Source organism: Bufo bufo, chromosome 3 (genome assembly GCF_905171765.1).
Source record: "Bufo bufo chromosome 3, aBufBuf1.1, whole genome shotgun sequence".
NCBI classification, from domain to species: domain Eukaryota; kingdom Metazoa; phylum Chordata; class Amphibia; order Anura; family Bufonidae; genus Bufo; species Bufo bufo.
This window is the reverse complement of record NC_053391.1, coordinates 600,178,149-600,466,506: the sequence shown is the minus strand read 5'-3', so window position 1 is coordinate 600,466,506 and position 288,358 is coordinate 600,178,149. Positions and strand designations below refer to the sequence as shown.

The following is a 288,358-nucleotide window of genomic DNA, read 5'->3' as shown; positions in this document are numbered from 1 at the left end:
ATGGCCTTTCTGGTCCCTTCGTTAGGGCCATTCGTAGCCTATACTCCTCCCCCACAGCGACAATCAAACTGCCTCATGCTCAATCTCAACCCATACGCATTGCTAATGGGACGAGACAAAGGTGCCCCCTATCTCCGCTATTATTTGCCATGTGTATCGAACCCCTGGCGGCCAAAGTCAGGGCATGTCCAGACATCAGAGGTGTTATGGTCAGGGACAAGGAGTTTAAGCTATCGCTATATGCAGACGACATCCTTCTTACCCTCACTAAACTTCATATTTCCCTACCAAACCTCCACTCCATCCTGCAGGAATTTGGTCGGCTCTCGGGGTATAAGGTCAACACCCATAAAACTGAGGCCCTCCCTCTTAATGTTTCTCAGGTGGCCCTGGGCTTTCTTAGGGTTAACTTCCCTTTTGTCACGGAACCATGAACCAGACGTACAACAAGAGATAAGTGAAAATAAGAAGGCTTTATTGAAAATAAAGCTGTAAAGCAAAAGTCCAAACGGATGGCGAAACCGAAGCAGAGTCTTTGCGAAGCCAGAGGTCAGGAACCAGAAGGGTAGTCAGACGAAGCCAGGATCAGGAACCAGCAGGGTAGTCAGACGAAGCCAGGATCAGGAACCAGCAGGGTAGTCGGACGAAACCAGGATCAGGAACCAGCAGGGTAGTCGGACGAAACCAGGATCAGGAACCAGAAGCAGCAGCAGTCTAGAAGCATGTGAACACAGGAGGACCAAGCAAGGAACTGAAGCCACAGACCTCCTATATATATGAGCTAGGCATCCAGCTCCTCCCAGTGGGAAGGAGGAGCCGCAGGGTGGGAGGCTACAAGAAACCCAGAAACCAAGATGGCCGCCAGCACATGTCAAACGAAGGAGAACAGCAAGAAGGTAAGACCATGACAGTACCTCCCCCTCAAGGGCCCCTCCTCCGCGGAGTAAAGAACGGTTTCTGAGGGAAGCGTGCGTGGAAGGCTCGGAGCAAGGCAGGAGCATGGACATCTGCGGAGGGAACCCAGGAACGCTCCTCTGGACCATAACCACGCCAATGGACCAAAAACTGCACCCGACCGCGGACCAGGCGTGAGTCCAGGATATTGCTCACCTCATACTCCTCACGATTGCCCACTTGGACCGGACGAGGCCGAGGAACCGAGGAAGTAAAACGATTACACACCAGTGGCTTCAACAGGGAGACATGAAACACGTTGGAGATCCGCATGCCAGGAGGAAGCGCAAGGGCATAGGCTACCGGGTTTACCCTGCGAAGCACTCGGAAGGGACCAACAAAGCGAGGCGCCAGCTTGGGAGTGGGCACTCGAAGGTTGAGGTTGCGGGTGGACAACCATACACGGTCTCCGACCTGGTAGGAAGGAGCAGGCGCTCGTCTGCGATCAGCCTGGAGTCTCTGGCGCTGCGCAGAGACCTCAAGGGACTTCTGGATCAGTACCCAAGAAGCACGTAGGACGGAAAGGTGATCCTCCACAGCCGGAATATCCTGGGGAGAGAATACCTCCGGTAACACGGCAGGTTGGAACCCATAATTGGCCATGAAGGGAGACGTCCCAGAGGAAGAGTTCACCGCCGTGTTCCTGGCAAACTCAGCCCAAGGCAGGAGGTCAACCCAATTGTCTTGGTGATCGGAGACATAGCAACGAAGGAATTGCTCCAAGGCCTGATTGGATCGTTCTGCGGCCCCATTGGACTGAGGGTGGTAGGCCGAGGAGAAGGAGAGATGAATCCCCAACTGGGAGCAAAAGGCGCGCCAGAACCTGGACACAAACTGACTCCCCCGATCCGACACAATCTCCTTGGGCAAACCGTGCAACCGGAAGACCTCCCTGGCAAAAACCGTGGCCAACTCTTGTGCAGAGGGTAACTTCTTGAGAGGAACACAGTGGCACATTTTGGAAAACCGATCCACAATCATGAGAATGACCGTATGGCCTCGGGATGCAGGGAGGTCCACAATGAAATCCATCCCCAGGTGTGACCATGGGCGCTCCCCGGTGGCTATGGGTTGCAGAAGGCCCAACGGAAGGTGCCGAGGGGACTTACTCTGGGCACAAACGGAGCATGCCGCTACATATGCGGCGATGTCGGAACGTAGGGAAGGCCACCAGAACAGACGTGAAACAGCCCAGGACAGCTGATTCTTTCCAGGATGCCCCGCGGTCTTGGAGTTATGGTAGGTTCGCAACAACCGAGTGCGCAACTCCTCAGGCACAAAACATCTGCCGTTGGGTCTCCCAGAGGGAGCACCAGATTGAGCCGCCAAAATCTGCTCACCCAGGGGAGAGGTCAGGCTGGTGCGAATGGCGGCCAAGATCTGATTCGGAGGTATGACCGAAGTCGGAATCGACTCCTCCCTGGACAGCTCGGAGTACTGCCGTGATAAGGCATCCGCCCTGATGTTCTTGGAACCGGGTAGGTAGGAGACCACGTAATTAAAACGTGACAAGAACAGAGCCCATCTGGCCTGACGTGGTGTCAATCTCTTGGCCTCAGAAAGGTAGGTCAGATTCTTGTGGTCCGTCAGGATGAGGACCGGAACCACCGAACCCTCGAGCAAGTGCCTCCATTCTTTAAGGGCCTGCACGATGGCCAATAACTCCCGGTCACCAAGCTGATAGTTGCACTCCGCGGAAGACAGTTTCCAGGAGTAAAACCCACAAGGAAGCAGAGGACCCTCTCGTGTTCTACGCTGAGACAGAAGGGCGCCTACTCCCGTCTCAGACGCGTCCACCTCGAGGACAAAGGGCAACCCAGGGTTGGGATGCGACAGAATCGGAGCCGACACAAAGGCGGACTTTAGAGCCTCAAAAGCTCGGATGGCCTCGAGCGGCCAGACCTGGGAATTACTGCCCTTCCTGGTCAGATCCGTGAGAGGCTTGGCTAGCATGAAAAAGTCCCTGATGAACTTCCGATAATAATTGGCGAAGCCCAAAAAACGCTGCAGGGAACGAAGACCACTGGGCTGGGGCCACTGTAAGACAGCCGAAACCTTCTCAGGATCCATGGAGAACCCCTCAGCGGAAATGATGTAACCTAAGAAGGTTACCTGGGATTGGTGAAATTCGCATTTCTCAAGCTTACCAAACAGCTTGTTCTCTCGTAACCGTTGCAACACTCGTCTGACATCCAGAATGTGGGCCTCCATGGATTCAGAATATACCAAGATGTCATCCAAATAGACCACCACACACTGCTGCAACAGGTCACGGAAAACATCGTTGATGAATTCCTGAAAGACTGCGGGCGCATTGCACAACCCAAAGGGCATAACCAAGGATTCATAATGACCGGTCCTGGTGTTAAACGCGGTCTTCCACTCATCGCCCGCCTTGATCCTTACCAGGTTATATGCCGCCCTCAGGTCGAGTTTGGTAAAGACCGTGGCCCCTTTAAGGCGATCGAACAGCTCGGAAATCAAGGGTATCGGGTAAGCGTTCTTGATCGTGATGCGATTGAGACCCCTGTAATCGATGCAAGGCCTCAACTCACCGCCCTTCTTTTTCACAAAGAAAAATCCAGCCCCTGCCGGGGACGAGGATTTGCGAATGTGTCCGCGTGAAAGCGCCTCCCTCACGTACTCCTCCATGGCCTCATTCTCCGCTACCGACAGTGGATAGACTTTGCCACGAGGAGGAACGGCACCAGATTGTAACTCTATGGCACAATCGTATGGGCGGTGCGGAGGTAGGGCAACCGCGCGTACCTTATCGAATACATCCCGGTACTCCTCGTATTCAGGAGGCAACAGAGAGTCCGAGGAAGTACACAGCAACTTGACAGACCCATGGATGCAACTAGCCCCACACTGCGGTGACCACGAGAGGATCTCGGCCGATCTCCAATCGAAAGTCGGATTATGCTTCCGGAGCCAGGGGTACCCCAAGACCACCGAGTAGTGTGGAGACGAAATAACCTGGAGGCAGACCGACTCTCTGTGAACGGCACCAATGGCTATCCCCACTGGAAGGGTCTCATGAGTCACGTGTGGCGGCAGAAGGGGTCTGCCGTCTATCGCCTCAAGAGCCAGTGGGGAACCTCGAGCCTGCAGAGGAATGGAATTGGCGGCAGCAAACACATTATCAATGAACAAACCACCAGCACCAGAGTCCACCAACGCCTGGGTCGTCACTGAGCCCCCGACCCAGGAGAGGACAACAGTGATCAGTGGTTTGTCAACACGGGAAACCGGGGACGAGGAGACTCCACCCAAGATCTGCCCCCGACAGGATCTCAGGTGCGAGCGTTTCCCGGACGGTTCGGACATGCCAACCGAAAATGCCCACCGAGACCACAGTACATGCATCGGCCCTCACGTCTCCGGAGTACCCTCTCCCCCTCGGACAGGCGAGCAAACCCCAGCTGCATGGGTTCACCCCCAGACAAGTCATCCCCAGGAGGCGTGGGAGGAGAGGGAGGCACGGGTGGGACAGCAAACGTAGGCGCCAATCTGTTAGAAAACCTCCGCAGGCTCTCCTTAAAGGAAGGTCTCTCCCTGAGTCTGGTGTCAATCAAAATCAGGAAAGAAATAAGAGACTCGAGCTCCACTGGTAGGTCCTTAGCTGCAACCTCATCCTTCAAGGCATCCGAGAGACCATGAGAGAAAGCAGCGACCAGAGCCTCATTATTCCAGCCCACCTCTGCTGCCAGGGTACGAAACTCAATGGCGTATTCAGCTACGGATCGTGAACCCTGTCTGATGGACATAAGGAGCTTCGCAGCAGAGGCAGCACGAGCCGGCACATCGAATACCTTCCGAAGAGAAGCAACAAAACCGGAAAACTCGGCAACCACCGGATTGTTGTTCTCCCATAAAGGGCTGGCCCAGGCCAAGGCCTTGTCCGAGAGCAGCGAGATCAAGAAGCCCACCTTTGATCTCTCAGTAGGAAAGGCATGTGGCAGCAACTCGAAATAAATGCCCACCTGGTTAAGGAAACCTCGGCACTGAGTTGGCTCTCCCCCAAAGCGCTGTGGAAGAGGGGCAGAACCGGTCATACCCCGAAACACCGCAGGTGCAACAACAGGTGTCGGGGTAGACTCTGGCGCAACAACCGGAGCGGCAGTAGGAGCGGGCCCAGGAGCGACAACCGACCCATCGGCAACGGGAGCGAAATGAGCCGTGCGTTCAAGCAGGGTTTGCAACGCCACAGCGAACCGACCCAACAGGTGATCCTGCTGATCAAGTCTGGCAACCAGCGTGGGTAGCGAGGATGGCCCTGTACCGTCAGAATTCATGGCTTGGTCCTAATGTCACGGAACCATGAACCAGACGTACAACAAGAGATAAGTGAAAATAAGAAGGCTTTATTGAAAATAAAGCTGTAAAGCAAAAGTCCAAACGGATGGCGAAACCGAAGCAGAGTCTTTGCGAAGCCAGAGGTCAGGAACCAGAAGGGTAGTCAGACGAAGCCAGGATCAGGAACCAGCAGGGTAGTCAGACGAAGCCAGGATCAGGAACCAGCAGGGTAGTCGGACGAAACCAGGATCAGGAACCAGCAGGGTAGTCGGACGAAACCAGGATCAGGAACCAGAAGCAGCAGCAGTCTAGAAGCATGTGAACACAGGAGGACCAAGCAAGGAACTGAAGCCACAGACCTCCTATATATATGAGCTAGGCATCCAGCTCCTCCCAGTGGGAAGGAGGAGCCGCAGGGTGGGAGGCTACAAGAAACCCAGAAACCAAGATGGCCGCCAGCACATGTCAAACGAAGGAGAACAGCAAGAAGGTAAGACCATGACACCTTTCCACTGGAAGACTGACTCCCTGCAATATTTGGGTGTTGACCTTACGCCCGATATGGGGACCTTTATAAAGCTAACTTCCCACGCATATATGCGGAAATCAGGGGTCTCCCACTCTCTCTAATGAGACGTATTGCTGCAACTAAAATGACGATTTTGCCCAAGCTTCTGTATCTTTTTGAGACCTTACCGATTGTAGTTCCCCTCAAGAATCTGAGATCCATTCACTCTCACCTCCTTAGATTTATATGGGCGGGAAGACATCATAGAATCCCAAGGTCAGTCCTTCTATCTAGTAGGCTCCAGGGTGGACTAGGGGTACCGGATCTGTCCAAATATTACTGGGCGGCCCAACTATGTTCTCTCATGGCCTGGGCTTCCTTGCACCCATACTCTGTCTGGATGCAGGTAGAAAGACTCTGGCTAGCTCCTATACATCCTAACTCTATGCTATGGTCCGGATCTCACAAGACCCTACCAGTTAAGGATCTCTTAGGGCCCATGGCTTGCACTAGAATCATATGGCAGCTGTGCAGTGGTAAGTTCCCTCTGGTTTCTAACCACTCCGCCATGACATCCTTTTTGTATCACCCTATGCTCCCTACTAGTCTTACCACGTCCATGACGAGACCATGGTCTCAGCAAGGAGTGTTTCGGTTTGCAGATATTGTAGACCTCTTCACTAGGGACCTTTTGCTGTTTTCTACCCTCCATACCAAATATGATCTCCCCTCCTCCTCCAATTACTTTTATATCCAGATCAGTCACTTTGCACAGTCCTTTTTTTTCGGGGGTCACAGTCTCTCTCCCGACTCCCTTTAAACGCCTTTGCAGGGAAGGGGTACACGCGAAGGGTCTAATTTCTGAGATCTACTCCATATTGCTGACTCCCTTCCCTGATCGGGTTCAAAGGCATTCCTACATGGTACGATGGGAGGAATACCTAGGGAAGGCCTTACCGGACGCACTCTGGCACCTTATATGGAGGAGGTCAGTGAAATCCTCTGTCGGTACTTCACCAGGAGAACAAATATAAAATTTTAATGTACTGGTACCACACTCCTGACCTCCTCCATAGAATGAACCCAGTAGTCCCGGGAGATTGCTGGAGATGCGGGTTGCATAGGGGTACATTGCCTCATATTTTCTAGGACTGCCCCAAGATACGCCCCTACTGGACTGGAGTAGGCACCCTCCTGAGTGATATTTTTGCAGTGGAAATCCGACCTGACCCTATGTCCTTCCTGCTTAATGTGGTCCCCGATCAAGTTAAAAAACACTCACTTAAGTTATTACTATTGATACTAACAGCAGCTCGTTGTCTAATCTCCCGAACTTTGAAAAGCCCTGAACCACCACGGGTTTCTGATTTGTACGCTAGGGTGACAGAGGTCCGAACAATGGAATACTCCACGGCCATGTTTCAGGACAAAATTGTACTCTTCAACGCCATATGGGACCTGTGGGATAATTACTGCGCCACGAGGCAACCTTAACGACCTTGTTAGAAAGAGGTGTCCCCCCTCCCCCCCTTGTGTCATTGTCTTTGTTATTTGTCTTGTCTTTTAGATATTAGTTTGATGAAGCATTACTTATTGAGAAGCTCTGGGCTTTCGGGTCTCTAAGACACCTTCACGACTACTTGATGTCTTTTTGTTCTAGGATATGCTGCTCAGTAGTCTTACTTTGGACTGATTAAAGATAGACACAGTTTCTCTTAGTACACTTTATTGTTATATTACTGCTTGGTTTTTCATTTTCCATCTTTAAATATTATCGAGTGTTATAAGTGCTCAATCAATATGAATGTCATTCTTTACATGTTTCATCCTTTACCTTGTACTAATGTGCATGAATCTATTGTAGATGTGCATTGTTATTTCTATATTATTTAATAAATATACAATTATTTTAAAAAAAAGACAGTGATTGGCTGGCTGAAAGGGTATTTGAAGACACGTCAGGGAATCTGTGGAGGTGAGTATATCTTATTTTATGTTTTCAAGCCCCTCTGACCCTGCAGTTTTGGGGGAGCTGCAAGGGATACTTTTTGTCAGAAAACCTTGTTAGGATTCACATTGGTCATCACAGGTTTATGTGAAATAAAGCTACGGTTATATGAAAAATCCATCCGTGATGTATATTTTGAGAGTCATTCATAATGTACCGGCAGTAAAATAAGGAATGCGTTTTACCGAGGTTCTGCATAATAATAAAGAAACCTGCTCTCATTTTATTACCTTAGTAAAGTGTATACGACTGCGATTAAAAGTTAAGGTGCTGTGCTCCATGTCTCATTTTATTTCCTGCGTTTAGTTTGTAGCTGTCATTCTTAAAGGGAACCTGTCACCTCAAAATTGCATCTACAACCGCCAGCAGTACCTCATAGTAGCCCGCAGCCTGTTAATAATCAAATGTTTTGTCCTGTTGTCTGATGCTGCGTAAGTTCAAAAAACGCAGTTTTATTCTCTATCAGCGCTATAGTGCCGGCCATCTTGAAGTCAAGGGGGCAGCGGCCTCCTTGCTTCAAGTCAAGGTAACCACGCCCCCTAACTGTCCCCTCTAGTTTGAGTGACAGCCTGCAGTGCGGCCGCGATTCCCCAAGTCTCGCACATGCGCGGTGCGCTCTGTAGTAATGCGCTATCCCATCTCCTGCTGCTGCTGTTAGCCGGGTTTCATCGGCGCAATGCGCATGCGCGAGACTTGGGGAATCGCGGCCGCACTGCAGGCTGTCACTCTCAGGCAAGAGGGGACGGTTAGGGGGCGTGGTTACCTTGACTTAAAGCAAGGAGGCCACTGTCCCCTTGACTTCAAGATAGCCAGCACTATAGCACTGATGGAGAATAAAACTGCGTTTTTTGAACTTACGCAGCATCGGACAACAAGCTAAAACAGGCTGCGGGCTACTATGAGGTACTGCTGGCGGGTGTATATGCATTTTTGAGGTTGCAGGTTCCCTTTAAAGGTTTTGTTGGCCTTATTAGGGCAAAAAGTCATTTAGGTGGGTTGACCTATCTATCTATGAGCTACAGTGGACAGCCTCTAAGTTGGCTTCAGTATAAAAAGGGATCTATTAAATGCAGGATGCCTGGACACATGAAAGACTGTAGAATTTTCTATGGATGTCAGTGTAAATTCCTGTTCACATTTGCTTTGTTGCAAATTCCATCAGATTTAAAGAAGCAGTTTATACAATGGATCTGTCACTACATTATAGCACCCATTATAAATGGAAACCACAAGACAGATATGAACACAGGCTTACAGGGTAACTGGTGCTAGCAGCAGAATGTCCTCAGACGCTGCTCTGGGTTATCAGGATGTCTCTCAGTTTAATGCACCCACACAAAAAAAAAATTTTGTTTCCCCTTTCCTTGTAGGAATGGCTGGTTTCATGGCAGTGGTAGCTTATGGCCTTTACAAACTCCGCAGCCGTGGGGACCAGAAGATGTCAGTACATCTCATTCACATGAGAGTTGGTGCCCAAGGATTCGTGGTCGGCGCTATGACCTTTGGTAGGTTAAACATTAGTTTGCTTAAACTTTTTTCTAATGTTTGTCACATTGAACATTCAGTCTGTTTGAATGAATGGCAAGTTATGGTGTAATGGAGATACGGAGGACTGCATATGAATAGAGATGATAGCCACCTGATGAATATGTGGGCTCTGTGGACACAGGCTGGCAATAAGGTCCACTTCTTTGGATTCTAGATATTGTGAATCTCCAGGATGCACCCAAGTTTTACAGCAAACTTCTGTTGAGGACCTTGGTAGTAACTGATCCAACACTCAGGCTTTCCAGTAGGGCTGTCACGATAAATTTGATTTTTGATTCCAATACCAAAGACATTACCGTGCCTGAAAAACACGAAAATGTTGCTTGCTATTAATGTAAGGCACATGGAGGTCCAAACTGATAAAACCATGTGCCTCACATTAATAGTAAGTGACCCCATCAAGTACATCCTCACATAACAGGTAACATGAGGTTAATGTGTGGGTACATAATGAGGTCAATTTCTTTTAAAGTGAGGTATATAATGTTAGTAAGGAAACACTACCACAAAGCTCTTTTTTTCTCTGGTCCATTTGAAAAGTACATGATGTACGGTCAATTCTAGTGAAGATAATCTTTTTACCGGTGACTACCAGTAACCCAATGTTAACCCAGGAGTTGCCACCTCCATCATGTATAAGCGCTGCACCCCTCCTGCTGGAGTGACCACCTCTGCCAGTCCCATACATGTATGCCTCTGGATTCCCAAACACACACATGGCCTGAAAACCATGATGACAGAGATTATAAAAGAGCGTGAGCCGTGGTGCTCTCGTCTCAGCCCAAACTATGCTTTGAATAGTCGGACCTGCTACTAAGCTTCGCAGTAGCACACCTTATTATTTAAATAATGACAATGTCAGTATTGAACAAAAAAAACACTTGAATTATCGAAAAAAGCATTGATATTTCAATGCATTGTGCAACCTTATTTTGTAATTTATAAAAAAAAGTTAGAAACCTCTCTTTTAACCGTACCAGGTGTTTAAAACAGGAGATCCAAGAATCAGATCTTTTTTAGGATTCAGTCCAATTCTGTATCACAGGGGCTGTTGGTGGTTATTGAAGCAGTTTAGGGGCCTAGGGATCGACCGATTATCTGTTTTAGGCCTCATGCACACGACCGTTGTGTGCATCCGTGGCCGTTGTTCCGTTTTCCGTGATTTTCTGCGGACCCATTGACTTTCTTTGGCCACCAATGAATGTACAGTAATACAAAGGAGGGAGGGGGGGCCCACTGGCCACCAATGAATGTACAGTAATACAGGGCAGGGAGGGGGGCCGCACTGGCCACCAATGAATGTACAGTAATACAGGGGAGGGAGGGGGGGCCCACTGGCCACCAATGAATGTACAGTAATACAGGGGAGGGAGGGGGGGCCCACTGGCCACCAATGAATTTAAAACTGGGGAGGGGGGTGTGCCCCCTCCTGCCTGGCAGCACCTGATCTCTTACAGGGGGCTATGATACGCACAATTAACCCCTCAGGTGCGGCACCTGAGGGGTTAATTGTGCGGATCACAGCCCCATGTAAGAGATCGGGTGCTGCCAGGCAGCAGGGGGCAGTCATGTACACAGTTCGTAGTATATTCTAACTTGAAGCGTCCCCATCACTATGGGAACGCCTCTGTGTTAGAATATACTGTCGGATATAAGTTTTCACGATCTAACTCAAATCCGATGGTATATTCTAACATAGAGGCGTTCCCATGGTGATGGGGATGCTTCAAGTTAAAATATACCATCGGATGGAGAAAACTCTGATCCAATGGTATAATAGGGACTCCTGACTTTATATTGAAAGTCAATGGGGGACGGATCCGTTTGCAATTGCACCATATTGTGTCAACGTCAAACGGATCTGTCCTGACTTACAATGCAAGTCAATGGGGACGGATCCGTTTGGCTCCGCACGGCCAGGCAGACACCAAAACGACTTTTTCCTTCATGTCCGTGGATCCTCCAAAAATCAAGGAAGACCCATGGAAGAAAAAACGGACACGGATCACGGACCTACAGACCACGTTTTTGGTTGTGTGCATTAGGCCTTACCGATATTATCGGCCGATATTCAGGATTTTGACAGTTATCGGTATCTGCATCTATTTTGCCAATATTCTGATAACGTATTGGGAACACGGATCGCGCTGCTCTCAGCGCTCTTCGTGTTCCCTCAGCAGCACAGGGGAGAAGGAAGTAGTGTCTCCCTCCCCCTGTGCCGCTGCCACCAATGAGAGGAGGGGAGGGGCTGCGCCACCAATGAAGATAACTCTCTTATTAATTCATATACAGGAGGCGGGAGCTGGCTGCAGAATCACATAGCTGGCTCCGGACCTCTATGACAAGTAGCTGCGATCTGCGGTAGTTAACCCCTCAGGTGCCGCACCTGAGGGGTTAACTGCCGCTGATCGCAGCTACCGCTCATAGAGGTCGGGAGCCGGCTATGTGATTCTGCAGCCAGCTCCCGTCTCCTGTATATGAATTAATGAGATAGTTATCTTCATTGGTGGCGCAGTGCGCCCCCCCCCCCAAACCCAGTATTAATCATTGGTGGTGCAGTGCGCCCCCAAGCCCCCCAGTATTAAACATTGGTGGCAGTGGCCACAGGGTCCCCTCTCCCCTCCTCCTCAGTGGAAGTTCCAATCGGAGAACCAGCAGTGTAAGCCAGGACGCTATTGAAGCCCTGGCTGCCATAGTCGGCTCCCTGCTGCTGTGTGCACAAAGCACAGAACAGCAGGGAGAGTGTGAGGTCCTATTCACCCTGATAGAGCTCTATCAGGGTGAATAGGACAAGGGTTCTAGTCCCTAAGGGGGCTAATAGTTAGTGTAAAAAAAAAAAAGTTTGAAAAAAAACCACACCAAAATATTAATTATAAATGAAAAAGAAAGATTTACAAAAAACAAAAATAAACGTTAACAATAAACATATTCATTTTCAGCAGATTTGTGTAGGAATTTTATTTTATTTTTTCAAAAATAAAAATTCACAGAATATCGGTATAAATTATCGGCTATCGGCCTGAAAGTTCACAGATTATAGATATCTAAAAAAATCAATATCTGTCGATCCCTTTTGGGCAGTATTTGTATGATCGTCTTCTTTTCTGATTTAGGTGTATTATATTCCATGTACAAGGAATATATCAAGCCTCGATTTGAAGATCATTCTGATAAATGAAGAAGGAACATATATTGTCACCGTAGACCTGTCTGGTAATCAACCTTCTGAGGCCTGGACAAGCTTTTAACTATTGTGTTTTCAAACCGTTTAATCACAAATTTACCTATTCCTTGCTACAATACCACATATAGGCAGTTTTATTGATTGTGATGATTATGTACCAGTAAATCAACAGTTTTTTATAGTTTTAGCTGCAATTTGACTGGAATTTCTAACTCATGGTGCAAAATACTTCCAGGATTAGTAGGTGAGGGGGTGCACTACACTAGCTCAACACACTTTAACAGCATTTTTTTCTCTGCCGAGTATAGAAAGCCAATCTACACATATAAGTCTCCTTTTATGTGTATGTATACTGCCTCTACTGTGGTAGTCAGAATCTTCTGCTCTGCGGTCACAAGCTTTGGTCAATTTTTTTGTCTATTGTAAGTCCTCATGCCTCAGGACAGGTCTGATAGTCTTACTGGTCTCCTTTTAGGGTCCATTCACACGTCCATATGTGTTTTGCGGATACGCAAAACACTGACACTGGTAATGTGCGTTCCACATTTTGCGGACCGCACATCGCCGGCACTCTCATAGAAAATACCTTTTCTTGTCCGCAATTGCGGACAAGAATAGGACATGTTCTATTTTTTTGCGGATCCGCAAATGCGGACAGCACATTCCGGCCCTATTGAAAATGAATGGGTACGCACCTGTTCCACAAAATTGTGTGGCACGGATGCGGACCCATTTTGTGGACATGTGAATGGACCCTTAGAAATGTTCTTGAGTATGGCCTAAGGTGTTGAATCCTTGATGGCTGTAATGTAACTGAGCACGTACTACTTGAGCAGCCAAAAGTCATCCATATGTCAGCAAGGCTTCTACCAGGTGGGATACCTTGTGGTGGGTAATGTAAAAGCACATGTTTCATCATAAATCTCTAAAATATGAGTTTCACTCACCATCCCTGCATAAATACAGCGTTTAAAAAAAAAGTTCCCAAACTTATCAGCAAAATCGGACTGGTTCTTGCCTATGTGTCTTCTCCTTGAATAGGGGCCTCACTTCCCCATAGTCTCTTTTATGGGGGAACAAGAGTGGTTTTTGCCCATGGGTTACCAATATTAACTCTTGGGTCCTCTAACCTGGAGATATCTAGATCACTGTGACATACATAAGAGAGGACTCCCCCAACACACACTTCCCTTGTTATGGTGTTTGTTTGCCTCCTGTAGGCCCTTTTCATCACCTTTGGACCAGTTCTAAACCATCTTGTACTTCACAGCTTTTCACCAAGGCGGATGGGACCAACCAGGACTGTAAACCCTTTCTCTAAGTGACCCCTATCACAGCCACATGGTCTGCTAGTTTCACACTTGCGGCCGAATTTTCCGGCAGACAACGCATACAGAAGTTGGGTAGCTACCGAACCCCATTATAGTTAATGGGGTCTGTGGGAAGACGGTAGTATTCGGCAGTGATGGATCCGGAGAACTCTACCGGAACAGCCTGCTGGATTTCTCTGCCGCAAGTGTGAAACTAGCCTTATTGTGGTTCATCTTCTGCAGTAACTCCTGGCTCTGTAGGGCACCAGGCCAGGGGGTGCCTAGGTGTACTAATCTACACAGTCTAGGTGTATTTATTTGCAAAGTATAAAATAATTACTTTGCCCTTTATCACCTGGCATAAAAAGAATATATGGATTAGTAGTAGGACAGTGCACCAAGCTTCGATGTTCCAGTTAAATTTCCACTTTTTGTCAATGTGTGTATTGTATATTACATTACCAGTACAATAAAAATCCCTTTACTGCTTGTGTCAGATGTTGGCCCTCGTAGTCAGTTCATGCCATTGTGATCCTTAATACAGAGTGAAATATATATAAAATATATATAGTTTCTTAGTAAAGCAAAGTATAATTCTGTACAGTACATGCCAATAAAAGCCAGTGCTGGTTATCTGAGTGGCTGAAGTTTTCAGTAGAGTATATTTTTGTATCTGTTTATGTGAAGAACTTGAATATCCTATGAATGTCGGGTGCATGTCTGAAAGTGATCATTGCCCTGTGGCTACAGGCGTGCTATATACAGTCGTGGCCAAAAGTTTTGAGAATTACATAAATATTGGAAAAGTTGCTGCTTAAGTTTTTATAATAGCAATTTGCATATACTCCAGAATGTTATGAAGAGTGATCAGATGAATTGCATAGTCCTTCTTTGCCATGAAAATTAACTTAATCCCAAAAAACCTTTCCACTGCATTTCATTGCTGTCATTAAAAGACCTGCTGAGATCATTTCAGTAATCGTCTTGTTAAGGAGTGTTGACGAGCACAAGGCTGGAGATCATTATGTCAGGCTGATTGGGTTAAAATGGCAGACTTGACATGTTAAAAGGAGGGTGATGCTTGAAATCATTGTTCTTCCATTGTTAACCATGGTGACCTGCAAAGAAACGCGTGCAGCCATCATTGCGTTGCATAAAAATGGCTTCACAGGCAAGGATATTGTGGCTACTAAGATTGCACCTCAACAATTTATAGGATCATCAATAACTTCAAGGAAAGAGGTTCAATTCTTGTTAAGAAGGCTTCAGGGCGTCCAAGAAAGTCCAGCAAGCGCCAGGATCGTCTCCTAAAGAGGATTCAGCTGCGGGATCGGAGTGCCACCAGTGCAGAGCTTGCTCAGGAATGGCAGCAGGCAGGTGTGAGCGCATCTGCACGCACAGTGAGGCGAAGACTTTTGGAAGATGGCCTGGTGTCAAGAAGGGCAGCAAAGAAGCCACTTCTCTCCAAAAAAAACATCAGGGACAGATTGATCTTCTGCAGAAAGTATGGTGAATGGACTGCTGAGGACTGGGGCAAAGTCATATTCTCTAATGAAGCCTCTTTCCGATTGTTTGGGGCATCTGGAAAAAGGCTTGTCCGGAGAAGAAAAGGTGAGCGCTACCATCAGTCCTGTGTCATGCCAACAGTAAAGCATCCTGAGGCCATTCATGTGTGGGGTTGCTGCTCATCCAAGGGAGTGGGCTCACTCACAATTTTGGCCAAAAACACAGCCATGAATAAAGAATGGTACCAAAACACCCTCCAACAGCAACTTCTTCCAACAATCCAACAACAGTTTGGTGAAGAACAATGCATTTTCCAGCACGATGGAGCACCGTGCCATAAGGCAAAAGTGATAACTAAGTGGTTCGGGGACCAAAACGTTGACATTTTGGGTCCATGGCCTGGAAACTCCCCAGATCTTAATCCCATTGAGAACTTGTGGTCAATCCTCAAGAGGCGGGTGGACAAACAAAAACCCACTAATTCTGACAAACTCCAAGAAGTGATTATGAAAGAATGGGTTGCTATCAGTCAGGAATTGGCCCAGAAGTTGATTGAGAGCATGCCCAGTCGAATTGCAGAGGTCCTGAAAAAGAAGGGCCAACACTGCAAATACTGACTCTTTGCATAAATGTCATGTAATTGTCGATAAAAGCCTTTGAAACGTATGAAGTGCGTGTAATTATATTTCACTACATCACAGAAACAACTGAAACAAAGATCTAAAAGCAGTTTAGCAGCAAACTTTGTGAAAACTAATATTTGTCACTCAAAACTTTTGGCCACGACTGTACAATGGCCTCAGGATACAATATTTTCAACATGCAATGGTCTTTTCTGACCCATCGTAAGTTGAAACTAGACTTAACATACAATGCCTCAGACTCTGATCCAACCCATCAAGGCCACTTCTCTGGTAAAATAGCTGGATTAGTTGCTAGTTAGCAGCTAGTCCTGACTGTTATATGTAAGGACATGTCTTATCTCTCTTAGTTATCTGCTTTTTTTTCTTAAATCTTCATTTTCTCTTCTATCTTGAATGACATTTTGGGTCTTTGGAACCAATTACTCAACTTAAAATGGTTTCAACATACAATGGTCGTCCTGGAGCCAATTAATATTGTATCTTGAGGAAGCACTGTACTACTGTATATACAGTTGATCACAGGGGTGCTGGATGTTGGACTGCAACAGTCTAATATGCTGGACCTGTCAGGAGGATAGCTCATCAATATCTGTAGCCTGGGGAACCCCTTTAATTAAGCCTGGTTCAGAAAACATTTGTCGAGTATACTATTATACATACAATATTCATGTAAGGGTATGTTCCATGTAAGGGTATTTTCACACTGTCCTTTGGCACATTCACTGCACTGGAATTTCGCTGGGAGCCATCTGATTTCTGCCTAATAATTTCAATGGGAGGCAGCTCTGAGGATTGCAGAGATGCAGCTTAAAGCCATGACCGTTCCAAGAAGGGACATGTATGTGTGTTGTCGGTGCAGCCACCGCTTTAAGCTGCCCCTCTACGACCCTCAGCACTGCCTCCCATTGAAATGAATGGGAGGCAGCTGTCAGTGGGATTTGAGTGAAAATTTGCCATAGCTGTTTGTGTCAAAATTCCCCTGGAAAAAACAAACAAACAAAAAACGCAGTGTGAACGGCCCCTAAAGCGGTGTATTATATTATAAAATCTAAGTCACAGAGTATGATGCTTTTGATCAGCTATCCCTGCTGTTTCTGTGCTCTGTCCTGTAGTTTTTACATCACCATTCAATAAGTAATTACTGTACTGTAACATTGTGCATTGTACTTCATTTTCTACATGAGGTGCTATATGTGTATGCAGCTTTAGTGCAGTTCTGTTTTCGGCAGAGATCCTGCCATACTTGACATCTTCATTTGAACCTGGCTCACTCTAAGTATTTGCCCCACATTGGATTTCACACTGCAGCAGTAAGTATAAGGCCTGTTTCACACGGGCGAGATTTCCACGTGGGTGCAATGCGTGAGGTGAACGCATTGCACCTGCACTGAATCCGGACCCATTCATTTCTATGGGGCTGTGCACATGAGCGGTGATTTTCACGCATCACTTGTGCGTTGCGTGAAAATCGCAGCATGCTCTATTTTGTGCGTTTTTCACGCAACGCAGGCCCCATAGAAGTGAATGGGGCTGTGTGAAAATCGCAAGCATCCGCAAGCAAGCGCGGATGCGGTGCGATTTTCACGCATGGTTGCTAGGATGAAAGTCTATTCACTGTATTATTTTCCCTTATAACATGGTTATAAGGGAAAATAATAGCATTCTTTAATACAGAATTCTTAGTAGAAGGTCAATTGAGGGTTAAAAAAAATAAAATAAATTAACTCACCTCCTCCAATTGATGGCGTAGCTGCCGGTCTCCTGTTCTTTCTTCAGGACCTGTCAAAGGACCTGTTGTCACGACGAGGAGTGGGGGAAACCCCCCACCTTGCGGTGTCAAAGGGTAAAAGGGAATCAGCCTGGCCAAAAGGAGTAATAAGGGAGCAGGTCACCTCCTACCGCGTCCCTAATCCTCTCCCTGACTCCTCACCGTATGAGCGGACCCCGATGGTAGGACGACTCATACTCTGGATTCCTAGAGACCCTAAGTCGCCCTGGTAATCCCTCACCAAGAAGCAGGGAAGAGACGACCTGTTCATCCCAGTCATAGAGGAACAGGAGTCTCTATCTGAGGCCAGGCTGCAAGGAGAGGGGAACACATACAGCATATGGAGATGGCAGGTAAGTGAGACCAGTAACACACTTACCTGCCACAGACACACTGACTGGAACCTGGTGTCCACACCAACAGTAAAGGACACAACACAAACCACCCAGGACACCAAACTAGACATACAAACACCCTGAACATAACCCACTCCATACAGATAGGGACAGGAAGGGAAGGAGACACCGGAATGACATTGATGACCACAAGGGTGACCTTCACTGGACAGATGGTAAAAGCCAGGAACAGAGAACCACCAGCATACACCAAGGTTGGAGGAACCCTCAGCTTCAGGCATCCAGGAGAGGCTAAATAGCCAGAGCAGACACACACACACACCCAGGGTTCACAAAACACTAGGAAGGGAGTTAACCCTTCCAACACCAGACAGAGGAAGGAAGCCACTTAAAGGGGAAGTGCACACACAAGCATGCCAAACCACACGTTACCACCATCAACAGCATGCGTGGCAACCATGTCACAGCAATCACCCAGAAAGCCAAGACACTGCCACCGCATGCTCTCACAGCAACACGTTGCCGCGGGCAACCGCAAGTGTGGCAACAGTGTCACAGCGCAAACCAAAGGCCGTGACACCTGTGGGGACATCACTGTGCTCATCACATGGTCCATCACCTGTCATTTGACAGGTCCTGAAGAAAGAACAGGAGATCGGCAGCTACACGATCAATTGGAGGAGGTGAGTTAATTTTTTTTAATGTTTTTAACCCTCAATTGACCTTTTACTAAGCATTCTGTATTAAAGAATGCTATTATTATCCCTTATAACCATGTTATAAGGGAAAATAATAAAATTTACAGAAAACTGAACCCAAACCCGAACTTCTGTGAAGAGGTTCGGGTCTGGGTACCAAACATGCTGATTTTTCTCACGCGTGTGCAAAACACATTGAAAAGCTTTGCACTCACAGGGAAAATCGCGCATGTTCCCGCAACGCGCCCGCATCTTTTCCCGCAACACCCGTGTGAACCCAGCCTAAGGCTACCTGCACATGATGCAGATTACCCACGGTTTTACCAAGCGGATTCCTGTGCAGGAAAAACACTGCGTAATGCAGTACCAGCAAAGTGTATGAGAATAGATTATTCTCATGTACACTTTGTGGATTTGTTCTGCATGGAAACTGACTCTCCGTCAATTATGTTTGAGGTTTTAGCTGCGTATTTTCATGAGATCAAATCCGCACCAAAAACCTCAAATAGAAATTGCAGGTTTTTTTTTACATGCGGTTTGGGTGTAGAAATGCACAGAATTCTGCACGGATATTCGTGCAAATCTTCTGCGTGTTCACCTGCACCCATGTGCAGGTACCTATAAACATCTTGGAGACTATACAACTTATCAGAGTATTTTTTCATTAAAGGGGTTATCCGGGAATTTATATTGATCCTATCATCAATTTCAGATAGGTTGGGGGCAGACACCTTGCATCCCTGCTAATCAACTGTTCTGCGGTAGCTCCAGTGCCAAAATTACACAGCTTGGTTTACTACACAGTAACCAGCTGCAGCACCTAGCTCTATCCACTACATAGTAACCAGCTGCAGTACCCAGCTCTATCCACTACACAGTAACCAGCTGCAGTACCCAGCTCTATCCACTACACAGTAACAGCTGCAGCACCCAGCTCTATCCACTACACAGTAACCAGCTGCAGTACCCAGCTCTATCCACTGCACAGTAACAGCTGCAGTACCTAGCTCTATCCACTACAGAGTAACCAGCTGCAGTACCTAGCTCTATCCACTGCACAGTAACAGCTGCGGTACCTAGCTCTATCCACTGCACAGTAACAGCTGCAGCACCCAGCTCTATCCACTACACAGTAACCAGCTGCAGTACCCAGCTCTATCCACTGCACAGTAACAGCTGCAGTACCCAGCTCTATCCACTACACAGTAACCAGCTGCAGTACCCAGCTCTATCCACTACACAGTAACAGCTGCAGTACCGAGCTCTATCCACTACACAGGAACCAGCTGCAGTACCCAGCTCTATCCACTACACAGTAACAGCTGCAGCACCCAGCTCTATCCACTACACAGTAACAGCTGCAGTACCCAGCTCTATCCACTACACAGTAACAGCTGCAGCACCCAGCTCCCAGCTCTATCCACTACACAGTAACAGCTGCAGCACCCAGCTCTATCCACTACACAGTAACAGCTGCAGCACCCAGCTCTATCCACTACACAGTAACAGCTGCAGCAGCCAGCTCTATCCACTACACAGTAACAGCTGCAGCAGCCAGCTCTATCCACTACACAGTAACAGCTGCAGTACCGAGCTCTATCCACTGCACAGTAACAGCTGCAGCACCCAGCTCTATCCACTACACAGTAACCAGCTGCAGTACCCAGCTCTATCCACTGCACAGTAACAGCTGCAGTACCCAGCTCTATCCACTGCACAGTAACAGCTGCAGTACCCAGCTCTATCCACTACACAGTAACAGCTGCAGTACCCAGCTCTATCCACTACACAGTAACAGCTGCAGTACCCAGCTCTATCCACTACACAGGAACCAGCTGCAGTACCCAGCTCTATCCACTACACAGTAACAGCTGCAGCACCCAGCTCTATCCACTACACAGTAACAGCTGCAGCACCCAGCTCTATCCACTACACAGTAACAGCTGCAGCAGCCAGCTCTATCCACTACACAGTAACAGCTGCAGCAGCCAGCTCTATCCACTACACAGTAACAGCTGCAGTACCCAGCTCTATCCACTGCACAGTAACAGCTGCGGTACCTAGCTCTATCCACTGCACAGTAACAGCTGCAGCACCCAGCTCTATCCACTACACAGGAACCAGCTGCAGTACCCAGCTCTATCCACTGCACAGTAACAGCTGCAGTACCCAGCTCTATCCACTGCACAGTAACAGCTGCAGTACCCAGCTCTATCCACTACACAGTAACAGCTGCAGTACCGAGCTCTATCCACTACACAGGAACCAGCTGCAGTACCCAGCTCTATCCACTACACAGTAACCAGCTGCAGTACCCAGCTCTATCCACTACACAGTAACAGCTGCAGTACCGAGCTCTATCCACTACACAGGAACCAGCTGCAGTACCCAGCTCTATCCACTACACAGTAACAGCTGCAGCACCCAGCTCTATCCACTACACAGTAACAGCTGCAGTACCCAGCTCTATCCACTACACAGGAACCAGCTGCAGTACCCAGCTCTATCCACTACACAGTAACAGCTGCAGCACCCAGCTCCCAGCTCTATCCACTACACAGTAACAGCTGCAGCACCCAGCTCTATCCACTACACAGAAACAGCTGCAGCAGCCAGCTCTATCCACTACACAGTAACAGCTGCAGCAGCCAGCTCTATCCACTACACAGTAACAGCTGCAGTACCCAGTTCTATCCACTGCACAGTAACAGCTGCGGTACCTAGCTCTATCCACTGCACAGTAACAGCTGCAGCACCCAGCTCTATCCACTACACAGTAACCAGCTGCAGTACCCAGCTCTATCCACTGCACAGTAACAGCTGCAGTACCCAGCTCTATCCACTGCACAGTAACAGCTGCAGTACCCAGCTCTATCCACTACACAGTAACAGCTGCAGTACCCAGCTCTATCCACTACACAGTAACAGCTGCAGTACCCAGCTCTATCCACTACACAGGAACCAGCTGCAGTACCCAGCTCTATCCACTACACAGTAACAGCTGCAGCACCCAGCTCCCAGCTCTATCCACTACACAGTAACAGCTGCAGCACCCAGCTCTATCCACTACACAGTAACAGCTGCAGCAGCCAGCTCTATCCACTACACAGTAACAGCTGCAGCAGCCAGCTCTATCCACTACACAGTAACAGCTGCAGTACCCAGCTCTATCCACTGCACAGTAACAGCTGCGGTACCTAGCTCTATCCACTGCACAGTAACAGCTGCAGCACCCAGCTCTATCCACTACACAGTAACCAGCTGCAGTACCCAGCTCTATCCACTGCACAGTAACAGCTGCAGTACCCAGCTCTATCCACTGCACAGTAACAGCTGCAGTACCCAGCTCTATCCACTACACAGTAACAGCTGCAGTACCGAGCTCTATCCACTACACAGGAACCAGCTGCAGTACCCAGCTCTATCCACTACACAGTAACCAGCTGCAGTACCCAGCTCTATCCACTACACAGTAACAGCTGCAGTACCCAGCTCTATCCACTACACAGTAACAGCTGCAGTACCCAGCTCTATCCACTACACAGTAACAGCTGCAGCAGCCAGCTCTATCCACTACACAGGAACCAGCTGCAGTACCCAGCTCTATCCACTACACAGTAACAGCTGCAGCACCCAGCTCTATCCACTACACAGTAACAGCTGCAGTACCCAGCTCTATCCACTACACAGTAACAGCTGCAGTAGCCAGCTCTATCCACTACACAGTAACCACCTGCAGCACCCAGCTCTATCCACTACACAGTAACCAGCTGCAGTACCCAGCTCTATCCACTGCACAGTAACAGCTGCAGCAGCCAGCTCTATCCACTACACAGTAACAGCTGCAGCAGCCAGCTCTATCCACTGCACAGTAACAGCTGCAGTAGCCAGCTCTATCCACTACATAGTAACCAGCTGCAGTACCCAGCTCTATCCACTACACAGTAACAGCTGCAGCACCCAGCTCTATCCACTACACAGTAACCAGCTGCAGTACCCAGCTCTATCCACTACACAGTAACCAGCTGCAGTACCTAGCTCTATCCACTACACAGTAACAGCTGCAGCACCCAGCTCTATCCACTACACAGTAACCAGCTGCAGTAGCCAGCTCTATCCACTAAACAGTAACCACCTGCAGCACCCAGCTCTATCCACTAAACAGTAACCACCTGCAGCACCCAGCTCTATCCACTACACAGTTACCAGCTGCAGTAGCCAGCTCTATCCACTACACAGTAACCACCTGCAGCACCCAGCTCTATCCACTACACAGTAACAGCTGCAGCACCCAGCTCTATCCACTACACAGTAACCACCTGCAGCACCCAGCTCTATCCACTACTCAGTAACAGCTGCAGCACCCAGCTCTATCTACTACACAGTAACCAGCTGCAGCATATATTTACTTCAGGCCTACACAGGTTCAGACCGTGTGAGATACCCCCCCTACATACAGGGGTTTGAATTAGCCATTTGAAATACAGCCATTTTGTGCAAAGATATATACTGCTCAAAAAAATAAAGGGAACACAAAAATAACACATCCTAGATCTGAATTACTTAAATATTTTTCTGAAATACTTTGTTCTTTACATAGTTGAATGTGCTGACAACAAAATCACGCAAAAATAAAAAAAATGGAAATCAAATTTTTTAACCCATGGAGGTCTGGATTAAAGTGGAAAAACACACTACAGGCTGATCCAACTTTAAAATGATGTCCTTAACCACCTCAGCTCCCTTACCTTAAACACCCTTAATGACCAGGCCACTTTTTACACTTCTGACCTACACTACTTTAACCGTTTATTGCTCGGTCATGCAACTTACCACCCAAATGAATTTTACCTCCTTTTCTTCTCACTAATAGAGCTTTCATTTGGTGGTATTTCATTGCTGCTGACATTTTTACTTTTTTTGTTATTAATCGAAATTTAACGATTTTTTTGCAAAAAAATGCCATTTTTCACTTTCAGTTGTAAAATTTTGCAAAAAAAACAACATCCATATATAAATTTTTCTCAAAATTTATTGTTCTACATGTCTTTGATAAAAAAAAAATGTTTGGGTAAAAAAAAAATGGTTTGGGTAAAAGTTATAGCGTTTACAAACTATGGTACAAAAATGTGAATTTCCGCTTTTTGAAGCAGCTCTGACTTTGAGCACCTGTCATGTTTCCTGAGGTTCTACAATGGCCAGACAGTACAAACACCCCACAAATGACCCCATTTCGGAAAGTAGACACCCTAAGGTATTCGCTGATGGGCATAGTGAGTTCATGGAACTTTTTATTTTATTGCCCAACTTCTCCTGAGTACGGCGATACCAGATGTGTGACACTTTTTTGCAGCCTAGATGCACAAAGGGGCCCACATTCCTTTCATGAGGGCATTTTTAGACATTTGGATCCCAGACTTCTTCTCACGCTTTAGGGCCCCTAGAATGCCAGGGCAGTATAAATACCCCACATGTGACCCCATTTTGAAAAGAAGACACCCCAAGGTATTAAATGAGGGGCATGGCGAGTTTTTTTTTGGCACAAGTTAGCGGAAATTGATTTTTTTTGTTTTTCCTCACAAAGTCTCCCTTTCCGCTAACTTGGGACAAAAATTTCAATCTTTCATGGACTCAATATGCCCCTCACGGAATACCTTGGGGTGTCTTCTTTCCGAAATGGGGTCACATGTGGGGTATTTATACTGCCCTGGCATTCTAGGGGCCCTAAAGCGTGAGAAGAAGTCTGGAATATAAATGTCTAAAATTTTTTACGCATTTGGATTCCGTGAGGGGTATGGTGAGTTCATGTGAGATTTTATTTTTTGACACAAGTTAGTGGAATATGAGACTTTGTAAGAAAAAAAATAATAATTTCCGCTAACTTGGGCCAAAAAAAATGTCTGAATGGAGCCTTACAGGGGGGTGATCAATGACAGGGGGGTGATCAGGGAGTCTATATGGGGTGATCACCCCCCTGTCATTGATCACCCCCTTATAAGGCTCCATTCAGATGTCCGTATGTGTTTTGCGGATCCGATCCATGTATCAGTGGATCCGTAAAAATCATACGGACGTCTGAATGGAGCCTTACAGGGGGGTGATCAGGGAGTCTATTTGGGGTGATCAGGGGTGAATAAGGGGTTAATAAGTGACGGGGGGGTGTAATGTAGTGTGGTGCTTGGTGCTACATATTGCTGAGCTACCTGTGTCCTCTGGTGGTCGATCCAAACAAAAGGGACCACCAGAGGACCAGGTAGCAGGTATATTAGACGCTGTTATCAAAACAGCGTCTAATATACCTGTTAGGGGTTAAAAAAATCGCATCTCCAGCCTGCCAGCGAACGATCGCCGCTGGCAGGCTGGAGATCCACTCGCTTACCTTCCGATCCTGTGAACGCGCGCGCCTGTGTGCGCGCGTTCACAGGAAATCTCGCGTCTCGCGAGATGACGCACGGATGCGTCCAGGAGGAATGAATCAACCACCTTCCGGACGCATCCGTGCGTTAGGCGGTCGGGAGATGGTTAAAACAAGTCAAAATGAGGCTCAGTAGTGTGTGTGGCCTCCACGTGCCTGTATGACCTCCCTACAACGCCTGTGCATGCTCCTGATGAGGTGGCGGACGGCTTCCTGAGGGATCTCCTCCCAGACCTGGACTAAAGCATCTGCCAACTCCTGGACAGTCTGTGGTGCAACGTGACGTTGATGGATAGAGCGAGACATGGTGTCCCAGATGTGCTCAATTGGATTCAGGTCTGGGGAACGGGCGGGCCAGTCCATAGCATCAATGCCTTCGTCTTGCAGGAACTGCTGACACACTCCAGCCACATGAGGTCTAGCATTGTCTTGCATTAGGAGGAACCCAGGGCCAACCGCACCAGCATATGGTCTCACAAGGGGTCTGAGGATCTCATCTCGGTACCTAATGGCAGTCAGGCTACCTCTGGCGAGCACATGGAGGGCTGTGCGGCCCTCCAAAGAAATGCTACCCCACACCATTACTGACCCAATGCCAAACTGGTCATGCTGGAGGATGTTGCAGGCAGCAGAACGTTCTCCACGGCGTCTCCAGACTCTGTCACATGTGCTCAGTGTGAACCTGCTTTCATCTGTGAAGAGCACAGGGCGCCAGTGGCGAATTTGCCAATCTTGGTGTTCTCTGGCAAATGCCAAACGTCCTGCACGGTGTTGGGCTGTAAGCACAACCCCCACCTGTGGACGTCGGGCCCTCATATCACCCTCATGGAGTCTGTTTCTGACCGTTTAAGCAGACACATGCACATTTGTGTCCTGCTGGAGGTCATTTTGCAGGGCTCTGGCAGTGTTCCTCCTGTTCCTCCTTGCACAAAGGCAGAGGTAGCGGTCCTGCTGCTGGGTTGTTGGCCTCCTCCACGTCTCCTGATGTACTGGCCTATCTCCTGGTAGCGCCTCCATGCTCTGGACACTACGCTGACAGACACAGCAAACCTTCTTGCCACAGCTCGCATTGATGTGCCATCCTGGATAAGCTGCACTACCTGAGCCACTTGTGTGGGTTGTACGCTCCGTCTCATGCTACCACTAGAGTGAAAGCACCGCCAGCATTCAAAAGTGACCAAAACATCAGCCAGGAAGCATAGGAACTGAGAAGTGGTCTGTGGTTACCACCTGCAAAACCACTCCTTTATTGGGGGTGTCTTGCTAATTGCCTATAATTTCCACCTGTTGTCTATCACATTTGCACAACAGCATGTGAAATTGATTGTCACTCAGTGTTGCTTCCTAAGTGGACAGTTTGATTTCACAGAAGTGTGATTGACTTGGAGTTACATTGTGTTGTTTAAGTGTTCCCTTTATTTTTTTGAGCAGTGTATTTACTTCAGGCCTACACTGATTCAGGGCGTGTGTGATCCCCCCTATACATACAGGGGTTTGAATTAGGCATTTGAAATACAGCCTTTTTGTGCAAAGATATATTTACTGCATGCCTACAGAGGTTCAGGCCCTCTGAGATACTACCTCTACACACAGAGGTTTGAATTAGGCATTTGAAATACAGCCATTTTGGGCAAAAAAAATCTTTTATTGAGGCCTAGTCTGTTTCAGGCCGTGTGAGATACACCCTTTACATACTGTCGTTCTATTCTACTATTAATTAAACACCCATTTAGGGCAAGATCCTAAATTTAAAAAATATGAGGAGAGCGTCAAATAAGTGGCCCAGGTCGTGGTGCTGCTGGTGGAGCTCCTGTTGCAGGGAGAGGACGTGGTCGATCTGTGCCAACTACACGCACAAGTGAAACCCCTTCCTCAGGTGCGAGTAGGCGACAACCTGCAGCGATATTTGGTCGGGCCTAATGCTGCTCTACGAATGGTGAGGCCTGAACAAGTACAGACGATAGTAGATTGGGTTGCTGACAGTGGATCCAGTTCCTTCACATTGTCTCCCACCCAGTCTCCTGCTGAAAGACCACAGTTGGCGCCTGCAGCCGATGTTCATCAGTCTTTCACCTCACCCCCTTGCAAATCAGCCAAGCAGTCTGAGCCCCAAGTCATGCAGCAGTCTCTTCTGCTTTTTGATGACTCTGTTATCAGGGTTTCCGAGGGCCATCCACATAGCCCTGCCCCAGAAGTAGAAGATATTGAGTGCACCGATGCCCAACCACTTATTTTTCAAGATGAGCACATGGGAGGACCATCGCAGCACGTCTCGGATGATGACGAAACACAGGTGCCAACTGCTGGGGCTTTCGAAAGTGTGCAGACCGACAAGGAAGTCAGGGGTGAAGACTCAGTGGAAGATGTTGTGGAGGACGATGAGGTTCTCGACCCCACATGGAATCAAGGTCATGCGAGTGACCTGTGTAGTTCGGAGGAAGAGGCGGTGGTCGCACAGAGCCACCAGCACAGCAGAAGAGGGAGCAGGGTGCAAAAGCGGAGCGGTCGTCCTCTAGACAGTACGCCTCCTACTGCCCACCGCAGCAAGGGACCGAGCACACCAAAGCCAGCTCCAAGGAGTTCCCTGGCGTGGCAGTTCTTCAGACAATGTGCTGGCGACAAGACACGAGTGGTTTGCACGCTGTGCAATCAGAGCCTGAAGCGAGGCATAAACGTTCTCAACCTGAGCACAACCTGCATGACCAGGCATTTAAGTGCAAAGCACGAGATACAGTGGAGTAGACACCTCACAAACCAAGAAAGGTCTCTGGCTCCTCCTGCTTCCTCTTCTGCTGCAGTCTCGGCCTCTTCATCCACCTCTGGAGTGACAGTGCTACCTGCCACCCCGCAAACAGAGGATCTGCCAGCAATACCAACATCTGGGTCACCAAGCATCTCCACAATGTCCCACGGAAGCGTTCAGCTGTCCATATCCCAAACGCTGGAGAGGAAGTACCCCCCTACCCACCCGCGATCCCTAGCCCTGAATGCCAGCATTTCTAAATTACTTGCCTTTGAAATGCTGTCATTCCGTCTGGTGGAGACGGATAGTTTTAAGGGCCTTATGGCAGTGGCTGTCCCACAGTACGTCGTGCCCAGCCGCCACTACTTTTCAAGGCGAGCCATCCCTTCCCTTCATCTGTGGCAAGGTGCACCTGACTACGGATACGTGGACCAGTAAGCACGGTCAGGGCCGTTATATCTCCATAACAGCACACTGGGTAAATGCAGTGGCGGCTGGGCCTGAGGCGGATAGCAGTTTGGCGCATGTCCTTCCACCACTAAGGATTGCAGGGCGCTTCAGTTTGCCTCCTGTTGCTTCCTCCTCCTCTGCTTCCTCATCCTCTACCGGCTCCTCATCCGGTCAGCATAACACCTTCACCACCAACTTCAGCACAGCCAGGGGTAAACGACAGCAGGCAGTTTTAAAACTTATCTGTTTGGGGGACAAACCCCACACCGCGCAGGAGCTGTGGACGGGCCTTGAACAACAGACCGATGAGTGGTTTGTGCCAGTCAGCCTCAAGCCCGGCCTGGTGGTTTTGCGATAATGGGCGAAATCTCGTAGCAGCTCTGCCACTAGCCGGTTTGACGTACATCCCTTGCCTGGCCCATGTGCTGAATTTGGTGGTGCAGAGATTCCTTAAAAATTACCCCGACATGTCAGAGCTGCTGCATAAAGTGCGGGCCATCTGTGCGTGCTTTCGGCGTTCTCACCCTGCTGCTGCTCGCCTGTCAGCGCTGCAGCGTAACTTCGGCCTTCCCGCTCACCGCCTCATATGCGACGTGCCCACAAGGTGGAACTCCACCTTGCACATGCTGGCCAGACTGTGCGAGCAGCAGCAGGCGATAGTGGAGTTTCAGCTGCAGCACGCACGGGTGAGTCGCTCGGCGGAACAGCACCACTTCACCACCGATGACTGGGCCTCCATGCGAGACCTGTGTTCCTTGTTGCGCTGTTTCGAGTACTACACCAACATGGCCAGTGCCGATAACGCCATTCTCAGCGTTACTATCCCACTTCTATGCCTCCTTGAAAAAACGCAGATGGCGATGATGGAAAAGGATGTGGCACAGGAGGAGGAGGAGAAAGAGGGATAATTTCGTAGGGTGTCCGGCCAGTCATTCCCAAGTGGCTCCGAGGGTGGGTTCCTGCACCCACAAACCCAAGGTACACAATTGTCCAGCCAGGGCACAGTTCTGGAGGAGGTGGAGGACGAGGAGATGCAGGAGGAGGAACCATGTTCACAGCAGGGTGGCACCCAGACCAGCTCATGGCCATCACTGGTGCGTGGATGGGGGGATACAGAGGACACAGACGATACACCTCCCACAGAGGACAGCTTTTCGTTGCCTCTGGGCAGCCTGGCACACATGAGCGATTACATGCTGCAGTGTCTCCGCAATGACTGCCGAGTTGCCCACATTCTAACTTGTGCTGATTACTGGTTGGCCACGCTGCTGGATCCCCGTTACAAGGACAACATACCATCCTTAATTCCGTCACTGGAGCGTGATTGTAAGATACGCAAATACAAGCGCACGCTGGTAGACGCGCTGCTGGTGGCATTCCCACCTGACAGCGGTGGCACAGTGGAAGAGGTCGCCAACGCAGCTGGGGCACCGCCAGCACCTCAGAAGGCAAGGTTAGCATGGCCGAAATGTGGAAAAGCTTTGTCAGCACGCCACAACAACCAGCACTACCAGCTGATATGGAGCATGTTAGCAGGAGGCAGCATTTCACCAACATGGTGAAGCAGTATGTGTGCACACGCCTATACGTACTGAATGACGGGTCTGCCCCCTTCAACTTCTGGGTCTCCAAATTGGGCACATGGCCCGAGCTTGCCCTTTACGCCTTGGAGGTGCTGGCCTGCCCTGCAGCCAGTGTATTATCTGAATGTGTGTTTAGCACGGCAGGGGGCGTCATCATAGTCAAGCGCAGCCGCCTGTCCACAGCCAACGTGGACAAACTCACGTTCATTAAAATGAACCAGGCATGGATCCCTCAAGACTTGTCTGTACCTTGTGCAGAATAGACATGTACACTGCGTGCAGAATTATTAGGCAAATTAGTATTTTGACCACATCATCCTCTTTATGCATGTTGTCTTACTCCAAGCTGTATAGGCTCGAAAGCCTACTACCAATTAAGCATATTAGGTGATGTGTATCTCTGTAATGAGAAGGGGTGTGGTCTAATGACATCAACACCCTATATTAGGTGTGCATAATTATTAGGCAACTTCCTTTCCTTTGGCAAAATGGGTCAAAAGAAGGACTTGACAGGCTCAGAAAAGTCAAAAATAGTGAGATATCTTGCAGAGGGATGCAGCACTCTTAAAATTGCAAAGCTTCTGAAGCGTGATCATCGAACAATCAAGCGTTTCATTCAAAATAGTCAACAGGGTCGCAAGAAGCGTGTGGAAAAACCAAGGCGCAAAATAACTGCCCATGAACTGAGAAAAGTCAAGCGTGCAGCTGCCAAGATGCCACTTGCCACCAGTTTGGCCATATGTCAGAGCTGCAACATCACTGGAGTGCCCAAAAGCACAAGGTGTGCAATACTCACAGACATGGCCAAGGTAAGAAAGGCTGAAAGACGACCACCACTGAACAAGACACACAAGCTGAAACGTCAAGACTGGGCCAAGAAATATCTCAAGACTGATTTTTCTAAGGTTTTATGGACTGATGAAATGAGAGTGAGTCTTGATGGGCCAGATGGATGGGCCCGTGGCTGGATTGGTAAAGGGCAGAGAGCTCCAGTCCGACTCAGACGCCAGCAAGGTGGAGGTGGAGTACTGGTTTGGGCTGGTATCATCAAAGATGAGCTTGTGGGGCCTTTTCGGGTTGAGGATGGAGTCAAGCTCAACTCCCAGTCCTACTGCCAGTTTCTGGAAGACACCTTCTTCAAGCAGTGGTACAGGAAGAAGTCTGCATCCTTCAAGAAAAACATGATTTTCATGCAGGACAATGCTCCATCACACGCGTCCAAGTACTCCACAGCGTGGCTGGCAAGAAAGGGTATAAAAGAAGAAAATCTAATGACATGGCCTCCTTGTTCACCTGATCTGAACCCCATTGAGAACCTGTGGTCCATCATCAAATGTGAGATTTACAAGGAGGGAAAACAGTAGACCTCTCTGAACAGTGTCTGGGAGGCTGTGGTTGCTGCTGCACGCAATGTTGATGGTGAACAGATCAAAACACTGACAGAATCCATGGATGGCAGGCTTTTGAGTGTCCTTGCAAAGAAAGGTGGCTATATTGGTCACTGATTTGTTTTTGAATGTCAGAAATGTATATTTGTGAATGTTGAGATGTTATATTGGTTTCACTGGTAAAAATAAATAATTGAAATTGGTATATATTTGTTTTTTGTTAAGTTGCCTAATAATTATGCACAGTAATAGTCACCTGCACACACAGATATCCCGCTAAAATAGCTAAAACTAAAAACAAACTAAAAACTACTTCCAAAAATATTCAGCTTTGATATTAATGAGTTTTTTGGGTTCATTGAGAACATGGTTGTTGTTCAATAATAAAATTAATCCTCAAAAATACAACTTGCCTAATAATTCTGCACTCCCTGTATACCACCATCAAACATACATTCTTGTACTCAAGTCAAGTGCAATGATTCTTTGTTTTCTTTTTTTTATTTGTACCAATATTTTGGGGGCTACCTACCCCAATAAAAAAAAAATATATATATTGTTGGCTACCTCCTCCTCGTCCATTGCTGCCTCCACCTACAACACCACATTCACCGCCTCCTCAACCTCCGACTCCATATCCACCTCCTTCTCTGAGTTGCAGATTAATAACTTGTAATTTTTAGTTATTTTATTTTATTTTAAGTTATTTCCCTATCCACATTTGTTTGCAGAGCAGTTGCCATGCCCTTAAGCATATTTTACTGCCTTTTACATCCCTCTAGCCTTTCCAAGGACTATTTTAGAGCCATTTTAATGCAAAAAAGGGCCAATTTTATTGCCTTAAATGGAAAAAAATCTTATTTTCAATTGTCGGGTGACATTTTACCATTTTTGGCGTATACAAACCCCTGCTGTGCCTGGGTGACAGGGGCCTAAATCTCTTAAAATCCTCTGTTCTATTGCTGGGTGACATAAACCCCCTTTTGCCGTGAATGAACCCCTGCTGTGCCTGGGTGACAGGGGCCTAAATCTCTCAAAATCCTCTGTTCTATTGCTGGGTGACATGAACCCCCTTTTGCCGTGAATGAACCCCTGCTGTGCCTGGGTGACAGGGGCCTAAATCTCTCAAAATCCTCTGTTCTATTGCTGGGTGACATGAACCCCCTTTTGCCGTGAATGAACCCCTGCTCTGCATTGCTGACAGGGAACTAAATTTAGTGAAAACATCTGTTACTGATCGGAAGATGCGCGACTACAAGCGCACGCTGCTGATGGCATTCCCACCTGACAGCGGGGGCACAGTGGAAGCACAAGGCGAAGGCAGAGGAGGAGGAAGAGGTCGCCAACGCAGCTGGGGCACCGCCAGCACCTGAGAAGGCAGGGTTAGCATGGCCAAAATGTGGAAAAGCTTTGTCAGCCTTGGAGGTGCTGACCTGCCCTGCAGCCAGTGTATAGTGTGAACGTGTGTTTAGCACGGCAGAGAGCATTATCACAGGCCACAGCCGATGTGGACAAGCTTACGTTTATTAAAATGAACCAGGCATGGATCTCACAGGACTTGTCCGTACCTTGTGCAGAATAGACATTTATACCAGCCTCAACCATCCATTCTTGTGCTCAAGTGCACTTATTCTTTGTTTTATTTTGTTATATGTCCCAATATTTTGGGGGATACCCCAATTTAAAAATAAAAAATAACACAAATCAGTGTTGGCTACCTATTCCTCCTTCACCGCCGCTTCCACCTACACCACCACGTCAACCTACACCACCACATCCACCCATCCACCGCCTCCTCAACCTCCTACTCCTAGATCCAGATTGTTATTTTTAATTTTTCAGTATTTTGTTATTTTAAGTCATTTCCCTATCCACATTTGTTTGCAGAACAGTTGCCATGCTCTTAAGCACATTTTGATGCCTTTTTCAGCCCTCTAGCCCTTTCCAGGACTATTTTAGTGCCCAAAAGTTCGGGTCCCCATTGACTTCAATGGGGTTCGGGGTTAAGTTCGGGTCCCGAACCCAAACTTTTTTTTCAAGTTCGGTCGAACCCGAACATCCAGGTGTCCGCTCAACTCTAGTAATAACCCAAAAACTGTGTAATTTTTTGTAAGGCTGGATTGATTGATTTGTGCTTTTATTCAATATCACATTAACACATAAGATGTGCTGCATTGTTTTATCTTCTGTAACCATCGTGGATTTGGAAGAAAACCAGCACAGAACCCAACTTCATTCATGTAGTCACTTTTATTAATAATACTTAGCCCAGGTTAAACAGAATAAATTTTTTGAGCCAATTTGTGAAAGGCACATCGACGGCCCTAGTTTCCTCTATGGCTTCACCTAATAATATAAGAAGCTACAACGTGATACAAAACAATAATAGTAAGAACAGGTTATATTTATTATCACGTCCCAAAAATGACATCGGACCTTATTTTTAAAGTGCAAAAGAATAGCTAGAAGTGGTGACATGGTAGGATGGGAACATTTTACCAGGACTCAGCACTCCTAGTTTTTGGAAGAGCAAACATCTCCCAACTTTCTAGCACTTTAGGACCAGCCCTTATCCTATAATAAATTGTAATAATAATAAAAATAAAAGTTTTAAGGAGCACAAATCAGCAGGATCAACCCTATTAAACCAGGATTAGATTAGATAAACATGGCTGCTTTTTTCCACCCTTGTCTATGGGCTGTGCCTAGTAATGTAGCCTAGCTTCAGTAAAGTGAATGTAACTCCACACAGGACCTCTGGATAGGGGTGGTATTGTTTTTCAGCCTTATTTTTAAATCCTGGACAACCCCTTTAAGGCGATAGACCAGGCATTGTGCGGTTATATTAGCTAATTTTTACACTCTTAGCCCTCATCCACACGGCCGTTGTTTTGGTCTGCATCCGAGCCGCCATTCACTTCAATGGGGCCGCAAAAGATGCGGACAGCACTCCTCGTGCTGTCTGCATCCGTTGCTCCGTTCCGTGGCCCTGCAAAAAAAATATAACATGTCCTATTCTTGTCCGCAAAGAATTGGCAGTTATATGTAAAGGCTGTCCGTGCCGTTCTGTAAATTGAGGAATGCGCACGGACGCCATCCGTGTTTTGCGGATCCACGATTTGCGGACTGCAAAACACCACGGTCGTGTGCATGCGGCCTTATACTCCTTTTCTATTTCCCAATTCTCCCCACTTAACCTATACCCAATTTTAAGGTGAGGTGAAATCGTTATTGCACAATATAATTATAATAATAATAATAATAATAGGGAGCAGGGCTAGATGTCCTGCACACGAACCGAGAGTTGAACACTTGCGCACTAGAGAGCCAGAGAAAGGATCTGGAAGAACCAGGGCTCCCCCTGAAGAAACAGGAGAGCAGCACAACCGGAAGGCGTCTGTTGGTAATGGCCTAGCACTCTGCATATAGAAGGATGCTCCAGGCGGAGGATCTATAAGACGACAGACCCAACAAGAAAAATTAGACCATGAGGGAACCTGGCAGTAGACAAAATGCCTGGGAAAAGGACAGGATCAGTCCTGAACCAGGGAAAAAAACTTCCTAGAGACAAACTAAAGGAAGACCCTGTGGACCACACCTCGGCAAAAGGAAGGCGATTCCATAAGGCCTGGAAGCAAAGGAAACCGACCAGTAAGAGGACCCACAAGGACTAAACTCTAAATTGTCTCAGACCAAAAACATGGGTTGTCCGTGGTAAACACCATGTGAAGGCCAGGGTAGACAGAAAACAAGGAAGCACTGGAGGCTGAGCAATTGAGAGAAAGAATAGCAAAGACTCACCATGGGAAGAGACGCAAACCTTCTTCCACTGCAAGGCAGGTGGGAAAAGAGAAACACCCTATGAGAAAGTGGAAACCCCATCCTGCCAGAGAAAGCAGCCAACCTGTGGGGGAGAAGGGGGTCCTTGGAAATGGCCAGGAGAAGGGAACGTAAAGACATGGTCCCCACACAAACAATTGAGCCTCAGAAAAACTGGAACAAAATAGCACTGTGAAATCCCTGGCCACATGAAGTCTCAGAAAAAAAAGGAACCAGTCACAGGCCCTGGTAATACAAGTGTGGACACACTCTACTGAGAGATATTGGAGTAGAGGAGAAAGGACTCCAAACAGCCTAAGGTGGAACAGTTCTCAAATCGAGGGAAAGCTCCATCCCAGGTTCCAGGACCTGAACCTGGGGAGACGGGAAAATAGGTTAGAATCTCAAGAGGGAAACAAGACTATGGGGGAAAAGAACCAAACTGGGCCCAAAGAAGCAGCTGTCATACAGAGCATGTGCGGTCAGAGATGCCATGAGTAACTTCCCCAGAGGGAACCGGCCACCTAGATGGTCTAAGAATCATTGGGGCAGAGACTCCAAGCAGGATTACCCAGTCAGAGGCTCAAGTAGGGTCCACAGAACTGGACCAAATGAGGACAATAGCCAGATTATCAAAGGAAAAATGAAATGTAGCAACCATAGGGAAAAAAACATCAGCCATGCTGAACCAACCATTCTAAGTGTAGTGACTAGCATACTGCATAACACTGCCCAGGAAGGGGCAAGTACAGCACCCTTGATTTTGTAACAGAATCGCCAGACATCCATATGTCATAAAATAATGCGTAATTCGCCAGGGGAAGCCGGGAGAGACTACACTGACATGTAGAAACCAGCTACCAGCAGAGCACAATGAAACCCCCAAGGAAGGGGGAAGAAACTGACAGGTGCAGACAACGGCAAGGCCCAAGCGAACAGCACTTCTGTCATGTACTGTAGCACACTAATCAGAGAACATAAGGGAGTACCAAGAACATCCGGACCATGGAAAAACTACGGAACTATGTCCGATACCAGAGCGAGCAGCGGAAAATTCCACCCACCAAGTAGGTGTGTGGCGCTCACTAGTCCTGTCACAGCCATATCAGAGAGGACATCCAGCGATGACCCGAAAACTGCAGTAGCGGCTGGTGATCACAATGCTGCGTATCCCTGCAGGATAGAGCAGTGGTGATCCAGGTACTTTGCCAGGACTGGCCATGTAACTCTGTAAAAACAAAGCAGAGAGGCAGTAACAACAACGCAAGTACTCCATACATGAAATGGGGTAATGCGGCTGTGCGGAATACAGTAGTACTTTATAGGGTTGACAAAGAACAAACCTAGCATGATAGCCAACAACCTGCCCATGGCAGAGGGAGTGTGGTTGTCTGGTGCATAACAGGACTGAGAAGTCCTGTTAAGTAATGCGTCAAACAATAAAGTAAAAATTTTGCCAAGTACAGGGGCAATGAGAAGACTTGGTGCACTCAGAGGGCCTGTTCAGGACGCACTGCACTGGATGTCAAATCTGAACAGGCCAGCCATATACTGGATCTAACAATTGTAACTCTACTCCGCCCAAGAAAGGGGTGGGGGGGGGGGACATATGGTTACCAGGTACATACTACAACCAGGATGGTTTGTCGAATACAGCGCCTTGAGATAGTACAAGTACACCCCCTTGAGATGGTACAAGTACACCGCCGAGGACGACGGTAATGGGGTGCCAGTTGCATACTAGAACCAGAAAAGAGTGATGAATACAGTGTCTGGTAATGGTACCATCACTCCGCATAAAAGAGGGGCCACATGATTGCCTAGCACACATTAGAGCCAGGAAAGGGCAATGCAGGAGCCGTATGAGCCACAGACTGTACCAATAGGGCACAGCACTTGGAGATACTACAAATACTCCGCCTGAGAATAGGAGTAATCTGGCTGCATGATGCACAATATAATGAGAGTGCAGATGTGGCTACAGCATCTGGAAATGGTATAGGTACTCCGCTTGATAAAGGAGTAGTATGACTGCGTGATGCACTCTAGAACCAGACAGGTGTGATGGCTACAGCATTTGGAGATGGTACAGGTACTCTACCTAATAAAGGAGCAATACGGCTGTGTAGTGCAGACTAAAACCAGACAGGTGTTATGACTACAGCATCTGGAGTTGGTACAGGTACTCCACCTAAGAAAGGAGCAATGTGGCTGCATGGTGCACACTAGAACCAGACAGGTATAATGGCTACAGCCTCTGGAGATGGTACAGGTACTCCACCCAATAATGGAGTAATATGGGGCGCATTAGAACCAGACAGGTGAAATGGCTATAGCAACTGAAGATGGTACAGGTACTCCGCTTAATAAGGGAGTAATATGGTTGTGTGGTGCACACTAGCACCAGGATGGTGTATTGGCTACAGCGTCTGGAGAATACTGTGGCCTGGAACACTCTCCGACTAGGAGGGTGTGTTGAATATAGCCCCTGGTAATAGTGAAATTACTCCAGCTGAAAAAGAGATACATTGGAACCAGGAAAGTCTGCCGGATACAGCATTTGGCAGTGTTACAAGTACCCCCCTATGAAGGGGAAGGCGTACATACCTGGGACACCACATAGGTGTGCCGGCGTGCTAAACATGGTGGCGGGTAAAGCACCACCTACTGAAGAGGCGGCAAGCTGACTTACCTGTGTGGATAATTACCTGTGCAACCAGGGGAGTGCCATCTGAAAATCCACTAAAGGGGATACCAACCCTGGAGAGGAGAGGTTCCTCAGTGGACATTTGTCTTTGACCACCCAGAGAGATTCTTTATGGCGGAAGATCGCCTGATGCTCTGTTCCGAGTCAGAATCGGTGCAGAGGAATCCCCCGATGAGGAAGAAGAAACCTAAGGTGTTTCCCTCAGTGCTAGTCTCGTCCTGAGAGGAAACCAGGATGCAGAGGATGAGCGGGACCTATGAGGGGAGACCCTAGGCTGCTATTGAACTCTGCCCCCTGATATGGACTGTGGCAGGATGCAAAGGACTCCCGGGGGTGATTCTGCCGTATGAGGGCAGGAAAGAGCGCCATAATATCATCATAGCTGAGAATGGGCGCAGGCTACGGTGGAGGTGAGGGACCCACGTGGGGAGGTGACCCCTGAACAGAGTTTAGGGTAACCCGACTGAGCCCAGGATCCAGTCACCGCATGCAGGCCAGCCAGGCCAATAGCACAGAAACCCCCAGCCACCGCAGGAGCAGATGCAACCCAGGGGGAGGGATGGAGGTCAAGGGTACCTGCCACAACAAGAACCACCGAACAGCGGCCCAAGATACTACGTCCCACCAATGACGCTACATGTGGGCGGGGGGCGCTGTGAAGATGGGGAAAGCACCCTCTGGGAAGAAGAGAGACCTCTAGTAGGTCATGAGGGAGGCAACACCCCTAGAATAAAAACAGGAAGCCAGAAAAAAATGCAGGAAAGAGTTTGGCCTATTCCCGGCAGAAGTCAGAAGCTAGAGTAGATAGTGTAGCCAAAAGTGAGGCACCCCCGGCGGACTTATGCTGCAGGGTGCTGGGAAGCGGAAACAAGATCCAAAAGGGTAGACACGGAAAGGGGGTCAAAGCGACCCCCATTGGTGAGAAAGATGACCCAATAGAACCCCTGGATGGCAGGGAAAAAAACAGAAAACAGATGTGGCCTTGTCACAGCCGGAGTCGGGGACTAAAGTAGATGCAGCAGCCGAAAATGATGTACCCTAAGCGGGCGGACACCGTGGGACCTGGGGAGGGGAGGAAGGAATGCCCTGAGGGGGGAGGGAAGGGGGGGGTCTTAGTGACCCCCATATATAGAGAAAATGAGCCACACAGATATCCTGGATGCCAGGAAAAAGGCGGGAACTGGCGCGGCCTAGTCCAGGCACAAGCTGGGGACTAGAGTAATTAGGAGGCCGAGGAAGGGAAGGACAGCCAGGCGGAAGGGGACCCCGATGGAGTATGGATAGATGGGAGGGAAGGAGTCCCTAACTAGAGTAGGGAGCATACTCACCATCTGGCGTCTTCGGGCACCGCAGGGTCACCCCTTCAGTAAACTCGTACAAGAGTGGGATTACCGGTATTCCACTGCGGATGCAGTAATGGGGGACTGTGTGACCGGCAAGGTACCGAGGTACACGCCCGCAGGGGGTGCTACTAAAGTGGACTTTCACGATGAAGACCCCCTGCTGCAGGATAAAACCTGCACCTGTAAAGTGAAGAGAAAAAAAAAATAAGTAGCAGCAAGAACTGCAGGAGAAGAGCAGGTCGTGTGTGCCTCCTACGGACACTAGACTAAAACTGATTAGCCTAGTGTCTGTGGAGAGGGTATAGCCCACCTGGGCAGAGCCAACCTTTTTCATATCTAGTGTCGCCTCATTGTGGTAGCTGGGCGTATACCCATGGTGCTGTGTCCCCAATGACATTAACGAGAAAACTACATTTTCACCATTGTTTGTTGTCACTTGCTGTTTCTGCAGCTGTTTGACATTCAATGTGCTTTCTACTACAGTAACCAAATCCTTATCCTGTATCCGAATACATCAATTGTATCCTTTTATGGATCGAAGGACCTCTGCATTAAAGTGGTTATCCCATGACTAATGCAAAAAATGAGAGATCATATAGTACATGACAATTCCTTTGTAACAAAGCTAGAACCAGCCCTGTACCTCACATGGATCCAGAGATCTCCTCATTCATTGTTCTGCTGGATTTATATCAACCTGGCAGCTGAAGGGGCGGGTCTTTTCTGCTGCAGCACAGGGGGCGTGTCCATGCTCTACCTATCACAGCTCAGGAGGCAGTTGAAGGATGAAACTGAGCATGTGCGGCCTTCTCAGTGACCAGGTCAAAGAAATAAGAAAGAAAAAAACAGCAGGTGGCGCTATACAGATACATTTTATTGAATAACTCAGTGACTATACAAAATTTTTAATTACATGTAATTACAAAAATAATTCAGATCCAGGTGTTGGTAGAATACACTGTAGAATATTTTTCGTGGGACAACCCTTTAGGGGTCATTCACACGACGTTTTCAGAACCAATTGAAGTCTATGGGGCTATTCACGTGGCCGTTTTTTTTTTTAATGGTCACTGAATAGAAGCCATCAAAAAATAGGACATGTCCTGTTTTTGTCCATTTTGACAGCTAGATAAACCCCACTGAAATCAATTGGACCACATTTAACAGCCATTTAAACGAGACTGCACCAGTCTAACAACTATTACAAATGTATGCAAAGCCATTAAGAATAGATAAATGGCCAGAAAATGGATGCACAGACTGATGCAAAACAGCCATGAAAAACTGACAATTGTATGAACGTACCCTTAGTCTAGGTTCACACTTAGTTTCATGGTGGGGTTTTAAGACCACACTCTGACTGTAGAGTACAAACCACAGCAAAACCACATGTATTAATTGCTCCAGTTGCATGTTTTAAAGAGAACATTCTAGAAATTGATCCTAAAAGTGTGAGATTGTGGCACTGCATATGAAACCATCATAACAGTTTTTGCACGTGATTTTACCTTACTAAAATTAAGGGGGTTGTACCATGAAAACTTTATTCTACATTTTTTAAACCTGAATCTCAATACTTTTGTAATGTAATGTAATTAAATATTTAGTATAGTCTATGGGCTATTCCATAAAATGTATCTGTATTTGTTTTTTTACTTATTTCTCAGTTCACCTTACTGAGGTGGTCGCACGCGCTCAGTTTAAATATTTAACTGCCACCAGCCGTAGCTACTGTTAGAAGCTGTAACTGTTTACAGGGAGAGAGCTGCAGCAGAAAGGACACGCCCTCTGAGCTGCCAGCTTGAAATAAATCTAGTGGAACAATTGGAGCAATAAATGTGGGGATCTCTGGACCCATGTGAGGTACAGGGCTGGTTAAAAAGAGATTGTCAGGTACTATATGATGTCTGGTTTTCAATTTTATATCAGTCATGGCGTAACCCCTTTAATGGGGGAAAAGAGCAGGAAACCACAACATATAGGGCATACTTCTATTCCCAACCAGACACTTTCAGGATATGTAAAAGTGACTTTTTATATTATACATCTTGATGTCTACTAGAGTTACTGATGAAATATAAAAAGTACCATATTTAGAAAAGGACAGCTAGTGCTTCTGCCACAGTTTTATTGGTTTTGTTTTTACAGCGTTTATTATGCAGTAAAATTGACCCATGCCCTTCACTCTCCGGGTCAGTACGATTACAACAATACCAGATTTATACAGTGTTTCTTAGTGTTTTAATACAAAAAAAAATAAAAACATTTTTGGAAACAAATATTTTTTTCTTTTCTTTGCCATATTTAGACCCCATAACATTTTTTATATCCATGCAGCTGTGTGAGGGCTCATTTTTTGCAGGATGATCTATAGTTTTTATTGATACCATTTGGGATTATGTATGACTTTTTGATAACTTTTTATTCAATTTTTCTTGGACGAGGAAGAGACGAAAAAACACCAAATCAGCCATTTAGATTTTTTTCCATGATGCCAGTCACCGTATGAGATATTTTTATATTTTAATAGTACAGGCATTTTCAGACGCGGAAAAACCTATGATGTTTATTGTTTTGATTTTGATTTTAAAGGGGATAATTTGACTTGTTTAATTGTTAAAACTTTTTTTTAGCCCGCCAGTGGGACCCCAACATGCAATCATTAGATTGCTATTCCTATTCAGTAATGGAATTTTATCTAATACTGAATACAAAGTTCAGTATATTCCAAAGCAGTGGTGCCACCTACTACTAAGGGACCCTTTCCTTGATCTAAGTGAAGAGAAGGCGTTCCTGCATTGAAGCGTGTGCTTCTGTCATATTTGACCACAGCATCTGAGGGGTGAAATGTCTGTGATCGTCATTATTGCCAATCACAGACATTAACCCCGGGTGTCTGCTGTGTGACATGTTAGGCGCCTGGCAGCTATGGAGCGTCATCAGACCCTACAGCTGAAGTATATAGTCGTACGGCAGTAGGGTAGTAGTTATAAAAATAATTATCTGAGCAGTGGGGATCCAGTGAAGGAATTTATAAAGAGGAGAACAAGGGGATCAACTGTGCAGTGGAGTTAAGGTTTGACCGGAGGAGTGGAAGTTGTTAGAGGGTAGGGCCACAGAAAAGGACGATGCTGTAGTCTACGTGGGAGATAATGAGGACATGTGCAGGCAAATTATCCAATACTTATGTCAGGCTTATTGGTTTGTCATTTCCTGCATAGAATTTTACCCCCTTTTCAAATACTAGGATGATAGCTGCTACCTACTAAAGTTCATGGTATGATCACCTAATGGGAAAGTTCAAAAGTCTAATAAAAATGAACATGCGGAGCCCATGGAACAAATGTCAAATGTGATATTATATTCTATAGAAAGGAAGAATATCTTACGAATTTAAAAGACTTGGCAGCAAATAGTACAATACTTGTTACACAATGAAATGCAAATGGCTCTAAATTAATCCTATGCAAATACAAAGTGTCATTTACATGTTTAGATTATTTTCGGTCATTAATTAAGGTAAGGTTATTTTACTATTTTATTTACAGATGCCTAACTAGGCAATAGAACCTGACCCAGATATAAACTAATACTTCACTTTTATTGGAATAATTCTAAAATGTAATAAACTACGTATGTGCAACATTAATTAAGCATATTAGTGGGCACATGCGCAATAGCTCACAACATGGTGCCTATCTGTGTAGTATTGCACTGTATGGGTTGCGGCCGATCTCACTCACAACAGTTTCCAGCTCTGAGTCCCGGCGCACCATTCATCTGCGCAGGCTATTATCCCCCTCCATTCATCTCCCTACGTCTAAGGCTACATTCACACGTCAGTATTTTTCTATATCCCGATTTCGGTCCGTTTTTTGCGGATCCGTTGTTCCTGAAAATGTTTCCGTATGTCATCCGTTTTTTGCGGATCCGCAAAAAACAGAAACATGTATAAATTTCAATAAGCAAATAAAGTTGTTTGGATTTCTTTGAAAAAAAAATAGAAAAAAAAAAAAGTGAATAAAAGTCTAGTTATGTGTTACCTCAGGTGCCATTTAATTTCCAGGAACGGAATCCGCATAAAACGGATGACATACGTAATGACATACGAATGTCTTCCGTTTTTTGCGGATCCATTGACTTTGTATCGGTCCAGGATCCGATTTTTGCGGAAAAGAATAGGACAAGTTTTATATTTTTTCGGACATGCGGAACGGAACAACGGAAACGGACAGCACACATTGTGCTGTCCGATTTTTTCCAGGACCCATTGAAAATGAATGGGTACAGAACTGGTCCAGATCTGTTCCGCATAAAACGGAACAGATCAGGAAAGAAAAAACGGACGTGTGAATGGACCCTAAGTCCGTGCGCATTCATAAACAGCGCAGCTCCCCAGAACCATTGGATGTATTCTATGAGCATGCGCAGGTATATCGAGTGCAGCAACGTCTGATGACGAGTTTAATGGGCGACGGACGCATGCGCTTTACTGTTTGTTTCGTGGACATAGTTTAAGTGTTCGCGCAGCCGCTTTGGACGCAGCTCATCACTCCTGACATGTATAGTGGGCGACGCTGACGTTATTCCAATTGGGCTGATGTGGGGGAGGGCCTACGGCCCCTATTGGTTGGTCGTACCATGGGCGGTGTGTCTGATAGGTTGGTCAATCTGTCAATCAGTACACACATACTATTTAAATCTCTAGGTGGTTGCGGCCATTCATGGCTGTCCATTTACCCCTGAAGAAGCCAGAATACTGGCGAAACATGTCGGGGGACAGCTTTAGATTTTAAATTGCTCTGCACCTCTTCATCGATCACCAGCACCCAGCGGTCAGAGGCCGACGGTGCTTGGTTTATTCTAACAATTTAGATAGTTGGGCATTCACTGCTGGGCACCGAGTCCCTGTTGTGGTTCTAATCGCTAACAATTCCAGTTTGAGATTAATTGGTATGCGCAATGCGCCATGTGTATAGTGGGCTGAATTTTCATTCCCACACCATTCAATAAGGTTGCCATGACAACCATTCTCAGCTGGTAGTGAACCACGGACGGTGCTACGGCAGTGTGTGGCCCCTCCTAAAGACACTAGTAGCCTTTTGCTTATAGGGACACAGGGTGAGAGATAGTGCACATCTCTCTTCCCCCCACATTGTCCAGCTAATGCTGTCATCAGTGTAGAGGTGCATTGTGTTTTTAAATTTCTCATTCCTTGGTGTTGTCTAAAGTTTAATTAAAGAGTGCATGTTGCACATACATAGTTTATTACATTTTAGAGTTTATATCTGGGTCAAGATAGGTTCTATTGCCTAGTTAGGCATCTGTAAATAAAACAGCTTCCTTGCTGGCTTAAATTTAGACCATTTTCTATGGCTAAAACAGGCCCGTCCCCTCCCCCGCCCTGTTTTTTAGACCTGGCGTGAGCGGGGTAAAAGTCGAAGATCTGCTCCAGATATACGCCAGAAAACTGGTATATATCTGATAGTAAATGACCACCTGTATGTGCTGTTTTGCGTAAACTTTTCATGCTTTGTTCACGCTGTTACATCTTGGACAGATTAAATGCAATCTGCTCTGTTTTCCCAAAGAAGTGAAAAAAATGGAACTTAAAGGGAATCTGTCACTCCGATTTTGGACCATTATCTACAGTAATACGTGATGAGTAGTACTGCAGATATGGGGTCCAGATCACTATTGTTTATTTTCCTACTGCCCCCCATTCCCCTGCTGTCAGCGCTCAGAGCTGCATTGAAGTACATGGTCAGGACTGCTGAGCATGCGCACAAGTCCTCTCCATTATGTTAGAACAGCACAGCAGTCCTGTATTTCAGTGCAGCTTTGAGTGCTGACAGCTCGGGAACGGGGGCTAAAGGAAAATAAAAAATAGTGATCTGCACATCTTACCTGCAGGACTACGCATGTATTATTGTAGACAATGGTCCAAAATCTGGGTGACAGATTCCCTTTAAGTCAATGGGATCAGTTATGATCTCTTACAGAACAGAGCTATCATCATAAACCCAGTGTGAATAGAGCCTTACTGGTTAGTGCAAAACTGACCAAGAGAGAATGCGTGAATGAAAATTCAAATAACCAAGCTGCACAAGAAAGCTGGTGTTCATGATTTTTTCAGTATAATTGCAGAATTTGACATATATGAAGGTAGAGATTAATGTGTACCTCCAGTCATGCTTGTGGTGGCATCTGCCACCTGAAGTTCAAATGTGACAGCGGCCAGGAGTGGTCTTACTGTATAGACAACTGTACAATGCTGAAGGCCTCCCCTGCTTTACGCTTCTTTAGCTGTATCTTCTGTATTAAAACTTCCATTGGTTTACATGGCCACAAGCATAACTGGAGGTAGACTTACAACAGCATATTGCCCATAAGAGCTTACTATCAAGTCTTACAGTACCAGTGCAGTACTATACAGTGACGGGACTATTATATCACAGAATCACTCTATTCACAAAAATTCAGTTCACATTCACCAGACATAACACATGAATCATGACAAGGCACACAGTTATAATATTTGCCACAGAGGAAGCAGCATTATTGGGTGACACTTTAAAGGCTATGGACACCTTTGGGGCAATTTTTTTTAATGCTTGCAATTTCCTCAATTCGGGCTAAAAATATTTTCATTTGGTCTTTATTAAAAATGTTCAGTCATTTTTTAGATAGAACGGTTAAAAAATCAGTCTGTTTGCAGAGTACTGCTCCTCAGTCCGGTCAGCTGACGGCTCATGTGAAGCCTTATCTCTGATCTCCTGACCTCATAAACACACATTTAAGCCATATTCTTACCAGTATGATAACAGTTTAGTTTAGTCAAGAGATCACAGATAAGGCTTCACATGAGCCATCTGCTGATGTAACTCAGGAGTTACAGTCTGCATATAGATGTCCATAGCCTTTAAGGGAGATTTATCACCTCCCCTACTCCACTTTTCCAGCATAAAACAGACATGAACCTGAGGTTCGCAACTTTTCAAAAGCCACTGTATCTAAATGTAGCCGCCCTCACCACTTACCAAAAATAGGGGGGCAGGGGGAGGGGCGGAGCCATCGGCCCCAGAACATTTATCGCTTATACCATAATTTATGGGATAAGAATAATCATTAAAATTTCAGAGCCGACATACAATACCTCATCTAACCAGCCTGTGATGCTCCAACTCTGCATTGCCCCAATTCCAGTCTTCTGAATAATGGTTTGAAGTCATATCTTTTCTACGGGTCTAGCAGAATGGGGCCATTATAATACTGGCAGCTTAGACATTTCACATGCTGACTCTGATCATAAAGTAAGTGCTGGGATTGAATAAATATCATCTGAGGATCATGTTCATTACTTAGTCCACATTTGACTTGTATTGCGCACCAGAAGTTTGGACATGGCACCTCTTAGTTGCCGATTTCTCCTAGATGTGGATCTAGAGGAAATGGAGGATCTTCAGAGCAGGCTTGAGTGTGCCATGTGATCTCTATCATCATCGGGGAGAGGGCAAGTCTTCTTTCTCCATATTATTTAAGAGGAAAAGCTCAGGATAGGTGGTCAACCCCAGATTGAACTGTAATAGAGAAGGCACATGAGAAACAGCACAGGCAAACAGACAACAAACTATACGTGTGTCTGAAGAGAGACTGATGAAGAAAAACTAGAGGGTATACTAAAATGTATACTTCATGGATTACCTCTATCTAAATAAATATACACTAAACCATCTTTATGTTTTTTGTTTTAGTGCCCGGAAGGGCAACATCTGCCTCAACATGCATACTGCTTCGGCTGGGCTATGTACGTGTTCTGGGGTGTTTTTTATTATTGTATTTTACTCGTTTTGCGCTAAGAATATTTTTTTGATTTGGTCTTTATTAAAAATGTTCAGCCTTTTCTGAGATACAAGAGTTAAAAAATCAGTTTTGCAAGTTATGCCTTTGTTTTCTTTGAATCCCATCATCTGACGGCTCATGTGTAGCTCTTATCTCTGACCTCATAAACACTTATTAAAGCCATATTCTTAACAGTTTGATAAGAACCAAGCTATAATGAGTGAACTTTTAACTCTTGTATCTCAGAAACGGCTGAACATATTAAATAAAGACCAATTGAAAAAAATTAATAAAAAGCAAACATAAAAAAACAAAACAAAAGTTTACATAGCCTTTAAGGTTATGTGCTCTCCATTCTGTCTGTAGATTGGCAATATACAGGGAGTGCAGAATTATTAGGCAAGTTGTATTTTTGAGGATTAATTTTATTATTGAACAACAACCATGTTCTCAATGAACCCAAAAAACTCATTAATATCAAAGCTGAATATTTTTGGAAGTAGTTTTTAGTTTGTTTTTAGTTTTAGCTATTTTAGGGGGATATCTGTGTGTGCAGATGACTATTACTGTGCATAATTATTAGGCAACTTAACAAAAAACAAATATATACCCATTTCAATTATTTATTTTTACCAGTGAAACCAATATAACATCTCAACATTCACAAATATACATTTCTGACATTCAAAAACAAAACAAAAACAAATCAGTGACCAATATAGCCACCTTTCTTTGCAAGGACACTCAAAAGCCTGCCATCCATGGATTCTGTCAGTGTTTTGATCTGTTCACCATCAACATTGCGTGCAGCAGCAACCACAGCCTCCCAGACACTGTTCAGAGAGGTGTACTGTTTTCCCTCCTTGTAAATCTCACATTTGATGATGGACCACAGGTTCTCAATGGGGTTCAGATCAGGTGAACAAGGAGGCCATGTTATTAGATTTTCTTCTTTTATACCCTTTCTTGCCAGCCACGCTGTGGAGTACTTGGACGCGTGTGATGGAGCATTGTCCTGCATGAAAATCATGTTTTTCTTGAAAGATGCAGACTTCTTCCTGTACCACTGCTTGAAGAAGGTGTCTTCCAGAAACTGGCAGTAGGACTGGGAGTTGAGCTTGACTCCATCCTCAACCCGAAAAGGCCCCACAAGCTCATCTTTGATGATACCAGCCCAAACCAGTACTCCACCTCCACCTTGCTGGCTTCTGAGTCGGACTGGAGCTCTCTGCCCTTTACCAATCCAGCCACGGGCCCATCCATCTGGCCCATCAAGACTCACTCTCATTTCATCAGTCCATAAAACCTTAGAAAAATCAGTCTTGAGATATTTCTTGGCCCAGTCTTGACGTTTCAGCTTGTGTGTCTTGTTCAGTGGTGGTCGTCTTTCAGCCTTTCTTACCTTGGCCATGTCTCTGAGTATTGCACACCTTGTGCTTTTGGGCACTCCAGTGATGTTGCAGCTCTGAAATATGGCCAAACTGGTGGCAAGTGGCATCTTGGCAGCTGCACGCTTGACTTTTCTCAGTTCATGGGCAGTTATTTTGCGCCTTGGTTTTTCCACACGCTTCTTGCGACCCTGTTGACTATTTTGAATGAAACGCTTGATTGTTCGATGATCACGCTTCAGAAGCTTTGCAATTTTAAGAGTGCTGCATCCCTCTGCAAGATATCTCACTATTTTTGACTTTTCTGAGCCTGTCAAGTCCTTCTTTTGACCCATTTTGCCAAAGGAAAGGAAGTTGCCTAATAATTATGCACACCTAATATAGGGTGTTGATGTCATTAGACCACACCCCTTCTCATTACAGAGATGCACATCACCTAATATGCTTAATTGGTAGTAGGCTTTCGAGCCTATACAGCTTGGAGTAAGACAACATGCATAAAGAGGATGATGTGGTCAAAATACTAATTTGCCTAATAATTCTGCATGCAGTGTAGAGAAGTATAGCAACACCTGACTGCAGGATCAGACTACACAGGGTACTCTGTGACCATGAATGTATCAGAGCTGTGTATGATAACCTGCAGAATATTTTAAGACCAAAAGTGCTGCATTTCTTGTATTTTAGATGCACTGGTGCAGTAAAAGTGCGCATACCCTTTAGGCCTCTTTCACACGGCTGTGTGCGCCCCATTGCCGTATTGCGGACCGCATTTGTGGATCCGCAATACACGGGTGCCGTTCCATGGACATTCCGCATCACGGATGCGGAATGGTGCGAAACGGAACCCTACGGAAGCACTACAGAGTACGGACCTATTCAAGTGAATGGTTCCGCGATCCGCTGCGGCTGCCCCACGGACTGTGCTCGTGCATTGCGGCCCGCATTTTGCGGGCCGCAGCACGGCCATGGGGCACACACGCCCGTGTAAAAGAGGCCTTAAGGTCACATTACATTCCTGCTGGTTCTGAGAACTAAATCAATATTAGGCTACTTTCACACTCGCGTTTTGTGCTGATCCGTCATGGACGGATCCGTTCAGATAATACATCCGTCTGCATCCGTTCAGAACGGATCCGTTTGTATTATCTTTAACATAGCCATGACGGATCCGTCTTGAACACGATTGAAAGTCAATGGGGGACGGATCCGTTTTCTATTGTGACAGATTGTGTCAAAGAAAACGGATCCGTCCCCATTGACTTACATTGTGTGTCAGGACGGACCCATTTGGCTCAGTTTCATCAGACGGACACCAAGACGCTGCAGGCAGCGTTTTGGTGTCTGTCTCCAAAGCGGAATGGAGACGGAACTGATACAAACTGAGCGGATCCTTTTCCATTTTAGGGCAAAACGGATCTGTTTTGGACTGCTTGTGAGAGCCCTGAACGGATCTCACAAACGGAAAGCCAAAACGCGAGTGTGAAAGTAGACAGAGTTGTGATACCATACAGATCTTATCATGAATAATTCCTCCATGCATGCGTACTTACACCGTCCACTGCCACTATTTGTAATGAAAGCTTGTAAAACAGTGAAAACATCATATATTCATAGGAAGGCAATACATAATTATGACAAACACCAGAAAGTTCTATAATACACTTTACCTAAGGTAATAAATAGACGAAAATGGAAATTTTATTGAAACACCCTCCCCTGCTTTTTATTGTATAAGCATCATGTACTACGTATAACATTTATACAAAACACGAGCACAAAACCAAAGGGATAAACATTAGAGATGAGCGAATTTCATGTTATGAAATTCGTTCACACTTCGTTTGGTGGTAAAAGCAGAATTGCGTTATGGATTCTGTTACCACGGCCCATGACTCAATTCTATGACGGAATGCCTTTAGAGGCATTCCGTTATTCATTTCGTCATAATAGAAGTCTATGGCCTGCATAACGGATCCGTCTCGTTTCCATTATACGGGAGAGGACTCCCCTGCATAACGGAAACGGGACGGATCCGTTTTGCAGCCCTTAGACTTCTATTATGACGGAATGAATAACGGAATGCCTCTAAAGGCATTCCGTCATAGAATTGCGCTATGGTCCGTGGTAACAGAATCCATAACGCAATTCTGCTTTTACCACCAAACGAAGCGTGAACGAATTTCTAAATAGAGATGAGCGAATTTCGAAATTCGCTCATCTCTAATAAACATATATAAACTGTGTGCAAAAAGTGTGCAAAAAGGTCTTGTTTTGTGTCCCACGACTAGTTATACATTATATTTTATTTTATTTTACACAATAAAAAACACCTACAAGGAGCATGAAAGGGGTTGTCTGGTTTCAGGAGGTGCATCGCTGAGACCAGTGATTGGCTGCAGCAGTCACATGTTGTCTATGAGACCAAAATCAAACACAATGCAACGGCACGCTGCAAACACAAAATACATGATCACAAAATATATAAACTAATGCTATACTCACTATGTAAAGGAATATGAGGTACAATACGTTTTGATCAAAATCATTTGTACCCACCACAGCAAGGTGACCTAAATGCCCCTTATGGTTCCAACTGGCCTCCAATGAATTTAGGGAAGGTAGGTTCCACATACAGTATATACTGAGCCCACTCTGTATGCACCCTTGTCTGGTGCCAGCAGACCTCCAATGAATGCAGCAAGAGCAGGATCCAGTGTTATACTACACTAGTTAAAATCAGCCTTAGGGCTCATGCACACGAATGTATTTTCTTTCCGTTCCGTTTTTTTCACGGACCGTATGCGGAACCATTTACTTCATTGGGGCTGTAGAAAATACAGAAGTTACTCTGTGTGCATTCTGTTTTGCAAAAAAGTAGTGCATGTCCTATTATTGTCCGCAAATCACGGTCCGAGGCCCCATTCAAGTCAATGGGTCCCCAAAAAATACGGAACTCACACGGAACACATCCGTATTTTGCGGATCCATACTGTAGAAATGCTATGCCCGGGGCTATATTGCTCATGTGTTTGGTGATTAATAAGTTACTGTTTCTGTATACGATCCGCAAAAAACCATACGGATATGTTTTGTGCAATAATGGAACGGAAGAGGACTTAAAGCAGAGAAAAAAAAAATCAGATACGGAACAACGGATCAGTTAAAAAACGGACCGCAAAACAACAACGGTCGTGTGCATGAGCCCTTATTCACATGTGTCCTTGATGACATCTGTGACAAGATGGTCAGTGCTTCATCCGTGAAGAATCTGTGTGTGGTCCATGTGTCCGTTTTTTGCACTTAGTATTCCACAGATAATGCTGTGTTAAAAATTCATTTCTAGAGCATCCCCTAGCAATGATCCGTGAAACACGAATGCCATCCATGTTGTGTCTGTGTTTTTCATGGACTCATAGACTATAATGAGCGTGATGGATCCGTATATACAAACAAAAATAGGGCATGGATGTGTGAATACACTTAAAATGAATGGGTATGTGTGCTATCCATGGAGAACACAGACAGCACACATCCGTGACTCACTGACGTCTGAATAAGGTTTTAGTCAGCACATCCTAATGTGCACAGCTGCCTTGGAGGTAAACTGAACCCGACCGGGAGAACCGGAGCTGCGGCACGGGATCTGCCAGGTAAGTAATGATCACTCATTTATTGCAGGCAGATCCTCTGTATTGTCCAGGTTCCTCTGTTCAGCGCAGCAGCCTCTTCAAACAGCTGATCGGTGGGATCTCAGAAGTCGGATCCCCGCCAATCTGATACTGATGACCTGTCCTGTGGATAGGACATCAATATCAAATTCTGGGATAACCCCTTTAGCATGGAAAACTCAGGGCTAGGGCATGGGCTCAGTCTGGCTTACCCATTCATTCATTTAGACAGCTGAGAGGAGATAATCCTGTAACTCCCTTGTTATTTTGTTATTGGGTCAGTGCAATTGTAACATTCTGCATAATGTGCTTGCTTTAGGCTACATTCACACGTCAGTATTTTTCTATAATCCCATTTTCGGTCCGTTTTTTGCGGATCCGTTGTTCCTGAAAATGTATCCGTATGTCATCCGTTTTTTGCGGATCCGCAAAAAACGGAAACATGTATAAATTTCAATAAGCAAATAAAGTTGTTTGGATTTCTTTAAAAAAATAAAATAAAATAAAAATAAAAAAATTAAAATGTCATTTCCAGGAATGGATTCCGTATAAAACGGATGACATACGGAATGACATCCGTATGTCATCCGTTTTTTGCGGATCCATTAACTTTGTATTGTACCAGAATCCGATTTTTCAGGAAAAGAATAGGACATGTTTTATATTTAAACGGACATGCGGAACGGAACAACGGAAACGGACAGCACACATTGTTTTTTTCCAGGACCTATTGAAAATGAATGGGTCCAGATCTGGTCCTGATCTGTTCCGCAAAAAACGGAACAGATCAGAAAAGAAAAAACGGACGTGTGAATGGACCCTTATGAAATGTGCCCCAACGTATATCTTCCTATAACTCATCATAGTGATCCTGAAAACATGGGCATTGGTTTTCTGCCTCTTTATCTTTAAAGCAACATAAAACAGCATGTACACAAGATCATGGGAGGCCTGGTGATTACACTGCCTGTGTCGGGGAATATCAATCAGTAGAGCAGGGGCAGTATTTGGGCATGAGAAAGCGGACTCCAAGCAAGTACAGCACACGCAGTGGATAAAGAGCATTTTTGTGAAATAAGACAACTGAGACATAATAAGCAGACAAATAAGGTGCTCCAGATGGTTGGTTGGTGGGTGGGGTGGTGTTCACTATCCCACCAGTTCCCCTTTAATCTGACATTGCACGTCAGTTGCTCTTGATTCCTAAGTATGGCTCAGCTAATATGGACTTTATTAAAACAGCACCAATTATTTCAAAGAGTCTTATCATTGCCTATACTAAGAAGTCTATTATAATCATGTTCATCCTGAACACCAGGTCTTCTGTCCAGATGAGGTAACCTTCATTAGTGAGCTGATCACTGCTGTACACCTCCATTACATAAATGGTTCTTCTCTTGTTTCCCTCTGGTCACTCGTCCTCCTCCAAGCCTCAAGAATTATGGAGAAAGATGGCGGTGGAGCACATCAGTGTATATAATGTGACATATGGCTATGTCCATGACATTAATATAAAGTGCACTGTCATTTGGTTAATGGCGCAGTTACAGTGATCGTCAGCTAATGTTGCAAGTTGCCATAAAGTGGTGTCTGTCCATATAATCTAAGATTTGATGAAGACCCCCCCCATAACACAGTGTATGGTGCCAGCTGAAAGTAGGTACGGTATTTAACATTGGTAAAGGGGTGGTCTGGTATTATTTAAACTCAGGCAGTAGGCAGGACTGCGTTAGAAAAATAAAAATAAAATGTACCTTTTAAAACACCCCTCTATTCCGGCGCTGTGGCTCTTGGCAGTTCACAGTGGACAGAAATCAATCGGGACCTGTGTGTTTTTATCACATCCCCGAAATTTCCCTTTAATTATAGTAGTCAAGAGGATGTTGTCTTTTAAAGTGGACTTTCAAAAATGACTTTTCTGTACCTTACCTAATTCCTGCCAGCCACTGGAGTATTCAGCCTCTTTTATATTGCTGATCTAAACACACACTATTTTGCAGATATGACCCAATTAGTTATTGGGCTGTTTAGGCTCCGTGTGGTTTGCCAAGGGAACATCAACTATATCTCTTCTCTCAAGGTGGAGTCTTCTGCATCGTTCTGACATCGTCTACTATCACAGGACAGATTGCGAGCTGCTGGTTTGTCAAGTGGCTCAGCATTAGGCCTCCTGCACACGAACATGTGCGCCCCGTGGTCGTGATGCGGGCCGCAATGCACGAACACCGCCCATGGGGAAGCCGCAGCGGATCGCGGACCCATTCACTTTAATGGGTCCTTCATCCGGCCGTTCCGCAAAAAGATAGGACATGTTCTATCTTTTTGCGGAACGGAAGTACGGGATGAAACCCCACTCTGTAGTGCTTCTGTAGGGTTCCGTGCTTCCGTTTCGCATCTCCAGATTTGCAGACCCATTGAAGTGAATGGGTCCGCATCCGTGATGTGGAATGCACACGGAACGGTGCCTGTGTATTGCGGGTCCGCAATACGGCCACGGAGCGCACACATTCATGTGCAGGAGGCCTTATATTGAACTCAATCATTTAATTTCAACTTCACTAAGAGTACAGCAGAAAACCTCCATATACTGTATTTTACACGATGTCCCTGATCTTACTGCCTTCCATTAAACTGACTGCAGGAGCATCCTTCCTCTAATGCAGGCATCCTCAAACTGCGGCCCTCCAACTGTTGCAAAACTACAACTCCCAGCATGCTCAAACAGCCTACAGGTATCAGCCTACAGCAAGGCATTGTGGAAGTTGTAGTTTTACAACAGCTGGAGGGCCGCAGTTTGAGGATGCCTGCTCTAATGTGATGTGTTTACACTTGGGCGTGCTGGCTCCATATTCGGAGTGGGTGCAGAATGTTATTCTGTGGAGGTGTTCACCCATCCAATATATGCACTGCACAATTTTCAGTATACAGCATGTTGCATCAGATGCTCTATAATTCACCAAAGAGTACGGCACTTAATATAGTTCCATTTTGACAACTAAAACTGAGGCCTATTAAAGACACATTTAAAGGGAAGGTGTTATGTGCCTTATGCTGCCCTCTCTGACAATAGTAGAGGTGTAGTGACAGACACACTGATTTCAGCGGTTTGTCATGCACACCACTGTAGTTTCGGTTCACATCTGATCTGCATTTTTTGTGGATCAGATGCGGACCCCTACATTTCTATGGGGCCGCAAAAGATGCAGACAGTACACAGTGTGTTGTCTGCATCCGTATATGTCTGTTCTGTGGCCCTGGAAAATGGATAAGGCCGTGTGAGGCCTAAATAAGTTTTTCAGTACTCACAAGTTACAGTTCACAGCCAGTGAGGAGTCCACTGTGAAGGAAATAGTCCACTGTAATCACTATATGCCTGCTTATCCCTGCCCTCCAGCCACTGACAAGTGACATGTTTCTCCATATGCACAGTGATACGGAGAAACCAATCATTCATGGCTGGTTAATCCCACATATCATGATTTCCGTGCACTTCTTATGTGCTGACTCATGAGTATTGAAAAACGAATTAATGACAAACCTCTGAAATCAGCATCTGTCACTGCGCTGCGCTGTCCGCAGAAATCGCGACACGATCCCTTTTAAATAAACCTGAGAATGTGCTCACCACTATCGTTGCTGGTGAATATCGGATTCATAGAAGCTCCCTACAACGCTACCGAAATATATCTGTCCTGGGAAACATTTTTAGTAAGCATGCCACTGAAATACTGTAAGGCTTTCTAGTAAAGATATGGTCCATGTAAATCACTGATATAGACACATTTTGAAACTACTGTGGATTTCCTAGCAGATTATCATTTCAGATATAATAATCTCACGCCATCCACAATGTGCATTTTATATATGTACACAAAGAAGAATGAGGCGCTCATGTGCAGCAGTCCATGGGGAGCTAAGATTTGGAGATGTACATGGATCGCATTTTAGACATCAGCCACCAAGAGGCTTAAATATTGGACACTTCACATTCACTTCTATAAACATTCTCAATGTGCTGAGTGTATACATGGGAACCTGCTTATACTTAAATAGAAGAATGTTTATACGTTCTAATTTTAGAGTATGAGATTTCATTTTTCCAATGTATTACAAGTGAAAATTCCAGTCTGCAGAATGACAATAGTTCTTAAAGGGAACCTGTCATCAACGTTATGCTGACCTCACTGAGGGCAGCATAAAATGGTGACAGAAATGCTGACCTCAGCGGTGTGTCACTCATGAGCTACAAGTAAGTGGTTGCCGAGAACCAGCATCATAATCATTGCAGTCCAGGCCTTGAAAAGAGTCAAATCTACTTGAGAAGAGTCCTGGTTATTCATAATCTCCTGCTCTCTCACCCATCTGCTGATGATTGGCAGTTCTCTCCTAGAGAGAAAGAGAGAAAACTAGGTAGAAGACTGTCAGTCATCAGCAGGGAGAGCAGGAATTCATGAATAACCATGACTCTTCTCAGGTGGCCGTGACTCTTTTCCAGGCCCAGTCTGCAAGGATGGTGATGTCGGTTCTTGGCAACCACTTACTTTTAACTTTTAAATGACAGACCGCTGAAATCAACTCACCTGTCTCTACTTTATGTCTCACATTGCTCAATCAGCTATGTCCCATGGGCTCTGGTATATAGAATCAGTGTGTAGTTTCCTGAAATGTGTAGTAAGCGGCAGTAAAGTAAGTGTTTTCAATTCGCTAGGATACGCCAGTGGCTGGAGTCTGACCGCCATGACTCTTGCCAGTTGATGGAATGAAGTGGCATATCACTTGCACTGCTGCTGTTTCAAGGGTCACAGTCATTGAAAGTCCACACCTGGAGACTCCAAACCTGCTCAGGACTATGCTGCCAGATATTACACGGTCGAGTCACATTATTATGACCACGTCCTACTTTTGTCGTCGGCAGTGTGTAGCTCATGAAGGAAGTCACGTGTGGTGAGCTGGCTTGGTGGGTATATAAGGTGTGTGATAGGCTGTCTGCACACAGATCCCTCGTTGCTGTCGGGGGCGGGGGGTGATTTATCAGAGTTGTGAATAAAGATTATTGACTTTCAGACCAAGGGTGACTATTTCTCAAACTGTGGTTTGTGGATTGTCCACGTGCTGCTGTGGTGAAAGGGTATTGCAAGTGGATAAATGTCACCACTGTAAATAAGCGACGTGGAAACTGCGGAGCACCACATGCCATTAATCTGAGAGGTCAACGTTGGTTAAGGGTCCATTCACACGTCCGTAATTTGGGTCCGCATTCGTTCCGCAATTTGCGAACCGATTCACTTTCAATGGGGCTGGAACGGATGCAAATCCACATTTCCTGGATCCGCATCTGTTTTTTCGGGATCCGCAATTTCGTTCCTGGAAAAAATAGAACATGTCCTATTCTTGTCCGCAATTGCGGACCAGAAAAGGCATTTTCTATTATAGTGTCTGTGATGTGCGGATCCGCAAATTGCGGAACGCACATTGCAGGTGTCCGTGTTTTGCGGATCCGCAAAACACTTACGGACGTGTGAATGGACCCTAAGAAGGTGCGCAACAGCAGACTGACACCCTACAGTGGAGCAGCTCACTGCCAAAATGAACCAGGGGCTACCAGACGTGTCTAAGACAGTTCAGCGAACCCTACTGCATATGAAGTTGCATCGGCAGAAAAGGCTTCAGTTATTTCTGCCGTCCTGGAATTGGACCTCCGCCGATTGGCAAAGCATTGCCTTCTCCGATGAGTCACTTTTCGGATGGACTTTGACATGTGAGGCGAGAAACATTAGAGAACACCCTGGAACCATTGCTGGAAGAACACAAGTTGGTGAAGGCAGCATTATGGTCTGGGGAATGTTTTTGTGGCATTCTCTGAACCCACTCATCCATGTGGAAAGCACTCTGAACCGATTTGGGTATAAACCCATCCTTGCAGATCATGTACACCCATACATGCTGATTGTCCAGTACTACCCTGGCCCCAAAATTCCCCAGACTTGAACCCAACTGAGCCACCTTGATCCTCATGTTTGCTCTATGAATCCGCACCCTCCAGCATCTGCGGGATGCACTGCAGTCAGCATGGCTCCAGATATCTACCAGGATAACCTACCAGGACCTTATTGAGCCACTCCCAGCCCATCTGTGCTGCACAAGGTGGTATCTCTGGATATTAGCTGGTGGTCATAATAATGTGACTCGACTGTGTATATGAAGTAGATCTGTGCTTGAATAAAACACACAAAGCCAGATCCTCATGATCTGCAATCCTTTATTGAAAGATTCAAGATCATTAATGTCAGGCAGACTTCATCTGAGTGGTATGTTCTCTTTATACTGCATTATGACTAAACAGAGTTTTTTAGAATTAACACAAAATCTAGAATATAAAATGTCTTGTTTGATCTAGTCTAATGCAAATACACACAGAATACTAAATCCATATGTCTACGGGACTTGAAGGTCAATTTCTGATTCTCTGGATAATACATCATTATACAGAAAAAACAATGTTACAAATTTAACATGGGGATAAAACAATGTAAGACTCAGCATATAGAGCAAGACAAGACTAGAACTTGTGAAGGGTCTGATGGGGTTAACAATACCTTTATTTAACAAGGTGTAAGAGGAAAGGAGAGAAACTTTCTGTAACCACACTTCTCCAGTATACATAAGTTTTGATCTGTCACCCACTGTAGGTATAGGCTACACAGTGTATAGCGGTTGGCTACACAGCACCCCCCCACCCCCCCCCTCCAAGAAAGGCACACAGCAGGCTACATTATCCTATATCACAGAACACTAGGATTTTTTTGTGTCAGTCCTGCAATATTGCAGTATTTTTCACACTTGAGATGTTGCAGTCATCTTACTGGCTCCAGCTATCATGTCAGATGTGTGGCTGTATATTAATACTCATACATACACGTGTCTATGTAAATGACACATCTTATATAAAAGGGGTTTGCCAGGAACAACCTCTTGATGGCCTATGCATAGGATAAGTCATTAATATGAGAATGTGGGGGTCTGATACCCCCATTGATCAGCGGCTACCAGCCGTAAACAGTGAGCAGTGCTAGAACTTCATAGCTCCGTACATTGTGTAGTGGCTGTCCCGGGTACTGCAGCTCAGCTCCCATTGACTTGATGATCGTGGGGGGGTGCCGGATGTCAGCCTCCCACCGTTCTGTACCCTTCTTATAAGCCTTCAATATGTTAGTCCTGGAAAACCCCTTTAAAGAGCTATACAGGTATCCGTAGGGGTGCTAATTTCCTACTAAGTGCAAGATGAAGGTATTAACGTGAGACAATCACATGGTCAACCATCTTTAGAATGCTCATGAGAATATATGGGGTAGTGAATAACACCAGTGGACGCAATGGGGGCATGATGTCTGCATGAAGGATCTAACTTCACCCATTGGGTTGGGGGAATACTAGGAGAATACGTATGAGGGTTCACTGTAGCTTGGTGAAGAGAAATAGTAGTCTGGCTGTTTCTCATTGTTTTGTGCTGCCCTTTAGGTTCCAAATGAAGGGAAGTCATACATCAACACTGTAGAGCAGGGCTGGCCAACCTGCGGCTCTCCAGCTGTTGCAAAACTACAACTCCCAGCATGCCCAGTCTGCCTACAGCAGGGAATGGTGGGAGTTGTAGTTTTACAACAGCTGGAGAGCCGCAGGTTGGCCAGCCCTGCTGTAGAGGATTGGGTCCCGTTTCCTTATGAACATTTTTGTAAGGAAAGAACAAGTTTGATGATTTCCATGTGGAAGAACATGACTGCCCTACACATGGAACACCTTTGTGGTAAACTGTATAAATGACCAAGAACCAGGCCATATAGCCCAACAAGTGTCCAACCTCATTAATGTGGACACCAATCTCTGCAGTCATGTTCCAAAATCTGGCAGCCTTCCTAAAAGAGGGAAGGCTTCAATAGCAGCAAAGTGAGCACCAACTACATATTAAAGAACATAGGGGGTCATTTACTAACTGATAGATGGCAGCTTTTGGTTCAAAGGTTACTTGCGCCACAATCTGCGACTTTTCCCCACTCACACCAGGCCTAAAAAAGGGGGCGGGTCAGCAGGTTCAGGCATAGAAAAACTTCTAAATCTACGCCAGCAACGAAGCTGGTGTAGATTTAGACCAGCGGTGGATGCGCGGAAGTAATGTAGAGGCCAGCCCCCCATAGTTTTTTAAATGAGATGTTCAGAACATATTTATGGATGTAATGTAAAAAAAACTCCCAGGATGTGAACTCTGTGCTGCGATTGGCCAGCGCTACAGCCTGGGAGAAGGAGACGCCCAGGAGAACAAGGGCAGTCTCCGCCCAGTATAACCAAGTCCCCGAAGTCTCCGCCCAGTATAACCAAGTCCCCGAAGATACCGGAGGACATAACGGGAGAACGGAGCGGCGCCCAGGGATAATAGTAAGTGCAGTGAGATCCCTGGGCGCCGCTTTACATATCATGATACTTCGTTCAGAATTTTTTGCTAGATTAAAGGTCCTCTTTAAACATTTACTTTCATTGGTGGTGCAGTGCGCCTGCCCCTCTCTCCTCATTGGTGGCAGCATCGGCACAGAGGGGAGGGAGAGAGTGCTTCCTTCTCCCCTGTGCTGCTGAGGAGAACACAGAGTGCGCTGAGAGCAGCGCGCTCATTGTTCTCTGATACTAGACTGTGCAATAGCGAAGCCTAGTATGGAAAAAAGACAAACCCTGGTATCGAGGTCGATACCAGGCAAACGTATTGATTGGGTATCGAAAATTCGATACCCAAAACAACCCTAATTCATACTTACCTGATCCCGACCGCTCCATTGCTCCTTCTCCTTGGGCACTGGCAGTTCTCATGTATCCCCATGTCAATATCTGGATTGACGCCAATGACGTGTCACCCATGCGTCATGTCACTGGGTCACAAGACTATGCTGACGTGGGGAGACCAGAGGCCTTTGGCGCCCAAGGGGGAGGGATGAAGACAGAACTCAGCTGCGGAGTTCAGGTAAGTATGATTCCCACCGCAGGTCTGGCCACGCTGGGGGTCCGCAGAAAAGGTCCCAAGGAGTGAAGAACCCCTTTAAAGATGAAATTAAGCCATGTGATCTTGTGACATATAGTACTTGAACAAGAATGTTTGTACCCCTTCTCCAGTATGGAGAGACCTTAGAAGGGTCCTTCTAAACATAATGGGGCATGAATCTCTAAGCTGTGCCAAAGAGGTTCAAACACTTCATTCAGCAATGTTGTGCCTTCCAAACTGGTGATAGTCCAAGTGCACGGCCCATCACCAATATGATCTTTAGCATCTACCTATGTCTAGTGCAAACCTAACTTTTGTTTGCCTTTCCTTGTAACTGCAGCATTGTAGGTCCCTTACATATTATTAATACTGCCGCCAAGCACACTGCTGTTATTTCAGCTGTAATATAATGATCCATAGTGCCATAACGTTCCAGCCTTTGTGGAATTGACACTGCATGTGGGTCCATCAAGTAGTAGGAGAATTATAGCATCCATCTGCCTCATTCAGCATTGCCATCCACAGATAATTTAAAGGGCAATTCCACTTTAATGAATCTTCTGACAATTCTTGGACTTGCGTGTCATAATCTTCAGCTTTGTTAGTGTGGTCTCGATTTTCCATAGCATAAAACATGAGGTACGAAGGTGTGTCAGGAGTAGCAATGGAGAATTTCTATGTCAGATATGAGTAAAGTGCATATGCATTCAAGGACATTAGATCATCAGACACTACAGCTAGAAGGGTCACATAAGATCATCCAAAAACAGCAAAATATCCTTCTGACATAACAGATCTGCACAAAGGGAAATCACCGACTAAAATGGAACATGTATTAGTTACATAGAATGGGTTAAATAGGACAATGTAAGAAAACTATACAGCCATGATTTATAACATACATAGCGTCCTCTGTGCAAATTGCACATACATTTTGGTATGTTCACACAGTAAACCATAGAAACACACTGGCTCTGATGGCTACTTGCCATGCCCAGATAGACTTCATTCCCTTAGTAATTAACAGAGGAACTAGCTTGATCTTCGGCAAGCATTATTTGATGGATGCTTACCGTCTGACCGCATTCGAGGAACTTCACGCCCAAAGCAACCAAACATTGCCATGTCTGTGTGAAGAAGGAACAGAAGTATTAGAACAAGACAGAAGTATGTCAGTAGCTACAATATGTGGTGCTACAGAAGCTACCGATGGATGCGGTATGCCTAAACAAATCACCCAGAATTTCTTTTAAACAAATCTGGCCTCTAGGAAATCAGACCGACTCCTAGAAAGATCTTACTGGTTGGGCTGAGCTAGGGTACCATGCGCAGCCCATAGAAAAGAACTGCACTGTTTCTGGAGACAGAAAGAAAAGAAAGGTCAGCCTAAAGCACCACACATGTTAAAGGGTGCTGACATATTTGGGGGCATTTTTTTTAACATGGCATTTTATGCATTTCAGTGTATCTACAGATTATTGAAATCTACTTGACAGTGAATCCATCAGGGAGCTGCTCTGATGGCTGATCTGTAGCCCTGATCTCTGAACTCCTAACAGCTCAAACATTTAAGTTTTCTCAATTCTTATAAGTTTGATACAAACTTAGGGCTCTTTCACACCTGCGTTGTTCTGTTCCGGCATAGAGTTCCGTCGTCGGGGCTCTATGCCGGAAGAATCCTGATCAGGATTATCCCCATGCATTCTGAATGGAGAGAAATCCGTTCAGGATGCATCAGGATGTCTTCAGTTCCGGAACGGAACGTTTTTTGGCCGGAGAAAATACTGCAGCATGCTGCGCTTTTTGCTCCGGTCAAAAATCCTGAATACTTGCCACAAGGCCGGATCCAGAATTAATACCCATTGAAAGGCATTAATCCGGATCCTGCCTTAAGCTAAACGATGTTTCGGCGCATTACCGGATCCGACGTTTAGCTTTTTCTGAATGGTTACCATGGCTGCCAGGACACTAAAGTCCTGTTTGCCATGGTAAAGTGTAGTGGGGAGCGGGGGAGCAGTATACTTACCATCCGTGCGGCTCCCGGGGCGCTTCAGAGTGACGTCAGGGCGCTCCACCCGCATGGATGACGTGATCGCATGGATCACGTCATCCATGCCCATGGGGCGCCCTGACGTCATTCTGGAGCGCCCCGGGAGCCGCACGGACGGTAAGTATACTGCTCCCCCGCTCCCCGCTCCTACTATGGCAACCAGGACTTTAATAGCGTCCTGGGTGCCATAGTAACACTGAACGCATTTTGAAGACGGATCTGTCTTCAAATGCTTTCAGTTCACTTGCGGGGTTACGGATCCGGCGGGCACCTCCGGCAAATGGAGTACACGACGGATCCGGACAACGCAAGTGTGTTGAAAGGTTAGTTACGCTTTAAGGCCTCTTTCAAACTGTGCATTAAAGGGGTTGTCCGGGTTCAGAGCTGAACCCGGACATCCCTCCATTTTCACCCCGGCAGCCCCCCTGACATGAGCATCGGAGCAGTTCATGCTCCGATGCTCTCCTTTGCCCTGCGCTAAATCGCGCAGGGCAAAGGCATTTTTAGGAGTTCTGGTGACATACCGGGGCTCTCCATGGGGCTGACAGGAACCCCGGTGACGTCACCGGCACTGATGGGCGGGATTTAGCTCTGCCCTAGCCAGTAAAACGGCTAGGGCAGAGCTAAAGCCTGCCCCTCAGAGCCGGTGACATCACCGAACACACTGCTGGGCGGAAGTTACCGCCCGGCAGTGTGTTATTGAAAACAAAAAAGCCTGTAACCTGCGCGATTTAGCGCAGGGCACGGGAGTGCATCGGAGCATGAGATGCTCCGATACTAGCCTCAGGAGGGCTGTCTGGGTGAAAAAAAGGGTATGTGCGGGTTCAGCTCTAAACCCGGACAACCCCTTTAAAAGTACAGTGTATGTACTTGAGGAAGCACACTACTTATGCCAATTATATCACGTGTATCTGGCATTTATTAGCAGTTTTCCTCTGTGCTTGCTGAATGTCTAATTTGCAGTTCTCCCAGAGATGGTGGGTGAAGACCAGCTTCCATACACTGCACACAGAAAGTAGAGGAGAATCTGCTTCCCAATCTTCTCTTACTCAGTCAGATGAAGCCCCAGGATCATGAAGAACTTTACAGAGAAGTACTGACCTGTACTGTTTTAAAAAATGCACTTATACTGAGATATAAACTTCCTATTCAGCTCTTTGTCTGCGCTTGTCTCCTCTATCTCACTCCTGCTCACTCCTCTCCCTTCCCTCTCCATAGGTTTGTATTGACATGTATAATCTCAGCAGAGTTAGTCCTATCCTGGATGGTTTTCAAGTATATTTTAAAGTGAAAAGCCATCAGCAAGACAGAGGGGAAGGTAAACTGCTGATAGCATGAAAACTAGACATTTCTCACTGATAAGACATATTACAAAGTTTCTTGTGGTTGCTTGTATTATTGATTTATGCAAAGCCGTGTGAAAAGTTAGTGACCATTTAACTTTAATGAGTGTTTAAGAGCTGTCAGGAGTTCAGGGCTTCAGATCAAGCCGTCAGAGCATGTCCCTGATGCATTTATTATAAAGCTGAATGCAATAGTCTATAAATGCACCGAAACTGAAAGCTGTAGAGGACAAACTGTTGAAAATTGTTAATAAAAAACAACTGAAAAAAATAAATAAATCCAAAATGAGTAAAGTGCAGGGATGAAAATACCCCCCTCCAAAAAAAAAGGTGTCCATGACCTAAGGAGCTCATCAGGCTATACAGGGCTACAAGAAAACGATATATTTGAAAATGATGCATCGGCGCTACTGATTAACACTATAAGTATTAGCATATGTTTGACAATGAAGAAGAGTAAAATACTAATGAGGCATGAGAAAGCAGAATGTCTCGGTAGGCCCAAAGTAAGGAGCCACACAGTTTTTAAGGCTGAGTACAGGATGTTGCACCTATGATATATTCAGTCGAAGCTGTCAGTTACGTGCCATAGTTTGATTGTACTAGAAATGAAAGAAGCTCTCTGAGAGGTTTTTATTACTATAGTAGCACTCCCACAAAAAATGTATTTTCTGACCTGTTAGAAAAGTCTATGATGTAATCTGTAGTGAATATCATCTTCTCATCAGTGACTGTATTTGTGAGCTATCCCCTCCCTTCTGATCCTCAGCTGTGTCATGTGACCAACTCTCTGATCTCCAACTGACACAGGACAGGGAGTCAGCTACTTCTCTATTCATTCCTATGAGACAGAGTGAGGCTCCCATAGGAATACATAGAGAAACTGACTTCCTGTCCACACATAAGATGCTGTGTTATTTGGAATGTCTGATTGTTAGTCACATGACACAGCTGAGGATCAGAAGGGAGGGGATAGCTCACAAATACAGACACTGGTAAGAAGATTACATTCACTACAGATTACATCATGTAACTTTATAACACGTCAGAGAATCATTTTTTTTGCGGGAGTTCTTCTTTAAAATGCTAACTCTCATCCAATATTCTACCAGTGTAAATTGTTTCATCCCAGTTCAGTTGCACCCATACATTTTGAATGTTTTTATTTTTTATTATGGGAACCTTGTCACATGATCTCCACCTGTTCACAGCAGGCTCCTATGTGTAGACAGCAGTGGTGTGTCTCCTAGCAGCCTCTCTGTTGGCTTACTGCTTGTTCATTTTAGGATGACGAAATCACCTTTCAGACCCCTTTTTGACTATCTCCATCCTCTCTGTTCCTCGGGATGTTGCCACAGGGTGCTGCTGAAGAGATGATTTCTGCCTTATCTAGGAGTACAGTTATACATGTAGGAGAGTCCCTGCAATTATTACCTGCAGAGTTATAAACCTCCTGACTAACACCTACTGTCTACACTATATGGGTGCGCTGTGTGCAGGATCCCCAGTGTATTTCTAGGAGATGCACCTGTAGGCTGGTCTCCCTACCTCCTGTATGTAAGAGCTGATAGAGAAGAGAGGGCAGACAGGGTGAAACTGCATTACATTCACATAGAACTCAGAGCGGTGCAGTGCGAAGAGACTCTGCAAAGCCAGAGACATGAAGGGAAAAGGAGAACCATATCTGAGGGGAAGAAGGAATTAATATGGCAGATAACCTACAAATGGCATCTCAAGTTTTGCAGGTCTGCACAAAGAATAGGAGCCACTATATTATTCTTCAAAAGGGTTCTCCGGGAATGATTTAAAATGGCCGCCAGCAAACTGTCCTAGAATGTGAGCAGGATTGGTTGCCTCCACTTGCAGAGTTGCCTAAGGGGGTGAGTAGGCAGGGCCTCACTACACATTACACTGCTCTACAATAGATGGTAATGATATGATCTTGCTTATGATATGCCATCATGGATGAGCAGCCTAACAGGAACGCTCACCAATATGTAGTATATGCAAGTACCAGAGAGTAGTGTTTAGTGAGGCCCCACCTCTCACCCCCTAGGCAACTCTGCAAGTGGCACACCCCTTATTTTGGGCTCTGCAGCAGGGTATATGTTGAGGCAGAGCCACATTAATACTGGGTGGCTTCTCCCCTTGCTGTGATACAAGGCTGCATTAGAGTAGAGCGTCTACTGTCATCATGCATAGTAGGAGGGACCCACAGGACCAGCATCAGGTGTCATGATGTGGGGCATCATTAGCTACCATGGCCCATCTGGTATTCGTGGAGCAGCAGCTCCCATGGCCAGCTTGATTGGCAGATCTCTTCCCCAGTGAGAATGTCTGGGACTGGATGGGGTGACAGATTTCCCATGCAAAGCAACCAACAACCACCTTGGCTGAACTACAGGTCCAAGTTGAAAGAGCTTCAAATGACAAACCACAGGATCTGTATGACCATTACCATGCCAGAGTGCCAGCCTGTATCACAGCATGGGCAGATGCTACCCAGTATTAATGTCACCCTGCCTCACCATATTCTGCAGGGCCTGAAATAAAGAGTGCACCACCCTGGTTGTGTGATCATTGGCCAAACACCACCAGCAGCTTATACTTTGTCAATCTCAGCTCAATCGCAGTAAGGTTTCCAGATGTTCTTTTTTTGTCATTTTTCAGTAGTGTCATTTAAAAGCAGGTATACTTCAGATTGCAGCATCGGATCACAAAATTAAAGGTATGGTTATAGTATGCATTATGCCTGGGTTAGAAGTGATTTTCCTGCTATCTGTCTCCCTTTAAATATATTGTCTAGTTTTCTAAAAAATAAAGTCAATGGTCACATATGCTTGGTAACTCTCCAATATGTGTCTACTCAGGGGGTTAGAGGTAAAACCACCCAGTTCCCTGGAATGGAGGACAGTCTCCGTTAATCAATGTTTTATGAAATGTCCCCTTTAAATAGACAGACAACTTCATATTAGTTGCTCACTCTTTTCTATAAAGTCCTGTACACCATGCCTACCATCTTTTCTAGGAAGAAGCAGCACATTTCCCTAATAAAGTATATTACAAATTTTTTTATCATCCTTATCTCTACACAACAGTAAATCTAAACTGAAATGATAGTCACATTTAAAATAATTACATATGGAGATCCTCATTTCTTACTGATCTTTTAATACTGAGAATAAACTGTCAACCCCATGTAAAGCTGGTGAAAGTACAGTGGCATGCAAAAGTTTGTCAAACAGTTAAGCAACTTGAAGTTGAAATGATCACCATAAGGCATAAAGGTAAAGGGGCTGTGTCACTTCAGCAAGTGGCATTTATCATGTAGAGAAAGTTAATACAAGGAACTTACTAATGTATTGTGATTGTCCATATTGCCTCCTTTGCTGGCTTGATTAATTTTTCCACTGCATTATACACTGCTCGTTTCCATGGTTACGACCACCCTGCAATCCAGCAGGTGTGGCCGTGCTTGCACACTGTAGGAAAAAGTGCTGGCCTCTCTGGTGGCCGGGACCATGAAGGGCACACATAAGCTGGTGCTTTTTCTTATAGTGTGTAAGCACTGCCACCCAGGGTGGTCGTAACCATGGAAACATAAGTGTAAAATGTGATGGAAAAATGAATCAAGCCAGCATAGGAAGCAATTTGGATAATAATAATCCATTAGTAAGTGGTTTGTATTAACTTTCTCTGCATAATAAATGCTATTTTCTGATGTGACAAAGCCCCTTTAAAGATGAAACACACTTTTTAACATTTTAAGTAATATCAGTATATTATTTAGTTTTTTTTACAACTTTAGGTTCCATTCTCACATCCGTAGATTGGGCAAATTGCGTAACGGGTGCGGACCATTCATTCTCTATGGGGCAGGAATGGATGCGGACAGCACACAGTCCAAGAACAAAGAGAAAGGTTGATTCCAGCTTCAGCATATAAAAAGTTTTCTTTATTCGGCTTGTAATAAAATCCAACAAAGATGTCACATGGAGAGACACAAGATTGTGACGCGTTTCGGGCTGTGGTATTGAGCCCTTCTTCAAGACAATACAAAAGTGTACTAAAAACAAATACTTTATATACCACACAAATGGGTTACTCCTCCTTCTTAGTTAATTGGAGACTGTGTCCCAGACCCAGGTGCTCCAAGATTAGGAGATCCTCCCTGGAGCACGTGGGTGGGGACGCAGTGCTTCACAGAATTGCACACTCAGAGACCACATATAAACATATTGATGCACTACATATATTGCAGAGTTAAATCATGTTTTCTGTTCAAACCCTTTGGTATGCAAGTGTCAAGAATGAACATCCAATATGTTTCCCTACTTAGAAGCTTCTGTTTGCGATCGCCTCCTCTGACAGGTGTGGACACCACTTCCACTCCCTGTACAGAAAACGCAGAAATATCGCCCTTGTGAACAGTGGCAAAATGTCTCGTAGCCGCTGAGACATTACGGGACATAAAATGAGGGACATCGCTCAGATGTTTTCTTATATGCACCTTCAGTTCATTAGTGGTACAGCCCACGTATTGTAGGTTGCATATTTTGCATGTTATGACATAAACTACATGGTCTGTTTTACAATTTATACAGGGAGTGCAGAATTATTAGGCAAGTTGTATTTTTGAGGATTAATTTTATTATTGAACAACAACCATGTTCTCAATGAACCCAAAAAACTCATTAATATCAAAGCTGAATATTTTTGGAAGTAGTTTTTAGTTTGTTTTTAGTTTTAGCTATTTTAGGGGGATATCTGTGTGTGCAGGTGACTATTACTGTGCATAATTATTAGGCAACTTAACAAAAAACAAATATATACCCATTTCAATTATTTATTTTTACTAGTGAAACCAATATAACATCTCAACATTCACAAATATACATTTCTGACATTCAAAAACAAAACAAAAACAAATCAGTGACCAATATAGCCACCTTTCTTTGCAAGGACACTCAAAAGCCTGCCATCCATGGATTCTGTCAGTGTTTTGATCTGTTCACCATCAACATTGCGTGCAGCAGCAACCACAGCCTCCCAGACACTGTTCAGAGAGGTCTACTGTTTTCCCTCCTTGTAAATCTCACATTTGATGATGGACCACAGGTTCTCAATGGGGTTAAGATCAGGTGAACAAGGAGGCCATGTCATTAGATTTTCTTCTTTTATACCCTTTCTTGCCAGCCACGCTGTGGAGTACTTGGACGCGTGTGATGGAGCATTGTCCTGCATGAAAATCATGTTTTTCTTGAAGGATGCAGACTTGATCCTGTACCACTGCTTGAAGAAGGTGTCTTCCAGAAACTGGCAGTAGGACTGGGAGTTGAGCTTGACTCCATCCTCAACCCGAAAAGGCCCCACAAGCTCATCTTTGATGATACCAGCCCAAACCAGTACTCCACCTCCACCTTGCTGGCGTCTGAGTCGGACTGGAGCTCTCTGCCCTTTACCAATCCAGCCACGGGCCCATCCATCTGGCCCATCAAGACTCACTCTCATTTCATCAGTCCATAAAACCTTAGAAAAATCAGTCTTGAGATATTTCTTGGCCCAGTCTTGACGTTTCAGCTTGTGTGTCTTGTTCAGTGGTGGTTGTCTTTCAGCCTTTCTTACCTTGGCCATGTCTCTGAGTATTGCACACCTTGTGCTTTTGGGCACTCCAGTGATGTTGCAGCTCTGAAATATGGCCAAACTGGTGGCAAGTGGCATCTTGGCAGCTGCACGCTTGACTTTTCTCAGTTCATGGGCAGTTATTTTGCGCCTTGGTTTTTCCACACGCTTCTTGCGACCCTGTTGACTATTTTGAATGAAACGCTTGATTGTTCGATGATCACGCTTCAGAAGCTTTGCAATTTTAAGAGTGCTGCATCCCTCTGCAAGATATCTCACTATTTTTGACTTTTCTGAGCCTGTCAAGTCCTTCTTTTGACCCATTTTGCCAAAGGAAAGGAAGTTGCCTAATAATTATGCACACCTGATATAGGGTGTTGATGTCATTAGACCACACCCCTTCTCATTACAGAGATGCACATCACCTAATATGCTTAATTGGTAGTAGGCTTTCGAGCCTATACAGCTTGGAGTAAGACAACATGCATAAAGAGGATGATGTGGTCAAAATACTCATTTGCCTAATAATTCTGCGCGCAGTGTATATTGCTTGAGTATGTGTTGTTTGTTATTGGCCCTAGATGTGACCTCTTTCGAGATAAGCATGTGTCGACAGCATATACATTTATTGCTGCCGCATTTATAATTTCCGTTTGTTTTGGGCCAGCTGTTCGTTCTGGGGAAATTCTCCCTATATAGACTGGGGCTGATTTTTTGCCCTACTGTAGGGGCTTTTTTTGCTACACATCTAATCCCTGTTGAAGCTATATTTTTCCATTCTTCATTATAGTTCAAAACATGAAGATGTTTGCGTATAATTTTGCAAATCTTAAAGTAGTCTCTACTATAATTAGTAATAAAAGTGATGGGTTTTTCTTTATTAATAGTAGTGTCCTTAGTCATAATATTTTTATTTTTATTCTTATTTTTATTTTCGTATCCCCTGTCATTAATGTCCCCATCAGCATTTTTGTTCTCATTGTCTATGTTCTTATTTTTATGATTTTTTGGAAAAATTAGGGTTTCTCTATCTTTTGATCTGGCAAAATTGATTCCTCTCTCAATATTAGTTTGGGTGTAACCCCTCACCTTAAGTCTGGCTGCAATATTTTTAGCTTCTCTTTCAAAGAGCTCTGGGGTAGAGCAATTTCTCTTCGCCCTTATCATTTCTCCCTTGGGGATATTTTTTAGGACGTGTGGTGGATGACAGGAGGAGGCAGAGAGAATGGTATTACCAGCTGTAGACTTTCTATGGGTGTATGTAACCACCCTGCTGGTGTCATTATCACCTTCCAGGCATAAATCCAGAAAAACAATTCTCCCTGGATCGCTGGAAAAGGTGAGTTTTATTGATGTAGTACAATTATTTAGATATTCTATACAGTCAGCTATCCTCTCTGTGTCCCCCTGCCACACCCACAGCATATCGTCGATATAACGACCGTACCATTTGAAATCTTCTCTATAGGGATTGTTGTCAGAAAAGAGAAAATTATTCTCCCACCACGCCATATATATATTTGCTATTGACGGTGAGTATTTAGCTCCCATAGGGATTCCTGATTGCTGTAGGTAATATTTTTTGTTGAACATAAAATAATTATGTCTCATCAAAAAATCCAGAACCAAACATAAAAATTCCTGCAGTTCTAGAGTATAATTACTATAATGTTCCAGAAACCATTTTAAAGCAACAATAGCGGATTCGTGGGGGATGTTAGTATATAATGAGGAGATATCTGCTGTCACCCATGTAAAGTTTTTATGCCAGTCAAAGGAGAGAAAATTAACCAAAACTGTGCTGGTGTCTCTTAGATATCCTGGTATTAAAGGCACAAGGGGTTGTAGCAGGGAGTCGGCCCACTCCGATAAATTTTCGGAGTATGAGCCTAAACCTGCCACAATTGGACGTAATGGGGGAGGGAAACCTGGTTTATGGATTTTGGGGAGCGCATGAAAAATAGGTGTAATAGCATGTTCTACATACATGAACTCAACTTCTCTTTTAGATAGTATGCCCAAGGAGTGACCCTTATCCAAAACAGTTTTCAGGGTTTTCTGACAAGGGAGGAGAGGATTGCAATCCAATGAAAGATAAGTGTTGGAGTCTTTAAGCATATCCAGTATCTGATTCTTATAAAGCTCACTATCAAGGATTACGACCGCTCCTCCCTTGTCAGCTTTCCTTATCACAACATCATGCATATTTTGCAATTCCAGAAAGGCTTTATGTTTGTTTTTTGTCAGATTATTTTTCATTACTTTGTCATCTGAGATAACTTTTAAAGCACATAAATCCCTCTGGATCAAATCCTGAAATCTGTCAAGGACCTCGGATCGGGACTGTATGGGGTAAAAACTCTTATTAGAGATTTTATATGTAGTAGATCTATTACACATACAGTCCCGCTCCAAACCCCCACACATTTCCTGGAGTGAGGCAATCTGCACCAGATCTGCAAAGGTAAAACATGGACACATGTTCTCAATTGTGACATCACATGGTGTATCATTAACATTAGATGCATCTTCTGTTGTAACATTAATATCATCATTAATAACTGAGAAATGTTTCTTTAGTGTCATTTTTCTAGCAAGTTTGTTGACATCTATTATTGTGTGATATAGATCAAAACTGCGGGATGGGGAGAAAGAGAAACCCTTTCTCAGAACCCTCTCCTGAAAAGGGGAGACGGGCTTTGAGGAAAGGTTAATCACCTCTATGTCATTGGCTGTTTCTTGCGGCTCGGATATCGCCTGCCTTTTTCGGTGTTTTCTCCCCGCCCTGCGTTTTTTGCTTGATTACGGTGACTGGAGCCTCCTGTTGCAGATCCCTCCACATGGGTATTGGAGCTTTCCGCATTGTCTGAATTAGAATCCAAAGAATCCATGTCCGTGGAACTGAATGACACACCTGTATTGCGTTTTGCTCTGGATTTAAATCGATTCATTTTCTTGAGAATGGATCGGGGAGTTCCTGATTTGGTATTAGACCATGTGTATACTGAATTGGTACTGTAATCCAGGAGATCTCAATTAAATTTGTTCTGCTTGAACTCAATAAGCATGTCCTCCAGTTTATTAAGGTTTTCATTTAGTTTGGCATCCATATCCTGGAAGCTCTCGTCCAATTCATGGTGTTTTAATTCCTCTTGTAATATTTTGATCTCATCATGGGTTTCTTTTAGAGCAGTTTCTTCATGTGAAATAATTAACTCCATTAATTTGATAGAACATTCTGATAGAGTGTTGTACCATTGTGTGGTAAAAGAATCAGAGTAAGTCGTGGTTGGTTGCTTTCTTAGCCGCAATCCCCTAGGCACCATATTCTTATCTAGGTATTTCTTTAGGGATGTGCAGTCCCACCACGTCTTCAACTCCTTTGCCAAGAGTTTCTCCAGTGACGTCATTTTTATTTTTAAATCAATTTCACCCTGTTTGGATGTGCCTGCTGTATTGAAAATATTGTCCATCTTTTTCATGCGGTCTTCACATTGCTCCATTGAGCGTAATGCCGCAGACATAATCCAAAACAATGTATAGCAGGTTTTGTGGATCCCAAGCCTAAAGAAAAAACTTATTTTGCGTATTCAGGTGAGGGGGAGTGCACGCTGGTTCACATAGCATGTATGATAAGGGAAAGGATTTTAGCAGCTCTCACCTCTGGTCACCTGCCTGAAGCACGGAAAGGGAAGTGGCTTGAACCTAGCCACACTTGATAAGTCCAAGAACAAAGAGAAAGGTTGATTCCAGCTTCAGCATATAAAAAGTTTTCTTTATTCGGCTTGTAATAAAATCCAACAAAGATGTCACATGGAGAGACACAAGATTGTGACGCGTTTCGGGCTGTGGTATTGAGCCCTTCTTCAAGACAATACAAAAGTGTACTAAAAACAAATACTTTATATACCACACAAATGGGTTACTCCTCCTTCTTAGTTAATTGGAGACTGTGTCCCAGACCCAGGTGCTCCAAGATTAGGAGATCCTCCCTGGAGCACGTGGGTGGGGACGCAGTGCTTCACAGAATTGCACACTCAGAGACCACATATAAACATATTGATGCACTACATATATTGCAGAGTTAAATCATGTTTTCTGTACCTTTGGTATGCAAGTGTCAAGAATGAACATCCAATATGTACTGTCCACATCCGCATTTCCGGAGTGCGCCCCGATCTTTTGGAACACGGCCCCGATCTTCTGGTCCGCGGCTCCGGAAAAAAATAGAACATGTCCCATTCTTGTCCACAATTGCAGACAAGAATAGGCAGTTCTATGGGGGTGCCGGCCGGGTGTATTGCGGATCCGCAATACACTACGGACGTGTAAATGGACCCTTAGAGTGAAAAAAAATATATAGGATTTTTTGTGCTCATCTGTAAAATCCTTTTCTCGCCGAGTTCATTGGAGGACACAGAAGACCATGGGTATAGCTGCTGCCACTAGGAGGTGATACTAAGCAAAAAAAAAAGTGTTAGCTCCTCCTCTCAGCTATATCCCTCCTGCAGACACTGAGCTAAACAGTTTGTACAAAAGCAGTAGGAGAACACAACAGAACACAATAAAAAGGAAGAAAACCAGAGATGGGTCATCATCAAGAACCAGAAGGACCCATCTAGGAGAACCAGCAATGTACCTACAGGGTGGGAGCTGTGTCCCCCAATGAACTCAGCGAGAAAACGATTTTACAGGTAAGCACAAAAAATCCTATTTTCTCACTCGTATCATTGGGGGACACAAAAGAACATGGGACGTTGAAGAGCAGTACCATGGGAATGGCTATGAACACTGGCCGAGCAGGCAGTAACAGTATGTGGGGGAGCGCAACTACTCGCCCTGCGGAAGGGGAGAAGTAGAAGCAGCCGATCCGGCTTAGTAGAAAACCAGCACTTAGGGGTGACAACAAGGGCAGTACGACCGCTCAACCCGGTGAGGGGAGCCATGTAGACAACTGAATAAGTGCATACCCAAACTCCACACGGAGAGAAAGCTGATGCTGTCACTGTAGTAGATTGTAGAGGCAATGCGGTACATGCAAAGGGAACAAGGCGCTAAGCCAGTGCTATGGAAATCAGTAGGTTATACCAGGTACAGAAAACGTACTAACCCCCAGCAGAAGTGATAAACCCCTCAGCCGCAGTGTGTCATGGCAGAACATAAGCAAAGTGCCCCCTGTGGAAGAAGGAAATGTAGACACAATCACAACTACAACTAGCGAGAAGACACCATGCCTAGAAGGAGGAATGCTGTGTAGATACCGCCGGAAAGCCAGGGCCGATACTCCACATGGAGGAAGAAGATGAGAAGAAAACTATAAATGTAGTGTCTCCTGCCCAGGAGTCACGTAAGCCGCAGTTGAAGGATGAACGCAAAAATCCCCCCTGGGAAGGATTCACGCACTAGTAGCCATGGAACCGGAGTAGCCAGAATATCTATGGGCAGCGCAAAGACTGCCTCACAGGGGGGAGGCAATAACAACAACTATAGCCTCTAGGGTCAGAGGAGAGACTCCACCTGAAAATGAGGACAACAGCAATAGCCACCAGAATTGGTGCTAGCGCAACACAACACATGAGAAGGAAGAAAACTGGCAATCAGAGCAGACACCGGGCATGCCAATGACAATCAACCAAATGAGATTGCCCCTTCACAAGGACTCAAGGCACGAGGAAAGGTATGAAGTATACCAACGGCCTTTTAGAGCTACAGGCCAAACTGGAAGACCTAGGCTGCCACGTAGGCGCCAGACACCAATCCGAACTAAGACTACCTGAGGAAGGGGGTAGTGTGAAGCAGTTACAGTATCCAGCAGTAGTGCCAAAATACCACCTATGACAGGGGATAAGGTGATTGTAGGTACAGTGTCTAGCCAATAGGCCACCCATGGAACGGGATGCCATGTAACAAGGAACAAATGAGAGTCGTCGCGGTAGACAATGTTGAAGCAATTACTCTACCCAAGAAAGACGGATAATGTAATAGGAGGAACAGTTTCCAGTGGTAGTGGAAATACTCCGCTGATGGAAAGAGGGGAACCGAAAAGATGTATTTTTTTAGGTCAATTCTAACAAAACAGAGCTAGGGAAACTGCACCCACAGTAAGAAGCATTTTCCTCAGCACATTAGTACTGAGGCAAGGAAGGGGTTAAGCAGGGGTGGAGCTTATTGGGAAGCTGGTGGGGATTTTTTTTTCTCTTTCTTAATGCATGTGCAATTTTTCAGCTACTCCAATGGCTTTTGAAGTCCCGCCTCTCCATACCAAGGGGGTGAGTTGGACCAAGCCCTCAGAAGGGGCTCACCCACTTATGCTGCATCTCTGGGAGTAAGCAGAAGGTGGCCTGACATGAAGTCTCCCCCCCCCTTTCCTCACTGGTGGTAAACAACAGCCGTGGGAAATCTAAGCAGCTGCCTAACACTCCAAAAATGATTGAGTCCCACAAAGCAGCTATAAGAAGATAACAAAGAGTTTTCAGGTTGCCATTTCCTCAGTTTGAATTGTAATCAAGAAATGGCAGTTAACAGGAACAGTAGAGGTGAAGAGAAGGTCTGGAAGACCTAGAAACATTTCAGAGACACCTGCTCATAGGATTGCTAGAAAGGCAAATCAGAACCCCCCGCTTGACTGCAAAAGACGTTCAGGAAGATTTAGCAGACTCTGGAGTTGTAGTACATTGCTCTAGTGTTCAGAGACACCTGCACAATTATGGCCGTAACGGAAAGGTCATCAGAAGAAAACCTCTCCTGCGTCCTCACCACAAAATTCGGCATCAGAAGTTTGCAAAAGAGCATCTAAACAAGCTTGATGCATTTTGGAAACAAGTCCTTTGGACTGATGAGGTTAAAATACAACTATTTGGCCATAATAAGCAAAGGTATGTTTGAAATAAAAAGGGCACAGAATTTCGTGAAAAGAACACCTCTCCAACCATTAAAGTGTAACTGCCGTTACATTTTTTATTCCCTAATGGTATAGTGCTTTTGTGATTTAAAATTTTGATCATTTTCAGTTTTACCTGCTAATAACTCCCACAAATGCATTCTACCTTCCTATTCAGCAGCTCTCATCCCACAGCGTTGCCATGTGCAGTCCATCTTCTCAGTATTATAACAAGAGGTAAGCTCTGGGAGGAGGAGCTCAGCCCTGACAGCCTGGAGCTGGGCTGAGGCAGAAAGTGCAGGGGGAGGGATGCTTTAGATGGTTATATCTTCTCAATGGTAGCAGCTAGAAATATGCAACTGGTCTTGAAAATGACAGCTCTAGTCCAAGCAACAGAGAAATAGAGTCGGAAATAAATCGCGGGTAAGATCTGCTTTTACTTTCAGCTTCATTCACAGCCTCCCAATTTCTATCATTGATATCTTCCCCTGTACTGAACAGATGTTATGTCATTCTGGTACTGTCTGAAAGCTTGGAATGTCAGCTTTCAGACAATATAAAGCCCATATTTCTAGCTGGTACCAAACCAGAGATATAAGCAGCTCACTGTCAGTCTGGAAGAGAATGAGGGACAGCTGGCTATTAAGAGGTTAAAATAAATGCTTACTGATTTAATATAATTGCAGGGCTTGTCTCTGGTTAGCTCTATGTGAGAATACACACTGCTCTGGGTACTGTGGGAAGTTATCTGCGTTCTTATTGGTCCTGCTAGTTCATGGGAAGAGACCAAGGGCTTATGTGAAGTTAGGGAAATACAGGATGGCCTCAAGGAAGGGCAAAGATCATCACAGGAAGAGCAGCAGAGGCCATCTTAGGAAGTTGCTGAAATAGAGGCACAGAGAAATATAGTTGCTAAGGGCTGAATACAGACATCAAAAAGGTAAAATTAGCTGAAAAATGCAGCTTTATTAATATCTTTCCTTCAGCATCACATATGTAAGGAATTTCATTTTTGGTAGTGAAATGGCAGTTACACTTTAAGCATGGGGGTAGATCAAACATGCTTTGGGGTTGTTGCAGCCAATGGCACAGGGAACATTTCATGGGTAGAGGCAAGAATCGATTCAATGAAATTCCAGCAAATTCTGGAAGCAAACATACCACCAACTGTAAAAAAGCTGAAGTTGAAAAGAGGATGGATTCTACAGATATAATAATCCTAAACACACCTCAAAATCTACAATAAACTACCTCAAATGGTGCAAGCTGAAGGTTTTGCCATGGCCCTCACAGTCCCCTGATCTCAACCTCATTGAAAATCTGTAGACAGACCTAAAAAGAGAAGTGCATGCAAGACGGCCCAGGAATCTAACAGGAATGGAAGATTTTTGCAAGGAAGAATTGATGAAAATCCCTCAAACAAGAATTGCCAAAGGGGGTGCTACTAGATACTAACCATGCATGGTGCCCAAAGTTTTGCTTCAAATACAAAGGTAATGTGTCATCTTTAACTTTATGTCTTTTGGAGATCATTTCATCTTCAACTTGCTTAACTGTTAACAGTATCATTAATTTTGAGCAGGGGTGCCCAAACTTTTGCATGCTACTGTAAATATAATTACTATGGTGGTCTATACTAGAGAGTGTATCATACACATTGTACATAATACATATTATACTTTTCTATTTTGTGAAATCATAAAGGATGATGTATGGTTATAGTGCAAATTGGCATATAATGAAATAGCATTATTATACTTACCAGATATCCTACAAAGCATAGATAGGCAACGGACAAGACAGCTGCTCCCACATAAAATGCCACATGACCAAGAGAAGACACGTACACTACCACAAAGTACATGTTTATGCAGCATACTAATAGTATGAGGATACCGCCAGCAATCTTCCATCCCCTGTAGTAAGAAAAGAAAAAATATATAAAATGGCCCATATCTTTTGGGGTTTTCAAAACATGTTTGCATAATGGCTGTACAATCATAACTGTGAAGGATTAGGTCTTTTTGGAGCTTCCCTAATGTAATTTTTATTTATATATTATTCCCTGTTTCAGCTGCACAGCTAGATGCATTTCTCTCACAAGCAGGGGCATCTCCCTTTTGCAGAATCTGCCAGCACTGTACTGCTGTGATGGCCTTTCCCTTACTTCCCACTACATTTGTTTTCAGCTTTGGGGCTCACAGAACAGATAAGGAGGGGAAGATCAAACTTACAGAAAGGCAGGAGGCTCCTGTGAATTCAGAAATAGTTCTCTTATCATGCACAGGATCTCAGCTAGCTCTGACACACTTCCACTTCCTCTTTGTCATCTTCTGTGTCTCTGTTACTAGGGTACTAGGGATGCCTCACAATAGACAGTGGACTGCAAATTAGGTTGAAGTGAGAGCCTTAGTGGCCATGAATTTACAGATTTTTTTCTTCAGGTGGATGCATGCAGTTTTTTACATGAAGTGATTTAGAAATTTGCTAGCTACACCATTCTGTTTTAAATAAAATTGAAATTGTGTACATATGCCAGTCTTAAACAAGTGGAGAAAACTGCACCAAATTTAATTTATAAAGTGCTTGTCTCTTAATAAATTTGGCACATCATCTCCTTGGCACTATTTTCTGTCTAAAGTTATCGGTCACGCCACCTCTCTGCTAAAGGGGTTGTCCTATCTGAAATGGGCCCCATCTCGTGCAGCTGAGAATGAAGAGGTCGCTGCACATGCGTGGCTGTCTCCATTCACTTCTATGGGACTTCCAAAAACAGCCAAGCGAGCTTACTCATACAAGTACAAATACTGGTATAAATAGTCATAAATGCTGTGTGCATTATTTGCGACTCGGACACAAAAAAAAATCATAAATCGACTGATAAATTCTCCCACTGTCTTGCTCACACTGTTCAGTGTCACCATCAGCCCATACTTCATCTTAGTGATCCACCAAGGTAATGAAATGCCAACATATATGACTTTTCTAAGCCAGCTTACCAACATGAAGATCCTTTAATAAAGATTCTGCTGGGAACCACTCGGAAAGAGAAGAGAATTGGGACACTAGGAAAGTGTGCCACGGTAGCAGACGTAGTATGGAGATTAAAGTGGTTCTGTCAGGTCTCCAATGCTCTCCTATCTACAGACAACATATCTCCATCCTCTCTAATGCTTACCTGAACTCTGTCTCCATTGTAGAGGCGGTTTAGTGTAATTCCAGCTATTCCTCCCATTCAAGTGAATGAGAGGAAGCAGTAATTACCCTGCACCACCGCTACAATGGAGACAAAGTTCAGGTAAGCATTAGAGAGAGCGCAGTGCTCATAGTTACCTTATCATCTTCTTTTTTTAAACCAGCGTTTCTATAGGGCTGCCTCATGGGCGCATGTTTCTCCCTCTCCCCAGCTAATATCTATATGGGGTTTTGGGAAGAGCACTACAATTATTGCTCTGAGAATCAGTTTGTGGGGATACGCATTAGTCCATACCAGTACTTCTACCTGAATAAAAATGACGACAACCTACATTTTACATCTAATCAGTCCAGATAAACCTATTCTGTTTCTACATTTGTGGCTTACTGGGGACAAAGGGGACAACTGTATTTTATGTGCTAGGAGCTGCCGTCCAAGACACATGACAAGGAACTTACCTGTGGGAGAAGTCATTATGGCTAGGACAGTGCGTATTAAAGATATACTTTTTTTTTATCAGAATGAAAACATATTATAGCCAGATTACATAATCGAGGATACAGTGTTATGGCCCATGATCGGGGCAATTGTCAGTAAGAAGCATTCTTTAGGAACATGCTTTCCTAGTAACTGCCCTGTCTATAGGTGCTGCCAGCTTTTTACACCAGTCTTAGATTACCTACCCCCCCCCCCCCCCCCCCCCTCTCTGCGCTGCCGGAAACTCGGCTAATTTATGACAAGGTGCTCTCATCTACGGTAGTCCATGTGCCTGGAGAGAAAAGCCACTCCACTTCCTGAGTGGAGTCGTTTTTCGCCAACATTTACACATGGAAAGAGGCGTAAATGTAAGTAAATTTGCTGGGATCCATGTCCCGGCCCCCGCCAATCCCAAGTGGAGAACACTGTGCAAAAACGCCATTAAAAAGGTTGCAAAATGTGGGTTTGCATTTTCGCCAAAAAGTGTCAAGGCACGTTTAGTAATTGACCCCCAATGTGTTAGCGGTGTCACGCGGGGCAATGGGGACAGTTTACAAGTGTTTGGATGGGAGAAGGCCACCAAATCTATGAGAGGCCTAAAGTGCAGTTCGAAAGCAAGTCAGCCAATAGTTGGCATAGACAAAAGTGTCTAACCCTGCACTCATTTATAAGTCTGGTGTATCCGAGATTAGTGTGTGTCCTGTTCAGAGCACACCGATGTGCTATATTTAGAGATTTGTTCCGCTGTTTAACTATACGTGTGCACTACGTTAAGCACTACTCTGATAGGCAGTAAGGAGTTAATTGATTTGCGTTGCACTATCAGGGATTCCTGATTGGACATATCTAAGCACCTGAAATGCAATGCCTCTTTTCGTGAATACCCCTGATGTTTTAAGAATGTTACAATAAAAGATTAATGACTACATCAAATGCTGGACATCTTGGTTTGAATCGAATCTATAGTTATATTTTTCCCCTCTTTGCACCATCTGAAGATCTGGAAAAGGTCTACATTTTTGGCTAGTTGACCAAAAGCATTTTTTCAGCTTTTTTGGACATGTCTAAACAGCCTAAGTTTATGCCACCTTTAAGCCTCATGCAGACGTCCGTGGAACACGGTCCGTGAGATACCGGACTGGCATTGCAAGAGCGCACAGCGTCATTGGTTGGTATGACGTCGTGTGCTCCTGTAACGCCAGTCCGGTATCTCACGGACTGTGTTTCACGGACGTCTGCATGACGCTTTAGGATTAGTAAATCTGCCCCATTGTTCCAAGGCTTGCTTAAAGGATCAGACCCTTACTTATAGAGTAGCCATGCAATGTGTGGCACTAGAGAACGATTGCTTATATGACTACTACAGCCTGGCGGTCTCCAGAAGAAGAAACTACAGTTGCTATGTTGCAAGATCTCATTTAGAAAGCTGCAGGACCTTTTCTACTATCCTATGCCGGCCTAGTATGAGACTAATACATGTAATCTTGGGGGGAGATTTATCAAGACAGGCGCTTTCGGAGGATGCACCACATCTATGACAAGGCGCAGACCTCATCATAAATTAGGTATATCCTCCAGCAGTCCGCCATAGATTTCTGGCTTCATATGCACCAGAAAACTGGCATAAATGAAGATAAATTTGTCTCCATTGTTGGCCATGCCCCTTCACCGCCCTTGCTATGCCCCTTTTTGGAAAAGTGGTGAGGGTGGCGTAAAAAGTTTCACTTGCAACTTTTTTCACATTTAAAAGGTTTGCAAACAAACAGCTTGTAACTTTTTAACGGCACTTTTTTTTGGCACAAGAGGGATAATAAATATCGCCCTTGGAGCCTGGAGTTCTAAAATCAGTTCAAAAGAACTGGGAATTTCATGGTCATCTTTACAATATCTTCTGTATATTGCAAACATGATAGCAGTGCACACTGAACATCACCACATACTAGTTCTATACTTACAGTCCATTCGCAAAGTCATTCATCACAGGCCGAAGACTGGTGAAGGTCAGGACTGGTATCAAAGCGAATGGAAGCTTAAATAAAACAAGAAAAAGGCATGAGCCCAATAGCAGAAAGAAGAAATCCGTGGACAAGCTTACAGATAGCTTACATCCTGGGTGCAGGTCAGTCTTACCATAAACCGACAACCTCTACCACAGCACAGTACTGAACGTATAGTTACAGAGAACTGGACTGTGTATAAACAGGCATTCCCAAAGGAGGGCAGAGCTCCATCAGCATTTTCTAAAGATTTTTGCATGTTTTTTTTTAAATCAAATATCTATCCACATCTCAGCAAGGTCCTTTTCAAGCTATATTCAATTCTCAACCTGGCTTTCAATCACATGACTCAGCATTTATTTGCAGGAACTGGAATATTCCTTTAACCAACAGCCTATTTTTTTTGTATAATGAAACATTATAGTTTATATACTATTGCCGTAGGGGGAAATTTCTCAAGACCAGTGTTTTCTTTGTCAGTCTATGATTTCCCCTACGCTTTATGTTGTGGTGCATCCTCCAGCCGGCTGTGCACCCAACTGAAACCTACGGCAGCTCCCTAGCTATTGTACATTTCTGTCCTCAATTCACACCAGAAAACTGGGGTGAATGAAGATAAATGTGCCGGGCCTGCTGGCCCCAATCCCTCACTGCCATCGCCATGCCAACTTTTCGGAAAGTAAAAAGGCAGCGTAGAAACGCCACTTGCGACAAAGTTTTGTCACAGTGGAAATTACAGCCACAAAACGGGTATGGGGGGAATGATAAGAGAGGAGAGGATATGTGAAGGCTGTAGAGAACAAACTCTTGAAAATGTTTAATTTTTGAGAACAACTGGAAAAACTATTTTTACCCCAACATAAGTAGAATGCAATTATAAAAATGCCCCCCATGTGATCTAGCAATTTTCCTGAGTGGGCTATTTAAGGCTATTTCCGTGACTGTACTGAACAGTCATAAGAACCCCAGACTGCATATGACAGTAGAAAATATATTTAGTATGGGACTACAAAGATGCTTAAAGGGTTATCCTCGGGATAGGTCATCAGTATGTGATCTGTGGGGGTCTGACTTCTGGCACCCCCCACTGATCAACTATCGGAAGAGGCTCCAGTGAGCGCCTCAGCCTCCTCGCAGCTTACCAAGCACAGTGCCGTCCACTGGATAGTGGCTGTGTTTGGTATCGCAGCTCAGCCCCCTTCATTTGAAAGGTACTGAGGTGCGCCTAGGCCAAGTGACTGATGAATGTGACATCACTGGCCTAGGGAGAGGAGTCAGACCCCCTCATGGATCAGGTACCTATTACCTATCTAGAGCATAGTTCATCAGTATAAAACACTCAGAAACCCCCTTTAAACAGACCTGCCATGTACATTCATGATACAGCACAGATTCCATCTTACCTGTAGACTCTGAAGCACATTGAGGAAATCATTCATCCCTGTTAGGTGCTCAACATCTTGAAAAATGGCAACAAGCAAAGTGGGAGTAATTGCAATAGATCGAGTAAGGATCACCCTGGCAAATCGTGACCACTTCAAGTTAAGGAAACCCTATAAAGCAAAAACAGCAACACACGGATAAGAAAGCAAATAACCAAGTACAGTAAACCAGACATTACCTAAAATGCACCAGTCACACGGCCTTGTGGATGCTGACTAAGTTTAAAGAACACTAAACCACTGTTCCCTGATTGCCGTCACTTTAGGCTGTATATAGGGACAATTTGACAGTCCAGCCTTTCCTGGGAAGATATGACTTTATGTAGCACAGAGGGCCAGAAGCGCAAGTAAGGTTAAAAAATAGATTGTATAGAGAATCATTTAAAGGGGGATTCTCATCACAAATATGCCATTACTTTGTGATCTGTGGTGGTCCAACAGCTAAGTGAAGTGGCACCATTCTCAGGATCAGTGGGGCTCCTGACTGTTGGACCCTGACGGATGAAAAAATGATGCCATATCCTAGCAGTCAGTGTTTGTGCATACAAGCAAGAAAAACGGAATAAGGCTGGGTTCGCATCGCATTTTTCCCATCTGTTTAACCTATACAAAAAACGTATACTGTACGTTAAACGGATGCCTCAGTCTGATGCCATACAGTGGCATCCGTTCACCATAGAGTTCCATTGTATATATAAAAAAAAAAAAGTACACTTTTTTTTTTTACCGGACTATGCAGGATATAAGAACGTGGTGTGCTGTGTTTTTGTGTCTTTTTTTGTCAAACAGAGGCATAAAACGTGATGTGAACCCACCCTTAGGGTTCATTCACAGGTCCGCAATTTCGTTCCGCATTTTGCGGAACGGAATTGCGGACCCATTCATTTCTATAGGGCAGCACCATGTGCTGCCCGGATCAGGAATCACGGATCCGCACTTCCGGGTCCGCAATTCCGATCCCGAAAAAAATAGAACATGTCCTATTCTTGTCCGCAATTGCGGACAAGAATAGGCATTTTCTATTAAGTGCAGGCGATGTGCGGTCCGCAAAATGCGGAAACGCACATCGCCGATGTCCGTGTTTTGCGGATCCACGAATACGTGGATCCGCAAAACACACACGGACGTGTGAATGGACCCTTAGTGAGAAAGATGACATCCTAACCCCATGTGACGTGGTGGCACCTCCCCTGAAAATACAGTGCCAATAAAAGAATTTGTTTTTCTAGATGATAAATGAAAGCACCGTCATAGGCATCCTGTTTACTCACCTCCATAACAAACTGTCCAGAGTAAGTGCCAGTCATGGTTGAACTTTGACCTGCAGCCAATATCCCCACTGCCCAAATATAAAGAGCAGCAGGTCCAAAATAGCAGCCTAGAATGACACCCTAGAACAGAAGACACACCAGAGGTAAATTACAAAGAAACGCTACCTTTTTTCTTTTAGTCATTTAGTTCCAAATCTATATTTCATCTGTATCGTCACAATCACTTTGTATGTTCAGAGGTAGAACAATCTAATAAAGGTGCAGATCTTTGGAATTTAATTAAAAATATTTAAAAAGGATATGTGTCACCTCTCCTGACATGTCCGTTTTAGTACCTATTGGCCTACCCCATGTAATGACATTTCTTATTCTTAAGACGATTCTTATTACTCTAGAGTGATGGCGAACCTTTTACAGACTAAGTGTCCAAACTGCAACCCAAAACCCACTTATTTATCGCAAAGGGCCAACATGGCAAGTTACCCTAAATACTACAGTCCAATATAGTATATCTCCCATGTACTTTATCATAGCCTGCCTGCATCCAGTGCACTGCCTGTGCTGTTCATAGTGCGCCCTGCACTGATTTATGGCGGGAAAAGTCTAAGGCATATTGGTACACCATATACTTTTTTCAGGGTCGCCACAGAGAGGCCTCTGAGTGCCACCTCTGGCACCCGTGCCATAGGTTTGCCACTACTGCTCTAAGTGGTGCCATTCCTTTATTATTCTTTTTGCTGCACCGTCTGTGCAGAGACACAACTTGCACTGGTAACACCAAGATAGCCCTGCATTACAAATGCAGCAATTCATTCGTAAACTTCAAGGAGGAATAATGGGGGAACAGCACAACATAGAGCCATAACAACAGATGCTGTAGAAATGTTGGTATTTAACCACCTCCCGTCCGCCCATTGAATATAAACGTCCGGGAGGTGGTTCTCTATCTCTGAATGGACGTTTTAAAACGTCCATTCAGAGATCGCAGCTGCACGCTAATCGTGCAGCTGCTGATCGGGTTGCCCGCAGTCAGCAGGGCAACCCTTAGAGAAGGCATGGACAGTTCCCAGGTGTCCCTGCCTTCTAGATCGCTGTATACACATCGCTCACCAGGGCCGGGTGAGTGCAGGAGCTATAAGGTCTTTCAGAGACCTCGATCAGCCCTGCACTGAGGCTGTACAGCGCTGAATTACGCTGTACAGCCTCTCTGGGGGGGTGCATTTCTCCTGTAACTGGGGCTACTATGTCAGCCCCAGTTACAGGAGAAATCAACAGTGAAAAAAAAAAAAAAGTGAAGTAAATGTCCCCCAGAGGGTACGCAAAGTGTAAAATAAAAAATAAAAAAGTTTCACATGTAAAATAAAAATTCCCCATGTAAGGAATAAAAAAAAAAATTTAAAAATAGAAAAAAAAAAAAAATATATACATATTTGGTATTGCCGCGTCCGTGATGGTCGGCTCTATAAATATATTACATGATCGACCCAGTCCGATAAACTCTAAAAAAAAAATTTAAAAGCCATTTATGTCCCACAAAATAGTACCAATAAAATGAACAGTCACCTCATACCGGAAAAAATTAGCCCCCTACATAAGAAAATCGCTAAAAAAATTAAAAAACGATAGCTCTCAGAACATGGACACATTAAAACTAAATATTGTTTCAAAAATGCTATTATTGTGTAAAACTTAAATAAATGAGAAAAAGTATACATATTAGGTATCGCCACATCCGTAACGATCTGCTCTATAAAAATGTCACTTGACTGAACCCCTCAGGTGAACGCTGTAAAAATAAATAAATAAATAAATAAAAACTGTGCTAAAACAACCAATTTTTTGGTCACCTTGCCCCATAAAGTGTTATAATGAATGATCAAAAAATCATATGTACCCAAAAATAGTACCAATAAAACTGGGACCTTATCCCCTAGTTTCCAAAATGGGGTCCCTTCTTGGGAGTTTCTACTGTAAGGGTGCATCAGGGGGGCTTCAAATGGGACATGGCATCTAAAAACCATATGGCGCTCCCTTTCTTCTGTGCCCTGCCGTTTGGTCATACAGCAGTTTATGACCACATGTGGGGTGTTTCTGTAAACCGCAGAATCTGGGTAATAAATATTGAGTTTTGTTTGGCTGTTAACCATCGATGTTTAAAGAAAAAAAATGGATTAAAATGGAAAATCTTCCAAAAAAGTGAAATTTAAAGATTTGATCTCCATTTTCCTTTAATTCTTGTGGAGCGCCTAATGGGTTAACAAAGTTTGTAAAATCGGTTTTAAGTAACTTAAGAGGTGTAGTTTCTACAATGGGGTCATTAATGGGGGCATCCACTATGTAGGCCCCACAAAGTGACTTCAGACCTGAACTGGTCCTTAAAAAGTGGGTTTTGGCAATTTTCTTAAAACTTTTAAGAATTGCTTTTAAACTTCTAAGCCTTCTAACGTCCCCAAAAAATAAAATTACATTTCCAAAATGATGCCAATATAAAGTAGACATATGGGGAATGTTAAGTAATAAATATTTTATGAGGTATCACTTTCTGTTTTAAAAGCAGAGAAATTGAAATTTAGAAAATTGCGAATTTTCAAAATTTGGGGTAAATTTGGGATTTTTTTATAAATAAAGGTGAAATATATTAACTCAAATTTATGACTAGCATGAAGTACAATGTGTCACAAGAAAACAATCTCTGAATGACTTGAATAAGTAAAAGCGTTCCAAAGTTATTACCACATAAAGTGAGATATGTCAGATTTGCAAAATTAGGCCTGGTCAGGAAGGGGGCAAATGGCCCAGATGTGAAGTGGTTAATAAAACAGATGTGTCAGGAAAGGTGACAGGCTTCTCTCTGAGAATGTTTCAAGATTGCTTCCAGGATCCCGTCCTGGAAAACGACGTAACTAGGATGGGTTGCGCCATTCCTATAGCTGCTTGGGGTTGCTATACTGAACTCCAGTGCTGCAATCACTTCACACCGATGAGATGTGCTGTCAGGCTACTCAGCCTGACAGCATATCTTCTATACGATCATACTGGTACTACATACTGTAGAGCAAGATCTTCTGTCATGGCTGAGCAGTTTAACAGAAACAGGGAGCAGGATTACATCCCTCCTCTCAGTACCTGTCAGGCTGCTCAGCCATGACAAAGGATTGCCTCATTACTCTTTACTGTAAAGCACAATTCCCGCTCTACAACTGGCAGTACTGGAGCAAACGTGAAGTGACTGCAGCACAGAATCTCAGTATAGCGAGGCCTTCCCCCTTAAAGGGGTTGTCCGGGTTCAGAGCTGAACCCGGACATACCTCCATTTTCACCCCGGCAGCCCCCCTGACTTGAGCATCGAGGCAGTTCATGCTCCGATGCTCTCCTTTGCCCTGCGCTAAATCGCGCAGGGCAAAGGCATTTTTAGGAGTTCCAGGGATGTACCGGGGCTCTCCATGGGTCTGCGAGGAAGCCCGGTGACATCACCGGCAGTGATGGGCGGGCTTTAGCGCTGCCCTAGCCCAGTGCTAAAGCCCGCCGATCAGAGCCGGTGATGTCACCGAACACACTGCCCAGCAGTATGTTATGATAAACAACAGAGCCCGTGCCCTGCGTGATCTAGCGCAGGGCAAGAGAGCGCATCAGAGCATGAGATGCTCCGATGCTAGCATCAGGGGGGCTGCCTGGGTGAAAATAAGGGTATGTTGTTCAGCTCTGAACCCGGACAACCCCTTTAAGGAGCTGTAGTCAGATTCTAGGGTGTGTTCCTGGGGGCCATCTAGATACATTCCCGGACAACCCCTTTCAGTTTGAAGATATACTCACCCCCTTGTAAATGTCCACTTTCAAAGTATCTGTGTTGTTGGGAAATAAATAACTTTGGCCACCAGTGGTCTGGTTAAAGCACTCGGTAAACTTAAAAAGGAAAAAAGAAAATTAGAGAGATTTTAAACGCTTGGGAGAAATGTAACAGTAATCTACATGTTTATATGTCTGATTAGTGAATAAATCAGGAACAAAATCAATATTCTGAAATCAAAATTTAATGTAACCCATCTGAAAAAATAAAACAGTGGTATATTAAAGGGGTTGTGCAGGGGTTTTATACTGATGACCTATCCTCAGGATAGGTCAATATCTGATCTGTTGATGTCCGACAACCGACACCCCCGCCGATAAGCTGTATGAAGAGGATGCGGCGCTCTATGTGAGCACTGCTTCCTCTTCATTACAGTATGCGCTATCTCCCCCGTAGTGGTGGCGTAGGGTAATTACAAGTACTCGCTCTATTCAAGTGAATGGAGAAAGTATTTGTAATTACACTCGCTTCCGAAACGACAGGCAATTTAATGAAGGGGAAGCAGCCCTCACATGGAGCTCCACCTCCTATTCAAACAGTGGATTATCCTGAGGATACGTCATTAATATAAAACCCTGCACAACTTCTTTAACCCCATTTGGGACCATGTCATTTTTGGCCTTTAGGATCACAATACATGTTTAGTTTTTTTATCTCAGCATCCCAGAGCTAAAAGTTTGTATCAATGCAGAAATATGGAGATTTTTTGGCAGAACAAGTTGTGTTTGTACACTTAGCCTCGTGGTGTACTTTATATATCAGCATTTAATTTGAAGAGACAGACATTTAAAAATGCTTTTATTCAGCTTTTTTTCCATTGTTATAGTTGTGAGTCCCATTAGTGTGCATCAGTTTTCTAACATAAGATAGATTTAATTTTACACAAAAAAATAAATAAATAAATGCCGGCATATTGTACCTGTGCATAGAAATATGGCACCAGTATACAGAGTACTGGCAGGTAAAAGGTAAGGTATTATTGAATAAAGGCCTTACCACTTCTGCATTGGTTTTCCCATAGAAGGCCTCAGCAAACACTGCCACCACAAAGACGTTGATTATGAAAGACAGAAATAAGGCTATGCTGGACTCAATGAAGAAATATTTGTTGGCCTCTCTCACTTCTTTCTTGTTAGAACGATTTATTTCTCTGGACTGGAAGGCAGAAAGAGGTTCATTTATAATTTTTATTAGGAATTTGATTAAACACATTTAGCAGTGAAAGCAACGTTGACCAAGACAGCACAAAACTACAATGGATAAATTCCAATATTGAAAGTACATATTAAAGGGGTTATCCAATGCTAAAAAATGCTCCCCTATATGCTGGGCCCCTCACATTGAATATACACACCCCGCTCCCCTCCTGGTCCCCGCACCGCCACTGCTGCTTCTCCTCACATCCGGTGTCGGGGGAGGGGTGGTAGCCAATGGCAGATGGGGACGAGCCTCCCTAGCATAGCGGGTGACGCTAGGGAGGCTCATCCCGGCCTGCCATTGGCTGCTCCCCCCGACACTAGATGTTTTTGCACAGGGAGAAGCTGCAGCGGTGCGGGAAGCCAGGTAAGTATATTCAATGTGAGGGGCTCGGCATATGGGGGGACATTTTATAGGATTGGATAACCCCTTTAATGCTAGGTCGGATAAAACCATGAAGTGCACAAAATTAAAAGGGGTTTTCTGGAAAGAAAATATAAGATAGTTCATCAACATCCGATTGGTGGGGGTCAAACATCCAGCACCGCTAGTGATCAGTTGTTTGAAATGACCACGGCGATTTGGTGAGAGCGCGGCAGTCTCTTCACAGCATACCAAGTGTGGCGCCGTCCACTGTATAGCAACTGTACTTGAGATTGCAGACCAGGGCCATTCACGTGAGTGGGCTGAGCTGCGTTTAGGCCATGTGACTGATGGATGTGCAGTCACTGGCCTAGGAAGAGGATGTGGCAATCACCGGAGAGCTGTGGAAGTCAGACCCTTACCAATCAGACATTGCTGACTTATCCTGAGGATAAGCCATCAATATGACACTCTTGGAAAACCCCTTTAACCATATATATAAAAAAATAAAAACACTGAAAGTCTGCCCTGGCTCTGTAGCACCATATGCATGAAGAGTGCACATACACAGTGGGGGGTTTATTTTATTTTTTTTAAGCACAACTATACACCAAATATATAGTTAGTAAAACATTTACGTATTTACATATTGAATACCTTGACCAAGGCTGAATGTAAGTACATATTGTGGGGCATAATGACAGCTCCCACTATTCCCACTGCTTGTTCAAGTTGAGGGGTTCCACAGCCATCACAGTAAGGAAAAAACATGCCCTTAAGAAGTTTTCCTTGGTCTGGACTGACACGCACATACTGAATAAGAAAAGGAGAGAGAATTCATGTATACAGTATACCATATCACAAACACTTCATAGTACTAAAGTCCCTGACATCACAAAAAGAACCAAACAGAACAGCAAGGAAAGGAGTTGTCTGTAAAAAACAACAGAGAAAACAGAGAAAATAGTTTGATTTTTGGTAAGTGCCACAGAACTACTTGGGGAAGCAATTTGAAAACATACATTACAGGGGAATGTATTTCTAGATTATGTAAGAGGTGTAAGGCATCTTGCACATGTGTTTTTTGTGGTCTGCATACCGAGGACATGCCGCCATTTTCTTTTTCCCTTCTATAGAAATGCTCTATTATTTTCTTCAAAACTGACAATTGTAGGACTTTTTATTTATTTTTGCAGGTTTTTTGCAAAAACTGTGTGATGTCCACATTTTTTGTGGTCCCTTTGAAATGAATGGGTACACATTTGATCCACAAAAAAATGCGCATCGGATGCAGAACAAAAATAAGGTTGTGTGCCTGAGGCCTAAGATTTTCATATCTTGGACACTGTAATTGAAAATAACTTTTCTGTAATTATATATATATATCAAAGTGCTGGCCAATCCACATTCTTAGGCCTCTTTCACACAAATGTGTGCGCTCGGTGGCCGTATTGCGGAATGCATTTGCAATACACGGGCGCCGTTCCGTGGGCATTCCGCATCACGGATGCGGACCCATTCCCTTGAATGGGTCCGCAAATCCAGAGATGCGGAATGGTGCGGAACGGAACCCTACGGAAGCACCACCGAGTGCTTCCGTGGGGTTTCGTCCCGTACTTCCGTTCCGCAAAAAGATAGAACATGTCCTATCTTTTTGCGGAACTGGCGGATCGCAGACCCATTAAAGCGAATGGGTCCGCGATCCGCTGCGGCTGCCCCACGGTTGGTGTTCGTGCATTGCGGCCTGCAATTTGCGGGCCGCAGCACGGAGACGGGGTGCACACGTTTGTGTGCAAGAGGCCTTAAAGGGTTTCTGTCACCCCACAAAACTCTTTTTTTTTTTTTGGATAGTTAGATTCCTCATAGCGCGATATAGGAGAATATAATAGTCTTACTTACTTTCATGCGGCCGATTCTTTATAAAACAAAGTTTTATAATATGTAAATGAGGGCTCTACCAGCAAGTAGGGCGTCTACTTGCTGGTAGCCGCAGCAGAAAACCGCCCCCTCGCCGTGTTGATTGACAGGGCCAGCCGTGATCTCCTCCTCCGGCCGGCCCTGTCAGTAATTCAAAAATTGCGCGCCTCTGGTCATTCGGCGCAGGCGCTCTGAGATGAGGAGGCTCGTCTCCTCAGCACTCCCTCAGTGCGCCTGCGCCGATGACGTCTTCTCTTTCGATGATGTCATCGGCGCAGGCGCACTGAGGGAGTGCTGAGGAGACGAGCCTCATCTCAGAGCGCCTGCGCCGAATGACCAGAGGCGCGCGATTTTTGAATTACTGACAGGGCCGGCCGGAGGAGGAGATCACGGCTGGCCCTGTCAATCAACACGGCGAGGGGGCGGATTTCTGCTGCGGCTACCAGCAAGTAGACGCCCTACTTGCTGGTAGAGCCCTCATTTACATATTATAAAACTTTGTTTTATAAAGAATCGGCCGCATGAAAGTAAGTAAGACTATTATATTCTCCTATATCGCGCTATGAGGAATCTAACTATCCAAAAAAAAAAAAGAAGAATTTTGTGGGGTGACAGAAACCCTTTAAATGGTATAAAGTCTGACAGAACTAGGCCAAGACAAACTCTATTCACAAAAGTAATTGAACAACTCACCTCGTAGCCAAACGTTATTGCCATTATTGTAATCAGTACCCCAAACAACGCTTCCAATTTCCTCAAACCTACAAAAAAACACAAACACATTTAGAAAAAAAAAAATCCATATACTTTTAAAATGTTATCAGTTAAGAATTTACAGACTGTACACCACAAAGCAGAACATAATAGATAAAAGTGAGATCTACTACTAGCAGCTGTGAAAACAATACCTTGTTCCTGAATTGAGCAACGTACCCCCATCATGGTTTCCTACACAAGTAACAGATTATGGATGCCAGCTACTAATACCTAGCACTGCACATGATCGGACGGGTTGTCACCCATTACATTTTGCGTACATGTATTCTTTTATCTTGCCTCTGACCCAAATAGCAGGAAGTTTCAAACCATGCTACAGTACATAGATCAGGAGGGAATAGATTTAAAAAAATTTAAAGATAAAATGATGGAATATTGCTTGGATATACCGTCATTTTCTCATTGGTAGGGATCCAACTGTCAGGACCGCACATGTCCTGGTGGCACTCCTACCCACCTGCTGCTGCAGGGAACTGTAGCACAACTCCACGTTCTCAGGATCAGCTGAGATCCCAATTGTCAGAACCCCACCAGAATGTTATGGCTACCCTAGCGGTCTGCTATAACCATACAACATGGGAATATTCCTTACACCTAAATAATAAGATGTTCACCTTGGACCAGGCCTCGAAGGAGTTGCCCAGCTCTTTTCTCGAGATCAAACATGGAAAATTGCTGCTTAATGCAGAAGGGAATAATTGCCAAGGCAATAATCCCACTCCCAGTAAGTATAGTGCACGTATCCTATTAATTAGCACAGGACAGGTGCACGGTACTTGCTGGTCACAGGGCAACTGCCTCAGGAACTGTTCCGCCTAGCGCACAGTAGTGTCTCTCCATGCCCAATCTGATCCAAGAGGGGCTGAACAATCCCTTAAAGGGAACCTTGGGTATAGAGCTGAGGACATGGGTTGCTAGATGGCCGCTAGCACATCCGCAATACCCAGTCCCCATAGCTCTGTGTGCTTTTATAGTGTAAATAAAACGATTTGATACATATGCTAATTAACATAAAAGAGTCATATCTTACTTGTATGACCAGAGAAGAGTCATATTTTCAAGCTCTGACTCATCTCAGGTTAATTTGCATATGTATCAAATCGGTTTTTATACACAATAAAAGCACACAGAGCTATGGGGACTGGGTATTGCGGATGTGCTAGCGGCCATCTAGCAACCCATGTCCTCAGCTCTATACCCAAAATCCCGGTGACAGGTTCCCTTTAAAGAGGACCTGTCACCTCTCCTGACATGCCTGTTTTAATAGCTTCATGCATTCCCCACGTACTAACAATTCTGGATCATCTGTTCTTCTGTCTCTGTGATGTGCAATTCCTTTACTATTCCTACTAGAAGTTATGAATTAATTGCTAGCAGTCTGCAGTAAGAGTACAGAGGGGTGGTAACCAGTTGGGGGGGTGTCCCTGCACAGACTGACAATGGCAGCACAGGTCCCCCCCCCCCCCCCCCCTTCCCCAACTTGTTACCACCTCCCATGTATCCTTACTGCAGACTGCTAGTAATTCATTCATAACTTTTAGTAGAAATAATAAAGGATTGGCATAACATAGAGCCATAAGAATAGATGCTCCGGAATTGTTATTACACGGGGAATGCATGAAGTTATTAAAACAGACATGTCAGGAGAGACGACAGGTCCTCTTTAAAAAACACATCTCATCAACTTGAGAAATGAATACTGCCTCCATGACTGCCATGTACAGGGGCTTCCTGAGCACCCCTTAAAAAAGCTGAAGCATAGGTCTCTGCGTGTGAATTGGAAATACTCCCTAAAGATTTATAGACTGTTTTAGCACAGGTTTGAAACCTCTGCAAGACAAATTCTTATACACACCATACTTATCCAGGAAGAGGAAGAAAAACGTGTCTGCAATTGTAATCAACACTCCTCCCCACAATGGAATTCTGAAGAGACAAAGACGAGAAGGTGTCAGATAGTCTGGTAAGTGTCTACTGTCCGGAACACACATGAATAGCTGATATTTCATCTACAAAGTGTCATTAAGTGGGCAGGACTGAGAAATGGGCATACTACCACACACTGTACTTCGACCTGCTTCACTACATACAAGACTATAAATCAAAAATAATCACCATTTTTTTCTAAATAATTACAAACATATTTCTTCCACCAACAAACTGCAAGAAAAAAATCCAGCAGTGTTGGATTTTTTGCGATTCGCAAGTCGTGGTTGCAGCAAGTCGTGCTGCCATCCCATTCAGTCTTATGACTGACCTGCTACACTGAGATACTTGGGCGCAACATGTATAGCGGAACCTATAGTCCACCTAACAGCCCCACACCTGTCCATGGGTTGTCTGGTATTGCAGCTCAGCTCCATTGAAGTGAAAGGCTCTGAACTGTAATACCACACACAACCTGTGAACAGGAGCGGCACTATTTTCTCTGGTCCTGGAGGAATCCAGAAGTTTTGACCATGCAAAACCTCTGACAACACTAGGAAGAGGCTAGTTTTTAATCAGGGTACAGTGAATATGCACTTTTATTCAGCCAGGTTCTGCAAGTGCCCAGAAGGTGGAACTTCACTATAAAGTGATCTCTACTATGGGCTGCTTCACAGCCCCTCCATTCTGAGTGACAATTTTAGCATCCAACCAGAGCACTACAGCTGTCTCAGTGCAGAGGGGAGGGGCTATGAAGCAGCTCAATACAGAGAGCACATCACAGTGAAGCTCCGCCCTAGGCACTTGCAGGAGTTAAATCTAGCAGACTAAAAGTTCATATTCACACTACCTCTGATAAAAGCTCAATAAAAGGTATGTTTGTCCTGCACTGCAGCAGTTTTACATGGTCAAAACTGCTGTCACTTTATTCTATTGTGATGAATGAAATTGTTGCTCAGACAGACACAATGCATAAAATCAGACAGATAGTCTGTGATGAGCGTACAAGCATATTTAAACCAATCTACAAGGACATTGTAGATAGCGATGAAGTGTTGTAATGTTTAAGAAAGAAGAAGAAACTTACATTCCCACAGACAGAAGGTTGATAGCAATAGCTGAGCCAATGACCTCTTGCATATCTGATCCAATGATAGCTATCTCTACCATAAGCCATAAGAGTATGCGGGGAGCCTAAGAAAACACAGTAAGATGAAAGTCACATACTGCTATGAGGCAGATTCACACATAGGTTTCTAGTGGAGTTTTCAGCACCTTTCCTTTTTTTTTTTTAGGTCTTTTTTCGCACATTTGGTTTTTAGTGTAATTTTTAATGAGAAAAAAAAAAAGCAGCTCCACATGTTACCTATAGGACTTATGAAATGCAGCAAGGTTTTTTGGCTACTGTTTTTTTTTCGATGTTTTTTTTCTCTCTGACATTTTAAAAAAATGTAGCATGTTAAAGCAAAGGTGTTTTCTTCCGTCATTTTTCCTACTCCTTTATGGGACAAAAAAACTGCAAGTGGTTGTATGGTGTTTTTTTTTTTTTAACAGCCAGAAAACATCTGTGCGCAAAGGAGCCCTAACAAGGATGATTTAATATGGGCCTGTTATGACTGTTGCATTGCTGAGAGTTCTCAGAGACATACAGTCCTCCGAGACAATAAGCACCTACAGTAAGAGCATACAGGCCTCGTGAAGTAAGTACCAGACAAGAAAGGCTACTTTCACATTGCATGTTCCTTTCTGGTTTTGAGATCTGGCAGAGGATCTCAAAACCAGAGGAAAACGCTTCAGTTTTGTCCCCATTCATTGTTAATGGGGACAAAACTGAACAAACCGGAATGGAGTGCGCCAGAATGTATTCCGTTCCAGTTTGTTGCATTCCCATGCTGGACACAAAAACGCTTCAAGCAGCGTTTTTGTGTGATGCACAGGAAACTGAACATGCCGAACACGAAAAAAACGGATCCGGAGTCCATTGACTTACAATGGTTTTAATGCCAGATTCGGCATGTTCAGTTTTCCAAGCCGCACACACGACATGATCATTTTAGATAAATATATATATAAGTTGTATTAATCAGACGGATGCGTTTTGCTGCGATTTTGAAATCCCATGCCGGATCTCAAAAGCGGACAGCAAAAACGCTTATGTGAAAGTAGCCTAAAAGGTTAGGAACATGTACCCAAATAATACAGATCAAAGAACATACCTTTGGATACTGCCTGTTGCATACTTCTGCTAAGTGAAGACCGGTCACTACTCCTAACCTAGCTGCCAGACGCTGCAGAAGGAGGCCAATAATGGTGGCAAACAGAAGAACCCACAGTAGCTGAGGAAACATAAAACCATTAGTACATACATATATTCAAAAGCGTCGTATTTGAACATAAGCTGCAAATCAGCAACAAAGTTATGAGATAAAAAATAACCCTTATGAATGAAAGCAGAATACAGTATTATAATGATCATGGCACCTGACTGCTCGATTGGTCAAAAGGCACCATTTGGGCATGCCCATGGCTCTCGTGTCTAAAGGAGTTGTACCTATAACCAGATGGTGCCACACATTCCAAAATCCTGTATTAGCACCTGCTGCACCGCTTTTATAGATGATCTTCATAAATCGGTGCCATAAAGGTCTGAGAGGTGCAGAGGTGGGACCTGCAACAGTCTAGAGGGCGCTTACTTGGCTATTTTCGTAACTCCCAGAGAAGTGAATGGAGATAGCCTTGGATGCATGCCCACATCTCTGTTCACGGTAAAGGGCCCATTCTTCAGATGGGCATCTGTCCCAAAGGTGGGCTGCTCCTATCGGATATGCCATAAATGTTCACGTGGGACAACCCCTTTTTTTTAATCACATTTTTAAAGTACACATTAGCTTTTTTATTTGTTCTGGTACACCATGCCTACAGACTAAGGCAGGCTATATACTATAATGAAAATGAGACCCTTTTCTTCTGACCACCCGCTTGTTGTGACAAGAAGCATAGCCAATGCTGACCGACAGCAAATATCTGTTGGAGTTGAACTGCCATGTTGGATTTTTTGGGTTGTTGTCGAGTGCTGTGGCTGGAAGGTCGTTCATGATGAATGGCAGATCTGCCTCCCAACAATGGAAGCTCAGACTAGGCGCCACAGACCACAGAAGAGTTCAAACAGTCGTTTAGTCAATTTATGTTAATGTCCAAAACGAAAACCTTCACAGACCAACCATGAACAGCGGTGGGCCAGGTTTAATGTCATTGATCTTCTACTGCAGGTCATGTAAATGGTTACAAATAGCAAAACAGCCATAGTATAACCTGAAGAACCTGTGTCCTATTTTCCAACTAACTACTATATGTACTACACAAACATAGAAGAGGATTCTTTACGGTAAGAGCAGTGAGACTATGGAACTCTCTGCCTGAGGAGGTGGTGATGGTGAGTTCACTAAAAGAGGGGCCTGGATGTATTTCTGGAGTGTAATAACATTATCTGCTATAGTTAATAGATTTCTGGAGAGGTCATTGATCCAGGGAGTTGTTCTAATTGGAGTTGAGAAGGACTTTTTTCCCCCTAAAATTAGGAAAATTGGCTTCTACCTCATGAGGGTTTATTGCCTTCCTCTGGATTACCTTGCAGGATAACGGGATGAACTGGATGGACAGATGTCTTTTTTCAGCCTTATATACTATGTTACTACGTACATGAAGACATTTAATACCGTTTTAAACTGAAAATATCTATTCACCTTGAAGTTAGCTACAGAGCCAGATTGTAAATCAGATTCAATGTTTCCTGGATCCAGATAGGCAATGCTCATCAAGAAGCCCGGTCCGGTGAAGGCCCACAGCTTCCGGAAACTGAACCAAGAGTGCTGCAAAGATCAAAGAAAATATATGAATGACAATGAATGTATAAAACAGAGACTTGATCCAGCGTGCAGATAAATGAATCAGGCAGAGTTTATTAATCACATATTAAAAACTCCCATGGAGGCTGCAGAACACTGGGGTTTGTATTATGAGATTACTAAAGCTTACCGGATTCATTTATCTACAAGCGAGACCAAGTCTCGTTTATGGATCCCTAGTGTGCGTATATGCTACAATACAATGAAATACGTTATTGCGCCTGGTAATGCATACCTGCCACATTGAATTTCTGGTAAGTACAATGGAAAACTGAGCAAACCCATAATCCTGTATTTTGTTTTTTTATTATTAATGAAGTTTTGGAAATATTTTTTATACAAAGTAAACGTATCTAATTTACCCATAAATCTAATCGCAATTTTGTCCATTTCCATGATTATGTCACAAGACCACATTTTATATAATAGCAAATATATTGCTAATTTTACTAGTTTATATTATATCACTTCTACACAGACAAAAGTTCAGAAATACTGGAATTTTTTTTTAAAAGGTTTGTCTGGATTTAAAAAAAAATAGTTTATCACCGGAAAGCGGTATAACAGAGGTCCCTACCGATCCTGCAGCAATGACATCACTATTCTCATGAGAACTGCAGCCAATGACTGGTTGCCGCAGTCATGTGAATGTTGTACATGACATCAGGGACCATCAGAGAACGAACAGGGACCACCAGAGCGTTAGTAAGGTGTTTTTTTTGTTTTTAGTACCATTTCCAGCTGGTAGGTAATTTTCTTAAAATCACAGACAAACTCTTTATGGGGCATTTACTGTTTCAGATGACTTGCATTACTCACAAATAAATGAAAAAACTATAGAAATTAAATGTGGTATATATTTCTTCCAATTTCCATGTGTCTTAGGTTAAATCCTGTTTAAAGATAATGGGGGAGATTTATCAAGCCCCATATGCCAGAAAAGTGGTGTCAAAAACTTTTGCAAAAGCCCTGTTTTGTGACTTTTTTGCCCTCGTCATGCTCATCACTTTTAGGGCTCACTTTTAGGGCATACGGAGGGTCCGCAATACACAGGGCACCTGCCGTGTGCACCCCGCATTACGGATGCGGATCCATAAACCCGGAGATGAGGTGCGGAAGCACGGATCGGAACCCCATGAAAGCACTACGGAGTACTTCCGTGGTGTTTCTGCCCGTGCCTCTGCACCGCAAAAATAGTGCATGCACTACATTTTTGTGGTGCAGACCGTCGGATACGGATCGCATTCAAGTGAATGGGTCCGCGATCCGCATGTGGGTGCCCGTGCATTGCGGACCGCAATTTGCAATCCGCAGCACGGGCCCGGCCAGCACACGGTCGTGTGTATGAGCCCTTAGAAAAAGTGCACCAGACAGGACGGGGCAGGGACACATTCAGGATCACTTGTGCCAGCAACAACTGAAATGTATGCCAGCTATTAGCTGTTGTAGATTTCAGATTCTGTTGCATGGATCTGCCAAGATGAGGCAAATCTATTAAGAGCGGTGTGTCTCTTAAATCTGGTGCACCTCATGCCACCACTAAGCAGGTCAAGACTAATGTTAGAAATTTCAGTCCTGATTAAACTCCATCAATGTTTCCTGAAGCATTCATTGCGGTAGGTATGCAATAACATGGGACATATAGGACATCTTCAACTACGTAAAACAGGTACAATAAAACTAGCTATACCTATGCATTCTCCAGGTCACTTACCACCTCATCTTCTGGGATGGGTATCTTCTCATTAAAATAGGTTGCAAATGGTTCACCCTGGATGACTGGCTCGATAATGCCATCTGTGATGTCTGCTTTAGATCCAAAGTCTGCTGATTCACTTTCTAGAAAACAAAGAGCTTTGGGAGTCATTTACTATCCAGAAATACGCCTATATTAGGTGTTATTTGCGCGCCAATCTGCAACTTTTCCAAGATCACGCCAGGTCTAAAAAAGTGGGCGTGGGTGAGGAAGGGGACGGGCCGTCAGGCCCATCTCATTCATCATTTTCTACGCCTGTTTTAATCATAGAAAAAAGTCTAAATGTAAGACAGCAAGGAAGCTGGCTGACATTTACACTGGCACAGGATACACCTAAGTTATGTAGAGGCCGGTGTCATTTCAGAACTTAGGCGGATCCACCGCCAGCTACAGGGGTTATTAAGACCGGCGTCTAAAAGGAGGGTCTTAATAAATGACCCCTTTATTTTTTTAAAGAGGGAAATATAGTATTTTATGAAGACTACGGGATGGGCTATTACAGTAATTAAAGTCCTAAAAACCGTGCACTTATAAGTGCAAACATGCCCTTCGACTCGGATATAAAACGCTCTATACGGGGTCCCCCACTCCCTATAATCACAGAGGAGGGCCACTAAAAAAGCAGGTCTCGAAGATAAGGAAGTGACATGGTGGCCTGCATCTTCACAAACAGCTAGTTTATCTAAAGGGGTTGTAATATTTCAACACCCATAAAAACAATAAGAAGACGGTAGTATGTGAATGTATAAGGCTCTCTAAAAACCATCATGCCAGTGGGTGCATTTTACCATTTGCTACCATCTGCTAGCGTGCCATGTATGCTTCTCACTTGTGTGATCTTTTACGTTCTACGTAAAGGTGTACTTTCATTCTTCATCTTATTGTTAATTTACTTTTTTTTTTTTTTTTGCATCATTTCAACTGCTTATGGGATAAAAGTTAATATTTTACCTACATAACACCTTCATTGCATAGGTAAGACACCATGCGGTATGTCCTGGGATCATGCCTTCTATCATCTGCTGCAGCATGGCTGTTGTACTGTGTAATCAGCTCACAATGTGCAGGCATTGTAACAGAAAACTGCTATCAAAAGCATGCAAACCCTGCCAGGAGGTGTGCAGGCGGTTTCAGGGCAGATATGCAGAATACACCCTTCTCCTTGCTCTCCGTTGATAACAGCACTCACCAACATGTGTCATCTCACATGCTTGCATGGCCATGTCAGGATTCTCCGACTTTTCCATCCACACCACAAAGTGCCTCACAATAGTGTAACCTCTGCCAGTGTGTGACTATATAAACACCCGGAACTTGTCCCAATGGTATATGCACAATGGTTTGAGGATTAAGGGATTTAAGCTTTGATGCAATAGAAATGTGTAATGGTCACTGTATGTTTCATATAGTAGACTCTTAAAGGGCTAATACAGGATTTTAATGTTGATGGCCTATGTAGGGGCAGAACTGGTAACTGCAGCACTGCCCCCAAAAGGAATGGGAGCAGTGCTGCAGGTACCAGCTCTGTCCACTACACAATGGACAGAGCGGTGTAATGGACAGAGCGGTGTAGTTCCGGTGCTCCTCTGAAACATCTGATGGGTGGGAGTGCAGGGTGTCGGGCCCTCGCTGATCGGAATCCTATGGCCTATCCTTCGAATTGGGCATCAATATTAAAATCCTGGCCTACCATTTTAAGGCACTCAAACACATAAGAGCAGAGTTGTCGAACTCGCGGATTTCAACAGGTCCGAGGGGTCTGTCTTACGTGTATGGGTGTGGGCCGACTCGCCCAAAAAGATGGTGACGGGTAAAGAAGAATCTTGCACGCTGGATTTCAATGTCCCCTATCCTCTCTTCTCAGGTGCCTGGCAATGGCGTACTCCACTGCCCCCGATGAAAATGCATGCACACTTGGAAAAACAGAGTGTAAATGTTTGTTCAACCAACTACTGAAGGTGTATGGCCAGCTATATTGGGCACCCAAGGCCCAGGAGACTAGCTAGAAGAACGTACCGTCTAAAGTTTGGTAATTCTGGTCAGACATGGCGCCACTTGTTACAGGTAACTCGCTTTCTTTTGAAGAGGCCACATTAACTAAAGAAAAGAAAATCAGAGACACATTAGTATAGTCAATATCAATAAATTACATCAAATTCAATTCTTATGAAATACGATACATACAGACTTTACAGAGTATGAAACATGCACTGTAAACCTTAACATCTTAGGCTGAGTTCACACTTCAGTTATTTCGATCAGTTATTGTGAGCCAAAACCAGAAAAAGGGCGAATCAAATAATTACACCCGATCTTTGTGTAGGCTTTACAGGTGAAACTTAAAAAATTAGGATATTGTGCAAAGTTCATTTATTTCAGTAATGCAACTTAAAAGGTGAAACTAACATATGAGATAGACTCATTACATGCAAAGTGAGATATTTCAAGCCTTTATTTGTTATAATTAGGATGATTATGACTTACAGTTTATGAAACCCCAAAGTCACAATCTCAGGTCCCCTTTGCTCAGGGGGTATGGATTAATTAGCTGACTAGAGTGTGATACTCTGAGCCTAGAATATTGAACCTTTTCACAATATTCTAATTTTAAGTTGCATGACTGAAATAAATGAACTTTTGCACGATATTCTAATTTTCCGAGTTCCACCTGTACTTCTGATTTTGGCTGACAATAAAGGGTGTATTACACTGGCAGATTTTCTGCCTCAATGATCGCTAACAAGTTAGCGATAATCTTGCAGTGTAAGGCTTCATTCACATGTCCGTGGAACACGGTACGTGAAATACCGGACTTGCATCCTGCTTAGTGCAGGAGCGCACGGCGTCATTGGCTGCTGAGATGCCGGCACAAAGCGCACGGCGTCTCAGCAGCCAATGACGCCGTGCGCTCCTGCACTAAGCAGGATGCAAGTCCGGTATTTCACGTACCGCGTTCCACGGACATGTGAATGAAGCCTAAGGGCTCATGCACACAACTGTATGTATTTTGTGGTCCGCAAAAAATACGGATAATGTCTGTGTGCATTCCGTATTTTGCGGAACAGAACAGCTGGCCCCAAATAGAACAGTCCTATCCTTGTCTGTTATATGGACACAGAGTGCACACGGAGTAATTTTTATTTTTTTTGCGGATCCATTAAAATTAATGGTTCCTCATATAGTCTATAAAAAAAAAACGGAACGGACACAGAAAGTAAATACGTTCATGTGCATGAGCAGATCGTACTGTCTAATCATGCTGCCAGCAAACCACTGTACAGCATGGGGACGAGCGATGGCATAACGATCTCTCCTCCCCATGCTGAAGAGGAGATCGCTGCATGTAACAGCAGTGATCTCCTCCGCTAGCAAGGAACACTTCCCTCCTGACAACTGTCTGCCTGATCGGGCAGTCTAGTACACCCTTGGGCCTTTTCACACGAACGTGCGTTCAGTCAGTTTTGTCTGCGATTGCGTTCAGTTTTTCCCGCGCGGGTGTAATGAGTTTTTCACTGAAGCCCTATTCACTTCTATGGGGTCAGGGCTGCGTGAAAAACGCTGAATATAGAACATGCTGCGTTTTTCATGCAACGCAGAACTGATGAGTGAAAAACATCGCTCATGTACACAGACCCATTGAAATGAATGGGTCAGGATTCAGTGTGGGTGCTATGCGTTCACATCACATATTGCACCCGCGCGGGAAAACTCGCTTGTGTGAAAGGGGTCTTAACTGATGGAAATAACCGACCAAATAACTGAAGTGTGAACTCAGCCTAACACATGATAATTAAATATACTATAGATGTCAAGGCTACATCAAATATAGTCAATTTGCATAATAATTAGGTGAATGTCATTATTGAACTATTATCATTCCCTGTATATAAAGCTTTCATGGTGTAGGTGCGGCTTAGTGAATGTTTTCTGGAAGGTTCCTCGTGTCTGACGAGCTGTGAGCAGGTATGTGCCACTTAAACAAATATTAACCTCAGGCTTTTCACCAAATAGCTTCTTGTGTAGTTAAATTCTTGTTGTCAAACTCCTTCCTGGAAAATGCACCAGAGCAAATGAACAAATGTAGTAGTCATAGTTGTGTAATAGAAGAACGGGGGATGCAGGAGGGAGTATCGGGTGTCAGCCAGCCTCCTGGAGCCTATGGAGGCTGTCAGATACTCATGCTGAATAAAACTCACACTGGAAAGATAATAGGATTAGCACAAATGACCCAACGGCCCCGATATATCAAGGACAGCGGCCTCCGAGCACACATTTCATTTATGACTAGGTGCAGGCTTGATCATAAATTAAAAGCCTCCTCCAGCAGTCCGCGTGCAAGACTGAGATCTATGGCAGCTGCCCGCTACTGTAGATTTTATTATTTACACCAGTTTCTGGGATTTGGGTTAATGATAAATGTGTCGGGGCTGATGACTCTGCCCACACCCCTCACTGTACTCAGTGAACTTCCTTACAGCACTGCTAGAGTTAATTCTTCCCTCTGCCTCCCTGTCCAGCCTCCATATTTAGCTGGCCTGTGGTTCCAGCTCCTTGCTTAAGCTTTGAGGTCTCCTAGTGTCTAGTAACCAGCAAAGGTGTGTGCTCCTGTCTGACTACCCTGTACTGTATCTTGCCTGACTACCAATTCTGCTCCTTGACGCCTACCCTGACCTTGGAATTGCTATCTGGAATATACATGTACTCAGCCTGCCCTGACCTTGGACTGTGTTCAGACTACACGTTTCGCCTGATCCCTTTGTGCTTCGCACCAGTGTCCCTGACCCCCGTGGGTCAGCAGCCAGCTACACCAGAACTACTCTAGGAGGTAGAGGCCTGGTTGGTTCCTTGCAGGGAAGTCCACATCCATGTACAGGGGATAAAAAGTGAATACCAGGTGTTGTGGAAATTTTATTAGGATGTGTATTTAATATATTGTGTATTGTCATCATGTCTCTCAGTGTCAGGGTAAACCATTGGAGTGGGTATCTTCCCGTGTATGTCCTGTCACAGCTGCGGGGCGCAGAGGTCTCCGTCGGCGAATGGTCCATGTGCTAAGCACTGGGCTGTGGGCCGGGGGAGACTGATGTGTTCAGCAGAGCAGTGTTTTGTTGGCTGATGTATGGACGCCAGCTAGGGCCCCTGCGCAAGACGCGGATTTATTGGCTTGGCGTGGATGCATTTGTTAAGAGAACAATATAACGAAAGGAACGTGCGTTTGTTGTCTCTAGTGCGTCTGATCAGCCGCTGGAGATAATGACGTTGTCCTGTAAATAAACATGCATGAGGATCATAGTAACTTTATCTGGCATTGATCACTGAGCAAGGCTGGATAAAATTAGCTCCAGTGGTAATGGTAGGTTATAGTATAAATGTGTTTGTTAGCTAGCTAGGTTATTCTAAATGATGGTGTCTTGTCTTCCTGTGTCATCACTTCCTGTATCCTTGTCTTGGGCCAGCCCCTTTTTACACCTTTTGTTAGTAAATAAAGGTGAGCAGACTCAGGAGGGCGGGAGCAGTCTCTCAGGATTTTCAACCAAGATGGTAACATGGGTGTCTGTCTCTGACTGGGGTTGAGGGAAGGGGGACTCACCTTTTTCCTTACACAACCCTTGATGCGAGCTGATTGCAACTATTAATATTTACCACAACACAGGGAACCTCCAGGATAACGCCCTTAGGTTTAGCCCAAAGTCAAACTGGTTAGTGGGCACAGTGGGTCCACATTCACTGTCCGTTACAACCACCAAGTGAAGTCCCTGTTCACATGACGTCAGCACGTATGCTAGAAAAGCTGCTGACATACACACCAAGTGCACCCACGGGGCTCCATTCACCCGACGGAGGCCAAGAAGCGTCTCCTTTTGGTCACCATTGGGCCAGCAAACGTCAGAATACTACAAATAAGGGAGCATGGAATAGTGCAGTAGAACACGGTACTCTATACAATGGCAGCCTATGGATGACGTACTCAGCAGGCCAATACCGGCAATGAAATGCAGACTGGCTTATAATGATACGGAAAGGGTAATGTCTGCAGCCTAAAAGGTAACTGACCATGTGACTACGAACTAAAAATGCAGCGCTTATAGCCACGTCTAACAGCCGGTACAGAGCGCGTACGTCGCCCCGAGCCATGCGCCATGGAGACCCGGATATTAGCGCAGAATGCAATCTATTATAATCCGGCGATTAACATTCTCCAGGGGGTGACCACTCAATAATCCTCTTAGTCTGCACTTTCTACATCATAAACGGACAAAATGTGCCAATAGTTACGCAATTGAGGGTCTGAATGCAGAAAGCACTTCCCTAAAATAAGAGAGCGACAACACCCGCAGCAGAAATCCAAGACATTGGCAAGACATGAATAGGCTCTTACGGCCTCCATGCAAGTTCTGTACGGTTAGGACAAGGTCAGATTCCAGCCTGTGAGATCCGGAAGGGGTTTCCAAACGCTTGCTAAAACGTATTCATGTGACAAGCGCGTGAGAACCTGGTTTTACTGCAGTCGCTCACAGTGATCACACTGCCCCGCAACATACTGTACTGTAATACACCGTGCTATACAAAACTGCACCTCTAGGAACGTATATACTGGACGCCCAGGAACAATACAGGGCATATCTGCACACCACACACGGGGCAGATAACTAATACTAGAGGACCTGACCCCTCCCCTGACATGTCTGGTTTAGTAACTACTTCCATCCCCATGTAATAACAATTCTGGAGCATCAATTCTTATGGCTTTATGATGTGTCATTCCTTCATTATTCCTGCTAGAAGTCATGAATGAATTGCTATCAGTTTGCAATATAGGTCCAGATGGGTGTTACCAGTTGGGGGGTGTCCCAGGACAGTCTGACATTATTTAATCAGTGATGCCAGCGTCAGACTTTGCAGGGACGCCCCCTCAACTGGTAACACCCATCTGGACTTTCATTGCAAACTACTACAAATTAATTCATGACAGGAATAATAAAGGAATGGCACATCATAGAATTGGGAGACTAGAGGCTCCAGAAAAGCTATTACAAGGGGGAGGCAAGTAGTTACTAACGACATGTCAGGAAAAGGGACAGGTCCTCTTTAATTTAGTCTTTATAAAAATACACTGCATTTATCAGTGGCTGAAGCTTTTTTTGGGAGAGTCAAAAAAAGGAAAGAAAAAAGTAAAAAAAAAAAAAAAGAGAATGAATAAAATAGGATGATATGAAAGACATATTATAAATTAAAAATTAGATTTTTATATAAATTTAATAAAGTTTTTCTTGGTGTGCGTTTTGCACCATTGATATGTAGGTAATTTTATATCATGTGATTAATTAGCAGTTTTTAATGCGACCTGGCGCGCTGCACGCTGTTTTATGGATTTTAAGATATGCATTTTTATCTTTGAAGATATGTGCAGTGCTGAAGTAGATTCTCTATTTCGAGGCCCTCCATCAAGATTAAGTGTCGAAAACCCTTAATAAATGAGGTTCACAGCATGCATGCCATTTTTTGGCTTATCTTGACTATTAAATCTCCCCCACTGGCTGCAGACAGAATCCAGCGTATATAAGTAGCGCAGCGATCCCATCCCCACTCCCCTCATAAAATCAAAGCCTTGAGCCGAGGCATCACAGGAACAAAACCTGAAGCTGCAACAAAGAGGCGTCTGTTGTGAGACCAGGTGACTGCCGGGAGCCTCACGCGCTTCCAGCACAGCATCTCCATTACTGCTACCCAGCGTAAGATATTCACGCTTCGGTGTGGGAGGGAAACACCACACCGAACATAGGAGGGAAGGGGGGGGGAACAGGGAATCAGGCCTGAGAACTAGAGAAGGAAAATGGACACCTCCTAGTGAAAACCCTAAACAAAATCCTGACTAACTACCAGTATGAACAGACCCCAAAGGTAGGTGAGTTCATACGCAGGAGTACCTAGAGTCCTATAGGACCCTGGTACTAATGGCAGGGATGAGACTACCTGTTCCTCCAAAAAGGAAGGACGAACAGGAGTCTCCTACAGGCCTAATACAATCGGGAAAAGCAACACACAGAACCCAAACAAAATACAAAAGGGAAAGGAAAGACTTAACTTCAAAAGGAGCAATGGAAGCACCAGGAACTCAGCCGAGATCCAACCACAATCTATCCAAAAGGTCCAAACAGAAGCTGTAAACCGCACAGAATTGTGGGAGAAGGAACTATAAATAGAGAGGGTTAAATGACCCTAATAGCCACACCTGGGGAAAGAAGATGTGGCAAGCACCAGAAACACAGACGTCATTTGATCCAAACGGAAAACATGTCAGATCAAACCACGTGTTGCCAGTCTCACCGATCTCCTGCCACCTGTCGCAGGAACGTCCATGACAGATACCTGCACATGCAGAAAATCCAAATGAAAACCTCATAAAAATGCACATAAAATCTGTGGGGAAAACCACTCTAAAACCACTCATAAGATACAAAAAAAAATAAAAAATAGGCAAATTTCATTCACTTTGCTGGTACTGTATAACGCCTCGGGTTTTCCGCACAAAAATCCTCACTGGAAAAAATGCATGTAATCCGTGACGCGTGCAAGTAGCCTAAATGATCTGACCTATACATGTAGTACCACAGGTGCATAACTACTAAGGCTGCAGCATAGCAACTGGGGTCCAACAACTAAGGGGGGGGGGGCATTTTTACACATCAATAAGGTCCATCTCCATTACTGCAACATCCCTGTGCTGTGACATGGCTGTGCCCACTATCCCTGTGCTGTGACATGGCTGTGCCCACTATCCCTGTGCTGTGACATGGCTGTGCCCACTATCCCTGTGCTGTGACATGGCAGTGCCCACTATCCCTGTGCTGTGACATGGCAGTGCCCACTATCCCTGTGCTGTGACATGGCAGTGCCCACTATCCCTGTGCTGTGACATGGCAGTGCCCACTATCCCTGTGCTGTGACATGGCAGTGCCCACTATCCCTGTGCTGTGACATGGCAGTGCCCACTATCCCTGTGCTGTGACATGGCAGTGCCCACTATCCCTGTGCTGTGACATGGATGTGCCCACTATCCCTGTGCTGTGACATGGATGTGCCCACTATCCCTGTGCTGTGACATGGCTGTGCCCACTATCCCTGTGCTGTGACATGGCTGTGCCCACTATCCCTGTGCTGTGACATGGCTGTGCCCACTATCCCTGTGCTGTGACATGGCTGTGCCCACTATCCCTGTGCTGTGACATGGCTGTGCCCACTATCCCTGTGCTGTGACATGGCTGTGCCCACTATCCCTGTGCTGTGACATGGCTGTGCCCACTATCCCTGTGCTGTGACATGGCTGTGCCCACTATCCCTGTGCTGTGACATGGCTGTGCCCACTATCCCTGTGCTGTGACATGGCTGTGCCCACTATCCCTGTGCTGTGACATGGCTGTGCCCACTATCCCTGTGCTGTGACATGGCTGTGCCCATTATCCCTGTGCTGTGACATGGCTGTGCCCATTATCCCTGTGCTGTGACATGGCTGTGCCCATTATCCCTGTGCTGTGACATGGCTGTGCCCATTATCCCTGTGCTGTGACATGGCTGTGCCCATTATCCCTGTGCTGTGACATGGCTGTGCCCATTATCCCTGTGCTGTGGCATGGCTGTGCCCATTATCCCTGTGCTGTGACATGGCTGTGCCCATTATCCCTGTGCTGTGACATGGCTGTGCCCATTATCCCTGTGCTGTGACATGGCTGTGCCCACTATCCCTGTGCTGTGACATCGCTGTGTCCATTATCCCTGTGCTGTGACATCGCTGTGCCCACTATCCCTGTGCTGTGACATGGCTGTGCCCACTATCCCTGTGCAGTGACATGGCTGTGCCCACTATCCCTGTGCTGTGACATCGCTGTGCCCATTATCCCTGTGCTGTGACATCGCTGTGCCCATTATCCCTGTGCTGTGACATCGCTGTGCCCACTATCCCTGTGCTGTGACATCGCTGTGCCCATTATCCCTGTGCTGTGACATCGCTGTGCCCACTATCCCTGTGCTGTGACGTCATGTTATCTATATAATGACACATAACATGTGCATTGTGCTATGACATCTCTACAGTATGTGCATTATCCTTATACATAACTTTGTGCACTACAGAAGAGGCGACTAATATATTCATAGGCTTTTCATGTTCTTAAATCACTGCTAAAGCAAATCACGGTGGAGTGGGGCCCTATTCCAAGCTTTACTATGGGTCCCCACGGTACTTGTTACACCCACACAATCAACCACAATACCAGTACATAACAAGAACCAAAGAAGTATCTATTCTGTAAAATGACTTAAATGGATGGTCTCAGCACGTGGCATTTATGATGTAGAGGAAGTTAAAGGGGCTCTGCAGCTTTTTCTTACTGATGATCTCCCCTCTGGATAGATCAGGGGTCACTGGCTGGACATGGTAAACCCCATTGAAGTGAATGGGGCTTAGCCGCGAGAGAACAGTCTGCCGGAGTTCAATGGATACTGCTATTCACCACTGGACCTCGGTGACCTTAATGAGATCCGGCGGGGATCTGTAGGATTTCCAGCAAAATGCCGGCTTTCGGCCAGACAGAAACCAGCACTTATGCCCTAGCTGGATCCCATTATAGTCAATAGGGTCTGTATTACACCAACAGATTATCAGATTAATCATTGGTCAGATGTCCAATTACACACACAGATCGTTTGTCATACACACCAAATATTGGTCTGATTGGACAGATATTGGTCAGATAATCTGTTGGTGTCATACAGCCCTTATTGGATGAGGAAACCTTCACGTATCTGTGCCCTGCAAGAAGTAACTGTACAACAGTAAGTGAACGTCTACCAGGTAACTGCTTACCATTCCCAATGACCAGACTGAAACATGCAGACAGCATTAGCCTAGTTCAGTGATGGCTAACCTCCGACACTCCAACCCCCAGCATGCTCTATTCATTTCTATGGAGTTCTGAGAACAGCCAAGCAAGCGTGCATCTTGGGAGTCGTAGTTTTACACAGCTGGAGTGCCGGAGGTTAGACATCCCAGTAGGAGACTACTCCATAGGGCTCATGCACACGAACGCATTTTTTGTCCGCGTCCGTTTCTTTTTTTTTTGCAGCCCGTATGCAGAACCATTCACTTCAACGGGTCCGCCAAAACAAACAGAAATGACTCTGTGTGCATTCCGTTTCCATATGTCCGCTCCGCAAAAAAACAGAACATGTCCTATTCTTGTTCGTTTTGCGGACAAGGATAGGCATTGTTACAATGGATCCTCAAAATAAAAAACGGATATGTGTTTTGCGGACCGAAAAATACACTACTCCAAAAAATAAAGGGAACACAAAAATAACACATCCTAGATCTGAATTAATTAAATATTCTTCTGAAATACTTTGTTCTTTACATAGTTGAATGTGCTGACAACAAAATCACACAAAAATTTAAAAATGGAAATCAAATTTTTTAACCCATGGAGGTCTGGATTTGGAGTCACACTCAAAATTAAAGTGGAAAAACACACTACAGGCTGATCCAACTTTGATGTAATGTCCTTAAAACAAGTCAAAATGAGGCTCAGTAGTGTGTGTGGCCTCCACGTGCCTGTATGACCTCCCTACAACGCCTGTGCATGCTCCTGATGAGGTGGCGGATGGTCTCCTGAGGGATCTCCTCCCGGACCTGGACTAAAGCATCTGCCAACTCCTGGACAGTCTGTGGTGCAACGTGACGTTGGTGGATAGAGCAAGACATGATGTCCCAGATGTGCTCAATTGGATTCAGGTCTGGGGAACGGGCAGGCCAGTCCATAGCATCAATGCCTTCGTCTTGCAGGAACTGCTGACACACTCCAGCCACATGAGGTCTAGCATTGTCTTGCATTAGGAGGAACCCAGGGCCAACCGCACCAGCATATGGTCTCACAAGGGGTCTGAGGATCTCATCTCGGTACCTAATGGCAGTCAGGCTACCTCTGGTGAGCACATGGAGGGCTGTGCGGCCCTCCAACGAAATGCCACCCCACACCATTACTGACCCAATGCCAAACCGGTCATGCTGGAGGATGTTGCAGGCAGCAGAACGTTCTCCACGGCGTCTCCAGACTCTGTCACGTCTGTCACATCTGCTCAGTGTGAACCTGCTTTCATCTGTGAAGAGCACAGGGCGCCAGTGGTGAATTTGCCAATCTTGGTGTTCTCTGGCAAATGCCAAACGTCCTGCATGGTGTTGGGCTGTAAGCACAACCCCCACCTGTGGACGTCGGGCCCTCATATCACCCTCATGGAGTCTGTTTCTGACCGTTTGAGCAGACACATGCACATTTGTTGCCTGCTGGAGGTCATTTCGCAGGGCTCTGGCTGTGCTCCTCCTGTTCCTCCTTGCACAAAGGCGGAGGTAGCGGTCCTGCTGCTGGGTTGTTGCCCTCCTACGGCCTCCTCCACGTCTCCTGATGTACTGGCCTGTCTCCTGGTAGCGCCTCCATGCTCTGGACACTACGCTGACAGACACAGCAAACCTTCTTGCCACAGCTCGCATTGATGTGCCATCCTGGATAAGCTGCACTACCTGAGCCACTTGTGTGGGTTGTAGACTCCGTCTCATGCTACCACTAGAGTGAAAGCACCGCCAGCATTCAAAAGTGACCAAAACATCAGCCAGGAAGCATAGCAACTGAGAAGTGGTCTGTGGTTACCACCTGCAGAACCACTCCTTTATTGGGGGTATCTTGCTAATTGCCTATAATTTCCACCTGTTGTCTATCCCATTTGCACAACAGCATGTGAAATTGATTGTCACTCAGTGTTGCTTCCTAAGTGGACAGTTTGATTTAACAGAAGTGTGATTGACTTGGAGTTACATTGTGTTGTTTAAGTGTTCCCTTTATTTTTTTGAGCAGTGTACATGCAGTCGTGTGCACGAGCCCTTACATTGTCAAAAAGTGGCCATACACCTCCAGCTTTTTTCACGGAGATGCTGTTGTAGATTCCGGGAAAAAAGGACAAATGACAGCTTCATGAAGAGGCATCTTGTCCAGCTGAATAATGGACTCCATTATAGTGGAGGAGATCGGTCATTCGCCGGAGCTGCCAGAACATGCCGTATCCGGTAATTCGGTTTTTCGGTAAAACGGAATGTGACCCTAACCATAGATAATTGTAGGGCGAAGACTCATTTGGCTGACAGCTATTCCTTCCAAGCCCCCATCCCCACTCAGCTTGGCTGAGCATGCATGTGTTCTCAATAGGGAGAAGAGAAGAAGCCATTGCCAGTCTTGGCGGCATGAGAACAAAGGATTGGGCATGTTGTTATCCTCCTGCAGTCAGGGGGGAGTGGAGACCCCTTCATACATATTGGATGAAGGGCCGCTCCACTGAAATCAGGGGGTTCGGCCTGCGGACATGTAATGTGTACGGCCACCTTGAACCCAGTACATGGACAGATTATTGTCCCCACGGTCAGGTAAGGGGGTAATATCAGGACTCCAAGCACTAAACTATCCTGGACTGAAGGAACATGCTTTGCTCTTTATGTCGTAATCTATAAAAGCCTAAAGCAAATTTGGTAACACAATAAACTGAGGCGATAAAAGTCACTCCTCAGATATCTGCACTGCAAATACACACAGGCTAACCACTACTACTCCAAGTATACGTCATGTACGGAGAATGGTATTCCTGCAGAGAATATTATTTTCTATATAATGAAAAGATATACAATTTCCAATATACTTTCTGTACTAATTTCTCAGGGATTTCAAGAGCTCTGCTTTCTGTCAAACAATAGGAACCTTCCTTGTTTGCTCCCAGTGGGCATTTCCAAAGGGGAACAAATAGTTAAACAAATGGCCGTCCCGGTCTGCCGGAACAGGAGCCGCTCATACAGAGTCGCTCTCCGTTCTGAGACTCTCCATCCTCTCCGCCATGCAAATGCCGCGGCGGCAGTGCGGGGATCAGGAGTGACGCGGGTGACGGGGAGCGGGGTAAGTATAATCTATATAAGGGGCCCAGGCATTGGGGGACACGTGTTAGACTTTGGATAACCCCTTTACTGGAAAATGACATAACTGTACGGCATTTGCGTGTAATGGTAGTGGGCAGTGAAATGGGGCAGGCTCAGCAGACGTGACATGTGTCGGCTGCGTAATACAGCTGACAACCGGGATCGGAGAGGACACTGATCCCAGTCATTTAACCCCTTAGATGCCCCTTAGGAAGGGACTCCCTCGCAGCGAAATCACAGGAATGGTTGATAGGACAGTTTAGTAAGGCTCCCAGGCCTGCCATAACAAACTGCCTGTTAATGCCTGAAGCAGACCTTAAAGGGAACCTGTCACCAGTTTTATGGTGTCCTAACTAAAGGGAACATAAATAAAGTGACTGATTCTTTTAGCAAAATGCTGGGTCACTTTATTTAATTGACCCAGTCAATCTGCCAACATCTTGTATTGAAAAGCTCTAGCTGATAATGATGAGTCCTGAATATTCATGAGCTCCTGACTCTCCCCGCCCACCTGCTGCTGAATGACAGTTATTTTCCATATGAATCAGCAGCAGGTGGGCAGGGGAGTGGCTATAGCTGTTAATTAAATAAATGCTGGACTCACTGACATCACGCTGGACTCACATCAGCTAATTAGCATGCGGCATGTGGCATCTTTGTGTGTATATTATGAGGTAACCATCTGTCACACCAGTAAGTGAATATATCTAAGGTACTTTTTAGTAGCTAATGATTGTATATAATTAGTTAGATTATAATCAAATATCCACATGACAGGTTCACTTTAAATAGGAATTCCGTTCTTTTAATTTTCACCATCAATTGACAGGAAACAACACTCGTTATTACTTAGTAATAGTGATTGGTTACCTGTAATGCCCCGTTTTCCTGCACTAGATCAAGGTCATGTGACATTTTCCACTGTGTTGATTCTCTAGGACATCACGTCTACAGCCTAGGCATGGCAAGGCTTGTAAAGCCTGTATTACACAGGCCGATTGAGCAAGCGATTGTCAGGAGGGAAGGATTTCCTCCCAGCAATCGCCTGCTCGCTAGCAGAGGAGACCACTGCTATTACATGCAGCAATCTCCTCTGCAGCATGGGGAGGAGCGATCGCTATGCCATTGCTCTTTCCCATACTGTCTAGTGGTTTGCCGCCGGCAGATCGTTATTAGACAGCATGATCCGCCGCCAGCAAGTACTAATTTTTAAGTGTGCTTAAAAATAAGAACTGCTTAATGAACAAGCGGCAGTATTACACTGCAAGATTATCGCCAACACGCGTTCATGCGAATGCTCGTTAGCGATTATCAGCCCAAAAAAAAAAAATCAGCCAGTAGGGACTGTCCTGTAGACACAAGACTGTCAGTGAGCTTGCCTCTGAGGACAGTGTTCTGCTCATTGTACTGGACCCTGCCCTGTTGACGTGATGTCAGCAATGAGGCTGTGAGTGTGTTTTAGGGCATTTTCATTCACATTCTTCGTCAAGCACCATAAATAATATCTTCACTATATTGTATGGGTAATCATGATTACAAGGATACAAATACTGTTTTGTCATATTTAATAAAAAATTTAAATAAAAAAAAACAGATACTACAACGCAGGAAAAACACCATCTTCACAGCAGAGTTTTTCTATAGGGGAGTGGGTAAGACAGCCGTCTACTGTACAGAAAGTCTGCGCTTCAATTCTCACCGGGATCTATGAAATAAGCTTAAGGCGTCTTGCACACAAACTATATGGATTAGGTCCAGATGCGTTCAGGGTGCAATCAGAAAAACTCGCACCGTTTCGCAAGCAAGTTCAGTCAGTTTTGTTTGCGATTGCCTTCAGTTATTCAGTTTTTTCCACGCGGGTGAAATGCGCATTGATGCGTTTTTCACGCTCATGATAGAAAACGCTTAGCAACCATCAGTAAAAAACGCACTTGCTTTCGGATGCAATGCGTTTTTCACTGAAGCTTCATTCACTTCTATGGGGCCAGAGCTGCAAACACAGAATATAGAACATGTTGCATTTTTCATGCAACACAGAACTGATGAGTAAAACAAACCGCTCATGTACACAGACCCATTGGAATGAATGCGTCAGGATTCAGTGCGGGTGCTATGCGTTCATGTCACGCATTGCACCCATGCGGGAAAACTCGCTCGTGTGAAAGGGGCCTATACAAAAAGTTATGGCACAAAATAGAATTTGTACTTTTCAGCTTTTTCCTTTTATGGTAAAAGTTAAGATTTTCTGCAAAGTTATTGTTACTTAAAAAATAAGAAAGCAAAGACCATTAACATTTCTGTAACAGTATAAAATATCACAAAACAGTGTTTGGTATCCCCGTACAATATAGTGAAAACATTATTTATGGCGATTGATAAATGGCAAATTTTGTGTTTCTTTTACTCACTTATATAGCGCTGACATTTTTCGCAGCGCTTTACAGATATTTCCCTTCAATTAAGGCCTCATGCACACAACCGTTTTTCGGGTCCGCATCCGAGCCGCAGAATGTCGGAATGCATAACAGAATGCCTTTAGAGGCATTCCGTTATTCATTCCGTCATAATAGAAGTCTATGGGCGTCCCTATTTCCGTTGTTATGGAGGAGAGGACTCCCCTGAATAACGGAAACGAGACGGATCTGTTTTGCAGCCCATAGACTTCTATTATGACGGAATGAATAACGGAATGCCTCTAAAGACATTCCGTTATGCATTCCGTCGTAGAATTGCGTTACCACGGACTATAACGCAATTCATAACGCAATTCTGCTTTTACCCCCAAACGAAGCGTCAACGAATTTCAAAATATAGAAAATACCTCTAGTGACGGCCAATGTATTGGTCATGAGACCTAGGCGCAGCTCAGTCCCGCCGCACTCACTGGAGCATCGCGGCCTTCTCGAACAGCTGATCTGTGGGGGGTCCTGGGTGTAGGACCCCCACTAATCAGATACTGATTGGTGGGGGTCCAATCTCGGAACACCCTTTTAAGCACAGAAAATTCGGCACTTCCAACAGTTATGTAGTGTAATGGTAACTCTTCCTCCTGCCATACAGAAGGGCTGGGGTTCAAATCAGGATGCAGACCTGTTCATTCCTTTAGTAGAAGGCTAGGACTACACTGCGACATTTAACTATTGAACTACAGCTGCAGTCCAAATGAATGTATTCAGTTCAATGCAATCCTGTTGACTGCAGCTGTAGTTCAGTCCGACTACTGGAAGAGGGCCCCTCCCCAACCCACATCCAACACGACCTCATTAGTATCCATTGCACTGAAGTGAATACTAATGAGGCCGGGGGCCCTGCTTGTGTCTGTGATATTCCAGCTGGGAGAAGAGGCCTGGCACTACAGACACATGAGTCTAAACATAGGGAGGGAGGAGGCCATGTTTCAATGCTAGTGTTACTTACTTTTCTGTGTAAAGGGGCTCATTCACATGAACGTGTGAAGCCCGTGCTGAGGACTGCAAATTGCGGTCCGCATGGGGATCGCAGACCCATTCACTTGAATGGGTCTGCTCTATCTTTTTGCGGTGCGGAAGCACGGAACGGAACCCCAGAAAGCACTCTGTAGTGCTTCCATAGTGTTCCGTTCTTCTGTTCCACATCTCCAGATTTGCGGACCCATTGAAATGAATGGCCACGAAATGGTGCCCGTGTATTGCGGATCCGCAAACGCGGTCCGCAATACGGCAACAGGCATCACACATTCGTGTGAATGAGCCCTTAGGCTACATGCACACGACCGTATGTGTTTTGCGGTCCGCAAATTGCGGATCCGCAAAAAAACTGATGACGTCCGTATGGCAAAACGGACAAGAATAGGACATGTTATATTTTTTTTTGCGGGGCTACGGAACGGAAATACGGATAGCACACGGAGTGCTGTCCGCATTTTTTGAGGCCCCATTGAAGTGAATGGGTCCGCATCCAAGCCGCTCCGATGCTGACCAAAACAACGTTCATGAGGCCTTAACTCTAGAACCCCTTAAAGACTGGGGGGGGGGGGGGGGGGTTTGTGGGGTGAACTTGAAAAAAAATAAACAAAAAAAGAAATTTCCTACAAGGTACTTTGGGTTCTGATATCACAGCATTCACTGTACTCTAGAAATGACATGACGTCCTTATTCCACAGCTCAATATGATTATGATCGATACCAAACTTGTATATTTTTTATGTTTTTATTACATCTAAAAAAAAAATAATTAAAAATATTTAAAAAAAAGTTATGGCTGTCAGACATGTTTTTTATTTTTTTAATCTACAGACCTGCATGAGGGTTTGTTTTTTGCAGAATGAACTGTAGTTTTTATTGGTACCAGTTTTGTGGACCGTATGACTTTTTGATCACTGTTGTTAAATTTTTTGAGGTGACCAAAAAATGGTCAATCACGTTTTTTTTCCCGTTACAGCATACACCGCACAGGAAAAATATTTCTATATTTCAATAGTCCATACATTTTTGGACATGCTATGTTTATTTTTATATGTAAAATTAAGGAAGGGGGGTGATTTGAACTTTAAAAAAAAAAAAAAATATTCTACTTTTTAGCCCCCTTAGGCCCCTTTCACACGAGCGTGACGGATTAGGTCCGGATGCGTTCAGGGAAACTCGCACCATTTTGCAAGCAAGTTCCGTCAGTTTTGTCTGCGTATAATTTCCGTCAGTATTTGAAATCTACAGCATGTCCGAGTTTTGTGCGAATTTGTTTCCAAATACGCACATTACAGTCTGTGCAGTGCATAAATAATGAAGGAAGGAAGAAATACGCATGTAAATCCTGAGGCCAATACTGATGGTATATCATCAGGATCCTGAGCCAGAATACTGACGGATTTCAATACGCTCGCCTGAAAGCGGCCTTAGGCCTCTTGCACACGACCGTATGCCCTCTGAGACATACGGTCCGTGAGTGGGCCATATGTCCTGGAGCAGCATTGATTGTGCGCACGGAAGCGCACAGCATTATAAAATCATATAAGTGCGGGAGAATAATCCCGCGGGCGGCCCGATGTCCACAGCATCATTGTAATCTATGATGCTGTGTACTCCCGTGCGCACAGATTACAATGATGCTGTGGACATGCAAACGACCAGATGTATTTTGGCATCCGCAAAAAAAATTAACCGCAAAAAAAATATGGATGATCTACGTGTGCATTCCGTATTTTGTGGAACAGAACAGCTGGCCCCTGATAGAACAGTACTATCCTTGTCCGTAATGCGGACAATAATAGGACATGTTCTATTTTTTTGCGGAAAGGAAATACGGACATATGGAAACGGAATGCACACGGAGTACCGTTTTTTTTGTGGACCCATTGAAATGAATGGTTCCGTATATGGTCCACAAAAAAAACTGAATGGACACGGAATGAAAATACGTTTGTGTGCATGAGGCCCTAGGGGCCTAGATCCTGCAATCTTCTGATCGCATCACTCATAGACCATAATAGAGAACTATTATGGTGAATGGGATTTTGCTGCTCTGTCTGCTAAGCTGTGTCTCATGCACAGCCTTAGGCCTCCTACACGCGGCCGTTCCGTGCACTGGGGACCGCAATTTGCAGTCGCAAATGCACGGGCAACGTCCGTGCGGCGGCCGGGACGGATGGAGACCCATTCAACTTGAATGGGTCAGTAATCCGTCCGCAGAGCAGAAAAAATAGAACATTTTTTTGCGGTGTGGAGGCATGGATAGAAACACCACAGAATCACTCCGTAGTGCTTCCATGGGGTTCCATGCCTCCGTTCCGCACCGCAGCTCAGGATTGCAGACCCAATTAAGTGAACGGGGAGCACACGGCCAGTGCCCGCATATTGCGGACCCGCTGTTTGTGCCGCGGGCCGCAATACAGCGGGCAACGGCTGTGTGAATGAGGCCTTACAGGCAGTCTACCATAACAGGCCTGGGAACCTTCAGCAGGTCCCAAGCTGTCATGCTGCGGGGGCTCCAATCGGAAGGCAGAGGGAGCCCCCACTCCACAGGTGCTGGGATGTCTATTGACCACGGTATTTGAGGGGTTACATGACCAGGTTCGACATCGCTGATCCTGGTCATTGCAACCAGGTGTCTGCTGTGTTATACAGTCGGCACCCTCCACGTATGGAGCAGGCTCAGCACAGCAGCCCCCCGCTCCATACATCCCGTCAGCCACAATGATGTACAGGTACATAGTGGCCGAAGGGGTTAATAGGAAGGAAGTACAAATCCGACAGACTGCAATAGTATACTATTGCAGTCTATAGTATAAGAGATCAGATGATCACATGTTCGATAGTAACTAGAGATGAGCGAATCTATTTGTAAGAATCAATTAGTCTGACCAAGCAGGACTCTGCCCCCGTGTCCACACATCTCGCACCTGCACATGTGCACAAACAGCCACTGCTCCAGTTTGTTCACCTCTAAGGCCTCTTTCACACGAGCGAGTTTTCCGCGCGGGTGCAATCTGTGACGTGAACGCATAGCACCCGCACTGAAATCTGACCCATTCCTTTCAATGGGTCTGTGCACGAGGGTTTTTTTTTCACCCATCAGTTCTGCGTTGCGTGAAAAACGCAGCATGTTCTATATTCTGCGTTTTTTCACGCAGCCCTGACCCCATGGGTCTTCAGTGAAAAACAATGCGATGCAATGCGTTTTTCACTGATGGATGCTAAGAGATGTTGTTTGTAAACCTTCCGTTTTTTATCACGGGTGTGAAAAACGCATCAAAACGCATTGCACCCCTGCAAACTGAACGCAATCGCAGACAAAGCTGACTGAACTTGCTTGCAAAATGGTGCAAGTTTCCCTAAACGCATCCGGACCTAATCCATCACACTCGTGTGAAAGAGGCCTAAGGGTACTTTCACACTTGCGGCAGAGGATTCCGGCAGGCAGTTCCGTCGCCAGTCTGATAAATGCATTGAAATACCGGATCCGTCTCTCCGGTATCATTTTTTTTGCATTTTTAAAGGTCTGCGCATGCGCAGACCGGAAAGCCGGATCCGTTTTGCCGGAACACTTAATGCCGCATCCAGCACTAATACACTTCAATGTAAAATAATGCCGGATCCGGCATTCCAACAAGTGTTCAGGATTTTTGGCCGGAGAGAAAACTGCAGCATGCTGCGGTATTTTCTGCGGCCAGAAAACGTAAGAGGGACTGAACTGATGCATGCTGATGCATAATGAACGGATTGCTCTCCAGTCAGAATGCATTAGGATAAAAGTGAAGCGTTTTTTTCCGGTATTGAGCTCCTGTGACAGAACTCAATACGGGAAAACAAAAATGCTAGTGTGAAAGTACTCTAATAGTAACCAAAAATGTTTTTAAAACTATATAAAGAAAACATTAAATATTAAAAAATCCAAATCCCACTATCCCAATTTTACATACAAAAATAAGAAATAAAAATATTGGTATCGCTGCATCTGAACTATTAAAATATTTTTAAAAATCATGCAGGTGAAGGCAGTAATGGGAAAAAAAAATAAAAAATGGCGGATTTGCCTTTTTGGTCACCTCGCCCCCATGGAAAAATTGAATAAAAGTTGATCAAGAAGTCTTATATATCCCAAAATGGTACCAATAAAAGCTACAGCTCAGCCAACAAAAAAACTAGCCATCAAAAAGATGGAAATATAAAAAGTTACAGGTGTCGAAAATGCGATGCAAAGCGACCTCAACGTCCTGCACATCTAAGTATTATTCACTTCAATTACTATAAATTTCATACTCCTCCTTGGCACCTCATAAAGAATGCTAAGAGGAGTACTTTTATCCTTCCAGAAAAACCATGGAGTGTGATCTCTGGTGGGGAGTCCTGAGGGGGGCACGTCCCTCTATGATGTCTGGGCATACAGAGATGGGCGATGGTCGGGGAGGGGTAAGACGACTTGTGTGCGGTCTCTAGGGCTGAGCTTTAATAGCAGACACAGCCCATGGCGGCCACATTCATGCATGCTCGGTTCGGCTGAGTGTGCATGTGCTCTCGATGGGAAGAAACATGCATTGCCTGACACTACTAGTGATGTGAAGAAGACACAGGATCGGGCCTGCTGACAATCAACATGTTTGATCCTCTCTTCCCTGAACGTCATCTTCATGCACATAAGCCAGTCGGCTGGTCCTGCTCTTACGGGCACCTTCACACCTGTTCCATTGACCACAACTATCCCCCACCAGTACCGAGTCACACAAAACTCAAACTATTAAAAATATATAACAGATTTCAAAAAGATGTGACAGAAAAAAAAATTCAAAACTCCAGCAATGGTCTGTGCACATCCAAAATAATTAAAGGGGTATTCTGGTAGGTAAAAGTTATCCCCTATCCTGTAGCTATCAGATCGGTGGGGGTCCTACCGTTGTGACCCCACCGATCACGAGAACGGGGGGCCCCGTACCCCCTGCTGCTCCCCTGAAAAGACCGGAGCGGCCGGTCGTACGTGCACGCGGATGCTCCATTTATTTCTATGGGACTTCCGGAGATAGCCGAGTACAGCGCTCCCCCATCTCCGGAACTCCCAAAGAAATAAATGGAGCATCCGCGTGCACATAAGACCGGCCGCTCCGGTCTTTTCAGGGGAGCAGCATGCCCCCCCCCCCCCCCCTATCCTGTGGCTAGAGCAGGGATCAGCAACCTCCGGCACTCCAGTTGTTCTGAAACTACAACTCCCAAGATGCTCCATTCATTTCTATGGGAGTTGTAAGAAAAGCTGAGCATGTTTGCATGCTGGGAGTTGTAGTTTCACAGCAGCTGGAGTGCGGAAGGTCGCTGATCCCTGGGCTAGAGGATGACTCTTACCTACTGGAATATCCTGGTAAAGGTGCACAGTGCAGCAATCAGATACTGATCACAAAGTCTTCACACACTGAGGATTTGGGGGCAGAATCTCCACTAAAAAGGAACCGATTTTCATTTGCAGAAAATTCTCCAACAAAATCTGCAGCGTGTGAAGGCGCCCTGAGGCCTCTCTCAGACTCGCAGGGCAGCGCCCGCCCTGACCTCCCAGCACTGCCGGGGTCACATAGCATTATACTGAATTATGATGCTATGTAACCCTTACAGTTCTGGAATGTACTGGATAAGGCCTCTAGCACGGGCAACGTCCATGCAGCGGCCGGGACGGATCCAGACCGATTCAACTACGGCCGCGTGAAAGAGGCCTTAGTTACTACTTGCCTTCCTCATGTATCTGCAGTATCTATACTTATGATGCGCCATTCCTTTATTATTCCTACTAGAAGTCATGAATGAATCACTAGCAGCTTCCATTGGAGGTCCAGATGGGTGTTATCAGTTAGGGGTCTGTCCCTGCACAATCTGACTGGATAGTGTCAGACACAGCCTCACCTGGACCTTCAGAACTTCTAGAAGGAATAATAGGGGAACGGCACATCACAGTCATAGGACTAGATGCTCCAGAATTGTTATGACAAGGGGGGTGACATGTCAGGTGATGGGACATCAGAAAGCAGTAGTCACCTTGCGGACCCCCCACCGCTCCTGTACCGGGGCGTCCCGCTACACTTCATACACAATGAGCTTTGTCAGGCGCTAGGTAACCTTTAGGGCTCATTCACACGACCGTATGGCCACAGTGCCCGTACTGCGGTCCGCGTGAGTCGCGAATTGCGGTGCGGACCCACCGACTTGAATGGGTCCGTGATCCCCAAAATACCACAAATGATAGAACATGTCCTATCGTTTGCAGAGTGGACACACGGATCAGAAGCCCACGGAAACACTCTGAATCGCTTCCGTGGACTTTCCGTGGGTCCGCGCGTCTATATGTGGTGGATTGCAGACACGTTCAAGTCAATGGGTCCACACCAAAATACGGGATTCAGTCACATGGTGCGTGTATTGCACATCGCTATTTGCGGCCAGCAACACGGACACGGCAGAACCATACGGTCATATAAAGAAGCCCTAAAACTGTACAGTATGTGGGTCACATCCATTATTTTAATAGTTTCCTAAATAATCTCCTAGATTTCCAGTGGTGGTGAACCAGCATCGTGACAAGGACACCAGCGGGCACCGGAGCCTGTACACACCGCATGCCCGTGCGGCCGGATGCAGAAGACGCACACCATGTGACCGGCGCCGTCACAACAATCACTACCCGGAAGAGACTTCCTGCCGCCTCCACCGCTTACCTTCCCGCACCGCCGCCGCCGCTCACACACAGGACGGGTCACCTCGCAGTTTCCATGGCAAAGTCCGCCAGTGTGTCACCGAAGAGTCCTGCCCACGGTGACGTGCCCCGGAAGGATGAGTGGCGAACACCACGTTACCTGAAGGAGAAGCCCTCTGCTGGCAAGTGGTGGTAGTGCAGCAGTAACTGGCCAGTCTCCATCCAGATATTGTACATTTCCATGAACACAATGGAATAAAATACGACCTCAATCTTGTCCAAGTATTGGGGCTCTCTGCATCTCTTGTCCACAATTACGGACAAGAGTAGGCATTTTCAATCATAGGGTCGGCCATGTGCCGTCCGCAAAACGCATACACACATGGCCAATATCCGTGTTTTGTGGATCGTCAATTTGCAGACCGCAAAACAAATACGGTCGTGTGAATGTACCCTTAGGCCTATTGCACACGGCCGTTTACTGGCCGTTTTTTGCATTCCGTATACGGAACCATTCATTTCAATGGTTCCGCAAAAAAAACGGAATGTACTCCGTATGCATTCCGTTTCCGTATTTCCGTTCTAACATAGAACATGTCCTATTATTGCCCGCAAATCACTTTCCGTGGCTCCATTCAAGTCAATGGGTCCACAAAAAAAACGGAACAGATACGGAAATGCATCCGTATGTCTTCCGTTTCCATTCTGTTTTTTGCTGAACCATCTATTGAAAATGTTATGCCCAGCCCAATTTTATCTATGTAATTACTGTATATGCCATATGGAAAAACGGACCGGAAAAACGGAACAGAAACGGAAACACAACGGAAACAAAAAATGGAACAACGGATCCGTGAAAAACGGACCGCAAAACACTGAAAAAGCCATACGGTCGTGTGCAATAGGCCTTAAAGGTAGTGGGGAACCAAGGGCAGCAGCACAGTTGTAGGCTGGGTACTAAGGGGCGGCACAACTGTAAGGTGGGCACTAATGGGGCACAGCACTATTGTGAGGGAGCAACACTTCTAAGAAGGGCAGCGCTATTGTGAGTGGGCACTACGGGAGGACTGGGCAGGATTGGTTGTGTATAGATAGGCACTGGGCGTAGCTGGGAGGTATGGCTGAGGCCTGTGATTGGCATCAATGGACAAACGGCTTAGGATGAAATAATGGAGGCTCTAAATAGAAAGGGCACCCCAGAATACCACAAATACCGTAAAATTGTGACCCACTATAATGGCGCCAATCCTGTGTCAGAATAAGTACAGTAGAAGGAGGATAAATACGGTAGGAGGGAATAAAGTATTAAAATCTCATACAATCATTAAACAATTCTGGATAAAAGTACTGGAGGTAGAACTCACTTTACTGGGGGGATAAAGCTCAAGACATCTTCAGACAGAGCCCCCCTGGCCGGGTTCACTTGTACAGTGGTAGGAATAATGGCAGCCGGGCATCCAGCATCTGGTCAGTTTTCCTTTATTCAATAAAACACACGGAACTCAATGCGTTTCGGGGGTCTGAGTTGAAGCCCCCTTCTTCAGGAGTAATACAGATCAAGTGTATTGATTGGCCACAGCAGTCACTGGACCAAGTAGCTCCCTGGTCCTGTGGGGACTGGAATTGGCTGGTGGAAAAGATCAGCGGCGGGACCGTGGGCAAGTGAGTCGTGTTTTATATGTTAAGGGGCACAGGTTAGGACTAGAGATTAGCGAATCGACTTCGGATGAAACATCCAAAGTCGATTCGCATAAAACTTTGTTCCAATACTGTACGGAGCAGGAGCTCCGTACAGTATTAGAATGTATTGGCTCCGATGAGCCGAAGTTATTACTTTGCGAAGTCTCGCGAGACTTCACGTAATAACTTCATATATTAATTTGTACTGTAAAAAAACATTTCCCGAACTCGGGTTCCGTTACAATTGGTATCTTGGAACTGAACCAGAGTTCAGGAAAAGTTTTTTTACAGTACAAATTAATTTATGAAGTTATTACGTGAAGTCTCGCGAGACTTCGCAAAGTAAAAACTTCGGCTCATCGGAGCCAATACATTCTAATACTGTACGGAGCTCCTGCTCCGTACAGTATTGGAACAAAGTTTTATGCGAATCGACTTTGGATGTTTCATCCGAAGTCGATTCGCTCATCCCTAGTTAGGACCTCATGGGTTGTCGGCTCTAAGGCTGGACAACCCCTTTTCTACAGCTAATCTAGTGGTACAGCATACATAGTACTGCCAGAGGAGGATAAGCGGCTGCCACTCACATCTGCTGCTTATCTTCTTGTTGAACAAAGGACTGGGTGATTTGGCTGGGATTCAGTAGCATCCATCCTGGAGAAAGATACAGGTGGAACATACACTCACCTAAAGAATTATTAGGAACACCTGTTCTATTTCTCATTAATGCAATTATCTAGTCAACCAATCACATGGCAGTTGCTTCAATGCATTTAGGGGGGTGGTCCTGGTCAAGACAATCTCCTGAACTCCAAACTGAATGTCAGAATGGGAAAGAAAGGTGATTTAAGCAATTTTGAGCGTGGCATGGTTGTTGGTGCCAGACGGGCCGGTCTGAGTATTTCACAATCTGCTCAGTTACTGGGATTTTCACGCACAACCATTTCTAGGGTTTACAAAGAATGGTGTGAAAAGGGATAAACATCCAGTATGCGGCAGTCCTGTGGGCAAAAATGCCTTGTGGATGCTAGAGGTCAGAGGAGAATGGGCCGACTGATTAAAGCTGATAGAAGAGCAACGTTGACTGAAATAACCACTCGTTACAACCGAGGTATGCAGCAAAGCATTTGTGAAGCCACAACACGCACAACCTTGAGGCGGATGGGCTACAACAGCAGAAGACCCCACCGGGTACCACTCATCTCCACTACAAATAGGAAAATGAGGCTACAATTTGCACGAGCTCACCAAAATTGGACTGTTGAAGACTGGAAAAATGTTGCCTGGTCTGATGAGTCTCGATTTTTGTTGAGACATTCAAATGGTAGAGTCCGAATTTGGCGTAAACAGAATGAGAACATGTATCCATCCTCTGATGGCTACTTCCAGCAGGATAATGCACCATGTCACAAAGCTCGAATCATTTCAAATTGGTTTCTTGAACATGACAATGAGTTCACTGTACTAAAATGGCCCCCACAGTCACCAGATCTCAACCCAATAGAGCATCTTTGGGATGTGGTGGAACGGGAGCTTCGTGCCCTGGATGTGCATCCCTCAAATCTCCATCAACTGCAAGATGCTTTCCTATCAATATGGGCCAGCATTTCTAAAGAATGCTATCAGCACCTTGTTGAATCAATGCCACGTAGAATTAAAGCAGTTCTGAAGGCAAAAGGGGGTCCAACCCCGTATTAGTATGGTGTTCCTTATAATTCTTTAGGTGAGTGTATATTGGGGGTACTGCTCAGTGGTCTGCATTTACTTTTCTATACTGGAAAGGTTTTTCTACCTCTTTTTAATTACTACACATGTGGGCTTTCTTTGCACATTGCCAGTATTCTGTTAGGGTACTTTCACACTAGCGGCAAGGAACTCCGGCAGGCTGTTTAGGCGGGTGAACAGCATGTCGGATCTGTGCTGCCGTTAGTGCATGCGTGTCCCCGGACTACCGCTACGGCCCCATTGACTGTAATGAGGACGGGCCGGAGTTCCAGCGGCAGCACAGCAAACATGCAGAGAGGCGGCCGGAATAAAAACTACGACATGTCGTACGACATGACCTGCGTACAATGTCAGGTCATAGTGCGCTGACTATCCTGACTGTACATAGCGTCAGGACGTAGTGAAGCGCGAGCCTGGAGAAGATCAGGGAGAGGTGAGTACAGGCAGCGCCTCACTCCCTACTCCCTGCACCTACTGCATACTAGTGAGCATAAGGCTACATTCACACGAACATGGTGTTTTGTACACCCAGTATACAGGACAGGAGAAGTGGTACTGTGCAGTGTCCGTATATACAGAATAAGAGCAGATACTGAGAATTACACCCAGTATACAGGACATGAGAAGTGGTACTGTGCAGTGTCTATATATACAGAATAAGAGCAGATGCTGAGAATTACACCCAGGATACAGGACAGGAGAAGTGGTACTGTGTAGTGTCCTTATATACAGAATAAGAGCAGATACTGAGAATTACACCCAGTATACAGGACATGAGAAGTGGTACTGTGCAGTGTCCGTATATACAGAATAAGAGCAGATGCTGAGAATTACACCTAGGATACAGGACAGGAGAAGTGGTACTGTGCAGTGTCTATATATACAGAATAAGAGCAGATACTGAGAATTACACCCAGGATACAGGACAGGAGAAGTGGTACTGTGCAGTGTCTATATATACAGAATAAGAGCAGATACTGAGAATTACACCCAGGATACAGGACAGGAGAAGTGGTACTGTGCAGTGTCTATATATACAGAATAAGAGCAGATACTGAGAATTACACCCAGGATACAGGACAGGAGAAGTGGTACTGTGCAGTGTCCATATATACAGAATAAGAGCAGATACTGAGAATTACACCCAGTATACAGGACAGGGGATGTGGTACTGTGCAGTGTCTATATATACAGAATAAGAGCAGATACTGAGAATTACACCCAGTATACAGGACAGGGGATGTGGTACTGTGCAGTGTCTATATATACAGAATAAGAGCAGATACTGAGAATTACACCCAGGATACAGGACAGGAGAAGTGGTACTGTGCAGTGTCCATATATACAGAATAAGAGCAGATACTGAGAATTACACCCAGGATACAGGACAGGAGAAGTGCTACTGTGCAGTGTCCATATATACAGAATAAGAGAAGTGACTGAGAATTACACCCAGTATACAGGACATGCGAAGTGTCACCGAGCAGTGTTGATATACACATACACTTACAGACTTCTCCTCCTTCCCTTCAGTGAAGCGTTGCAAAGGTTTGAGGACCTGAGGTGACCATATCATATTTAAAGTCCTTCAACAGCTCCTGTGTACATCTAAGTGTATCCCCAAAGATACAAGTGTATGGAGAACTCTGCAGGAGTGCAGGGCTGGAGGTTCAATTGCGTCTCCCTCCACCCCGGAGTTCAGGTTGAGCACTGACTGAGGCAAGAGGCTCAACTCACCTCATGGATGTTGCACCTCTGACGGGTTATCTAGCAAGTTTGACAGAGGAAGTGGGTGATCACTAGTATAGCAACTGAGGGTCTAACAAAGTATTGCCCTGACAGACCACAATGCTTTACTGTAAACAAAAGACCAAAAGGCGATCCACAGTGTAGAGGGTAAAGCAACACCTTCAGACACGTAACTAGTAATGCTCAACAAATAGAGTTATGCAGTTAATACAGGCACCTATTAACCACGGAAAGCGTGACTGAAATGGTGGAACTGCTGCTCCTTTCTGTAAGGGGTCCTGATATGCATCCTGGATCTTGATTAGCATGAAAGGTAGAAAAAGCAAGCGGCCCTGATTTTTTTTTTTAGATATTATCTTCATCAGGTTATAATGCTTTGGAATACTAAGGCTTCTTCTACACCTGCGGCCGGGTGTTCAGCCGCAGCGGTATTTGTCTGGCTGAATCTCCACTGGACCACATTATAGTCAATGGTTAACATTCCGGTACCATCCAGCAATGTTAAATCCAGAGAGCCCCCGGCAGGCTTTTCTCTGCCCGAACTCCTGCCGGTAGTGTGAAACTAAGGACAAAAGCAGAGTCACAATGACAGCAGTGGGGATCAGTAAAGGTATTCGCACTTTTTTATTTTTAATGTTTTCCTGGAAATCCCTTTTAAGCTTTATTTACATAGAGCTGGTACCCTCTTTAACAGCTGAACTCTTGTACTCCAGACAAGAAGGTTTTTATACTGAGAAGTCTTTCTTTAAATCGGCACCTCTATGACGTATGGAATGTTTGCATTGTTATAAAACACAGCTCTCAACCCTATGCTCAAGAATTTACCTTGTATAATGTACAGTTCCCTGTGTACATATTGTTTCAATGGCAGTTCGTGGCTGTGTCCCTTGCGCACAGGCTCCAGCTTCCTATGTGTTCACTGTATCTCACCTCAGTTGCAGTACTGCAAGGGTTAACCTCCTCCTGCTCTGTGAGCTGCTGCAAGACTGTTCCCAATGGTTATTTAGCTATTGTTAATCAGCTTCTTCTATATACCGTATTTTTCACCCCATAAGACGCACTTTTTCCCCTGCGTCTTATGGGGCGAATGCTTCCATTTTACATCGCAGGCTGCGATGTATGAGCGGGGAGAGAGGAGGGGCTGGAGTCCGGAACTAGGGGCGGGGCGGGGCCCGGTGCAGTCACTGTACTCTTACACCGGGCCCCGCCACTCACCGCAGTATTTCTAGACATTAATCCTTAACCTGTTAATAAGTTTAACTAAAGCTGCGCTCTCCCCTGTTCCCCTGTATCAGTACAGCACTTACTAACAAGCTTCCATAGCAGGCAGAGTGGACAGCAGCAGTAACGTCACTCACTGACGTCGCGCGCCTGCTCCGCCTGCTTTATTCATAAAGTGGGAGGAGCAGGCGCGCAACGTCAGTGAGTGACGTTACTGCTGCCGTCCGCTCTCCCTGCTATGGAAGCTTGTTAGTAAGTGCTGTACTGATACAGGGGAGAGCGCAGCTTTAGTTAAACTTATTAACAGGTTAAGGATTAATGTCTAGAAATACTGCGGTGAGCAGAGGGCCGGTGTATTGGGGGGCACTGTTATGAGGGGGATCTGTGGATGACACATATATAGCAGTGTCATCCACAGATTCCCCCCATAACAGTGACCTCCACAGATCCCCCACCCCATAACAATGCCATCCACAGATCCCCCCACCCCATAGCAGTGCCATCCACAGATCCCCCATAACAGTGCCATCCACAGATCCCCCATAACAGTGCCATCCACAGATCCCCCACATGACAGTGCGTCATCCACAGATCCCCCATAATAGTCTCATGCACAGACTTTTGGTTAAAAATAATTTTTTTCTTATTTTCCTCCTCAACAACCTAGGTGCATCTTATAGGCCGTTGCGTCATATAGGGCGAAAAATACAGTAGATAGGTTGCTGACCTCACTTCCTTGCCTGAGCAATTGGTCTCTAAAGATCTTGCTAGGTCTCTCTAGCTTGCAAAGAATGCTATAATGCATTTGTCTGCCTGTGCACCTGACCTGTGCCTGTTCACTGTTCTGTTCCCCTGCCCTTTGGATTGTTTCACGGGTTTGCACGAACTCTGCCAGTCCTGTCCTCTACCTGTTTTCTGACTATGTGCATTGCCCGATCCCTCGGTGCTTCGCACCAGTGTCTCTGATCACTGTGGGACAGCAGCCAACCACACCGTGATTATTCCAAGAAGTAGCGCTCTGGTGGCTGCCCTGCAGAAAATACCAGCTCCCTGTATAGGGGTTAAAGGGTGTAAACCAGGGGAACTGCCAGGGGACTGTCAGAACTAGCCCAAAGTCAAACCAGTTGCTTGGCACAGTGGTTTCACACCAACTGGATTTGAAATTGCTCTTCACTACATTATTCTTTGTAGTTCCAACTCAGCTCCTCTAATTTGAAGGAAAGATCAGCGGTGTCAAAAAGTTCAACACATTTGCTGTCAAGAGAGGGATTTGTATGCTGCTACAAGATCTAAGGTGAAAATTCCCGTATAAAATGAATGGTATGTGCATGGTAACACCAAATTTCCTAGTACGTGTGCGTCACACCTGGGAACGAGACAAGCAAAAAGTGACTCCCTAGATTTTTGGGGAATTTACCACTTTCTTATTTAGCAGAAGAAATTTTAATTTAAAAAAATGTTTAAAAAAAAAAAAAAAAAGGTCATCCTCCACCTCACTCACTTTAACTGATTTCTATGCGAGACTAAGCATAGATACATGGAAACATTTCCCCCATACAGCTCTATGTCTGCAGTTGCCCTCATATAGTGTATCATAAAATGGTTTGCCTGAAGCCACCACTAGGTGGAGCTCAGTGCATAGGAATTTATATGATAGCCGTTGACTACAATGGAAACTCTAAAAGCCTCTTTGCACTGTGCTCCCCCTATACATCCCAGAGTTTCAATATTCTAGAGTTATGAGGCTCCTTTTGTTGTGGGTTCGACCCAGAATCTTTAAATTCTCCTAAACTCTGGCCCACCCCTGGCAAAATCAGCTGTGTGATGGGAGCTGGATCTCACGGTGCTCTGCTGATAGCTGCAGCCAGGCTTGGACTGGCCTACCGAGGAGACGGGAGATTCCTTGGTAGGCCTCCAGTCTCCTGCGTCCAGAGATAAGACGGAGGAGTAATTATTTCTCTTGTTTCTCAGGAGAGATAATTATTGTAGCCACTAGGTGGCAGTATTGCAAAGTGATGCCCGAGTATCTTCTAAACTTCCCGGGCTGCTGGCAGTGAAGGAGGAGAGAACATGTCTGGCCATCCTCCTGTCAGAAAACTGTGGTTGCTGGAGAGAAGGATTCTTCTGCGGTGCTGGGCTGATTTCTCAGGTGTGTAACAGTAGTGAGCTGTAGGAGACTGTAAGGGGGAAATAGGGGATTTGTTTATAGTAGACTCAGATCTGTGTATGTGTGCTTCTCTCTGCAGAGTTCAGAGTGGCATTGGGGGGACTCTGCCCTAGGTCTCCCCAATGCCTCTGCTTTAGGTGCACCCCCATTAGTGCCACAGCTCCAGATGCCCCCCAATATAAATGCACCCCTAATATTGCCTCTTCTCCAGTTGCCCCCCTAATACCTCTGATCCAGGATCACCACTATTACCCTGCCTCAGGCGACCTTAATGCCTTATGCTTTAGGTGTACCCCCATAAATGCCCCAGCTCCAGATGCCTCCACTCTAAATGCACCGCTAATATTGCCTCTTCTCCAGTTACCCCTGCTTCAGGATCCCCACTATTACCCTGCCTCAGGTGACCCTGTTTCTGCTTCAGTTATGACCCTCCAGTTGTGCCCTTTGCTCACGTTGCTCCTCTAGCACCTTTGCTTGGGCTTTGTTAAAGGTTATGACCTGCAAAGGGGGTTGGATTTATGCATGAAAAATTCTGCACAGTGCGTCACATTCTCCAGTATTGACATGTATGGTTTTACATGGCGGTATTGATGATATTCCGTATTTACAGACATCACTGCTGCCATGTAAAGAGATACTGGTGATGGAGGATTTAAAGGGGTTGTCCAGGTTTTCAAGTTATCCTCTCCACATCATAGGGCACAACTATATGATAAGTGGGGTCCGATTCTGCAACCCCTACTGATCGCAGGAACGGGTCCTGTTCCCTCTTTTTGACGGTGTGGCAGTCCCCACATATGCCCTGCTGCTCCATTCAGATGAGACCAAGATCAACTTGTACCAGAGTGATGGGAAGAGAAGAAGAAAAGAAGGAAAGGAACTGCTCATGATCCTAAGCATACCACCTCATCAGTGAAGCATGGTGGTGGTAGTGTCATGGCGTCGGCATGTATGGCTGCCAATGGAACTGGTTCTCTTGTATTTATTGATGATGTGACTGCTGACAAAAGCAGCAGGATGAATTCTGAAGTGTTTCGGGCAATATTATCTGCTCATATTCAGCCAAATGCTTCAGAACTCATTGCACGTCTCTTCACAGTGCAGATGGACAATGACCCAAAGCATACTGCAAAAGCAACCAAAGAGTTTTTTTTAAGGGAAAGAAGTGGAATGTTATGCAATGGCCAAGTCAATCACCTGACCTGAATCCGATTGAGCATGCATTTCACTTGCTGAAGACAAAACTGAAGGGAAAATGCCCCAAGAACAAGCAGGAACTGAAGACAGTTGCAGTAGAGGCCTGGCAGAGCATCACCAGGGATGAAACCCAGCATCTGGTGATGTCTATGCGTTCCAGACTTCAGGCTGTAATTGACTGCAAAGGATTTGCAACCAAGTATTAAAAAGTGAAAGTTTGATTTATGATTATTATTCTGTCCCATTACTTTTGGTTCCTTAACAAGTGGGAGGCACATATGCAAACTGTTGTAATTCCTACACCGTTCACCTGATTTGGATGTAAATACCCTCAAATTAAAGCTGACAGTCTGCATTCAAAGCACATCTTGTTTGTTTCATTTCAAATCCATTGTGGTGGTGTACAGAGCCAAAAATTTTAGAATTGTGTCGATTTCCCCAAATCTTTGGACCTGACTGTATCTGTGGTTATGACCACCGTGTAATCCAGCAGTGGTGGCCGTGTTTACACACTATAAGGAAAGGATAGAAGTGCTCATAGGCCAACACCTTTACCTATAGTGTGCAAGCACGGCCACCGCTGCTGGATTGCAAAGTGGTCAAAACCACGGATACGTGCTGTGTATAATGTGATGGAAAAGAGTCAATATGGACAATCACAATACATTAGTAACTGCCTTGTATTAACTTTCTCTACATGATAAATGCCAATTGCTGAAGTGAGACAACCCCTTTAACCCCTTAGGCATAAATGTCTTGGTGTGTGTGAATGGTGTGTGCTATATATGTTCTATGTATCAGTGGTGTATGTGCAGCATGTGACATATGCATCAGTGGCATGTGAGCCATGTAGAAGTGTCTTGTGTGCCACATGTGTCCAGTGAGTGATTGGTGTGCAGGCTGCAAATTGCAGATCCGAAAAACATGGTTCCCGGGTGTGTGCATTCCACATTATGCGGAACAGAACAGCCAGCCTCTAATAGAATAGTACTATTATCCTTGTCCTATTATTTTCGGGATTACAGACATGTTCTATCATTTTGCAGAACGGCCATACAGACACAGAATGCACACGGAATCTTTTTTTTTAATGCGGCCCCATTGAAGTATAGTGAACGGTACAGACATGGAAAATAAGTTAGTGTGCAGGAGCCCTAAGGTGGGCCCCCAGATTCAGTTACACTGGTGGGCCCTAAGTACCCCAGTCCGACACTGGCTGCAGCGACTCCAAACAGGAAGGGGTTGTCTCTGATGTGAAAACCAAGTAAAGGGTGTTGCTCCAACACATGATAGGGGATAAGTGTCTGATCAGTGGGGGTTTGACTGCTAGAACAACTTCTGATCAGAAGAAAAGGGGTCCAGTGTCCCAGTTTGATTGAAGTAATGGTCGAACATGTGCACTGTCACGCCATTCAAAGTCTACGGGACTGCTGAAGATAGCCAAGCACAGCATTCACCTACCTCAGGCAGTCCCACAGAGTTTGAACGGATCGGCTGTGTGTGTGATTCATGGGCACTTTCTTCAAATGGTTGACATGGGACCCCCATTCTCATCAGACCCCAATTAATCATCTATCTTATGTCTATGACAACCATTGTTGTTACCCATGGTGAACAATATGGGCATCAGCCTGTAAAATAAGGAATATACAATGACTTCCACTGACTAGACATATGCCAAAAAGCTGAGAATTAAGAAAATGAAAATACTTAAATATTACTCTATTATAAATATATTCCCAAATACCTTTCATTAGTTATAATGGCTCGTTTGTCTAGGGAGCAATCATCAGGGGAAATAAAATGGTCACTGTCCTATTAGTGCACACAAAACCTGTCCTAATCACACAGGAGGGCAAGTTACTTCACAACACTGAGCTAAAGAGCTGCCTCAGCCTCCTCTCTACTCTGTCAGGGATTATAAATACAGCTGATAAAAACTTTATATGAACCTTTGTGGGAATGAAATTCATGACGAGGCATGAAGTACAGAGAGGATGGACAGGACAGACTCTGGTAAATGTGGGGCTGTGGTAATGGAGACTGCATACAAGTGCTGCTGCCACATACCCACCTCCTCTCTGTACTTCATGTCTCCTTCATTCCTACAGAGATTCAGTAGAAGATGTTACTTAACTGTATTCAGGATCTTAATCCCTGACAAGTAAAGAAGAGAGGAGGATGAAGCAGCTCTTTAGCTTAGTGTTGTGAAGTAACTTGTCCTGTTGCGTGATTAGGACAGGTTCTGTGTGTACTAATAGGACAGCAGCCATTTTATGTCTCCTAATAATTGCTCCCTGGACAAAACGAACCATTATAACTAATGAAAGGTATTTGGGAATATATTTATAATAAAGTAATATTTAAGTATTTTCATTTTCTTAATTCCAGGAGAACGCCTTTAACTAAAACCTTACCGAGTTCACATGGAGGAGATGCAGACTTTTTTCCTCCCATGGTCTTGCTCTCAGGTAGGTTCTCCATCCTCTGACTTTGATACTCAGCCCCTATTTCACTAGTGGGGTGGCTCCTCCCTGTAGATAAGCCCTCTTTTTTCTGGCAATCATTGGCTGGCATGTTCCCTAGAAAAAAAAAAAGAATCATAGAGAAGTCAATACAAATTTGTGCAAACAAAATCAATTGATTTTCCAGTAATTAAAGGAGTGCACTGTAAAAACGACACGTCTTAAGACTAATGAAAAAATCAATTCTCCAGTTTGAACGCGAGCCAGACATGAAGGTATGTGAAACTCCTCCAAGTTCATTAAATGAGAAAAGTATATAACTATTTCTTAATTTCTTCACATTGCACTGAACTATGGACCGCTAAATTATTAAAGTCACAATGCACACAAATCATTATTGCCTACACCAGCAAGGTAGAATCAGAGGCAAGTTTTTTCTGTTCTTGTCCATGGTCCTGCCATGTCCACACTTCTGCAACCCATTCCCATGGAGGACCAGGGAGTGGTTTGGACCGTGACCACTGTGGACAATCATAGGTCTCAGCAGTCCCATCCCACAGTACTTCACTGCTGTGATGTACTGTTCAAGCAGCGGAAGTGGTTAGGAATGGGTCATGGAGGGACTATGAACAGATGACTATGTTTTAGTTTTTTATGGGGCCCACGTTAGGACAATGGGGTTGGTGCCTAGGTTGGGCAACCCTTTTAAATGTAAAATAGGTTATGTCCACATGTAGCACAAATTGGGGGGGGGGGGGGGGGGGGGTTATTGCATTCCCTGTGTGGTAAAACTGACCTGTTACCTTCATAATCCAGGTCAGTATGTTTAAAACAATGCCACATTTATATAGTTTTTCTTGTGTTTTAATACTTAACGGAAAAAAAAAAATTAACAAAAAAAAACATTTATTTTCTTTTGAATGCCATATTCTGACCCCCATAACTTTTTTAAATGTCTTCGGAGCTTTGTGAAGGCTCAATGTTTGTGTGAGGATCTGTAGTTTTAATAATACTATTTTGGAGTGCGTATGACTTTTTGATAAATTTTTATTCCATTTTTTGGAGAGGTGAAGCAAAATTTCAGTTTCTCTGCTTCTAATACCTCCCAAAATAGTTATTACTTTACATTTCCCATATGTTTACTTTATGTTGGCATCATTTTGTAAATGTTATTTTGATTGTCTTTTTTTAGATGTTAGATGGAGTACCATTTAGATGCAATTTTTTACGTTTTAAAGAAAATTTCCAAAACCCGCTTTCTAAAGGATCAATTCAATTATGTCACTTTGAGAGACTTACATAATAGAAACCAAACATAAATAAGCCCATTTTAGAAACTACATTACTCATCTTATTCAAATATGATTTTACAAACGTTTTTAACTCTTTAGGAAAATAGTGGAGAAATTTCAGAATTTCACTTCTTTATGCAGATTTTCCATTTCAATCCATTTTTTCCTGTAAGGCAGCAAGGGTTAACAGCAAAACAATATTTATTACCCTGATTCTGCAGTTTAAAGAAACACCCCATATGTGGTCGTAAACTGCTGTATGGGCAGAAGTTAAGGAGCAACATATGGATTTTGAGGGGCATATTTCTCTGGGATAAAATGCCATGTCGCATTTGAAGACCCCCTGATACACCCCTACAGTAGAAACTCCCAAAAAGTGACCTCATTTTGGAAACTATGGGATAAGTGGTACTATTTTGGGGTACATACAGTGAGGAAAATAAGTATTTGATACACTGGCGATTTTGCAAGTTTTCCCACCTACAAAGAATGGAGAGGTCTGAAAATATTATCGTAGGTACACTTCAACTGTGAGAGATAGAATCTAAAAAATGGCTGTTCTGGCACCATTTTTAGTTTTTTTTATGACATTCACCTGAGGGGGTAGATCATGTGATATTTTTATAGAGCTGGTCGTTATGAATGCAGCGATACCTAATATGCCTATTTTTTATTTATTTCAGTTTTACACAATAAAAAGCATTTTTGAAAAAAAATAATGTTTTAGTGTCTCCATTTTCTGATCTGCAAAACGCTAGTAATCTGCAATTTCTTTGATTGTCGTGATTTTTCATAATTCAATCATATTGGGTCACTACCCCATCACTGAGCACTGGATCTTACTCCTGTTGTGTAGGGGCTCGTTTTTCACAGCAAGAGTTGATGTTTTTATTGGTACCATTTATGGCGTTCATCTGAGAAGGTAGGTAACGTGATATTTTTATAGAGCTTCTCATTACGGACATCGTGATATCTAATATGTCTATTTTTATTAATTTCTTTATTTTTATTGAAAAATCACTTGATGAAAGGAAAGGGGAACTTTTTTTACTGTAACTTTTTTTATAAAAATACTTTTCTTTTCTTACTTTTTTTCCAAGTACAGAGACTTCAACATTTTCAGGGTCTGATCCCTGATTCAATATAGTACAATACATGCTGTATTGTACTACATTGAAACCTGTCAGTTTCACACCGACAGTGTGCAAGTAAGGCCCTGCTTGGGGGCTGAGTCTCACAGGCTTCCGTACATGGCAGACCTTGAGGCCTTGGGTTGCCATAGCAGCCATCAGTCCCATGTAACAGCAGCGCGGAGGGCCAATGGAGAGGTAGAGGGAGCCCCCTCCCCCTGCAATCCTATTATATGCTGCAGTCAGCGTTGATCGTGGCATATATGGTGTAGCTGGCCAGCTAGGACCTGTCCTAGGTTGCTAGTATAGCTTATATGTGTATACAGCTAAACCTGCTAATAACCTTAATACGGTTCCTATGTTTATGTGTTAAAGACAAAAGCAGAGTTATTTACTGTGACATCATGTTTCAGATGTCATATAACTGTTATATTTTGTGTTCACAGAAGCAGAAAAAGATAATATGCCTTTAAGATTCATTTTGTAATGTAAGGTAAGCTCAGTGACACAGCAGAAACAACAGAAAGCATAGTGTCAATCTGTTGTTGCTGGGCAGAAGTCTAGACCAATCACAGCCAGCTTCTCACACAGCAAGAGTTTTCACCGATCACAGCCAACCTCACACACAGCCTGTTTGGGAATTCCCCTAGCAGGAGCTGCTGCAATAATTACTCACCAGAGAGAGGAGCTGAATAGACACACAGTTCCAGTCAGAGTCCAGTTTTATGGGAACAAGAGGCCAAAATATGTATTTAGAACAGTTATATAATGTTCATATTGTTAGTATTGTGATTAGAACTGTATACTGAACTAGATATATATGTGTTTACTTACAGTTCCACCAATAGCAAATACAATTGCAAACCACAAAGTTCACAATCCAAATACAATTGCAAAGTACAGATGCAAATTGCAAGCTACAGTTGCAAACTGTGAACTACTACAAATACCATACAAACATAATGCAATCCAAATTGCATACAACCATACCAGATCATACTCAACCAATCTGCAAATAGTTACTGCTAACTGCATACCGCCATTTTGTGATATCTTTTCAACATGTGTTTTGTACATGGACTATCTGCTGCGGAGGCGGCAGTGTTATATATAAAGAAAAGTTGAAGTTAATAAAGAAGTTATTTGAAGCATTTGGTGTGCTCTTTAAACCTACTGTTTCCATAGAAGGGAGCTAGAGGAATTTACAGAGTAACAGACAGTCTGGTTAGACTAAAAGTCAGAGATATCAAAATTCTTCTAATGCCACAGCGCAACAGGTACTTGATAGTGCTAAGCCTGCCACATATGGGGTTAATCCAACAGAAACACAGCAAAGACCCGGCTGTATTGTGATTGTCCATATTTCTTGCTTTGCTAGCTGGATTCATTTTTCCAATGCATTATACACTGCTCATATCCAGTGGTTATGACCACCCTGCAATGCAGTAGAGGTGGTCGTGCTTGCACACTATAGGAAAAAGCTCCCATCTATGCACACTTTACGGCCCTGGTCACCAAAGAGGCCGACGCTTTTTCCCAGCAAAGGAGGCAATACGGACAATCACAAAACATTAGTAAATGCCTTGTATTAACGTATCTACATGATAAATGTCATTTGCTGAAGTGAGACAACCCCTTCAAAGAGGGCTGACTGACATAAATAAATCTCTCCAAAGCCAGCAACTCTGATATAATGATAAAGGAATGTATTCTCACCTATTTCACCTCCCGCCACTTTCAGTGCTGCTACTCCCTGCCAGTCTGAGCGGTCTTGTGTAAGCAGTGTACCGGGGTGGGCTCCCCAGGATACAGCGAAGTCACGAACGAGAAAGCAACTCTGACACCAGCTTTTTCAAAAACAGAATTTTACTAACACGTGATAATAAACACAAAAACACAAATTCTGAGAACATAAAATAAGTGTATATACACCCAGCCCAAAGGCTGAGACCTCTGTGTTGCACAGCACGGTACCCCCTAATGGATGCCAGCGGAAATTTTGCAGTAATTTACTTACTAGCGGGCACAACTAAAACTGCCTCGCCATACCTATTATTACCCTGAAACAAACACGAACAATTGGTTGGGTGCTTAGTACTGGCTGGCCTGCGGTGCAACACAGCAGTTCACAATCTTACCGTGCTCTATATTATTCCCCCTCCCATAACTAGTCCGGTAGCACGTGACTGATTATTACTCCTGAGCAAAACGCTGAACTGGATAGAGTTTGTGGGGGTATTTATCAGCTCTCAAATGTGCAATGTCCCTTTTAGTAATGGAGTCCTTATAGTACAGTAGCAACACTTTAGGCCTGACACAAAGCAGAGACCCTAACTAGCTAACTACAGGCCTGGTCTAAGTCTCTAGGCGCCAAACTGCAGTGAGATGCATGCACGATCTTACCGACCCGGGTCTGCTTTTTATCCACTGATGTCTCTGAACCGAACAACCAGTCTCTCCAGCAAACATGAGGTGCCACAGGGTATGCAGCTTGTTCCTTAGCTCTGGTCAGCCTACCTGGAAACAGTTCTCCTTTCCCTGGACAGGATCTGAATCTTGTACAACGATCAGCTTCACTCAGCCGCAGCTGTGGTCATTGAGGGGGTCCTTTCTCCTGGATCCATTAGTTTCTCTGCTCACCTACAGTTCCTCACCTCTCAGCTCGCTCATAAGATGGCCGCCGCTCTCCTCCTTTATGCACTCAAAACCACACCTCTCATGAATATGGAAATGTATATTCAGTCAGTCAGCTGTGCCTAGGAAACAGCAGCATCTTGTGGCCGAACAGCAGAACGTCAGTCCAGAACATTTAACTTAATCCACACACAAAACAGTGTTCAAGCAATGAGAGCTGTTTCCCCATCTCACCCATGTGCCATATAGCACTGAGGTCAGTAGCAGCAGGGGTGTGTGGAGTATATGGGCACATCATTGTTGCAGCCAAGAAGATGACATCACAGGGAGGATCAGAGCTGTGGCAGGGCTGATATAGGCGAGTATATATTATTTCATTATGTTATCACAATTGCTGCCTTTAAGGAAATTTTTAATAAGACAGACAGTCCCTTTAATCTGTCAATAGTCAGGGGTCCTGGGGGTCTGACCCGTATAGAATAAACATGGTCCTGGAAAAACCCTTCTGTAGTAAAGCTTAATTTTACTTTTCATTTTAACTCAACAGAACTACATAATAGCTATCTAATAAATTCCCTATACAGAAGGCGCAACATACTTTACCAAAAAGAAAGTTACACTTTTCTATGTAGTTTTTGCTAATCCTGCTTACATGATAAACTATAAAGGATGCGTGTAACATAACTGCTCGTGTACTACAGGGACATAACAAATAACTGCCTTCATCAGCAAGTTCAGAGAGGGAAAACTGAATTATTTTGGGGATCCTAAGACATAGGAATAACACATTCAGTGATGTCACAGTACAAGAATTACTGTATATACAGTGTAAACAGTGATGTCACAGTACAGGAATTATATACAGTGTAAACAGTGATGTCACAGTACAGGAATTATATACAGTGTAAACAGTGATGTCACAGTACAAGAATTACTGTATATACAGTGTAAACAGTGATGTCACAGTACAGGAATTACATAAACAGTGATGTCACAGTACAGGAATTATATAAACAGTGAAGTATCCTTACTTATAAAACGACATCCTTTTGTCCAGTTCATCACCAAATACATTTTATTTTTATTTTTTTAAAGATCTGGAAGAGTTTATAATGCAAATTAACTCTCACCAGAAACTTCATACTGAAAAATAGGATTGATAGTGGGAGTCATTTATCCCACACTATGGGTCACACGTCCGCAAAATGGGTCCACATCCGTTCCACAATTTTGCGGAACGGGTGCGGACCCATTCATTGGCCGCAGACACGGACAAGAAAAGGCATTTCCATTAAAGCGCCGGCCATGTGCGGTCCGCAAAATGCAGAACACACATGGCTGGTGTCCGTGTTTTGCGGATCTGCATTTTGCGGACGTGTGAATGGACCCTAAGGCTACTTTCACACTAGCATTTTTACTGGATCCGGCAGGGTTCAGCAAAAACACTTCTGTTCCTGATCATACAACCATCTGCATCCGTTATGAACGTTGTATTATCTTTAACATTGCCAAGAAGGATCCCTTTTCTATTGTGTCAGAAAAAAACGGATCCGTCCCCGTTTTGCTCTGCATCTCATGATGGAAAGAAAATTGCAGCATAGTGCGGTTTGCTCTCCGGTATGAGAACGGAACGGAATGCATTTTGGTGCACTCCTTTCTGTTCAGTTACGTTGTGTCCCCATTGACAATGAATTGGGATAAAACAAAAGCTTTTTTTTCCCCAGTATTGAGACCCTATGATGGATCTCAATACCGGAAAATATTAAAAAGTAACCTAACACTACTGAATCTGGTCATCCTCCCTCCTCATTTTATCCCACATACCACAAGGGCAATTTTATTGAAACTCTTCATAAAATGGTTTTCAGTGATTTTAGGTTCCTAGATCAAACCTGCCTTTTGTCCAAAAATACTGACAACCTTACCAATGGTGAGAGGGCACCTCTGCATTCTTTGTGTGCCAACCCAGATTTAGTAATTCAACAAGGGAGGGGGGGGGGATGCAGTACTCTTAAATAGAGGAGCCTGTCTTGAGGAATCATTCCAGATTCTCCCTGACACCGAGTTGTAGCTCCCCCACACTGATGACCCTAGCATGTCTATGTTAGGCTACATTCACACGTCCGTGGTGTGTTGCGGACCCGAAAATTGCGGGTCCACAACACACCAGCCCGTCCCCCCCATAGAAATGCAAGCTGCGGACAAGAATAGGACATGCTCTATCTTTTTGCGGAGCTGCGGACCCAAAATCAGGGCCGCGCTCCGCAATTGCGGCTGCAGACAGCACACTGTGTGCTGTCCGCATCCATTCCGTCCCCATAGAGAATGAATGGGTCCGCACCCATTCCGCAAAATTGCGGAAAGGATGCGGACCCATTTTGCCGACGTGTGAATGGAGCCTTACATGGATACAAACAATGCATTTTGTCTGCTAATTCCCCTGGTATTCTTAATAAGATGAAGAATTACTTTTTAACTGTACATAACCCAGAACTGACCTTTTTCTATTATTTACCCAAAATCCATAAAATGCTAATTGATCCTCCAGGGCATCCAATCTTCTCCAGTATAAACTTATTAACCTCACACTTATCACATTTCATTGCATTATATTTACAGAAAATTCCATCCAGTTACTTACTATCTAAGAGAGTCATCTGAATTGATTACAGAGCTTAAAGAGTCACTTCACACAATGTCATTTATTAGAAAAGTTCTAAATCACTTCATTAAAAAAATATGCCTGCATCCACTAAAAAAAACCTGTAAAGCCATGGCCGCTCTCACTTCCACCTAATTTATAGTCCACTACCTGTTATCAGTCCCTGGTAACAGAGACATAGAAGATGGCTGAGAGGAAGTGGGAGCGTGTCAGAGCTAGCTGAGATCCTAAACCTGATTTTAAAAAACTGCTTCTACACTGTTTCCGAACATCACAGCAGCCTCTTGCAGGCTCGGACTGGCCCACAGGGGTGCAGGGGAATCCCCCGGTGGGCCCCAGAGCAAGGTGGGCCCCTAGTCTCCCACCCCCTGCACAAGTGGCACATAACACATTAAATTTAGTACACTACATACATATATTCAATTTACAGCACATCAACCATCTTATGTTCATATAAAAAACTTGTTAGATTATTTATTATATTTGAATGTATCCGTACGTTGGGTCCCCAAAATAAATTTACCCCAGTCAGACACTGGCCTCTTGTGTGTCTGTAAGGCCTCATGCACACGACCGTTGTGTGCATCCGTGGCCGTTGTGCCGTTTTGCGTTTTTTTTTTCGCGGACCCATTGACTTTCAATGGGTCCGTGGAAAAATCGGAAACTGCACCGTTTTGCAGCCGCATCCGTGATCCGTGTTTCCTGTCCGTCAAAAAAATAGGACCTGTCCTATTTTTTTGACGGACAACGGTTCACAGACCCATTCAAGTCAATGGGTCCGTGAAAGAACACGGATGCACACAAGATTGGCATCCGCGTCCGTGGGCGTAGGTTACTTTCATACAGACGGATCCGAAGATCCGTCTGCATAAAAGCTTTTTCAGAGATGAGTTTTCACTTCGTGAAAACTCTTATCCGACAGTATATTCTAACACAGAGGCGTTCCCATAGTGATGGGGACGCTTCCAGTTAGAATATACTACGAACTGTGTACATGACTGCCCCCTGCTGCCTGGCAGCACCCGATCTCTTACAGGGGGCTGTGATCCACACAATTAACCCCTGAGGGGTTAATTGTGCATATGATAGCCCCCTATAAGAGATCAGGGGCTGCCAGTCAGCAGGGGGCAGACCCCCCTCCCTCCCCAGTTTTAATTTCATTGGTGGCCAGTGCGGCCCCCCCCGTCCCCCCTCCTTCTATTGTAATATCATTGGTGGCCAGTGTGCGGCCTCCCCCGGCCCCCCCTCCCTCCCTTTATTGTATTATCATTGGTGGCCAGTGGGCGGCCCCCCCTCTATTGTATTATCATTGGTGGCCAGTGTGCGGCCTCCCCTCCCTCCCTCTATTGTATTATCATTGGTGGCCAGTGTGCGCCCCCCCCCCCCCGGCCCCCCCTCTATTGTATTAATATCATTGGTGGCCAGTGTGCGGCCTCCCCTCTCCCCCCCCACCCCGATCATTGGTGGCAGCAGAGATTCAGATCGGAGTCCCAGTTTAATCGCTCTGGGGCTCCGATCGGTAACCATGGCAACCAGGACGCTACTGCAGGCCTGGTTGCCATGGTTACTTAGCAATATTACAATATTAGAAGCATCATACTTGCCTGCTGCGCTGTCTGTGACCGGCCGGGAGCTCCTCCTACTGGTAAGTGACAGATCATTAAGCAATGCGCCGCACAGACCTGTCACTTACCAGTAGGAGGAGCTCCCGGCCGGTCACAGACAGCGCAGCAGGTAATTATGATGCTTCTAATATTGTAATATTGCTAAGTAACCATGGCAACCAGGCCTGCAGTAGCGTCCTGTTGCCATGGTTACCGATCGGAGCCCCAGCGATTAAACTGGGACTCCGCTCGGAACTCTCCGCTGCCACCAATGATCGGAAGGGGGGGGGGGGGGGGGGGGAGGCCGCACACTGGCCACCAATGATATTACAATAGAGGGAGGGAGGGGGGGCCAGGGGGGCCGCACATTGGCCACCAATGATAATACAATAGAGGGAGGGAGGGGGGCCGGGGGTGGGGGCCGCACACTGGCCACCAATGATATTCAAACTGGGGAGGGAGGGGGGTCTGCCCCCTGCTGCCTGGCAGCCCCTGATCTCTTACAGGGGGCTATGATATGCACAATTAACCCCTCAGGTGCAGCGCCTGAGGGGTTAATTGTGTGGATCACAGCCCCCTGTAAGAGATCAGGTGCTGCCAGGCAGCAGGGGGCAGTCATGTACACAGTTCATAGTATATTCTAACTAGAAGCGTCCCCATCACTATGGGAACGCCTCTGTGTTAGAATATACTGTCGGATATGAGTTTCACGATCTAACTCATATCCGACAGTATATTCTAACATAGAGGCGTTCCCATGGTGATGGGGACGCTTCAAGTTAAAATATACCATCGGATTGGAGAAAACTCCGATCCGATGGTATAATAGGGACTCCTGACTTTACATTAAAAGTCAATGGGGGAAGGATCCGTTTGAAATTGCACCATATTGTGTCAACGTCAAACGGATCCGTCCCCATTGACTTGCATTGTAATTCAGGACGGATCCGTTTGGCTCCGCACGGCCAGGCAGACACCAAAACGACATTTTTTTCATGTCCGTGGATCCTCCAAAAATCAAGGACGGACGAAAAAACGGTCACGGATCACGGAACAACGGAACCCCGTTTTGCGGACCGTGAAAAAATACGGTTGTGTGCATGAGGCCTAAGTGTGAGCTATCCCTCCCCATCTGTTCTGTGAGCTCCGGAGCTGAAAACATAGTGGGAAGTAAGGGAAAGGACATCCTAGCAGGACAATTCTGGCAGAAGGGAGCCGCCCCCTTCTTCTGAGTGAAATGCATCTAGCTATGCAGCTGAAATAGGGAACAATGTGTCTGAAAAAAACATTAGGGAAGCCCAAACTGTTTCTTCACAGTTATGATTGTACAAAGAAGCACGGCCATTATGCAAACTTTTTGTTTTAGAACTCAGGTACGCTTTCAAATCGATTACATTACCTACCCATACCTCCCAATAGTGCTAGATCTTGCTGGACAGTTCCGGATTTTGGGGGCTGTCCTGTGGTCTCAGAACCGCTGAGGTATGTCCTGCTCTCAGCTGTCTCTGCATCCATAGGGCACAGGGACAGTTGCCATCTGCTCCACGCTTCACCATTTAGCTCAAATGCCGGCGCTCCACACTGCTGGGCTGTGTAGGAGGGGCAGGGCAGGACGGGAATCAGCTTCTGCTTCTTCTACAAAGCCCAGCAGTGTGATCGATAACAGTATCCTGCCCGCTGCTGGGGAGCGCAGGGTGAGCTGGGATCACCATTGGAGGAACTAGGTGAGTATTTACTAGGTAAGTATTTTTTTTTCTTCCTGTGAAAGGGGCACATATCTGGGCATAACTACTGTGAAGGGGGAATATATCTGGGTATGTATTTTCCTCGAGTCACCTCAAGTTAATCTAGTAATTTCAATGGGTGATTCGAGTCCTCTCATATCGCACAGTCCCCTGATCTTAAGGGCTCATGCACACGACAGTATTTTGCGTTCAGTATACTGGCCGTTTTTGTAGTTCAGTATGCGGTACATATACTGAACCATTCATTTCAATGGTTCAGCAAAAAATACTGAAGTGTCTCCGTGTGCATTCCGTTTCAGTATTTCAGTATTTCCGTACCGTGAAAAGATAGAACATGTCCTATTCTTGTCCGCAAATCACGGTGCTTGGCTCCATTCAAGTCAATGGGTCCGCAAAAAAAACGGAACACATACGGAAATGCATCCGTATGTCTTCCGTTTCCGTTCCGTTTTTTGCTGAACCATCTATTGAAAATTTTATGCCCAGCCCAATTTCATCTATGTAATTACTGTATACTGTATATGCCATACGGAAAAACGGAACGGAAAAACGGAACAGAAACGGAAACACAACGGAAACAAAAAACGGAACAACGGATCCGTGAAAAACGGACCGCAAAACACTGAAAAAGCCATACGGTCGTGTGCATGAGGCCTAAGTCCAATATTTTTTTACCGCATCTTCACTGACGACCTGTTTGTTCTGTGGTCTGGGTCGGAGAATGAAGCCACCCAATATGTACAGATGATAAGCCAGAATACCTGGGGATTACATTTTACTCATAATTTTTCTGAAAGCATGATAGAATTTCTTCATCTAATTGGTTTCAAAACACCTTTTAACACCATTCACACTAAAACCTACTTTAAAACAAATCTGAGTACAATAGTAGTCACTACCCCAAATGGATACAGAATGTGCCATGTGGTCAATGTACAGGAATTTGTAAAAATTGTACCAATGATAATGAGTTCTCTACCAAATCCAAGATTTTACGTGATAGGTTTCTGGCCAATGCATATCTGAGATCTCTACTTGTCTCAGCTTATAAACAGGGCCAAATCCTCATCTCATGAAGACTGCCTGGTAGTGAAAGCCAAACAATCCTGCACAAGTCCCTTCTCCCTTTATAGTCATCATTTTGTGACTGAATTTAATATCGCCCATAAGGACATCTGTCACATTCTGAACAAACATTGGAATATTCTGAGGTGTGACATTGTATTAAAAGACACTCTCCCTAATGGCCCTGGCGTCACTTTCCGAAGAGGTTGCACTCTTAAAAATCTACTGAAGCCTGTTCCATCTAACATTTCAAATATGACTATTGAATTGGCTCTTTTGAAATGTAATAGAACATTTGTATGTGCTGTTCAGTCATCCAACGTGACCCAAAAATATCACCTCTACTGTAACAGGAGACAATATATCAACTCTGCATCTACTTATATCATTTGCTACAATGTCCATGTGCATATCAGTACATAGTTCGAACCATACAATCTATGTGGTGCAGTTATGCCATGATTGATGTAAAAAATGAAAATCAGACATCATACAGGACATGACATTACCTTTCTAACAAAGCTAGAACCAGCCCTGTACCTCACATGGATCCAGAGATCTCCACATTCTTTGCTCCGATTGTTCTGCTAGATTATCTTCAGCCTCACAGCTCAGGGGTGTGTCCTTTCTGCTGCAGCTCTCTAACTGTACTGCACAGCTTCTAACAGACCATATGGCTTGTGGCAATTTAAGATTTATACAACTAAACATCACAACTAAAACCGGTGAGTATCTTTATGCTACTTTTACATCCTAATTTTCCTTTCCGGTATTGAGATCTGTCATAGGATCTTAATAGCGGGGGGAAAACACTTCAGTTTTGTCCCCATTCATTGGATAAAACTGAACAGAACGGAGTGCACCAGAATGCATTCTGTTCCGCTTGGTTGCGTTCCCACGCCAGACAGAAAAACACTTCAGGCAGCTTCATGGGATGCAGAACAAGATGGATCCGGCATAAAATATAATCAAAGTCAATGGTGCCAGATCCAAGAAAATGGTTTTAGTGCCGGATCAGTCATAGCTATTTTAGAGATAATACAACCGGATCTGTTCATAACGGATGCAGACGGTTGCATTATCATAATGGAAGCGTTTTTGCTGATCCATGATGGATCCAGCAAAAATGCTGATGTTAAAGTAGCCTTAGGGTACTTTCACACTTGCGTTGTGAAGATCCGGCAGGCAGTTCCGTCACTGGAAAAGCCTGCCGTATCCAGAAATCCTTGTGAAAACGGATAGCATTTGTAGACGGATCCGGATACTGATCCGTCTAACAAATGCATTCCGGTGTCATCTGGAAAAACGGATCCGGTATGTATTTATTTTTTTTGCATTTTTAAAGGTCTGTGCATGCACAGACCGGAAAACCGGATCCAATTTGCCGGAACACTTGGTGCCGGATCCGGCATTAATGCATTTCAATGGAAAATAATGCCACATCCGGCATTCCGGCAAGTGTTCTAGAATTTTCTCCGGCCAAATACCATAAGAGTGTCTGAACTGAAGACATCCTGATGCATCCTGAACGGATTGCTCTCCATTCAGAATGAATTAGGACAAAACTGATCAGTTCTTTTCCGGTATTGAGCCCCTAGGACGGAACTTAGTGCCGGAAAAGAAAAACGCTAGTGTGAAAGTACCCTTATTCACACAATATCATCTTTTAATATTATGTATTACACTATGGAACACCCCTTGTGTTTCTCTTATGTTTATACACAGTGATGTCACAGTACAGGAATTATATAAAACAATGATGTCACAGTACAGAAATGATATAAACAGTGATGTCACAGTACAGGAATGATACACAGTGTAAACAATGATGTCACACTACATGAATTATATAAACTGTGATGTCACAGTCCAGGAACTACATACACAGTGATGTCACAGTACAGGAATTATATACACAGTAATATCACAACATAGGAAGAATATACAGTGTAAACAGTGATGTCACAGTACAGGAATTATATAAACAGTGATGTCACAGTGCAGTTATTATATAAAAATGGTGATGTCACAGTACAGAAATGATATAAACAGTGATGTCACAGTACAGGAATGATACACAGTGTAAACAGTGATGTCACAGTACAAGAATTATATACACAGTGATGTCACAGTACATGAATTATATAAACAGTGATGTCACAACATAGGAAGAATATACAGCTTAAACAGTGATGTCACAGTACAGGAATTATACAAACAGTGATGTCACAGCACAGGAAGTATATCAAGTGTAAACAGTGATGTCACAGCACAGAAAGTATATAACGTGTAAACAGTGATGTCACAGTACAGAAATTATATAAACAGTGATGTCACAGTACAGAAATGATATAAACAGTGATGTCACAGCACAGAAAGTATATAACGTGGAAACAGTGACGTCACAGTACAGGTATAAAGCACATCACGATTTTACAGCACAAGAAAAAAAAAAGTCACCATGGTACCTGTGACCTCATAACACAAAATAAATGCCTCTTGCAGGTCAGCGGCCAAGGTTGCCTGACTATGCAGGTGCCTGGTTAGAGGGTGCTCTCACAGCAATAGCAAGAAATTCATTCTCTCACACATGTGCTGTGATGATGAAGAGCATGGGCAGGCTATGAAAGTCCAGAAAGTGCCTGGAGCATCATCTCACCAGGGAGCTTGCTGGCCCGCACATTTTAATAAATATCAAAGGAAAAGTTGTTATTCAAATCAAGGGAGAGGAACATGAATTAAAAATAAATAAATGGAATACCCCTTTAAGAGCGCAGTTTTGATTTGTAAAGACAAACCGCTAAGCAGTATTTTATGTTCTTAGAAACTGATTAAGATTGTGCGAAATGATGTTTATTTTTCAATTATTCATGTGGCCTCACCTTTCTGTCTTGATGACAGGCGGGCAGTAAATAATCTACATGTGAAGTCTACGTGTGTCATGTGTTATGCCCATGTCAGCATGTCATTTTAAATATTTGGCAGCAGAGCAGATTTGGCAGCGCTGTGAGATGCTCTGCCAGTACACTCAGCAGAAATACTTATTAAAGTCTGGAGTAATGCACATTTACAGATCTTAGGCTTCTTTCACACTAGCGTTAATGATAACACAACCATCTGCATCCGGCATGAACGGATCCGGTTGTATTATCTGTAACACAGCCAAGATGGATCCATCATGAACTCCATTAAAAGTCAATGGGGAATGGATCAGTTTTCTATTGTGGCAGAGAAAACGGATCCGTCTTCATTGACTTGCATTGATGTAATGCCGGATCCGTCTTGCTTCCGCATCCCAGGACGGATAGCAAAATACTACATGTTGCGGTTTACTTTCTGGTCTGGGAACGCAACTAAACGGAACAGAATGCATTTTGGAGCCTTCCATTCTGTTCAGTTCAGTTTTGTTCCCATTGACAATGAATGAAGACAAAACTGAAGCGTATTTTTTCCGGTATTGAGCCCCTATGATGGAAGTCAATACCGGAAAACTTAAACGCTAGTGTGAAAGTACCCTTACACAATACAAAATGCGTTTCCCATTTGAAAACATAAAAGAAAAAAAAAGATGAGATAGTAACATAGATTGTAAGGCTGAAAAAAGACATCTGTCCATCCAGTTCAGCCTGTTATCCTGCAAAGTTGATCCAGAGGAAGGCAAAAAAAACTAAAACTGTGATGTAGAAGCCAATGTTCCTCATTTTAGGGGAAAAAATTCTTCCCGTCTCCAATCAGGTAACAAAAACTTAATGTAGATAAATACAAAATCAAGGCAGGAAGAGAAAAGCTTTTGTATTTTGATCCATACAGCGGTGGAATGGCCATAGATCCTACAGGGAAATTTCCCGGTGGGCTGATGCCCAGGGAGCCATCCGAGCCCTCTTCATGGCCAGGTAAATAATGATCGGATGCCCTCCTGAGTTCAACTGCATCACTGTCCTCAGGACACTCATACAGTTGAATACAGTGGCCGGGGAGCAATATTTTGTGCTGCACTGTGGTATTTGGTTCTCCCGGGCTGGTATTCTGTGCTGCACTTCTGTAGTCCCTGCCTACTGGTAATGCCCCATCTTCTGTTCATTTGGACCCACGCTGACTTCAATGTTAAAAACGCCACCTTGTAGAAATGGTAGCTTTTTAATTAGCCGATTTGAGAAATGACATGTTGCTTCTTTGAAGCAGATTTGATTGTGTATTTCATGGAAGTCAATAGGGAAGCAGAAAACTCTTCTAAGGGGCTATTAACATGACAAATTTGCGCCAAAATTCCAGCGGCGGCCATGTCGTACATTTAAAAATACGTCTTGTCCCACACAAAAAAAAAAAAGATGTTATATGACTATGTGAACGGAAAGTTATAAAAGTTGTGGCTATTGGAAGGTAGAAAGGAAACATGAAGACAAAAACTCATCCACAGACGGCGCAATGGCCGCATCTTAACTGAGCTCCGGACCCACCGCTCGGAGAAGGCTGCCCCACACACTCCTTCTCGGGCACCGAAGGAGGCCACTGTCTGGATAAGGGTAGGACAAGGGTGGAAAAACACCTAGCCCGGCTCTCCTACGTCCCTGGAAGCCCGACTACCTTCATTACTGCGGCCTGCGCTGACCCACCCGCCATTACCGCGTGGCAGCAGCAATTGTCAGCAGCCGTTCACAGCAGCCACAGCTCTTGTCATCTAGCGCTGCTGCGCTCTCCCTATTACAAGGCTGCGCCCCCCTCCGGCTGTACCACAGGACCGGGTGAGATTGAGGGGTGTCGCAGTGACAAATAACCCCTCCACTACCTGAACGGACATACTGGCAGGCGCACCTCCACTTTCGCGCCATTATTATCAGAGAGGATTGTATTTATAGCAGTGCTGCAGAGTTGGTCTCTGCTTTACAGCTACATGCTGCCTGTTGCCCACATTGTACTGGCACTATATTGGCAGAGCCAGCACTATTATTGCCTCCCACTGGACTGGGGAAGAGCTGCAGGAGATCCCTCCGATTGTATATTTGGGCATATATATCTGCATATTGCTGGTACGCGTGATCTCACTACATTGCCCACTACTGGATCTTCATATTGAGGGACTTATTTCTCTGCTATAAGCGTCATATATTCAGCACCCCAGTTCTTTGCTTTTGGTACTTTTGTTTGATTCCTCATGTAATACAATTGATACTGTGACTCCGCTGGTTTCTTTACATTGAAGCTCGACGTATACAACGAATATCCGCTATTTTGTGACACCATGGATAAGTTTGTGGGAAAAAGTACAGCTGCTACTAGGGGGTCCTCAAACCCTAACCCGCAGTCAGACTCCATCCTCTCCGTTACATACGCCTTCAGACCCTATCAGATACAAAAAAGGCGACAGCCCAGGCTATCTCTGATCTACTAATGCCAACTATTGATACTAGGTTGGCGGTCTTTCAGACCTCATTGGACCTCATTGTGTAATACCCCAGAGTGGGATTACCACCTTTTGTGCCTCTCTACTATCTCCTACGGTTGATTCTGGGTCATGTGTATTTATTGCCATATCCTACATATTGTATATTTGTATTTCTGATTTTGTGACTGTTAAAATGTAATGTACCTGGTCTACCAGCAGATGGCGGCAACAATAGCAGAGCTAGTTTGCCTAGAATGGAACCCTTCTTCCATTCTAGCCCTCTCTAGAGAGACGGAGGAGTTTTAGTTAGTGAGAGTCAGTCTAGCTTACCCCCTTGCTTGTCCAGCAGGGACGAGGGCCTGCTGCCTTCCACGAGTCCTGCTCGAGCCAGCCAGAGTACCTTCAACTCTGATGGACCAAGAGAAGAGAGCTAAGAGTCTCACAAGCCAGGAGTAAAGTACCCTGGATAAAGATAAAGACAAGAGTCAGACTACAGAGAGGTAAGTTCAGCAGAAAGGAAACGTTTCTATTTAATCCTGACAGCACAGCAGAGCTAAAGAGACTACAGATGTAGCAGGCCCGAATGTGTTTGCCTGCCAGAATTTAATGCCAAAGCCTGCTGGTGACCAAGATAAAGTTGGAAGATCGTTCTCTGATGCAAGTTTATTCAAGTAAAGCTGTTAACTTTAATACGAGTCTGGACTAATTTGTTTCTTCATCCTTTCATCAACCCCCCCCCCTCCTTTGCACTGCTTCGGACGACTACGCCTGGGGTTCCAAGCTATTAAGATAGGAGCGCCGTGACACGTGCACCAACATTAAGGGACATTTTAGGCTACCCTTACACCACTCTAGCATTCCTACACCTAGGTTCCACTAACACCATCTACTTAGGGGGACCCCCTGGCCGACGTCTAACCCGTGGCTGCTGCAATTGTCTCTCAAGTAACGGCTCACAACAACCGTCTATCTGAAGTCGAGCAGAGAGTCTCTGATCTAGAGGACACGGTCCACGCATGCCGCAAACAATTGGAAGAAAAGGAGCAATTGCTTGTCACTTTGCAAAATAAGGTGGACGACTTAGAAAATCGATTCCGGCGTAATAACTCGCACCTTATTGGAGTTCCTGAATCTGTCCGTCCCCAATGAACTCTTATGGTTCACAGCTGAATGGCTACCCCAGGAACTAAAGTTGGGAGACTCCTCATATAAAATACCGGTGGGACGCGCCCACAGAGTGGGCCCCCCACGTCCTGACAGCTCCTCAAAACCGAGACCTGATATTTTTCGGATCCTCAACTATCAGGATAAAATCTGAATCATAACAGGCTTTCGCCAAGCCTCTGCAGTCAGCTACGAGAATTCCAAGCTCCTACTATTCCAGGACTTCTCCTCAACAGTGGCTGAAAAACGCAGAGCCTTCAACCCTGTCTGGAAGCTTCTACTGGACAAATCAATCGGATTTAACCCCTTAAGGACTTAGAGCGTACCGGTATGCCCTATTTCCTGAATCCTTAAGGACTCAGGGCGTACCGGTACGTCCTAAGTTTAAAACGTGATTGCGGCGCCGCGGGGGTTAATCCGAACAGGATGCCGGCTGAAATCATTCAGCCGGCATCCTGTCACAACGCCAGGGGGGGTCATGTGACCCCCCCGTGCGGCGATCGCCGCAAACCACAGGTCAATTCAGACCTGCGGTTTGCAGCGCTTTCTGCAGTTTCTGATCCGCGGGGATCAGAAACTTTAAAAAATGCCCAAAATGTCGATTTTTCACCCCCCCTGCACCCCTGAATGATTTTATGCCGGTGGGTGGTGCAGGTGGGGGGGGGGGGGTTGCAGGCTGTGCGGCCTCCTCTTGAATATTCATTGGCGTCCAATGGGTATACCAGAGTGTCAGCACATTGCTGACACTCTGGTATAAATGGCTGACATCTGTGCTGTGATGGGTCAGGGAGCTCCCTCCCTCTCCCATCGGGGGGCTGCTGTGCCTCTGCAGCCCCTAGACAGGATGGGGTGACAGAGGGAGGGAGCCCCCCTCCTTACCCTTCCCCGTCTGCTCAGTTGTGGCCACAACCGAGCAAACGGGGAAGGTTCCCATGGCAACAGGACGCCTTCTCAGGTATCCTGCTGTCCATGGTGCTGAACAGATCTGTGCTAAAGGCATAGATCTGTTCAGACAAAGTGTAAGTAAAATACTGTACAATACACTATATAGTGTACTGTACTGTATTATACAGACATCAGACCCACTGGATCTTCAAGAACCAAGTGGGTCTGGGTAAAAAAAAATAGGTAAAATAAAGTGAAAAAAGTAAAGATAAAAGAAACACATTTATCACTGAATAAAAATAAAATAAATAAAATACACTACACATATTAGGTATCGCCGCATCCGTAACGACCTGATCTATAAAACGTTCATGTTACTTTCCCCGCACGGTGAACACCATAAAAATAAAAAAATAAAAACTATGAGAAAATAGAAATTTTGCCCACCTTACTTCCCAAAAAAGGTAATAAAAGTGATCAAAAAAGTCGCATGTACGCCAAAATAGTACCAATCAAACCGTCATCTCATCCCGCAAAAATCATACCCTACCCAAGATAATCACCCAAAAACTGAAAAAACTATGGCCCCTCAGACTATGGAAACACTAAAACATGATTTTTTTTGTTTAAAAAATGAAATCACTGTGTAAAACTTACATAAATAAAAAATATATAGTATACATATTAGGTATCGCCGCGTCCATATAGACCGGCTCTATAAAAATATCACATGACCTAACTCCTCAGGTGACCACCGTAAAAAAATTTAAAAAACGGTTTAAAAAAAGCAATTTTTTGTCATCTTACGTCCCAAAAAGTGTAATAGCAAGCGATCAAAAAGTCATATGCACCCCAAAATAGTGCCAATCAAACCGTCATCTCATCCCACAAAAAATGAGATCCTACCTAAGATAATCGCCCAAAAACTGAAAAAACTATGGCTCTCAGACTATGGAGACACTAAAACATGAATTTTTTTGTTTCAAAAATGAAATCATTGGGTAAAACTTACATAAATAAAAAAAAATTGTATACATATTAGGTTTCGCCGCGTCCGTGACAACCTGCTCTATAAAAATACCACATGATCTAACCTGTCAGATAAATGTTGTAAATAACAAACAAAAAAAGGTGCCAAAAAAGCTATTTCTTGTTATCTTGCCTCACAAAAAGTGTAATATAGAGCAACCAAAAATCATATGTACCCTAAACTAGTACTAACAATACTGCCACCCTATCCCGTAGTTTCTAAAATGGGGTCACTTTTTTGGAGTTTCTACTCTAGGGGTGCATCAGGGGGGCTTCAAATGGGACATGGTGTCAAAAAAAACAGTCCAGCAAAATCTGCCTTCCAAAAACCGTATGGCATTCCTTTCCTTCTGCGCCCTGCCGTGTGCCTGTACAGCAGTTTACGAACACATATGGGGTGTTTCTGTAAACTACAGAATCAGGGCCATAAATATTGAGTTTTGTTTGGCTGTTAACCCTTGCTTTGTAACTGGAAAAAAAATATTAAAATGGAAAATCTGCCAAAAAAGTTAAATTTTGAAATTGTATCTCTATTTTCCATTAAATCTTGTGCAACACCTAAAGGGTTAACAAAGTTTGTAAAATCAGTTTTGAATACCTTGAGCAGTGTAGTTTCTTAGATGGGGTCACTTTTATGGAGTTTCTACTCTAGGGGTGCATCAGGGGGGCTTCAAATGGGACATGGTGTCAAAAAAAACAGTCCAGCAAAATCTGCCTTCTAAAAACCATACGGCGCACCTTTCCCTCATGTGTGCCCGTACAGTAGTTTACGGCCACATATGGGGTGTGCAGGAACAGGACCTGTGGTGACGTCACTCCGGTCATCACATGGTCCGTCACATGACCCATCACCATGGTAAAAGATCATGTGATGACCGGAGTGACATCACCACAGGTCCTGTTCCTGCACACAGCAAAGAAAGAAGACAGAAGCGATGTCGGCTGCGAGATCAAGTGGATTAAGGTGAGTTAAATTTTTGTAAAAAAAAATTTAACCCCTCCAGCGCTATTTTACTATGCATTCTGTATTCAAAATGCTATTATTTTCCCTTATAACCATGTTATAAGGGAAAATAATAATGATCGGGTCTCCATCCCGATCGTCTCTTGCTTGCGGATGCTTGCGATTTTCACGCAACCCCATTTATTTCTATGAGGCCTGCGTTACGTGAAAAACGCACAAAATAGAGCATGCTGCGATTTTCACGCAACGCACAAGTGACGCGTGAAAATCACCGCTCATGTGAACAGCCCCATAGAAATGAATGGGTCGGGATTCAGTGCGGGTGCAATGCGTTCAACTCATGCATCGCATCCGCGCGGAATACTCGCCCGTGTGAAAGGGGCCTAAGGCTACTTTCACACTTGCGGTAGAGTGATCTGGCAAGCAGTTCCGTCGCCGGAACTGCCTGCCGAATCTGGCAAAACGTATGCCAACTGAATGCATTTTAAGACTGATCAGGATCTTGATCCGTCTTACAAATGCATTGCAAGAACGGATCTGTCTGTCCGTTTGTCGTACGGACAAATGGATCCAATACGATGGATCCGGCATTCCAGTATTTTGAATGCCGGATCACATTCCTATGGAAAAAATGCCAGATCCGGCATTCAGGCAAGTCTTCCGTTTTTTGGGCCGGAGATAAAACCGTAGCATGCTGCGGTTTTATCTTTTGCCTGATCAGTCAAAAAGACTGAACTGAAGACATCCTGATGCATCCTGAACGGATTACTCTCCATTCAGAATCCATGGGGATAAAACGGATCAGTTCTTTTCTGGTATAGAGCCCCTAGGACGGAACTGTATGCTGGAAAAGAAAAACACAAGTGTTAAAGTACCCTTAGGCTACTTTCACACTAGCGGCACGGACCTCCGGCAGGCTGTTCCGTCGGGTGAACAGCCTGTCGGATCCGTCCTGTCGCTAGTGACCGTGTGCCCCCGGACTGCCGCTCTGTCGCCATTGACTATAAGGCTGCGTTCACATGGGCGAGTATTCCGCGCGGGTGCAATGCGGTAGGTGAACGTATTGCACCCGCACTGAATCCTGACCCATTCATTTCTATGGGGCTGTTCAGATGAGCGGTGATTTTCACGCGTCACTTGTGCGTTGCGTGAAAATCGCAGCATGCTCTATATTCTGCGTTTTTCACGCAACGCAGGCCCCATAGAAGTGAATGGGGTTGCGTGAAAATCGCAAGCATCCGCAAGCAAGTGCGGATGCTGTGCGATTTTCACGCATGGTTGCTAGGTGACAGTCTATTCACTGTATTATTTTCCCTTCTAACATGGTTATAAGGGAAAATAATAGCATTCTGAAAACAGAATGCATAGTAAGTGATCAGTTGAGGGTTAAAAAAAATAAAAAAAATTAACTCACCTTCTCCGTTTGTTCGCGTAAGTCCCGGTCTCTTCTTTACTTCTCAAAAGATGAACTATGGGCTAAAGGACCTTTGGTGACGTAAGATCACATGCTCCAATCACATGGTCCATCACCGCGGTGATGGACCATGTGATTGGAGCATGTGATCTGACGTCACCAAAGGTCCTTTAGCCCATAGTTTATCTTTTAAAGAACTAAAGACCGGGAGAACTACGCGAACAACAGAAGGTGAGTTAATTTTTTTTAACCCTCAACTGATCACCTACTAAGCATTCTGTTTTCAGAATGCTATTATTTTCCCTTATAACCATGTTATAAGGGAAAATAATAACATCTACACAACACGAACCCAAACCTGAACTTCTGTGAAGAAGTTCGGGTCTGGGTACCACAGTCGGTTTTTTATCACGCGCGTGCAAAACACATTGCACACGCACGATAAAAACTGAACATCGGAACGCAATCGCAGTCAAAACTGACTGCAATTGCATTCCTACTCACGCGGGTTTGCCGCAACACACCGGGACGCATCCGGAACTAATCCGGACACGCTCGTGTGAACGCAGCCTAATGGGGGCGGTGCAGAGTTCCGGCGGCTTACAGCCACTATTAAATCTCTCAAGCTTTCTAAGGCACCAGGCCCCGATGGCTTTGGGAATGAATATTATAAATGATTAAATACAACCCTGAGCCCCCACTTTTACTCACTGTATAATCACATTATTACTTCTAACACTTTTCCTGACGGATTTAATGACGCCTGCGTAACGATTTTTCCAAAACCAGGTAAAGATCGCCTACTGATAGAGTCTTACCGTCCCATCTTGCTTTTAAATGTAGATTTTAAAATATTCACTAAAATATTGGCAAACAGACTTCAACCAATTCTCTCAGATATCATACACCCTTCACAAACACATTTTAGGTTAGGGAGATCTATAGCCTACAATATCCGAACGGCAATTGGGGCGATATCATCAAGCAGAGTACATTGACAAACTAAGAATATCCTAGTTAGCCTAGATTCTGACAAGGCTTTCGATCGAGTGTCATGGAGAGATCTTCAGGAAATCCTTTGGCTACGACACTTTGGCCCCATGTTCTGTACTGCTGTCCAGATGATGTACCATAATCCCCGCTCTACAATATGGGTTAACTCTATTTGCTCCTGCTCATTTGAAATGGGCAGAGGAATGAGACAGGGATGCCCATTATTCCCACTGCTATTTAATTTAGCCCTAGATCCTTTAATTAGAGTCTTACAAATCTCTACCTTCATTCCAAGGTATTCATACCGGACCAGTTGAAACTAAACTACTAGCCTTTGCTGATGACATATTATTATTCATCTCAAACCCACGTCAGGCTATCCCAGAGAGAATGTCAGTTATAGCATCTTTTGGCGCTATCTCCGGATTTAAGGTCAATTTTCATAAATCAGAAGCGCTTCCTATTTTTCACACAGCCAGAAACCATAGGGGTACTTGATTCCCATTTCAATGGCATCCCGAATCCATTACTTACCTGGGAGTTAAATTGGCCCAGCTGTATAGGCTGAACTACCATCCTCTTATTGCCTCAATCATTTATTTTATTCAATCTCGGCAACATTTTACATAGTCCTTCTCTGGCCGATGTCACCTCCTTAAAATGGTGGCCTACCCTAAACTACTCTATCTAATTCAAACTCTCCCCCTACTGCTCCACTCATCGGACATTAAACTTCTTCAGAGAACTTTCATTTGGAGCTCCTCATGAAGGAGTCGTATTAGCCTTTGTTGTAGAAATATTAATAGATGTAATCCGCTCTCCAATGTCTTTGTGTAAGGAAAGGTAAAAATCTAAACCGCAGTCAGCCAAAGGTGTTTTCATGTTAATGAAAAGCGAAATAAAAAGATGAATCGCACTCACCATCCGTGTTCACATTTCTTTATTGGTTGTTGCAGAGTATATTCCAGGGGCAAACTCACATGGAGTATCAGTTTACAGCGACGGCCGTTCCACGGTGCGACCGCTTCCTCCGGCTGTTTGATCTACTCTGGGAATCATGCGTGCGCTGACCTATAACGTCATATGGGGGAGGGTTCAAACCGACCCATCATTTAATTACCCTTGACGCCACACCAGCAGCGCACGCATGAGACACAGGTGCATCGATACATTAGTGCAAGATTTAAAAACAATGATGACATAGGTGAAACAAAAGTTACAAAGGTTACAAAAAGGTGACACAAAGTTAATATGCATACCAAAATGGTATCTAAGCCCTCAGAAGGTGAGCTGAATACAAAATATATATTTATAGCTGCTATTTCCCTATGGTAAATGATACATTTGAAAAAAGGACGCATACATAAAGCATCCTATTCAATGAACACTGATAAATCATTGCGCTCATTTAAACCTAAACAACCGGTAGCATCAGTTTTGATAATAAACCGGGCTTCCTTCTGGAACAGGGTACGGTGTCTATCCCCTCCCTGGGGCAATGGGGGAACATGCTCCAAACCCGCAAACCGTAGGGCGCTCGCATCTCCTCCATGTTGGCACCGTATGTGCTCGATTAGGCGAGTGCGTCCCTTGCCTGTTTTAATTGAGTTACGGTGTTCTCGTACCCGCTCCATTAAGGATCTTTTGGTCTTTCCTACATAAAAGGATCCACACACGCAGATCAATGCATAAACTACATGTGTTGTTCTACAATTGATGAATTGGTGCACACAATGTTCAAAACCTCCAAGAAAAAAATGGCGACCTTGAAACATATAGCCGCACAGGGAGCAGTCACTGCAGCGATAGTTGCCAACCGTCTTACCTGGTGACAACCAATCGCGCGGTTTCCGCTCGCTGTAGCGGCTATGCACCAAGATGTCCCTGAATGTGCGACATCTTTTGAAAGCTAATATAGGTTTCTGGTTTAAAATTTCACCCAGATCTTCTTCTGCCTTTAGAATCTCCCAGTTGTTTAATATTGTTCTCTTTATACAGTTTGCCATAGGACTATGCTTAAATACGAACACAAATCTGTCCTTTTTCTCTGCATCATTCTCCACCCTACTTTTTCTGCGTTTCATCAATGATCGTTGTGTATGGGCCCTTGCCCTTTCCAAAGCTGTATCTAATTGCTCTGGCGGGTACCCGCGTTGGATCAATCTATCCCTCAGTTCATTCGCCTATCTCAGGAAAACTGTATCCTGACTGTTAATTCGTCTAAGTCTTAAAAATTGTCCATAAGGGACTGACTTTGTTACGCTACGTGGATGATAGCTCTCATGGTGCAGTAGGGTGTTGGTAGCAGTGGGTTTGCGATACATTTCGGTAAGTAGGGCACCATCTCCCACGACGACGCGAACGTTCAAGAACTCGATGGTCGACCCCCCAAAATTGAGGGTGAACATCATGTTCATGTCGTTCGAGTCGTTGAGATGGGCCACAAATTGCTAGCACTGCTCCTGTGTCCCCAACCACACCATGAAGATATCATCCACGTAGCGTAAGAATAGACGTATGCAACTGAGGAATGGATTAGACGTTGAGAAAACATATCTATCCTCCAATCTACTCAAAAATACACTGCTCAAAAAAATAAAGGGAACACAAAAATAACACATCCTAGATCTGAGTTAATTAAATATTCTTCTGAAATACTTTGTTCTTTACATAGTTGAATGTGCTGACAACAAAATCACACAAAAATAAAAAAATGGAAATCAAATTTTCAACCCATGGAGGTCTGGATTTGGAGTCACACTCAAAATTAAAGTGGAAAAACACACTACAGGCTGATCCAACTTTGATGTAATGTCCTTAAAACAAGACAAAATGAGGCTCAGTAGTGCGTGTGGCCTCCACGTGCCTGTATGACCTCCCTACAACGCCTGTGCATGCTCCTGATGAGGTGGCGGATGGTCTCCTGAAGGATCTCCTCCCAGACCTGGACTAAAGCATCTGCCAACTCCTGGACAGTCTGTGGTGCAACGTGACGTTGGTGGATAGAGCGAGACATGATGTCCCAGATGTGCTCAATTGGATTCAGGTCTGGGGAACGGGCTGGCCAGTCCATAGCATCAATGCATTCGTCTTGCAGGAACTGCTGACACACTCCAGCCACATGAGGTCTAGCATTGTCTTGCATTAGGAGGAACCCAGGGCCTACTGCACCAGCTTATGGTCTCACAAGGGTTCTGAGGATCTCATCTCGGTACCTAATGGCAGTCAGGCTACCTCTGGCGAGCACATGGAGGGTTGTGCGGCCCTCCAAAGAAATGCCACCCCACGCCATTACTGACCCAATGCCAAATCGGTCATGCTGGAGGATGTTGCAGGCAGCAGAACGTTCTCCACGGCGTCTCAAGACTCTGTCACGTCTGTCACATGTGCTCAGTGTGAACCTGCTTTCATCTGTGAAGAGCACAGGGCGCCAGTGGCGAATTTGCCAATCTTGGTGTTCTCTGGCAAATGCCAAACGTCCTGCACGGTGTTGGGCTGTAAGCACAACCCCCACCTGTGGACGTCGGGCCCTCATATCACCCTCATGGAGTCTGTTTCTGACCGTTTGAGCAGACACATGCACATTTGTGGTCTGCTGGAGGTCATTTTGCAGGGCTCTGGCAGTGCTCCTCCTGTTCCTCCTTGCACAAAGGCGGAGGTAGCGGTCCTGCTGCTGGGTTGTTGCCCTCCTACGGCCTCCTCCACGTCTCCTGATGTACTGGCCTGTCTCCTGGTAGCGCCTCCATGCTCTGGACACTACGCTGACAGACACAGCAAACCTTCTTGCCACAGCTTGCATTAATGTGCCATCCTGGATAAGCTGCACTACCTGAGCCACTTGTGTGGGTTGTAGACTCCATCTCAGGCTACCACTAGAGTGAAAGCACCACCAGCATTCAAAAGTGACCAAAACATCAGCCAGGAAGCATAGGAACTGAGAAGTGATCTGTGGTCACCACCTGCAGAACCACTCCTTTATTGGGGGTGTCTTGCTAATTGCCTATAATTTCCACCTGTTGTCTATCCCATTTGCACAACAGCATGTGAAATTGATTGTCACTCAGTGTTGCTTCCTAAGTGGACAGTTTGATTTCACAGAAGTGTGATTGACTTGGAGTTACATTGTGTTGTTTAAGTGTTCCCTTTATTTTTTTGAGCAGTGTATATTAGCAAAGGTACAAGAGACAGGTGTCCCCATGGCAGTCCCATAAATTTGCCTATACCACTGATCATTAAAGAGAAACATATTGTTCTCCAAAATGAACAGCAGTGATTCTTCTACAAATTCACTAAATAAAGGGTTTCTCCCCGAATGTTCAATAAGTTCAAGAACTGCGTTCACCCCTCCACGTTGTGGAATCCTGGTGTAAAGATTGACCACATCCAGGAACACCAAACTCCAAACATCCTGCCACTGGAAACCATCGAGGGCCAGGAGGAAGTCATTGGTGTCACCAAGGTATGTGGGGAATCTAAATAAGATAGGACGCAGTAACCAGTCTAGGTATCTCGACAAGGGTTCAGTCACTGACCCAACCCCCGACACATGTTTTCATGTTAAGTTCTGCTGAGCAACTCCCCCTTCCCCCTGCCCAGTCTGTTTCTTTTATTTACTCACAAAAGGTGTAAAAGGGGCTGGCCCATAACAAGGATGCAGGAAGTGATGACATACAGGAAGTGATGACATAGGAAGATGAGAACATAGCCAGCTCACAAACACATGTATACAATAACCACTGGAGCGAACTTTATCCAGCCTTGCTCAGTGATCAATGCTAGATAAAGTTACTATGATCCTCATGCATGTTTATTTACAGGACAACGTCATTATCTCCAGCGGCTGATCAGGCGCACTAGAGACAACAAACGCACGTTCCTTTCATATATTGGTCTCTTAACAAATGCATCCACGCCAAGCCAATAAATCCAAGTCTTGCGCAGGGGCCCTAGCTGGCGTCCATACATGAGCCAACAAAACACTGCTCTGCTGAACACATCAGTCTCCCCCGGCCCACAGCCCAGTGCTTAGCACATGGACCATTCGCCGACGGAGACCTCTGCGCCCAGCAGCTGTGACAGGACATACACGGGAAGATATCCACTCCAATGGTTTACCCTGACACTGAGAGACATGGTGACAATACACAATATATTAAATACACATCCTAATAAAATTTCCACAACACCTTTATAAACTACAACTACAGCAACCTCGAATATTGGGGGGGTCTTAACTTCCCTGACATTTCACTATATAACCTGGCTGCCAACTTTTGTTATGTTATTGATTGGATGCGAGGTAAAACCCATTTTGCTAATGTGGATATGGAAAAACTAATTTTCCCTCACATCTCCCTTTTGGCACTCCTGCATTTACCGAAAGCTACGCTTCCTCCTAACATAAGAGATTTCCCTGCTCTGTGGAATATTATTCAAGCCTGGCATAAAGTAAGGAAACTCAGTAAACTAGATGGCACACATACTTTCTTTCAGCCCTTTTTGGGTCACCTGGGCTTTCTGGGGGGCAGACCATGTATTTAATCATAACCAATTTATATATCTGCAAGCCCGTAGTTTTGTTCAACGCTGTATGAACAATATTCCGGGAGACTCGAAAGGGGCATCAACTTTATGCTGTCCATACTAACCGGCAGTATAAAGTAGAGACAGGTGAGTTGATTTCAGCGGTCTGTCATTTATAAGTTAAAAGTAAGTTTTTGCCGAGAACCAACATCACAATCCTTACAGACTGGGCCTGGAAAAGAGTCCCGGCCACCTGAGAAGAGTCCTGGTTATTCATAAATTCCTGCTCTCCTGCCCACCTGCTGATGACTGACCGTCTTCTACCTAGTTTTCTCCCTTTCTCTCTAGGAGAGAACTGCCAATCATCAGCAGGTGGGCGAGAGAGCAGAAGATTATGTATAACCAGGACTCTTCTCTAGTAGATTTGACTCTTTTCCAGGCCTGGACTTCAATGATTATGATGCTGGTTCTCAGCAACCACTTACTTTTAGGTCATGAGTGACACACCGCTAACATCAGCATTTCTGTCACTATTTTATGCTGCCCTCAGTGAGGTTAGCATCAAGTTGATGACAGGTTCCCTTTAAAAATATTTCTTAAAAGAGTCTGAACTCAGATTTCTTCCACTAGTAGTATCTACAGATTCCTCAAACCACTAATAGATTGGGATGTAGTCACCACAGGTCCGAGGAAATGGATCAAAGAATTTCCAAATGTGGAAGTTAAAACATTATTAGAGGCCACATTTAAAATACACAAACATTCCCCAGCCAGCATCTATACGGATATGGCTTTGATGATATTCCATAGAGCTTATGTGACACCAAGCATTAAAAATAAAATGTCTCCTGATTGTACCTATTCTTGCTCTAAATGTAATATACCCAATACAGATATATACCATCATCTGTGGGGCTGCACATGTGTTCAAGATTTATGGGAGCAAGTGCAATCCCACATATTAGCAACTTACAATATAACCTTCACTGCTACGGCTATTTTTAACATATTATCTGAGGAACAACACGGTCTTCATAGACGAGATAAAGCTTTATTACACATTTGGGCAGCTGCTACTAGAGAAAGCCTTCTACGTGGATGGCTAGACTCAGAAATACCTTCTATCCCTTTTATCCAGACCAAAATAACCTTCCTGTTTAATATGGACTGGATTTTTACTTTATCAGATAAGGAAAAAATGACCAAACGTTTTTTGAAAAATAGTCTATTTATTAATACTCTTTCCACTTCCATCAAATCTAAACTTATTTCACATTTTGAGCATACCACATGGTATTTACCGGTATATGAGGTTCTTCAGGGACACACACCTATTCAAATTTTGGCTAGCATTAGAAGTTTCCCTGAAGTGCTATTTTTTTTAGGGTTGGCGCACAGGATTGGGGTGGGGTAAAGGGCAGGGGCGTAACTAGAAGTGCCTGGGCCCCACAGCAAATTTTTGTATGGGCCCTCCCCAGCCCCCCGCCCAATTTTTGATATACTATTTTTACCCCCACCTGTCCTTTTTATTTTTGATAAAAATCTTTTTTATTTATATGCAAATTACCTTCCTAACATGTCCAAAGAGCTGTCCCTCCGGCCGTTTGTGCCCAGCTGCGTCCATTATCGCCAAGCCCAGCGCCGTCCCGCTATTAATTATTCACTGCTGTCCTCGTCTTTTTTTTTTTCCTAAGTGTGCCGTAGTCTCGCTCATGCGCCAATGTTACTCACGTGCGGGCCCGCGCTGTGTCCTTGCAGCAGCCTCAAGTAATGTAATTCACGCATGCGCCAGAAAGCGGAGGAAGCTGGCGCATGCGTGATTACACTACTTGAGGCTGCTGCCAGGACACCGCATGGGCCCGGACATGAGTAACATCAGCGCATGCGCGAGACTACGGCGCACTTAGAAAAAAAAAAAGACGAGGACAGCAGTAAATAATTAACAGCGGGGCGGTGGTGGGCTTGGCGAGAATGGGCGTGGCTGGGCTCAAACGGCCGGAGGGACAACCTCTTGGGCACATTGGGAAGGTAATTTGCATATAAATAAAAAAGATTAAACTTGACTGACACGCTGTCGGGCGCCGGGCCCCTTGTCAGCTTCCCCGGTAGTTACGCCACTGGTAAAGGGATATTTTTTTCATCGATGTCTGTACCTCTCAGTATATACTGCCTTTTTACCAGTTATGCTGAATAGAATTTGCTTATTGATATAATGATAAAAACAATAAACAGATTTAGAAAAAAAATAAAAAATTCATCCACAAGATGCAGTGAAATATAGGAGTGTGTAACTCGCTCGTCTGAAAGGGGCCTTTGGGGTGAAAATTGTTTTGATATTACGGCGTTCACTATATGCTAAAAATGACATGAGGACCATATTCTGCAGGTCAATATGATTATGGCAATACCAAATTTATATAGTGTTTTATTATATTTCTTTGAAAAAAAAAAAAACCTTTGAAAAAATAAAACTTTTCTTTGCATCACCTTTTTCTGACACCTATAACTTTTCATTTTTAGAACTGTAAATGTTGCACTGGAATACACATGAGGTGCAAGGAGAAAGATAATGACATATCTACTGTAATCATTAACAAATATATGAACAGTCAGAAAATAAAATGTTAAGATGTAAAGTTCCCATTGCTAGGAAAGCAACTCTAGTAACATCTAGAGCCGATCCTACACATGTAAAAGGTAAGGGATTGTAGTCATGTAAGGCTATGTTCACATCTCCACTAAAGGTAATCCGATAGTCTGTTCCGGCAGAGTTACCATATGCAGCATAGCTGGTGACCCTCGCACACCCCTGGATCCCAATTGACTATAATGGGATCCGGTGACTTTCTCGCACAAATGTTGGCTTTCGGTAGGACAAATACAACTGCATGCATTGGAATCTGACAACAGCCAAAAGCTTAGGGTATATTTCCACTGGACCGGGGGTCGAGTGGAGAGGTGGACCGTAGGCGCAAAGACGCAACCAGAGTTTTTTTATATAAACCAATATTTTTTTTTATTATTGTTATAGTGACAACGCGTTTCGGGGTTCTGCGGACCCCTTTTTCAAGTCGGTGGAAGGAACCGCTGGTGGAGAGAGCGCTGCTTCCAGCTCCTGGTGCCAGGAGCTGGAAGCAGCGCTCTCTCCACCAGCGGTTCCTTCCACCGACTTGAAAAAGGGGTCCGCAGAACCCCGAAACACGTTGTCACTATAACAATAATAAAAAAAACTATTGGTTTATATAAAAAAAAACTCTGGTTGAGTCTTTGCGCCTACGGTCCACCTCTCCACTCGACCCTCGGTCCAGTGGAAATATACCCTATTCATTGACCCAGACGGCGGCTTGGCCCCCGCCTAAGGGGAACGCGGACGGAATCGGCAGCATCAACCAGTGAGACTCAATCACTCCTATTTAACTCCATTTTAGTTGCACAGAACAATAGGTGCAACAACAACAGGTGAGCAGTACCACTCTTCCTGTTGTTTTGGAGGCTCGGTTTTTTAACTTATTTACCCTATGAGCGCCTTTTTCTTTCAACAGCCAAAAGCTGGCATTTATGCCAGAAAGCTGCCAGATCCTGGTTGGATCCCATTATAGCCAATGGGGATCCAGTGGTGTTTAACGGTCTCTCTGGCTATGCTTCATATGGTAACTCTGCCGAAACAGACTACCGGATTACCTTTATTGGAGATATGAACTTACTCTAAGAAAAGAACACACAACTTACAACGTAAAACACAGGCGAGAAAGATGGGTGGAGGGGAAGAGGTCAGCTAAAACAAGAAGTAGAGTGTACCAGAGAGAATGATACACGGAAATCCCTCTAATTTCATTTGCAAAATATGAAGAGCGGGTCAAGACACTGAAGGCATGTCAAGGGTCCCAGACAGAGCATTCAAATGAAGCTGTTAGGGAACAAAAGTTCCTTCAATCTAACCATGAGTGCTAAATGGGAAGGAAGGGCAATTTGTCTTCAAGAATCAGCGTTTTAGCAGCTGTTCTCATCTCATGTTATCTCCTCCTTGGCGGAAAGGGATACAGCCAAGTCTTTATGATTAAGAGAGGGCAGTCAGGTGTTTAGTCTGCCAGATAAGATGTCGTTGAACATTTCGAGATATGAGTTCAGTAAAGTTATGGGCCTGTAATTAGAATAGTCCTGAGGGTCTTTCCTGGGTTTAAGGATAACTATTACAGTCCTGATCAAAAGTTTCAAACCACTTGAAAAATGGCAAAAAATCATTTTACATTCTTGGATCTTAACAAGGTTCCAAGTAGAGCTTCAACATGCAACAAGAAGAAATGAGAGTGAGACAAAACATTTTTTGAGCATTCAATTAATTGAAAATAACGATTAAACTGAAACAGGCTGTTTTTCAGCTGATCCAAATTTTAGGACCACATGCCTTTAAAAGGCCAAATCTGTGCAAAGACGTGGATTCATTGTCATTTTCTGTCAGGTAGTCACACGTTATGATGGCAAAGGCAAAAAAACTCTCCCTTTCTGAACGTGGTCGGGTTGTTGAACTGCATAAGCAGGGTCTCTCACAGCGCGCCATCACTGCTGAGGTGGGAAGCAGTAAGACAGTCATTTGGAATTTCTTAAATGATCCTGAGGGTTATGGAACAAAAAAGTCAAGTGGAAGACCCCAAAAAATGTCATCAGCACTGAGCCGGAGGATCCAATTGGCTGTCCGTCAAGACACTGGACGATCCTCGACCCAAATTAAGGCCCTTACTGGTGCTGACTGCAGCCCCATAACCAGGGCTTTTTTTCTGGCGGAACGCACCGGAACGGTGTTCTGCCACCTTTTGACATCGCAGCCTGCCATGCTCCAGCATCGCAAGCTGCGCTGTATCAGCGGGGAGGGACTGGGAGGAGGAGCTGGGGGCCGGTGCGTTCACTGTGCTCCGGCCCCGCCGCTCCAGTACAGTTATAAAATGTGTAATTCAATTAATAATGATTCATGCTGCCCCCTCTGTAGTATAACATTCAATATATCCTACTCACAGGGCTACTGTTATATCGTAATGCAGGCCGGCCGGGCAGACAAGCGGCAGAGTGACTGACTGACGTCACGTGCCTGCCCGGCTTACTTTATGAATGAAGCAGGCGGCGCAGGCATGTGACGTCAGTCAGTCACTCTGCCGCTCGTCTGCCCGGCCGGCCTGCATTACGATATAACAGTAGCCCTTTGAGTAGGATATATTGAATGTTATACTACAGAGGGGGCAGCATGAATCATTATTAATTGAATTACACATTTTATAACTGTACTGGAGCGGCAATGGGGGGTCTGTGGATGGCACTGTTATAGGATGGGGGGGTCTGTGGATGGCACTGTTATAGGATGGGGGATCTGTGGATGCCATCCACAGATCCCTCATAACAGTGCCATCCCCAGATCCCCTATTAACAGTGCCATCCCCAGATCCCCCATTAACAGTGCCATCCCCAGATCCCCCATTAACAGTGCCATCCCCAGATCCCCCATTAACAGTGCCATCCCCATCTGGGGGGTTTCTTTGCTGGGCTGGACTTTTATAGCCCCCCCAAATTTTACTTGCATCCCTGTTCTCTAAAGGGGCGGTTTTAGGGGGCGGTCCTAGGGGTGGGTAGGGGCGTGGCCAGGGGAGGGGGGGTGAGTTCCACCACCTTTTCTCTGAGAAAAAAAGCCCGGCCCATAACCATCAGACGGCATCTGAGACTGAAGGGCTTCAAAAACAAAATACTTCTTCAAAGACCTCGTCTCCTTGAACGCCACAGAACTGCTCGTTTGGACTTTGCAAGAGAGCACCAAACATGGGACATTCAAAAGGTGGAAGAAAGTTTTCTTCTCTGATGGGAAAAATTTTAACCTTGATGGTCCTGATGGTTTCCAAGGTTACGGGCATAACAAGCAGATCCCACCTGAGATGTTTTCTATGCGCCACAGTGGAGGGGGCGCCATAATGTACTGGGGTGCTTTTCCTTCAGTGGAACAATGGAGCTTCAGGAAGTGTAGGGGCGTCAAACGGCCGCTGGCTATGTCCAGATGTTGCAGAGAGCATTCCTCATGACTGAGGGCCCTCATCTGTGTGGTAACGACTGGGTTTTTAAACTGGACAACGCTACAGTACACAATGCCCGCAGGACAAAGGACTTCTTCCAGGAGAATAACATCACTCGTTTGGCCAATCCTGCGTGTTCCCCTGATCTAAATCCAATTTTGAACCTTTGGGGATGGATGGCAAGGGAAGTTGATAAAAATGGACAACAGTTCCAGACAGTAGATGGGCTTCGTGCGGCTGTCTTCACCACTTGGAGAAATGTTCCACTCACCTCATAGAAACGCTTGCATCAAGCATGCCGAAACGAATTTTTGAAGTGATAAACAATAACGGTGGAGCTACTCATTACTGAGTTTATGTTTGGAAGTTGGATTTCTGTTTTGGGGGGGGTATAGTTTTTTTTGGGAGGTGTGGTCCTAAACTTTTGATCAGCTGAAAAACAGCCTGTTTCAGTTTATTCGTTGTTTTCATTAAATTGAATGCTCCAAAAATATTTTGTCTCACTCCCATTTCTTCTTGTTGCATGTTGAAGCTCTACTTAGAACCTTGTTAAGATCCAGCCATGCTAAATATGATTTTTTGCCATTTTTCAAGTGGTCTTAAACTTTTGATCAGGACTGTATTTCAGAGTGAAGCACAGTGGAAGGAATAGGTGATCTGCGTACGAAGGAGCTAAACAGGCATACTAAATAGGGAGTGAGCTCAGTTTTGTAGGTTATATAATACAGTTCTGTGAACCGATCCGGACCGGGGGATTTTCCTACAAGTAGGTGTTCTATAACATCAAGAAGTTCTTCCTTGGCAATTTGGGTGTCAAAAGAGGCAACCTCTTGCACGAGTTTACTCGTGATGCAGAATTTCCAGTATGCCTACTGGAAAGGTTATATAACTTAGTGTAATACTCTTGGAAAAGGGAAGCTATATCCCTAGGGTGGTAATAGGGGCAGCCTTTAGCATTTAAAACTGTCGGGAGTATCATGCCAAGGTTTTGCCCTGTAATTGACGAGCCAACAGCATGTGGGCTTTGTTGCCCTTTGTAATATCGTTATTTTGAATACAACAAAAGGCGTTCCACCTACTGAATTGCGAGATTCTTTAGTTTGGCTCGCGTCTGCATTAGTCTCCGATCACCATTTCAGATTCTAGGTATCTGAGCTAGTTCTGACTAAAATATTTTCCTTATAGCAGGATACTAACACTGTACATTGACCTCATAATACCACCTCATGGGCTTTCCACATAGTGGACACCGAAGAGACAGTGAGTATTCTCCTCAAAGAAAGTTTGGATATGGCATTTCTAGTGTTCAGTAGGGAGGTGCCAGTGGCAGTCTTGCTTATGAAGAGGGACAGATGACAGATAATCGTTCCAGGGGCATAGTCTGACCACATAATAAGTTCTATAGAACAATTACAAAGAAGCTGTAGGGTAAGGATGTTACCGAAAAATAGTCTATTCTAGTATGGATATTATAAGGGTAGGAAAAAAGTGAATGAACAGTCATTAAAATTGTGAATCCTCCACACATTTAAGAAAAGCAAGTTGAGATGTGTTAGGGGCATAAACGTTCCAAAGTATGAATGGACACCCATGGAAAATACCTTTAAGAATTATATTGTGGCCTAAGGAGTCATTTTGGGAGAAGGACATGGTAATTAGGCATGATCGGGATAATAAAACAGCAACACCTGCTCTGCGCCAGTCATGAAAGGCAGAGTAGGCAGTGGGAAAGTAGTGCAGGGTGAAGGGACAGGACTCGGCTTGGTCATAGTGGGTCTCAAGTTAAAAGAAGCCATTTCTGCCTGCAGAGCTCAGTTAACCGCCTCTTTGTGTTAGAGCCCAGGTCCATGACATTCAAAGAAAGTAATGCATTTTACGATTAGGAAATATGTGGAAAGTTAAAAGGCAGGTCATAAGTATGGGGAGCCCATAGGGTGAGTAAGTCAGAAAGTAATTCTTAAAAGTAACCTGGACCCTGAAGCAAACATATGGATTGAAAAAATAGTCCCGGTGTAACTAAAAGAAGCTGTAAGGCTGAAGGGGGGTCCTCCAGAAAGAGACTAAGGGGGCTTGTGTGGGGAGATAGTGCTGCCTAAGTCTGATGGCGGGCTGCCAGGACTGTGGAGGAGATGGCAGTGGTAAGCATATCTCCCAGTCTGCAAAACTGGAGTTGGAAGGTCTAGGGTGTCACTGAAGTGGGTGTGTTCAGCATAGAAACATAGAGTAGCTCAGCGACCATCTTTCTGTGCTGTCAGGGTGAAAGGGAAGCCCCATCGATAAGTTGCTTGACGATTTCTTAAGATGGTGGAAAGAGGGCATAGGTGGTGGTACTTCTGCAGGGTGATCCAGGATAGATTGGGGATGCGAGCGCCATCAAATTTAAAGTTCTGTAGATTACGGGCTTTTCCCAAGATGGATTCTTTGAGAGTGAAGTCATGGACACAATATATGACATCCCTGGCGTTCCTTTACATTTTAGAGCCCTATGTGCTCTATCCAACTTGATTTTATGGGGTGGGAGCTAAGCCAAGATAAGATTAAACATTGCTTCTAGAGTCATGTGTAGGTCCTCAGCTCTCGTATCTTCAGACAGATCCCGTACTATAATATTGTTTCTCCACCCTCTGTTATCCAGATCTTCCAAATGTCGCTGCACATAAGCCATTGTAATAGATCAGGAAGTCACAGTAGTTTGGAGTATGATCGCATAACCTCATGGTCTTCTTCCAGGTTTTCAACCTGGGATGCAATACACTGCATGTCAGAAATCTCAGAATGACAGATTTTGGTCACCCCAGAAACAAGGACACTAAAGTCCTTCTTAGTGGGAAGCATGTCAAGTTTAAGGAAGAGAATGGTGGATAGGCCCCAAATTGTCCATGTCGGAATCTGATGTATTAGACTGATCGGAGCTGCAATTGGCAAACTGCTACAATCAAGGTATAGCCCCTAGATCTTCCCCTTGTTACAGAGATGGGAGCTGGGATGATATAGGAACCGGGGGGTTCTGCATCTCAAAGGTCTTTGGTATATTGTCCACGATATGGTAGTGTAAGAGTCTCCACCGTGCGCACTGACCTGAAGAAGAGTGCCACATGATGGTATAGTCCTAGAATGACCATCGCATTCAGCAGTAGCGGCCATCTGTGGGGCAGCAGGAGAACGTGCATCACTGGAATAAGACATCTGTACATGTAAAGACAGAGAGCAACTAGACATTGGTGTTGTGGGGCAGGACCTCTGCAAGAGCTGGACACTCCTAGGCTTCAGCTTACCCATGCCCGATATGCTTGTTTGTGTAAGGGTTTGTTGTGGAAATTTTATTAGGATGTGTATTTAATATATTGTGTATTGTCACCATGTCTCTCAGTGTCAGGGCAAACCATTGGAGTGGATATCTTCCAGTGTATGTCCTCTGTCACAGCTGCTGGGCGCAGAGGTCTCCGTCGGCGAATGGTCCATGTGCTAAGCACTGGGCTGTGGGCCGGGGGAGACTGATGTGTTCAGCAGAGCAGTGTTTTGTTGGCTGATGTATGGACGCCGGCTAGGGCCCCCGCGCAAGACGCTGATTTATTGGCTTGGCGTGGATGCATTTGTTAAGAGAACAATATATGAAAGGAACGTGCGTTTGTCTCTAGTGCGCCTGATCAGCCACTGGAGATAATGATGTTGTCCTGTAAATAAACATGCATGAGGATCATAGTAACTTTATCTAGCATTGATCACTGAGCGAGGCTGGATAAAGTTCACTCCAGTGGTTATTGTATACATGTGTTTGTGAGCTGGCTATGTTCTCATCTTCCTATGTCATCACTTCCTGTATGTCATCACTTCCTGCATCCTTGTTATGGGCCAGCCCCTTTTACACCTTTTGTGAGTAAATAAAAGAAACATACTGGGCAGGGGAAGGGGGAATTGCTCAGCAGAACTTAACATGAAAACACCTTTGGCTGACAGTGGTTGAGATTTTTACCTTTCCTTACACAAAGACATTGGAGAGCGGATTACAACTATTAATATTTCTACAACAGGATGTAGTAGGAGTTGGTAGGAAGGAGGCCTGAGATTAAGATGGAGGAGAGTCTCATGTATAGGATGATGGCCTTGTATGAAATTCTTACATGGTGCCCGGGAGATGGTGTCTGGCACAAAATAAATTCTTAGGAGGGTTTCTTTATGGGTTTCTTGCCCATTGGGGACATATCGAGGAGTGCAAGGCCTATTTTTCAGCAATGTGGGTTCGGAGCTCAGAGGTCATGCGCCAATCTCAACCAGTTTCAAGGCCATGCCACCCCTAACTTTTTTTTTTATATTTGCCTGTATAGGAGTGTTTTTTGCTGGTCAAATTTGGGTTTTCATTGGTATCATTTTGAGGTATGTATGACTTTTTGATCACTTTTAACTACATTTCTTTTGGAAGACAAGGTGACCCAAAAAATAGATTATTGTAGATTTTTATTTTTTTAATTATGACGTTCACTGTGCAGGAAAAATATTTTAATAGTTCTGACATTTTCGGACACGGCGATACCTTTTTTGTTTATTTTTTTATTTTTTATTTGACAATCCCGGTCACTGCCGATTGGTGCCTGCTGTATTACATAGCCGACACCTGCCATGTATGGAGCAAGCTCAGTGTGTGAGCCTGCTTCACAGAACCCCTTAACGCCAATCACCTACATGAATGTGGTTATGCGTTAAGGGGTTAAAATCTGCAGCATGTCAATTCATAATGTGGATTTCCACCTTTGCAATACAGAGATTTAAATCTGCGGCAAATCCCCAGTATAATGCCCCCATTAGTTCGCCCCAGTAATATTAATGCCTCCATTAGTGCCCCCCAGAATTGATAATGCTCTTCATTAGTGCCCCCAGTAATAGTAATGCCTCTATTCATTAGTGCCCCCAGTAATATTAATGCCCCCATTAGCACCCCACAGAATTAATAATGCCCCCATTAGTTCCCCGAGTAATAGTAATGCCTCCATTAGTGCCCCCGATGAATTAATAATGCCCCCATTAGTGCCCTTCAGCAATAGTAATGCCTCCATTAGTGCCCCCAGAATTAATAATGCCCCCATTAGTGCCCCCAGTAATATTAATGCCCTAATTAGTGCCCCCCAGAATTATTAATGCCCTAATTAGTGCCCCCCAGAATTAATAATGCCCCCATTAGCACCCCCCTATTAATAGTAATGCCCCCATTAGTGCCCCCTATTAATAGTAATGTCCCCATTAGTGCCTCCGATATTAATAATACCCCCTTCTCTGCTTGTGGAAGAAAAAAAAAATCCTCACCTCCTCCATTTGATCTAGCTATGGTGAACACATGCTGCTGACTGGAAGCTCAGGACAGGACCTGCACTCCAGCATGATGACGTTTCGCAGGTCCTGCTGCTTCCAGTCAATGCTGTGAAACGTCATCACAATGGAGAGCATTTTTATTTTTTTTTCTTAAAACAAGGGGGGTGGGGGGGGGGGGGGGAGTTAAAGGCTATACTAGTAACAGTCCATATAGGGATACCAGCAATTATTATTGTCAGTAGAAAAAAAATTACCAGCACTAAATTACCGGCTTGGCCGGCGAGTTACCGGCCATGTGGCAACTCTAACTGCCAGCAATGACATGCCGTGCCTGTACAGCTATTCAATAAATAGGCATATTCATAGCCCAAAATAGAGATAAAGATGTCCCCTTCGTGTAACTGCATGCCCTTAGTGCCCTCCCCCAGACTATTGGTCCCCATTAGTGTCCCTTCAGAATAGTGTTACCTCCATGCTATAGGTGCCCCCTTACCCAGCCCCATGATAAACAGGGCAGAGCAGTCTACAAGCTTCTTATAGCTCATGCAGCAGGTGGCTCAGTGCAGGCAGGTGAGAAAACTTCACTTCATCGAGGGGGCCTGCATTGGTGTTCTTTACCAACATCATGATGGCTACAGACCATGCAGCCTACAAAGCCACAAAAATGGGACCCTAGAGCAGGCCAGTGCGATGAAGTGATGTCTGAAGAGTGAATACTTGAGAAGCTGACCGCTCTCTGATCCCCCATAGTATTCAAGGCCAAAATCTGTGGTATATGCTCTGAATGCCTGGTGCCACTAAAACCCATATTAGGGCTCATGCACACAAATGTATTTTTTCTCTGTGTCTAGTCCGGCAGTTTTTTTGTTTTGTTTTTCCGGCCTGTATATGTAAGCATTCACTTTAATGGGGCCTCCAAAAAAATTGAAATGACTCCGTGTGCATTCCGGGTCCGTATATCCGCATGGTCGTTCTGCAAAAAAATAGAACCTGTCCTATTATTGTCTGCATTACGGACAAGGATAACACATTTTTGTGGAACACTGCCCCGTTCCACAAAATGCGGAATGCACACGGCCGGTATCTCTGTTTTGTGGATTCGCAATCTGTGGACCACAAAACAGCCAACAGTTGTGTGAATGAGCCTTTAGAATGTAAACCACAGATATCACAGTAGCATACCTGACTGAAACCCACTTGTGATGTCACAGCAGCTTACTGAAACCCACTTGTGATGTCACAGCAGCTTACTGAAACCCACTTGTGATGTCACAGCAGCTTACTGAAACCCACTTGTGATGTCACAGCAGCTTACTGAAACCTACTTGTGATGTCACAGTAGCTTACCTTACTAACACCAACTAGTGATGTCACAGCGGATTACCTGATAAACCCACTTCTGACATCACAGCAGCTTGCCTAAATAAACTCATTTGCAATGTCACAGTAGCTCAACAGATTAAAACCCATTTGGTGATGTCACCACAGCTTACTTGATGAAAGCACAGTTGTGATGTCACAGCAGCTATTGTAGCTATAAACCACCTTGTTCATGACTCTCCATAGAATTTTTCATCACTATAGCAATCCATTTGAGACATGGTTAGGAAAAATCTACACAAAGTATAGGAACCCTTTTCTTTAAAGTGCTCCAGAACTACACAGCAGGGGGCCCGGTTACTATAGCACTGTTCCCATTCACTAGACACAGTGATGGTGCTTCTGGTGATTTTAGGGGTGCCTAAAGTTGGACCTCCTCTGATCTTATATTAATAACAGGTCATCAACAGGTAAGTCTAGGAAAACCCCTTTAAATATGCATCTCAAGTCAATACTGGCTATACTACCCATCAGTTGTTCCTATTTTCCCTGGACTATGACCAGTCAGTTTCTTCATTGTTGACTCTCCAAAAAAGAACGCAAACTGAGATGTAACTAGATCTGGACTAGATGAACCATGGGGGTTGAATGGTTATGACTGCTTGATAAACAGATAAAATATGGAAAATGTCACTAGCTCAGCAAGTCAAATAGGTTATTGCTAGATGTTTAAACTGTATGGCCAAAAGGACACACCTGTAGATGCGATTGCTGACACATCTAAAAGCAGAAATGTGTGCTAAGGGCCAGGTGTCAAACTTCACATAGTCACTACATGAGAAAGTGAAATGTACAGTCGTGGCCAAAAGTTGAGAATGACACAAATATTAGTTTTCACAAAGTTTGCTGCTAAACTGCTTTTAGATCTTTGTTTCAGTTGTTTCTGTGATGTAGTGAAATATAATTACACACACTTCATACGTTTCAAAGGCTTTTATTGACAATTACATGACATTTATGCAAAGAGTCAGTATTTGCAGTGTTGGCCCTTCTTTTTCAGGACCTCTGCAATTTGACTGGGCATGCTCTCAATCATCTTCTGGGCCAATTCCTGACTGATAGCAACCCATTGTTTCATAATCACTTCTTGGAGTTTGTCAGAATTAGTGGGTTTTTGTTTGTCCACCCGCCTCTTGAGGATTGACCACAAGTTCTCAATGGGATTAAGATCTGGGGAGTTTCCAAGCCATGGACCCAAAATGTCAACGTTTTGGTCCCCGAGCCACTTAGTTATCACTTTTGCCTTATGGCACGGTGCTCCATCGTGCTGGAAAATGCATTGTTCTTCACCAAACTGTTGTTGGATTGTTGGAAGAAGTTGCGGTTGCAGGGTGTTTTGGTACCATTCTTTATTCATGGCTGTGTTTTTGGGCAAAATTGTGAGTGAGCCCACTCCCTTGAATGAGAAGCAACCCCACACATGAATGGTCTCAGGATGCTTTACTGTTGGCATGACACAGGACTGATGGTAGTGCTCACCTTTTCTTCTCCGGACAAGCCTTTTTCCAGATGCCCCAAACAATCGGAAAGAGGCTTCATCTGAGAATATGACTTTGCCCCAGTCCTCAGCAGTCCATTCACCATACTTTCTGCAGAAGATCAATCTGTCCCTGATGTTTTTTTTGGAGAGAAGTGGCTTCTTTGCTGCCCTTCTTGACACCAGGCCATCTTCCAAAAGTCTTCGCCTCACTGTGCGTGCAGATGCGCTCACACCTGCCTGCTGCCATTCCTGAGCAAGCTCTGCACTGGTGGCACTCTAATCCCGCAGCTGAATCCTCTTTAGGAGACGATCCTGGCGCTTGCTGGACTTTCTCGGACGCCCTGAAGCCTTCTTAACAAGAATTGAACCTCTTTCCTTGAAGTTCTTGATGATCCTATAAATTGTTGATTGAGGTGCAATCTTAGTAGCCACAATATCCTTGCCTGTGAAGCCATTTTTATGCAACGCAATGATGGCTGCACGCGTTTCTTTGCAGGTCACCATGGTTAACAATGGAAGAACAATGATTTCAAGCATCACCCTCCTTTTAACATGTCAAGTCTGCCATTTTAACCCAATCAGCCTGACATAATGATCTCCAGCCTTGTGCTCGTCAACATTCTCACCTGAGTTAACAAGACGATTACTGAAATGATCTCAGCAGGTCCTTTAATGACAGCAATGAAATGCAGTGGAAAGTTTTTTTTTGGGATGAAGTTAATTTTCATGGCAAAGAAGGACTATGCAATTCATCTGATCACTCTTCATAACATTCTGGAGTATATGCAAATTGCTATTATAAAAACTTAAGCAGCAACTTTTCCAATATTTATGTAATTCTCAAAACTTTTGGCCACGACTGTACATTATCAGCAGCACATTACATAAAAAGTCATTAGGCATCAGCACCTTATTGTCACACAAAAAAGGCAATAAAGCAAAGAACTCGGGAACCCACAGTAAAGCAAATATCTCACGAACCCCCTTGTTTTATCGGAACGGAGATACGCTCTGTAGAGCACCTCCTGCTGTGATATACTTGGTATGTCAGTATATTATATGGGGAGCCATTCATTTGAACGGTCCTATGTAATGTTACAGGGGTAATGTATATGCAGACACTACTTCCCCTGGGTGGCAGCTGACTGCTTGGGGTTAGGCTACTTTCACATTAGCGGGAGCCTTCTCCGGCAGGCTGTTCTGGTGGGTGAACAGCCTACCGGATCCGTGCTGCTGCTAGTGCGCGCGTGCCACCACAAGTCCGCTCCGGCCCCAGCATGGCAAACATGCCGAGAGGCGGCTGGAATAAAACTACGACATGTCGAAGAAGGCTGCCACTAATGTGAAAGTAGCCTTAGGAATGTTGAACAACCCTATTAACTGCCCCCTTACCCTGATGCCCAACCGCGGATCTTTGCACTGCAATAAGCAAAATTACACAAGAGAAAATACATAACTGCACATATGTTCCTGAACAAGTGGATATAGTTTTGTCCACCCCATTTATATGTATTGTACTGTACTTCATTGTGGATTATGTGAACAGAAGAAAGGGGACCAACCGGCCCAAAACGCGTTGTTCTGAAGATGAATAAAGCCTATTTTACTTATCTTATGCATCCTGGATTGAGCAGCGCCTCTTGTGTATTGTTTCTACATTGACTGTTTATGCCGGAATGCCACCGGATACCCATCGGAGTCAGAGAGGGGATCCAACATTGCCCAGTGGTGTGTGATGGTATCTGGCTATGCCGGATACAGTAACTCTGCTAGTTTGTTCCTCTGCCAGAATAGACTACAAGATTACCTTTACCGGAGATGTGAACATAGCCTTAGTAGACTCAGATCCTCTCTGCAGAGCATGTTTCAGCGCGTTACAACAATAAAAAAAAGCAATGTTAAATGACCCCAAAGGTCTTGTTAAACATGTAAAAAAATGGATGAATAAATACAGACATTAACAAAAAAAATAACACACCCATATTTAAATGTCAGACTGCTACAAAATTCGGCATGTTGTTATGTAAATGATTACTGGTGTAGTCTGAACTGGTCCCAAGATAAAGCTGCCCTATAAAAATAAAAAATTGTTTCAGAGACTAATTTTGGGTAGCGTACCTGTTGGTGGAAGATCGTTGACTGCTAGACATGCCTGTACAACGTACTCTAGGACATTTTGCCAGCTGACTTTAAGGAGGGACACATCCCTGGACTGAGAGAAGCAAAAAGGTTGTTTCTACAAATTGACCGTTCTGACTTAGCTGTTTAGTGTTGTGAGCAGTGGTTACTGAGGGCACGTACACATGGCGAACAGGCTCCAGACAGATGACCCACAGAGAGCATCATTGGGTCTGCCAGCAGGCACAAGCAACACCCACAGTTTTAGTGTCCACCAGCCAGAAAAAGGTGACACCTTATCACACATTCCTGTCTCTGCCTGAACCATTTTCAGCCTCTTAAAAAAAAAGGAAATTTGGTGTTACTGTGCCCATTACGTGTCCTGCCATTGACAGGTAGCCACTGTCGCCTTCGTTTGCAGTGCTGTTGTGAAGGAGACACCTGGACTACAATAGCTTGGTGGTGGGAGCTTCAATCCAGGCTTTTCTGTGGAGCCCCATCTGCTGGTGTGATGATTTGGGGGTCCATTGCATACGAACAGGGCCGTTTCTAGAGGCAGGCAAGGGGTACGACCGTATGGGGTGCATCCCTCAGGACAGAAGAGGGGGGCGCCGTCAGCAGGGCCCAGCGCCGGAGGGGGGCTCTTTCTGTCCGGAGGCCGCAGGAGTGGAGATGAGCGCTTCCATTGTGAAAGCGCTCATCTCCGAATTCATCTGTATCGCCGTCCTCAGGACATCCATACAGATGAAAGGTGCAGAGGAGCAGGGGCGAGGAGTCTCCCTTGGCCCTTCCTCTGATAGGCTACAGGCCTAGTGCATGACGTCATCGCGCCGCCTGAGCCGTACAGAGCGGGACACACACCGGAAGAGGCCTGCATCGCATCACTGACAGCAGCATAAGGTAAGTATATGTGTTTATTGTTTTTATTATTTATAGTATACTGTGGCAAGAAGGGGGTGGGGGCCCTATATACTGGCACAATATGGAGGGGCACTATGTACTGGCACAATATGGAGGGGGCACTATGGAGAAGAGGGAAAGCACTATGGGGCTCTATATACTGGCACAATATGGAGGGGCACTATGGAGGCCCAATATACTGGCACAATATGGGGGCACTATGGAGGCCCAATATACTGGCACAATATGGGGGCACTATGGAGAAGAGGTGATGCATCTACTGGGGGCCCTATATACTGGCACTCATTATGGGGGGCTCTATTGAGAAGTGGGGGGTAAAGCAGCATTATGGGGGCATTTACGGGGGGGGCCCATTTACTGGCACGCATTATGGGGGGCACTATGGAGAAGTGGGGTAGAAGAGCACTATGGGGGCATTATATAGGGGCATTTAATACTGGCAACCATTTTGGTGCCACTATGGGGAAGGGGGAGGGGAGCATCTATGTGGGGCAGTCTATAGGGGCATTTTATACTGGCACATTATGGAGGACACTATAGGGACAGGGGAGGAGCACTATGGGGCATCTTCTGGGGGCACTATATAAGAGAATTTTATACTGTCACAAATTATAGGGGCACTATGGGCACCTAAGCTCAACTGGGGGCACTAAGTGTTTTTTCTAGTGGCACACAGTACGGGTCATTGGAACACATGAGGGCATTCTGGGAACATTGGCTCTACTGGGGGCACTAAGATGTTTTTTTTTCTGTATTTTTTTACTGACACACAACGGGGCATTTTTTGCACTGGCGCACACTATAAATAGAATTATTACTACCGGGGGCATTATGGTGGGCTTTATTACAACTGGGGGACTATGGAAGCATTATTACCGTACTTCTGGGACACAATTACTGTTGGGGGCACTGTAGGAGCACTATTACTACTAAGTGCAGAATTATCACTATTGTTGGGATTTTTGGGAGCACTATTACTGTGGGGGCACCCGGGCACAGTATCGGCTTAGCACAGTTGTTTTTGGGGGACATTATGGTACACTATCAGTGTCAGGGACACTGCAGTTATTTTTTAGAGCATTGTGTTCCAATAATTATTGAAGCGGGCGCTATCTGTGTGTAACTAGTATTTTCAGGGGGTTTATCAGTTTATGCAGTATAGTTTTGGGGGTGCATGATGGGATGTTGAGAAGGTGGGAGGATGATGGAAAAGTAGGAAACTAAGATGTCTATCAAACTCTGCAGAGAGAAGAGATGGCTGAAAGAAATCATCATGGCGGTCTGGTCTGAATGGAGAAGATGATTACAGAGAACATCTACATCAAAGGAGAGGTATGGGCGCTGTATAAGGCTACTTTTTACAACTGCATTAGTGATTCTGGCAGGCTGTTCCAGCTGAGAACAGCCTGCCGGAATTTACTGGATCCGGCACTGCAGACTGAATGCCCGCCTCCCCCATCAACTACAATGGGGTACGGCAGAGATCCGCCCACAATGGGGGGGGGGGGGCGCTTTTTTGATGTTCGCCCTGTTGGTAAATTTCCCTAGAAACTGCCCTGCATACGAAAGTCTGTGACCCCCTTAAATAACTGTTGTATCACTGAGGAGGCCTTGGCATGGGAGTGGAATGGGCCAGTCACAAATAATGAGCAACTTTTTTTGGACTCATTTTGGAGTATTTCTGAGGAACCTGGGTGTGCTTCCTCAGTGGCCTCCTCATTATTACAGCTCCATCTGAAGATATGGAAAGAAATTTGGACAGAGGGTTCATTCGTGGATCATCTTCCACGGCCAGAGCTGGATTTTTCTTGAAGAAGAGCAAAAACAAAGCCAATGCCCTATGGAGATCCTTGGATCTCACTGCCCAGGTGAAGAAACCACAACATAGCATCGATCCTGCCAAAATGGTGACTGTGGCTTCTATCAGTTCTGAGAAAAAAAAAGAGTTGTGGGAATCAGTGGAGAACATTGACACTTCTCTTCTTGTAAAGAAGTGTCTACTTAGACCTGACTTAGGCTCTATTCAGACGTCCGTATGTGTTTTGCGGATCCACGGATCCGCAAAACACGGACACCGGCAATGTGCTTTCCGCATTTTGCGGATCCGCACATTGCCAGAACTATATAGAAAATGCCTTTTCTTGTCCGCAATCGCAGACAAGAATAGGACATGTTCTATATTTTTGCGGAACGAAAGTGCGGACCCGGAAGTGCAGATCCGCAATTCCGGATCCGAGCGGGACAAAGTCTGTCCTCATAGAAATGAATGGGTCCGCAATTCCGTTCCGCAAAATGCGGAACAGAATTGCGGACTTGTGAATGGGGCCTTAAAGAAGAGAGAGTACTGTTAGGTCAGCTGTCCATGCCTGCTACGCACCAGCCAAAAGCCAAATACAAATGCCTTATGTTCGTCACAATGGGCCGGTAAGAATACTTGCAAATCCTTTCTGTTTGTGTTTATTTTAACCCCATCTGTTTGCCTAGCCTGTATTCCTGCCAAACATCCTGCCTGTGGTTGTACTACTAGCCTGCCTGCCAGTCTATTCTGTGCCTGCATTCTTCTACTGCTTCCTGGACGTCTGGATGGATCACCAGTATCAGATCGGTGGGGGTCCGATCGGCTGTTTGAGAAGGCAGCAGAGCTCGCAACAGTGACGTGGCCATCTCTCTGCTCACCAAGCAAAGTGCCTAGGCTACGTGACTCGATACTGATTAAATTGATATCCGGATCCGTCTCACAAATGCATTGCAAGGACGGATCCGTCTCTCCGCTTGTCATGCGGACCGACGGATCCGTCTTGTACATTTTTACCGATCTGCGCATGCGCATGCCGGAACGACGGATCCGTCATTCCGGTATTCTGAATGCCGGATCCGGCGCTAATACATTCCTATGGGAAAAAATGCCGGATCCGGCGTTCAGGCAAGTCTTCAGTTTTTTTCGCCGGAGAGAAAACCGTAGCATGCTGCGGTTTTCTCTTTTGCCTGATCAGTCAAAACGACTGAACTGAAGACATCCTGATGCAAACTGAACGGATTACTCTCCATTCAGAATGCATGGGGATAAAACTGATCAGTTCTTTTCCGGTATAGAGCCCCTGTGACGGAACTCTATGCCGGAAAAGAAAAACGCAAGTGTGAAAGTAGCCTTAGGAGCAACTGGATTTGAAATAAATTTCATTATAATATTATATTCTGATCAGGTTCTTCCATGCGTTTCAAGGACAAGCCAGAATAATCTTCAATAATGAAGAGTCGCCATCTGGTGGCCAGAAATGCTGTTACACATATGAACTCAGAATGCTATCAGGGCAGGGTGTTTGAGGATACACTGCTAAATACAGTACCGAAAAAAGAAATACGGACACCGAGAAGGAGCTAAGATAAAAACTATTTTACAATATGGCAGTGCTGGAGGGTGTTACATGTAGTGATAAAAGTTCCAAGATCCTTACTTTATATACGGATGCTCCACAGAATTATAATTTTTTTTGTCTGAAATTACTGTTTATTTCTTCTATTTCACAGGACTGCTGATTGGGTGTTGTTGAAGTGTTCCCTATGCCTGCTAGATGATGACAATAGTGGTGCTCGGAGAAACTGGATGGTCCATCCATAAAATCTTGGATAGAGTTGTTTGAAAAGTTTCTGTAGTGCAGACATCCTCAAACGGCGGCCCTCCAGCTGTTGCAAAACTACAACTCCCAGCATGCCCGAACAGCCTACAGGTATCAGCCTACAGCAGGGCATTGTGGGAGTTGTAGTTTTACAACAGCTGGAGGGCCGCAGTTTGAGGATGCCTGCTGTAGTGCATCTGTGGTGTCTACAGTGGTCAGAGGAGAGCACAGACAAGGCGGTGGTGCACTGTGGGGGAGGGATGGCCCCAGATAGAGATTTGGGATGGAAGACAAGCCAGTGGCAATGCCCAATAATACATACATGCAGATGTAGGGGGTGGGACCTTCCATGCACTCCGGGCCCCACCCTGCCACGGGCCCCATAGCAGCTGCGTGGTCTGCTTAAATTGGCAGTACGGCACTGTAAGGGTACTTTCACACTAGCGTTTCTCTTTTCCGGCAATGAGTTCCGTCCTAGGGGCTCTATACCGGAAAAGAACTGATCAGTTTCATCCCCATGCATTCTGAAAAGAGAGAAATCCGTTCAGGATGTCTTCAGTTCAGTCACTGAACAGCGTTTTGGACGGAGAAAATACCGCAGCATGCTGCGGTATTATCTCCGTCCAAAATTCCCGATCAGTACCCGGCATTAATTTACTTTGAAATGTATTAGTGCTGGATCCGGCATTAAAAATACCGCATGTGCAGACCAGTAAAAATGTAAAATATATATATATATATATATATATATATATATATATATATATATATATATATACGGATCCGTTTCTCCAGATGACATCCGGAGAGACGGATCCGTTCTTGCAATGCATTTGTAAGATGGATCCGCATCCAGATCCGTCTACAAATGCTGTCCGTTTGCATGCAGATTGCCGGATCCGGCAGGCAGTTCCGGATCACTCTGTCGCAAGTGTGAAAGTAGCCTAAGAAGACCTACTGTATCTCAAAGGACAGCCACAGATTCACAAATTGATTCTGCAGTGACCCCCAAGACCATAATAAACCATCTAGTTGAAGCAGGACTGCATTCACACACTCCACTAGATCATTTGCCACTGACCTCTCAAAATTGCCAAGAGCACCGACACTGGTGCTGCGAGAGAGCCTACTGGAGGCATGAATGGCAAACAATAGTGTTCGGTGATGAATGTGGGTTCTGCCTTGGTGTTAATGATGGCCACATCAGAGTTCACAAGAGGGCTGGAGAGCATCTACTGACATCATGCACAGTGTGGAGACCACAGGACCAGACCCAGTGTCCTGATGTGGGGGGTGCCATAAGCTATCATGGCTATTCCTGTCTGGTATTCGAGAAGGGAACAATGACCAGTCTTTGATGTGTGCAGGACATCATGGAACCAGTCCTACTGCCTTTTTTGATTCAGTTAGGAGACGTGGTGTTCCAACAAGATAACACCCGACCACACCCTGCCTGAGCTACACAACGTGCTCTTCAGGGTCTCCAGCAGCTCCTCTGGCCAGCTTGACCACCAGATCTCTCCCCCATCGAGAATGTCTGGGACTGGATGGGGCCACAGATCTCCCATGTGCCGCAGCCAACAATCATCTTGGCTGGACTACAAATACAAGCTGAAAGAGTTTAGAATGACATAGCACAGGAGGATATCCAGCATCTGTATGACCATTACCATGCCAGACGACTGGCAGCCTGGGGAGAAGCCACCCACTATTAATGTCACCCTGCCTCACCATATACCTGCTGCAGGACCCAAAATAAAGCGGGCACCATAACATAAAGTTCGGCGTACAAGGTTCGGGTTATCTACGAATTCCGTTATGGATCCCCCTACCACGGACCGTAAGTTATGGTCCATGGTAGCGGAATCCATATTATAATTCTTAGATAACCCGAACCTTGTACGCCGAGCTTGACAACACAAGTTCTCTCATCCCTATATAGCACCTATCCAATAAAATATTCACATTCTCCATTCACACAAATACATGCTCTACCACACCATGTTCAGAAAGAAAGGAAACGTCTTCCCTTCTTTCGGACTCCCATTTTACTTACAGTTTTTTGGCGCACATTTTGTTCAATGAGTCAGCACATGACCGCCAGCCTTTCTAAGCGAACGCCATTTACAAGATTAGCAAATCTGCCCGAGTGGGTATCGGGTTAGAAAACTAAGGGAAACTCCTGAGGATAGGTCATCATTATCAATTTTGATAGGTCATCATTACCACATAGGAGGGGGTGAGAGTTCCGCCCCCCGCCAATCAGCTGTTCCAGGGAACAGAGCTCTGTGAGCGCGTCCGTCCCCTGGCAGCTCACCAAGCACAGCGCCGTGCACGGTATTGCAGCCCAGTCCCATTAACTTCTATAGGGCTGAGCTGCAACTAGGCCACGTGACTGAAGTATGGTAGCCTCACATGGAGTAGGAAGAGGCTGCAGCGTTCAGGGAATGCCCGGCCGCTTCCAACAGCTGATCGGTGGGGATCCAGGATGTTGGACCACCACTGATCTCATATTGAGGACATCCTGAAGAGAGGTCATCAATATCTGTTCCGGCACAGCCCCTTTCATTTGTCATCAGTTGTGTCTTTTTTTCCAGGCAGCTGAAGAAAATGCAAGTAAAACACAGTGGGGGAGATTTATCAGAACTGGTGGTGAGGAAAACTGGCTTAGTAGCCCATACCAACCAATCAGATTCCACCTTTCATTTTCCTAAAGAGCTGTGAAAAATGAAAGGTGGAATCTGATTGGTTGCTGTGGGCAACTGAGCCAGTTCTCCTGTACACCACTTTTGATAAACCTACCCCGGTGTGACTAAAAAAAGAAAAACAAAACAAAAACCTCCATCGAGGTTTTTACAAACCACAAAATAGGTAAGTGTGCATCCATGTCATTGAGAACTGTGTGGTGCAGGGCAGGCGGCGCTGCCGGTCTCTCTACGCTTTTAGGCCTCATGCACACGACCGTATGTATTTTGCAGTCCACAAAAAACGGATCCGCAAAAAATACGGATGACGTCCGCGTGCATTCCATATTTTGCGGAATGGAACAGCTGGCCCCTAATAGAACAGTCCTATCCTTGTCTGTAATGCGGACAGTAATAGGACATGTTTTATTTCTTTGCTGAACAGACTCACGGAACGCACACAGAGTAACTTCCGTTTACTTTTTGCGGACCTGTTGAAATGAATGGTTCCATCTATGGTCCGCCAAAAAAACGGAACGGAGACGGAAAGAAAATACATTTGTGTGCATGAGGCCTTAAAGGGGTTGCCCAGCATGTCATTTTTTAGAAAATGGCTTAAAATAGAAGAAGTCAGACTCACTTCACCGATCCCGCTGTGCCCCCTCCACCAATCCCTGGCCGCAGTGAGTAGCTGGGACTCTGGGAAGTGTCAGGTGACTATGACTTTTTCACCCATTCTGACTATATTATAAAAAAAAAAAATTAAATAAAAGAAGGTATTCTCACCTATTTCATCCACGCTGCCGCTCCAAACATTCCCGCTTGGCTGTGTATATTTGGTTTCCGCTAGTGGCTCCTGTATACTCCAGGTAAGGCCAAGTTCACAATTCAGTTATTTGGTCAGTTAGGGCTCATGCACGTGAACGTATTTTTGTCAGGTTTTTTTTTGCAGCCTGTATGTGGAACCATTTATTTTAATGGGGTCGCAAAAAAAAGATTAAAAAAAAAATATGGAAATGACTCCATGTGCGTTCTGTGTCCGTATGTCCGTTCCGTAAAAAAATAGAACCTGTCCTATTATTATATAAGAATAGGACATTTCTGCAGGAGCCAAAAATAGACGGCCACGTGCATAAGCCTTAGGCCTCATTCACACATGCATGGACCACGGTCCGTGAAAACCCGGTTTTGCCGTCCTGCTGAGTACACGTGTGCACGGCGTCATTGGTTGCTATGGCGCCGTGTCGCCCCCGCTGTAGAGTAATGCACTTGGCACGAAGCGCACGGTATCATAGCAACCAACGGCGCCATGCACTTGGCAGGACGGGATTTCACGGACCGTGGTCCACGTATGTGTGAATGAGACCTTATTGTGAGCCAGGACCAGCAGCGAAGCCTCCACAGACATGGGGTAGAAGGGAAAGATTTGCACCTGTTCTGTGCATTTGACCGCACCTGCTTTTGTCTCACAATCACTGATGGAAATAAGTCGGAACTTAGGCCAACTGCTGCAGCCAATCACCTGTCTTACTGCTGCAGCCAAGAAGATGACATCATAGCTGCCGGGAAGAGTTTAGTGAGGTATCAAATTGGCGAGTAGATTTCCGTTTATGTATTTGAATTTGGCACACAACCCCTTCCATGAAGCACCCCTCTGTGACCCCCTCATGAGGACATTCACACCTAATCCAATAGAAGATAAGTAGGAGGATAAACCAGCACACCCTTGAGTCTGACTCCTCCCACTCATCACATGCTCATGACGTCATCAAACCTCTTTGAGCTCACTAGGGTGTAGCATCCTGCACACTGGTCTCTTTCTTGAGGACTAGGGGTTCGTTGCCGCTTTGCCCTCAATAAACATGGCCCCTCGACGTTGTCACGTGACGTCACCCCTTGCCATGTGACCTCTGCATTATCGACCTTGTAGCTGGTGACAGATGCTCTTTCTCCTCCTAGAACATGGCGCTGTGCAGGACTGGGACGTGTTGGCTGCATGTGGACGGAGGGCGGCGGAGGAGATGTCTGCTGACGCTGTGAGTATGAGGGGTGGCGCTGTGTGTGTGCAGCGGGGCCGGGTGCTGCCAGCAGTCCTCTGCCGGGCACCGAGACACAGCGCTCCGCTCTGGAGGGATGAATGGCGCTCCTGAATGTGGATGATTACCTCAGTACCTAGCACTTGGCTGCCATCTCCAAGGCGGCAGCCAAGAAAATCCACCCTGGGGCTGCAGGCCACCTAGACCTGATACTAGGCATGTAATATGTATGGCCGCTTCCCTCCTGGTGCATGTGTCTGTATAATACTGACAGTAAGTGTATGAACACGAAGAGTTATACACGCCGTACGTACAGGTGTAGGTGCGCACGCGCTGTAATGTACGTACGTACGTACAGGTGTAGGTGCGCACGCGCCGTAACGTACGTACGTACAGGTGTAGGTGCGCACGCGCCGTAACGTATGTACGTACGTACAGGTGTAGGTGCGCACGCGCCGTAACGTATGTACGTACGTACAGGTGTAGGTGCGCACGCGCCGTAACGTATGTACGTACGTACAGGTGTAGGTGCGCACGCGCCGTAACGTATGTACGTACGTACAGGTGTAGGTGCGCACGCGCCGTAACGTATGTACGTACGTACAGGTGTAGGTGCGCACGCGCCGTAACGTATGTACGTACGTACAGGTGTAGGTGCGCACGCGCCGATTATGTACCTGGCCATCGGCTAGGTACATAATCTTCTGCTGCTCTCAGCGTGTCTGGCACATCCAAAGCCCCACCACCTATGGGACAGTTGGTAGCTGTGTGATCAGCTGAAGACACCACTGCCATCACCGGAGCTTCATTGAGCAGCATGGCCTCCACAAAGCAAACCAAGCATAGCGCCTTACATTGTATAGTGGCTGTACATGGTATTGCACCTAGGCCACGTGACTGATGTATGGCAGCGTCACTGGCCTAGGAAACTCTTAAGGAGCATCGCTGCTTCTTCCAACACCTCCCGCAGCAGAAACTGCTGTGCCACTGGTTTTCAGCTGCTTTGCGAGGGGTCCGTGCGCCAAACGTGCCAAGAATGGGTGTGTACGTTCTTGGCATGGTCTTGGAACCTGCATGTACTGTGGCGCAACCTCCCACTGAAAACAAAGAGAAGCGATTTCAGTGCAGATTTGGCGGCTGCGCCCAATCTCCTACGTGTGCCCCCTTGTCTGTATCCTCCCTGCTGAGCACAGGTACTACAGGTCTGCGCTCTTGTCTTCCCAGGTACCAGTCCTGTCACTTATCAACCAACCAGAAGCCACAAGGAGCGCTCTCTCTGATCACCTCAAAAGCGAAACATCTCAATGCAAAGTATGAACACTTTCTGGAGAGAAAGCTGCCGAACTTTTATATCTTGTACTCCACTTTTATGAAAGGTAAGCCTGGCCTGCACCTTAGATATGTCATGCTTGGATGGCAGTGTAGCTCTCTTATACTCCTTCACAGATACATCTTTATGTGCTAATCAATCCTTTGTAGCCCCTAAGGCTTCTTTCACACTAGCATTTTTACTGGATCCGGCAGGGTTCAGCAAAAACGCTTCCGTTACTGATAATACAACCATCTGCATCTGTTATGAACGGATCCCGTTGTATTATCTTTAACATTACTAAAACGGATCCGTCATGAACTTCATTGAAAGTCAATGGAGGACGGATCCGTTTTTCGATTGTGGCAGAGAAAACGGATCCGTCCCCTTTGACTTGCATTTTGGAGCACTCCGTTCTGTTCAGCTCAGTTTTGTCCCCTTTGACAATGAATGGAGACAAAACTTTTTTTCCCGGTATTGAGCCCCTATGACGGAACTCCTATACCGGAAAACTTTAACGCTAGTGTAAAAGTACCCTAAAAAGCATGTTTTTATAATTATGCAAGTGAGCTGAAAAGAGCCTAAGGGGCTGTACCGATCGGTACTGGATAGTGTGGGAATAAGCAGGGACTCCTCCAACTGGTAACACCCATCTGGACCTTTATTGCAAACAGCTCACAATTCATTCATAAACTTCTCGAAGGAATAATAGAGGAATGGCACAACATAGAGCCGTCAGAATAGATGCTTCAGAATTGTTATTACCCAGGGAATGCAAGTAGTTACTAAACAGACATGTCAGGAGAGGTGGCAGCTCCTCTTATTCACATTACATTCCAAGTAGGGTTGTAGCGGGTATCGAATTATCGATGCCCAATCAATACTTTTGTACCAGGATTTGACATTTACCAATACTAGGCTGCACTACTCCGCAGCCTAGTATCAGAGAACATGGAGCATGCTGCTCTCAGCGTACGCCATGTTCTTCTCAGCACTCCCTCTCTCCTGTGCCGCTGCTGCCAATAAGGGAGGGGCTGGGGAGGGGAGGAGCTGTGGCCACAATGCCACCAATGATGATAACTCACCCATTAATACTAATACAGGAGGGGGGTGCTGGCTGCAGAAACAGGTAGCCGACACCGACCCCTGACAGGGCTCTGCGATCAGCGTCAGTTAACCCCTCAGGTGCGGCACCTGAGGGGTTAACCGCCGCAGATCGCAGCTACCTCTCATAGAGGTTGGGTGCCGGCTATGTGATTCTGCAGCCAGCACCCGCCTCCTGTATTTGTATTAATGGGTGAGTTATCATTGGAAGTGGCCACAGGGTCCCCTCCTCTTCATTCATTGCTGGTGTAGTGCGCCCCCCCCCCCCCCCCCAATCCCCCCAGTATTAAAGTCATTGGTGGCAGTGGCCACAGGGTCCTCTCCCCTCCTCCTCATTGGTGCTGCAGTGGCAGCTTCTGATCGGAGCCCCAGCAGTGTAATCCTGGGGCTCTGATCTGTTACCATGGCAGCCAGGATGCTACTGAAGTCCTGGCTGTCACCATGGTAATCTCCCTGCTGCTGTGTGCACAGAGCACAGGGCGGGAGGGAGAGTGTGAAGTCCTATTCACCCTGATAGAGATCTAGGGGGCTAATCAAATAAAAAGTTAAAAAAAATAATTTTTAAGAAAAACAAACACCAAAATATTAAGTATAAATCGCCCCCTTTCCCAATTTTACATATAAAATATATAAACAATAAATAAATAAACATATTACGTATCGCCATGCCCAAAAAAGTGCGAACTATTAAAATATAAATGAATATCTCCTATGTGGTGAATGCCATAACAGAAAATAAAAAAATAAAAAACGCGATTTGCCTTTTTTTTTTTTTTTTTTGTCGCACTGTCCCCCCAAAAAATAGGATCGGACTGTTCGATTATGGTCCGGATGTTCCATAAAATGCGGAATGCACACGGCTTTTTTGGTGTATTATTTTTTTTTCGTGTGGTATCGAGTATCGCAATACTTTTTTATAGTATTGAAATCGAATCAAAATTTTGGTATCGCAACAACCCTAATTCCAAGTAGCATGTACGTATTCCCTCTAAGTCAGCATGAGGTAAAGCCTCCCCTTCTCCGATCTACATGTTGCAGGATTGCGAATGTTATTTATTGATGGAAAAGAAGTCCGCGCGATAAGAAGAAAGATGAAAAGCCACGGGATACAGTACCACCAGCTGCCTTATAGAGAAATGGAAAAATTAAGACAGGTGCGTTCATGTGCTGACTATAGGCACATTACCGTATTTTTCGCCCTACAAGATGCACCTAGGTTTTTGAGGAGGATCTACATAACTTCGGCGATTCACTGCCAGCTATAGAGCTTGATAAATGTGCCCCATTAATTTTGGGTACTTCTGAGTGAATATACAGTCTTGACAAGCGTCTGTGCTTCCATTTTATGGCTCTGAAGCTCTACTGCTAAATGGTTTTCATTACTAATAAATTGGGACATGTTAGATTCCAGTGTAGAATTAAAATAATAGCTCCCTTTAAATTTGACTATGTAGCTGGGAAGCATATCCATACTGGCTGGATAAAGCTGCCCTACAGATGCTGTTATTTATTGGCAGTATCGGTCTTATTTCCTCCTATGTGTTGCTTTTTACATGGACTGTACCAGTGGAGCCTTGTGTATCTGCCTTCATGGAGGAGTTTACTGTAAGGGCTCATGCACACAGCCATATGAATAAGTCCGCTTCTGTTCCGCAATTTTGCAGAACGGGTGCGGACCCGTTTATTTCAATGGGGCCGCAAAAGATGTGGATAGCACACCGTGTTCTGTCCGCATCCGTAGTTGCTTTCCGTGGCCCCGCAAAAAAATATAGAGCATGTCCTATTCTTGTCCGCAATTAAATATAGAGCATGTCCTATTCTTGTCCGCAATTAAATATAGAGCATGTCCTATTCTTGTCCGCAATTGCAGACAAGAATAGGCATTTTCTATATAGCACTGGCCATGTGCAGTCCGCAAAATGTGGAACGCATACGGCCAGTTTCCGTGTTTTGCGGATCCTCATTTTGCGGACTGCAATGTAGCCTAAGGCTGTGATATGTACAGCTTTAATTTTTATTTTCAAATGGTCAATAAGACCAATGGCTGTCTCTGGGTTGACACGTGTGATAGTATTCTAAATTAAAACATAACATTTATTGTAATATATGACTGCCACTATATTAAATCTTGTCCAGCTAAAGCTGTCTAAAACACATGCTTTACAGCACTCTGCCCCCCGACATGTTTCGCCAAATTAACTTGGCGTCTTCAGGGGTGCGGGCAGACTGTTAATTTGGCGAAACATGTCGGGGGGCAGAGTGCTGTAAAGCATGTGTTTTAGACAGCGTTTGCCTGCGCCGTATACTGGACAAGATTTAATATAGTGGCAGTCAGATGGGGAGACTTTGTGGAGTGAGAGTGCACCAGCTACCGAGATAGATAGTTTGGAGCGAGAGCGCACCAACTACTGTGATAGACCACAGCACTGGTCCCAGTAAGAATCTGCATCGGCTGCTAAATATAAAGCAGAGGAGGGGAGCAAGGCGGATAGCAGCACCTCCACACCTATCCAAAGATGCCATTATCACAACTTAGGATTTAATAACAATCACTATTTATACAGCAGGCAGAGCTGAGAATTTTAAATGTTAGTCTAGTGTGAAGTCTTATTTACATATTACAATAAATGTTACGTTTTAATTTAGAATACTATCACACGTGTCAACCCAGAGACAGCCATTGGTCTTATTGACCATTTGAAAATAAAAATTAAATTGTGTCTCAACACGTAGTGAAGGGTCACCCAAATAGTAAAAATGTACAGCTTTAATCCCAGTTTTCATCAAATTCTGACTGCCACCTCTAGTATCCAAGTGGACGAGGTCTCTGCAGGTACAAGGACTGCACAATGTGCCTCTATTTCTAGTTACATATCAGAGTTGTCCGTAAATGCACCGTATTTTAACTAAGAATTGGGGTTCATGGAGGAAGCGTAGCGCTAATGTAATGTCATCTACTCACTTATTATCTACAGCTGAAGAGAAGTTAAATTCCAGTGTTCTTTTGCTTGATCAGTCTCTTGCTTCTTGCAGAGAAGCAGATTTTGGATGTTTCCCCCAAATAGCCTTTGTCTGTCTCTCTTAGTTCAGAAGAGATGTCATCAAAGCTGCCCCCGTGATCATGATTTCGATTCCACCATTTGCAAACTATCTGGTCTTTGTTTTAATGTAAGTATAACTGTCGGCTGTATAGAAGAACTGCCTATGCCAACCATCTTGTAAGGGGGCACTTAGATAAAACTACTAGTGTTCCCAAACCCTGCATTATCAGTAGGTACCTGGAGGCTGGTTCAGGGATGGACTGGCCATAGACCCTACAGGGAAATTTCCCAAGGGGCCTCCCTAGCCCTGGTGCTGGCCAGGTACATAATGAGGTAGGAGCAGGTCCCCTCCTGAGTTCCACTTTATCACCCTTTTCAGGATGGTGATACAGTTGAATAGTGCAGCACGGGTGGCAGTATTCTGGTATTTGGTTCTGCTGGGGCAGTATTTTGTGCTGCACTAAGCTATTGCTTGCCCTGCCTTCTGTCAGTCTGGACCCTCCTACAACATGGGGCCACTTTAAGTTCCCAGTACGTCCTTAGGCTGGTCAGAAACTTCTTTCATTAGTGCACTTGAGAGAGAGAGCCTGCAATCCATCTCTCATCATATCTTATGTACCGGCGCTGCGGATCTGCCATAGGCTTCTTCCTAGACCTCTTCTGGTCAGCAGTTTATAGGCTCTCCTGTCAGGTCACTGGACTTTCCTTGGCTAGATCCTCGGTCGTTTTCCTCTTGCACATCGGTGACTTCTGTCAGCGATATTGCAATCAATCTGTCCTTTGCAACCTAGTCAGAAGACCTCATCATCCGGATGGAGGGGCTCGCTGCATTGCTGCAGAACTCCAAGGGCAGCACGGTGGTTAGCAAAATCCGGCCAAGGACAACATCTGCATGACGTGTTTGTGTGGGTTTCCTCCAGGTTCTCTGGTTTCCTCCCACACTCCATAGACCTACTGATAGGGAACTTAGATTGTGATCCCCACTGGAGCAATCAAGTGATAGTAATGTCTGTAAAGCACTGCAGAATATGTCAGCGCTATATAAGTGAGTGAAACAAAAAAAAAAGGGCCCCTTCAACACTTATTGATCCCCATGGATCCAGTTTTAATCCTCAGATGTTTTCAAATTGATGTTGCTACCTGATACACGTTCTCTCTAGAGCAACTGTTAGAAATATCTTCTACCATCATCCAATTTTTTTTTGTCCTTTCCTCTTCTGCCTTCTTCTGTTAGTATAATATAAAACATTAGTTATGAGTAGTGTTGAGCGAACTTGTGTTTTAAGTTCGGGTTATCAAAGAATCCCGTTATGGATTCTGCTACCACGAACCATATGGAATTCGGAATCCATAACGGGATTCTTCGATAACCCGAACTTAAAACACAAGTTCGCTCAACACTAGTTATGAGCTTATTATAATGAGCCCGGACTTAGCGTTTTGTGTTTCCTTAGGTATTTTTTCCCCAGACAATTGCTGATCCGGTACTTTTGGACTCCAAAACAGCAGGAGGAGTTCTTGGAGATTTATCATAGCAAACGGAAAGATGTTTATGAAGATGTGTTAGACGGTATGTTAAAGTCTGTTAGCTCCGTGACCGAGCAGACTCTGCAGGATCAGATTCACCATCTGGTCACACAGGTAAGAGTTAAGGAATAATGTTCACGCATGAACAAGGATAAAGTATTTGTGACCTCGCACACAATTCCTCGCTCGGTAGCTCACGCTGGAAAACTAATTTTAAGTAGCGTCTCTGTGGTGCTAGATAAAAATCTAGAATGCAGAAAGAGAATTACAGCTCGCCTATGTCTGTTAGTATCGGGACATAGCGTTCAGCACAGCACAATCGCGCTGGTCCCTGTCCAGCTTCATCTCCATTTTGGGGAATCGGAAGTCTTTTTCCATGTAATTTGGTCACAACCTCCTCCTGTATCTGATATTTCGAAGCCTCTACTGTTGTCTTCGTTCCCTCGTGTTCATTCAGGACACTGTCGCACTGGTGTATTATGCGCCAAAACCAGCAGTGCACTCAAAACATGGAAGAGGTGCAACATTGTCCATTTCCCCCCTTCCACGATTACTTTGCTTTACAAATATTGACCATATACTGCCTTGTGAAAGTGACCTTACTGATCTTTTTGGGTTGTACAGGTTATTGTGCTATATACAGGCTCCTGAACCTGCCTTTTTCTTATTCTAGGTACAGCATGGAGTTCACCCAAAGGTAGCAAATCTGCAGGAGGTCAGAGCAGCCTTCTCACATCCACCTTTCTGTATGAACAGTCTGGATGTCCAGAAAATGGTACGAACACTAGTGCACAACTTCTTGTTTTTTCCCTTCTGAAGTTTACATTATTGCATTACATATACAAGGTATCGCCTAGAGGGGAAGGCTTCCTCAATTAGCCAGAGCAGAGACCAGTACAGAGTAGGATTCTGGCTAGCTTAGGCCTCATGCACACAGCCGCCGGCCGTGTGCACCCCACATCACGGAACGGGTCCGCAATTCCGGAGATGCGGAACGGAGTCACGGAACGAAACACTGGAAGCACTACGGAGTGCTTCCGTGGTTCCGCACCGCAAAAAAAATATGACTTGTCATATTTTTTTCGCGGTGCGGACATACCACGGACCCATTCAAGTTGAATGGGTCCGGCCCAGTGCACGGAACGGTCGCACAACGGCCGTGTGCATGAGGCCTTAGTGTGATACGTTGAAGTCAGCTTAGCATTGCCAATAAGTCTTCAGATCTTAGAACTCTTCCAGTAAGTCTCCATACAGGACTGGTCTCTTTAAGGAGATCCAGTACTCTGCCCCAGCTGCATCCAAGGCATCCGGCTCTTTACTGATGAGGGGCAAGCACAGCCGTCTACAGATGGATATTTGCTTGGCTATTTTCCCTGGTCATGAACCAAGATGGTGTTCTCTCCTTGGGAGATACCTCTTTGGATAATGTGCACTATGTAATGATTAATTTCTCTTGCAGTGCAACATGTGCCTTCTGCTTTCCCAAGCGATCTAATCCCAGAGGGTCCTGGCAGTGGGCATTCTGTAACCGGCACCTCTTGTGGAGATCATTCATTTGCATCGGGGCTACTCCAACTAGGCGCCACATTTACTGCGCTGTGACATCAATGCTATATAAAATATTACATCTTTTTACTGTACTCTGGAGCTGTCAGCAAAGGCTAGAGCTAAACTAATTGATGGGTTGTGTCATACTGTGGCAACAACCCCTTTTGCCGTAGACAAAGTACTATACTGTGTAATATAACTCTGCAAACAGGTGAAATACAATGTGGCTGCAGTTATACCCCCTCTATGTGCCATGCATTACTATAGTGATATCTGTCATTGTTGTAGTATTACCGTGTCTCTTAGGACTTATACCAATGGCAGAGCCTTATGCACAGAGCCTATAGGACATTATACAATGCAGAGCCTTGTGCACAGAGCCTATAGGACATTATACAATGCAGAGCCTATAGGACATTATACAATGCAGAGCCTTGTGCACAGAGCCTATAGGACATTATACAATGCAGAGCCTATAGATCTGCATCCTATTACAGAACTATTCTCCAATCGCTCTGTAGTGTAACATATGATAGAACTTCCTGCATTCTTTTTTTAGTTGGATTTGATATAATTCAGAGGGAAAAAAAGGCCTGAATATGAAATCGGAGACAACAGTACAGAACGGGCCTATAGATGAATTACGGCTCTGTACGTCTATTACCACTGTACAATAGGCTTTTGTCTCTCTTGCATTACATGTTGGCCCTCATCTTGATGTCTCTCATTTGTCTAGTGTAGCTCATCCACTGAAGGAATCCACAAAACCTGCATTGTTACTGAGGCTTTAGTAGAGTGTCCTATGACCCAGGTGGCTCATACAGTCTTTTGTCCTTACAGAAAGCTTTAAGCCGTATAATGTTCCTGACACCGCACCTTCCAGCTTTTTTCCTTCAGCGTCGGCTCAGGTCGCACATTTTTGAAATTCATCACCTGGACAGCGCCCTGCATCAGTTGGGAGTGAAAGAACTCACCGACGAAGAAGTTAAGGGGGTGAGTGTACTTTAATATATTTGAAATAATTTTTTTAGGGATATTTCACTCAAGCATGTCACACAGGAAATACGCCCTGTGTGACAGCAGCATTTCCCTACTGAATACTGCTCCTGTGTCATGAACTCACAGCACTGTATTGATTTATAATGCTCTGTGTTCCTGCCCGACCTCAGCTGTACTGAATTGTACTCACAAAATGCCTTCAGTACAGCCACTGTCAGGCAGGAACTCACAGCGTTATAAGGGCTCATGCATACAACTGTTGGATGTTTTGTGGTCCGCAAATTGCAGATCCGCAAAACACTGATACCAGCCGCATGCATTCCGCATTTTGTGTAATGCAACGTCTTGCCCCAAATAGAACAGTCATATACTTGTCCGTAATGCGGACAATAATAGGAGTTGTATTTTTTTTGCGGAACGGAGATACGGAACCGGAATGCACGCGGAGCCATTTCCGTTTTTTTGCAGCCTCATTGAAGTGAATGGTTCCGCATATGGGCAGTGTTCAGTCTGGGAAATGCTGCTGTCACACGGAGCGTATTTCCCACACAGAATACGCTTCTGCGAAATGGCTCTAATTCGTTAAATTCTTTGGGACTTGTTGGGGCTGCTGTAGGTTTAGAGGAGATGGTTCTGTTCAGATTTAACTAGAGTTGCGTTAGATTTGTTGGAATTTTATATGCAAATGATCTTATAAGAAGATCTACTATGCATAATCGTTAATGGAGGAAGGGGAAGCATACACGTGCACTGTTATTGTCATGACCTCTTTGCATAAACATGTATGAACAGTGGCTGAACTCCCCACCTGATAATTACGGTAGGTGTTTATTTGATGATGGGGTGTGATCGTTGGATTGAGTAATTAACACAAACGCTGCTTCTGAGATCCCTGATCACACCATAAAAATGCACGATCAGCTTGGCCGAGTGTGCATGTATATTTCAATAGAGAGAGGAAAAAGCTGCTACCAGGCATTTCTAGCTTATTTCCTGCCGAACAAATTATTGGACTCGTTGAAATCCAACATGTTTGATTCCGCTTTCCTACATCTGCCATTGGGACAGTCAGCGGACTGCTACTCGTGTTAACTCTGCTTTCTTTGGTTTTCAGGCTTGTTATATCAGAGGGCTAAACTCGGCTCCCCTCAGTGCAGAAGACTGTAGGAAATGGTTAAATTGCTGGCTGCAGCTGTCAGGAAAGCTAAAAGGTAAAAAAAAAAAGGTCAATGCTGAAACCATTTTTGGGAATTTTAAAATGACATGAATTCACAGCAGTGTGGTATGTAATGTGCTTTTAAGTTAGAGAATTGCACTTAAGCCTCATGCACACGACCATATTTTTGGTCTGCCTTTTTTGCAGTTCGTATGCAGTCCTGATAATTTTAGTGGGGGCCAAAAAATGCAGGTTAGTGCACTGCGTGTTCTCCGCATCCTTATGTCCGTTTTACCATCCCGCAAAAAATATGGAATATGCATTTTTAACATAGGACGGGATGTGCAGAACGGGAAAATGCAGTTTGCGGTCTGCAGAACGGTTACGGCCATGTTCATGGGGCCTTAGACTAATTCTCTTATCAATGTCTTCTACAAGCTGGAGCAGTCCTGATGGTGTGAGAAAGTAAGTGCAACATTTCCTGCAGCCACTTTCTCCAGTGCTCTCTGACCAGAAGGAGCACGTCACCACCGCTCTGTGGAGAGGATACATACAACGGGCAGTAGTGATCAGGTTCTGTTCACATCATTGTCTGTGAAGGTTCTCATTCATCCAGGTCATGGTATATCCGTAGTAATAAGTCAACTGGACTTCTTTTTTCTTGAAGACGTTTCGCTGGTCATCAGACTGGCTTTCTCAATGAAAAAAACTGTCTAGCTGATCTTACTTATTACTTTTGATGTTCACATCATGCGTGTGCTGTCCGACCTGTGCAGCCACACGTGGCCTCTGCACCCACACCTGCCATTTCTGCCATGTTGAATGTCAGGCAGTTGAAACCATGGGATTTATATTTTGCAAGGTGGACATCTTGTTGTTGAGGCCACATGCAGAATGGTGTACACTGGGGATTACTGGTGTAATTCAGAGGCATGTGATTTCCCATTTTTATATAACGGGAAATATGTTTTCTTGTCTGTTCTGCTCATGTCATGTTACAGCTTATCCCTTTGAGGGGGATTTTTTTTTTTAGCAGTTGGAACATTCATCAGGATGGGTGCATGTATTAATAAATAATTCCATGATATGAGAGATTCTCTTCCCATGGAGGGTTTTTCATATTTTTTATTATACATTAGTACATTAAAATGTGAAGTGTTTACCAGTAATAAGTGGGAAGCATTTCTAAGCATGAGGGATAAGTTTCCTGGCCATGGGACAAAAACAATTCTATTAGCCACAACGTAGCTGTATCAGTTATCATAAAAATGTTCATTACTGCTGTAGCCAGCCTTAGGCCAGATACACACAAGCGAGTTCAATGTGCAGTGTGTGTCACGATGAGATCCTACCTCTGCATTATGATTTATGACCTGGAATCTACTGAATTACACTGACATAATGTCAGTGTAATTCAAAAGATTCCAGGTCTTGGGGACACCCAGCCTTATAAATCATTATAATGCTGTGTGATCCTGTCAGAGGTCAGAACAGGATCTCGCTCTGCGAGTCTCTTGCTTTGAACTCACCTGTGTGTGTGTGTGTGTGTGTCTCTCTGTCTCTAGCCTAGCCTAAAAAAGGCCTTTTCCTTGGGCCGATGAACACTCGTGCACAATAATTGCCCCATGTAAATACCCCGATGACACTCATTTGTCAGCTACAGATCATTCTTGTACATATTGGACTTTCATATGAACACAGCTAGGGGTAGACCGATTATCGGCCGATATTCGTGATTTTTCGGCATCTAATCTTGCCGATATGCCGATAATGCGTCCAGCGTGCTATCACAGAACATGAGCGCGCTGCTGTCAGCATGCTCATGTTCCCTCAGCATTACAGGGGAGAAGGAGTCCCTCTCTCCCTCCCCCCTGTGCCATGCTGACAATGAGGAGAGACGGGAGGAGAAGGGGCGGGCGCACTGTGCCACCAATGATAATTAACGTCTAATACAAATACAGGAGGGGGTGCCCAGCCTATATGACAGGATCGCAGCTTGCTGTCAGAGGCAGGCTGCCAGCTATGTGATTCTGCGCCGACACACTCGCCTCCTGTATTAAACGTTAATTGGCATTGGTGGCGCAGTGCGCCCTCCCCAGTATTAAAAACATTGGTGGCGCAGTGTGCCCTCCACCCCCCAGTATTAAAAACATTGGTGGCAGTGGCCACAGGGTCCCCTCCCCTCCTCTTCATTGGTGGCAGTGGCAGCTTTTGATCGGAGCCCCAGCAGAGTGATCCTGGGACTCCGATCGGTTACCATGGCAGCCAGGATGCTACTGAAGCTTTGGCTGCCGTGGTAACCTCCCTGCTGCTGTGTGCACAAAGCAGGGGGAGCGTGAGGTCCTATTCACCCTGATAGATCTCTATTAGGGTGAATAGGACAAGGGATTAAAAGATCCCAGGTTCAATAATGAAAATGCACAGAATATCGGTATAGGTTATCGGCTATCGGCCTGAAAGTTCACAGGTTATCGGCTCTAAAAAATCCCTACACAGCATTTTAATTGCTAGCATGGTAGGCTTTTTATACGGTTAGTGCATGTTGAATATTGACGTATGTTTCACCTTTTTGTTTCCAGAGTCTGAGGCCTCATTATTATTGCACAGCATGGTCCTGCTATGTGTGAACTACCTCCAGTCTGTAGGGAAGTGACCCACGGACTGTCATCATTGACTTGTATTCTGCTGGCTTCTTGGGCGAGGGCCCTAGAGATTGATGTCCTGAAGACTTGTAAAGCGTGCACTATTGAAGAGATTCTTTCTTTCTGGACTTAGTACGTTATGTGAATCTTCCTTTTCTCAGAAGACTTATTCTGCACGGGTACATTTTTTAAATCTTTCGTGTAAAACAATGTTTATTCGGAGATGAAAACGTGGCCAGATCAGGACCAAATAAATATGGAAAAATGTTAGTCTCAGAACAGCTTGAAGATCTGACAATTCTTATCAAAGAACCATCAAACCCCTTTTTATGATATGGCATCGTGAAGTATCAAAGGTTTGGATCTGTGGGGTCTGAGAGCTGAGACCCCCGCCAGTTGCTAAAATGAGGAGATAGCTCAAGGAGCCTGGCCTCTCCCTTCTGAAGATGGGCTCTATAGCAAGGTCGTGTGCCCATCTGCAGTCCTTTCTCTCTCTTCATCTTAGCGCTTGGACCCCACCGATCAAAACTTTTAATGTTATAATGACATTTCAAAAGTTTTTTGAAAAAGAAAAAAAGTCTGCTCTATTTGCAACGAAACAGTGTCGCTCTGGTGTCCAGTATTGCATCTAATCCCCATTTCAGTGAATGGCTGCAGTGCCAGACTCCACCCCGTGAAGAAAATGGTGCGGCTTCTGAGCAATAAAAAGCATACCCCTTGGGAAAGGACCAATTTGCTTTGTAGGTGTTGAGAATGTACTGTATACGATGTCATTTGATACTACTGAGAAATGTTGTGGATTATACCGCTTTGTTTAAAAGAAGAACTATTAGATTGGTGGGGTTCCTACCGCTGGGACCCCCACTGATCACAAGAACAGGGACTTTGTTAATTTCAGGGGGCTCCACTGGGTACAGAGTGGCCGCTACCTTCATATCTACAGGAGTTCTGGAGATAGCCGAGTACAGTGCTCCACTATCTCCAGAAATGCCATAGAAATGAATGGAGCAGCTGTGTGCATGTCCGGCAGGCCACTCCATTCATTTTGTGGAGGTCCCAGCGGTAGGACTCCCACCAATCTAATAGTTATCCCCCTATCCTGTGGATAATTTGAAGGCCCCCCCCTTAATTTCTCCACCATTGTATACTGAACCACTGTTTTAAAATTGTCCCATTCAGCAGAGATGGAGGGGAACGTGTCTCCTTCGGCTTCTAAACCAGTGGCACTTTGTACAAACCACTCTTGAGTTGTTGTTTTGTTTTTTATATATATATATTCAGTAAGTACTGTAGCTTATGTATATTTTACTTTTGTTAATGCAGCAGAACTGTAAGTAATGTGTGAAAAATATAAAGCGGCTTTTAAGACTAACGCCATCAGGTTTTATGGTGATATGTACACTTTGATCTTAAACACAGGTGACATGCTGCAGTTCCATGACAGGACTGTGAGAGGTGCTGTAAACGTCTGAATGTTTTAGAAATAAATATGTTTAAAAATGGAATTTCCTTTTAAGTAGGTCCTATTGACTCCTGTTTTAGGAATTACTTGAGCTTCTCATGAAATAATAATAATGCTAGAACACTTATTTTTTTTTTTTTTTTTTTTTTTAGAACTTCGTGTTGTGCCGTTCCTCTATTATTCCTCCTTGAATTGTGTGAATAAACTGACAGATGGTTGTTATCATTCCCCACAGTTTAAGGGTTCATTCTTATGCAAAGTGTAGAAATGGATTAAGAAAAAGAGAAGCAAACTCTTTCTTTCCTCCCCCTTTACCATACACTGTTTTTAAAAAAACGGCATGAATGATGGTGCCCTCACAATGTCACTGTCAGCACTGATAGAAGTTCTAAAGGGGAATGTTAAAACAGAATTGTCAATTTATTCATACATTTCCAGGAGGAATAACAAAAGGAATAGCAGAACACCGAGAAAAGGTGTTTCCAAAGTGGTGTTATGGGGTATGACCTGCATGTATTAAAGCAGAAAAGCAGTTGTGCCAGATCCTCTTTCATATTACAGTAATTCTCACAACCTTTAGTCCTGGGCTGCATAATGACTTGTAGTAATATTGGAGGACTGCAGTGATTTTTTCCCTTCTGAGTTAAATTTTTTATTCATCTGCATGAAAGTCTGGTAAATTTTTAAAATCTGGAACTTTCATACATATGAATATAAACTACTCAGCAGCATACTGGTATCAGGGGTGCACCTAGCCTTCCTGCTGCCAGAGGCAGAAACTGAAATTGCACCCCTCCCTCCCCAATGCCATAACCTAACTCCTTCCCTTCATTGCATGGCCTTTGGCTGCCCCTCTCTTGCCCCTGCCTGAGCCTCATTGGTGGTGCACCCCCCGTATGTAGTGCAGCTGATTTACCAGGTTGGATACTAGACCGCCAGATCCTCAGCAGGCATCACATCCTTATCATGGTGTGCAAGCCTCAGTTCTGCCATGTTGAAAACATATGACATGGTGTTTTTTTTCTTTATTGCCATTGCAGTGTGGCAGTCCTGCGATCTTATGGAGACAAGGGTGCAACCTGTGTATTCTAAGCTTTAGTGAGGCTCTGGATTGTCATGCCTTAGGAGTCCCTATACTGGGGGGTTTAGTAAGCTAAATGTGCCAGAAATCTGACTCAAATTACACAAAAAAACTGGGGTACATGCCTCGCACCCCATTTATTATGTGGGTTTTTAGTTTTTTTTTGTGCCTCACCAGACGAGGCGTGGTGTAGTGAGAAGTATGGTTTAAAATGCACAACGTGTGCCAAAATGTTGCTGCAAGCTGTGCCAGCCAATAGGTGGTGTAAGACTGCAAACAATGGGGGTGGACGTCTCGGCTGCCAGCGGATTTTTGGTGTGCACTTTGCGGCAAAATGTTTATGGCAAATTCTGCCATATGAACGATCCCTACTAAATAAATGCAGTGATGCTGTTGCTTGGTACATTTCAACCCAAAAATTGATTGCATACTAGTCTCTCAATGTGTGCAACTACCTAGTTATACCCAGCTTATATACAGCGTGTGGTTTTGGGCTTTACTTCAGGGTACCATATGTGGACAGTGCATTTAAAGAGGACCTTTCATTGTTTTGTATTAATTGCGATAAATACCTTTACTTGCGGGGTACCCCCCGCTGATTCTGCCACCCTGCCTGATTTTATTTTTTAAATATGGCTCCTGCGCCCCCCTGTAGTTTTCACGCTCAGTATGCTAATACTGAGCATCGGTACAGGGAGGAGGAGGGTTTATCAATGGGCGTCTCCTTCTCCCTGGCTGTGCCACCATCCTGTCACAGCCAGGGAGAAAAAAAATCTCACCTTCTCCCTGGCTGTGCCGCTCTCCGCTGTGATTGGATGGCGGCACAGCCAGGGAGAAGGAGACGCCCATTGATAAACCCTGGTGTCTCCTCCTCCCTGTACTGTTGCTCATTATTAGCATACTGAGCGCGAAAACTATAGGGGGGCACAGGAACCATATTTTAAAAATTCAGGCAGGGTGGCGGCATCAGCGGGGGTACCCCGCAAGTAAAGGTATTTATCGCAATTAATATAAAACCATGAAAGTTCCTCATTAAAGCTCATACTCCTGCAATCTAAGGAGAGAAGCTTAGGTTTCCGGCTCTGTCTGAGGAGATGACTGAAGCAGTTTAATATTGGTGCTGCCATCTCTCTTCCTGGGTACATGGGGCACTATCCAGCAACAATGCCGCAGCCTGTATTGGACCCAGAGATTATGTGATCGCCAGGAGCAGGACTGCTGGGTGTAAGACCCGGATCAGCTCTGGTTGGGTGAAATTCCCTTAATGGGGGCTCCCATGGATTCCCCAGTTAGTGTAAAAGTGCCAGAGGTCTTTTTAGAACCTCATGGGGACACATGTACCAATTATATATGGTTATTTCAGTGGCCTAAAGTTAGGGCTGTTAAACCACTGTGTGCTCCAAGTCACAAAAAAGGGTGTGTTCTGCTATAAAAACAATAACTACTCCAAGCCGGACTTTTATGGTTGCGTAAGATCCCTATTGATACCATCTTAACAGAACATCGTTATGCAAATGCTTAAAGTACATTTTTTATGGTTTATTTTGTCTTAAACACACAGACCTCCATGGGTTGGGGTTCTGTTGGATTCCACATGATCCAGACAGAAAATAAATCCTACCCTGTTCCATCAGATTGCCTGTTCGAGAGGCATGTAATACAGCTGCAGTCCCCATGGCTAAGGCTACTTCACACTGGAGTTTTGGCTTTCCGTTTGTGAGATCCGTTCAGGGATCTCACAAGCGGTCCAAAACGGATCAGTTTTGCCCTAATGCATTCTGAGCGGATCCTTTTCCATTCAGTCTCCATTCCGCTCTGGAGGCGGACACCTAAACGCTGCCTGCAGTTTTGCTGTCCACCTGACGAAGCGGAGCCAAATGGATCCGTCCTGGCACACAATGTAAGTCAATGGGGACGGATCCGTTCTCTGGCAGAATCTGGCACAATAGAAAACTGATCCATTGACTTTCAATGGTGGTCATGATGAATTCATCTTGGCTATAGAAGACATAATACAACCGGATCCGTTCATGATGGATGCACGCGGTTGTATTATTGTAACAGAAGCGGTTTTGCAGATCCATGACGGATCCGCAGAAAACGCTAGTGTGAAGGTAGAGACTCTGCACAGGATTAGTGTCTGATCAGTGATGGTCCAACTGCTGGACCCCACTCTGATCATGATTAGAGGGGTCCCCTGAATGAATGGAGTGACGTTCACGCACATGCACTACTTTCAACTCTATGGACGGTCAAAGAGGAGCAGAGTACAACATTGTGCCATTTACTCCTGGACCCCCCCCCCCCACCTTTTTTATTTTTTTTTTGATTACGGGTTCCCAAGTGGTCAGAACCAAACAGACCAGATGCTTTGAAAGCGAGAAAAATACACTGCACCAGAGTAGTATAGTGTGTTGTGTACAGGAGTGATGCTCACCTGTTATGGTTGCTCAAAAGGAGGCAGAAATGTAGTATTTGTTGGCCGTTGTGTAACCCACAAGACTGCAGTACTCGGGATACTGAGGAGAAAACTTCAATGAAGATGTGGCAGGTAAAGGGTTTATATCATGCTGTCAGGACCAGGAGTTGCAAAGAATCCAGATAGAAGTGAATGTAAGACAACGCGTTTCAGGAACAGATTGTTCTTTTCTTCATGTCCAGTATAAAACAGGACGGACGAGAATCAAAATCCATACTTATACACCGAGCCCCTCCGCTTCATGTGTGGTTTGGGGGGGAGGGGTATTAAAAACACGCCCTAAACAGTGGTAATAAATTACATGTAAATATCTGATGGCTATCTGAACAATGTTCTCGAAACATCTTATGCAAATAAAGTTAGTGATAAGTTTTTACGGTGGAAAAACCCCTTTAACTCGGAATACCAGTTTGTGTTCCGGACACAGGCTCTTCACATGAGTGTGCGGTTTTCAGTTCTTCGGATCAGTCAGAAGAACAGAAAAAATACTCAAAACGTCTGTTCTGCTCGGTTATGCACATTTTGCATCTGTTTGTTTAGACTGAAGAAAAGTCCTACACAAAGTCCCCCCCCCCCCCTTCCCGTCTGACAGAAATGACTAAAATGGATGCAAAATGTGCATAATGGATCATTTTATTTGATCTGTTCTTCTGACGGAACAGAAAACTAAATGGTGAAATGAACTCAGCCTAAGGGCTAGTTATCACACACTTTTTTTTTTTTTCTTCCTGAAAATTGGCTCCAAAAAACGCCTCAAATCGGCCTCCTATTCATTTCAATGGGAATCAGTGATTGATTTATTTATTTTTTTATACCTGTGAAAAGGGAGCATGGAAAAAAGCAGCATGTCCTATCCTGGGGCTGAATGTCCCATTAAAATGAGTGGGAAACACAAAAAAAAAAAAAACAGTCCCATGTAAGTCCATGCCTTTTTTTTGTGTGGTTTTTGGTGTAGATTCACATACAAAAACCTCAAGCTGAAAATGCAGCTTTGTAGTAAAGCGAACACCCATTCGCCTAAATAAAAGCTGCATCAAAAACTGCACTGATCCCTTGCTGATTTTTAAGCGTGTTTTTCAAAATCAGTTGTGTGAGCTGGCACTTAGGGCTCTTGCACATGAACGTATTTTATTTCCATGTCCATTTTTTTATTTTTTTTTGCAGACCGTATGCGGAACCATTCATTTCAATGGGTCCGCAAACAAAACTGAAGTTAGGGCTCGTTTACATGACAGTTTGTGTCCCGTATTGCGGATCCGCAATACATGGGCACCGTTCCGTTGTCATTCCGCATAACGGATGCGGACACATTCATTTCAATAGGTCCGGAGATGCGGAACGGAAGCACGGAACAGAACACTACAGAATGCTTTTTGGGGTTCCGTTCCGTGCCTCTGCACCGCAAAAAGATCAATCAATCCGTGTGCATTCCGTTTCCGTATGTCCTATTATTGTCCACATAACTGACAAGGATAGGACTGTTCTATTAGGGACCAGCTGTTCCGCAAAATACAGAATGCACACGGACGTCATCTGTAATTTTTGCGGATCCGTGTTTTGCAGAGTGCAAAATACATATGGTCATGTGCATGAGGCCTATCTACCTGCATGGCTAAATCAGAATGACTAAATGTAAGTACAGTCAGACAGTCACAAGGGTTTGATCATAATTTTATTTATTTGTACATTTAAATATTCTCTTAAATACAGAATTGTCACAATTCAGAAATCCTAGAAATGCAAGTGAGAATGCGCGGGGTGGGGGAGGAAACATGGCAAGCTTTGGATTTTACACTGAAATGATAAATTTGTGTACAGATTCAGAAAAAGGAAGCGGATTAGAGAAATGAAGATTGAGTTACACGAGAAGAGACTGGGAATAGATCAAGCGAACACTACATAGTGAAATCATTGTGACATCATGTAAACAGTGATTATTTTTTTAACGTTAAACGCTTTTAATGTCTTCCACAAGGTGGCGCTATGGGACGTGCCCGATCACATCGGAATACTCCTACTGAGGACACTTTCACATGGTCGGTATTTAGGTCAGTGTTTGTAAACCAAAATCAGGAACGTCTAGAGAAAAATTATCATGGAAAGGTTTGCACCCCCCCCTTTCATATTCTGGAACCACTCCTGGCTTTGGCCTGCAAATACTCACCAAAATACCTCTGCGTGACAGTGACCTAACCGCAAGATCAGTGACAAAGATTTAGAGGAACCAAAAATCAATAACACCCTAACTACATAATGGATTTTTTAAATTCTATGGGGAGATTTATCAAAGCTGACTTAGTTGCCCATAGCATCCAATCAGATTTCACCTTTCATATTTCAGAGCTCCTTTGGAAAATGAAAAGCTGAATCTGATTGGTTGCTATGGGCAACTAAATTAGTTTTCTTTGACAGTAAATCTTCCCCCAGAGTTGGTACACTTCCGACCACACTGCCATTCTGGTTCGAGCTCGCAGCACCGATTGGTAAGAACCGGAGTGTGGTCATGTAAAAATATGGATGGATTTTCCAAGTATACGATCATACAGTACACTATACAGTATCTTAAGATTCTTGCACGCTGCCCTAGCAGCATATCAGTCATTTACTAGGACTTCGTTGTTTTACTCATTTCTTTGATAAAAGAAATAGGGGGAGATTTATCAAACTGGTGTAGAACTGACTTAGTTTGCCATAGCAACCAATAAGATTCGACCTTTTATTTTCTAAAGAGGCTGTGAAAAATGAAAGGCGGAATCTGATTGGTTGCTATTGGCAACTAAGCCAGTTCTACTTTACAACAGTTTTAATAAATCTACCCCATGAAGTTAACTTTAGTAACAGCTATTTCAAGTATAAGTCAGGCGCACTGCATCACATACAGCCAAGACCCTGCACAGGTAGGCAAGTCCACACTGGAGGCTTGATTTGACCCAAGGAATTCATCAGGGTGGACTTTTTCCAATTCCAGAAAACAAATATATGATGCCTTCTGTAGGCCAGACACACATGAGCAAATTCAGTGCGTGAAACTCGCAGCATACGTCAGTGAGAGGTCCCGTTCTGTCCTCTGCTAGGACCACACAACATTACAATGATTTATAATGCTGTGTGATCCTGAGAGTCCTGGAACCAGTTGCATTACACCCACACCAGTAATTCAATAGATTCCAAGACACTCAGGATCGCACAGCATTACAGTGATTTATAATGCTGTGTGATCCTGAGAGTCCTGGAATCTGGATTACACTGGCAGTATTATGTCGGCATTTCAATAGATTCCAGGACTCTCAGGGTCACACAGCATTATAAATCATTGTGATGCTGTGCGATCCAGTCCGAGGAGCGGAGGTTAGACTGACACGTGCTGCGGGTTTCATCCATTGAACTCACTCGTATGCGTCTAGCCTTAGAGGTCATCTCTGGTGGAAACCATATTGATTTGGGCACAGTTTACTCATTTATTAGATTGTCATCTGTGAAGCATAGTAAATCTAGTCTAATGATGACTTTCCTACTGTTTAGTGAAATTGTATATATGAACTTATATAATAGTCAACTTATGTAACACTCAAAATAGGTTAACTCAGTCCTATTAACCAAATATAAGAGATGAGGAAGGTGACGATGGGTTACAGCCAAGTACAATTCTGCCAGGCCACGGTAATGGTGAAAAATGGCACCAAGAACAATAGCACAACCAAACAGAAGGTAAGTAGCACCCTAGCGTATTGAGCCCAATGAAGAGTTATAGGTGGGACGCTGTCCTGCCCTTAATTTGTGAGGTGCTGGTGAAGTATTGCTGTAGGACTACACTTTGTCATTTACTTTGCATCAAATCAGTGTGCTTGTTGCCAACAGCAACCAGTTCCATTGTTGCACAAGGGGGGGGGGGGGGGGGGGGGGATTTTGGTTGCTATGGGCAACATCAACACTTTCTGTAAGGCTGTTTTACAACAAAGTGACCCATGTGTTACCTTTCATTCCTAAAACATTTTTGTCTCAGGAAAAAAACTGAAATTAAAACCCTTTAGAGGTCCCAACCTGACCTCACCCGCTGCTGTGGTAGCCTGGGATATACAGAACTGACTACATTTGAAGATTTATTGGTTATCAAACAGCTCACAACTAAATTATCCTCTGTGGTGGTCCTAGGGTTGTGCCACGTCACCCAATTTACAGGAGCAGAATATTGCCCAGGCATAGGGATCATTGATCCCACTTTATACTCATGTAAAACATACAACCCTCATACATACCTTTAGTAAACGGAATATGCCACCCACATTTTTATCTACCAGTTAAAACCTAGCCATACATTTTTTTTTTGTAATCTAATTTTATTTTCAAAATTTTTATTCTATTTCTTGATCACGATTATGGAGGCGGCCATCTTGCCTGAGCTGTTCTTAACAGCATTTAGAGAATCGCTTTACGGCAGCCCCATGGGCCATAGACCTAATGATCTGGAGGGGACCCTATTGACTTCTATGGGAGAGTTTTCTGGGCATGCTCTGTGACCTGTGCAGAGCTCATTGTACAAGGAAAGAAGAGATACGCTCTAACAATTGGCTATTGTGAACGGTGGGTCCTGTCTTAGGCTACATTCACACTAGCTTTAGGGTCTCAATAGCGGAAGAAAACGCTTCAGTTTTGTCCCCATTCATTGTCAATGGGGACAAAACTGAACGAAGCGGAATGCACTAAAAGGCATTCCGTTCGATTGCCTCCCCGTCGCAGACAGAATAACGCTGCAAGCAGTGTTTTTCTGTCCGCCATGTGGTGCGGAGCAAGACATCTATTGTGTCAGAGAAAACAGATCCCTCCCCTTTGACTTACATTGTGTGTCAGGACGAATCCATTTTCTCAGACACAATAGAAAACGGATCCGTCCCCCATTGACCTCCAATGGTGTTCATGACAGATCAGTCATGGCTATATAAGACATAATACAACCGTTCATGACGGATGCATGCGGTTGTATTATTGTAACGGATCCGCAAAAAACGCTAGTGTGAAAGTAACCTTATCTATACACATAGGTGATATCATTACAGGCAGGATTAGAATGACAGATAAGCAGATAACTGCGGTAAAGTGATCTGTACAGACTAAGAAGTGGCACCTATTATTAGGCTTAGTGACCAGTGCTAAAACTGCTGATTTTTATGTTTTTTGTTTAAATATTGGCATGGAAAATTAAAAATAACCACCAGAAATTATTTGTAATAAAATGTGTTTAACATAAAAATGCCATTTAAAAAAAAAAAATCGGTCTTTCTGATGACACATTCCCTTTAAACGATTAGTGGGGTACATGTCACACATTTTTTGCTTGATGACTATAAAAAAGTCTAAAATAAATAAAATCACTACATTTATAGCACTATTCTACACTGTAGCACTGTACTTAGAAAACTAACAAGCAGCGTTCTTACTAACCTTTATAGCTCAATCCTGCATGTCAAATCTGTTACCTACACAGCAAGGACATGTGGCCGTCGTAAAAGGAAAGCCTGGTCTCTGCAAACCACGAGTTGAGTTTTTTTAGGTTATCAAACTCAAGCCAGGTAAAATTAATTTATTTTGCATATACATTTTGTCCATTGTAGATTTCCCATAAAGCAGTTTGCTCTCCACTCTAAAGCCAGTGCGCCCATTCCCCAATCTGCTCTCAGGCTTAAAGGGGTTGTCAGTTATATTTTGTTCTTTGTATGTTTCTAACTAAGTAAATGAAAGGACTTTACAATTCACTTACTTTATCTCCAGTTGCTGGTTTCTTGGATTTCACTGAGGGTCACATGACCTGTGATGTCAGCTTCTCTCCCTGCTCTGATGATGATTTGTGCACAAGCCTCAGAGAGCAGATATGTGTCTGTACATGAGAAGTCACTGTGCTGGCCACGCCCCCCTTTACTGTCTGCTCTCTCCCTGGATTCTTAACCCCTTCAGCTGCACAGACTCAGGGCTGAAGGCTTTACTGAGTAGCTGCAGGCAGTGAGGAGACAAATGCTGGGCACAGGAGCTCACAGACTAGAGGAGTTCTGCACAAGAACAGGTAGGGGGAAGATCCTGTGTGTATCAGCAGTGTCATTGTACAGCTGGGATTTATACAACATGCTGCTGAGTCTCCCAGGCATGTCACTCAGGGCAGCACTTGTATTCACTCCCTTTGCAGAGCAGGGGGAGGGGCAGATATTGTTGTTATTGCTGGTAAACAAAGAGCCAGAAGAGAACCAGGGAAATGAGGAAATATATATATATATATATATTTTTATTTTACCTAAAACTTGCTTAGCTCAGTTATATATTGCTGCCCATCAGATTTACACTTCTATATTATTATTTTTTTTCACAACTTGGACAAACCCTTTAAAAGAAAAGAAATGATAATTTAGAACTTGTTAAATAGCTGTTAATTTGATGATTCTTAGATCATAAAAAAATTGCCAATATTTGCCACTACATGCTGTGAAAATGTTTACTTACATAGTATGACACCACCTGGTGTTCAACGTGCATAGTCATGTGCATGTCCATCTGCTGAGTGATGGTGGACACATACTCAGTGACTCTCCCCCATCACTTCTCTGCCTTTTGGCTAAGATCAAGTGTAGTGACTCTCCCCAAAGCCAGGTCTCTGCATAGAGATCCTCTGGTCAATGCAGAGCAGCAGATAAAAAAAAAAAAAAAAAGCTATGACTTGCTAGTCAGGGGAGGAGCAGAGTCTTTGAAGAGGCTGGGACTATATTGTCACCTGCCAGAGGGAGAAGGAGACTGATTCTGTGCCAGAAACTCTCCATTTATGAATTTATTTATTTTATAGCGTTTAATACAAGTGCATCTCTAATGAAGTAATATTAAGATTTTGGGTGCAAATTTAAGGATATAATATACAATCCCTTTTAGCAAAACTAAAACATTAATTTCATATTTTGTTCCGAGAGAATTCTCAGATGTGTTGAGGCACAGCATAGTGCCTAGGAGCTTCCCATTCAGCACTCAGTAACCATCTAGCCATCAAATCATGCATTCTCAAGGTGTTCATTCCCTCTTCTCGGCTGGCCAGAGTATAAAACTGATAAGCGACTGTAGACACAAATTCTTCATTCTGTGAACACAGTTTCATTTTACTCGCTGCTGTGTACATCATCTGAAATGAGTGGATAGACTACTAGTAAACACTAGACTAGTGATCTCAATCGGGCACGTGTTCGGTTTCTAGCTGATCACACAGGTGGATTTGCCACGAATTTCACCCAATGAATTGCAAAGACTGAGATCTGTGGTGGAGATCCTAAATTGAGATGTTGCAGATTGAAAATCAACGCTGCAATTGGTGGTTTTCTGGGCAGCTTGGAAATTTTTGTAACTGATCTGCTAGACAGACGAAGCTGAGCTGAATTCTAATGAAATGGGGTACAAGCTGCCTTTGTTTCAAGGCAATAACACCATAAACGTAGTACAGAGACTCGTATAGGAGGACTTCCTGACTGCCGGTTCACCGTTCATTGCAGCTCTGCATTTTAACACCTCCTTCCATGTGTGACGTGGAGCTGAATCATCTAACTTTAGTCATGAACTTCCATTACAAACCAGTTCCAGTACTGGGAATGCTGAGCTGTTACTGTACAACAGCCTACATAATCATTGCTTTTACTGAAGGGGAAGGCCGGGTATTAATTAAGCAAAGCAAGCACACAAGATACTATGAGAAATCTGTCCACTCACCGCGCCGCTAGGTGCAAGGCAGTCTGAGAACGCTATTATACTAAGATGAATCGTCAGCCATGAACAATATAACTGCATCCATTATACAAAAATGAAGCAGAGCTGACATGGGTCCTGCCCCCTAGATCGTTTACAGGTGGTGCAGTCGTCCGCTGGTCAGTACAGTACTACTTTTCCATCATCTCGCTGCTCCACAGAGCTCACCACGCTATTCTTATAAATCACTTTATTGCAGACATAAAACATCTTGTCCATAAAAATACAGCTTCCGTGTGTCGATCTAAATAGTCTTACTCATGATTCAAAGCAGTGTTTTTATGGAGAGGTTGGCCTATGATCTATGTCTACCATAAAGCAGTGCAATTTTACCCAATCCACTCTGGAGTGCTGGCGATTCATCTGCCTATTCATGGCCATGTTTATGGAAGTAGTTCTACATAAGCCCCCGGGGTATACATAGTACAGCACATTACGACCGTGTTTCATTTCACCTTATTCATAACCATTCAGGAACCTTTTAAAATGGTTAATGGGATTAGGGATGAGCTGTAATGAAAGCGGGGAAAAAATAGACCCTTTTTCTAGTCTTTAAAGGGGTTGTATCATCTTGGACATTGGGGGTATATTGCTAGGATATGCCCCCAATGTGATAGGTGCAGGTCCCACCTCTGGGACCCGCACCGATCCTTAGAATGGAGCCTGCAAAGTGCAGAAGGTTGCATGAACGTGTGCCCTCCATTAATTTCTATGGGAGTGCCCAAAAAATAGCCGAGCGCTGGCTCAGCTATTTCTGTAAGCACCCAAAAATTGTAAGCTCTTAATTCCTAGTGTTTCAGTTGTATATCAGCCAGTTACGTTAGGACGTCTTTTGTTTTGTACATGAACCCTCTGAATTGTAAAGCGCTGCGGAATATGCTGGCGCTATATAAATAATATTACTATTATAGAAGTGAATGGAGCAGTGGCCGCGCTTGAGTGGTGCGCTTCTCATTCATTTTAATAGGACGTCAGAAAACAGCCGAGTGGCAGTCCCATAGAAATGAGTGGAGGGCGGCTGAGCATGCGCATTTTGCAGGCTCCATTCTCAGGACCCACATCTATCAAACACTGTGGACATATCCTAGTGATATGTCCCCAATTTCCAAGATGATACAACGCCTTTAAAGGCCTTGTTCACATTAGGGTACCTGCACAAGTGGCAGAATACGTGCAGAACAAAATGCAGTGTAGTACAGGATTGGGAGGGAAATTGTAGAAATTCGAAATCTGCAGCATGTCATCAATTAGGTTTGTAGTTTTAGCTGTGGATTTTACCCTTTTCTAGTGAAGGGTGAGATCCGCGGCACAACCGGTTAGAAATTGCTGCTTATGTTGCCGTTTGGGTGCAGAAATACACAGAAATTCGTGTGGCTCTTCTGCATGTTGACCTGCACCCATGTGTGGGTATCCTTGTAGTCCCAGCAAATTAGCTTATAATGGGTTCCAGCAATTTTGAGCACTGCAGACTTTGCCAAAAAATATATACTACAACCCCTGATAGGGGATGATGGATGCTTTCAAGTAGACCAGTGCCAAACCAAGGTACAGTAAAGCTATACAATATAGCATTGTACACACCGCACTTATCAGTAGGCGTTCATAGGTTATGAAAACTTCCAGAACTTCCTTAACCGAATCAAGTCATCCACTGCTAAGCTTGGAAAGGCACTCTCTACATCATGGGCTCTGTTGGGGCATTGTTTCAGAACCTGAGGCCACCAGAAGGTCATCTGGAGCCATAATCCCCAAACTGTGGCACTCCAGCTGTTGCAGAACTACAATCCCTAGCATGCCCTGAGAGTGTTCAGGCGCATTTACACTGTGCCGACAATTATCGGGAAGGAAGTGTTCAGTGGAGGCATTTTACATTAAGTGATTCCCTCCATTGTAAGGAGACCTCATACAAATTTGTTTCTCCGCAGCAGATCCCTGTTCACACAGCACGATCTGCTGCCCAGAAACGATGATTGAGGTGTCCGCACCAAAGATAGCTTGACACGATGAACGAGTATGTTGCTTGTTCATTAGTACGTTCGTTCCCGATAATCTGCCCAACATCTGTGCAGATGCCATTATAGTTCCCTAACAGCTGGAGAGCCCCAGGTTAGAGACTTCTCCTCTAGGTCAGCCGCTTGGAGGTAATTTCTCATTGAGATTACAGCAAGAGGAATCTGCTGGTTGTATTACTGTATTAGACAGATATAGAGAGCCTGATAATACAGGCATAGCTACGTCTCCTCTGCTTCAGGACAGCTCTCCTCTAGTCCAAGTCCAGGAAACCTACCAATATCTATATGCATGGAATATAACCACACCACCCAAAACTGGGAATTACAAATGCAAGGGAAATAATGGCTTGTGAACGGCAGCCATAGTAAGATGTGGCTGAAGCCGAGGTACGAATGTCACCTTGTACTAGAAGTAGACTCGATGGAGGACATTTTCATTTGCTTTCACTGTAAGGTCCTCATCTGTCTTGCCTCCCACACACAATGAATAAAAAATTTAAATAGGCGTCTTCGAAAGCCGCAATTAAGCTTTCCAGAAACCTTTCCCAGAATACATTAGAAAGCTAATCTGAGGTTGAAATTATTTTCTTGTCTAATCCTCTCAATGTTAAATACATTTTGCACTGAGTAATTGTGACACTTCTGTTTCATGGTCTATTTGTGACGGTCTCTATTTCGCAACCTTGGCAAAGACCTTCCTTGCCAATGGAAGCCGCCATTCCCTATGGGAAACCTGGCCAGAGAACCACCATAATCATAGCCAATGATGCAACACACAACGAATGGCTTTAAAACAACCTTGTGTGTAGAGTGCAAAGATTGTTCAAGTATGGGCATGGAGCACGCCATGGAGATTCCATGTAGTAGCTGAACATCATTAAAGGAACACTCCAGGCGCTAAGCCTAATGCAGGTTGTGACAAGGCGGGGCATGACACTGAGGTTCACAGAGAAAACTCCAGCACCACCCCCTCAAACCCTGTGTATAAGTTCTCCCAGCAGGGTTCCTTTAATTCACAATACCACAAAGCAGAAGCAAGGGAATACGTCAAGCTCTCCTTCCTCTGTGCAACAAGAAAACCACTCTTTAGTATCAGTATCAGTGGGTCCCTTAATTTAGCGGGGACGGCTAATGATGCCTAAAACACGGTAATTGTATAGCGTACGTATAGCTCCAGATGTGACGATGAAATACGCATCCTTCAACATCCTTAAAACATTATGGAATAGAAGTTGTAACCACAGACACATTAGCTTGACATACAGCACCTACGTTTCTTAAGGGGGTCGTGCTATGTAAAATATTCTACATTTTTCAAACCAGCACCTAGATCTGAAGATTTTTGTAATGACATGTAATTAGAAATTTAGTATAGTCACTAAGCTATTGCATAAAAGGAATCTGTACAGCGCCACCTGCTGTTTGTTCTTTTCCTTTTTTCTTGTCCATCTTACTGAGGTGGTCGCACACGCTCAGTTTAAATATTCAACTGTCACCAGCCAGCCTGTTAGAAGCGGTGGCAGTTACAAGGAAAGAGCTACAGCAGAAAGGACACTCCCCCTGCGCTGCCAGCCGGAAAAAAAAATCTAGTGGAACAATTGGAGCAATGAATGGGGAGATTACTGGATCCATGTGAGGTGCTGGTCATAGTTTTATTAGAAAGAGACTGTCATGTCCGATATTATGTCTGATTTCCGTGTTTTTAGCTGGTGTGAGCTAATTTGCTACAATGGAAATAACCAAATCCTTCAAACCCAACATCCACAAATCCTACCCTGGGGAAGTTTAGTAGGAGCATGGCAGTGTGCATCTGACAAGTGACTGCCTGTGTAGGTAATGGGAGATTACATAAAAGGGGTGAGGTCTGACACATCTACCGGCATAGGACAATGTATGTCATGGAGATCACAGCCACTAGCTGATACAATGTATAATCTATAATAAAACCATAAATAAAAAACTAAAAGGGATAGCATTTTTTTTTAAATTTGTGACCGATAACTCTTTAGGGTCAGTTACATTTATTTTTTTTGCCTTGTATTGCAATTCACGAAAGTTTGATTAGCACCCCAGCATCGCCTCAGTGCAGTCGTAGATTTTAGAATGCATTAAGTTCTTAGCAAGATCATTTACAGGGGAAATTTTTACAGTAGGCTAAAATGTCACAAATTTAACTTTTTAGGCTAAAAGAAACACACTAAGACCAAAATCTGCACCATCCTAGCTGTAGGTGGCAACATTTTATTAGCCAGTTTTCAACCAACCTGTTAGATCAGATGGATGTTATAATGTCAGCTCTTTGATTCCGCCAATAAAGCTATGTCGGACTACTGCAAGGACCGCCATCTGCGGCGCAATAAAACCACTGCAGCGTCTACTTTCTTTTATACTTTTGCCAAAGATAAAACAAACAGGTTGATCGTTAATACCTGGAAATAAATATTCTGAATCCATTTCATAATTTAAAACACAATAATTCAATGTAAAAACCTAATTTTTTTTAAAAAAAGGACTGTATACATACTGCTTGTTTACACATAGGCACTAACCCCTTAGTGAATGGGGTCACTGCTTGAAATAGATACTGTGAATCCATATGGATAAATGACGAGCACGTTAAAGAGCACAAGAAGTACAACTGTCCCCCCTCACATTGTCCAGGTGGAAAGATTAGCAGCTTCATAAAGTAGAGGAGAGTCCTGTAGGTTAGACCTGTTTTAAAGACTTGTCTTAAATTTAAAGTGCGTCTGCACTGGGGCTTGAAATTTTAAAAGACACACGAAAAAATAAAATAAAAAAAGACAAAAAAGGCAGCTCAGCCCTCCAAACTCTTGAGCTTTCACTCTAACCCTACTCAATAGCACCATACTACCTGGATGGGTTTGCTTTAGTTACACATTAGGCTCCAATTATTATAGATAGGCCGTCTATAGGACAACTAAGGGCTCAAGGATAGATCAGATCAAATCCTGAAAATCAGGAGCAAAGTAGCTGACCACAATTTGTGGGCCATAATAGCTAATAGTTTGGCAACCAGGCCTGATGTACCTAAAGTGACTTGGTGAGAAACGATTGAGAAAATATTGCAAAAAATAAAAAGATAAAATACCAGCCAAATAGTACGTCACCCCAAATCTATTCAAGGCCATGAATGCAGAAGTCTTCTGTTGGCTTGGAGAAAATGTTGCCGAGTTACTTATAAAAGTCATAGTCACTCTTGCAGCAGAAAACAAAAAAGGGCTTGGGTCTTTTTTTGTCTTGAAAATTGAGTGATTTTTTTCCTCTTAATAACAAAAATGGACCTTAATAAAGGAGGACGAAGCCTGTATAAATAGATTTCTTTCATAGGTGTGCACAGGGTAGTAAGACAAGGGAGTAATGGGGTTATAAGTGGAGGGGTAAGTTGGGAGCGGCGTGTGCAAAATGTTTGCCAAAAGTGTCAGGCGGTCAAGTTACTCTCTGCAGGAAAAGGCTGGCCTGACCAAGAGGTTTGGCTCTCAGTTTCTTCTCGCAGCTTGCCCCCTTCACTTATGCAGGTGTCTAGTTGCCCATTAGTCTGAGATGCCAAGTCAGAGGAATTGCCCCCAGGCTCGGAGGCCGGGTCCACCTCTTTAGAGCAGGGGGTAATTATAGTGCAAGTCTCAGTGTTAACCTTTACAGAGCCACTTAGCTTAGTGGCCTCAGAGTGAACAGATTCGATCACGCCTGACCCTGTGTCTAATCCTGTTGCATTGCGATTATAAATGGACACCACACTTCCATCAGTGTACTCCGGTGGTGTGGCTGGTCTCCCAGAGTCCTCATCAGTATAACAGAGGACAGAAGAGCTAGAAGACAACAAAACTGGATTGATGGAGGAATGGCAAGTGGACGGTGGCAATGACATAGGAGTCTCCAAAAGACAAACATCTAGAGACTCCACGCTGGAGTCCAGACTGAGACTAGAAGCCTCATCACCCTCATCCAAGAGCCTCTGGCGCTCCTCTGCACTTTGCAGGTGTCTGACAGCGGCTTCGTTTTCCAAGTGATAGTTTTCAGCAATGAATTCATGGAAGTCCTGTGTCTCATGGTGAGGATGGACAGCGAGAGAGGCATGAGGATGCTCCTCTTCAAGGGGTTGAGGTCGTGGATGCTGGCGCTTATTTTCCAGCTCAAGTTTCATGATAGTGTGTAGATAATGGGTCCGTACACGTATAGGGTTAAATTCTATCCTGCCAGCTATATTACTGCAGCCATCTCGAGAACACCCACATGGAAAGGACATACGATCCACCTATTAGTGTTAGAACACCAGGGAAGAGACAAAGGAAGGAACTGTGTGAGAAAGCCTTCATGTGAGTAAGGAACGATTGCTTAAAGGGGTTCTGCAGTTTGTTTAAACTGATGATCTATCCTCTGGATAGATCATCAGCCTCTGATCGGCGGGGGTCCGACACCGATCAGCTGTTTGAGAAGGCAGTAGCGCCTCTCACTGTTTACCGCAGGCCCAGTGATGTCACGACTAGTATCAATGGCCTAGGGGGGGCTAAGCTCTGTTCACTTGAATGGAGCTTAGCCCCACCCAGGCCATTGATACTAGTCGTGACGTCACTGGGCCAGCGGTAAACAGTGAGAAGGCCGCGGCGCTACTGCCTTCTTAAAACAGCTGATCGGCGGGGGTTCTGGGTGTCTGACCCCCACCGATCAGATGCTGATGATCTATCCAGGGGATAGATCATCAGTTTAAACAAACTGCAGAACCCCTTTAAAGCATAAACCACAAAACAAATAATCGTATTAACTAAAATAGAAAGAATTCCAAGTTACATGTTATACAAATTCTAAATTCTAAAAATAAGTAAAACATTTATTAAAGGGATTGTCCTATGAAAAACATTCAATATTCTGCGAAACCAGCACCAGGATCTGAATACTAATGTAACTGCATGTAGCTAAATATTTATAAAAGCTGCTGACTTTTCAATTAAATGTATCTGTATAGTGCCACCTGCTGTTCTTTTCCTCATCTCTCTCTGTCCACCTTGCTGAGGTGGACATACATGCTCTGTTCCATCCTTCAACTGCCACCATTATTTTCTGTTAGAAGCTGTGAAGGTTACAGGACTCACCCCCTGAACGGTCAGCTTGAAAGAAATCTGGTTGGAGCAATGAATGGGGGAGCTTTTCATCCATGTGAGGTACAGGGCTACTTCTAGCTTTGTTAGAAAGATTGTGATATATTATATGAAGTCCAATTTTCATGCAAAGGGTATTCTGATTTAAGCCATGAATCCCTTTGTCTAGTTCAGTTTTAATATCCGATCACACCCGAAAAAAATAAGATGAGGGTAACAAGGAATCTTTCTGTGCAGCCAAAGGGATTGTCTCATTGCAAAGACGTATCTCCTATCCACAGAATTGCGGATAAATATCAGGGGTGGGGGTCTGACTGTTGGTGTCACCGCAGACAGGGCTGCCATCAGGAATTTCAGGGTCCCATACAGGCAAACCGTGTGGAGCTGCCCTCCTCATGTTCATAGCCGTAAGTCATAACTTTTTTTTTTGTATCACACCATTTTGATATAGACATAAACGGTTTAATTTCTAACAACTTTTATTACGGGTTAAATGATGGGCAAAATCTATTACAGCATTATTCTTCACGCTGTTTACCAATTACCATAACTAATGGGTAGATTGTACGGGTTATTATTACAGGGACTGCAAATACTTACTATTAAATATCCCAAAACGGTATGTTACAAAAAACACATTTATTGTAGAGGTTTTTGCTGTTATTTTTATTTTAGTAACATTAACTTTGCAGAAAAATTTAACTTAACCGTAAAAGCTAAAAAAATAAAAGTAACATTTTTCTGCCATAACTTTTAATAAAGAAACTATTTCACAAGTACGTACTGGGAATTGGACCCCAGACCTTCTGTATAACAGGCAGCAGCCATACCCCCTAATGCAGGGATCAGAAACCTCTGGCATTCCAACTATTCTGAAACTACACGTCCCAGAATGCTCCATTCACTTCTATGGGAATTAGAAGAACAGGCAAGTATGTTTGCATGCTGGGAGTTGTAGTTTCACAGCAGCTGGAGTGCCGAAGGTTGCTGATCCCTGCCCTAATTTATAGAAGAGCTATATACAATAGGGTATTCTGTGTCTAACAGCCACTAAACAGTGTTACCGTTTTCTTCACAGGCATAAGATACTATTTAGTAGCTGTTAGGCACAGAAAATCCACCTGTACAGCAGAGCTTTTCTATACAGTAGTGGATAAAACTGCTGCCTGCCGAACAGGAGGTCAGGTCTGGGTATCAAGCTTGATTTTCCAGCTTTTCTTTTACGGTTAAAAGTCACATTTCTTGCAAAAGTAAAGTTACAAAAAATTTATATAACGGACACCCAGGATCCATGCCGATCAGCTATTTGAGGAGGCTGCCCCTGCCTAGGCCACCTGATATCACTGGAAAAATACAACAATGGCCTAGGAATAGGCTGGAGCACTCTAGAGTTTGGGGTTCAAATCCCAACAGAAGCCTTAAAATTTGCTTATTTGGGCCTGGACTCCCCTGCAGCTCCAGACCCCTAAAGCAGTATTGCCAGTATTGTCCTGATGGCAGCCCTGTCCGCTGATCACAAGAACAGGGGCCATGCTGTTCACTATAGGGCTGAAACGATTACTCGAATTAATCGATTAACTCGACACAAAAAAAAAATCCTCGATGCAAATTTTTTGCATCGACGATTCGTTTGTGCCATGTGACCACAGAGTGTGAGTGAAGAGCTTGCTATTACTCATGATCCATGGTCACCCACCTGCCTGCACCGCGCTGGATCCTGATGTCAGGATGTAGTGCACACAAGCGCGCACTATGACCTGATGCTGTGTGACGTCAGGTCCCAGTGCTGCGCGTGAAGAAGAGGACGGAAGATCTCTGGAAAGGTAAGTATTCTAGTTCACTGACGGCTAGGAAGGGGAGTGGGGGAACTGATGTCAGTGGGGGCAAGCTAGTGGCTCTGGGAGGGGGAGCAACTGATGACATGGGGAAGCTGGTGGCACTGCGGGGAAATTATGGCACTGGGGGAACTGATAGCAGGGGAGCTGAAGAGTTTTTATAGAAAACGTTCTTTTAATTTGCTTTTTCTTATTAGGGTACTCGACTAATCGTTGGATTAATCGGTAGAATACTTGATTACTAAAATAATCGATAGCTGCAGCCCTAGTTCACTAGTTTGTTTCCATTCAACTATATAGCACTGCCGGAGATCGTTGGGCGCTTGTATCCCGCCATCTCCGAAGGTCTCAGAGTTGAATGGAGCAGCAACATACATGGTTTACCCCTACTCAATTCATATAGATAACACAGGGCCCCCATTCTCATGATCGGTAGTGGCCCCCAGCATTCGGACCTCTGCTGATCAGACACATGTCCCCTCTACCCTGTGGATAGGGGCTAACAATTGGACAATCCCTTTAAGCCACAATAAGATGTACTACTCATGCCAAATGGCAAGCTAGGGTTTAAACTAAACAGAATTGAGTGCACAAGCCAATGGAAAGGTTGGATGGGAGGGAATAACTTACCAAGAACTTATAAAAATGTATCAGAGGAAAAATACTGTGTTAACCCATAGACAGAAAATATAAAATTTGAGAGTCCTCAGTTGTTGATACCTTTTAGTTGCTAACTGCGAAGATAACGACAAATACTAAGCTTCTGAGACTACCTAGGTCACATCTTCAAGGAGAAACAGGTTCAGGCTCTAGCACCATGTAGGTTAAAAATCCAAATTTCAGGTGCATAGTAGATGTGCATTTGTGGATCCTGGAAGTGTTTAAAGACCTCAAACTATAATTAAGAACCCAAATGGGGCTTGAAACACATTAGTGGCTTAGCTTTAAGGTCTATGGATGTGCACCGCCATGTTTTTAATATGTACCTGATACAAAGATCAGGATATTTAACCTATTTTAGAGATCAGCAACCTCCGACACTCTAGCTGCGGTGAAACTACGACTTCCAGCACGACCATTTGCTTGGCTGTTGTCAGATCTCCTATAGAGGTTAATGAAGCATGCTGGGAGTTGTAGTTTCACCACAGTTAGATTGCCAGAGGTTGCTGATCCATGTTGTGCTGGATCCCAAAATGTGTTTGTTCTTTATTCAGGCAGACAGCCCGGCATTTCTCCGTCTATCAGACACACTGTCCATACACCACGTGGCTGTGACCTGATACTTTCCTTTTCTTTATACTTTTAGGGTTCCATCAAGCCTGATGAAAACTTGGTATATTCATCATTTCTACTGTTAGCCATTAAAAGGCATCAACAACTAAGGACTCTCAATTTTTAGCTTTTATACCTGAAAAAAATCCAATGCACAAAAAAAAAAAAAATCCACAAGACAACAGAAGGAACATAATGTTAACCAGTTTATTTTTAACATGCAGATTCCAGAGTGTCACATGCAAACACAATGGTATCCCTCACCTGACATTTGATCCCAGCCTGACTGCATGGACAAGCTTCTGGGTCGCAGTAGAGTCGACAGTCGCACCCGCATTCCTCCCTAGAAAGACGGATGGCTCGGAGTTCCTGCTTTTCTTCAGCATCTATGCGATGAACACCAGCTGCTCGAAGAAGAGCTCTGCGCCTCTTCGTTGGTAACGGCTGAAGGAAGAAGTAATCGTCCACTTCAACGTTGTCAACATCTATATCTTCATCCGAGACATCCTCCAAAGTGAGGCCTTCAGCTTCTTCTGATTCTACCGTACCATTTTTTGTCAGCTGAAGATGAAGAAAACACCAGTCATACACAGAAAGTGTGAACAATATCCACACTAAATATTCCTGCACCTCAGGGCAGCTTGTTAATCTCCCATACATACTCACATACTGTATCTTATGCCAAACCTGTGGCCATAGGCCTTGAGGATGTAGCGGTGAATATTCAAAGGTGTAAGAAAGAAAACAAGAATATTAAGGTTCACATCTTGTTCACATGCGCAACATGGCAAGCAAGCGCGTTTCACCATTTCCGCCAAGCCCTACTGACTTGAATGCAGATAGATGCGCAGATGCATCACATGACTCAACTTTTGATGGCCGTCTCTAGCAGTTTTAGATTTCAGGATGGGGCACCTCTTACCTCTCAGACATTTACAGCATATCCTCTGCATGCCATAATTGTCTATGGCCACCATCATGGGCAGTCTTGCCATAGACCCATAGAGAAATGTCTCGGTGGGCCAATGGCCAAGGGCTCACCCGAATCCCTACGGCTTCCAACTGGGTACTTAATCTGATGCCCTTTTCGTTAATTACTGTTAGGGGCACCAGGTACTCATGTACCTGACCAGAGGCCGCTGGTAACCTCCTGAATTCAACTGTATCGCTGTCTTCAGATGAATGAAACTGCTGAACACTGTGGCAAAGGTGGCAGTATTCTGTGCTGCACTGTGGTGTTTGGTTCTGCTGGGGCAGTATTTTGCACCATGGCATTGCTGGCCTCGCCTACTACTGTTGTCCCTTCCTACTGTCAATTTGGACCTGCCTACAACATAGGGCCACTTAGTTGTTTTTTTCCAGGACCACTTTGACTTCCCAATCCACCCCTGGGCCCATACACCGAACAACAACAAATGACCGCACACCTTTTTAGTGTACCTTTGCCTAAACTGTGTATGCTGGAAGGCCGTGTACTGGTGGAGTGGCCTTGTGTGCATTTTCTTTTTCCTTCTCTGAAGTGAATTTGGCATAAAAATAAGGGACTCATGATTTTGATCCTATATGTATACACAGATATAAAGGAGTACAGCGATATCTTTGTACGAAGCTTTACCCAAAACCATTTTCACTTTGTAAAAGGTATAAATTAAAAAAGATTCTCAACCTTCTATTAAAAATAAAAATAAATCAAGCATGGTCTCAATGGATCCAAGATATTAAAAGATGTAATTTACGTGACAAGGATGCTTATAACAAGAGACAGACTATGATTCTCCACAGGCAAGTTTCATCATGCAGAGCTTAGGGAATGAAGAGAACACAGACAGTGGCTGAGCATGATGCAAGTGTAATTGCTTATCAAGAATGGGCAACCCGAGGCCAAGACCAGGCAGAGGAAGTAACACATGAGGTTTAACCAAGTTTAGAATTACAAGTCCTTTACCATTTTATTTTCAGACTATTCACAAGACTGCACTTTCAATGTGGAGACTGACCTTGATCACACACACTTCCACAGACAGATCCTGTCCTGTTCTGCTGGACAACTCTGTATAGCTACCTACATAAAATTATCATAGGCCACCTTTGGACACCACTTGTTATTAAGAAATAGTCCCACTCCACCCTGTATTACATTGGCCTTATATAGTCCATTGTTGGAATGTCGATGCTCATCAATAGTAGGAGAACCGTAAAAACATGGATGCATTATAAAACTCAAGGCACCAAACCAGGAAACCCCCCACAAGACTAGGTAAACGCTGTAATATGGTAACCCTACACTCAAGGAGCTTTTCCTGTATTGGTCAAAGGCTACAGTGACTTAAATGAGGAAATGACAGCTTTATGGGGGTCTAAAATACACACTGCCAGCTCGAGGTCAAAAGAAGAACAGGCCTCCTGACATTCTATTCAAATTGTGGGCCTGCTGTGGCAAAACTGCTAATAATTGACCAAACATCAAAACAATTGACAATTTGTATTGTAGCAAAGGAAAAGCCAGATGGAGGAAAGCGTCATTGTTTACTCGTAACAAAACACTATTGACCTAAAACTTTTTCCGAGATTTTGACATCGAGGACCTATCCTCGGGACAGGTCATCAATATCAGATCAGGGGAGGTCCGACACCCAGGATCACATCCGATCAGCTGTTTAAAGAGAACTCTTCCTAGGCCACTGAAATTATGTTAATCAGTCACGTGGCCTAGGAGCAGCTTCAAGTGAATAGGACTGAGCTGTAATACCAAGCACAGCCACTAGTCAATGAACAGCGCTGTGTTTGGTAAGCTGTGAGGAGGCTGCAGCACTTACCAGAGGGCCTCCTCAAACAGCTGACTGACAGGGATCCCTGGTGTCAGACCCCCCACCTCAATCTGATATTGATGACCTATCCCGAGGATACGTCATCAATGCCAAAATCTGAGAAAACCCCTTTAAAAGAGAATAGAAGTCAGCACAAATTAAAATAATATCATATCATATAATATGTCATGGAGGGACACTATGATTATCACCGATTTTTTTCTTCTTTCACAGGTCTAATAAAACAGCGATAAAATAATGGATGAAAGCCTTATGCCCTCTATGTCATAGACTGACAGATGGACAGCTGTAGCTTTAAAGTGTGTAAGCTTAACCAAACAACTCCTTATACTCTGTCTTAGCTTTCTATCTCTTGAGTGGGACATGGGGGAGAGTGACACTGGAGTTAAGGTGGTTGCCCCATCTTGGACATTGGGGGCATATCACAAGGATATGCTCCCAGTGTCTGATAGGTGCACACCTATACTTATAACGGAGCCAGCAAAGTCCCATAGGAATGAATGGAGGACGGCCAAGCATGTGCGGTGCGCTCTCCAGGACTTTGTCGGCTCCGTTTTAGGTATAGGTGTGGGTCCCAGAGGTATCCTAGTAAAATGCCCCCAATGTCTGAGATGGTACAACCCCTTAAACTTCCGTCACCCTAAATTTCCCATGTTTGAATGGATTTGAGCTTTGACATGCATCTACAATATGAAGATTTACAAGTTACTTTTGTGTAATACGTGCAGGATAAATAAAATGACTACAGGTGAAACTCGAAAAATTAGAATATCGTGCAAAAGTTCATTTATTTAAGTAATGCAACTTAAAATTTGAATATTGTGAAAAGGTTCAATATTCTAGGCTCAGAGTGTCACACTCTAGTCAGCTAATTAATCCATACCCCCTGAGCAAAGGGTACCTGAGATTGTGACTTTGGGGTTTCATAAGCTATAAGCCATAATCATCCAAATTATAACAAATAAAGGCTTGAAATATCTCGCTTTGCATGTAAAGAGTCTATCTCATATGTTAGTTTCACCTTTTAAGTTGTATTACTGAAATAAATGAACTTTGCACAATATTCTAATTTTTCGAGTTTCACCTTAAGGGTCCATTCACACATCAGTGTGTGTTTTGCGGATCCACGGATCCGCAAAACACAGACAGCGGCAATGTGCGTTCCGCATTTTGCGGACCGCACATTGCCGGCACTAAGAGAATATGCCTATTCTTGTCCGCTATTGCGGACAAGAATAGGACATGTTCTATTTTTTTCAGGATCGGAATTGCGGACCCGGAAGTGCGGGTCCGCAATTTCGGATCGGGGCCGCATGTCGTGCGGCCCCATAGAAATGTATGTGTCCGCAATTCCGTTCCGCAAAATGCGGAATGGAATTGCGGATGTGTGAATGGAGCTGTATGCTAAGGATACTTTCACACTCGCGTTTGGTGCGGATACGTCATGGATCTGCACAGACGGATCTGTTCACATAATACGTCCGCAGGCATCCGTTCAGAACGGATCTGTTTGTATTATCTTTAAAATAGCCAAGACGGATCCGTCTTGAACACCATTGAAAGTCAATGGGGACGGATCCGTTTTCACTGACACAATCTGGCACAATAGAAAAGGGATCCGTCCCCATTGACTTTCATTGTGTGTCAGGGCGGATCCGTTTGGCTCAGTTTCGTCAGATGGACAACAAAACGCTACAAGCAGCATTTTGGTGTCCGCCTCCAAAGCGGGATGGAGGCGGAACGGAGGCAAACTGATGCATTCTGAGTGGATCCTTATCCATTCAGAATCCATTAAAGGGAACCTGTCACCGGGATTTTGTGTATAGAGCTGAGGACATGGGTTGCTAGATGGCCGCTAGCACAGCCGCAATACCCAGTCCCCATAGCTCTGTGTGCTTTTATTGTGTCAAAAAAACGATTTCATACATATGCAAATTAACCTGAGATGAGTCCTGTCCCTGACTCCTCTCACGTACAGGACTCATCTCAGGTTAATTTGCATATATATAAAATCAGTTTTTTTACACAATAAAAGCACACAGAGCTATGGGGACTGGATATTGTGGATGTGTTAGCGGCTATCTAGCAACCCATGTCCTCAGCTCTATACCCAAAATCCTGGTGACAGGTTCCATTTAAGGGCAAAACTTATCCGTTTTGGACCACTTGTGAACAAACGGAAACCAAAACGCCAGTGTGAAAGTAGCCTAAGATGTTCTAGATATATCTTCTGGTAAGTTGAGGCTCTAAACTGTTCACTAACTACAACTTGTGGATGCCAAATCTAACTGTATGCCATGGATGGCCAACCTGCAGCTCTCCAGCTGTTGCAAAACTACAACTCCCAGCAGGCCCAGACTGCCTACACCTATCATCCTATAGCAGGGCATGGTGGGAATTGTAGTTTTACAACAGCTGGAGAGCCACAGGTTGGCCATCCCTGCTGTATGCGGTCCATGATCTAGACCATAAATTTTATAGAAAGTATTACAGAAGCCACCATTATTTCTGCCTTTCCATTGCAGGTAGAAGTAACTTACCTTCATCTTCCTTGTATGAAGTTTCTCCTCCTTTAGGTGCTCACGCAGAATTTCCCGGTGTGTCACTTCTTGTTCCTGGGCAAACTCACAGAGCGTGTATTTTTGCACGGAGTTGTGGTGCTGGGCCATTCCCAAGGAACTACCACCTTGGCTTGGCACACTAGTGAAACCTTGGCGACGTGAGAAGTAATAGACAGTGACTTGGTCGAAACGGACATTCTTTTGTCTCAGAAGTTTCTGCCGCTTCAGGATGGATGTTGCTGAAATAAATAATAATAAATAAAAAAATTTAAAGACCACAATTATTGTAACATAAACCGCATAAAACTGCCTAACCACTTAAAGGGGTTTTCCGGGCATACATAATTTCTAACATGTGCCAGCAGCCTGGCCCCTCTACTGAAAGGATCATACTTACCTGTGGCTTCGGTCCTCCGCGTTGGTTCCCATGTCTCTATCTTCCTCCCCAGCCTGGGCATGGACTCTTCAGCCAACTGCTGGCTCCTCAAGAAACATCTCACTGAAGTCAACGGTTGGATGAATAGGATCAGGTGACCATGCCCATTAAAACAAACTGGAAGATGGAGATGCAGGAGCCACCATAGGAGAACAGAGCAGTGGGAAGCAGGCAAGTATGATCCTTTCAGTAAGGGATGAAGACTGCCAGCACCAGTTAGTATTCTTGGACAACCCCTTTAAAGGGAACCTGTCACCGGGATTTTGTGTATAGAGCTGAGGACATGGGTTGCTAGATGGCCACTAGCACATCCGCAATACCCAGTCCCCATAGCTCTGTGTGCTTTTATTGTGAAAAAAAAAACGATTTGATACATATGCAAATTAACATAAAAGAGTCATATCTTACTTGTGTGACCAGAGAAGAGTCACATTTTGAAGCTCTGACTCATCTCAGGTTAATTTGCATATGTATCAAATAGGTTTTTTTCACAATAAAAGCACAGAGCTATGGGGACTGGGTATTGCGGATGTGCTAGCGGTGATCTAGCAACCCATGTCCTCAGCTCTATACCCAAAATCCCGGTGACAGGTTCCCTTTAAGGGCACAGCAATTTTCTGTTTTATGTTACTCCCTGCCTTCCCGCTTCCTGTAGCCATAACCTCCAAAGGAACTTCACTATGAGAGGCCTCAGAGCCTTCAGAAGGCCTTAGGCTGACATAGCAACTGAACGGCTCCTTCGATCTTGGCAAGGGGAAGTCGTTCAGAACAGACCACTCAGAAGTCATGGTCACAAGTTACTAAAGCATCTGAAGGGTTAAATGTCTGATTAGCGTCATCCCCGATCATGGACACTGCCTCTGGGTGTCTGTTGTGTAAAACAGCAGGCACCCGGCCATCGTTACATGTATGGCGGATGTCCTGAAGGGATTTAAGGGGTGGCCTGATTGTTTAATACGGATGACCATCAGTATGTGATTGGCGGGGGTGTTGTCAGACCCCACCGATCAGATAATGATGACCTATGACCTATCCTGAGGTACGCTGCTACCAGTTTTATGGTGCCCTAACTTAAAGCAACATTAACAGCTGGGTCACCGACTAGAACTGACCTAGCCATTTTGCTAAAATCTGTATTGAACAGCTCAGTACAAAGCATTTGCTGGTGAGTCCTCATATTCATGAGGTCCTGGTTCTCGCCCCTAATAGCTGTAAGAAAAATATGTCAATCAGCAGCTGGGGCATGCTGTGCGCAGTGCTGTTCAATACAGATTTTTAGGAAAGTGGTTGGATCAATTAAAGAGCATTGCCAAGGATATAGGTCACCAGTGTACACTTCCATAAAAATGGTGATGAGCCAACTTCTGTTTTCAAGTTCGGTTTATCTAAGAATTTTGTTATGGATTCCGCTACCACGGACAACACACGAACCTTGTACGCCGAACTTGAAAACAGAAGTTGGCTGATCCCTAATTGTTGACAGATTCCCTTTAATACCGACATCTCCTGTCAACTTTAGATGAAATAACCAGTAAAGGTTTAAACTTATAGAATCTGATGTGCACTGTTTGAGGCTATGGACACCTTTGACATGGAAAACATTTTTTACATGTTAGGGGTTACCATGTCTATAAAAATTGCCCCAAGTTTTAACCTGCAGTCTTCATTCATTTTCAGACACCCTAATATTCAAGTTTGCGAACTGGTCCTAGTTTTCCCCTTTTCTCATGTGGAAGTGTCTTTCCAAATGCTGGATGTTCTGTGTATCCAGGATGCTGCTGCCTTCACCAGCTCCACACACTAGCATGGAACATTCCTTCCTGTACTTCTACAGATTATGTGGGATCATAAGGTGCTGATGCTGAAGAGTGGGTGCTCTGCTCTCTCTTCTTCTACCCTGTACACACACTATGTATTTCACCCTTTCCCCTCTCTCTGCCCTGTCAGATGCAGCACAGCAACCAGCTAGGTGAAGGAGTTAGGAGACTTTCACACTCGCGTTTGGTGCGGATCCGTCATGGATCTGCACAGACGGATCCCTTCAGATAATACAAACATCTGCATCCGTTCAGAACAGATCCATTTGTATTATCTTTAACATAGCCAAGACGGATCCGCGAGCAGCGTTTTGGTGTCCGCCTCCAAAGCGGAATGGAGGCGGAACGGAGGCAAACTGATGCATTCTGAGCCAATCCTTTTCCATTCAGAATCCATTAGGGCAAAACTGATCCGTTTTGGACCGTTTGTGAGAGCCCTGAACGGATCTCAGAAACGGAAAGCCAAAACGCCAGTGTGAAAATAGCCTTACCCACACACACTGCAGCAAAAATATAGATCATTTCCAATTAAAGTTCGTAGGTTGCTTTGGAAACAAAAAAAACTATCAGCGCAAAGGTATCCATAGACTAAGGGCTCATTCAGACGGCCGTATGCTGTCCGCAAAAATACTGAATGCTATCCGTTTTTTTGCGGATCCGCAAAAAAACGGATCTGCAAAAAAACGGATAGCATTCAGTATTTTTGCGGACCCATAGACTTCAATGGGGCCATGTCCTGATTTTCACGGACAAGTATAGGACATGTTTCATTTTTTTTTGCGGATCCGCAAAAAAACGGATAGCATTCAGTATTTTTGCGGACATCATACGGCCGTCTGAATGAGCCCTAACTATGAGAATTTCCCATACATGGCTGACAAACATGGAGACAAGGGAAGCAACTGGAAAGAAAGGAGGTTAGGTGACTGGGTCACTTAAAATGGTGTCTCCAGAGGCCGCATAGCTGACTAATGCCTTATTCACACAGTCAGTGTTTGGTCAGTGATTTCCATCATGGATTGTGAGCCAAAACCAGGTGCGGGTCAGAAACACAGAACAGGAGCAAATCTTTTCATTGCACCTTTTTCTCTGTGAAGGCTCTGCTCCTGGTTGTGGTGCAATCACTGATGGAAATCACTGACCAAACACTGAACTGCGTGAAAAAGGCCTAACGGGTGGGCTAACCTTAGGAGAAACTCAAGCAGAGCAGTCAGGAGACTTAGGGTTCATTCATGTGACCGTGTGTATTTTGCGGTCCACAATAAATATGGATGACATCCGTGTGACATCCCTGTGACAAAACGAACAAGAAAGAATAGGACATGCTCTTTTTTGTGGGCCCATTGAAATGAATGGGTACTAAGGGTCCTTGCACATGGGTGCAGGTTTACATACAGAAAATCCACACACGTTACTAGCAGTTTTTTTCCATTTCCATTCCATTGAAAAGGGTGAAATCTACACAAGAAAAACACAACAATCGACATGCTGCAGATTTAAAAATCGGCACAGGTGGTCAATGTCTGCACGTTAGAGAGAAGCATAGTGTGCATGAGATTGATGTAAACTCCTTGCTCATACTTCATCATGAGAACCCGTGCATACTCTGCAGGTGGCCTTAGTGGCACAGAGCTTTTCTAGTATTGCTCAACCGTGGAGGATCACAGCAGTTGTACCTCCACCGGTAGAAGTATTCCTCCTTTTTAATAGCTCTATATAGCCTCAAGACTGGCTGGCTATGGTAGCAAATACTGTAGAAATTACGCAAGAACACAAGCCGGAATCAAACAGAAGATTTATTATTTAATGCGGCTAAACATGGCTTCCTAGGCCATGAGACACCATCTTAAAAGGGAACCTGTCATCAACTTTGTGCTGCCCATACTAACGGCAGTTCGCCCTCCGCCACTTCTGGGGCTCAATTTAGGAGATAGGTGCGGGTCCCAGAGGTGAGACCCGCACCTATCAGACAATGGGGGCATATCCTAGAGATATGCCCCCATTGTCTCATATGAGACAACCCCTTTAAGGACAGGTCATCAAAGTTAAACCCTGGAAAACACATCTAAGCGGACAAGGTAACGCAATCAGCTACAGCACAGGGTGAAGACAACGTACGGATAAGTTCAGTGGTGGTAGGAGCGTTGATGCTGTCACAGCTGTCCGCACTATCGCTGTTGGAGATCTCATCATCAGAATCTTTTGATGTAGAAATTGGCGATCCAGCATCTACTTCTTCAAACTTTCTTTTCAGGCTTCTGCTCATCACAGCATCCATTTGTTTCAGGGTTGCCTGCCAGAAAAAAAATAAAAATAAAATGATGCTATCTATATACAACGTCTTATTAAACAGCCCAGCCCATTTAAAAGGGAATTTCGCACCGTGAAAATGCAATATCATCTGCAGGCAGCATGTTACGGAGCAGGAGGAGCTGAGCAGATTGATATAGAAGTTATGCAAAAAGAGTCAGTATAATTTATTCATTAAAATCTCTGCTTTCCATGCTGAAGAGTCATGTGGGCGGTCCTACTCAGTGATTGACAGCCAACTCTGCACGATTAAGGACAAAGTTAGCTGTCAATCAGTAAGTATGACCGCCCACATGACTCCTCAGCATAGAAGGAGGTTTAATTAAACAAATTACAAGTTTTACTGAATCTTTTCTCATAAAACTATATATCGATCTGCTCAGCTCCTTCTGCTCCATCACATGCTGCCTGCAGATTGCATGGTGACAGGTTCCCTATAATGCCAGTAAGCTGCATGGCTAGCCGTACACTTTATTTCTATTTTCTGACTTTTTTTCTTCTTAAACCAACTAAACCACAATTCCCTCACCAGCGTTGCTAGGTGCCTGTCAACATCAAAGCCAGGCCTCGCAGCAGCTTAAAGCCAGGCATTCTTATCAAGGTCGCCAGCAAACTGCAATTAGCAGCTGGCGCACATAATGTCGGGAGACTGTAGGCGCATTATAGTTTTCCTGTTACACGTATGGAATGGTCTGGATAACACTTCAATAAAATCCAAGTGGCGTATAGGAGAGAAATGAGGTGGGACAAATGACGCTAATAATGGGCCCACCACTAATCCTCACTAAACTATAGTCTATCCAACCCCTATAGGCTTATGGGGCGATATAGTAGAAGGATAGGCTGTTCCAAGGCTAGTCCATTATCTGGAAAGCTGGCCAGTTATCTGGCCATTGTAAAATCATGCTGTTGCTAGCCAGCAAGGTACATCTTGGTGAGGGAAATGGACACACTGCTAGCTACAAAGACAACCTCTTAATGGGAACACATAATACCGCTTATCTTACACGTTGTTGATTTAACACTTTAAAGGATAACGGTCATATTTTAGCTTATGTTACTGCAGCAGCAGCATTATGCATAAAGAAATCTTTAGTTTCTTCACTTACCACTGTTCTCCTTGAGTTTTCCCCTTAGTTATGGCTGTTTTGAATCCTACATTATGGGAATCTTCTCAAGATGGCTCCTCTGCCAGTTCTCTGAGGCCAAAACTGCATTACTTCAGGTCACATACACACTTGCTGTAGCCAGCAGCTTCCTGACAGCCAATCAGATTGGATTACTGAGAGACATGCCTCCTCACTCTGAAGCCTAATGCAGGCATGCAGTGTGAAGGACCGCCCCTCTGTCTTCCTAGCCGGAGACATGAGCCATAGCAATGGTCTTTTAAGGGAGCAGTGAAAAGGGACAGAGGACATTAATGAAAGCTGTTATTATAAGGTAATTACAGATCTTTTGGCAATCATTGACTAACTCAGGTATACATGCCCAGCTCTAATAAACTAGCAAACAAAAAAAAAAATGACAGTTATCCTTTAAGAGGCATGTTACCACTAAACACATTACATATCTATAGGTACAGAACTACAAAAGAGGCATCACATTATTGGTACTGGGTGCCACATGGGTGGTCTATGACAAATGGGCAGAGTACACACATAGGTATCATTACTGGTTAATGAACATTAACATGCAGTTAGTTTTTGGTTTTGTTTCCAGTGATGCACCCCTGGTTAGGAGTAGAACATTTTCTCCGTATAGAGCTTCCACAGCAATCAGTACAAACCAAAAGCAGAATAATGTTATAATAAATTGACCCTAAAATAGCCTACCAAACTACAGAATGAATTGACCTATTAGGATGATTTCACACATCATGTATTTGTTCGAGAATACCAGCTGCGCAAAATTCCAGTTCAGCACGCTCTATCTGTGCAATCCGCGGCTCAATCTGCACCAAAATGTGCAATGAAATCTGCATAAAACACACGAGTTACCTGTGCGACAAAAAACTCATTGTACAAACTCACCCTTAAAGGGCATCTGTCAGTAGATTTGTACCTACGACACTGGCCGACCTGTTACATGTGCGCTTGGGCAGCTGAACACATCTGTGTTGGTCCTATGTTCATATGTGTCCGCATTACTGAGAAAAATGATGTTTTATTATATGTAAATGAGCCTCTAGGAGCAATGGGGGCGTTGCCTTTACACCTAGAGGCTCTGCTTTCTGCAGAATCTTCTGCACTTTGGCAGAGCTGGGCGGTGTAAATGTGATCACCCCTGTCTGGCCCTGTCAAACAAAGTGGAAAGGACGTGGCAGTTGCAGAGAGCGCCGAACCTCAAGGTGTAACAGCAACGCCCCCATTGCTCCAAGAGGCTAATTTGCATATATTACAACATCATTTTTCTCAGCAATGCGGACACATATGAACATGGAACTAACACAGATGCCTTCAGCTGCCAAGCGCACACGTACCAGGTCAGCCAGTGTCATAGGTACAAAACTGCGGACAGATACCCTTTAAAATACTTGTCCAGCCTCTTTTTTTTATATTAAGTAATGGTTTATTCTCAGGATAGGCCATCACTAGCTGATCGGTGGAGGACCAGCACCCTGCAACCCTGCAGATATTCTATCTAGTGTAGCTCCATTGTCAGATGTCGACACCGGAAATACACACCACGGTCAACACGGTTATGGACAGTGCTGCCCCCACTGAGGTCAATGAGAGCAGCTCTGTGGTAGTAAGGACACTGACAGTGCTGGGTAGTTCTGGCGATAGAGCTAACAGCTGGTGGGCAGGGGTGTCTGACCCCCACCGATCAGCTAGTGATGGCCTGTCTTGAGGATAGCAAAATAGTAGAAATATCCGCAGCACTCTCCAATTTGTGCAAAAAAACACAGTTTTTTTAATTCCATCAGCAGATTACAATGCAACGTTTCGACTTAGCCAAGTCTTTATTAAGCAATTATTAATTGACAATCAATTGCTTGATAAAGACTTGTCTAAGTCGAAACATTGCATTGTAAGCTGCTGATGGAATAAAAAAAAAAAACTGTTTTTTTGCACAAATTGGAGAGTGCTGCGGATATTTCTACTATTTTGCTATTTGAAGAGAGCCCTAGCCTGGATCTCCTTCCGCGGGCACCACTACTCTGGACCTGAATGCCGGGTACCTGGACTATTGGTACGATTTATCCCATGGTAGGATTTGTGGTGCCGTTATTAGTGTCTTGAGGGCAGGCCATCATCTACAGGCGCTGGTCCACCACTTATGCTCTGTTCGCCCCATCATTCACATCAAGAGCGGTGCACCATGTTGCAGTGTTCTTGCCATTAGAAGGTCGATAGACCTGCCACCAGTATACTCATGTGACAGTGCACCTAATAACGAGTATTCCTGAAGGTGACCACATTATACAGTAAGTTCTGATGCTGTTGGAGCAGTCCCTCCCCGCTCCCTATGCTCCTCGGTTCACTGCCTCCGACTGCCTGTGTTTTTCTATTTCTTGCATCCTCGCAGCTGCTTGCCTGGAACACTCCGCCCCATCTAGTCATTTGGCTTGGTTGTCACGGCAACAGTCTTCCGTTTGCATAGGCAGAATATTCAGAGACTCCAGAATGGCTGTGCGGAGCAGGGCCTGCCCTGACAACAGCAGCTCGAACAGTATTTTGTGACCTACCAATACGGAGAATTACATAGATTTTACTTAGGAAATATGCTTAGAACTAAGGCAACTGCCTAAAATGGATCGAATTGCCTTAACAGACATTATACAAGTGGCCAGACACCGAGAATCATCCATTTCACTGCAGAACATCTCATCCTCCTTACTGAGATTGCTCCTCATCTCTACCCCAGCTTCACAGATAGTCTTGTTGGTTTGGGACACTGAACACAGTCATTTTAATCTATATCTATACGTACAGTAAAATTCTGTATACGGCTTCTTTTCAAACTAGCACTAAAATCTTGCGGCAGAGGAATGGCCTGCCGGAGTTCATCGTATCCGGTATAGCCAGAAAGTACCGAAGCACCGCCAGCCCCTAGTGACTATAATAGTATCTGGACAATTTCCAGCATTAGTGCCAAGATTCAGCAAGCAGCTTTTTTTTTTCCGTCTGTCTGAATCACGACACTAATGCCGGAAACAGGCTGGATGCCACTGGGTCCCATAATAGTCAGGGGGCTCCGGCAGGGAAAGGAAGTATCAGGCAATGCTGAATACAATGGTGGAACAGCCTGCCGGAAGATTTTAGCGATAGTGTGAAACTAACCTAATCTATATTTTAGTCATTTAAAGGGGTTGTCCCACCAATAATATTCTAAACCAGCACCTGGATCTGAATACTTATGTAATTGCATGTAATTAAGCATTTAGTATAGCCACTGAGCTCATCAATAAAATGTATCTGTATAGCGCCACCTGCTTTTTATTTTTCTCTTATTTCTTTGACCTGCTCACTGAGATGGCCGCACATGCTCAGTTTCATCCTTCAACTGCCTTCTGAGCTGTGATAGGAAGAGCTGAGACACGCCCCCTGAGCTGTGATAGGAAGAGCTGAGACACGCCCCCTGAGCTGCAGCAGAAAAGACACTCCAATTGAGCGTTCAGCTTGATATAAATCCAGCAGAGCAATGAATGAGGAGATCTCTGGATCCATGTGAGGTACAGGGCTGGTTCTAGCTTTGTTAAAAAGAGATCGTCATCATGATGTCAGATTTTCATTTTCTAAATTAGTCATGGGATAACAGTTTATAAGGCCAAAAAAAGACATCTGTCATTCAGTTCAGCCTGTTATCCTGCAAGTTGATCCAGAGGATGGCAAAAAAAAAAAACTGTGAGGTAGAAGCCAATTTTCCCCACTTAAGGGGAAAATAAATTCCTTTCCGACTCCAATCAGGCAATCAGAATAACTCCCTGGATCAACGACCCCTCTCTAGCAGCTATAGCCTGTAATATTATTACACTCCAGAAATACATCCAGGCCCCTCGTGAACTCTTTTAGTGAACTCACCATCACCACCTCCTCAGGCAGAGAGCTCCATAGTCTCACTGCTCTTACCGTAAAGAATCCTCTTCTATGTTTGTGTAGAAGCCTTCTTTCCTCCAGACGCAGAGGATGTCCCCTCGTCACAGTCACGGGGATAAATAGATGATGGGAGAGATCTCTGTACTGACCCCTGATATATTTATACATAGTAATTAGATCTCCCCTCAGTCATCATTTTTCTAAAGTGAATAACCCTAATTTTGATAATCTTTCTGGGTACTGTAGTCCACCCATTCCAGATATTACTTTAGTTGCCCTTCTCTGAATCCTCTCCAGCTCTGCTATGTCTGCCTTGTTCACAGGAGCCCAGAACTGTACACAGTACTCCATGTGTGGTCTGACTAGTGATTTGTAAAGTGGTAGGACTATGTTCTCATCACGGGCATCTATACCCCTTTTGATGCAACCCATTATCTTATTGGCCTTGGCAGCAGCTGCCTGACACTGGTTTCTACAGCTTAGTTTGCTGTTCACTAAAATTCCTAGGTCCTTTTCCATGTCAGTGTTACCCAGTGTTTTACCATTTAGTATGTACAGGTGACTTGCATTATTCCTTCCCATGTGCATAACCTTACATTTGTCAGTGTTAAACCTCATCTGCCACTTATCTGCCCAAGCCTCCAATCTATCCAGATCCCTCTGTAGTAGTATACTGTCTTCTTCAGTGTAATTATTTTACACAGTTTAGTGTCATCTGCAAAAATTTATATTTTACTATGCAAGCCTTCTACAAGATCATTAATATATTAGATAATAGGGCCCAATACTGAGGTATTCCACTAGTGACAATGACCCAATCTGAGTGTGTACCATTAATAACCACCCTCTGTTTTCTATCACTGAGCCAGTTACTTACCCACATACAGACATTTTCTCCCAGTCCAAGCATTCTCATTTTATATACTAACCTTTTATGTGGTACAGTGTCAAATGCTTTGGAGAAGTCCAGATATACAACATCCATTGATTTGCCTCCGTCAAGTGTAGAACATTACCTCCTCATAGAAACATATTCAATTCGTTTGACATGACCGATCCCTCATGAAGCCATGCTGATATGGTGTTATTTTCTCATTTTCAATGAGATACTCAAAGATAGCAGCTCTTAGAAAACCTTCAAACAGTTTACCCACGACAGATGTTAAACTTACCAGCCTATAGTTTCCAGGCTCTGTTTTTGGACCCTTTTTGAATATTGGCACCACATTTGCTATGCGCCAATCCTGTGGAACATTCCCTGTCAGTATAGAGTCTGCAAATATCAGAAATAAGGGTCTGGCTAGGACATTACTTAATTCTCTTAGGATACGGGGGTGTATGCCATCTGGTCCTAGAGATTTGTCTATCTTTTTAAGACGCCGCTGTACTTTTTCCTGGGTCAGACAGGGCACTTTTAAATTCTGCATTTCATCTAACTGTTTATTTTCTTCAGTGAATACAGTGGAGAGAAAAATATTTAACAGCTTTTCTTTCTCCTCATCGCTCTGTAAAGGGCCATCACCTTCAGATTTATACTTTTTACCATTTATATAACTGAAGAACATTTTAGGGTTAGTTTTGCTCTCTTCAGCAATTAATCTCTCAGTCTCTAGTTTGGCTGCTTTTATTTGTTATTTACATATTCTATTTTTTTCCTTATAGTTTTTCAGTGCTTCCTCGCTACCCTCCTGTTTTAGTGATTTAAATGCTTTCTTTTTGTCATTTATTGCTTTCTTTACAGTTCTATTTATCCACATTGTTTTTTTCTTGTTCCTTAACCTTTTATTTCCATAAGGTATGTACCTCTCACAAATTAGATTTTAGGATGCTTTTAAAAATATCCCATTTTGTGGCTGTATTTTTATTTTTGAGGACTCTCTTATTTGGCTAAGCTTTTTTGAAGTTTTGTATGTTTGTTCCTCCCTGAAGAAACACTCTTTTGAATCACAATTGGAAGGTTATTACTTTATGGTCACTATTTCCCAGGTCTCCCCCAACCTGCACATCTGTTGTTCTGTCAGGTCTATTGGTTAATATTAAGTCCAGTATGGCTGTCCCTCAAGTCGGGTTCTGACCCAGTTGGGAAAGGTAATTGTCTGTGGTTATTGCCAATAATCTGTTTCCTTTATGAGATATACAGTTTTCAGTTTCCCAGTCTATATCTGGGTAGTTGAAGTCCCTCTCGGATTGTTTTCATCCAACATTACTGATGCTCTGCACTGGATGACACAGTGCCGCGTTTATGATTCTCCCCTTTACCTACTGAGTATGCGTGCGCTCACCCCCTGGGCTGCAATGCCACATATTTCGCTGCGCTGAGTAGGAAGGGTGTCAGTTGACGCGCCCGTACTCCTGATTGGCTTGTTCCGACAGCACACACCTCCGGGGGCAGGGGTTTATATTATATCCGTCCGGCGTTTACTGGGCCGTGCACGGCTGTCACAGTGCCGATTCCCGCATGCTACAGTGCGGTTACAAATGTAGCAACTGGCAGCAATTGTATCTATGTTAATCACACCTGGGGAAGCGTGGCAGCGCATCTCCACGCAGAAACGCATTGAGCGAGTGTTTCACACCTTAACCTTAGAGTATTTTAGGTAGGGCAGGGGACAGCTGTGTTGATACACTGTGGCACACAGCTTAGTGGTGCCAGGTTACGGCTCCCGTTCACCCAGGTGGACCGGATAGAAACACTGGGAGGTGGAAAAATTAGGGTGACCCCTGACACTGAAAATATCTGCTCCTACTAGCTGTCGGACTATACCTGTGGATGACACGTACGCACTGATCTAAGTAAAGCTGAAAATAAGTGGGTCAATTTAAATTTTGTGCACCACAGGTTTTCTATCAAGCTGCAAGGCATGTAGATGGCGTTTATCTTAGTCCCTCTATACATGCATGGTACCCTGTTTGCCTGAACTAGACTGTAGAGGGTGTATAGGTCCCCTTACTAACCTTTTAGATAATTGGCATTAATAAAAAATTTATTATTTTGCTTTTTTAACGTTCTGTCAGGCTGTGAATACATGTTAAATCTGAACGTATACCTTTCAACACGGTTTTTGTAGTGCGTTATGTAGTTGAAGTCCCCCATAATAACCACCTCATTATGATTTGCCGCCTCGTCTATCTCGTTTAGTAGTAGATTTTATGTGGACTCTGGTATATTAGGTGGTTTATAATAAATTCATACCCACAGTGACTCCACATGTTCATGTCCCTCATTTATATCTTCACGGAGTGTGGGCTTTAGACAGGACTTTACATAAAGGCAGACCCCTCCACCTCTCCGGTTTTGACGATCCTTTCTAAACCGACTGTAACCTTGTACATTAACCGCCCAGTCATAGCTATCATCCAGCCATGTCTCAGTTATTCCCACTATGTCATAGTCCTCCTCACACATCACTAATTCCAGCTCCCCAGTTTTATTAGTCAGGCTTCTGGCATTAGTATACATACATTTAAGAGGTTTATGTATATTTTTTACCCTACACCTTTCCTTCTGAACTGTTCTAGTCCCTCCTTCCATTCCTCCCCCTGTCCCATAACCCCCTTTAAATTCTCGCTCGTTGTGTGCTTGAAAGGGAAGGAGGTGTTCTTCTGAGTGACTGACAGCCATCCGTGTATACATAGAGGGAAGGCTGTCTGTCTGCTTGACTTCATGACCAAATAAAGCAAGAATTTAAAGGGAATGTGTCATCAGAAAATGATATGGTATACTAACAACAATGTGTGATTGTAAACACAACTGTGTATCACCTCTATCAAGAATACGGTTAAAAGTCATTATGGAATGGAATATATCCTTTACAACTTCAACGTCTTGCTAGACGTATAAGATGCTTTACATGTACCTTGTTACGTTACTATCTTTAAATAAAAAAATATATAATAATTACCTATTGCTTGTCATGTTTTTATGTTTAACCTTTTTTTTTTTTTTTGAATTGTTGCTATTTTTTTATATAATTTTTTTTATAACTGTTTTTATTAACTTTTTGACAATTAAATTTGACTAACATTTCTAAAGCACAGTGTCACACATCTTATACACTTTAAATGGTGCTGTAAGCAAACAAGAGATCTCTTGGTTGGGTAATCTATGGTAAAATAGAAAGGTAATTTGGAGCATCTATAGATCAGCAGGAAATATCTGATAAACACATCTCAAAGGGATGCCCAGCGCCTCTCATCCCCGGAGGTCACCACCTCATAATTATAAAGCAACACATCAGCAGGGCCCTCTCCTTTTGAAATGTTCAATTCACTAAGTGCAGCCCGATAGTAAGCCTCATAGTTGTATTTAGGGACACCATGTCTGAATTTAGACACTATCTCCCGAGATCAAGATGAACACCTGGGCACACCTCCAGGGAGGCAGGGCAGTGAGGGCATCACAGCCATACCACACCTTAAGAAAAAGAGAAAATGTATTTTTAAATCAAATAATATAAGGGCCAGTATCGCTCCACTCTCCCAGCTGTATCCCACAAGGATTTGACAAAGGGTTTATGTAACCCCATACTCCCTAAGATCCCAGGGTAACCCCCATTGGAAGGTGTAGGATTATTGCACAGACCCCCAGTTATTCAAATGCAAGTGAGGGATGAGGACAATTGTACTTTTAGGATCTATGGTTGAGAGCTGAAGAAGTAGAGACATAAGGGTCATAGTGACATGGAAAATTAAAACAAAAATCACCATAAAAAAAAAAAAAAAAAAGCTAAAATTATGCAGTTATCACACTGGTCACGAGACCTAAAGCATGTTAAGACTTTGGGTACCTTTTCAGTAGCTACTGCATTATCATAAAAAGTAGAACTACAATGACAGATATCACTTCTGTATAGATAACACAGGATCCAGCATTCACAATAGGTGATATCCCAGCTTATCTGCTCCCTCCTGACCTCTGCACAGGTCACACAGCCTGCCTAGAAAATATCCCATAAAAGCAAATGGGGCCCTTCCTGTCCATTGTGTCTGTGGCTCCTCTCAAATAACAGGAAGTCTTGACATATTTTAGGCCTAGTGGCCAGTGTGAAAATGGCATGCTTTCTGGGTTTGTTTTACTGTTAAATATAGACAGGGACATAGAAAACAAAAACTTGATTAAAACAATCTCTTTAAAGAATGAAATACAACTTTAGGCCTCCTGCACACGAGCGTGTGCGCCCCGTGGTCGTGCAGCGGGCCGCAATGCTCGAACACCCAGGGCATGTCCTATATTTTTGCGGAACGGAAGTACGGGACGAAACCCCACGGAAGCACTCCGTAGAGCTCCCGTAGGGTTCCGGTCTGTGCTTCCGTTCCGCATCTCCGAATTTGCGGACCCATTGAAATGAATGGGTCCGGATCTGTCATGTGGAATGGCCACAGAACGGCGCCCGTGTATTGCGGATCCGCAATACAGCAACGGGAAGCACACGTTCGTGTGCAGGAGGCCTTATAGTGATTCTCTCTCCCCCTCCTCAACTCAAAACTATTGGGGTCATTTATCAAACTGGTCGAAAATAAAAACTCGCTTAGTTGCCCATAGCAACCAATCAGATTCCACCTTTCATTTTCCAAAGAAGCTATCAAAAACGAAAAGGAGGAATCTGATTGGTTGCTATGGACAACTAAGCCAATGGATGCGGAAAGCACACAGATGTCTTCCGTGTGCTTTCCGCATCCATATGTCCGTTCCGCAACAGATGGAACACGCCCTATTTTTGGCTACAAATTAGGACCACACACCCTTTGAAGTCAATGGGTGCGCAAAAAAAAAGGATGCAACATGGACATCATCCGTATTTTGTGGATCCGCGTTTTGCAGACTGCAAAATACATACAATCTTGTGAATGCGCCCTAAACAGACAACTACAAATCTACATTCATGAAATGCAAGTAATACAATTTAAAGGCGGAAATAGATGCTCTGCATGAGGCGACCATAATATCCGAAAAAAATCCTCTAAAAGTGGCAGCGAAGTAGTGTTTGTTGGAGCGCAGCATGGAGACGCTGGTGTCGCATTTGCTTATCCAGTGCAGGCATGTTTTGTATCATTTACTTAAACATTTGCATTTGTTTTTCATTTGTACTTTATGTCCTGGTTCTCAGCAGTCGGCTGGGAGTTAACTACGCTTTCCACAAACAGAAGCTGATAAAAAGGCCTCTAACTCTTACTAGGCTGGCGTGCCTGCGGTTTCCCAACATTGGGGGAGATTTATCATCTCCTTTGCACCTGAAAAATGGTGCTAAAAAGTTGCAAACGAAGTGTTTGTGACTTTTAAAAAAAATTGGCGCATCTCTAGGCATTTATGCCATCCTTGCCATTTTCTGAAAGTGGGCCTGGCAAGGGCAGAAAGTGGGCAAGGCCAGCAGCCGCGACAAATTCATTTACGCCAGTTTTCTGGCCCACATGAAGCTAAAAAGGCCCTGTTTAGGCGCACAGACTGCCGGAGGATGCACCTAATTTATGAGGCGAGTCTCGTCATAAATTAGGCGCATCCTCCATCGGTTCAGGGGATATCGAGACCTGTGCGGAAATCACTATTATGTAGAGGAAGTTATTACAAGCCACTTACTAATGTATTGTGATTGTCCATATTGCCTCCTTTGCTGTCTGGATACATTTTTCCATCACATTATATGCTCCTCATTTCCATGGTTACAGACCACCCAGCAATCCAGTGATGGTTGTGCTTGCACACTATCGAAAAAAGCACCAGCCTATGTGCGCTACCACGGTCCCAGCCACAAAATAGGCTGGCGCTTTTTCCTATGATAAAGTGTATACACTGGCAGATGCAGAGTATATGGGGAAAAAATGATCACGACTAAGATCATTCCTCCTTTTATTTTTTTCACTTAGGGTACTTTCACAATAGCGGCAGGACGGATCCGACAGGCTGTTTACCCTGTCGGATCCGTCTTGCCGCCGGACTGCCGCTCCGTCCCCATTATAGTCAATGGTGAGAGGCCGCTGGACTAAAAAGTCGGACATGCAGTACTTTAAGTCCGGTGGCCTCTCGCCATGCACTGCCGGAGCTCCGCTCCCGTCCCCATTATAGTCAATGGGGATGGAGTGGCAGTCCGGCGGCACAGCGAAATAGCGGCAGGACGGATCCGACAGGGTGAACAGCCTGTCGGATCCGTCCTGCCGCTAGTGTGAAAGTAGCCTAAATCATGCAATCAGCTGCTTTTCGGCTGATCTGCAGTACAATTAAACGGGTGTTCACAGGCCCAAAAAAACAAAAGTCACTCACCTGCCCCTTGCTGCCACCATAGCTCTTTCCAGTCCCTGGGCTGTTCACATCTGGACAGAGTCACGTGCATCACTGATCTCAGCGGTGACAATGTGTCCCCAAGCGGCACGAGACCCAAAGGTGATGTACTGCTTGGCTTGAATTGCTGCTGAGGCCAGTGAGTGGCTGCATTGGCGTTCATGACTCCATCTAGAAGTTTACCGTCCAGAGCCATAAAGGAGCCTGACTCTCTGCGCCAGTGGCGGGGGAGCAGGGTAAGGAGTTTTCTACTTTAGGTTCAGCACTCTACTGGCCAAACTGAAAATTGACATAAAAGCTGGAATAACCCTTACATCAAGAGAAATTAAATCACTAATGAAGTCATAAAGAGGTACTCTGCACTTAGAGGGGTTTTGCAGGATGCTCATGAAGTTGCTTACTTCATGTAGACTAGGGATAAGCGAATCAACTTTGGATGAAACAAATAAAGTCGATTTGCATAAAACTTCGTTCTAATATTGTACGGAGCAGGAGCTCCATACAGTATTAGAATGTATTGGCTCAGATGAGCCAAAGTTATTGCTTTGCAAAGTCTTGCGAGACTTCGCGTAATAACTTTATAAATTCATTTGTACTGTAAAAAAACATTTCCCGAACTCAGGTTCGGTTCCAAGTTTTATGCGAATCGACTTCAGATGTTATCATCCCTAATGTACACCTTCCCCGTGCTTTTTTTTTTGTAATTCAATTTTCACTCTCCAGACCATTTTTCACCATGTAAACCAATCCCTCTGGTTTCTTTTCCTTCCAGTATGACGCACTTCCTGTTGCTGTATCCCACCAAAACCAAGATGCCCTTCTCCTTCCTCGGCCACAGCTCCAGCCACACCACAACACCCAGCTGGTTTATAGCTCCTCCCACCAAGCTAGTTACATAGACACTCCCAGAAAATAAGACAAGCATGGACATTGTCATGTGACCAAAGCCCAGAACAGAAGATAGGCGCAATACATTACAAAATTACAGCTACCAACAAAAAAAAGTTATTTTAAGAATACTGATGCAAACCAGCAAACCCCCTTGACTTGCCTACAGTAAAAACGACTGTAACCCGCCTCGTTATAAATTAGGCTTCAGTTATAATTAGGCACTGCGGGGGGGGGGGGGGGGGGCGTACGAAGACCTTTGTAAGTGACCTCCAATGAGTCTACTGATGGTGCATTAACACATGTGGATAGTTTAAGAAGCATCAGATATAACTAAATATACAGCTGGTCTTTATGTACCATGCAAACAATATTCTAAAGAAAAAACTGGAAAAAAAAAAGTTGCTAGGCAACACAAGACTGGTGACAATCTGCGTTCAGACCTATTACAAGGACCTGGCACTGAAAGCTGTCAGTGGATTCGTGACTATGCATGTGCATTACATGTACTAATGCTAAGAATATGCTGTCAATTTAATACCCAAGAAATAAATTACAAACGTATCTATGGTATAACGTAAAGTAAAATACACTGCTCAAAAAAATAAAGGGAACACTTAAACAACACAATGTAACTCCAAGTCAATCACACTTCTGTGAAATCAAACTGTCCACTTAGGAAGCAACACTGAGTGACAATCAATTTCACATGCTGTTGTGCAAATGGGATAGACAACAGGTGGAAATTATAGGCAATTAGCAAGACACCCCCAATAAAGGAGTGGTTCTGCAGGTGGTGACCACAGACCACTTCTCAGTTCCTATGCTTCCTGGCTGATGTTTTGGTCACTTTTGAATGCTGGCGGTGCTTTCACTCTAGTGGTAGCATGAGACGGAGTCTACAACCCACACAAGTGGCTCAGGTAGTGCAGCTTATCCAGGATGGCACATCAATGCGAGCTGTGGCAAGAAGGTTTGCTGTGTCTGTCAGCGTAGTGTCCAGAGCATGGAGGCGCTACCAGGAGACAGGCCAGTACATCAGGAGACGTGGAGGAGGCCGTAGGAGGGCAACAACCCAGCAGCAGGACCGCTACCTCCGCCTTTGTGAAAGGAGGAACAGGAGGATCACTGCCAGAGCCCTGCAAAATGACCTCCAGCAGGCCACAAATGTGCATGTGTCTGCTCAAACGGTCAGAAACAGACTCCATGAGGGTGAGATGAGGGCCCGACGTCCACAGGTGGGGGTTGTGCTTACAGCCCAACACCGTGCAGGACGTTTGGCAAATTCGCCACTGGCCATTGATTGGCTGCAGAGGTCATGTTTTGGCCCCTTGTAAACCGAACTGTGGACTGCTATAGGGCAAATAAGTGCAGGAATGGCAGGAGATAGAAAAAGTTTTTTTTTTTTTTTTTTTTTTATGGGTTTCAGTTTATTTTTAATATTAGTGTAGGAACAGGGATGTTAAACATTTTTTGTAACATTTTATTACGGAAAGAGGTTTCTTTGTATTAGAAAAGAGGGTGTAAAGAGTTTTCTTAGCAAAGTTCTATTTGGGGGTTACCAAGGTGAGTGTTGAGTGTTTGGCGTTCTAATGAGTGCTGAAGACATCTGTGTGTAACAAGTACGTCTGCCGGGTGATGGGCAGTGATAGTGCACAGGTCCATAGTCAGGGACTGGGATAGTGACAAGAGGCGGCTGGAAGCCTCTGTTACACACAGGAGTCTTCAGCGTTCAGTAGAACTGAAGGCAGACTCTACTTAGTAACATTCAGAACAAGACAACTCTTAGGCCCCTTTCGCACGGGCGAGTATTCCGCGCGGATGCGATGCGTGAGTTGAACGCATTGCACCCGCACTGAATCCCGACCCATTAATTTCTATGGGGCTGTTCACATGAGCGGTGATTTTCACGCATCACTTGTGCGTTGCATGAAAATCGCAGCATGCTCTATATTCTGCGTTTTTCACGCAACACAGGCCCCATAGAAGTAGATGGGGTTGTGTGAAAATCGCAAGCATCCGCAAGCAAGTGCGGATGCGGTGCGATTTTCACGCACGGTTGCTAGGAGACTATCGGGATGGAGACCCGATCATTATTATTTTCCCTTATAACATGGTTATAAGGGAAAATAATAGCATTCTGAATACAGAATGCATAGTAAAATAGCGCTGGAGGGGTTAAAAAAAATAAAATAAAAATTTAACTCACCTTAGTCGACTTGATCGCGATGCTCGGCATCTCCTTCTGTCTCCTTTACCGAACAGGACCTGTGGTGAGCATTCACTACAGGTCAAGGACCTGTGGTGACGTCACTCAGGTCATCACATGGTCCATCACATGATCTTTTACCATGGTGATGGATCATGTGATGACCGGAGTGACGTCACCACAGATCCTTGACCTGTAATGAATGCTCACCACAGGTCCTGTTCAGTAAAGAAGACAGAAGGAGATGCCGGGCATCGCGATCAAGTCGACTAAGGTGAGTTAAATAATTTTTTTTTTTTTTTTTTTAACCCCTCCAGCGCTATTTTACTATGCATTCTGTATTCAGAATGCTATTATTTTCCCTTATAACTATGTTATAAGGGGAAATAATACAATCTACAGATGCGCGATTTTTCTCACGCGAGTGCAAAACGCATTACAATGTTTTGCACTCGCGCGGAAAAATTGCGCGTGTTCCCGCAACGCACTCGCACATTTTCCCGCAACGCCCATTTGAAAGAGGCCTAAGTGTTTTTAGAATCTGGTTTGCCAGTATACTTTTCTTTAAAAATGCAGACTTGTCCAAGGAACCGTAGCTACCAATGAAGAGTTGTAGAAAAATGCAGCTCTAAATGAAGCTAGCTTTGTTCTTGTATCGATCTTCCCAACCTACTATAGAAACAGAACAACACCAATGGAAGCTGCAGCAGACACTCTCAAAGCCATGGTTAACTTTTGTTGGTCATGAATGGATGGATTGATTTGTTGGGATCTTCCTCCTGTGATAAATTTCTACAATCAAAGCAACGGTGAAAAAGGGTAATGTCTTCTGAAAAGTGTACGAAGAAAAATCAGGAGCCAGTGTACTGGAGAAAAAAAATTCCTTCATTTGCAACCGCTTCAAAACAAAATTGGGAGAATTAACATATGAAAGCCGCGAAGATGACTGACAAAAAGCCATAGTATACTACGCCAGACTTGCCTGCTGGTTGGACATGCAGAAAGGCACAATGCAGAACCTTCAATTCCACCGTCAGTCTCCAGGCTGACTGTGCGGAGCCGACGTGAACTCAGATCACCTCTATGGAGGAATGGAGCACTCTCACCAGGAATCACAACTGTGCAAACTGTCACCAGATGACGCTCGTAAAAATGGCCTAAGTGGAGAGGTACTCACTGAAGGAAGGGCTTTTCTTCATGCTCTGTACAGACCCCCTTTCCCTTGCATGTATAATATATCTTAACAGTAAATCATCAAAAACTTGCCTTCGATGGGACGGAGATACCAACACCAGACACTTCCCATTTACAAGTATGGCACCTTTCAGGTAAAGAGATAAGTAAATAAAGACCCTTTAACTACTCCAGGACAAGCCCTTTTACAACCTTTAGCAGTGTCCCATGTACGCCTCTCATAAAACAAATTGTATTTGTGTTCCGTGGTGGTCAGGAGAATATCCTATAGACCAGATACTGTGCCTATAGCTATGGTGTGGACAGTGATGTAGAATCCCAGAAAGCCACACCGACAACTACCAAAGACCACAAGCATGAGGACATTCCTTTGAGAAACTTCATTAAAAAGAATGCATCATCAGAAAATAAAATATTGTTTAAATTATATTTTTATGTTAAAAGTTTTTTTACATTTAAAAAACAACTCCCAAAATCCTTCAGTTTTCACACTGGCCACTAAGACTAATAATAGGCACCACTTCTCGGTCTGTACAGATCACCATTCAGCAGTTGTTTCATTTTCACAGGAAGGATTATAATGACAGATATCACCTAGATATAACACAGAATCCATCGTTCACGATAGGTGAAATCACAGCTTATCTACTCCCTCCTGACCCCTGCACAGGTCACAGAGCGTGCCTAGAAAACTCTCCTATACAGACTACTGTGTCTGTGGACCATGGCGGCGGCTGTAAAGTATACCTCCTAATACTATAAACAATAGTTCAGGCAAGATAGCCACCCGCATAATCATATTCAGAAAAATTGACAGTACTTTCTTTTCCGTCCTGCATAACGGAAACCAGACTGATCCATTAAGCTTGCCCAGAGACCTCTATTACGATGGATCATATCGGAATGCCTGTACAGGTTTACATTTTGAATTCAGTCTTACGAATTTCATTATTTTCCATTATAACCATGTTATAACGGAAAGCAATAACGGAATTCATAACGCTGATGTGAACCTGCTCTAAGTCAACGAGGTCCCCTGTGTAAATGCAGTTAACAACAGCTCAGGCAAGATGGCCGCCACCATAATAATGTTCAGGAAATAAAAATTTATAAAAAATCTACAATCAGAAAATAAAAAGATTAGAAAAAAGATGTGTTACTATCTGGTTTTAACTGGCAGATAAATGGTGACACATTTCCTTTAAATATTACATTATTATAAAAATATTTCCAAATACCCTTCATTAGTAATAATGACTTGTTTTGTCTGGGGAGCAAACATTAGGAGAAATAAATGGGCCGCCGTCCTATTAGTGCACACAAAACCTGCCCTAATCACACAGAGGACAAGTTACTTCACAGCTCTGAGCTAAAGAGCTGCCTCATCCTCCTCTTTGCTCTATTTGTCAGGGGTTATGATCCTGAATACAGATGATAAGATCTTCAGCTGAATCTCTGTAGGAATGGAGTTCATGAGGAGACATGATCAGTTTTTTTAATATAAGTATAAAGTATTTTCATTTTCTTAATGCCTGGAGAACCACTTTTTGGAGGTGAACGGTTTTTTACTTAAGAGTTTGAATTTTTTACAGTAAAAAGTCCTATTGCAGATTGATGGGAAATGTCCATGCTTAGGTATACCATGTACAGTATAGATATCACGCACTTTTTCTACATTGGGGTAAAAGAAGGTGGGGGAGAGGGAAAGCAGGTTAAGGCCTCTTTCACACTACAGTATGTCGATTTCAGTTTTTTGCGTTCCGTTTTTCACGGATCCGTTGTTCCGTTTTATTGTTTCCATTGTGTTTCCGTTTCGGTTCCGTTTTTCCGTATGGCATATACAGTATACAGTAATTACATAGAGAAAATTGGGCTGGGCATAACATTTTCAATAGATGGTTCCGCAAAAAACGGTACGGATACGGAAGACATACGGATGCATTTCCGTATGCATTCCGTTTTTTTTTGCGGACCCATTGACTTTAATAGAGCCACGGAACGTGATTTGCGGCCAAATATAGGACATGTTCTATCTTTCAACGGTACGGAAAAACGGAAAGGAATGCATACGGAGAACATTCAGTTTTTTTTGCGGAACCATTGAAATGAATGGTTCAGTATACGGACCGTATACGGAACGCAAAAAACAGCCCGCAAATAGGAAAAAAAACACGGTAGTGTGAAAGAGGCCTAAACATGGGAAAAAAGGGTGGAACACAAAGAACAGAAGCCACTTTTTTTTAGCCCTTTACCTCAATTGGACAGGTCATACCTTATGTTTTATAGATTCAGAATTTATCCTAGGTGAATGATGTGTGGGACCTTTCAACACCTCCACTGGGGCATGAGTATAAGTCAACATTCACTTCAGAGCAGAGTCCAGAAGGATCTGCTCTTGGAGCCAAGTCATGTACTGAAAGCTATTGCGTATTGTTTAATGGTAATATTGCAATAAGGCTTTCCAAGGTTTCAAAAAACTTTCTGTGTACTGTTTTGTATGTAGGGCTGCCTCAAACCACCCAGTCTTTGGAACAATGAACAGCTTACCTAGGAATAGGAGAAAGGAAGGTAGGATTGTTTGTGACCATGTCTGGAATATAGCTTTGGCAACAGCTATGATTATGTATAATACATTTTTACATCTCGGATGCAGTTACATTTTTCTGGGTCAATGTGCTATTATTAAAAATAAGAAGGTTTCTGCCCACAACAGTTAAGCTTTGACATGTTTGGCCATATACCAAATAGTCCCACTGAGGATCAGTGTGTCAGCCAGCACCAGGAAGCATGTTCTAGCTGCTGCCATATTTTTGAGAAAGTCCTCGTCATGTCCCAAGACACTTTGTATGAATAAACAAAATTGTCCTCCGAGCAGCTATAACCCACCCGACCTTTCACAAAGGCTCATCTTGACTTATCGTAAAAAGAATGAATCAGAGGGATTATCACAACTGAGATACCACATCATGGAAACACATTTATTGGATTCAATAATCCAGAATGTGTGCCAGTCGTATTATGTTTTCATATAAAATGGACCTGTCTTCACCTCTTAATATTTAAAGGCGTTATAAGAGCTTTTATTACAAGAACCCTTTTAAAGTGTAAAATTATTAAGTGTTAGTAACATATGATCCTGCTTTCTGCAAGACAACTCAAGAGAGCAGTGGTCCCAGGGTCAGACTGGCCCACCAGAGGATCTGCCGGTGGGCCCAGGCTCTGATACAAAAGTGAGATCCAAAGACAAAGAAGAAAAAAAAACATATTTGAAGCTGCCTTTGAAGCCAAATACCTGCTACTAGGGTCTATTTCTTTGAATCAAAACCTATTAGACGTTATTGCTGATAAAGGGGTTGGGCCGTGAGAAAAAATTTCTTCTGGTGGGCCCAAGGAACCCAAGTCTGAAACTGAGTGGGTTCTATAAAACTTTCCGGAAGCCATGACTACTTAGAGCTGCACTTCTTAAACAGTGAAGTGGTCTGGCTAGTGAGACGCTACTCAGTTCTAGAAGGGTCCAGAATGGAAGTTCTAATGATCCGATTCTGCCCTGGAATCTATCTAGTTTGTTTCATCCAAGAACACATTTTCCTGCGCAGGCTGCACCAGAACAGGAAGTTTTAAGTTAAAGGGGTTGCCTCACTTCAGCAAATAACACTTATGTAGATAAAGTTAACACAAGGCACTTAGTAATGTACTTTGATTGTCCATATTGTTTCCTTTGCTGGTTTGATTGATTTTTCCATCACATTATACACTTCTCTTTTCCATAGTTACAACCACCCTACAATCCAGCACTGGTGGCTGAGCTTGCTCACTATGGGAAAAAGTGCCAGCCTATGTGCACTCCCGCTGTCCTGGCCACCGGAGAGGCTGGTGCTTTTTCCTATAGTGTGCACGCACGACCACCACTGACAGATTGCAGGGTGGTCTGTAACCATGGAAACGAGAAGTGTACAATGAGATGGAAAAATGAAACAAGCCGGCAAAGGAGGCAATATGGACAATCACAATACATTAGCAAGGGCGTTGCATTAACTTTATCTACATGATAAATGCCTTTTGCTGAAGTGAGACAAACCCTTTAACTTCCTTTTTTAGCAGAAAGGCAGGAATGTGGAGACTGTAAAGGTGTGTTTAGACACTCCAAAGTACAACCGATTATAGTTCCTTCCCGACAGTTGGCTGCTCGTTCAGTGAAGGAGACCGCTGCATTTACATGCAGCGATCTCCTTCACAGTATGAGGACGAGGGATCCCTATTGCAATCACTCGTCCCTATACAGAATCATTGCTTCTGGGCAGCAGATCGCTGTTTACACAGCACGATCTCCTGCCCAGAAACGATAATTGGTGTGACTGCACAAAGAGGATCACCCGATGAATGAGCAAACCACAGCAGCACATTTAGACAGGCAGATTGTTGGGAACGAGCATTTGCAGGAACATTCATTCCTGATAATCTGCCCATCGGGCATTTTAAATCCACCATAAGAGTTATGTTGACTAGGGAGATACGGGCCGGTAAAGTGGCAACTGTGGTTGGCACTTTATGTCCCAATTTTGGCATAGATTGCGACTGCTTATAAGGCTCAGGCACCAACATGCTTTAGAAAGAGAGGCCCTAGAAGATAGAAATGAGACAAGTCTAGGGAGAGTCTAATTTCTAACTACCACAGCACTGCAAAACCAGAATGTTAGGATCCCGAAAATTGCATATGGAGGGATCCTCATGGAATTATGATTATCCAATAGGTGGTTGAGAGCTCGTTTCGGCTGGAATTTTCCTGCCAAAACTGGTGGTCAAGTTGGCTAAAAATAGCCTGGTTGCTGGGTTGAGGCAGGTAACAGGGGATTGGATGATGGGATATCCTATAGTAAGATGGTTGCTGGGGCTAGGAAGTTTAGGGGGCCCAGCAACAGTTTGAGGCATTGGAGGATAGGTGTTGGGTGGTGTTTGGAAAGGTGTATATAATGGCGGTGGCTGCCAGCGTTAGGCTGCCAGCCAAGCCGCATATTAGGATCTGCTGCTGCCCGTGAGAAGTATGCTGGGTCCGGTCGTCCACTCACCAATGGAGGAATTCGTATCTAAGCTCCGGAAACGTGCTGGGAATGGAGAGACTGCCGCCTGGCTGGAGACCTGCCTGTCGGACCTGGCTGCATCGGGGTCGGAGACGGTGGAGCGGCGGACATCGGGGGATCGGCAAATGAGACTGCTGGGGATGCGGGAGCTCCGGCAGTCCTACCTGAGTTGCTCTCCTTTCAGCGGGAGAGGAGGCAGTGCGCACGTTTCTCTCCTTCAACTTCCAGGTGCCTCCCGGAGCAGCGCAGAGGAGAGAAGCGACCTGCATCTATGGCCCAAACCGGAAGCAGAGCCGTGACGTCACTTCCGCGTGCACAAGAAAGAATTGTTTCCCACGGAAACATGTGCAGCATAGTTGGTTCCGGTTTCCTGTCCCAGAAGAAGAGTTCCCAGAGGACCTTGCTTGGGGGTGGTGCGACCAGAGAATCCTCAGCTACTTACCGCCATCGCAAGAACCAGCACCCGGCCCAGCAGCTCCACTCTGGTGTTGAGCAGTGGGACCTTGCGTGCCCAGATGTCTCCCTAGAACAACCAAATTCATCTCCTCCGGTCGAGCAGCCTGGGGCAGCAGCGGGTGGCGAGTGCCAAAAGTGTTTGGCCCCTGTGCTTGCAATCCTGTCGGCTGTTTTGTCCTCCTTACAAAGTTTAGTTCCCCGCCAGCTGGTCTGGCTGCTATGGCGGGGTATGTCTCTGACGATTGTCGACCGGGCGAGCAGGGGGAGGGCCAGGACTCGGATAGTGAGGATTCCCTTCCTCTGCCATTGGTCACTAAGAAACGAGGGGTGGCGGAGTCATGCTATAAGGAAGCACTTCCCTGCGACATCTCCCCTCTAGGTTTTCATTTGTCTGTGATGTGAAAGAAAAGATATGGAGAAATTAATTTGTTGATATCTTATCTCTGTTACCCGCATCTAAGGAGTTTGTGGTTAAATGAGAAACGGGAAGATAAGATGGAAGAGGATGGAAGTCCAATCCCTCTGACTTAATAATTGGTTGCAGGCTTATTGTATTTTTTTGGGCATAATGGGAGAGAAGTTCCCGCTTTGTGCACTGGGCCCATAGAAGAGCGTTAGGAAGATCATACGGTGATAACCTTTCATGCTCCACGGATGAAGTCCGAATTTACTGGAACGGGGTTAGGGGACTTCGTTGGGAGGGTGTGATGGATGTAATTTTAGAAATGTGTTAATTGTATGCAGATATTATTTTTCTTGTAGGTGGCAATGATGTGGGTAAGGTAGGCACTATTGAGTTAGCCTTTTGTATGAAGCGGACCATGGTTAGAACCAGGCGGTTGTTTCCCGACTCCCGCCTTGTTTTTTCCGAAATGGTTCCCCGTTTGTTATGGCTGTCCTATGCGAATTTTAAGTATTTATATAAAATTCGGATTCGCATAAACAGAATTATGGCTTGTTTTATGCCACTAGTGTGGGGATTTTCTTTTAGACACATGGACTTAGGAGGTTTGCCCTGCCTTTATTTTTCGGATAAAATTCATTTTTCGGATATTGGTTTGGACATCTTTAATTTGGAATTGCAGGCTATAATCGAGTGGGGCCAGCTGTGTAGGTGGCATAGTCTGGTGGGGTGAAGTGGCAAGCGGACGAGATGATTAAGGTATTTAGGCCGAGCTTATGGCTGGTCTAATTAAGTGGTTAATTTAAGTTAAATTATATGGTTTATCTAATTTTGGAGCTATTCTTTAATAAAGTTGACCGTGGCCTAATTTATCCAGGATTATTACGTGTCCATGTGTTTTTTCTATTTATTTAAGGTTTAGTAGGTTTAAGTTAATCAAATAGGTCTATAAGATCTATAATCCCATGAGCTGCAACACATTTTAAACATGTCAAAATGTCAAGCTCACATACTCCAATTAAACAGAACATTATATTGTGTAGGAAGTCCTTGTTCCTGTGAAACAGCTCTAAAGTGTCAGAGACACCTTTAAGTGCCAACAGACACCATATTTGAGAGGGGAGGCATATGTGGATTGGATCTATTTTTCCAGAACATCCTAGAGATACTTGATTGGACTGAGATCTGGGGAATTTGGAAGCAAACTAATTAAACTATTAGCTATATTCCTCAAACTCGCTGGTCTTCCCATAGTGTATCCTGGTGCTATACCTTCCCCGGGTAAGTGATGTACACGCAACCAGCCATCCAGACTCATCACACCAGGCGACCTGCTTCCATTTTTCCATTCTGATGCTCAAGCAAGCTGTGATCTAATGTTCTGACAACTTTTTATCATAGCCTGCATTAAGTTTTTCAGCAAACGAAATCTAAATCTGTGGGATTGGATCAGATGGGTTGACCTTTGACTCCAATGACCCCGTCACCAGTTTGCCAGTTTGGACCATTTTGGAAGTTACTAACCACTGCACACTGGGAAGAGCCCACATGATCTGCCATTTTGGAGATGCTCTGATCCAGTTTTCTAACCATCAAAATTTAGTTGTTGTCAAAGTCTCTACAGATCCTTCCTGCTTCCAAAAAATCCACTTAAAGGCGTTATCAGCATCTGATTGGTAGGGGTCTGTCATCCTGTGAGCGGCCTTCTTGCTTACCCTAGTGAATAGGGCCAAGCTGCTCCCAGGCCAGGAACAAGGGTAAGCAGCAAGGGGTCCCAGCCTACGGGAAGCAAAAAGCCTCGCTAGAGTGACGGGCCTTCTCAAACAGGTGTCCAACTCCCACCGATCAGATGCTGAGATACTAATGTATCCTCAACTTGACAGGTGCCACCATAATGAGAATCAATTATATTCACGTCACATGGTTTTACTGTTAGGGCCTTTCTCCAGATGTATAAAAACACCTGTCAGAAGGTCATCAATATTCACAAGTTTCCTCTCATACAGCTCTGATCCACTACTTGGTGGAACATTCCAGAACATCCGCTCATATCGCTAATTTGCATAGTGTTGGCTTGTAAACACATCAACAGCTTCCTCGCAGCCAAATCCCATTTAATTATCCATCTCCTCGTCTATTCTAAGTAAGGGCATCCAGGTCTTTGATCTGGATACTCATTGTGACCGGGAAATTATGTGCCAAGGGGATGACTCTGCAGGGCTGCTCATCGGTGCGCTGTGCCAAGTGTGACATCAGAAGCCACTGACCAAGGAGAAGAAATCATTGTCTCTGCCAGGTCTGCTTAGGTGAATGAGAAATCTCACTGATCCGTTCTTCACATTGCCTAGTGGTAAATTCATGAGCACATTTATTCTATACAGATCATAATTTCTGAACAACCATCACTAAAGGGGTTGTGCCACAATTGAAGGTTATTTTAATAGAATTCAGTACGAAGAACTAGTTACTTTTGCAATTTACTGTTACAGAAATGCTGAAGTTATGAGATATTTCCTTCACCGTATTATAATTGGGCCCCCTGGTGTTTACTCTGTATAGTAATGTACATGTCCACCTACTGAGTCATATTTACTGTCACAAGTAGTTCAAACAATTCAGTTTTAATGCCGTCTTCGTACAGCATTAAAATGTATTGCCTCTTTGTAGGCAAAATTTGTTTCACCTAAAGTCGCGTGAAACTTCGGTAATCGCATCTGGGTCTTTAAAACCATTTTAAAATAGCAATCCGAAGTTGGGTTTGATACCGAGGTACCAGGCCGAGCTCTAATCCAAAGTTTGATTCGCTCAACACTAGTTATAAGTTTAATTAGTTACAGGGAGCTACACAGGACGGCTGATTGGTGGGAGTGCAGGGTGTTGGGCCCCCACCAGCCAGCCTATCCTCAGGACAGACCATCACTAGCTATCACTTAAAAAAGGCTGGACAACTCCTTTTAACTTGGCTCCTAATACTCTTCCCTTAGGAGCCAGAGGCGCCCAGGTAAATTTCCAAGTCCGAAGCGCTGCACTAGAAGCAATGCCACAGCTGAACAATCTAGTTTTCCATTAGGGTAAGGGGTTACCTTTCTACACTGTTCATGCACTGTACTAAAAGAGCACAGGGAGCTTTTAGGAGGAAGGGGTAACCAAGGACACGTGCGCAATAACCTGCTGGAGAATTCCACTCCAGTATTCCACAGCCAAGGATCCAGTTTCACTCCTGACTCAATAACATCCTGTCATGTTATCCCTTTCATGGCCTCCATGACACAGAACTTCTCCTCTCACCCGCTTTCCAAGCTCCTTGCCTGCAATTATTGACAACGGCTTGTAGGTCAGAAGCAAAAACAAGACCACAACGAGTGACCTTATAAAAAGCGCAAAACCTCAAAGAAAAAAATAAGAAAATAAACACAGGAATGGCTAAAATGAGGGCAGATTTACAGGGCATTGCCTTTATAAGACGCACTTTCTTCCCATCAAATTGAACACTAATGAGCACTTTTATCATTGAAGCAGTCAATATAGTGCAGGCTGTACTCCCCACTCTCTGGTCTTCTAGGGCCATGATGAACTGTGTCCTGACTGAGTATAGAGCCAGGATGTAGTGCACATAGGTGTCCACCATGACCTGGTGCAGAGCGGGCCCGGCAGAAGACCAGGGAGCGGTGAGTGCAGGAAGAGCCCGCTGTATCTGCAAAGTGGCAACGCTGTCTGGAGCAGGAGAGGTAAGTTCATTTATTTATTTTATGTCTGATGATGATTGGTGGTCTGAACTGAGTCTGATGAAAAAATAATAATTCTGATTTTCCTAGGCGAGTCTTATATAGCAAAAAATACAATATTTTATTAATTCATCAGGTCTACTACATAAAATCTAAATTAAAATCCATTTTAACTCTAGTGGTAGGCATGGGGTATAAACTCCCCAAAAATCTAATAAAATCCTAGGTTGTAATGTAACCAAACAAAAAATACAAAGGTTGAGAATACTTTCACCAGACACGGTAGATTTAAAAAAAAAAAAAAAAACTTGGCTAAGAAAATTCCCACACTGTGTTCTGTAGAGATCATTTCACAGCAGTCATTTCATTATCGGGATTCCAATGAAAGGTAACACCTCTATTATAAGGATGGTGGCAGACAATAAGAAATGTGTACATCACTGACAATATGGTCACAGCTCACTCCTCCCCTCCCCTGTACAATGACCTCTGCACAGGTCACAGAGCATGCCCAGAACACTCTCCCATAGACATCAATAACTCATCTGCAGACACCCGTTTCCTATGTCCATGTGACTGCTGTAAAGAATACATCTGAATGCTGTGAGCAGAGCAGCCGCTCCAATAATGTACCGAAAATAAAAAAATTACACAATCAGAAAATTTTAACAAATAAATGAAAAAATGAAATAGTATAAAAATAGTTGGAAATAAACACAAAAATCTAGTCGATGCAATACTTTTTGAGGAGTATTCCGAGATTTTTTAATTTTGATGTGCTACCTTTAGGAAAGGCCATAAATATCTGATTGACTGGGGACTGACACCCCACACCCCCACTGATCAGCTGAATCAGAGCAGCTCTGGTGCCGGGACTACACAGAAACGTCCACTGTGTTCCAACTCACTTCTGTAGCTATTCTGAAATACCCCTTTAAAAGGACATTGAAAAATTCACTTATACTTAAAGGGTTTCTGAACCCGGAAATACCCAGAATTTCACCAAGACAGGCCCTGTGATATGAGCATCATGCTCCGATGCACAGCGCCGGGCAAGGGCTTTTTTTTTTGTTTATAACACACTGCTGGGTGGAGGCTTCCGCCCAGCAGTCTTTCCGGTGACGTCACCAGCTTGATGGGCGGGTTTTAGAGTTGCCCTATTCGTTTAACAGGCTAGGGCAGCGCTAAAGCCAACCAACCAGTGCCGGTGACGTCACCTGGCTCACTGCTGGGTGAAAGCCTCCGCCTAGCTTTACCCATAGAGAGCCCGGTAAGTCACCGGATCTCCTGAAAATGCCTTTTCCCTGCGCGAATCAGCACAGTGCAAGGGAGAGCATCAGAGCATGAGATGCTCTGATGCTTAATATCACAGGGGCTGCTGGGGGTGAAATTCTGGGTATGTCTAGGTTCAGCTCTGAACCTGGACAACCCCTTTAAATAGAAAATGACTAACTAAATGGCTACCTGGGATCTGTTCAGTCCTGACTCTTGTAATTATTTAGGTATCTATGTTTCATACATATTGCCAACATACTCCACAGCGCTGTACAGAGAATGGCATCACCCTATGGCCAAATTTTCATATCTCAAGGGCCTTGGTCAGATTCCAACCCCAGGCCATGCTGTCCCACTTATAAAAGATGTGCTACGCAAAGTTAGCTTCAGTGATTTGCCTTTATTTCAGGGTTCAGAAGCTATGGTCGCCTTCATTAATAACTAGTTGAAATCGGTTATGTTGCTATAGACAACTCACGGTAGGAAAAGCCCTTTAATGACTGGGCAGAAGATCTGTACGCCAACTCAGGAGTCATCTGAAAGCTTCTACGTTCATACTGTTCCCAGTCAGGAGGCAGCAGACAGCGCGGCTGCCAGAGGAGTAGAAAGGAAGAAATGCAGCTACTTGAGGGTTGCAAAGTGTCAACATTCAATATCATTAGTTGTGATGTAGCAGCGAGATTTTGCAATCTTCAAGATCATCTTAAAAGGGTTCTCCAGGATCTCCTATATTGATGACCCATCATCAGGCAGTCTTGGCATGCTGATAGTAGTAGTTTTGAAACAGCTGGAGAGCCTCAGGTTGGCCATACCCGACCTAGTGTGACCCCCACATCTGCATGGAGACTTTTTTCAGAGAACCCTATGAAGACAGAAACACTTCAAACAAATGCCAGGAACCCAAAAAACGGATTGCATGATGGTGCGGATTCCATGACGAAAAAACATGTGGCATCCGCACTGAAACCGCCAGTGATTGTTGTCAATGGGAGTCCACACCGCCATTCATGAAGCTGTGGATTATTTACAAGCAATTTTCCAAACTGTCCATTCTTGGCTGTGGATTCCGCGGGGAAACCACAAAACACTTGCAAAGGCAGAAACCAGAAACAGTGTCAAAATCTGCTGTCTGAACATAGCCCAAATGTGAAGAAAAATGCCACAAACAAAAAAACGCATTTTATATTTCACTATTGGCTTTCAGTTAACATCTGGCCAAAAAATGTGCAAAACCACCCGTATACTGTTTTTTAACCCTATATAACTGCTTTGCCGCAACTCTCAATAAAACAAACACATCCTTATTTGCACATTTAAATGGGTAGTCCCATCAACAGATCACCTATCCACAGTATAAAGGATAAGTGTCTGACCGCTGGGGCCCCGGCTCATCATGATAATGGGGGCTCGTTCTCCCCTGTATGAATGAAGCTGTGGTCATGCATGCACGTTGCACGCTGCCTGAGATAGCCGGGTGGTTGTACTCCGTTATCTCTGGCGGTCCCATACAGTTGAATGGAGCGGTGGTAAGCCGTTTCATGGACAGGGGATACGTTTACTTAATGGGACAACCCCTTCAATAACATATATTAAGGATCTATCATTTATGATGGGTGACACAGGCAGAGCCGAGCCACAACCCTGAACCTCCCTACAACGCTCTATTATAAAACCTGCGCACACACCCATTCACTATCACTATGCTGATGATTGTATGCCTCACTGTCTAGAAGGCAGATGGGTAGGGACTGTCTCAGGACTCCTCCACCCTTTTCTGTCCACATAATTATCCCTATGGATGAGCCAATCACCGGGAGGCCTGTGGAAAGATGGAGAGCAATTTATTATCCATGCTATTACACTTAGACCTACGTTTATGGACAATGAAACCTCATTACAACCCTACAGACTGAACTGGCCTAGGGAGAACTGAGAGAAGGCCATGGAAGCTTAAGTAAGTGCTTTGGAGATACAGGGGAACAGGGGAGAGCGCAGCTTTAGTTCAACTTAACAACAGGATAAGGATTCACGTTTATAAATACTTCGGTGAGCGGCGGGGCCCGGTGTATTGGGGGACACTGTTATGAGGGGGATCTGTGGATGACATATAGCAGTGTCATCCACAGATCCTCCCCATAACAGTTCCATCCACAGATCCCCTATAACAGCACCATCCACAGATCCCCCACCAAATAACAATGCCATCCTCAGATCCCCCCACCCCATAACAATGCCATCCACAGATATCCCACCCCATAGCAGTACCATCCACAGATCCCCATAACAGTGCCATCCACAGATCCCCCATAACAGTGCCATCCACAGATCCCCCATAACAGTGTCATCCACAGATCCCCATAACAGTGCCATCCACAGATCCCCCATAACAGTGCCATCCACAGATCCCCATAACAGTGCCATCCACAGATCCCCATAACAGTGCCATCCACAGATCCCCCATAACAGCACCATCCACAGATCCCCATAACAGCGCCATCCACAGATCCCCCATAACAGCGCCATCCACAGATCCCCCATAACAGTGCCATCCACAGATCCCCCATAACAGTGCCATCCACAGGTCCCCCATAACAGTGCCATCCACAGATCCCCCACATGACAGTGCCATCCACAGATCCCCCAAAACGGTCACATGACATTTAAAAAAAGTATCGGTATTCGGTATCGGTGACTACTTGAAAAAAAGTATCGGTACTTGTACTCGGTCCTAAAAAAGTGGTATCGGGACAACCCTACCGACAAGTGATCCGTATTTTTGGCCGGAGAGAAAACTGCAGCATGCTGCGGTACTTTCTCCGGCCAAAAAACGTAAGAGGGACTGAACTGACACATCCTGAAAAGAATGCTCTCCATTCAGAATGCATTAGGATAAAACTGATTTGTTTTTTTTCCCGGTATTCAGCTCCTGTGACGAAACTCAATACTGGAAAACAAAAACGCTAGTGTGAAAGTACCCTAATAGGACATGTTCTATTTTTTTTGCGGAACGGACATACAGAAACGGAATGCACACAGAGTAACTTCTGTGCAGACCCATTGAAATGAATGGTTCCACATACGGTCTACAAAAAAAACAAAAAAAAAAACGGAATGGACACGGAAAGAAAATACGTTTGTGTGCATGAGGTGTGAAAAACGCATGCAATCTGGACAGAACTAATGCACATACTGAACGCAATCGCTGCCCAAAATGAGTGACCTTGCGTGCAAAACCATCATTTTTTTCCCCTGAACAGATCCCGACACAACCCGAATTGCCTGCGTGGAAGAGGCCTTAACCAGCATGCACACAGCCATGTCTGCTCCACGGCCATACGGATCCACGAAAAATACGGATGTGGCACAGCCCCCCTAGAAATGAATGAGTCAGTGTGCTAGCCGCAAAAAATGCAGACGCCACACTGAAGAAAAAAACGGTTGTGTGCACGAGGCCTTACAAAAGCAGCTTTGTGATAAGAATATACATTCAGCCAGACAGATAAATGCTCACAGTGGTGTAAGAGGACAGGATCCATCACAGGGATTCAATATTTCCCATATCAATATATTAGGATTCGGGAGAAACTTTATCCCCAATAGATCAATATAATAAACATGTCAGAGCCTCATCTTGAAGGGGCTTGAAAAGGGGGAGCAGAAATGATAACATAAAGGCCCCAACAATAAAAAAAAAACTAATGAAATGTCTAGGAAGCAATGCCCACACCCATCACATCCTGTACGTCCCCCTGTCAGTCCAACAATTAAAAGGTCCCCTTGTGATCCTGGCTGGGGGGGGGGCACTAGACTGCCTAAAATCCGTAAAGGGGCTGCTGGTTTAGGACATGGTCTCTCTACTATCCCATTAACAAGCAGATCTGACAACTCCAATCTTCCTTCCCCCTTGTGTTCCGAATCACAGGATCAAGTGACAAACAGCAGCCCATGTCCTCAGCTCTGTGGCAGGTTCCCTTTAAAGCCCAGGGCCCCCAGCACAACATGTGACAAAGCCAACAAGTCATGTATGATGAGGACTACATGGGTGGGAGCGGTACAAATAATGGGCGACATCTTCCCGAGCCCTGCACTCCAGACCTTCAGCCCAATCACACAGCACACATTGACATTACCTACTTCTTTTTTTTTTTTCTAAAGGCGAGCTTTCTTCTAGTCCGATGATCGGCCGATCTGCTTGGATGTCGTTTATTTTCTTTTTCTGAAGGGCGAGCTATGTCGCACACGAATTAGAAGGTCCGATGGAGGAAGGGTAGGTGAGAACAGATCGGTACCGGGGGCGACAGGGGGCAGATGACCAGAGCATTGGTTATGGGGGGGTTTAATCGAAGCCGGGGCGGAAGGGATCGATGGATAAGGCTACAGGGGAAGGCGGGGAGACGTGCAAGCCGTGGGGGCCGGGGATGCAGCAGATCGCTGTAATGTCATCTCCTCGTCGGTCTCCTTTCTAGTGAGGATGCTAACAATCCTGCAGAGAAGCTCAGTCAACAAGCAAAGGGCGTTTATTGATTTATTTCTGTCGGGAGCAGGGACCGGCTGGTGCAGAGGAGAGGACGGGGCGGGGGGGGTTGCTTTTCCACGACCCGGGTGTCACCTCAACTGAAAAAGAACTCGGGGAAAGCGGCCGCGTCCTGCCCTGTCCGCCCCGGCTCCATACATCGGTAACAATGGGCTCAGAGCGTTACAATGTATCCACTTATAGACATTGTGACGTCACGCGGCGCCGCGCAGCTCTCTGGGAAATGTAGTCCGGTGCGCGCATGGCACGATGGGAGATGCTGCAGTGTGTGGGAGGGGTCAAGGGTTATGAGGCAGCTATGGGAGGATTGCGGACTCTACATTCTCTTCCGAGACTCCGCAGGGTGAGAGGGGAGAATTTATCGCACGCGCCGAGCCCCTCGTAAGAGAACCGCGGCGTTAGCGCGGCGCTTCCACACAGGGGCGTTGCCATAGCGCTGAGCTGCCGGGAAGTCTCGCGTGGTTTGGCCGCTGGCAGGTTAGGTGGTTCCTGTGGAGAAAGCTTCGTCTTTTTTGTGTTGAGTTGAGGCAGCGGGCGGGTCACGTGACGTGCAGAGAGAAGCTGCGGATGTGGCGGAGGTCTCGTCGGTGGTGGTGCTGCCTGTAGTAACGCACAGTGGAGACGAGGTCCTGTCCGGCACCAGCATTACTTCACTTGGAAGCCATTTTGCTTGCCGGGCGACTGCTTATAAGCAATTCCTCGTAGCCATTGGGAATTTAGCAGCACAATACAAGGGTTATGTTCAGGCACCTGCTGCCCCATCTGAGGGGGGCACAGACCCTCACCAAAATTATAGATCCCTCTATTGACTTGACCTGGTCATTTGGCTAAGCTCAGTATTGGGCAGCGCTCTGAGTCCTCTCCCCACCCCATTCAGCCTCTTCCTATAGGAATCAATGGCAGGGAGAGGCGAGGACGCCCCAGGTGTACTCTGTATTGGGAGGACTCCAATGGCTGGGGTCTGTGTCACCTGAGATTGGGCAGCATGGTGGCAGATTCCCTCGAGGTTGAAAGGTATACCCACCATATAGAAATGTCATTCTCTATGGCCCGATGGGAGCCGCCCTAATCTACACAAGACGTTAGGCCCACACCATGGGGCAGATTTACTAATCCGCTGCACGGGGCAGTGACCGGGAACAAGTCGTTAATTTACATGCAACAGTCATACCCTCTGTATGGGCATGAACGACCACTATTACGATCATTCATCCCTGCTTCACAGGTTGATGTGCTGCCCACAAATGATGACTTTAGGGCCACATAAAAGATGTGATGGAATGAGCTGATTTGTCTGGTGATCAGCAGCATCTTTACACAGGACAATTAACACAATCATTTGTCCCGATCCTCGGCCTGTGGTCTGTCCACTAACATAAAGGCTCCGTTCTGTCCGCAATACCAGCACTGTTTGTGTGCACTCCTGGTGCAGACACAGACCCATTGACTTTTTTGGTGGACCGCAAAACATATACGATCATGTACATGTAGCCTAAAAGTAACAAAAAAAATGCCTGGAAACTCATAGAAACATAGAATGTGTCGGCAGCTAAGAACCATTTGGCCCATCTACAGTCGTGGCCAAAAGTTTTGAGAATGACACAAATATTAGTTTTCACAAAGTTTGCTGCTAAACTGCTTTTCGATCTTTGTTTCAGTTGTTTCTGTGATGTAGTGAAATATAATTACACGCACTTCATACGTTTCAAAGGCTTTTATCCACAATTACATGACATTTATGCAAAGAGTCAGTATTTGCAGTGTTGGCCCTTCTTTTTCAGGACCTCTGCAATTCGACTGGGCATGCTCTCAATCAACTTCTGGGCCAATTCCTGACTGATAGCAACCCATTCTTTCATAATCACTTCTTAGAGTTTGTCAGAATTAGTGGGTTTTTGTTTGTCCACCCGCCTCTTGAGGATTGACCATAAGTTCTCAATGGGATTAAGATCTGGGGAGTTTCCAGGCCATGGACCAAAAATGTCAATGTTTTGGTCCCCGAGCCACTTAGTTATCACTTTTGCTTTATGGCACGGTGCTCCATCGTGCTGGAAAATGCATTGTTCTTCACCAAACTGTTGTTGGATTGTTGGAAGAAGTTGCTGTTGGAGGGTGTTTTGGTACCATTCTTTATTCATGGCTGTGTTTTTGGGCAAAATTGTGAGTGAGCCCACTCCCTTAGATGAGAAGCAACCCCACACATGAATGGTCTCAGGATGCTTTACTGTTGGCATGACACAGGACTGATGGTAGCGCTCACCTTTTCTTCTCCGGACAAGCCTTTTTCCAGATGCCCCAAACAATCGTAAAGAGGCTTCATCGGAGAATATGACTTTGCCCCAGTCCTCAGCAGTCCATTCACCATACTTTCTGCAGAAGATCAATCTGTCCCTGATGGGTTTTTTTGGAGAGAAGTGGCTTCTTTGCTGCCCTTCTTGACACCAGGCCATCTTCCAAAAGTCTTCGCCTCACTGTGCGTGCAGATGCGCTCACACCTGCCTGCTGCCATTCCTGAGCAAGCTCTGCACTGGTGGCACTCCGATCCCGCAGCTGAATCCTCTTTAGGAGACGATCCTGGCGCTTGCTGGACTTTCTTGGAGGCCCTGAAGCCTTCTTAACAATAATTGAACCTCTTTCCTTGAAGTTCTTGATGATCCTATAAATTGTTGATTGAGGTGCAATCTTAGTAGCCACAATATCCTTGCCTGTGAAGCCATTTTTATGCAACGCAATGATGGCTGCACGCGTTTCTTTGCAGGTCACCATGGTTAACAATGGAAGAACAATGATTTCAAGCATCACCCTCCTTTTAACATGTCAAGTCTGCCATTTTAACCCAATCAGCCTGACCTAATGATCTCCAGCCTTGTGCTCGTCAACATTCTCACCTGAGTTAACAAGACGATTACTGAAATGATCTCAGCAGGTCCTTTAATGACAGCAATGAAATGCAGTGGAAAGTTTTTTTTGGGGTTAAGTTAATTTTCATTGTAAAGAAGGACTATGCAATTCATCTGATCACTCTTCATAACATGCTGGAGTATATGCAAATTGCTATTATAAAAACTTAAACATAAGCAGCATTAAATCACACAGTATGATCTCCACAGGTCTGTTACATTATAGTACATATAACTTTGCAATAAAAAATCCCAAGCTGTGCATAATAGTGATCAGTCACAGCCCTCAGTCAATATACATAAAGGGCATAGTGCTTCAGCTACAAAATAACACAGGGAAGATATATGCAATACAGGTAAATACAGACCAAACAGTCCTGGATCCCAACATGTGTTTCGCGGTTGAGAAAGCGACCGCGAAACACGTGTTGGGGATCCAGGACTGTTTGGTCTGTATTTACCTGTATTGCATATATCTTCCCTGTGTTATTTTGTAGCTGAAGCACTATGCCCTTTATGTATATTGACTGAGGGCTGTGACTGATCACTATTATGCACAGCTTGGGATTTTTTATTGCAAAGTTATATGTACTATAATGTAACAGACCTGTGGAGATCATACTGTGTGATTTAATGCTGCTTATGTATATGGATTTCTATGTTTTATACAAGTTATGTCCAATAAAATATTTTGTATTTCTATAATTTATGCTGCTCTGAGTCTAGTTTTGGGTAAATACGTGTAGTTGGTCTGGACAGCAACAATACCGGGCGTTCATTCACTTTGCGATTTGGGTGTATAAAAACTTAAGCAGCAACATTTCCAATATTTATGTAATTCTCAAAACTTTTGGCCACGACTGTAGTCTGCCCAATATACTGAATACTATGGATATCCCCTGGCCCTATCTTATATGAAGGATGGCCTTATGCCTATCCCATGCATGCTTAAAATCCTTCACTGTATTTGCAGCTACCACTTCTGCAGGAAGGCTATTCTATGCATCCACTACTCTCTCAGTAAAGTAATACTTCCTGATATTACTTTTAAACCTTTGCCCCTCTAATTTAAAACTATGTCCTCTTGTAGCAGTTTTTCTTCTTTTAAATATTCTCTCCTCTTTTACCTTGTTGTTTCTATCATATCCCCTCTGTCTCGTCTTTCTTCCAAGCTATACATGTAAAGGTCCTTTAATCTTTCCTGGTAAGTTTTATCCTGCAATCCATGTACCAGTTTAGTAGCTCTTCTCTGAACTCTCTCCAAAGTATCAATATCCTTCTGGAGATATGGTCTCCAGTACTGAGCACAATACTCCAAATGAGGTCTCACTAGTGCTCTGTAGAGCGGCATGAGCACCTCCCTCTTTCTACTGGTAATGCCTCTCCCTATACACCCAAGCATTCTGCTAGCATTTCCTGCTGCTCTATTACATTGTCTTCCCACCTTTAAGTCTTCTGAAATAATGACCCCTAAATCCCGTTCCTCAGATACTGAGGTTAGGACTGTATCACTGATTTTATATTCTGCTCTTGGGTTTTTACGCCCCAGGTGCATTATCTTGCACTTATTAACATTAAATTATAGTTTTTGACCATTCCTCTAGTTTTCCTAAATCCTTTTCCATTCGGTGTATCCCTCCAGGAACATCAACCCTGTTACAAATCTTTGTGTCATCAGCAAAAAGACAAACCTTACCATCGAGGCCTTCTGCAATTTTGCTGATAAAGATATTAAACAATATGGGTCCCAGAACAGATCCCTGAGGTACCCCACTGCTAACAAGACCATGGTCTGAATATACTCCATTGACTACAACCCTCTGTTGTCTGTCCCTCAGCCACTGCCTAATCCATTCAACAATATGGGAGTCCAAGCACAAAGACTGCAATTTATTGATAAGCCTTCTGGGTGGGACAGTATCAAAAGCCTTACTAAAGTCTAGATAAGCGATGTCTACTGCACCTCCGCCATCTATTATTTTAGTCACCCAATCAAAAAAAATCAATAAAGATTAGTTTGACATGATCTCCCTGAAGTAAACCCATGCTGTTTTTCATCTTTCAATCCATGGGATTTTAGATGTTCCACAATCCTCTCCTTAACCCTTTCATGACCAAGGGTCATTGATGCTCCAGTGTCCAATTTACAAATCTGACATGCGTCACTTTATGTGGTAATAGCTTTGGAACACTTTTACTTATCCAAGCCATTCTGAGAATGTTTTCTCGTGACACATTGTACTTCATGATAGTCATATATTTGAGTCAATATTTCACCTTTATGAAAAAATCCAAAATGTACCCCAAATTTTGAAAAATTCACAATTTTCCAAATTTCAATTTCTCTGCTTCTAAAACAGAAAGTGATACCTAATAAAATATTTACTACTTAACATTCCCCATATGTATACTTTATGTTGGCATCATTTTGGAAATGTAATTTTTTTTTTTTTAGGACGTTAGAAGTATAGAAGCAATTCTTACAATTTTTTAGAAAATTTCCAAAACCCACTTTTTAAGGACCAGTTCAGGTCTGAAGTCACTTTGTGGGGCCTACATAGTGGATACCCCCATAAATGACCCCATTGTAGAAACGACACCCCTTAAAGTTACTCAAAACTGATTTTACAAACTTTGTTAACCCTTTAGGTGTTCCACAAGAATTAAAGGAAAATGGAGATTAAATTTCTAAATTTCACTTTTTTGGCAGATTTTCCATTTTATGAATTTTTTTTCTTTAACACATTGAGGGTTAACAGCCAAACAAAACTCAATATTTATTACCCTGATTCCGCGGTTTACAGAAACACCCCACATGTGGTCGTAAACTGCTGTACGTGCACACGGCAGGGCGCAGAAGGAAAGGAATGCCATACGGTTTTTGGAAGGCAGATTTTGCTGGATTGGTTTTCTGAACGCCATGTTTTTTATTTTTCTGCCGATCGTCTTGTGCAGGGGCTCGTTTTTTGCAGAAAGTGTTGAGGTTTTAATTGGTACCATTTTTGGGTACATAGGATTTTTTGATCATTCATTATTACACTTTATGGGGCAAGGTGACCAAAAAATTGGCTGTTTTGGAACAGTTTTCATTTATTTATTTTTACAGCGTTCATCTGAGGAGTTAGGTCATGTGATAGTTTTATAGAGAAGATCTTACGGACGTGGCAATACCTAATATGTATACTTTTTCTTATTTAAGTTTTACACAATATTAGCATTTCTGAAACCAAAAAAGATGTTTTTGTGTCTCCATAGTCTGAGAGCCATAGCTTTTATATTTTTTGGGCGATTGTCTTAAATAGGGTATCATTTTTTGTGGGATTAAGTGACTGTTTGATTGGTACTATTTTGGGGGTCATAAGCCTTTTTGATCGCTTGCTGTTGCACTTTTTGTGATGTAAGGTGACAAAATAGCTTTTTTGGCACTTTTTTTTTTTTTTAATGGTGTTTATCGGACGGGGTCTATCATGTGATATATTTATAGAGACGGTCGTTACGGACGCGGTGACACCTAATATGTGTATTTTATTTTTTCATAGAAAAAGGCAATTTCTTTTTTTAATTTACACTTAATTTTTTATTTTTTTTTATTATTTTCACTTTCTTTTTTTATCAAGTCCCTCTTGGATCATGAAGATCCAGAGGGGGCTGATGGCTGTACTATACTTTGCAATGCTCTTGCCGGACGCCTTTGCCATGGCAACCGGACGCCTTTGCAAAGCGTCCGGTTGCTATGGCAACCATTGGACGCTGCCATCACAGCGCTGCAGCCCCGATGGTTGAGAGAGGGAGCTCCCTCCCTCTATTAACCCCATGGATGCCGCAACCGCGGCATCTATGGGGTTACAGCAGAGTGTCAGCATAGAGCTGACACTCGCTGCTGATGGCGGCGGCTCAGGAATGGAGCCGCCGCTATCACACACAGCAGGGGGACCGGGGGCAGCGCTGGAAAGGGGGGGGGAGGGTGGTCGTACGGCCGCTAACATTGAGAGTGAGGGAGGCTGGGGCAGGAGGGGCGGGGAGAATGCATCAGGGGCAGGCGCGGACAGGGGGGTGTTGGAGGCGCACAGATCGGGGGCCACAGAGACACTACCTGATTTTAGGCTCTGATCTGCAGAGCGCAGATCAGAGCCTGAAACCGGCATTTTTTTCACTGCCGCGATCTGATTGGTTAGTCTGCACAGACTAACCAATCGGATCGATTGTCGGCAAGGGACCACTCTGGTCCCTTGCCGGCATTACTGGACTGTATGCTGTCCGTGACAGCAGCAGTGCAGGGGCAGAAGCTTTAATCCAAGTGCTCTGCAGAGCTTGGATTAAAGAGCTGGTTTGACGTTTATAGACGCGATAGCTGCACGGGGCATGTGCAAATATCACATATATAAACGGATTGCAGTCGGGAAGGGGTTAAGTATGGTTTCCATTAATTTCCCCACTATTGATGTCAGGCTTACTGGCCTATAGTTGCCTGATTCCTCCCTACTACCTTTCTTGTGAATGGGCACAACATTTGTTAATTTCCAATTTTCTGGGACGACTCCTGTTACCAGTGATTGGTTAAATAAATCTGTTAATGTTTTTGCTAGTTCACCGCTGAGCTCTTTTAATAGCTTTGGGTGTATCCCATCAGGCCCATGTGACTTATTTGTATTAATTTTAGACAGCTGACTTAGAACCTCTTCCTCTGTAAAGACACATGCATCAAAAGATTCATTAGTCTTCCTTCCTAACGGAGGTCCTTTTCCTTTGTAAAAACTGAACAGAAGTATTCATTGAGGCAGTCAGCTAGTTCTTTATCTTCTTCCATATACCTTTCGTCTTTTGTTTTTAATTTGTTAATTCCTTGTTTTAATTTCTTTTTTTCCTGTTTTTTTATTTTTTATAATTACTAAATGCTATCTTTTTGTTTTTAATGATTTTGGCCACTTCTGCTGAGTAGCCTAATGCAATTATCTGTTGCCTTCAATAGTGCCACTTTTAAGTAGTCCCATTTCTCCTGGACTCCATTGAAACTGTTCCAATCTGAAAGGGACTCGTATACTACTAGTCTAATTTTAGAAAAGTCAGTTTTTCTAAAATCTGAAACTTTTCTTTTTGTGTGGTGTGACTCAGTCACTGTACTTATAGTAAACCACACTGACTGGCGATTACTAGATCCCAAGCTTTCCCCTACAGTAATATCAGATACCAAATTCCCATTTGTGAATACTAAATCTAAAATGGTCTACTTTCGGGTTGGCTCCTCAACTACTTGCTGTAGAGATAATCCCAGTAGGGAATTTAGAATATCTGTACTCCTGGCAGAACGAGCTATTTTGGTTTTCCAGTTTACATCAGGAAGATTAAAGTCTCCCATAATGATAACTTCCCCTTTCAATGTCATTTTAGCTATTTCCTTAACTAGTAGATTATCTAATTCTTTGACTTTTTGACTTGGCTAGGTGGTATATATATATATATATATATATATATATATATATATATATATATATATATATATTTTTATATATATATATTTTTTTTATTTAGGAACACCTGTTCTATTTCTCATTAATGCAATTATCTAGTCAACCAATCACATGGCAGTTGCTGCAATGCATTTAGGGGTGTGGTCCTGGTCAAGACAATCTCCTGAACTCCAAACTGAATGTCAGAATGGGAAAGAAAGATGATTTAAGCAATTTTGAGCGTGGCATGGTTGTTGGTGCCAGACGGGCCGGTCTGAGTATTTCACAATCTGCTCAGTTACTGGGATTTTCACGCACAACCATTTCTAGGGTTTACAAAGAATGGTGTGAAAAGGGAAAAACATCCAGTATGTGGCAGTCCTGTGGGCAAAAATGCTTTGTGGATGCTAGAGGTCAGAGGAGAATGGGCCGACTGATTCAAGCGGATAGAAGAGCAATGTTGACTGAAATAACTACTCGTTACAACCGAGGTATGCAGCAAAGCATTTGTGAAGCCACAACACGCACAACCTTGAGGCGGATGGGCTACAACAGCAGAAGACCCCACTGGGTACCACTCATCTCCACTACAAATAGGAAAAAGAGGCTACAATTTGCACGAGCTCACCAAAATTGGACTGTTGAAGACTGGAAAAATGTTGCCTGGTCTGATGACTCTCTATTTCTGTTGAGACATTCAAATGGTAGAGTCCGAATTTGGCGTAAACAGAATGAGAACATGTATCCATCCTCTGATGGCTACTTCCAGCAGGATAATGCACCATGTCACAAAGCTCGAATCATTTCAAATTGGTTTCTTGAACATGACAATGAGTTCACTGTACTAAAATGGCCCCCACAGTCACCAGATCTCAACCCAATAGTGCATCATTGGGATGTGGTGGAACGGGAGCTTCGTGCCCTGGATGTGCATCCCTCAAATCTCCATCAACTGCAAGATGCTATCCTATCAATATGGGCCAACATTTCTAAAGAATGCTATCAGCACCTTGTTGAATCAATGCCACGTAGAATTAAGGCAGTTCTGAAGGCAAAAGGGGGTCCAACACCGTATTAGTATAGTGTTCCTAATAATTCTTTAGGTGAGTGTATATCACACCTACACGAGTTACCTTATGATTATCAAGCTGCAAGGTAACCCAAACTGACTCTAAATTGGTCTCACTAACTTGTATTAGATTAGATTTTATGCTATTTTTCACATACAGGGCCACCCCTCCCCTTTCTTGCCTTCTTTGTCTTTACTATATAGAGAGAACCCTGGTATTTTGTTATATCCCAGTCATTACTCCCATTGATCCATGTTTCTAACTGCTACTAAATCTATATTCTCAGATGCCATTATAGACTCAAGTTCATTGATCTTATTCCCTAAACTGCGAGAATTTGTAGACAAGACTCTGAGCTTGTCATTTCTTAATCACATTTAGAAGCCCACATTAGGAATCCTGATGAGGCCCTGAACATCAGCATATGTTTAGCTGACAGGGGTGAAACCTGGTGACAGAATCCCTTTAACCTATGTGCTACTGGCATCTTCTGGCATTGTTCAGGGGGGCAGTCAGACTGCTGGTTTATCACTCTTTTGCCCCCCTTTCCTAGTTTAAATGCTCCTTAGCAAATACTTTGAACTGTTCACTGAGGACATTCGTTCCCTTGAGAGAAAGATGCAAACCATCTTTCTTGTACAGTTCTTTTCCATTCCAACGAGAGCTAACATGACACAAAGCCAAACCCTTGGTTCAGACACCATTCACCAAGCCATACATTGAATTCCTTAATGCGCATCTTCCTGTCATGCTTAAGGTTATGCACAGGCAAAACTGCAGAGACTGAAACAGTTGATGCAACCTCCTGTATATCATTTCCAAGTGTGTGAAAAGCTTCCTTCACCTTTGAAACCTGATTGCAAGCCAGATCATTTGTCCCAAGATGGACAATAACATCCACCTGCCTTTCCTGCTTTGCTTGCCTAATATTAAGGATACGCCGTCTGTCCCTGCTAGTGGTAGCACCAGGGAGACATCTCACAACACCATTTTCCTCCAACTTCACACCTCTCATGATAGTAAGCAGCTGTTGGTGGGCGATTCTATCAGTAGTCCTCACCTTCTCCTTTTTGTCTTTGGCTGCAGTCTTGCATACTTTAGGCATGGGAGATGATTGTTCCTCACCCACTGTGCCTGAGCCACCCTCCATGTTGCTCTTGCGCTCTGAAAGTGCTGCAAATGAATTATGGAGAGCCACAGACTGTGGGACATGACTTCTATCAACAACTCTCAGTCTACCAGAACCTGCAGTAACCCATCTTCAATTTCTAGGGGGCCTCTGTAGCATTGCAACATTCTCAGCCTGAGTTTAACAGTTAATTTACAAATCTCAGATTTCAAAAATACAAATTTCCCGCTGCATTATGGAGAGCTGTCTACAGATCAGAAAGCATCCAAACCTCCGAAGAGTGAAACCTGAAATAAAAGCACAACAATTCCTGCACAGAACCAGGTCTGCCACAGTGTTTGTACAGCTCTTTATAATTTCCTATTGGCCAACATATAACACCTGGTCACTATTTTTTTCTTTTGGGGGAAAAAAAAATATGGCACATCTTAACCCACAGCCCTTTACCGCGGTCCCTTGGAGACCGAAACACAGTGGAGAATTCCTTTTAGCTTAGGCCTGTTGCAATTAATTCGAGATCCGGCAGAGGATTTTAAAACTGGAATTAAACAGATCCGTGCCATTTAATACATACTACAGAGTGCTTCCGTGGGTTTTCTGTCCGTGCCCCTGCACCGCAAAAAAGTAATGCATGCACAAATTTTTTGCAGTGCAGAGATTTGGATGCGGATCGTATTCAAGGGCCCGGCCGGCACATGGTCGTGTGCATAGCCCTAAGGGTACTTTCACACTAGCGTTTTTCTTTTCCAGCACTGAGTTCCATCAAAAGGGCTCAATGCCGGAAAAGAACTGATCAGTTTTATCCCCATGCATTCTGAATGGAGAGAAATCCGTTCAGGATGTCTTCTATTCAGTCATTTTGACTGATCAGGCAAAAGATAAAACCGCAGCATGTTACGGTTTTATCTCCGGTGAAAAAAACTGAAGACTTGCCTGAATGCCAGATCCGGCTTTTTTTTTTTTTACATAGGAATGTATTAGTGCCGGATCCGTCCTTCCGGTCTGCACAGACCGAAAAAAAAAAAGGTGAAAAAAAATAAATGCCGGATCCGTTTTTTCCAGACGAAAGACGGATCCGGCATTTCAATGCATTTTTCTGACTGATTAGGCATTTTTAAGACTAATCAGTCCTACAAATGCCATCAGTTGGCATATGTTTTGCCTAATCCGGCAGGCAGTTCCGGTGACGGAACTTCTTGCCCGGATCACTCTGCCGCAAGTGTGAAAGTAGCCTAAGTCAATGGGTGCCGGATCAGTTTTTTTTTTTAGCTACAAAAAAATAAAAAAACGGATCCATTGACTTACATTGATTTTCACGCCAGATTCGGTTTGTTCCATTTGCAGACCGGACCCAAAGTTGCAGCTTGAACATACCTACGGGACAGTTCCGTAGAATAAAGAGGAACTGTACGAATCAGACAGAATTTGAGGATGAGGCTGTAATTATGAAGAATAAATTTTTGGAGAAAGACTATCCAGAGACAGCTGTCGAAAAAGCACTATGCAAAGTTAGAAAAATGGACAGAAAAATGTTTTTTGAAGGCAAACAAAAGAAGGATGATAAACCCATCGATGATGATAAATTCCGAATAATACTGCCGTATAACGCACAACACAAAAGAATAGAACAAAGCATTAAAAAGAATTGGCATTTGATCCAGAAAGATAAAATTATAGGCCCCCTAATCCCACCATTAGCCTGAAAATAGCACCGTCTATTAAAAACAAGAAAAAAGAAAACGGCTCTGGTAACAAATGGTTAAGGATGAGTGGGTTTTATAGATGCGGAGGCTGTATTAATTGCAGGAATACGTCATTTCCGAAAAAAACTATGCGAGTGACCTCAACACAAAATAATTTTTCAGTTGAGATAAAAGATCTTCTCACTTGCAACAGCTCAAACGTAATCTACATTATTGAATGCCCATGTGCGAAACAATACATCGGCAGGACTAAAAGACCACTAAAAGTTAGAATAGCGGAACATATTAACAATATTAAGAAAGGGTACGATAAACATGTATTATCGAAACATTTTAAACTAATACACAATCAAGATCCTAAATTCCTAACCTTTGCAGCATTTGAACAAATAGAACACCATTGGAGGGGGGGCAATCATATTGCCCGAATGTCTAGGGCAGAGTCTAGGAAGATATTTGAATTCGGCAGTTTGGCTCCGGCTGGACTCAATGCCGAGTTGGAAATATTTGGGTTTTTATGATGGGTCGGGTGTCTTCGGCCCATGGGGGGTACTAGTCGGGCTGTTTAGCAGCACTATGACCCCCCCTGTGCTGGAGATCTCCGACCCCAATTCTTCCATCTTCTCTCCCATATGCTCTGCCCTAGCCATTGCTGATGAGCCCCACAAGATATAGTCTGCTGTACAGCAAAAGACTATTTATATATGCATCTGTTGAATATAATGCCGAAACCATTTTATTTTTATTTTTATTTTTTCTTGTTATTTATATTTTTATATCTTTTATATACATTTTTAGACCTAATACAGAAGCTCTTAATTATTTAATATAGTTTTAATATAATAAAGATGTATAAATATTGTATTTTTGAGTCAAATGACATGAATGTATTATATAATAGGATTTTATTCATATAAGATCTAACAACAATCAGAAAAAGAAAATATCTGTTATGTGGAATGATGCAGGTGAATATAGGGACACAGAAGACAAAAAAAACGCAATGCTGTATAAAAAAACGCACGGCTGTACAAGAAACCGCATATATACCGCATGATTATCGCAATACCAACTAAATGCGCCTGTGAAACCCAGATCCATTTGGGTCCATTGCAGGTTTACTAAAGAACCTGATGGAGGATAAAAAGCCGGTCAGTGAGTCAGTTCCAAATTAGCCACTGAGGAAGAAGGCAGGAAGCCTTTGAAACGCGTCTGGCAAAGGACATTTGGACCTGACAATATACCGGCAATAATCTTATACGATATTGAGTAAGCGCTTTCTTAACCACCTCAGCCCCCAGTGCTTAAACACCCTGAAAGACCAGGCCACTTTTTACACTTCTGACCTACACTACTTTCACCGTTTATTGCTCGGTCATGCAACTTACCACCCAAATGAATTTTACCTCCTTTTCTTCTCACTAATAGAGCTTTCATTTGGTGGTATTTCATTGCTGCTGACATTTTTACTTTTTTTGTTATTAATCGAAATTTAACGATTTTTTTGCAAAAAAATGACATTTTTCACTTTCAGTTGTAAAATTTTGCAAAAAAAACGAGATCCATATAGAAATTTTGCTCTAAATTTATAGTTCTACATGTCTTTGATAAAAAAAAAAATGGTTTGGGTAAAAGTTATAGCGTTTACAAACTATGGTACAAAAATGTGAATTTCCGCTTTTTGAAGCAGCTCTGACTTTCTGAGCACCTGTCATGTTTCCTGAGGTTCTACAATGGCCAGACAGTACAAACACCCCACAAATGACCCCATTTCGGAAAGTACACACCCTAAGGTATTCGCTGATGGGCATAGTGAGTTCATAGAACTTTTTATTTTTTGTCACAAGTTAGCGGAAAATGATGATTTTTTTTTTTTTTTTTTTCTTACAAAGTCTCATATTCCACTAACTTGTGACAAAAAATAAAAACTTCTATGAACTCACTATGCCCATCACGAAATACCTTGGGGTCTCTTCTTTCCAAAATGGGGTCACTTGTGGGGTAGTTATACTGCCCTGGCATTTTAGGGGCCCAAATGTGTGGTAAGGAGTTTGAAATCAAATTCTGTAAAAAATGACCTGTGAAATCCGAAAGGTGCTCTTTGGAATATGGGCCCCTTTGCCCACCTAGGCTGCAAAAAAGTGTCACACATCTGGTATCTCCGTACTCAGGAGAAGGTGGGGAATGTGTTTTGGGGTGTCTTTTTACATATACCCATGCTGGGTGAGATAAATATCTTGGTCAAATGCCAACTTTGTATAAAAAAATGGGAAAAGTTGTCTTTTGCCAAGATATTTCTCTCACCCAGCATGGGTATATGTAAAATGACACCCCAAAACACATTCCCCACCTTCTCCTGAGTACGGCAATACCAGATGTGTGACATTTTTTTGCAGCCTAGGTGGGCAAAGGGGCCCATATTCCAAAGAGCACCTTTCGGATTTCACAGGTCATTTTTTACAGAATTTGATTTCAAACTCCTTACCACACATTTGGGCCCCTAGAATGCCAGGGCAGTATAACTACCCCACAAGTGACCCCATTTTGGAAAGAAGAGACCCCAAGGTATTCGCTGATGGGCATAGTGAGTTCATGGAAGTTTTTATTTTTTGTCACAAGTTAGTGGAATATGAGACTTTGTATGAAAAAAAAAAAAAAGAAATCAGCATTTTCCACTAACTTGTGACAAAAAATAAAAAATTCTAGGAACTCGCCATGCCCTTCACGGAATACCTTGGGGTGTCTTCTTTCCAAAATGGGGTCACTTGTGGGGTAGTTATACTGCCCTGGCATTTTCCAGGGGCCCTAATGTGTGGTAAGTAGGTAAATGACCTGTGAAATCCTAAAGGTGCTCTTTGGAATGTGGGCCCCTTTGCCCACCTAGGCTGCAAAAAAGTGTCACACATGTGGTATCGCCGTATTCAGGAGAAGTTGGGGAATGTGTTTTGGGGTGTCATTTTACATATACCCTTGCTGGGTGAGAGAAATATCTTGGCAAAAGACAACTTTTCCCATTTTTTTATACAAAGTTGGCATTTGACCAAGATATTTCTCTCACCCAGCATGGGTATATGTAAAATGACACCCCAAAACACATTCCCCACCTTCTCCTGAGTACGGCGATACCAGATGTGTGACACTTTTTTGCAGCCTAGATGTGCAAAGGGGCCCAAATTCCTTTTGGGAGGGCATTTTTAGACATTTGGATACCAGACTTCTTCTCACGCTTTGGGGCCCCTAGAATGCCAGGGCAGTATAAATACCCCACATGTGACCCCATTTTGGAAAGAAGACACCCCAAGGTATTCAATGAGGGGCATGGCGAGTTCATAGAAAATTTTTTTTTTTGGCACAAGTTAGCGGAAATTGATATTTTTAATTTTTTTCTCACAAAGTCTCCCGTTCCGCTAACTTGGGACAAAAATTTCAATCTTTCATGGACTCAATATGCCCCTCACGGAATACCTGGGGGTGTCTTCTTTCCGAAATGGGGTCACATGTGGGGTATTTATACTGCCCTGGCATTCTAGGGGCCCTAAAGCGTGAGAAGAAGTCTGGAATATAAATGTCTAAAAAATTTTACGCATTTGGTTTCCGTGAGGGGTATGGGGAGTTCATGTGAGATTTTTTTTTTTGACACAAGTTAGTGGAATATGAGACTTTGTAAGAAAAAAAAAAAAAATTCCGCTAACTTGGGCCAAAAAAATGTCTGAATGGAGCCTTACAGAGGGGTGATCAATGACAGGGGGGTGATCAATGACAGGGGGGTGATCAATGACAGGGGGGTGATCAATGACAGGGGGGTGATCAGAGAGTCTATATGGGGTGATCACCACAGTCATTGATCACGCCCCTGTAAGGCTTCATTCAGACGTCCGGATGCGTTTTGCGGATCGGATCCATCTATCAGTGCATCCGTAAAAATCATGCGGACATCTGAATGGAGCTTTACAGGGGGGTAATCAATGACAGGGGGGTGATCACCACAGTCATTGATCATGCCCCTGTAAGGCTTCATTCAGACGTCCGGATGCGTTTTGCGGATCGGATCCATCTATCAGTGCATCCGTAAAAATCATGCGGACATCTGAATGGAGCTTTACAGGGGGGTAATCAATGACAGGGGGGTGATCACCACAGTCATTGATCATGCCCCTGTAAGGCTTCATTCAGACGTCCGGATGCGTTTTGCGGATCGGATCCATCTATCAGTGCATCCGTAAAAATCATGCGGACATCTGAATGGAGCTTTACAGGGGGGTGATCAGGGAGTCTATATGGGGTGATCACCACAGTCATTGATCATGCCCCTGTAAGGCTTCATTCAGACGTCCGGATGCGTTTTGCGGATCGAATCCATCTATCAGTGCATCCGTAAAAATCATGCGGACATCTGAATGGAGCTTTACAGGGGGGTGATCACCACAGTCATTGATCATGCCCCTGTAAGGCTTCATTCAGACGTCCGGATGCGTTTTGCGGATCCGATCCATCTATCAGTGGATCCGTAAAAATCATGCGGACGTCTGAATGGAGCTTTACAGGGGGGTAATCAATGACAGGGGGGTGATCAGGGAGTCTATATGGGGTGATAACCACAGTCATTGATCACGCCCCTGTAAGGCTTCATTCAGACGTCCGGATGCGTTTTGCGGATCCGATCCATCTATCAGTGCATCCGTAAAAATCATGCGGACATCTGAATGGAGCTTTACAGGGGGTTGATCAATGACAGGGGGGTGATCAGGGAGTCTATATGGGGTGATCACCACAGTCATTGATCACGCCCCTGTAAGGCTTCATTCAGACGTCCGGATGCGTTTTGCGGATCGGATCCATCTATCAGTGCATCCGTAAAAATCATGCGGACATCTGAATGGAGCTTTACAGGGGGGTAATCAATGACAGGGGGGTGATCAGGGAGTCTATATGGGGTGATCAGGGGCTAATAAGGGGTTAATAAGTGACGGGGGGGTGTAGTGTAGTGTAGTGGTGCTTGGTGGGACTTTACTGAGCTACCTGTGTCCTCTGGTGGTCGATCCAAACAAATGGGACCACCAGAGGACCAGGTATATTAGACGCTGTTATCAAAACAGCGTCTAATATACCTGTTAGGGGTTAAAAAAAACACATCTCCAGCCTGCCAGCGGCGATAGTTCGCTGGCAGGCTGGAGATCAACTCTCTTACCGTCCGT

The 288,358-nt window shown here is 44.5% G+C and overlaps 4 protein-coding genes across 7 annotated transcripts in view; 2 read left to right on the top strand and 2 right to left on the bottom strand.

Annotated features, from left to right (window-relative positions):
• Positions 1–12,683, top strand: part of HIGD1C (HIG1 hypoxia inducible domain family member 1C) — a 48,985-nt gene extending 36,302 nt beyond the window's left edge. Inside the window, exons 3-4 of the mRNA XM_040425930.1 lie at positions 9,140–9,274; positions 12,431–12,683. Of these exons, the coding sequence (XP_040281864.1) occupies positions 9,140–9,274; positions 12,431–12,495 (200 nt within the window). The 3' untranslated portion in view covers positions 12,496–12,683. The remainder of the gene's footprint in view (positions 1–9,139; positions 9,275–12,430) is intronic.
• Positions 12,684–46,692: 34,009 nt separating this feature from the next.
• On the bottom strand, positions 46,693–211,039 carry SLC11A2 (solute carrier family 11 member 2). Of its 3 annotated transcripts, XM_040425925.1 has the most exons (19): positions 210,850–211,039; positions 203,219–203,275; positions 137,419–137,583; positions 103,134–103,214; positions 101,076–101,200; positions 99,200–99,325; positions 97,673–97,792; positions 96,544–96,650; positions 95,386–95,456; positions 93,447–93,514; positions 91,494–91,649; positions 90,273–90,431; positions 89,243–89,332; positions 85,430–85,549; positions 84,120–84,269; positions 82,675–82,748; positions 78,809–78,962; positions 62,225–62,278; positions 46,693–46,811 (listed from the first exon to the last, which is right to left on the bottom strand). In XM_040425925.1, exons 3-19 carry the CDS (start codon positions 137,576–137,578, stop codon positions 46,731–46,733), a joined length of 1,896 nt encoding a protein of 631 aa, XP_040281859.1. In that variant the 5' UTR covers positions 137,579–137,583; positions 203,219–203,275; positions 210,850–211,039; the 3' UTR covers positions 46,693–46,730. The 3 variants fall into 3 exon arrangements, with proteins under 3 accessions (XP_040281859.1, XP_040281860.1, XP_040281861.1); XM_040425926.1 differs by lacking the exon at positions 203,219–203,275; XM_040425927.1 differs by lacking the exons at positions 137,419–137,583; positions 203,219–203,275; positions 210,850–211,039 and adding an exon at positions 125,285–125,431.
• On the top strand, positions 187,916–207,368 carry LETMD1 (LETM1 domain containing 1). 2 transcript variants are annotated; one of them, XM_040425929.1, is made up of 10 exons: positions 187,916–187,934; positions 192,467–192,543; positions 193,768–193,919; positions 195,995–196,110; positions 198,042–198,124; positions 199,452–199,638; positions 200,198–200,299; positions 201,913–202,065; positions 203,186–203,282; positions 205,807–207,368. In XM_040425929.1, the coding sequence occupies exons 2-10, from the start codon at positions 192,470–192,472 to the stop codon at positions 205,878–205,880; spliced, it is 1,038 nt and encodes a 345-aa protein (XP_040281863.1). In that variant the 5' UTR covers positions 187,916–187,934; positions 192,467–192,469; the 3' UTR covers positions 205,881–207,368. The 2 variants fall into 2 exon arrangements, with proteins under 2 accessions (XP_040281863.1, XP_040281862.1); XM_040425928.1 differs by lacking the exon at positions 187,916–187,934 and adding an exon at positions 192,275–192,341.
• A 5,965-nt stretch (positions 211,040–217,004) lies between the features above and the next one.
• CSRNP2 (cysteine and serine rich nuclear protein 2) lies at positions 217,005–271,897 on the bottom strand. The gene is made up of 5 exons (XM_040425924.1): positions 270,515–271,897; positions 238,649–238,823; positions 234,257–234,516; positions 229,153–229,449; positions 217,005–224,940 (listed from the first exon to the last, which is right to left on the bottom strand). The coding sequence occupies exons 2-5, from the start codon at positions 238,806–238,808 to the stop codon at positions 224,107–224,109; spliced, it is 1,551 nt and encodes a 516-aa protein (XP_040281858.1). The 5' UTR covers positions 238,809–238,823; positions 270,515–271,897; the 3' UTR covers positions 217,005–224,106.
• Positions 271,898–288,358: the final 16,461 nt, after the last annotated feature.

Bases quoted from the DNA above. Each gene is read 5' to 3' on its own strand.
- CSRNP2 (XM_040425924.1), bottom strand. From the start codon at position 238,808: ATGGATGCTGTGATGAGCAGAAGCCTGAAAAGAAAGTTTGAAGAAGTA. The intron at 234,517-238,648 runs GTACGTTGTCTT...TATTTATTTCAG, and splicing joins TACCACCACTGAACTTATCC to CAACATCCATCCTGAAGCGG. The intron at 229,450-234,256 runs GTAAGTTACTTC...CTTCATCTTCAG, and splicing joins TTCATACAAGGAAGATGAAG to CTGACAAAAAATGGTACGGT.
- SLC11A2 (XM_040425925.1), bottom strand. From the start codon at position 137,578: ATGCCAGCCAATGATTGCCAGAAAAAAGAGGGCTTATCTACAGGGAGG. The intron at 101,201-103,133 runs GTACGTTCTTCT...TTTGTTTTCTAG, and splicing joins GAATTACCAAACTTTAGACG to AAAGTGAATCAGCAGACTTT. The intron at 96,651-97,672 runs GTATGTTCTTTG...GTGTTTTCTTAG, and splicing joins GCAACAGGCAGTATCCAAAG to GCTCCCCGCATACTCTTATG.
- LETMD1 (XM_040425929.1), top strand. From the start codon at position 192,470: ATGGCGCTGTGCAGGACTGGGACGTGTTGGCTGCATGTGGACGGAGGG. The intron at 192,544-193,767 runs GTGAGTATGAGG...TTGTCTTCCCAG, and splicing joins AGGAGATGTCTGCTGACGCT to GTACCAGTCCTGTCACTTAT. The intron at 199,639-200,197 runs GTAAGAGTTAAG...TTCTTATTCTAG, and splicing joins TTCACCATCTGGTCACACAG to GTACAGCATGGAGTTCACCC.